Source organism: Urocitellus parryii, chromosome 11 (genome assembly GCF_045843805.1).
Source record: "Urocitellus parryii isolate mUroPar1 chromosome 11, mUroPar1.hap1, whole genome shotgun sequence".
Lineage (NCBI taxonomy): Eukaryota > Metazoa > Chordata > Mammalia > Rodentia > Sciuridae > Urocitellus > Urocitellus parryii.
In genome coordinates this window covers 10,103,811-10,375,019 of record NC_135541.1, presented here as the reverse complement: position 1 = coordinate 10,375,019, position 271,209 = coordinate 10,103,811, and the positions used below count along the sequence as shown (strand labels likewise).

Genomic DNA, 271,209 nt, shown 5'->3' with positions numbered 1-271,209 from the left:
ACAGCAAGTGAGGGGCAGAGGCCAGATGGCAAGCAGAGCTGGGAATCCCACTGAGAGGCTTTTCTCACAAAGGGGACCAAGGGATGCTGGCCGGGGCCTCGTCCCCTGCAGAAGACACAGCCAAGTCTTTGGACTTTCCAAACTGACCTCCCCCTTGCCTTCTCCCACCCACTAGAGCCACCTTGGGACTTGGGGGTCAGCCCTGGCCGTGTGAAGACGGCACCTCAATCCCATAATCCCAGTCCCAACCTCTCCCTGCTGCACCCGACTGCTGCCCTGCGGGTCAGAGGCTGTGGGAAGCAGAGCTCGGGAAGGTGTTGAACACAGGCCACCAGGGAAGGGCCCGGCGCACAGAGATGATCTGGAGGAAGGCTTCCTGGAGGAGGCAGCCCCCGGGCTGAGGCTGAGCGACTGGGAGGGATCGGCCAGTGAGGCCGTGGGAGGGGCGAGGCTGGCAGGGCAGGTGCGGGGCGTGCAGCCAGGGTTGTGCAAGGGACCCGCCAGCAGCCTGGCGTTCTGAAGTCGTGACACGGGTGCTGCCGAATTCGCCAAGGTCTTGCAGGGCAGGTCCAGGGTGGGATTTTGCTTGAGGGTAAGAGGGAGCCATTGCAGTCTTTAAGCAGCATGTGGCAGGATTCCCGTCCCTGGGAGAGGCAGCATCGACTCAGCCTGGAGTCGTGGGGGACAGGACAGTGCAGGCAGAGTCGGGAGTGATCTGCTTGCCCTGGGGTGGCAAGGCCTGCACTGCCCAGCTCCCTGCTGGGTGAGACTTTCCTGGGTCAGGTGTGGCTGGGGCTGGGCAGGGTAAGGGAGGTCAGGGCAGCTGGCCTTCCTCCCCTCTCACTAGTGCTGGGCCACCAGGTGGGCTGGCGTGGTGCTCAGCAGAACTTCCTGGGGCCTTACCCTTGCCTGGCCTGGTTCAGGTGGCCACTCTACCTCTGCTGGACAAGGGCCACAGAGCTGTTGGTCCAGCAGGGGGTCAGCCCGTTCCTGAAGCCACCAGGCCGCTGAGGAAGGGCTGGGCGTGGCAGAGGGGTCCCGTGCTCCCACTCCCTCAGCCCCGCTGGACCTGAGGCCCTCCGTGGGCCTGGGAGCCCGCACAAGCCTAGAGGCCACAGACCGACCCTGTGCTCAAAGGCCACGGGCAGCTCTCTCTAGTTCCCCAGAGACCCCACAACTGGCTAAAGGGGAAACTTTCAATATTTAAATCAAAGCAGACTAAGCTGTGTCCCCTAGAAGGCCGGAACGCAGTGACACCCCTCTAATAACACGCACACCCAGCCCCACACCTGGGCTCCTCCACACGCTTCTCCAACAGCCGGAACCAGGCCCCCTGGGAGAGATGGCCGAGCCCGGGGCGAAGCACGCCCAGGGACCTGGGAGGCTGAGGCTGGAGCAGTTCCAGAGCCTGCCTCCAAATAACAACAAGGGCGGGCTGAGGATGTAGCTCAGTGGTGGGGCGCCCGGGTTCCATGGCTCAATCCCCAGGACTGCAAAAAAGAAAGTCTAGAAAGGGTTAAAATTTAAAAAAAAAAAATGGAAAAAGTAACTTCACCGCAGCGAACCCCGGCCAGCAGCTCGTGACCAAGTGATCCAAGTTCCCATCACAAGTGAAAAAGCAAACAAGCCACCGAGGGCAGAAGGAGCCTGTGCCCCGGGGCAAGATCGGGCGTCAGCAAGCACCTGCCCGGGTCAGCTGGGCCTGCCACTGCGCCCAAGGGCTTGGCCTAGGTCCTTCCCTGACCCTCCAGGGCTGCAGCGGCTGGCCGAGCTTGCCAGGGCCACCGGCCCATGGGCAGCAGGAGGGAGCCCGAGTCAAGCCCCGGCGGTGCTCATCCAGCCCTTCGCCCCGTGCCACAGAGGCCTGGCTACACAGCTGGCCGCCGGCCTCCCTCGGCCGCCAGGACCGGACACTGTCCTCCCTCCTCTCAAGGGTGCCTCGCTAGCGGAGGTATGGGAGTCACTAGTTCTGGGGACACTGAGGCCACACTGCCACAGACCCCAGACACCCGGAGTGCCTGTCCCTCTGTTCCTTCCCTCTGGTCACCTCCGGCTCTGCGCCAGGCCAGGCAGTGGGCCACAGAGTCGCATGAAGCCCCTCTCTGTCCACATGAGTCTGGTGGGGGGCCACGGAGGCAGAAGAGGAGCCGGTGGAACAGAAACTGGGGGGTGCACCTGACCCAGTCTGGAGGGTCCAGGCAGCTTCTCCGAGGAAGTTCCTCCCCAGACCAGGTGGGAGCCCGTCAGGTGAGGGGACCGGGAAGTGTCAGGAGGAGGTTGGCCCTGCCTGATTCCAGGTCTGTTTCGGAGGCCCCAGCCTCCCCTTCACACCTGGGAGGTGACCAGGACAGCCCCCCTCTGCCTCCACGCTGGCTCTAGACCACCAGCCCTGCCACCAGCCGCCTCTGTCTTCCCGGCTGGGAGGTGGGCCTGCAGCCTGCTGCCCTCCTGGGCTCTGAGCTTCAGGGCCTTGGCAGTCAGGGCCCAGCAAAACCCTGACAGAGGCAAAGGCAGCAATTAGAGGGCTCTGGGAGGGGACTCGCCCCTCCCTCCAGCCTCCCAGTCTGGGTACAAGTCAAAACAGTTTCGCCAGGCACCGGCCTTCGACTACCCAATTAATTAGCAAATCCTAGAGGAACCGGCCGGCTCTCTGCCCTTCCTCCCCACTCACACCCCCCAGCCCTGGCTGTGGCCCAGGATCTAGGACGGCCCTGTGAGCCATAAACAGGAGCCCGAGGAGCACCTACTTGGAAAGCGCTTGGATCTGCAGCTGGGGCCTCTGGGCTGCACCCAGGCTGCGCATGACACTGATCACTCCCCGCTCCCCGATACAGTTGGCCCTGCAATAAATATTTGCTCAATAAACAGATAAATAAAAAGGGAGAAGGACTGGGCTTGACCTGGTGGTGCCCCAGGGAAGATTATTCCATGTCCGACCAGGTTTGGGGCGGGACTACCTGTGGGGCAGGTGGCTCAGCTCCTGCTGGCTGACTAGAACCACAGAAACAGAGAAGCCATCAAACATTTCTGAGACCTACTTTGTGCCAGTCACTGAGCCAGGCCTGAGACTCTTGTTTTTTTGGTACCAGGGTTTGAACCCAGGGGCACTTAAACCTGAGCCACATCCCCAGCCCTTTTTATATATTTTATTTAGAGTCAGGGTCTCACTGAGTTGCTGAGGCTGGCCTTAACCTTGCAGTCCTCCAGTCTCAGCCTCCCAAGGCTTATGGGTGTGCACCACGGTGCCTGGCTTCATGTTGTCTTATTGAAGGTTTGTAGCCCTGCAAGGCATGGATTTATTCCCATTATTAGATGGGAACACTGAGGCTCAGCAAAGTTACAGTCATCAGACAAGGACCAGCTCATCTCACCGCCTAACATGAAGGGGCAATTAGAAGCCTTGGGGGTTTAAGATCCAGTGGAAAGAGCCTGAGGCTGAAAAAGAAAGTTTTTTTTTTTGTGTGTGTGCGTGTGTGTGGTGGGGGCAGGTCCTGAGGTTTGAACCCAGGAGCACTGTCCTGCCAGAGGCTGGCTTCGAACCTGCCGTTCTCCTGCCTCGGCCTCCCCACAGCTGGGATTCCAGGGGTGCGCCACCACAACCTGGCTCCGGTTCTATGGGGCGTCCTCTGTCCCTGGCTCTGGGGCCCTGCATGTGCCCAGGCCTCTGTGGTCTCAGGGGGTCCGTCTGTAACATGGAGGCTTGGAGGAGGTCCCTTCTGGCTGGGATAACCACCCGCTGCCGGCTCCCACCCTGGCGCCCTCTCCGGGGCAGCGGGCCCACTCCCGCCATGTGGGTCTGGCTCTCCCCTCCACACCCCATGAGCCAGCCTCCGCGGCGGAGCTGGCCGGGCTGCTGGGAAGCGGCCGCCGCACCCCACCCGGCCCAGGACGGCCCCTGGCCCTGGCCGGGCCCATTCCAGCAGCCTCATCACATTCCCCAGCGGGAGCCGGGTGGACGGCGCAGTTTCCACACTGGTCTGGCAGCGCCAGGCAGCTTGGGGACCGCTGGGTGAGGGGCCTTCCCCCAGGGCTGGGGCCCAGGGGCATCTGAGCAACCCCAGCGTCTGGGCTCAGGTGGTGGCAGCCCTGGGACAGGCCTCCTCTGCATCCACAGAGGCTGTCCCCTGATTTTACCCTGATTCCCCGCCCCCCCACCCGTTCTCCATCCCGGCCTCCCAGCCCCCCTCTCCTGTTCCCGCCTGTGGAAACCACAGCCACCTGCAGAACCCCTCGGACCCCTTGTCCTCAGGCCTTTCCAGAAATCTCTGCTACCAGACCCCATACCCGAGCTGTCTGCCTGTCCCCACTGCCCTCTAAGTGAAAGTGGCTTTCTCTGTCCCCCTCTGTGGGGCTGCAGCCTCTGCCCAGCCTGTCCTTCAGGGCCACTCCCAGGCCTGAGCCACCAAGCATGCAGGTGTCCCGGCCCCGCCCCCACGACCCCATCCCAGCCCTCTGTCCCGCCCCCAGGCTGGGCGTCTGGGAAGGTCCATTGTGACAGCCCCTGACATCACAGTGGGGGGCAGCATGATGTCACAGGGCCCCATTGTGGCTGCGCAGGGAGGGCTCCCTACCAGAGGCCCGCTCTGCCCCCGCCCAATCCTATTAAGCCAGCCAGGCTGCGACAAAGGCCGGGGCTGGGGTCTTAACTGTGTCTGAGGGAGGGGATGGCAGAGGTTGTGCATTCCAGAGCTGGCAGGCCCCCCAGCGGGGCCTCCAGGTCAGAGTGGGGCCCTGCTGCCACCACCAGGGGCCATCTCCAGTCCCCAGCCCTCCTCCCACGGTGAGGGGACAACAGAGATAAAGAACTCCCGTCTGAGCTGCCTTCCATGCCAGTCACCCTAGGCCTGAGGAGGAGGCTCCTAGTCACCCTAGGCCTGGGGAGGAGGCTGCCAGCAGACCCTGCACTGGGTCCCCCACATCCCCTGTAGGATGAGGTGGCTACCCCAGGGGACTCCCAGGGTCATTCAGGAGGAGACAAAATGTCAGTGGAAGCCAGGCAGAGAAGGCAAAGGTGCCCAAAGGATGGCCTGGAGGGCCAGCTGAGGGCACATACAGGGGACAGGCACAGAGGGGCCTGCCTGGTCACCCAGGGTATCATTGAGCACTTACTAGACACCTACTGAGCGCTTCGCCCTTTGATCTTATAAGCCTGGAAGGTGGTGGGGGTACAGACCTGGTGGATGGGCACTCAGATTCCCAAGTTTGGGGACAGATGGGCAGCTGCTCTTCTCCCAGGTGACCCTGAGTCTCCCTGCAGCTGGGAGGAGGGGGCAGGACTTTCGGAAGCTGGAGCTTTGGGGTCAGGGCTGAGAAAGTCCCTTAGCTGAGCTTCCCTTTCTCAGTGGACCTCCCCCAGGGTTGTCACGAGGCTGACAGAGGCAGCGTGGAAGTGGGAGCCCCGGGCTGTCACCTGCCCTCCCTGCCTTGGCCCCCAGCTTGTCGGGGTATTTCCTCAGTCTGGGCACCGCCACCCCAACCTCCCGCTCTCCCTGGGCTCCAGACTGAGCCCCGCCCAGCTGCCATCTGTACCTTGGCTGCCCCTATCTAGGCCCTCAGCTGGGAGGGCAGCGTGGCCGGCAGGGGACACCCAGCTCGAGGCAGGCAGAGGCTTCGACAGAGGCCTGGTGCACCCTTCGCGGGTTTCTGCATCCCTGGCAGAGCGCCCAGGCATACAGGGAGGCCGGGGGTGGCTCAGCTCGGGGCAACAAAGTCCCCTTTCTCCCTGGTCAGAGGAATGCGGTGCACCCCTCCTGCCCCTGCCTCGATCGTGTCTGCTCCCCGGACCTGGACCCCAGGCTTTTCTCCGTGGAACTCAGGCTGTGGCCATGACGCAGCCTGGCTCTTCACTGGGTGGGGTGCCACCCTCACCCCTCACAGTGCCTCCCCCCCACTTGGATACCCACAAGCCCCCAGACTGACACAAGCTCAAGGTGGTAGCCCCAATCCATGCAGAATCCAAAGCTGTCTAGGAGGTGTCCCCAGCCAGCTGTGAAGGACAGGCCACTGAGCCCTAGGTGTGCGGCGACGTCTCACCTCTGCTTCTCCTGTGTCTTTGTGCTTGACATTTGGCTTTGCCCCAACTTGGCAAAGCAAAATGTCACGGCCCACTCAGGCCTGCCGCATAATTTGGATTGGTATCAGTTGTGAAATTCCAGAGTCCGAGACCCTCGCTCCACTGGGCCCTTCATCCTTACCAAGGAACGTGCAGAGGCCCAGAGGATGGGGTGCCCAAGGCCACAGAGCCTGGCTGGGCGGGACGAAATGTGGAGTGGGGCTGGTGACGTCACCCAGAGCTCTGGGGGGGGGGGCCCTCACCATCCCCTGAGCCCAGCCAGGGACTGGAGGAGACCCGGTCTCTGCACAGATGGTGCTCCCTTTGCACAGATGCTAACACTGAGGCCCAGGGGAGAGGCCCAGGGGACACAGCCAGGAGCACAACAGGAATTTAAGCTCCACCCCTGGGGCCCCATGGATGGGAGGGACAGTCAGAGAGGCCAAGCCGCAGGATCTCCTGGCCGCCATGCCCCCAGCGCATCCCCAGGCCTCCGCCGCAGGCGGGTGCTCATGCCCAGGCTGCTGCCCTGGTCTTGACCCCTGGGTGGGAGCTGCCCCTCCTGCCACATCCCTGGCCCGACTCTGCCCAGACACCTCAGGAATGCAGGGGGAGGGGGTACTCAGTGAAGATGGGGCCTGGGGTCCAGGGAGGAGAGAACAAAGGAGCCACAGGTGGGGCTCCCCCTGTCCCTGGGCTGGGCCACAGCTGGCAGAGGGAGGCCAAGAGGCAGCCCAGGCGGGTGCCCCCTCAGGGCTGTGTGACCCTGGGGATGCAGATGCCCATCTCTGAGTTCTTGGGATGCAAAATGGAGTTCCAGAGCTGGGAGCTGAGGCAGAGGAGCTGCTGGGGCTCTGAGGCTGGGGCTTCTGGCAGAGGTAGGGAGAGGCGGGGCGGCAGCGCTCTCCTCGCCTCCTCCGAAGCCTCAGGAATCGCCTTAATTACAGCGTCAGCCTCGCTGCGCTTCCTGCCATAAACCCAGGAATCTAAATTAGAAGGCAGAGGGCCGGCTCCCCGTCCTGCCGACCCCCCAAGTCTGCTGGGAAGCTCTCCTGGAGACAGGCCGCCAGTGGGGGGCTAACTGCAGGGGTCCCAGGCCCAGACTCAGGGGGCCCCAGGGGTCAGAGGAGGGCAGGGGGCTGTTTGCAGACTCCCTGTGGCTGTCCTGGGCCAGACTGAGGGCAAGACTCCTGTTCGCAGGGGAAACCGAGGCAGGCACCCACCAGGTCTCCCAGGGCGAGGGGTCTCCAGCTCCCAGCCGGGGTTGGCCGCCAGAGGAGGTGGCGGGCCCACCTGGAGAGAGGCCGCAGGGCTCCTGCCCAGGTCAGGGGGAGCCTCCCTGGGCGCAGGTCTGGTCCACGTGTGCGTGTGTCCCTGTGTTTGTGTGAGCTCACATACGCGGGCCGTGTGTGCAGGAGCGTGTGCAAGTGGGAAGTGAGGTCATGTGGGCAGGAGGCGCTGAGCACGTCCAAACCACTGGAGCCGCTGGGGAGAGACAGCCTGGCCCAGGGAGGGGGACCCGGGCAGAGAGGGGAGCCGGGGACAGGGCGGCCAGCCAGCCAGGGGGGTGGCGCATGCCTGGGTGGGCAGTGGGAAGACAGGAGGGACCCAGAGAACGGAGGTGGGCAGGATGGGGCCAGCGCTCTGAGGGGGAGGGGCTGTCCAGTCCCGGGCTCCCCTCCCCCTCCCCTGAGTGGGGGCCGGGGGCAGCTCTCCGAGGCTGGTTTTTCTGGTGGGTGGCTCTGTGACCACCCTCCCCTAAGGCAATTTTTGGAGGGCCTCTTGCACATGCCAGGGGGGCATCTAGGGAAGGCCCCGTGGGAGGCCAGATCATGGAGGGGGGGAGGCAGGGTCCTAGGGACCCCAAAGGGCCTGTGATGGCTGCGGGGAAGGCTGGGCCCACTGGGACCTCCCCCAACACCCAGCTCCTGACAGAGGCCTGAAGGGCCACTGGCCACATTCTCCTGCACCCGGTGATTTTCAGCCAGTAGCAATTTTGGCCTGCCCCCAGGGGACATTTGTCTCTGCCTGGAGACCTTCTTGTCATAATTGGGGGTGGGGATAGAGGCCAAGGTCCTTTGACAAACCTGTGAGCTTGCCTGTCTCCTGTCCCCACTGGGCGGCTTCATTCCTGCCTCAGGGCCTTTGCCCTCACTGTTCCCCTGCCTGGAGTACTCTGTTCACAGACTGTCACACAGCTACCTCCTCATGGGGGGGGGGGCAGGGGGGTGTCTCTCAACTGTCACCTGCTCAGAGCAGTTTTGACACCCCCACCCCTCCTGCACTCTGTCACCAACCTCAACTCTTTCCTTCCCAGCACTCACCAGGCCACTGAGAGGATCTTGTTTCTGTATTTGGATTCTTATTTGCAGTTTGGCTGTGGGAGCCCCAGGAGGGCTGGGGACTTGTCTGCCACTTGCTCAGAAGACAAGATCGAGAGGTCACTCAGAACAGCCAGAAAATGCTGCTGAGAACACTTTGCAATTAATACCTTCCTGTTATGCCCATCTCACCGGTAGAGAAACTGAGGTTCAGAGATGTCAAGTGACTTGCCCAAAGTGACACAGCTAGTGGATGCCTGAGTTAGAATTGAAACTCAGGCGGGTGGGCTCCCCGGCTCACTCTCCTGACACATGCTCCCCTCTTTATAAGTGTCAGCTGGACGTGTGCATGACCTGGTCACCAGGAAGCATGTCCCAGCAGCCCGGTCCCCGTTTGTCCCTCTCACTGAGAAAGCCTCCCCAACCCGGGTCTTGGATGCTGCTGCCAAAGCAGCCCCAGCTCCCAGAAAGGAGGAGGGCCCTTCCCCCGCAGGCCAGCAGACACACAGGCCCTTCTTGGCAGACTCGGGTGCAGGGTCCCTTACCAGGGGGAGCCCCAAGTCTTAGTCACCACGCTGGGGCTGCAGCTGCTGCCCTGAGTCACTGTTGACTGTCCCTGGATGTGCCAGCCCTGCGCCTCCTGCAAATCGGAGCTGAGCAGGAGGGAGACACACTTGGGGACAGGAGGAGGTGCCCTCTCCTCTTGCTGCTTGCAGGGCCACGTGGGCTGGGCCCTGGGCTGAGTCCCAGGGTTGTGCTGCACTGTGAGCCAGGGACCCAGAGCAGCTAAGGAGGGTCCCACCTGCCCCCCGCTGGCGGCCCTAGTGAAGAGCTGAAGGCAGGAGAGTGTCACGGCAGCAAGGGTGTCACAAGGAAGGGGGGGACTTGTCTATGGGGGTGACAGAGGAACTCGGAAGTCTGTCCAGGGCTCTTTGCTGCCCAGATTCCCAATCAGGAAGCCCCTGATGGCCCTGGGCCCACCGCCCACTCCTCCTCCTTACCCCACGCCCCTCCGCCAGGCCACTGTTCACCACTACACCCCCAGCCGCACAGCCCTGCCCCAGGCTCCCGGACTCCTTTCCCCTGCCTTCTCCTAACTTCTATGGGGCCAGTCAAGTAACAGCCAAGGCCTGGGGTCTGCCAAGGACAGGTCCTGGCTCATCCATTCAAGTGTGGTGGCTCAGTCTCAGATGCTAGGCCCATGTGGCTGAGCTAAGGGTCACTTCACCACTTACCAGCTGTGTGGCCTTGGGCAGGTTTCGTCACATCTCTGTTTTATCTTTTTTTTTTTTTCAGTGCTGGGAATTGAACCCACGGCCTCACACATGCTAGGCAAGCACTTTACCATTAAGCTACACCCCAAGACCTTTCATCAGGTCTCTGAACCCCTAAGTTTGCAACAGTTAAAAGAGCAAGATAAACAGGGGATACAGTAAGAAGGGGCTTTGGAAGGTTCACTAGGACCAGGCCCAGAGCGTGCGTGGCACTTTGCCCTGCTCGGGGTGCGCGGCAAGTGTTCTTATTCTCTGTGAAAACTTCCCTGAGGTCCCTCAACATCCAGAGGAAGGACAGACCTCTAAGGTCTAGGAAATCAAGTCCTGGCTCCTAATAGCAGCCCCAGCCCCCAAGCCCCCTGAAGCTGAGGGCCTCCTATGGGGGGTGGGGGGCACTTGGGAGGCCTCTCTCCTGGCTCCAAGCCTGGTGGGCGCTGGGTCACATGGGACCTGGGTACATCCTCCCCACCCTCAGGCTCCTCTCCAGACAATGACCCATGATCTCAGAGCAGCAGGACTCGGGGAGACAGCCTGGGTTTGAACCTCGACTTGGCCTCCTGACAGACCTCAGGTAAGCGGCCTCCCTCGGCTCAGTTTTCATCTGAGATTTGGAAAAGTAGCCGCCCCTGCCTGGAGGGATGTGGGGGGACAAGTGCCTCCCCACAAGAAGGTGCTTAGAAGACTCTAGCTGCATGGTTAGCGCTCAACACGCCTTAGCTGGCGTTTCTTAGCATTATTTCTGAGGGTCTTCACATACATAATCTTTAAATATTAATATTTAATTTTTAAATATAAGGCTGGGGATGTAACTCAGTGGCAGAGCGGAGCACTGCCTAGCATAGTCTAATTCTAGAATATTCCATCCTCCCAAACTGCATTGTCACCCCTCACCCCTAGCAATCGCTAAGCCACTCTCTGTTGTCCTTAACAACACCTGTCACTGAATTTCTTCTTGGTGTAGGTGCCTTAGCCATCTTTCTGTGGCTTTAATTTATATTTTCCGGATGACTAATGATGTTGGCTCATTTGGGGGTGCTATAACAAAAGTGCCGCAGACGTGCGGGCCTGGCACAGAAATCCAGAGAGCATTTCTCATACTTCTGGAGGCTGGAAGTCGGAGATGAGGGTGCCGGCAGGACTGGATTCTGATAAGAACTTCCCTCCTGACACAGATGGCTATCTCCTTGCTGCATTCTCAGTGGCAGAGAAAAAAGAGGGAGCTAGGAGTGGGGTAGGGAAAGAGGGAGAAAACTCTCTTGTATCTTATGACATGAGTCTCCTTCCTGAGGCCTCCACCCTCGTTTTGAGTTAATGGTGTACTGGGGTATGTGGTGTGAGGTAGAGGGACAATTTCATTATTTCACAAGGTAAAGGTCCAGCTGTCCCAGCGTAATGTGTTGAAAACTCTGCCCCCACACTGACTTCTCTTAGTACCCTTGTCAGAATTCAAATGAGCACAAACACGTGGGTTTATTCCTGAACTCTAAGTTACATTCTTTTGGTCCATTTGTCTGTCTAAAGGTTGGTCCCGCACAGTCTTGATTATTGTAGCTTTGCATTGAGTCTTGGAATCATGGGGCTGGGGCGGTAGCTCAGTGGCAGAGCACTTGCCTCTCATGTGTGAGTCACTGGGTTCCATCCTCAGCACCATAGAAAAACAAATAAATCAAATAAAGATAATCTATCCATCTGTCTATATATCTTGGAATCAGGAGCCATGAGCCTCCAAATTTGTTCTTTTCCTGATTCTTTTGGCTACTAGGGGTTCCTTCCATCTCCGTGTGAATTTTAGGATCAGCTGGACCACGAGGATCTGTAAGCCTGTGATTCTTATGTTTTTTTTAAACACCTTTCAAAGGCCATAACGTCTATAATTCCTGTATCAGAACTCATCATGGTCAATCTCTGTCGTCTTTTGTTTGTGCCGATTCTTGCTCATGGGGTCTTGTCTCCTTGTATGCCTGGTTATTTTTGTGCTCTGCTCACCACATCTGAAAATAATTTGTGAGAATCACATGAGGCCTCAGGTGCTATCACCTCCCCTTTAGACAAGTCTTTTGTTCATGTCTATCAGGCATCTGGGGTCATTACTAATCCAAGGCCCTTTAATTCATGTTCAGGGGCTGAGTTTCTTGAATCACCCATGTGACTGGGCTCAAGGTTTGGTTCACCTTTATTCAAGGACATTTTGATTTAAAGGTGACGTAGAGTACTGGATTCCTCATCTTTTCTTCCTTCTTTTTTCCTTTTTCTTTTCTTTTTTGTGGTGCTGGGGGTTGAACCTGGGCCTCATCCATGTTAACCAGGCACTCCACCACTGAGCACCTCCCCGGGTTGCTCCGGGGAAAATGTGGTCTTGCACACCGGACATTTGCCCTGGATTCTTGCCTTCTGAATTCTGGATAGAATATTCTCTGCTAGAAAATTGTTTGCTACCTTGTTTTTTTTTAATATTTATTTTTTAGTTATAGGTGGACACACATATCTGTATTTTATTTTTATGGGGTGCTGAGGATTGAACCCAGTGCCTCATGCATGCTAGGCAAGTGCTCTACCTCTGAGCCACAACCCCAGCCCCTCTTTGCTACCTTGTTAAGTTTTGTTTTTGTTTTGAGACATGATCTCACTGTGTTGCCCGGCTGGTCTTGAATTCCTGGACTCAAGTGATCCTCTTGCCTCAGCCTCTCAAGTAGCTGGGAACTACACGCAGGCACCACTGTGCCTGGTTTCTACCTACTGAACTGTTCAGTGGTCTTAAGAAGATGAATTTTTTTTTTTCAAAAAATTGATCTAGGGATTGGAGTTGTCCTTAGCAGGATCTAAGTCCCAGCCTTACCTGAAGTAGAAGTCTCTCAGAGCCATCATTTCGCACTGGTATCTCCTCATCTTTGCCAGGCTGTGCCTAGACCAGGGCAAGCCCCTCCCTACTTGACTCAGGCACCCCAATCTCCAAATCTTGCTCAGAGCGTTGCCACCAAAACCTTTCCAACTCAAGGTTCTTTGCTTTCAGCTCTGGCCTCTAAAGTTCTCATCTCCATCACTGTGATCACTCATCATCAAACATTTATGTGGCACCCACTGTATGCCAGGCTCATCCCAGGCAGTGGGGATTCAGGGGTGAACACAACAGGCTGCTGCTTACCCTGGAGGAAGGTCACAGACAGTGACTTACTACTCACTGTGTTCAAGTTTGAGAGGGAGGGGCAGAGAGAGCCATAGGTACATCCAAGATCCAACCAGGGGAGGCTTCTTGGAGGAAGTGACATTAAGATGAGGCTTGATGGATGGAATCTCCAAGCAAAGGGGATAAGGAGGGGAGGGACTTCCGGGCAGAGGGGAGAGGCATTTGGGAGGGGGATGTGGAAGGGCCTGGAAGGGTGAATCTGAATAGAGTGTGAGGAGAGGGCACTGAAGGACCCACAGGCTTTCTGGATCCTCTCTTCCCTCTTTTGAAAGGTCACCTGTTGGCTCACACCTCAGTCCCCAGCTCTGCTTCCTTCCTCTCCTCCTGCCTGGGGCAGAGAGGAGAATGCCACATCCCCGTCACCAGACAGCAGGATTTAGAGCTGAATGAAGCCACAGAGACCTTCTTCCTCAACTGCCACCGGCTCCTCCCTGGGAGCCCCGGGGCCCTGTGGGCCCTACCTGGGCCACCTCCGGCTCCATCCGGACCATCCTGTTTGGCTTGGATGTGGTCCCTGATCCGGGGAGCCAGGAGGAACAGGGCTGGAAGGACACAGAGCCTGAGCCCGAAGCTTTCCACTGGTCACGGCTCCCTACCCAGCCAGGGCTCTAGTGACCGGGGACATATGGAACCCCCTCCCCAGATGCTCACCTGCGCCTCAGGTCAGCCCTGTGTCTGTGCTAGAAGGTGAAGACTGGATTAACCCTCAGGGAACCAGGGTAGAGAGCGGGAGACCAGAAGGTTTCTGCCCTGCCTGAACCTGAAGGGTTTGTGGCAAGGGAGAGAGCGGGCCCAGGTGGGCAACCTTTCACCCACCTCGGCCTCACCCACCCATTGTCCAGATGGATAAACTGAGGAGCAGGCTACATGGCAAATGAGAGGCAGAGGCAAGCGTGGGGCCCAGGGCTGCTGGCCCAAGCACTCGTTCCCTTCCTCCGTCTCCTCCTGCAGGTGCCACGCCCTAGCACAGGGCTGGGGCGGAGGGGACAGCAGACGGGGCCAGCAGGTGCTGCGGGACCATCAAGCAGCAAACATTCTTTCTCCAGCCACGGGGCTGGAAATAGGCCTCCTGGGGACAGATGGAGTGAAGGCTCCTGGGGACAGATGGAGTGAAGGCTCCCCTCTGGCCCCGTCGTGCCTCCCGGGGGGCTGATACTCTGGGGCTGACTCACTGCTGTGGCTCCAGAGGCATCAATGAAATGGGCTGAACAAACCGAGTCTTGTTCAGTTGTGAGACTTCGTGCAGGGTCCCAGCCAAGGGCCACCAGAGTCACCTGCCTGAGCGCAGTGGGGGTCTATTGGCGGTTGGAACGGAGGAGCGTGCACACCTGGGAAGCCGTGGGCCATCTGCGCAAAGGGTCCTAGGAAGGACTGGAAAACAGGGGGCTTGTTCTGGGTGCTTCCGGGAGGATGCAAGGAGACGGAGCTTTTGTCTCAGGCGTGTGCTCACAAAGCGGAGGCGATTCTGTGATGGGGGATCTTAGTGGCTTTTATCTGGAAAGGAAGAGAAATGAATGGGTGCTGAAGCTGCTGTCACTCAGGCAACCAAGACAGAGGACACTGGGTCGTGTTTGTGGTTTGGAGCGTGATGATTTTGTTGTCTGTATTCAGACATGATGGCAGCGTGCTCTCGATGTTTTGTCTTCATCCATCCTGGTCACAGAGTGGTCCTGTCTGACATCAGGGACTGAAATCACTTCCGTGTGGCAGGATGACTCCCAGGCTGGGCTGGGAGGGCCAGGCTGGGTCCTGGCTGTCAGGGGCTGCTTCTTGCAGCCTCCATTGGAAAGGAAAGGTCGGGGAGCTCTGGGAAGCTGGCCACACGGTGCAGGGTGCCCTCGAGGGCAGACGCCAGCCGTGCCTCTTGGGTGGGTCCCAGGGCTGCAGAGGAGGCTCGGCCAAGGACCCAGAGCCCATGAACTTCTGACACCAGACCTGGGTTCCAATCCTGGGCTCCTGACCTTGTGCCGGTCACATCCTCCTTCAGCTTCATCCTCTCAGCAAATGCCAGGGTCGCCAGCTACATGCCTGGGTCAGGGACCTGGGGCCGGTGACTGAACTCTCAGTGGCTTAGTTTATCCCCCTGGAAAAAACGAATACTGTTGGTACCCAAGGGACATTAGTGTGCCTAGGATTGCTGTGAGATCAAATGAATAACCAGAGCTGGGCACCTGCCTTCTGCACCTCCCAGAAGCCTCTGAGCCGCCCCGACCACCTCTGCCTCATAGGTCCCTTGTTAGGAGAGAAGCAGCAGGTTCTCCTTCCAGGCAAGTTCCCTGCCCCACTGCCCAGGGACCTGAGCCCCCAGCTGGGTCCCACACAGGCCTGGGTTGCACGAAGCAGGCTCGGGGCTCCTGGTGTCCTGGCCCCCCGCCTACAGTTTAAGCCGATCCCTGAGACCGGACCACATGAAGTAGCCGGGAGAGGACCCCTAATTTTGGAATGGCCCTGCTGGCAGCCAAACCCCCAATGTCACCCAGGCACTAGCCCACCAGAGTGGGTGCATGCTGCCCACTCCTGGGGCTCCATCCACCCTGTGGGAACCAGGCTTGGGCCTCTGCCACTGATGCTCTGTGAGTCTCAAACCTTCTCCAGAGCGTCTCGTGTAGCCCTGTGCAGCCGCTGGGGCCCAGGGAGGCAGAAAGGGCAGCAGGGCTGCGGGGGTGGAAGCGGGCATGTGCCATCCTGCCTGCTGCAGGCGTGGAGGAGGGGGTGGTGACAGAGGAGGGTGTGAGACCAGCACAGAAGGAAGTCTGTCTGCTGGAGGTGCGGGGGGAGCCCCATGACATGGGCTTGAGCAGCGTGAGCGGCCAGGCGCTCCACGGGGGGTGTGCACCCACATGGGTGTGTATTTGTGTAGGCAGCACTTGGACAGAAGGGTGGGAGCACACTTGTGTGTGCGTGTGTGATGCCCCCACCTCAGTGGGTGGGTCTGAATTTAGGATTCACACTGGCCTGGGGTTGATTCCCAGTTGAGCTCTTTTCTCGCTGTGTGGACTCAACCAGTCGCTTGCCCTCTCTGGGCCTCATCTGTCCATTACACAAGTCCACCCTAAGGTATTGCTATGTGCTGGGGCACATAAGGCAGAAGAGGTCCAAGCCCTCCCAACACTGGAGGCCTAGCGTCGGTTTCCCTATCTTTAAGTGGAGGTGCCAGGGAACTGGGGCATGGGGTCAAGAGCTCGGTAGAGATCTGTGTTCTTTTTTTTTTTTTTTTTTTAAAGAGAGAGTGAGAGAAAGAATTTTAATATTTATTTTTTAGTTATCGGCGGACATAACACCATTGTTTGTATGTGGTGCTGAGGATCGAACCCGGGCCGCACGCATGCCAGGCAAGTGCACTACCACTTGAGCCACATCCCCAGCCCCATGTGTTCTTTTCCCTTCTGGAAACCTTGGGGCCGCAGACCTTCCTTCCCAGGGACACAGTTCTCAGCTGGTGGCAGCAGGGGGCAAAAGCAGGCTCAGGGCATGATCCAGCCCCACCTGCCCCTGCTCTGCTCGGCTCCGGGGTCCTGGAGGCCTCTGAGTGCGGAACTGAGATGGGGCTTGGGCTTTCCAAGAGCCTGGAGCTTCCCCAGCGCCGGCCAGGAAGAGAAGGGAAGGGCGGGGTCTGGAAGACAAAGATTCTCTGTGGCCCCATCGGTCACCCCCGCACACGCCCAGCGTGGGCTCAGGTGTGGGATGGCAACTCCTCCGACAAGTTGGGACACCCTCTTCCCGGGGGCAGGGCTCCCGGGGAGGGGGCTGGGGCCTGCCGCGGAGGCGCCTGCCAACTTCCCACTGGGCTGCTGTTTACACCCAAGCGGTGAGCTGGCTCTGGGCCTCGTGGCCCGCTCACCTGGCCAGGTGTGCTTGGACAGGCTGCCGGCTTCTGCCTGGCTCCAGCCAGCGTTCGAGGCCCTGGCCCTGCTGGGTTGGGCACCAGAAGTTGTGGCTGGAGGAGGACGACTCCGGTCCCTCTTGGGAGCCAGCTGACCAGGTCCCACCTGGGCCCCGGCAGCCCCTCTGCGTGGGAGGCCTCAGTTCCCCTCAGGGCGGGCTGGCAGAGTGCCAGGGCACCCGGGGCCAGAGAGGACCCTGCCCTGGAGAGAAGCAGTGTGAGCTCTCCTCCCACAGCCCTGGGCAGGATGGGGTACACGAGAGGGACTGCCCTCTGCTGTCCCCGAAGGCAGCTGGACAGGAAACGGGCTGTGGCTAAGGCAGAAGGGAGTGGGGTTCGACCATGGAGTCCCTGCAGCCCCAGCATGGGTGCTGGCCAGAAAGGGGTCTCCTGGGTACTGGCAGGATCCCTCTCAGTGTTGGGAGGGCTTGGTAAGGGGGGGGCAGGGGAGGCCAGGAGAGATGGGAGGAGGGATGGGTGTCCTCTCCCTCCAGCCAAGTGAGGGGCAGGTGGATTCTGCACCCACCACCCACCCCTTTCCTCCCCTACTGGAGAGAAAACAGCTTTGGGGGTTAGAACGGCAGGGTGATCACCTCCCCGGACCTCAGTCTCCCCCTTCTGCGTGATGGGTGGGTTGTATCTGCCTCCCAGGGCGGTGTCAGAGCAGAGCGTCCCCGGGCTGCCAGGCGTTCTAGATCTTATAGACCACTCACCCCACACAGGGTCTTCCTCTCTCTTTTCCCTGTGGCAATGGGGGATGAACCCGGGAGCAACCAACCACTGAGATACATCCACAGCTCTTTTTTTTATATTTATTTCTTAGTTATAAGTGGAACCAATATCTTTGTTTTATTTTCATATGGTGCTGCGTCTCGAACCCAGTGCCTCATGCATGCTAGGCAGCGCTCTACCACTGAGCCACAACCTCAGCCCCACAGTTTTTGGGGTTTTTAATTTTTATTTATTTATTTATTTATTTTTTGAGACAGAGTCTCACCAAGTTGCTGAGGCTGGCCTTGAACTTGAGATCCTCCTCCCTCAGCCTCCCGAGTGGCTGGGATTACAGGCGTGCGCCACCCCGCCTGCCTTAGCGTCTCTTATTCTTGCCACCAGTCCTCTGAGGCAGGACTTTAGAGCCCCCTGTTAGAGGGGACCTTGGAGAGTCCGGGACCCCTGGGTTGGCAGGAGCTCTCTGTGTCGTGGACCTTGTCTTTCTCAGAGAGCAGCCAGTTGAGGCAAAATCCCCGGCTGTGGCGGCAGGAGACGGCACAGCTGAGCTCCGGTTGCCGCTGCCGTCGGGGCAGGGTGTTCTCTTCTGGTCTTCTTCCCGAGTTTCATTTCCTTAAGCAATGGGTCACAGTGAGCCTCCACTGATAAGGCCGTGGGAACACAGGTGTCCGGGTCCCCAGCTGAGGCTCTGCCCGACACAGCCCGCCCTCCTGTTTCTTTTCCTCTTTCCCTCACCCTCTGGGCCTCCATCCCACCTTCTTCCCCCTCCCGCCTCCCAGACCCCCTGCAGATGTCTAAATGTGGCCTCCTCTCTGGCCTGGTCTTTACCCCCCCTAGCTTTGGCCTCCGAGCCTCCAGTCTGGCCCCTTCCGCGGCCTCATCCGACCCCCTTCTGCACTGTGCTGCCTCCTTCAAAGGCTCCCCTTTGGCTCCTGGCTGGTCTGACATTCAGCACCCTCCCTGGGGTCCCTGGCCTAACTGGGACCTGCAGGGCCTTGGCCTCACACCGGTTTCCTGGCCCCAAGTCAGCTCTGGATGCAGAGGGGAGGCGGCCATGGCTCCAGGAGGCCTGAGGGACTCACCTGGCTCCAGGAGGCAGGGCAGCTCCACAGGGGCTCAGCCTCTTGGCTCTGGGCTTTGGCCCTGCAGGTACCAGCTCCCTGGGAGCCAAGCAGCCCTTGGGCAGGGCTGAGCCTTCCTCCCACCTGGATGCCCGCTGAATCCCCATACGCCTGAGCCAATGAGTGGCAGGCGTCCCACCCGGATCACCCCAGAGGCCACGTGTGCCCACTGGCTTCGCTGCCCACCCACAAGCCCGCGGCTCCTCAGAGAGGCCACATGTCAGGGAAGCAGCCAGCCAGCCGCCCCCTCAGGCCGGTTTGGGGCACAGGGCCCCGAAGCCTCCTCCCAGCACCATCCGGGGGAAGGCCAGCCCTGGGCCACTTCCCCTTCTCCAGCAGGGCGGCCTCCACCCTCTGCCCACCCCAGCAGGTTGTTTTCCGGGCACTGATCCTGGCTCAGCCTCCAGGGAGGGCCAGTCACGTAGCCAAACTCGTTCCTCTTCTCCGCTGCCCAGGGTGCTGAGCGCAGCGGTTTCCTGCTGGGGAGAGTACAATGGAGCCTGCCCCAAGGGACCCGCCCTGGGGAGGCGCCAGCCCAGCCATCTCAGAGCGCTGTGTGACCCAGAACAGGGCCCACACCCTCTCTGAGCCTGCAGTTTCCCTCATGAGAAGTGAGAGGGAAGACAGGTCACGTGAGGCCACCTTCCAATAACAGTAACAGCAAATGTTCCCGAGCACTCGGTGTAGGCCGGGCCCAGCAAACCCACAGCCCCGGCCACCGGGAAGTGGAGACGGTGAGGTTAACTCACTTGGTCACAGCTGAATCTCCCTTTTTGGTCCCAAATCTCTGAGCTTCTTCACAGCCTCCCGCTCAGCCAGCTTCTCTCTCCCTGTCCCCCCCAGCAGCCCTGTCCCCCTCTGCAGGAAGTGTCCCCAGGCAGGTCTGCTGGTCCCAGTTGGTGAGGACAGGAAAGGTCAGGGAACTGCAGGGAGAGGGACGGGCTGTGAGGAGGGCCAAGGTCAAGGGAGAGGGTCCCATCCAGAGGGAGCCAGAGTGTGGACAAGCCCCTGCCAGGGAGCCTCTTCCCTGCCCGGCTCCTACCCCCCATTCCACCCCCTCAGCCTTGGAAGTCTGGCCCTTGTTTCCAAGTTGGAAGGGGCTCTCTGACCCAGAGCCGGGGAGCCAGGGGCTGACCCTGGTGGGAGCCTCACTGTGGGGACATTTCCCCAGACACCAGTGTGCCAGGGTCCCCAAAGGAAGGCCTTCTGGGGGCACTGAAGGGGTTTCCAGGTGAAAATTGGGGGGACAACAAGAAAACATCCTTCTTCTGACTCAGGGGGTCCCCTAGGGCTGGGGGAAGGGGAAGTGACCACTGTCCCCAGAGCCACACCTCCCTGCTCTTCATGCTCAGTGTTAACATGGCTCGTGCCCTCCACCCGCAGCCCTCCAAGATCAGAGGCTCACCTCTGCTCCTGCTCAGCCCTGGCCTCCATCCAGCCCCAGCCAGGCCCAAGAACGTCACCAAAGCTCAAGGTCCCCAGAGTCACCAGCCCCAGGTGAAACCCCCATCATCACCCATCCTGAGTGTCCTGAGCCGCAGTGGCGAGTTCCACTCTAACAGAACTTGGAATCCCAGCACTCGGCCCCCAGAGCCTCAGACTGCCCAGTGCATGGTGTCCCCAGCGGGTGGTGAGGATCAGAGGAGATGCAGGTGCAGGAACCAGGGGACTTTTAGTCTTAACTGAACCCCGTTCCCCGCCCCCATCCTGCTCCTGGGACACCCTGCTGCCCACCTGCAGAGGTCCTCCCCACCTCAGTCAGGACCTGGCTGGAACCCGCTTCCTCCTGCCTCCTTGGCTCCACCCCGTCGGCTTCTGTCCTTCCAGCAGTCCTCAAAGCCCCGCTGAGGGGGGTCCCCACCTGCCAGGGGTGTTCCGGCTTCTGACCAGACTTAGGGGTCAGGACCTGGGGAGGATTCTGATGTGCTCCCAGGGGCCCCAGTGCCCTCCAGAAAGGCGCACTCTCCCCTCAGGTGAGTCCTGGGGCCCCTCTGTCAGTGCCCCTGGCCCGCCTGGCTGCCCCTCCACACTCTGCTGACCCCTGGCCGTGCTATGCTCCCCTCCCACCTGCCTGCTCCGGGGCTGGGAGGTTGGCAGGGCAGGGCAGGGCAGGGCAGGGGAGGCCAGCCGGGCTGTTTGTTTTGGGGGTTTCCTCTTAGACTGGTTTCCTAAACAATGGGCCCGGTGGCGGCTGTGGGGACAGAGCCAGCTCCAGCCCCTTGTGGGCCAAGGAGATTTCAGCAGAAGATGGTGGCGGGTATCTAATTCCTTCCAGAACTGGGCTGTCTTAGGGCAGCTTTCACACCCTGTGACATAGGGGCTTCTCCCCCATTTTATAGAGGAGACTGAGGCTCAGAGAGGCCCCAGGGCACATGGCAGAGGAGGCTCCTGCCAGTGGAAGGTGACTCTGCAGAAGAGCCAGGTGGGGACAGCACCAGTGTGTGGCCACCCTCTCCTCCTTCCAACTCCCTTCCCCACTCCAGGACCACTCCTCCTGCCTCCAGCCTGTGCTCCCCTCCCCCAAACCTCTCAGCCTGTGCCCCTCTCTCATCTTTAGGTGGCCCCCTTCCCAGCCCTGTCCTCACCGTACTCCCCAAGTGGCACGCCCCTGGTGGCCTCCACTGCCAACATTTAGACCATTGACATAAGGAGCTTGCAGGGTCAGGCCCTGTTCTGAGGGGTTTTACCGGGATCAGCTCTGGAGTCCTCACGACAGTTCTGGGGTTTCTGGGGTGCAGACTGTTAGTATTATTCTCATTTTATAGGTGAGGAGAAGCCCAGAGAAGTGAAGTAACTTGCCCAAGGTGGCAGAGCCAGCATTCGAAGCCAGGCAGCGTGGCCCTGGAGCCCACCGCCCTGAGCGCCTGTGTTTCCCTCTGGATTCCCAGTCCAGCCCTCTGGCCTGAGCTTTAGGTGAGACATCTCTTCTCAATTTCCTGTGGGCTCCCAGGGCAAGGGGTCACTATGCCTGCCTAGCACCCACCCTGGTCCCCATCTCACTGAGTTAGGACCCCACCACCACCACCACTTGATAGGGGCACCTTGGCATCCCTGTCCTTCACAACTGTGTCCCCACAGCTTGTGCTGTAGGCTTGGTACCTCGCCCCAGGGCCTCCACAAGGTGTTCCTGGAGGAACCAAGGGGTTCCAGCTCAGGATCTGGCCCAGGCTCCCCCTCATAGTGCCCCCTGCTGGTCAGACAAAACACTGCCAGAGCTCGCCACAGCCCATGCCTGATGGGATCTCCAGGGTAATAACCCCCTGAGTTTATAGGGCTCCTTTTTTTCCACTGAGCTCAAAGCACTTTCCCATCTGTGATCTCCACGGCCTGGGACCAGCCCCAGGAGTGTGGGAGGACTCAGCATTCATCTCCCCATTTTACAGAGACAAACCAAGGCCTGGAGGGGGGCTGCGGCGAGCCCCAGCCTGCCACTGGCAAATCTCACAGATCTATTTATTCAACCCTCTCGGTTACAGATGGACACACCGAGGCCCAGTGGGCACAGGCTTGCCCACACGAGTCCTGGGCTAGAAACCTGGCGTCCTAAATACCATCGGGGGCTTTCCCATGACAGATCTACCTGCAGGGACATGGAAGAAGGTAGAGCCTGTTCATCAAACATGATGGGCTGTTGTCCTATTTATAAAAAGAAATGTACCTCCTGCTCCTGCCCACCTCCAGGAGGCGGCAGGCTGGGAAGCACTGGTGACCCCCGGGAGGCCAGGTGAAGTGTTGATAGGATGGAGCCTTGGCCCAAACTGCAGATTCCAGCAGAACCCTTGGCCCTGCCTGGCCCAAACACCACTTGGCCCCACTGGACCTTCAGAGGGGCCTGCTGTTGAGTGCTGCCCACACCCTGCCCTGGCTGGCCTGCCGAGGGTATTAAGGGTGGGAGGTGAGAAGAAACCAGTCTCACCCTAGGTCTCCTTCCTGCCCCCAGAGTCCCCCCCCGCCCCGCACTTCTCATGATTTGTTGGTTTATTTATTAATTTATTCCACCAGTTTGTTAATTCCTGACCCTCTGCCAGATTCCAAGCAAGCATTGGCAAACCTTTTCTGTAAAAGGGGAGAGAGTAGATATTTTCTGCTTTAATGGTCAGACCATCGCTGCCTCAACTCCTGTGTAAGGGGCAGAACAGCCATAACAATAGGCAAACAAATGAGCATGGGTGTGTTTAAATAAAACTTTATTTAAAAACCCGTCATTGGGTCATAGCTCACCAACACCAGCTTCAGTCTCCAGACAGTGGACCGTACCTGTTGGTCTCGGCTGTCTCCCATTGTTTGGACATGGGGCACCTTGCAGGTGTGGCTTCAGTCTGCCTTTAGAGTAGGAAGGCATGGATGAGGGGCAAGACACACAGACCTCTGTGGGTAGAGCTCACAGCACAGGTGTGTGTGGTGTGGCCTGATGGGGGGAGTGCACGGCTTGTGCAAACATTGAGGGACAGGAATAGGGAGCTGCCACCTGTCAGGCCCATGGTTATCAGGCTTGGACTCACCTGAGCATCCAAGATGGGAAGGACTCTGACCTGACATCTGACTCCAGCTAGAAGCCCCCAATCCCAAGCCCAAAGCCAAGTGTGGGCATGTTCCAAGGTCAGCCTGTGACTTTCTCAGCCCAGGGGCCCGAGCCCAGGCCTCTGGGAACCCCAGGAAGGGCCAGGTCTACAGAAGTAGCCCTTAGCACCTGAGCCTCCAGATTGGAGCAGGGATTCCCCTGGTTCTGGGGTTCCGGGCCCAGGTCCACTCCTAACATTTGCGCAGTGGGAGGCAGGACCAGGTGGTGTCTAGGTTTAAGGGTGCTGTTCACCTATGTGGAGGCTCCGGGCCATCAAGAAAGACCTCCCTCCGGGCGAATGCAGCCTTGAAGTGCCACCTTGCTGCTAAGGAAAAGGGGCTTCTTTCTGGGGTAGACACAGCCCTGGGGCAAGTTAGAACTCAGGGCTTGGTGACCAGGGCACTGGGAGGGTTTCAGTCCCCTGCCCTCGGCTGAGCACCTGAGCCCTGGCTGGATCCGAGTTGCCAGCGTGGTACTTTCTGGGTCTGTGGCCTAGGAAGGAAAGTTAAGACAGCTCAGAATGACACTGTCTCAGGCTGCCCCATGGTGGCCACTCTCTGCATGACACTCACAGCTCTGATGAGCTTGGCTGGGCCTCGGGACCTTGCCTCCTGCCTGCAGGGATCCTGAGGTCCTCTGAGTCCTGCCAGGAAGCAGCCGCTGTGAAGCATGGGTATTTCATTGTTTCGGAGCTGAGGATTGAACCCAGGGCCTAGGGCTTAGTAGCCTCGTGCTTTACCACTGAGCCTCATCTCCAGCTGTGGGCCAGGCTTTTTAGGGATGGGCTCAGTGGGTCTCTCTCCTTCAGAGGCTGGAGGCTTCCCCAGGGTGGGCACTGGTCTCCCCACTATCCCAGGACCCAGACCAATGATTGTGTCTTTTCCAGCAAACTTGGAGATCCCTGGGGGTGCTGTCTCCTGCATCACACTAACTTGACTTTCTCTCTGTCCTCCTAGGCCAGCGGGCTTCTGGGGGTGAAGGTGGAGACCATCTGACCTGCAAGTCTGGTTGGCAGGCCTCATGCCTGAGCTGGGAGCTGACAGTAGGCACATCCTGAGGCCAGCCTGGAGCCTCCTTTCTCAGGCCTCCTGGAGAGCAACTGAACTCTGGCCCCCAGGACCCCCAGGCAGGGCCAGGCCACCAGAAAAACAGAGAAGTCCACCGGGGAACCCCCACAGGCCCCGCCCCCAGAGACAGGGTCACATCATGGGGCTTCCTGGGGCTCTGTGACAGCCACAGCCCGTCCCCAGGTTCCTCCCTCCTCCCACCTCCAGCCACTGCCTGAGCTGGTCTCTGCCTGAGGTCCTGTCCCTGCTGGTCCAAGTCTCGCTCATCCTTCAGCTCTGTGCCACCACCCCGGATGCTCCCCACCTGTGCTCTCGGGGGCTCTTCCCGGGCACTTCCAGGGCCGTGGTCTCTGTGCATGCTGGTCATCACGGGACGGACGGCAGCCTCCTCCATCAGAACCTTAAACTCCAGGGAGCGGGGCCCTGCGTGCCGCACCCACACGGCTGCCTCGGCACCAGACAGGACTCTGCTCACGATGCTCAGGGAGCTTCTGCTTCTTGAATGAAAGGCTGAGTCAGTCTGGGCCGGAGCCACTGTCCAGATGGGGGCCTGGGCCAGTCTGTCAACACACACCTCCCGAGTAGCTGCTACGGACGGTCCAGCCTCAGGGTCCAAACCCAGGTCTGCCAGGAGCCCAGTCACTTTTCCTGCTGGCCAAGCTCTGTCTTTCCCAAGGGATGCCTGAGCCCCAGGAAGGCCAGCCCCTGTCCACCGCCTCAGCCTCTCCCGCTAGTCCCCCGTATATCACCTGTGCCAGTCCCCTGATGGTCCCCAAACCTCTCTGCCTCCAAACCTTGGTTTGGAGCTCTCCACCGTCTCTGCCTGGCATCATCCACCCCACCTTTAACATCCTGGTGCAGGGTCACAGTAGCCTTGAAACCGTCCGTCCTCAAGGCCTTGGAAGAAGCACACACGTGCTCAGAGGGAGGTAAACCCACACACACTGACCCCGAGTTATTTACATACATGGTCCCACGCCCCCAGGACTGCCCGGCAGCCGCTGGTCTGATCTGGTGCTGTGGGGCCCCCACTGGGGCATGTCCCTCTGGTCAAGGCTGCAGCACCTCCTCTTCACGCTCCAGCGCCCAAAGCAGCCGGGGACTCAGGGCTGATGAGCGTCCGCTGATGAACAGGAGCGAGTGGGACGCACGTGGGAGGGGGCCTCCCTGGGTCCCCAAAACCACGACAGGAGAGTGGGTTGAGGTGTGAAGGGCACGGCCTGGTGATCCCTCCCAGGAGTGAGTGTGGCAAGGAGGGGACTGGGTGAGCAGTAGACGGTCACAGGGCAGACGGGCCGTGGGCTGAGCTGGGAAGGACAGCCCGCCCCAGGGAGGACAGCACACATCTTGGAGCTGTCTGGACTTCGTCCGCTTCAGCAGAATTCCAAGGACTGGGAAGGTGAATGTGAATGCACAAGGAAGAGCTCCCCGCCCCCCCCACGTGGCCCAGTCTCAGGCTGGCACCTGTGGGGGAGGGGTGCTGACCGGCAGAGCCCTGGGTTCTAGTCCCCATTCTGCCATTGATTTGCTGTGTGACCTTGGGCAAACCCCCGCCCCTCTCTGACAGCCAGTCTGTACAATGAGAGGACTGAGTCAGCAGCGAACTGGCGGGCAGGAAGCTGGACGCTAGGGAGCCAGAGGATAACAGAAGCACCCATCCCACCCTGGCAGGGCCTGTGGTGAGCCAGGAACCCTGGGTAGGGTCTCTGCTCACCTTATCCTCCGGTCCCTGTCTCAGACTGAAGGGGGGGCACAACAGGGTCCCCAGGAAGCCCCTCCCCTGTGAGGTACTTGTCCTCTCTGCAGGGGTCCCGCCCTGTCCCCTCTCCCCGAGAACTGTCATACTGCCAGCTGGGAGCCTCGGCAGCTGGGTCCAGAGTCCTGCATCATGGTGACTCAGAGCCGTCCTCCACGCCAGATCCAGTCTCTCCGAGACAGGACTAAGAAGGACACTTCGGCGTCCTCAGTCCTGGGACCCAGAGCCTGGCCACAAGCAGAGCCATCTTCCCTCCTCCACACCAGGGCAGAAACACCCCTTGCATGTCACCTGGGCATCCAGATGTGACAATACTGTCCCTTCAGAGTTGCCTCAAGGAGGCCAGACCTGAAGGGCAGAGTGTGGGGGGCTCCTAGCACCTGTGCCTGAACAGAGCACCTGCCCGTGGAGAGTCTTGTCGTGCTCACCCTGGCACAGAGTAGGTGCTTTGCACATATCCCCTGAATGGAGGAATTCAGGCTGCCGAGGGGATGTGGGAAGGTGTGCGAGGTAATGAGGCTTGTGCTGCCCGCAGGACTACAGCCCTCCCCCGTCACCCGAGGATACGGGAACCCAAGGATGCTCCAGTACCTTACATAACGCACGGAGTATTTGCATGTGTGTGTCCTGCCGTACACCCTCCATCACATCATCTCCACATCACTGGCCATACCAGCCGGGGACAATACAAACGCTCTGGGAAGAGTTGTTAGACTGTATCTGTTACCGAATAACGACAAGGGAAAAATCTGTATATAGTACAGAGGAGATTTTTGGCTTTGGATATTTTTTTCAATTTGCTGTTGTTTGAGTCCACAAAGAAGCAGAACCCATGGATTCAAAGGGCTGACTGTATTTATTTTTAGCCTTAAGTACCTACTATATGTCAGTCATTTTGTGGGCATCATCTCACTAGCCCTTAAAGCTATCCTATGAGATGTGGGTTTTTTTTTTGTGTGTATATATATATATATATATATATATTTTTTTTTTTTTTACTTCTTTTTTAAGAAGAAATATTTTGGGCTGGGGATGTGGCTCAAGCGGTACCCCGCTCGCCTGGCATGAGCGGGGCACTGGATTCGATCCTCAGCACCACATAAAAATTAAATAAAGACGTGCCCACCAAAAACTAAAAAAATAAATAAAAATATTTTGTTTTACTTGTAGGTGGACACAATACCTTTGTTTTATTTTTAAATAAAACTGAGGATCAAACTTAGGGCTCGCTAGGTGAACGCTCTACCGCTGAGCCACAACTCCAGCCCCCCAGCCTTTTATATTTTTAAATTTTTTAATATTTATTTTTTAGGGGCTGGGGATGTGGCTCAAGCAGTAACGCGCTCGCCTGGCATGCGTGCGGCCCGGGTTCGATCCTCAGCACCACATACAAAGATGTTATGTGTGCTGAGAACCAAAAAATAAATATTAAAAAATTATTTTTTAGTTGTAGTTGGACATAATACCTTTATTTTATTTATTTTTACAGGGTGCTGAGAATCGAACCCAGGGCCTCACAAGTGCTAGGCAAGCGTTCTCCCACTGAGCCACAACCCCAGCCCAATACATTTTTTGATTTTGAGACAAGGTCTCACTAAGTTGCTGAATTTGGGATCCTCCTACCTCAGGCTCTCAGATTACAGGCATGTGCCACTGTGACCACCATGAAGTGAGATTTTTTGGGGACAGTTACCAGAGATCGAACTCAGGGACACTCAACCACTAAGCCACATGCCCAACCCTATTTTGTATTTCATTTGAAGACAAGGTCTCACTTTAGTTGTTTTTTTTTAATATTTACTTTTTAGTTGTAGTTGGACACAATACCTCTACTTTATTTACTTATTTTTATGTGGTGCTGAGGATCGAACCCAGAGCTTCATGCTAGCACTCTACCGCTGAGCCCCAGCCCCAGCCCCTCACTTTAGTTGTTTAGTGTCTCACTGCTACTGAGACTGGCTTTGGACTCACAATCCTTCTACCTCCACCTCCAGAGTCTCTGGGATCACAGGCGTGCACCACCACGCCACCGCATAAAGTGAGATTTTTAACCTCCAATTAACAGATGAAAAAAACTAAGGTTCTGGGAGATGGAGTGTCACACTCAGCTTGTGTGAGCTGAGCCCTGAATTCACAGCCAGGTCTGCTAACACCGGCGCCAGGCACAGAACCCAGACTTTACCTGGCAGAGGGAACCCAGCCTAGAGAAAGGGAGCAAGGCCAATGCCCACCCCAATCCCAGCTCCACTGACCACTACCATGGCAGCCCAGCTTCTGCTCTGCAAGAGACCCTAGTCCCACCCCAGGCCCCTGCCACCAACCTTATCCATCTTGCAGGTCTGTCTTTAGAGACCCCACTGCTTAGCCTGGAAAGCACACAAGGACAGCCCCCTGCCTGGTTTACAGGTCGGTACAGGAAGGAGCCAGATGAGTATATGAAGGTGGGTGTCTCAGTCACTGAGGCGCTGATTGCCCTTTGGCTAAGAGATCTCCAGTCACCCTCCCCAGGGGCCAGTGCATGTGTGTGTGTAAATGTGTGTGCAAGTGTGACAGTGCACAAGGACAAGGATGTGTGAGTGGCGGGGACGTACACGTGGAGCGCGTTCTTGCGTAGGGGAGTGTGAATGAAGGTGCGTGTGATCGGATCCTCCCGCCTCTGCTCCCACAGAGGCCACCCAGGGCGCAGACAGGGACCTGTGCCTCCGTGTACTCTGCCCTAGATAAGCCGGGAGAGGCGGCCCAGGCTTCTTCAGCCAGAGCCCTGGTCCAGCCACGAGGCCATCAGTGCCCTCTCCCTGCCCTCTGCACCCCCACCCCGGCCCCGCGACCCCCAGATGAGGAGTTGGGGTGAAGAGGCACAGGTCCTCGAAGCTAGGGGCTCGGGCGAGGCACGTGACTTCTGTGAGCCTCGGGTCTGACTCCGCGAGACGCCAGGAATGGAAAGGGTTCCTGGGCGCAGCTCCCGGAGCCTGGTCATTGTCGTTAAATGAGTGTTGTTGACTGGGAGCCCTCGCGCCAGAAGCCTCCCTGCCCCGCGCCCCCTCCCTGACCTTCAGCTGCGGACACCGGGCGGAGCGGCAGGCCGAGGGCCAGAGGTCCCGCTCGGCAGCCCGCGGACCCGGTCCCCCGCGCGGGCGGCAGCGGCTGCAGGTGCGCGGTGGGGGCGGGGCCCCCGCGCCGCCCCCGCCTCCCGCGCTCCGCGCTCGGGCCCCCGCCCCGCGCCCCACGGTGTCGCCGGGCCCTGGCGACAGCGGGCGCGGCGCGGGAGGCTGCGGCGCGAGGCGAGCGGGACGCAGCGGCGGCGGCAGCAGCGGGGACGACCCGGCGGGAGCGGAGGCCGAGCCGCGCGGAGCCCGCGCCCCTGTCACCCGCCCGCGGTGCCCTTGCCCCCGCCCCGCGCCAGCGCCGCGCACCCCCGGCCCCGGAGACATGAGCGCCCCGCGGCCCGACGCACCCGAGGCGCAGCGGCCCGGCCCCGAGGCCCCGTGATGGGCTCCTGCGTGTCGCGAGGTGAGGGGCGGCGGCCGGGGGTGGTGGGATTGGGGACCCGCGCGGAGCCTGGGCCACTCGGAAGAACCTGGGACGGGGCCCGCCCTTCACGACCGGCTGCACCCCCAGCGGACGCGGTGCCCGTAGGGGACAGGATTTGGGAGGGATGGGGACGGTGCGGAGAGAGCGCGAGGAGGTCACTGCAGGTGCGAAGCAGGGTCCCCTGCCACTCTTTCCTCCCAGCAGCCACACACCCCCAGCCGTTGCCTGGGAGGGGAGGGAGGCTTCCGACTCCTCTTTGGAGATTTCAGGGCACTAGGAGAACTAGTAGACCCCCCCCCTTGTCCCCAGACCCAGGCCTTCTTAGCCCACCCCACCCCAGCTCCTTCCTCCCCTCCTGGGTCCCCTGTCCCTGAACCCATTGGCAGGAAGGGTTAATGGTGAGGAACAGGTTATAAAGGAGGTCCCCTCCCCCACCCTGATCCCTAACTCCTGGTTCCTGTCCCCTTCCTTGGTCAGGGGACAGGAACAGAGGGCAATTGATTTTCCTAGTAACTGCTGGGCCTTTCTCTGGTCTCTGCGTGACACCCCAGCTCTCCCCAGAGTGGTGCCAGGGATCCACAGTGACCTGCCCTCATCTGGGGGCCGCCTGCCCTTGAGGGTTAGGGTCATGCACAGAGGCTAAGGGGGCAGGGTGGGCTTGGGAGCCCCCCTTCCCAACATGCTACTGAGCAAGGTTGCACGAAAAGGGACCAGGTGGAGCTCCCTGGCCCCCAGACCCTTCACCCCACAGTGGAACCCCGGGGCAGGGCTGGGAGTGGGGGTGTCTTTGGCCTTGTCTCAAGCTCTACAGGCTGAGGCCACTTTGTCTGACCCCAATCACAAGTTGTTCCGGGGCTACCACCCCACCTGTCACCCCAGTAGCTTCTTCAGGTGCTTGGGGAGGGGCTAAGCAGGTCCTGGAGGGGCCCTCGACATCTGGGGGAGGCTGAGGAAGAAGCACAGTATCCCTTCTCCACCCTCCCGACTCTGAGGGGCTCTGCTCACTAGTTCATGGGACATTCAGGAAAGTGACTCAGGACGTCTCTGGAAGGTGGGTTCACAAGTGCGGGAGAGGAAGGAGCAGCTGACTGTGTGGGGCTCGATCGCCCTTCACCAGGCTGATCCACCTCCACCGTGCCAGGCGTTGTAGGGAACCCCATCGAGGGACCCAGCACAGCACCTGTTCTGTGGGGCCAGCGGCCGGGAGGGAGGAAAAGCGACCATCAGAGCAGAGTTGAAGGTTCTCTAGGAGTCCCAGCTCTTAGCGTCCCAGACGTCCCCCCGGGACCTGACCATCTTTAGTGGGACCAGCTTGGGTGGTGGGGATCTGGGTATTCCCTTCAGCAACTGTGTTTGGTCTCCATGACTCGGCCATCTCGTGCCGGGTGCCATGGACACCCAGCCACAGATGAACTCAGCTGTGCGCCGAGGACCCACTGAGCAGAGGCCAGGGAGGAAGAGATGCCCGTCAAGGTCAGGGCATCTGAGGCTGAGGCCTGAGTCCCCTGACCCGCACCCAGTGCTCCCCCCACAGCACCCTCTGCCAGGTTTGTGTGAGGTCACACTGGCTGAAGGGACCTCCTGCACCCTCCCTTTTGCATCACGGATTTCCTGAGTGCCACCCCCCCATCTAGTTGTATATTCCAACCTTGTCCCTCTCCTGAGGGAACGAGCCACTTAAGAGTTTTGACACATACCCAGGCAAGTTGGATAGAGGAGGGGAACTAGAGAGACAGAGGGTGACCAGTGTTCCAAAGCCACTGCATGGAGGCCGCCCCCTCCAATTGTCACTAATTGGGTGCTTACAGCGAACCAGGTACTAGTCTGAAAATTTTAGGGACAAACAGCTAACCTAGGTTATATAGCACCATAGTCCCCATTTTATAAACAGGAAAACTGAGGCAGAAGGTGATTGAATGACTTGCCTAGGGCCAGGTAGCCAGGAAACAGCAAAGCCAGCTCCCTGGCACTCTGACTCCAGAGCCTCGGGGTCCTGAGTCTTGGCATTGCCCAGCTGTCCCTCGGCTCCTTGCTGGCACCTGTCCTATTCCCCTTGAGCTGCTGGCTGTGACCCCCTCAGCGGGTCTCCACACCTGCACCAGTTGCTAAGAACGTCTTCTAAGTACCAAGGTCAGAAGCGTAGCCTCAAGTGGAGGCCAGGGACCATGAACCTTGTACTCATGGCCACAGCGAGTCTGGCGTCCTCACACAATTGGCGCTGCTCAGGCCAGGCCCCACCTGAGAGAGCCATGCTGTGCAGCTGGTGGCTTCTGCCTCCCAACCTGCTAGGCTGGAGTCCCTGCCACTCCCTAGCTCTGTGATCCCAGCCAGTGTGTGTGCACCTCAGTGTTCTCATCTCTAAAATGGAGATGCAGCAGTGTTGTAGTTATGGATTGCTGGGGGCAGGGAGTGGCTTAATTCATGTAAAACACCGTTGCCAGGACCTGCCACGTGGTCGGCGCTCATGAGTATTAGCTATTACGCCCATTTTTAGTTTGTCTGAGCAGCTCTGTGCGCACAGCTAGCCCAGACCTTCCTGGCTGGACCGGGGAGCCGTAGAGGCAGAGCTCCGGCCTTCCTCTCTGGGAAGGAGCAGGGCTGGCCCTCGAGGTACTAAGGACAGGGCAGAAGTGATTGGGTCCAGTTTAAAGCAACAAATGCAGTTTCCAGGAGCTTCTTTGTGTTCGTTACCTATTTTTAAGCTATCGTTTGTTGGGAGTGTCTCCTGAGCCGCGCTGAGCCTTTGCTCTCCTGACCTAGTTAGTTCTCCTTCAACCCTGGGAGGGGGAAGTGGGGCTCAGAGACGTGCAGAGCCTTACCTGGGGTCACCCAGCCAAGGCATGGAGAGACCGATTGGAACCCAGGCTGGGAGGGGCTGGGAGCTGAGTGGGGAGCCCCTGCTTTTTGCTTTCTTGTGTCCCCCATAGACAGGTACTCGGTGCTTAAAACCAACCTTCTGGAATAACTCAAATGGCTCACATTTGGCTGGGGCTCTGCCACCACTGGCCATTATCAAACTGCCCATCCCATGCCCTTGGCCCAGTAACCTTCTCCCTCCTGTCCCTGTCCTCTCCCCCACACCAACTGCTCAGCCTCCTGGCCCCACCCTGGAGGTCACCAGTACACTGGGCACCAAGAGGCTGTAAGAGCAGAAATGGGAGAAGGAGGATTTTCTTCTGGAAGGTCAGACATCCATTCCGTCTAAACGGAAGCAGGGCTCTAAGGGGGCCAGGCAGAGCCACCCACAATACCCACCGTCCCCAATCCCTGTCTGGAAGGTCGTGGCATTGCTGGTGAGCAGCCTGGTACTGGGCACCGTGGGGAGAGTGAGGAGAGGGCAGAGGGGACCTTGCCCTTTAGGTGCTCAGAGTGAGGAGCAAGATAGAGCCTTGGCTTTGGAGTAGTGAAATGGGGGAGGCGGGACACACATACACTCACACTCACACTCTCACACACACACACTCACACACACTCACACTCACACACACACACACACACAGTGGCGTGAGGCCACTCCCTAGAGATCAGCCCTGCTTAGTGGCTGGAGAACGTGCTTTGGAGTTTCAGACTGGCCTAGGTTTGAGCCCAGCTCTGCCACTTGCCACCTGGTGAACTTGCATTAAGGCTTCTCCGAGCCTCAGTTTCCCCATCTGTGCAGTGGGCATGGTGGTGCCTGCTTTGTAGCATAGTTGTGAAGATTCAATGAGAGGGGACAGAGGAAGGCCTAGGACAGCACCTGGCGCAGTCGGCATGTGATCTACAGTGACCTGCTGCCAGACCTGGCCCTTTAGGGCTGCCGGTGAGGGAGGCACCTGATACAGGAGGCCCAGCTGCCCGGAGGAGGTGAGGCTGGAGCAGGGTGTCCCCGAGGCTGGTGCCAGCTGGCAGGGAAAGTGGGAAGGAGCGGGCGTGTGTGAGTCCTTGGTACGGGGTGGAAAGGGACCCCCCTGAGCCTCTCGGAGCTGTCGTCATGGCTCAGGTGACTTGTAAACAAATGTCCCAGGGAGCGGAGGACACTCAGTCGGCTTGAGACCCAGCATCCGCTAAGCTCCGTGACCTGCTCCCTGGGCAGGCGGTAACTCACCCACCAGGCAGAGGCCCGGGACCCCGGGGCAAGCTCCACCCGAGGGTAGGACTAGAAAGAGGCTTGTGGTCCAGGAGAAACTGAGGGACAGGGACGGGGCCGCTGCCAAGAGAGAGCGCTTGCCGAAGCAGGAGCTCGGCCGCAGCCCCTGGGCCCACGTCTCGACCCGCAGATGAGAAGCCCAGGTGCCTGGGGGCAGCACGTGCCCAGCCCAGGGGCTGGCAGGGAGAGCGGGCAGCCCCTGAGAGCCTTGCCTCTGCACCCCTTCTCCCAGAGCTGAGGACAGAGCTGCCCGTCACAGCTGGTGGCAGGCACCCGCAGTGGGGACTGGAGGCGTGGCCTAGTGCATTTGCCACAGGTGCCCTGAGGAGCCTGGAGGAGAGCTGGTGGCTGGCTGGGAGTGGCAGCATGGCTTTGGGCCCAGGTTGCTGTTTGTGCCCCCGCTGGGCTTCTGGGAAAGAGCAGGGCTGAGCATGGCACCCTGTGCCCTCCCCGAGTGCAGAGCCCTGGGAGACTCTGGGAGCAGATGGCAACCACGGCGACTAATAGGCTGGGACGCAGAGCCCCAGAGACCAGCTGCAGGCACTGGGTGACTCTGAGGAAGATGCCCGAGGGGTTGGGGCTATGCTGCAGACTCCCCCAGGGAACAAGCGGAGAAGGCCAGTACAGGAGCGTTGCAGCAAGAGGGGTTTAGGTTAAACATCAGGATGAACTGTCCAGGTGGTGAGACTGGAAACCTGATAGAGGACCTCAAGTAGGAAGGCCGGAAGCATCCTGGCTAAGTCGAGGGGAAGCTCTGGTTGAGGAGGCTCTCCTTGAAGGATCAAGATGGCCCTCCATGTTGCTGTGGCAACCAGAGGCCTCTCATTCCTGTGGTGGGGGGAGGTGTGGGAGGAAGCAGGTCCCAACGGGGCCTCAGACCTGGAGGTCAGGGAGGAAGAAAAGGATGACCCCCAGAGCTCCCTGGGGAAGGGAGGTAGTCACAAAAGCAGAGCCAGCGTCCCTCGGGCTGCCCCAGCCCCCACCCCACATGAAACTCTGTGTTTTTCCAGTTGCTAGTGGCGGTGACGTGGCCGGTCCCAGCTGGGCTAAGAGCAGCCTGTGATTTCACCCTAGGCTGGTTCATTACCTGACGTCTCCATGGCAACCAGCCGTGACATCACAGGCCAAAGTCCTCTGGGGGAGAAAGTGACTTTTGCAGAGGCACCTGCACCCCAACTGGGGTGGGAGCAGGCAGGCTGGGGGCTGGGAGCCGGAATCCCAAGGCCACCACCAACCATGGCACAGGCATGACCTTGTTCGAGTCATGTTTCTGCCAGGCCCAGCGTCACCCCCAACCTGCTCTGAGCTGGCTCCCCTCTCCGCCAGCTGCACCCCTGCTCCGCAGCTAGAGGACTTACGGACAGCTTCAGGGGACAGCCAGGGGCCCTAGACATATCCCAGCACTCTCGAAGTTCCCAGGGACAGCCCGTAGCTGGGGCCACCCTGTCCACAGCCTGGCAGAACCCCAACTTGCAATAACATGCAGCATCTCTGCACCTTACATGTGGCTGATTTCAGACTTGTGACTCGACTCATCAGAATAACTATTTTGCTTTTTTTTTTTTTTTTTTGGTACCAGCGATTGAACCCAGGGGGGCTTAGCCACTAAACCACATCCCCAGCCCTTTTTTGTATTTGATTTAGAGCCAGGGTCTCACTGAGTTGCTGAGTGCCTTGCTGATCTGCTGAGGCTGGCTTTGAACTCTCCATCCTCCTGCCTCAGCCTCCCAAGTTGCTGGGATTATAGGCGTGTGCCACCACACCCAGCTATATTTTGCATTTTGACCCAGGGTGCCCACCATGAAAATTCTCGCTCCATGAGTGTGCAGACACATACACGTATCCGTGTGATTCAAACAAAAACTTCAACAAAAAAGACTTCAGCCATCTCTGCCCTTGGCTCTGTTGGTCTCTGCTCTATTCAATTCTGCTGTGTTTGTTTTAAAAATAGACCAAGTTTGCTGGGCGCCGTGGCACACGCCTGTAATCCCCGCAGCTCGGGAGGCTGAGGCAGGAGGATCCAAGGGCAGCCTGGACCATTTAGCAACAATGTCTCAAAATAAAAATATTAAAAAAAAATTAAAAAGGGCTGGGGATGTTGCTCAGTGGCAGATCATCCCTGGGTCCAATCCCCAGGACTGGAAATATATATATATATATATATATATATAAAATCAGTGACGTGCAGGACCTACCTAAGGATGCCCCCGCCCTCCAGAACATTATCTTTGTAGAGATGGAGACTCTGAAGCCCATCTAGCTCAGTATCACACAGCCAGGACTGGGGACAAGAGCAAGCTGAGCTGGGTGCTGCGGTGTGCAGGCACATGGCTCAGCCCACAGGATCCCGTGTGTCCTCCCTGCCCTGCCCTCCTTATGCCTCAGTCATGGGAAGTGGGGGCAGTTAGCCATGACCCTGCCCTACCTTCCCTTTTCCCAGCCCCAGCCCCTGCCAGCCTCTCTCTGGCCTCTCCCCAGCCTCTCCCCAGCCTCTTGGTGGCCCTTTACAGCCCTAGGCTGGTCTCGGCACCCACTAGTCCCCTCTGCGTACTAAACCAGTGCAGCATGGGTGAAAGCAGGTGTCACTTCTGTGCTCCCCTCCCCCCCACCGCCGGGGCCGGCCACACTCTCTGCTCTGGGATGGCTTCCTCCACTAACACGCTGGGGTCTGGCCCGAGGGATTGGAGACCAGGACGTCTGGGTCGACCGGGGCTCTAGTGGTCTCTCTTGACAAACGCTGGCTGGCTGTCGAGGCCCTGCATGGCTGGCATCCAAATATTCCTGCCTTCCTCCTGGAAATAGATATTTATTGAGTACCTGTTGTATGCCGGGCCCTACGGCAGGTGCTGAGGTTGTCATGGTGAATGAGATGGACAGAGTCCAGAGGAGCAAGACAGGCTGAAGGGATGGAAGGGCAGGTGTCGTGTCCAATAAGATGGTTTGGGCGGGGGATATTACTGAGGTCACAGCTTTTGAGCAAAGACCCAGGTGGAACACGAGAGTGAACCTGCGATCATCTGGGAGGAGAGTTCCAGATGGAGGGAGGGAAGAGCCAGTGCAAAGGCCCTGAGGCAGCAGCATGCTGGGCCTGTCTCAGGAAAGTGCAGGATCCTCAGCAGAATGGTCCGAGTGGCCAGAGTGGAGAAGGGAGGGCAGTGGGAGACGAGGTGGGACAGGGTCCTCCAGGTTGCGTGGGTGATTTCTTCAGGAGACATTGGAAGCAGGGGCTTCCTCTCCACAGGGCCCTGTCGTGGCAGATCTGCTCTGGTTAGACCTCCTTCATTCCCACCAACTCCCCCATCCTCCTAAAGTCTCCAGCCTCTAGTCTCTTGGCCTGGGGTCCCCTGCACTGCAAGCAGCCCCCTTAGGGGAGTCCAGCGAGACCCAGACATGACATCTTCCTTGTTGTCTCCTGACCCTTGAAAAACTCCCAGTCCTGGCCATGCTGGGGAGGGGGGGGCGGCTGGCTGCTCCCCTGCCTGCCCTGCCCCAGTCTCTGGGGCTCAGACATCTAGTGGGGTGTCTCCTTTGCAGGCATCTCACATTTCTGAGTGATTCTCTGGGACCCCCTCTTCTAGTACGTGGGTGAAATGGGCAGTCAGGTTTGGAGGAGCGGTGAGTGGCTGGGGCAGCAGAGTCTGCTGGCCCCTCAGAGGGAGGCTGTCCTCAAAACACGGGGTCCCCAGGGCCTCTCTGTATCCAGTTTGGGATGCTAATAGACAATTCCTGAAGGACAAGAACAGGGTCCCTCGACTGCCCACTTTACAGATCAGGAAGCAGAGACCAGGGAGGTAAAGTCACGGGGTAGTCCCATCAGGAGCGAAAGGCAGGTTGGGTTGACAGATATTTGGGGCAATTCCTCAGAAGGCGACCCTGACATGAGAATTTGGGTGCAGCTGATGTATGAAGGGCCGGAGCAGGAGGGCGTGGTGTCAGGCCGTCCTGCAGGGGGCGCTGGAGAGTCAGTAAAGTGGAATTTCCCATCCCGGAGGAAGGAGCTGGGGTCCGGCCACTGATGGTCAATGGCTGAGGCCACACAGGAGTTGTCATGTGCTGCAGCAAGATCTTTGGATCAAAGACAGATGGCATATATATTGGTGGTCCCAGAAGATGATAACAAAGCTGAAAAATGCCTATCACCTTGTGATATCAGAACATCATCCATCTTGGCCCAACGCATTGTGGGGGGGGGGCGTGTGAGTGGGCGTGTGAACTAAGGGATACATAGTAGCAATACAATAACTATGTGTAGCACATAAGACTTCTTATTTTTTGAGTTATAGATGGACACAATATCTGTATTTTATTGATTTATTTTTATGTGGTGCCAAGGATCGAACCCAGTGCCTCAAGCATGTGAAGGGAGTGCTCTACCTCAGAGCTACAAACCCCAGCCCAGCACATAAGACTTGATAATGATAATAAATGATGCTGTCACTCTCTTACATATTTACTAGACTAACTTTTCATCTTTTGGGGGAGAATTGAGCCCAGGACTTGGCACTGTGCAGCTGAGCTCCACCCCCAGCCCATACCCGTGTTTCAGAGTGTACTCTACTTTTTCTTTTCTTCTTTTTTAAGTGGTGCTGGGGATGGAACCCAGGACTCTGCTCAGCTGGGCAGCCCTGTCTCCCTGCACATCCCAGCCCAGCAGACGCCTGCTTGTTAAAGGAGAGTCAACTGGTCCTTTGGTCCATCCAGAAGATGGCAACTCTTTGCATGTTAGTCCCTGAGGACCCCTTAATGGGATAAGATGATCCTGACCCTGGGCTCACGTGTATGTTTGTGTCTTAGGCTTGTTTTGTTCATGGTGCTGGGGACAAAACCCAGGACCTGAGCATGCTGAACACACAGTCTACCACTGAGTTGCTCCCCCAGCCCTGTGTTTAGTTTTTAAGTTTTTAAAACTACAATGATAAATTTTAAAATAGAAGAAAACTTATAGAATAAGAACATAAAAACCACACACACACACACACACACACACACACACACACACACATATTTTGCAGTGCTAGGGATTGAACCCAGGGTCGTGCACATGCTAGGCAAGAGTTCTACTACAGAGCTACATCCCAAGCCCTTTTTTATTGTTTTATTTTGAGTCTGGGTCTCACTAACTTGCTGAGGCTGGCCTGGAACTCGCCATCCTCCTTCCTCCTGAGTGGCAGGGATTACGTTGATGAGTGCAGCTAAGTGTTCTCCGGACATAAAGGCTACACAGTAGTGCACAGTAGCCTCCTTGACTTTCACCAGCACTTCCTGACACGAGGCAGCTGCCGGTCCTGCAAGCTCCACCCATGGCGGGTGGCAACGCAGGTGCACACTTTTTACCTTTTACCCTGTATTCTTGCCGCACCTTTTCTGTGCTTAGAGGACACTTGGCACTGTGTCACCGTTGCCTACAGCGTTAGGTACAGTAACACGCCGTGCAGGTGTGCACCTAGAGCATTGGCTACACCACCTATGGGGGTGTGTAGCTGCACCATTGAGGTTGGTGCAAGTACATTAATGTGTCCACAGGACGACAAAATCACTTAGCAACACTTTTCTCAGAACACCACTAGCCCAAGGGCAGCCTTCCCAGAGAGCCAGAGAAAGTGCCCACTGGAAGGGAAGTGTATGGGGGCAAGGGGGCACAGAGGAGGAAGGGACCCAGAGACACCGGGTGGGACATCCACATTGTCCCCAACTCCAGTGACCTGCCTGGCCTGGGCTGTAACTTTCCTGTGCCTCTGGGTGGAGGGAGGACTGTCATCCCGGAAGCCACAGTGAGGATGAGGATGGGTGAATCTGGAACACACTGGCCAGAGAACCCAGAGGACTTCACAATGACTGGGTGATGTGGAGGGAGACAGGACAGAAAATCCCTCAGAAGGTTGGAAATTCAGACCAGAGCCCAAAGGAGGAGTTGGAGCTGGGACATGAGTATAGGCGTCATTAGGAGTGGTTTTTCTACTTCTGTGAAGAATGTTATTGGTATTTTAATAGAATTGAATGTGTAGATTGCTTTGGGGAGTATGGACATTTTAACCATATTAATGCTTTCAATCCATGAACGTGGGATGTCCTTCCATTTGTTGTGTGTCCTCTTGATGTTTTTCCACCAGTTTCTTGTAATTTTCATTGCAGAGATCATTCACTTCTTGCTTAAATTTATTCTTAGGTATTTTATTTATTATTTTTGCAGCTGCTGTGAAGGAGATGATTTCTTTCTCAGCAATTCTGTTATTGGTGTATAAAAAAGCTACTAATTTTTATGTGTGGATTTTGCATCCTGCAGCCTTACTGAGTTTGTTTATCATTTCAATCAATTTTTTTCAATAGAGTTTTTAGATTTTTTTCTGTATGAAATCATGCCATCTGCGAGCAGAGATCATTTGACTTCCTCCTTTCCTACTGAGATGCCCTTTATTTCTTGCTTCTGCCTGATTCGTTGCTCTATGTAGGGCTGTGCTTTTCTAAGTGTCTCCTTCTTATTTCCAGATCTGTTCACAAGTGCCCACAAAGACTGCCCCATGCCCCAGGGCACGGAGCCCAGGAATCCAGACCTGCCCTCCAGCCACCCACCCACCATTGTTCCAGACCATGTCACTGGCAAGGTAACCGGTCACTCATCATCCCCCCCATCTGCCTGTTCCCTGGTTCCTAGACTGACCCCCTACAGATCCCCACAGAGAGCGAAAACCATTCCAAGCTCCTTCCTTCCCTGCCCAACTCAGCTTCTTCCTGTGGCATTGGGCCCCTGCCCTTGAGGTTTGTTGTTCAGCCCAGGGAGGGTCTGGATTGACCTGGGCATCCAGAGACCGGGCCAGCCCTCTTTAGAAAAGACAACCGAAGGTCCTCCCACCCAGATTAACTCAGCCTTGCAGACAGCAGGGCTGCTACCTGCCTGTGACCCCTTCACAACCTGTACCACCTCTCAAGAATACAAGAGTGGAATTCTCAGTGCAGGTAGATGAGGAAGATGTGGTTAGGGAACCCAGATCTGGTGCATAATTTCCACCCCGCCCCCCAGATTGTGACCTGAACTCCTAGTTGGACACAGTTGCTTTTTTTCTTGAGCACCTACTGCATGAAGAGCACAGTGCTGGGCACTTAGTGTCATGTCACTTCTGCTTCACCACAACCTTGGGGGTGGATTTAGACTGCCACCTTCCACAGAAGAACAGAGGTTCTGAAGGTCAGGTTCCTAGTCCCCACCCGGCTAGAAATGACAAAGTGGAGAGCCACACCTGGGTCTGATCTATGGCCTCTCCTCCTCTCTCTGCTGCCGGGTGACACCAGGGCATGACCCATGAGTGCAGACTCCACCTCCTGGAGCACCAGAGGCCGACCCACACCTGCCCTGGGGAGCCAGGGCTCGGCCATCTGCTGGCAGGGTGTGCCGGGCCCTGCCTGACCCTCTTTCTCCTCTTGCTGTAGGACAAACAGATGGATTTCTGTTGGGATCCTTGGCAGGTCAGTGCACTTGCTGTCCCCAGTTTAGCCAGCCGCAGCTGACACCATCTGCACCTGCTGTGCCCAGCCCAGGCCCACATCCTGCCAGCCCTGGGTGGGGGGATAGGCCCTCCCTGGCTGTACCTGCCCTCTGCCGGCCCACCACCCAAGGGCCTGGGGTGGGCTGCAGTGGTGTGGGGACACCCTCTGGCAGCCTGCCCTCCTGCTGACTCCTCCCTGCTTCCTCCAGAGGTGCTTCCAGACCACCAACGGCTACCTGTCCGACTCCAGGGCCTGCTCCGGCAACTACGGCGTGGCAGCCCTGGCCACCTCGTCCCTTGTGGGTAGGTTCCCGCCGCCCGCTCCTGCCCTTGGAGCTGGCATGCTCCACCTCGTAAGTGAACTTGGGAAGGCAAAGCTGAACTGCCGCTGGAGGACGGCGGCCCTTTGGATTCCTTGTTTTCCAAGCGCCGGGCTCCATGCTGGGCTCCGGGTGACCCAAGGGTTCCTGCTGCCAGGGGTTGAGTTGTTGGCTTCTGAAGATGCTCGAGGTTGGCCCAGATTTGGTGCTCAGCCTGGATCCGGTTCTGGGAGTCTCCTGCCAGCCCCCCGGGAGCTTGCAGCCCCAAGTGCCCCTCAGAATTGGCAGCATTTGAGGCAAGGGGGCTGGCTTTATGTCCCCCACTGGCCAGTCCTGCGTGGCCCTGGGAGGACTCTGCCACCTCGCGGCCTCTCAGGTGGGGCAGCCGCAAGCCTCGGCGGCTCTCCAGAGAGGGTGCGGGTGTGAACCAAGACAGTGCACCGGAGGCGCTGGGGTGGGCACGCAGCCTGGGGAGGGCGGGGGCTGCGCTGCTCCTGGGACGCTGCTCTGGTGGCACTGACCAGCCTTCGGGGCCAGCCCGCCTGTCAGCCAGCTTCGCCACCCCCCCACGCCTCAGGCCCCCCTTGCATGAGATCCCTCACGGCTCCCCGGAGCACCCTGCTGCCCACGCTCCCTGGAAACAGCTTCCCCTGGTACCTGTGAACCCCACTCCCCCAAACCCCCGACTGCCAGCACCCTGCCACCCGGGGACTCAGCTCTCCCGCTCTGCCTCCCCTGGGCCTGTCCTGCCGCCCCAGGTCCCCATTTGCTTTGTGGCCACCTCATCTGTCCTAAATGCCACCCTTTCTCGTGGCCTTGTGCCACTGTGGCTTCAGGAACACTGTGAACCCCAGGTCTGTGTTCTCGGCCGCGGGTCACGGAGACGCAGAGCCACCCTGCCAGCCCTGCCCCTCCGTCCAAGCCTGAGAACCCCCTCCTCCCACCATTCCAGTGGCCTTTACTTTTTCTGGGTCCCTGCAGTGACCCCCCGTGGTGCCCTTGCCTTCACCCTTGAACCCTGATCCTCCAATCAGGAAGCTGGGCCAATCTGTCCCTCTCCTGCTGCGGCCCCCGCTGCTGTGAGGACACCTGAGCCTCAGCCTGGCTCTCTAGGCCCAGCCTGGCCCCTGGGGGCTCCCATCTCCTGCTGTCCTAGTCCTGCGGTCATCCCCGTGTCTCCCCGTGGGGCTGGAATCACACCAGGTGCTTCCCGCCTCTCATCTCTGAAATAGCCCCAGCCTCGCCTCCACCTGCCCGGTCCCAACCTGCCTCCAAACTCGGGGCCATTCCTCCAGGAAGCCCTCCCTGCTCGACCACCCAGGCCTCGCTGCCAGCAGAGCTGAGAGCAGAGATGCTCCCAGGAACTGTCCCTGGGTGGGCGGGGCTGGGGGACCCTGGGTAAGAAAGGAAGTGGGGTGGTGGCCACCTAAGAAAGAAGCGCTCAGTGGCCCACGTGTCCACTGGGAGGAGGACACTGGAGGGGCAGGCATGTGAGTGGGTGGGGTCCTGGGAGGTGGGGTCCAGCTTGGGAGGGCACAGGGCAGGCCTGGGGCAGTGAGTGAGGCATGGGCTGGGCATGGGGAAGGCACAGGTGCAGCCACGGGGTTGTGTCTGGCATCGGGCTCGGGGATGCGTGGCTGTGGGGTCCAGACCCTGGGGTGGGCCAAGGGTATTGGGGGTCGGGAGCTGGGCCTTGTGGGACAGCCATCGATTGCCCTCAATGACCCAGGGGTGGTGCAGAGCATCAAGGACCACATCACCAAGCCCACGGCCATGGCACGGGGCCGGGTGGCCCACCTCATCGAGTGGAAGGGCTGGAGTGCCCAGCAGTCGGGCTGGGAGCTGTCCCCAGCTGAGGATGAGCATTACTGCTGCCTCCCGGATGAGCTGCGAGAGGCTCGATTTGCTGCAGGTCAGCAGGGGACAGGGAGGAGACAGAGGTCACCACAGGTGGCCACTGTCTGGGCAGGGAAAGTAGAGGCCTGGGGTGGGCAGGGCAGGGCGTCCTTGGTCCCCTGGGCACGGCTGGCCAGCTCACAGGCCTGCTCTGGCTGGGAGGCCCTGCCCACCCGCCTGTGTCCCCAGCGAGCTGGCCTCACTGTCCCCCAGGCGTTGCTGAGCAGTTTGCCATCACCGAGGCCACTCTGAGCGCCTGGTCTTCGCTGGACGATGAGGAGCTGCACCCCGACAGCAGCCCCCAGGACGCTGTCCAGCTCCAGGGTACAGCCCGCGGGGGCCGGGCGGGGCGGGAGGAGCAGAGCACAGGCCGTCCCCTGCCCTGGCACCAGCTGCAGCGTGCGTGGCCTCCCCTTCCTCCCCTCAGCCTCGGTTTGTGCTATAGAATGGGTCGGGGGTTGCTCGCTCTGCATTGGCCACGGCGTGCCCGGAGCAGAGGGACAGCCACTGCGATGTAAGAATCAGGCGTCTGCCACACCAGGCACTTCCTTAGTCTCCCCCGCAGCCCTGGGGAGCAAATCCCATTGTCCCCACCCCAGAATACGGAGGCGCTACGAGGTCCAGAGGCTCACAGGAGGGTCACAGCGGGGAGTGTCCGAGCCAGGATCTGGAGCCGACCCCCAGGCACCCCCAAACACCTTTCTAGAACTCCGAGAGACTAGGGAGGGGGTCAGCGAACCTGGGTCCTGCATTAAGTCACCTCATCTGATCCTTCCTCTGACCCGGGGGAGGGGAGCACTGCTTGTCCCAGTCCCCTGAGCCTGCTCTTGACTAGGCACTGGGCTCCGGGGTTCTGCGCTGGGAGCTCTCCAGCAGGAGAGGGACAGGTCTCGTGCCCTTGGGCTCCCTCACAGGCCCAGAGAGGGCGAGCAGGGGACGCAGGGTCAGCGCCCCACACCCTGTTTGCTTTTCCAGACCTGGAGAGCATCTACCTGCAGGACAGCCTTCTGAGCGTCCCCTCGCAGGACGACAGTCTTCCGGCCTTCTCTTCCCCTGGCCTCTCCACGGATGGCTGGCCCTCGCCCCAAGAGCCCCCCGTCACAGCTGCCAGCCCCCCGGCCCCCAGCTCTGAACAGCAGTGTCAACAGCAGCTCTTGGGGGGCCTGGGGCCCGAGGGCGGGGCCCACCTGCAGGGCTCCCTGCCCTCGGTGAACAGCGGCTCCCTCTCTGAGGACGAGGTGTTCTACAACTGAGGCTGCCCCCTCTGCTCCAGCGTCTGCTCAGACCTCCACCTTGCCTGGCGGGCAGCCCAGGATCGCCGGGACCGTGGGGTCCGAGCTGGGCATCTCCTGACCCTCAGGGCAGGCACGGGAGGTGCAGCAGGGATGAGGCCAGCACTCCTGTGGACCTCTGTGCCTCTGCGGACCTGCCCGGCCGGGGAAGCCATGGGCTCCCTCTGTCTTCTGAACTCGGTCAGGTGGGCACCTTCCCTGCAGGCCTTCTGCCCTCAGTGAGCTCCAGGACTCTCAGCAGATGCCAGGGCAGCTGGCCTCAGGGAGACCACCATCAGAGGAACTGCACGGCCATTGGGAGCCTGGGACCCCACCTGGAGCCTGGCTCCGCTCCTCCCCACTCCCTCTGTGCATCGGTCCCTGTCAAAGATGGGGTGGTCTCTACTGGTAGCTCAGCGCCCACTCCTCTGCGGTCTCCAGAGTGTCTGCTCCTTGCCCTCTGAGCCTGCTTCCTTGGTGTCCCACCCCCACCCCGCCCCGTCCCCCTCAATGTTCTCTGGTGACATTAAAGTGGTGGATTCACCCTGGATGAGCTTGGCCTGGTCTCTGCTCCTGACGGCATGTCCTTGGGCCCTGTCTAGAGGAAGTAGGGAAGGAAACGTACCGCTGGTTGACCACAGCCTTCCACATGGGAGAGGCCCCGTGCAGGATGCCCCAGGCTCATGGACTCCCCAAGGACAAACCTGGGGGACCCCACCTGATCAGCCATGACTCAGCCAAGGGAACTAGGGCTGGAGTGACAGTAATTGTGCAGAGTCCTGTTTATTCATGAGGACAAGCATCATAGGACCTGGGCGGGAGGGCTCTCCCCCCAGCATCTCCCTGCTGGGGAGTGGGGCACGAGGAGAAGACCAGGGATCCAGGCCTGCAAAACCCAGGTGGCCATCAGCAGCCTCAAGGGCTCACTCTGAGCTAGCACAGGGGAGCCAAGGGGCCAGCCCTGGGAGCAGGATGGATGGCCGCTCAGGAGCGCCTCTGTTTTTCTCAGGATCTTTTGGTTGGGAACAGACAACCCCCAGAAAGCACAGGTGCCATCTCTTCATTCCTGAGCTTCATGACCACTCTCTGGGCACCCTGTGCCCCTCACGCTCGCAGCCCCATCCAGGGTGGGGTTTATCCTTCAAGCAATAACTGCTGTTGGCCCCAGGATGGGACACAGCGGATGCAGGGCCTCTTCAGGGCTCTGTAGCGCTGCCTGCTCCACAAGGCACGGAGCTGGGCTGGAGGCGTGGGTGGGTTGTGGTGGGGAAGAGAGGAAGGTCTCTGCCCGGCCTGGCATGGGGTAGCTGGGTGGGCTCACTTCGGGGCAGGTGGATTTGTCAGGTTGGAAATCGCTTTCTTCAACTACAACAGAGGAAACGGGGTTTGGGGAGAAAGCACGTGGAGGAGGCTGAGAGTGGGGCCCTGGCGTGGTGACTGCCCTAGTGGTGGGTTCTTGGGCCAGCGTCTGAGCTGCAGCCTCGTGGTTGTGCAGAGGGGTCCCTGCTGCCCAGAGCGGCAGGCCGGCTGTTAGGGGTAGCCAAGGCCCAGTGGCCACACTGGTTCAGGTATGGGGCTTATCAAAGTCTTTCGAGGCCCCCAAACCTTGAATGGAAGGATGTTGGTGCCCCCCACTCCACATCGCCCTGCCCTTGAGACCCTGGTACCTCCACCCAGGACACGAAGCCCACAGCTCTGCCCCGTGACGTCACGAAGAGGGACTGAAGGTTCAACAGCTCAAAGAGGTTGTGCGTCTGTAGGGGAGGTTGGTAGGAAATGTAGGTGGGCAGGGGACCCTATGCCAGGACCTGAGATGGGGGGCCGGCAGGCTGGGTAGGAGGGACCTGGCCTGCAATATCTAATGTGACCACCAGGGGTCGCCAGAGTCCATGCAAGGAGCAGGGCAAGGCTCTGGTGGAAAGGTGGCCTTTACCAGCAAGGTCCCCCGGAGACCCCTGGTCTGCTGTGCTCTTCCCCTCCCCAGGCTCTGTCCTGAGTGGATACTACATAGGGAGCATGTGCTGGACCTAAAATTAAAAGCCACCAGGCCCCACGTAACACTTGACCCCTCTCTCTACCCAGAGGCCTCTGCCCTGGCAGTGAGGGGCAGGCGGGTGGCACCTACAGAGGAGGAACAGAGAGCAGCCCAGCACAAGGGAGGGGCTGCCAACTGCTCCCTGTGTGCCCACCCCGCAGCCCGAGTCTGCCCGCATTCTCTAATGCTCCCCGGTACCTGGTGCAGGGAGGTCTCTGGGGACAGCTGCAGGGTCACTGGTTCCATGGGGCAGCCCCCAGCCAAGATGTCCTGGAGACACCGCTGGAGATGGAAGACACACAGTGGGGCCCTGGGCCAGCCTCCCCCCCAGGCTGCCACTCTCAGGCCACCTCTCGGGCAGGTCAGCTGGCCCCTCCCGTCACTACCCTCTGACCTCATCCTTCAGAGGACCTACCTGTTGTCCTGGAGCCCAGGATGGGGGGTCGGTCTGGAGGGCCTGCACCAGCGGGGCCCTCGGCACGATGCCCACCAGGATCTGAGACTCTAGCAAAAGCGGAGAGAGAGCCGAGTCACAGAGAAGGAGTTCTCCTTTACCAAGAATCTACAAGGTCAAGGACAGTGCTGCGCCCCGTGTCTCTGAGGGCGTGGGGCAGCCTAGGTCTGCTATAACCCTGATTGCTCATTTTACAAAAGAGGAAACTGAGGCTTCGAGGCGCAGAGGACCTCTTGTCCTGCCCAAGGTCACCCAGCTTCTGGCGTGGGGGTGCGGAAGCTCAGGTGGTTGGGAAGGCCGCTGGGGGCCAGGAGGGTAGCAGGACTGGGCTTCCTCCTCTGTTTCCCACAGGAGGCTCCACAGCCAGCTCAGCCAGGGTAGGAGTGAACCCAGGGGGCCGCCATGTTCTGTGATTCTACTGTGTGCTGGGTGCTCGGCAAGCCTCTCTCTAGCCCTGGGTTATCAGGGGAGTTTGCAGGCTGGAGGAGCGAGCTTGGCATTTTAACCTTGCGTCCAGTAAAATACAAACTCCAGGCTGGGTGTGCCACTGAGGCCTAGAGCACCCACCTCGCGCGAGTGGGGCCTGGGTTCCTTCGACCCAGCACCACAAGGAAAGAACTGGAACTAGAATTATAAGCACTCTCCCCGCCTGCAATCAGCAGAGCTGTTTTCTGGGTGGGCGGTGATTGCACCGCCTGGTCCCCTCTGCCTGGGACCTCCTTGCTTCCCGTGACTCAGCAGAAGAGATCTTTCAGGTCAACTCTTCGTTGAGGAGGAAAGCCTCTTGGCAGGGTCAGCCACGTGCAGCATCTTGAAATGGGATTCAGGCCTGTTCTGGAAGGTAGTGCCGAGGGTTTCCTTAGGGTTCGGAGGAGTGCCTGATATTTGGGTGATGACCTCTAGCAACCTTCTACCATAGTGATCCCCGTTTTCCAGACAAGGGCACTGACTTATGCAGCCACAGTTCTTGAGCTCATCAGTGGCCTCTTGAGGCGGCACACGGGGGGACCCATAAGGTTGTACAGGTTGCTTACTGCTCCAGATGCCAGCCCAAAGGACAAGTAGGGACTAAATCCAGCTATGTCATGTGCACCTTGTCTCACTACACAGAGGGGACGTGTGGCTGGTAGTAGCCCTGATGGAGCAGGGCCACCCCTCCCCAACTTATCTTTACTTAGATACTGGACTTTCAAACAGGAAAGATGTCTGGTTCACTCCTTCCCTGAGATTCCATTTCTGTGGAAGAGCCACCATTCATTTGTCTTTACAAACATGCTTTGTCACTGGGAGAGGGCACTCAGGTAGGGAATTCTGCAGGGAAGCCCGGAGGGAAGCTTCTGGAAGACCCTAACAGTGGCCCATCAGCCTTCCCCAACCCACAGGCCACCAGGCCAGGCTCCTTCAATGAGCCCCAAAGCAGCTCATGGGGTACCTTACAACACCCCTCTTTTATCCCTTAAACACGTGGTTTTATGTCCATTTTATTGATGAAGAAACTGAAGCTCAGAGAGGTGAAGGGACTTGCCCAATGTCACACAGCTGCTAAGCTGCAGAGCCTGGATCCGGTTGGGATCTACACCCTGGTTGCCTTTTCTGGTCCTGATCCTTGGAGGCCCTATGGGAAGGCAGAGGGAAGCCCCCACCCCAGCCCTTCCCTGGGCACCTGTGCTCTCTACCAGGGGGTACTCGGCCACGTCTGTGGAGGTCACGACCTTGACCACCTCCTCGAGCGGCGTGTCCTTGGCCAGCGTGGTGAGAGAGCAGGTCATGAAGTGCTCCACGATCACGGGGTGGGAGCTGCGGGCAGGGGGATGCTCCCTTTAGGTCCTGGAGTGGGGACATCAGATCCCAGGATGGGGCAGGGGCCCCTAGGGGTTGGCTCTGCTGGGTCAGGACCACGATCCTCCAGTGCGGGAGGAGACTGAGGGGCTGCTGCAATGAGTGCCTCCCGGGCCCTCCGGTGGACAGGAACCTGGGGCCATGTCACTGAGGCCCTGCGTCCCCAACAGCTCTGCTGGGCTGTTCCATCCGGCAGCCTTCCCGGAGAATCTCATTGGAGGGGAAGTTAGATGGGAGGAAAAAAGACTTTAAAATGTGGAAGCCCCTGGAGTAGCCACCCGGGCCTTGCAGCGGGCAGCTGAGGCCTGGGGCAACCTGGCAGTTTGCATCCGTGGGCGCCGAACCTCAACCCAGGGGCCCTGAGCCTCAGAGTCCCGCTTCCCTGGGGACAGGAGCTTCGGGGTCCTCCCTGGGGGAGCGAGGGCCTCGAAGCCCACTCCGTGTCCACCTCCAACAACGAGCCAGGACCCCAGAGAAAGAGCCAGGAGGACAGAGAGGATCTCAGATCTGGTGCTGGCCCTCAGGACCTGGCGCAAGACAGCACTTGAGCCCCAGCTTCAGGCAGCCAGTGCGGCCCCGGGGAGGCTGAGGCCAGGGGCCCCGAGTGCCAGCCCCTCCCACCCCTGTCCCACATGGCTGCCCAGGGGCTTCTTTGGGCCCCCCCACGTGAGCCGCCTGCTCACCCGATTTTGCGGCCCCGAATCCACGGCAGGAAGGGCAGCTTCTTGACAATGATGGTGCCGTCGTAGAAGGACGGCTGGCAGCTCTGGGCGATGGCGTTGGCCGCCAGCACCGCCATCAGCACGGGCAGCGCGTGCACGATCTGACCCGTCAGCTCGAAGGCCAGCAGTGCCGTGGAGATGGTGTGAGTCACCGCCCCCGAGAAGGCCGCGGCCCCTGCGGGGCAGAGCCGAGGTGGGTGGCTCAGGCGGGGGGCCAGCTTCAAGGGGGGAGGTGGGGAGGGCCACGACGGTGGCCAGGGTGGGAGGTGGCCAGGGTGGGAGGTGTCTGGGAGGCCCCTGGCAGCCACCACTGGGTGCACCCCGGAGCCTGGGCATGGCCAGAGGAGAGGGATGGGGGGATTGACACCGGGACAGGACAAGAACCAAGAGGGAGTCAGGAAGTGACAGGCCTCCGTGGGGGCGGGGGTCAGATTGAGGGTCTCAGTAACCACTCATGGGCCCTGCAGTGCCACCAGCAGATCCAGGGCCCCCAGGAGGTTTGTGCCCAGGCCAGGCCCTGACCACTCACCTGCCAGAGCATAGCCCCCGGGCATGATGGGGTTGACCACTCCTCCAGACACGATGCCCTCGGGGAAGGCCACGGAGAGCGCCTCCCCCAAGAGGCGGCCGATGGCAGCTCCTGCACACAGGCAGGGTGAAGGGGACAGCCCTCTGTCCCTGGGACCATCCTCAGTACCACCCCGGGAGGGAGGAGGTGAACCAGGAGCCATGGCCCTGCCCCAATACCCCTGGACCTCCCAGACCCTCGGGACCCCAGACTCACCATAAACAAATATGGGCAAGAAGTAGCCAGCGGGGATGGGGATGGTGGTGGCCAGGATCAGCATCCAGAACTGGGGGTGGACCCAGAGCCCGGAATTAGAGGCCTCAGAGCCAAGTACAGGGCAAGGGAGGGACAGGACAGAGGGAGTTCCTAGGGAGGGGCTGCCATCAGGGATGCAGGGGACGGTGCCGACAAAGGGCCCACTGTGTGCCTGGCGCCTGCCAGGTACTTTCCTTTCCTCCCTCTCAGACTTCCTTGGAGGCAGAAGCAATAGCAATCCCACTTAGAGACAAGAGACCGAGGGTCAGAGGGCCGAAGCTACTTGCCCCAGGCACCCAGTGAGCAGGCATCAGGTGGGGGACCCTGGGTGGAAGGGCTCCATGCCGCCTGAGGCAGCCCCAGCCTGCCCAGAGCTGGCCTTGGCTCTGGGCACACCTGGGGGCCCACCTTCATGACGAGGAAGAAGGCGAGGGTCCCGAAGATGGTGAAGCGCGGGTGGTACCATTCGAACCACAGGTTCTGGGGGTCGAGCTCCGTGGGCCAGGGAGGGGACGAGTTCCGGCCCATCAGTGCCCAGGAGCTGTTGTCGAACAGGGAGTCCAATAGCTCGCTCATGGACAGCTGCAGCAGGGTGGGGGTGGCAGTTTCGCATGTCCCCAGCCCCCTCACTGCCTGGCCCTGCCCCCCAGATCCTACTCTGCCACTTCCCAGTGGGGACCCTGGGGACAGCCCTGACCTCCCGGAGCTAGCTTCCTCACCTATAAAATGTCACACAAGCATCTCCCTTGGAGGGTGTTCTGGGGACTAAGTGCTAATGCTCACAGAAGGGGCATGAATAGGGTCCCCCACTCCCGCGCCCCTGCCCGCCGCCCCTTACCCTGGAAGCCAGGAAGCGGCCCACGCCAGGCGGGTAGGTGGTGGAGGCCAGGACCAGGGCGGCCAGGGCCGAGTACAGAGGCTTGCTGGGTTGAGAGGGTCGGCTCCAGTGGGGGCCTCCTCTCCCCAAGAAGGGGAAAGGGGGCTCACCCAGGCAGGGGCTGCTCCCCCCACCCCGGGGCTGACCCCAAGGCAAAACTAGGGTGGAGGGAGGCCGAGCTGGGGTGTGGGTCAGACACCCCAGGGGAAGAAGCAGGTGGGCTCAGCCCTCAGGACCTGGGCTGACAGGACAGGGCCGGGCCAGGGCAGGGCAGGCCAGGTGTCCTGGCAGAGGGCAGGGAAGACAGGTCTGGGAGGGAGGTGGCTCGGGGAGGGAGTTGGGAGGCAGTGGTGTAAGGACTCAAGGAGGGGGCTGGGGTTAGTGCAGGGGCTGGCTGTGGGGACTTGCACAGGGGTCAGTAAGAGAGTGGGGTCTCCCTAAGTGGCGAGTGGGCTAGGGAGGGGGTTGTTTGATGGTAGGATCGGAGCTCAGTTAGGGGCACAAGGCTGAAGTTGGGGACCCTCTGAGTGGTCCCCAGTCTCAGCCAGCAGCCCACCTGGTGGCCAGCAGTTTGGAGGTGAACCGGTTGGTCTTGACGAAGCCTAGGAAAGTCCGCTGGCAGAAGAGGTAGGCGCAGCTCAGGATGCCGCAGATGGCCCTGCGGGGGACAGGAGGCGAGTCCAGGGAGCCTGTCCACTTGGGCTGGAGGAGGCCCCCAGCTGGCTCTCAGGGACCAAGCCCCGGCTCACCCCAGTGCCACAAAAAAGAAGATCTCTGGCAGGTCAAAGGGCACGTCCACGCGGAAGCTGGTCTTGTAGAGGGAGGTGATGGTCTCTGGGGCAGGAGGGCAGCGGGGGGTCTCAGATGGCACAACAGGTGGGGGAGGAGGTGGAAGCAAGATCGGCCCTCCCTCAAGGCCACCCCAGGGCCCACCCCAGGGCCTTCCCCCTCCTCCTGCACCCCAACACCCTCCCACCCTCCTGGAAGGAGGCACAAAGAGGACGCGAGGGGGAGAGGGAAGTGGGAGGGGCAGACCAAGGATGGATGGAGGGGGGAGGGAGGGAGGAGCGGGACAGGCGCGGGCGGGCACCGCAGCCCCGGGCTCACCCTGCTCGCTGTTGAAGACGGCCAGCAGCCGGAACATGAAGGCCCCGCAGGTGGCGGCGAAGAAGCCCCTCCAGTAATCCCAGACGGAGAAGTGGGAGGACATGACCTCGATGCTGAACAGGACGCCTGGGGCCACGCTGAGCTCAGGACAGCTGCCCGCCCCCATCCACCCTGCGGGAGCCCCTGCCACCCGGTCCCTGACCCTTTCTGATCTGCTCTGCAGCCTGGACAGCCAGGGCCACTCATCTGCCTGGAGTGGGGGAGGTCAGGGCTAGAGTCCCGGGTAGAGAGGACCTCGCTGACCCGGGAGCACCAGCCAGCTGTGGGATGTCTACCCGTGTCCTCCTTTCTCCTCACCTGTCTCGCAGGGACTGCTTTGATCCCCATTTTACTGCTAAGGAAACCCAGCTCAGAGAGGTGAACTCACTGGCAGGGGTCACACAGCGGGAGCTGGGCTTCAAACCCACGTCTGTCTAAGGTAACCCTGAAGCCACTGAACACCTGCCAACCTCCTGGGGAGGTCGTGCCCACAGCAGGACGGCAGTGAGAACTAGAATTCAGCCCAACCCCTCCTCCTGACCCGGGGCAGGAGCCGGCGGATCAGTGTGGAGGCGCAAGCGGACCACAGGGGCGCGTGGGAACCCGAGTGCAGGGGCAGGGGCGGGAGGGAGGGTCTCACCGCTGAAGGGGGCTGCGAAGACGGTGGCCACGCCCACTGCCGCTGCCGCCACCAGCATTTCGTTTTGCTTGCTCTTGTTCTGGAGGGTGGAGTCCTGGGCTCGAGGCAGCCTCCTCCACACCGGCCCTCCCATTCCTCCAAGGGGCCTCCCGGGCTCTCACCTGGGGCTCCCCGATGGTCCTGGTGCGCACGCGTCCCAGGTAGGCGGCAATCATCACACTCAGGTGCACGAAGGGACCCTGCCAAGGCGAGGCGTGGGTGCAGGGCCTGGGGAGCCGGGGCCCACCCTCGCTGCTGGTGGAGCCTCCCCAGGGACAACAGGTTCCCCTCTCACATCTTCCTCCAAACCCCAGGGCCGTCCTGACAGGACTCTGCCCCATCTGGGGACCTGGCTTGTCTGTCCCCCAGAACTGAGCTCAAAGGCAGGACTGGCTGTGGTGGGGGAAGGGCAGAGGGGCGGGAAGCCGGGTGGGTGCCCCACACTGCCCGTACCACTTTGCCCAGGAAGATGGTGCTGCCGGTGGCCAGGGTGCAGGAGAGGCCCACCACCTTGGCCCCGAAGTTCTTGATGTCCAGGTAGTCCTCCAGGACCACCCCCGACAAGATGGTCTTCAGCTCTGGGATTCCAGAACCTTGGCGGGGAGGGCGGGGTGAGGGTCAGTATCGGAACTCTTAACCCTCTGCCCTGGGCACAGGGTTTTCGTGTCACCCTCAGGTCCCAGCCTCATACACCCACGCGGTTCGGATTCAGAGCCTCACTTTGCAGAGGAGGAGACTGAGGGTCAGAGATGTGGGTTGTTTTCTGCTCAGGTCTGGCAGACCTCAGTGGCAGGGTAGGGGGTCCCCGGGTGGAATGTCAGGCCACACTGGAGACGCCTGAGAGCCCCCACTCTCTGGAGGCTGCACTAGAGGCCTGGGGAAGCTGGCTGCCTCCACCAGCTGCTCCTTGGTCTGGCCTTGGCCAGCCTGTCAGGGGAGCCTGTTTCCCCCGCCCCCCGGAGCCCCATGGGACTTCAAAAGGCTTGGGCAGGTGAGGGCTGCAGTGCAGGACCCCCGAGAGACTGGCATGGTGCCCACGAACTCACCGCCAGAGAAGGGCGTGATGCTCTGGGAGAAGCCGGAGGAGAAGGAGAGGAGGGCCACTGGGTACACGGTCCAGGAGAGGTACCGGAGCAGGTGGCTGTCCCCGATCTCCCGGTACAGCCACTTGTGCGCTGGGGATGGCCAGGTATCAGGGGGCCACCCACAGCCTCTTGTGGGGGACACTTGCTCACCAGGAAACGGAGACTCACAGCCACCCAGTGAGTGGCCGACCCCCAAGAAGTGGCAGGAGTAGGACCTGGGTCCCCACGTCCAGTTTTGCTACTTCCTAGCTGAGTGACCTTGGGCAAGTGACTCAACCTCTCTGGGCCTTTGTTTTCCCATCTGCCAAAAGGACCAATGTAGATGCCTCCCTCTCAGGGTCACCAAAGACTACAGGAGACCTGTAGAGGCCTGAATGAGACCCAGTGGGAGGCCCCTCGGGTGACAGGTCCTCATTAAGGCAGTGGATTCTCCAATGAAAGTTCTTAGACCTCTCCTGCCCCATGCCTCCTCCTCCAGGGAGGCCTCAGGGTGGAGGCCAGCTGAGGGACAGGGAGAGAAAGCCATATGCCTGGAGTCCAGGGTAACTGAGCTGAGAGCAGGGAGAGGCTGGAGGAGGAACAGGAGGCCCCAGCGCTCAGCTGGGAAGGGGTCTGGGAGCAGCTGTCTCCCTCACTGTCCAGATGAAGTGACTGCCCAGAGAGGGCCAGGAGCTTTCCCAGGGCCACACAGCAAGTCAGCAGCAAAGCCAGGGTCAGCCCCAGGCCTCGTCCCCAGGGCCCTGCCCACCCTGCTGCGCTTGGCAGCCCACGTGGCATCCCTGGCGTGTGCCTGGAAGCCCGAGGTCCAGAGCCGGCGTGCCGGGGAGGGGCTACCTCGGACCACTCGCGCGATGGCGAAGTTCATGGCGTAGCTGATCAGGGCCATGAGCACCCCGAGGGTCATCAGGAAGTACCAGTCCTCGCCCACGCGGAACAGCTTCTGCTTCAGCCACTCCAGGCCTCCTGGGCGGAGCACTGGGGTCACCTCCTGGGGGCCAGCAGGGACGGCCCTCCCTGGAGGACTGCTGGGCGGGGGAGGACCCAGAGGACTGGGGGCAGGTAGAGCCAGTCCTGTTGTCCCCCCAGAGAGCCTTTGACCTGCCCACCCTCCGCCCCGATCCTGGGAGTCCTGTGGAAAGCGGTCAGGGGGTGGCCCGGAGCGGGTGGTAGTGACAGCCCTCGCCAGCGTCTCGGCAGGGTCTGGGGTGCACGGAGCACGCGGTCAGCAAGACCTGCGTCGTCCCAGGGCCTGGGGCCATCGAGCCTTGGGCCCCAGACAGCGCCCCTCCATGGTGGCCAAAGGCAGAGGGCAGACCCCGGCACGGCTGGCCCACAGACAGAGGGGCAGGCAGGCCCCTGCGCTCCCTGCCACCCAAGAGAGCCCGGGCAGCGCGGCCAGGGCTGAGGGGGGCTGCAGGTGACGTCCCGAGGGGTCACTGGTGGGGAGTGGAAGGACCTCACCTCGGATGCCGCGGCGAATGCGGGGACACGGGCCCCACAGCTCCTGCAGAGTCACGGGGCTCCCCGAGGAGCCCTCACGCAGCCCTACCAGCTCCTCCATGGGGCCCTGAAGAGCAGACAGACAGACAGACCCTGGGTGAGCGGCCTCAGCCTCACCTGCCTCCAGCCTTGCCAGGTCTCAGTCTCCTGAGTGGAAAGGCAGGTCCTGGGTGCCTGTGTAGCTGGTGCATGTGAATGTGCACTCGGGCACTTCTCAGGAGGGGACGCAGGTCCTGGTCACAGAGGCTCTGTCCCCAAGGGGTGAGGGCGTGTCTGATGGGCAGGGTGGGGGTTCCTAGGCATCCCCATGTCCAGCCCAGACCCCTGGCCGCAGCCTCCTCTCTCCCTGGCCCTGCACTGCTCTCCTGGGACCGACCCTAGGCTGCTCCTACCACCCAGGGATGTCACTGTCTCACTGCAGGGTCCCCCTGGTGACTCTGATTCCCCACGCCCATCCCTGGGCAGCTGTGACCCTCCACTCAGGCCGCAGGAGGCGGGAAAATCCCAGGCCCAGAGGGAGACCCCTTGAGCATCCAAGTGAGGCGCTGGCTCCTGCCCCAACCTCTTCCTGCCTTGCCTGCCCCGGCCCCAGCAGGTCCCAACCATGTCCCTGCGCTGCTCCGGCAGCTCCTCACCCGTCAGTCCTTCCTGCCCTGCTGTCCTGCTGTGGCCCCGACCGGCCTCTTCTAACAGCCTCTCTGCGTCCAGGTCTAGTGCACCTGGACAGGTGTGCACTCCACCAACCAACACGCTCCCCGCCCCCGCCCGGCCCAGGTTCACTGTGGCATTGAGAACGTCCTTGACAAACCAACCAGAACTGCCTGAGTCCACCGAGCCCGCAGAGCAGGGCTGCCCACGGCGGGGAGGGAGCGGAGTGTCCCCTCCACACCAGAGCTGGCAGAGAGTGGCAGCTGACTTCACAGCAGCACCCGTGGGGCTCCTGGGGGCCGGGCCGGGAGGGGGACACCAGTGCAGGACAGGGAGAGGTCCCCTGCTGAGGCTGAGGTTTAGGCTTGGGGCTCTGGGTTCTCAGGGCCGACATGGGAGCGGGAGAGTGGGGTGTGGAGCAGGGGAACACACTGGCGGCCGGTGGGGAGCATGGCTGTGCCCTGCCGAGTGGTGGCAGGGCTCAGTCCTCCGAAGAATGTGCTCACGGAAACCCAGCGAGGTGGCCGTGTCAGCCTGTTTTTTTGGTTTTTTGTTTTGTTTTGGTACCAGGGATTGAACCCACTGAGCGACATCCCTAGCCCTTTTGATTTTTTATTTTGAGACAGGGTGTCACTAAGTTGCTTAGGGCCTCCCTAAATTGCTGAGGCTGACCTCCAACTTGATCCTCCTGCCTCAGCCTCCCGAGCTGCTGGGATTACCTGCGGGCATCACGGTGCCTGGCAGTGTCATCCTGTTTTAAAGAAATGGCAATCCAGAGAGGTACGCTTTCTTGCCAGAGATCAGAGAGGCAGGCCGGGTGTGTGGCACACCTACAATCCCAGCTACTTGGGAGGCTGAGGCAGGAGGACGGCGTGAGCCCAGGAGTTCAAGCCCAGCCTGGGCAACGTTGCAAGTCCCCAAGACCCCATCTCAAGACACCACCACCGTCACAACCAGATGTGGTTCTGCCTGGATGGCCCCGTCTTGTTCAGGGGCAGGAGGAGCCCAAGGACAGTGGCCTGGGGTGACCCTCAGAGCCTGCTGAGGAACTTGAACTTGATCTTTGTGTCTGGATCTTCAAGTCCTAGAAAGCTGCCTGTCGAACCCACAGCATCCCGGGGCACCGGCTCTGGCCTGGGGCCTCTAGGTAAGTGCCTCACCTCAGCAGAAGCTAGGAACACAGGCATCAGGGGGAGGGTAAGGGAGCAAGCAAGCTTTGTGTGCCAGCCACTGGCTCTACATCTGCAATTCAGCTCATCCTCCCCACACTCTTGGGAGTCAGGGGTATCATCACCACTTTGCGGATGATACATGGAGGACCAGAGAGGTGCAGTCACTCAGCCGAGATCACACAGCAGGGGCTGCACTCAGACCTAGACTGTGCAGCTCTTCCCCTACTGGGAGTTCCTCCAGCCATGATCTGGGCACAAAGCTGAGGGTTTCTATTGCCACTTTTAGAAGATTTGGGCAAGGGATATGGGACCATTGCTGACCACCCCAAAGCCAACACCTGAAAATCGCAACGGTCCTTCATTGATTTGCTCAGTTCTGGGACCCTGGGCTGCCTCTGCCCTGGACCCCAGGCCAAGTCCATTCCAGTAGGAGCTGGAGTGTTGCTGGTGACGTCAGGGGGTGAGGGCTTGTGCTCTGCGTGGACTGGGCATGCCCTCACCTCAGCCTCTCTGACTGTCCAGGATTGGATAGGGACTTCCCTGTTGACACCTCAAACCCCAGTCTCTGGTCTCGGACAGCTGCCACCACAGTCCCAAGGCCAAACCACGCCCACATCCTTGATCCCTGGTCCTTCGAGCACCAGGAAACTGGGAAGAGGGCAGCAAGAAGACACAGTCCCTGGGGCAAGTCCCTCCCAAAGCCACTGTCCCCAAGCCAGCCTCCAGTTTCTCCAAGTGCCTGGCAGACGTACAGATGGCTCAGTAGGTTCCCAGCAGGTTTGAAGCCAGTTCTGCCAGCCAACCCTTTCCCCACTTAGAGCCTCGTTTTCCTCTTCTGCCCAAGGAGGATGGCCTAGGACCGTGTGTGCCTGTGCCTGTGAGGGCCAGTGCCTCCCATGTCCAAGTGCCCCAGCCTAGAGCAGGGCCCCCTGGCACATGGGGGAGGTGTTCCGCCCCAGGTTCCAGAACCCTGGCCTCGGGGCTGGCTGAGAACAGGTCTGGGTTCCTCCCAAACCCCAAATCAGAATCTTGGGGAGTGACTTTCGCCCCAGGACCGAGGATTGGACCCAGGAGCACTTTACCACGGAGTCGCGTCCTCAGCCCTCCTACTTTCATTGGGACACAGGGAATGGGCTAAGTTGCCCAGTCTGGCCTTGAACTTGCGGCCCTCCTGCCTCGGCCTCCTGAGTGGCTGGAATCACAGGCCTGGGCCCAGCTGGCTTTGGGGAGCTGTGTTGGTGAGACGCCTCCAGGTGGGTGGGGCCACCTCTGGACTCGGGGGACTGGATCCTCCTGGAAGCTCCTCCCATCCCTGTGATCCCCAGGAAGAGCTCTAGAGTTAAGGAATGGCCTTGGTGACCTTTTGAGGTCCCTCCTGGCCACGGAACCATTCAGTATTTATGTGCATGACGCCTGGGCATGGGGGAAGGGAGGAGGGCCGGTGGGCGGGGTGGGTAAAGGGATCCGACATCCAGGGGCCATGACTCAGGCCCTGGGCACCATGACTGAGTATCTGCATTTAGCCCTGGCTCCTGTCACCCCGGCGGGTGGCGGGCCCCTGGGCCCCCCATCCTGCCCCCACCTCACTCAGTGCTGGTCACTTCCCTGGGCGCTGCCAGAACCCCCTCGGTCAGTTATGTGACCGGCCTACACAGGCAGGCATCTCCACGGGGACAACAAACTTCTCTAGCTGCAGCGCCACCCTGGCCCCTGTGCCCTGCCTGCCCCTGCGTCACACACCAGTAGCCCCAGTGATGGCAGGAGTTCCCGAAGGGGAAGCTCAGGGCTGGGCTTCATGGGAGCCGAGAGGAGAGGCCATCCCTCTGCAGGGACCCCCTGTCCACAGGGAGACCAGCGAACCCTGCCCGGGAGATGCCCTGGCAGATGGGGGGGGATGCTGCCCAGAAGTCTTAGATCAAGGAAGGCCATGGCACAGGGACAGGGACAGGTGTCATGGGCGCCTGGACGGGGCTCTGGGTGGACTGGAGAGCTCAGAGGCCTCCATGGGGGAGGGAGGGGTTAGAGAGGAGAGTGGAGGTCCCTGACCGCTCCTGGACAGCGCAGGCCACCCTGAAGGGCCTTCCCCTGGCTTCCACCTCCTGGCCCAGCCCCTCAGCGTCGCTCTCTGAGCAGGGGGTGGACAGACGGGCCTTCTCAGGGCTGCGGCTCCAGCCTGTTGCCATAAGCGCATGTTCAGGGTCTGGATCTGACACCTCCGGGTTCCCGACCCTTGCTCTGAGGTTCCATTTCTCAGTCTTTAAAAGGGGCACATTTCTCCTCCCACAGTGGGGCTCTGGGCCCAGAAGGCAGGGCTGGAACACTGTCCAGAATTCGACTCAGATCCTCCCACTGCAGCCCGGGGTCTCCTGAGCTGGAGGTCAGGCTCGCAGTTGCTGGGAACTTGACCTCCGGGATCTTTAGGGACAATTACCAAATTATCTGCCCCACCCCCCACCCCCTTGTGGGCCCAACCCCCAGCTCTGCCTGGGGCTGCCGGCTTTCTCCTCTCTGGGCCCCTAAACGTTCCAAGAAGGGGATGAGAGAAGGGGGTGAGGGACACGGAATCCAGGCCCCCTGGGAGTGGCAGGGTCACAGCCCACACTCTACCGGCCCCCAGGGCTGTCTCAGCCTGAGCCGGGCTGTAAACAGAGCCGTGTGCATCCGAGGACCTCAAGGGGTTTGATGGGGGAAGCACAGTCCCTAGAGAGTCCCCAAGCTGCTGGGGGAATCACCAAACCCACACGGTCCGGGGGCAGCACAGGACTCCGTGCCCGGGGCCCAGGGCCCACCCCTGCCCTGTGGGCGCGGAGGCCCTGGCTGGAGCCAGGCCTGGAATGCCAGGGTGAGCTCAGCCCTCGGCCCGCGTGCGGCCGGCTGTCAGCAGCGCCGATTCTCTGGAGAAGACTTCCAGCCCCCTCTGGGCCGTGGAGAGGCCTAAATTTAGCTGGTAGACAAGGGGGCTGGCCCCGCGCCCAGCGACCGTCGGGCCTTATAAAGCGCTGGCAGTCCGGGCCAGGCACGCTCCCCTGGAGGCCTGCGCCACATCCTTCTCCTGTCTTCCCCTGGCCGCCTGGACAGGGCCGGTGTCACCCGTGGATGAGCCACCGAACCTCCTCCTCCTTCAGAGCGGAGAGAAGCTTCCACTCCTCCTCCTCCTCCTCCTCCTCCTCCTCTTCCTCCTCCTCCTCCTCGGCCTCCCGGGCCCTCCCAGCCCAGGACCCCCCCATGGAGAAGGCCTTGAGCCTGTTTTCTGAGGATTTCGGCAGCTTCATGCGACCCCACTCGGAGCCCCTGGCTTTCCCAGGCAAGTGCTGGGGGCTCTGGGGGGGGAGGTGCTCAGGTTGGGGACTCCCACTGTGGCTGCCACCTGCCAGGACAGAGGTGGTCCTGAAAACAGGTGGGCCTCCAAGGAGCCGTGGTGGCCCTGGGGGAGATATGGCTTCGGTGACCATGCACCTGTGACCAGGCTCTGGCTGGGACCCTGGAGGGCTGGAGGGTGCAGAGATGTGGCAGGCAGCCCGAGCCTCCTGGACTGGGTGGGGCTGCCGCAGACTGTGTCACTCAAGTGCACACGCACACACTGTCTGGAGGGGGGCCCGCCCGCCACAGAAGCTGGGCTAGGACGTCGAGGAGGGGCCCCCAAGCACCATGGAGGGGGGGTCACCTGGGACAGCCACCTGCCTCCCAAGAGAAGGACAGAGAGCAGGTTCTGGACACGACCCCGGCCCATGCCCAGCTCACAGCTGCCCTCCCCACAGCCCGCCCCGGGGGGGCCGGCAACATCAAGACCCTGGGGGACGCCTATGAGTTTGCAGTGGATGTGAGGGACTTCTCCCCCGAAGACATCATCGTCACCACCTCCAACAACCACATCGAGGTGCGGGCTGAGAAGGTGAGCCTGGCCTCCCCCTGCACCTCCCCTCTGCACCCCCTGCCTAGTCCGGCCCTCCGTGTCCCCTACTCCCACCTCCCGTCCTCAGACCTCAGACCCTTGCCAGTGTCCCCTGCCCACCCAACTCGCCCAGGGCACTCTGGAGATCTTGTCCCTGCAGCTCCTGGGTCAGGGGTCCTCCCACCCTCGGAAAGCTGCCGGATTCCGCCTTCAGGAGCCGGGGCAGCTGAGTGGCCTAGGGGTGGGCGGGGGGGGGGATGTAGACTGAGGGGACGCCAGGGGGAGTCACAAGGATGTGACAGGAGATAGATGGAATGGTGGCATGAGGACTGCAGTTCTGGCAACAGAGGGCGGGGTGTCCCCACGGCCACACTCCATCCCTCCTCCACCCAGAGCCAGAGGCCCAGGCCTCACCTTGGGGCCACCAGCTGGGCCCGAGACCGGGCAGAGGCCACACACTCCAGACCACACATTCCTCCACCCACAGGCTCAGGGTCACTGGGTCACTAGGGTCCCTGAGTCTGAGCTCCCAGGAGACACTGGGGCCTTCACCCCAGAGAGGGGCGGGGCCGAGCCTGCAAGGAAGCAGCCCCAGGCCACGGGGGCCAGTTGCCTGTCAGGGATCTGCACAGGATTCACCGTCCCCAGCGGCCTCCTCCCTTGTACACAGGGAGCTGGTCCCGAGAACCCCGGCCACCGGAGCTGAGGACCAGGGCCAGGGGCAGCACGTGCCAGCCCTGTCATCCTGACGGTGACTCAGCCGGCCAGACTCCTCTGGACACTATGTGCTGGCTGAGCTGTGGGGGAGGGCGGTGGCCTGGTCCTGGTGGGCGGACCCAGGGTGTCTGGGTATCCAAGAGGGCACTGCTAAGGAGCCCCAGAATCCTAGTGTCTGTCACGGAGCCTCACCCTCGCTGCGGTCACCCAGGCACCAAGCCCCTCTTCCCGCGTTGGGACCACTGGAGTCCTCCCATGCACCCCTGCACCTGTCCCTGCAGACCCGTGGCCGTGGCCGCTCTGGCCGCCCTGGCTGCCCCGCCACACGTGATAGCAGACCCCTCAGCACTCGGAGCCCGGCTGGGATCCGAGTGGGGAGGAGGGCTTGTGGCTTGAGATGAAAGGACAGGGCTGAGGGGCAGCCTTCCCTGACCTGTCACCCTCCCCAGCTGGCAGCAGATGGCACGGTCATGAACACCTTTGCTCACAAGTGCCAGCTGCCGGAGGACGTGGACCCGACCTCGGTGACCTCAGCCCTGCGGGAGGATGGCAGCCTCACCATCCGGGCGCGGCGTCACCCGCACACAGAGCACGTCCAGCAGACCTTCCGGACGGAGATCAAAATCTGAAGGCCTCCCCCACCCGCCCTCCCAGCCCACCTCCCCTGGCCTGCCAGACAAGTCTCCCGGTCCCTCCACGATGGCCCGCAGGACATCACAGCCCCCCGAAGCCCCAGGCCCCAGGCGGGCCATCCCTTCCAACCAAGGCCCTCCCCTCTGCCCAGGCAGGCCAGGGACCTCCTTGGCCCACCCATGGACCCCAGATTAATTAATTAATTCAGAATACAGGGGTTGGGAGGGGCAGGGAGGTCCCAAAGAACCTATTTTGGGAAAACAGGATGGGGACAGGCAGGGCTTTTGGGCGAATCATCTGCAGGACACACAGGCAGACAAATCCTTTGATCTGTGGAGTCTCTGCAAGGCAGGGGCAGGGTCTAGGGATGGGAACTGCCCTGGCCAAGCGGGCAGAACAGGGAAGGCCAGACAGAGGTGGTCACCTGGATGGAACTGCAGGAGGGCCCACGGAGGCCAGGAGTCGGCCATCCTGGAAACCTCCCTCTGCCGCCCTCCAAGCCCCAAACCAGATGGCAGGCTGCCCGCTGCCCTGTGCCCCAGCCAGCCAGCTGTGCGAGGGCTGGGCACTGTGTGTCTGTGCACAGATGGGTTTTTCCAATACAGCTGGCTGGTGGTAAACAGTGTGAAACTCCTGCTGCCCCTACCTGCTGCTGCCTCCAGGTGAGGCTGGGCCCAAATGAGGCTGTTCCTACAGCAGACAGGACCCCAGGGTGGGAGTGAGAGCGGGGATGGCCAGTCGGACCCAGCCTCTTGCAGCCCTCCCTCTCCTTAATCTAGGAATCTAGAGGTTGGTGTGTATATAGCACACATGCACACACACACACACACACACACACACACACACACATCTCATCACTGTCCTTCAAATACTTGGTGGGGGCATTAACCTTGGTGGGGGCTGGATTCAGAGCGAATAAAATCAGCTGAAGCCTGGGAACTGCGGCAGAAACTGGTAATCCCAGCAACTCAGGAGACTGAGGCCGAAAAATTGAAAGTTCGAGGCCAGCCTGGGCAATTTAGCAAGACTCTGTCTCAGAATGAAAATAAAAAAGGGCCGGAATGTGGTTCAGTGGTGGAGCTCTCCTGGGATCAATCCCCAGTACCCACAAAAAAAGAAAAAAAAAAAAATCAGACTTAGTGTTTCCATTTTCATCAGTGGGAAAGCCCTGTCTCTGAGCTGTTGGATGTCGGGTTTTGTGGCTGAAGGTTGGATCTGAACCCAGGACATCTCAGCTGCTGGCTGCCCCCACCTCGGTCTCCTTCCATCCAGTTGGGGAAGGAATCACAGGAAGATCTTCGTTCCAGGTCCCTCCTGGTCCCTGAGCCAGGGTAGGGACCCCATCAACTTTGACCCTGGTGAACCTCAGCCACCCCCAAGACCCTGACTCAGTCTCCCACATACAGAAAGGTGAGGGGGGTGATGGCTCTGTCTTTGGGGGCCCCAGGACAGGTGGAGCCCCCCAGTCCCTCCCTACACTGTAGAGAGCCATTCTGGGATCCTGGGGGGAATCGGGGGTGGGGGCCACGGGAGGGTCCAGGCGCTGTAATCTGCACACACAATAAACACCGTGGCGCAGTCTGCTGCAGGGCCACAGCCTGAGATTCTCAAACCTGGGGTTGGGCAGGAAGCAGCCAGGCAAGGGAACCCAGGATAAACAGACAATTTAAAGTCTAAGCTCTCAGGGAAATGTGGGTGCCCCCAGCCTCCCTTGGCTCCCCAAACCCACCTGCAGAAACCCCAGGATTATTTCAATGAAAGTCCTGTATTCCCTATCCCCCAGCTGCCTGCGGCCCCCCCCTTTAGATTCATTCATTATTGCAAGAGACATTTATTGTTTGTGACTATGTTCCAAGAACTACGTCCCAAACTGTCACAGATGCAAGGGACACAAGACTGGGCAGGCTGCACAAGGTCGCCTGACTTTTGAAGCCCTCCTACCAGATGGAAGCTCTGAGGTCCAGAGTGACTGAGTGACTAGCCCAAGGTCACAGAGCTCAGCCGGCTGGAACCTGGGGACAGGGTGGGGTGCTGACTAGTTCAGGAAGCCTGGGGGGCAGGCTCTCTGGAGGAACCCCCACCCTGCACACCCCCAGGCACTACTGAAATCGGAGTACCAGGCTGCGGTCAGAGGACTGGAGGGGAGAAGGGGTGCGGTATTTCCAGCCTCCGTGACTCACTGATTCCACTGGGCTATTTGCAGACCCAACATTCATCCGCGCGGGGCTCGGGCATGGGGACAGACCCAACTGGCTTTGCGTCTTCGCCCCCCTCACCCAAGGTCAAGTTCGCCTGGTGGCTCTCTCGGGCTGGAAAAGGGGGCGACTTCCCGGTGGGATGCAGTGGCGATCGGCCGCTGGGGACAGGGCTGGTCCAGTCTCAGGGAGTCCTTGGCCGGCGCTCCAGCCAAGGTGACCCTGCGGCAGGCTAGGGCGGGGACGTGGGGGCGCCGCCCATCTGTCGTCGGCTCCTCCCCCTGGGCGCCCGCGGGGCCGCTTTGTCTGCGGCGCCCCCACCCTTCCCCGGCTAAACATAGGCCGGCTGCCCCCGCCCCAGGAGTAATTATAGCTGCCCATTCATTGAGTGCCTAGTGCGTGCCAGGCGCCCTGCTCACCCCCACAGCAGTCCTGCAAGGTGGGTACTAATTATAATCCTAGGTGAAGGGTAGGGAGGTTCAGAGAGGTCAAGCAACTGGCCCAAGGTCATCCAGCTGGGTCAGCCCAGCTCAATTCACCCACAGGGCTACTTCCACCCAAACAGGAAGCCGTGGTCGCCACCACCCACCCGCAGCTCCTTCAGGAAAAGGGGACTGGCTTGTCCTGGAAGTGGAAAAGATGTAACCCTCTGTCCTGTGGACCTGTGGGACAGTCTAGGCCAGGTGGTGTCACAGACTCTAAGAGTGATAGAGGACCATGAGTAGTAGGAACGTGAGGTTAGGGAATGATTCTATAAACTAGGGCCACTGTGCTGACCACCCCCACCCCACACACTTTCACTGTTAAAAAGCCATTTACCTGCCACCCTGTCTGGCTGAAGAGCACAGGTAGGTCGCATTCCTCAGCAAACTACCTGTTCTCTGAAGGCGACCTGCAGGCCCCAGAGACAAGAACAACAGGGTACCCTGGACCTCTGTGACCCTGACACAGACCAGATCCCAGAACTCAGGGAGAAAAAGGTAATTCCTCCTCATCATAGAATCCGCAAGAACAGATTCCAATTAGAACCCATCAGCGTGGGCCAAAGTGACCCAGAGTTGTCACGCACAGTGGGGACTTGAAAGTCTGATGTCATCCTGCTGTCAGTCCAGAGTCAAGAGCTGGACCTGGGGAGGATCCTCTGGAAACTTCCCTGGAGCCCAGGACAGTGAGCGCAGGGTCACCTTTCAACCATTCCCTCTGGCAAACATGCCAGGGTCATTCCCACTCAACTGTGGCTCCCAACCCTCTGTGCTGCCTCAGGTTCACAGAAGGTCCCCGCCCTGTGGCAAGAAGACAGAAGATGTTCCCCTTTTTAAGGTCAAAGGCCTAGAAGCCAGCCCAGACACCAAGCCCAAGGAGCCTCAGGCCTGACTGATTCCCATCTCCTTCCCAAACCTTGTCTTTAAAAGGAACCCACTGGTATGAAAGTCCTGCGTGCCCTCGGGGGCGGGCGGGCAGAGCCTCACCTCCCACTTTGGTTGGCCAGGGACACCTCTCGGGGAGCCAGCCCAAACTCCTGATATGATGGGGCGACCTAGGCTCAGAGAGGCTAGGCCTTTCCCAGGGTCACACAGCAAGGTAGGGTGGAGGTGAAATGAAGATCTCAGGCCCCCACCCTCCGTGGACGCCACCTCCCTCCGCCTGCTCCCAGTCAGTCAGTCCTGGATGCTGTTCCCCATGCGGGACAGGGCTTATTCTGCCCTCTGGCTCCAAAGTCTGGATGGAAAAGGAACAAAGTCAATGTTTATTGGACTAAAATATAAGCAAACAAGCCTCAGTCAAGAGGGGAGGAGCCCCTGCTCCTCTTAGGAGACCCAGTCTGGGCCCTGGGGACAGCGATGGAAGGGAAGCCCCGGGAGACCTGCTCCTCGGCATCTCCAAGGTGGGCACAGTGCCCTCCCAGGGTGGCTCTGAGGAGCCGTCCAGCTGGGGTTTAGTGTAAACTCAGGAAATGCCAAGCTCTTGTGAGACGGTGGCAGTGGCTTTCTGGGCAAGACAAAGTCTCACTGCTCCAGGCTCTGCCCCAAACAAGAGAGGGTCCTTGGGGGCAGGGGCTAGAACCTGCTGGCCTGTGGCCGAGCCAGGGGCTCTGGGGAGGGTACTGTTCACAGTCAGTACAGCCAGGCCAGCCCTCAGCCTGGACCCCAGGGGTCCTCTGTCCCCAGACATCAGGGACCAGTCCTAAGCCCTGGGGCTTCCTGTGGGAGTCTAGGGGCTACAGGAAGGGGTGGAGGGTCCTCTGGGTGCTCCCTGCAGGGCACAGAGCCAGGCTGCTGGCCCCAGGGAACTGAGAGGAGAGGGCAGGTCGCTTGACTACCTACATACCAGGGGCTGGGGACAGCGTCCTGAGAGGCATGGCAGCCAACCTCCAGCACCAAACTTGATCCCTCACCGGTTCAGTGAAGTCTTCCACTTACTGATTGATGGAGTCAATCCGTAAGCACCTGTAACTTTGGTTGGTAGGGAAAAAAAATCTAAGGTCAAGCCACCTCTGTTTCAATGCTGTATGGACACACTGTGGTTTGTCTGTCCATTGGTCAGTCGATGGTCACGTGGGTTGTTCTCACCTCTAGGCTTTTGTGACTCACACTGCTGACGTGCGGGTTTCGTGTGAGCGGGTTTCGTGTGAGCGTGTCCTCCTGTGCCCGTGGGCGTGTGCCCAGGAGTGGAGCTGCTGGGTTATGTGGTAGCTCTGTGCTTGTTTGAGGTAACCCCAGGCTGGTTTTCCACTTGACATTGTCACTGAAGATTTTACAGCCTTGGTCTGGGGTGGAGCTCAGGGGTAGAGCGCTTGCCTGGTGTGTGCAAGGCCCTGGGTTCCATGTTCCATCCCCAGCACACCTCTCTCTCTCTCTCTCTCTCACACACACACACACACACACACACACACAGAGGTTTTACTCACCTCTCAGTTAAGGAGGGAACCAGTAAGATGTAGTGACCAGTTCAGGGGGGAATCCGAGGACAGACAGAGCTGTAGATCGGGGAATACTGGAGTGAATGAGCTTCTTCTGTGGTGGGGGTGTGGATCCCAGGCCCCATCCACAGGGCAGGACGGAACCTGTTTACGGTAGACACACCTGTGCCGCATGCCTGTGTGTTGTTACAATACACAGAGTTGTGAAATGGCTCAAAGGCAAGTAAAGCAGTTCGGCCCCCAGAGAATCAGACAGCATTGGAGACACCCGGGATTTTTTTTTTTTTTTTTGCTTATTCCAAAATTAAAAATATTTATTCGTTTATTTAGGCAGTGCTTGGGGTGGATCCCAGGGCCTCTGCGTGCTAGGCAAGCACTTTGCCACGGAGTCATACACGTCCCTAGCCCAGCCAGAACTGTCTTACGCACCCTTAACCTTGGGCCTTTAGGCGGCCTCCTCCAAGCCTTCTCTGAGTGGCTGTAGTCACCCACCTCCATGCCGATGGCTCTCCTGTCACCAGCCTCGGCCCCTGACCAGAGCTGCAGTGGGGGAGGGAGCGGGACATGCCCCACCTCCCAACATGTCCCAGGGTCTCCATGCGGGTGCCCTCCTGAAGCCATCGTCTTCCCATGTTTTCCCGTGTTCCTGCTCGCTCCTCCACCATGTGGAAGGCCAGTCACCCACTCAGTCACCAAACGCTCCCGTGCACACCAGGCCCTGCCCTGGGTCCGTGGGAAGTGTTCACTGCTCCTCACTTACACATTCATCAAGGTGCACTGAGCGCTAAAGCACCCTCTGCTTCCACGCCAGGTCTGCACCTGGGCTCTGCCTCTTTCTGATGAGTGACCATGAGCAGAGTATTGAACTTCTGTGTGCCTCCATTTCCTCATCTGTAAATGGCAATGAAAATCATACCCACTCCCGAGACTGGAGCTGGTGAAGTCAACTGGTGTTGCATGTGGTACCTAAGAACTGTCTGGCCCGGAGGCACGCCTGTAATCCGAGAGAGACTCGGAAGGCTGGGGCAGGAGCATGGCAAGTTCAAGGTCAGCCTGGGCAGCGCAGGGAGGCTGGTATCAAAATAAAAAAAGAAATAGTAGGGGCTGGAAAGTAGCCCAGAGGTTGGCACTACTGAGTTCAATCCTCAGTACTATAAGGGGAAAAAATGAATTCAGCCGGGTGTGATGGCACACACCTGTCATCTCAGCAGCTCGGAGGCTGAGGCAGGAGGATCACAAATTCAAAGTCAGCTTCAGCAACTGAGTGAGGCCCTAAGCAACTTAGAAAGACCCTCAAAATAAAAGTAAAGAAAAGGGCTGGGGATGTGGCTCAGTGGTTAAAAGCCCCTGGGTTTAATCCCTGGTACCAAAATAAGTAAATAATAGAATAAAAATATCTGGACAATAGGAACAGTGACAGCCCCCTTTACTGAGCAAGTGATAAACGAATGGTCCCTCTGAATCTTCACCAGACCCCCACTACTAAATTCTGAAATGTCACTATGCCTGGCACAGCATGAACACTTATTATTCCGGATGAAAGGGGCTGTGGCTTCTGAAGACAGACCCACCCGTGCCTGGCAGGTGCTTCCAGAAGCTCAGTGCCCTCCTGTCTGAGGATAGGGCGACACCTGCTGGTGGGTTGTAGATGTGCAGCCACAGACCACCCTTTCCTCCAATGCCTTGACTTTGGCTGACCTCAAGATAGAAGGAGGGCAGGGAGCTTTATCAGCTTTCTTAATGGACATATGTCACCCAGGTTACTCTTAATACTTTTACACTTCTGGGATCGAACCCAAGGCCCCATGCATGCTAAGTAAGTGCTCTTCCACTGAGTTCCATTGCCAGCCCGTCATCCAGATTATAACTGTCACCTTCCCGCTAGTGGCTCCCCTTTGCTCAGCCTCCAGGGTTTCAGACATTCTGTCCACATTCTTTTCAAAGGTGAGGCTGGGCCTGAGACTGTCTGCTCCCAATTTCCTGTGTCCCATTCCAGAATAAGATCTGAAGGCTTCTGATCTCTTTGATCTCTGATTTGATCTCTGCTCTGTAGATGTGCATTGCTTATGTCCCCAACCCGAGGGCAAGCTCCTTCACGCTGGGCTTTGTCTGTCTTCTTCGTTGATCCATTCCAGGGTCTAGCCCAGATCCTGGCATACAGCGGTGACTAATAAATACTTGGTGAATGAATCAATGAATGGTCAGACCGAGTGGCCCTGATCCTCCTGCGTAAAGCCCGTGGGTCCCCTCCCACTGTGTACTCAATCTCTGGTCAGATCTGTTTAGCTGTCACTTCCTGCAGGATGCCCTCCCTGACCCCCTGTCCCCAGAGTGAACTGGTCACCTTCCTCTGTGTCCTTGCTGTTAAACTTAGGTTTCAAAATTTTATTTTATTCACTTTTATTGTTTGAGTCAGCTTTTTCACTGCTGTGACCAAAAGACCTAAAAAGAATCATTTTAGAGGAGGAAAAGTTTATTCCGGGCTCACAGTCTCAGAGGTCTCTGACTGTAGACAGCCAGTTTCATTGCTCTGGGCCCAAGGTGAGGAAGAACTTGGCAGAAGGGTGTGGTGGACGTGGCACCAGGACGTGGCACCTTGTTGAGCTCTACTCAACCAGGACAAAATATATACCCCAAAGGCGTGCCCCCAGGGACCCACCTCCTGCAGCCACACCTACCTGCCTACAGCCACCACCCAGTTAACCCCATCAGGGGATTAATGCACTGATTAGGTTAAAGCTCTCATAACCGGATTGTTTCCCCGCTAAGCTTTCTTGCGTTGTCTCACCCATGAGCTTTCGGGGGACACCTCATATCTAATCCATAATAGTTATTATTGTTATTGTTATGACTATGGTACTGGGGATCGAAAGAAGGGAGCTTTACCACAGAGCTTCATACTCTACTTGGGGCAGAGTCCTATTAAGTTTCCAAGGCTGGTCCTGAACTTGCAGTCCTCCTGCCTCAGCCTCCCAAGTGACTGGGATTACAGGCATGTGCCATGGTGCCCCACACATGCTATCATAGCTATTGGGAACTGGTAACTGCCTCCCTTCTTTTCTTGCCCACTAGGCTGTAGGCTGCTAGAGGAGAGTTACGTGTAGCCTCTCAGGGTCCCTCTGCCTAGAGGACAGGTCCTTCCCAAAGGAGGCCCACTGTTAGGAATGAGAACTTGGGCACCAGATGAAACTCAACTGTACCAGCCTGTGGGAGCTTGAATGCAGTTCTCAGCCTCTCTGGGCCTTGGTTCCTAACCAGTGAAATGGGCACAAAACTGTGCTCCCTTAGACCTGCATCATGAGGATGTCAGTTCCCAGGAACCAGGGAAACAGTCAATCCGTGGTAATTGTCAGGGTTTGTAAAGCCTAGTTCAATTGTCACTGAAGAAATGAATGAACGTTCAGCAGTTTTTACCCAGGTGCTTAACCATGAGCGGCCCCGCCTTGCTCTGGAACCTGACTGGCCTGTGAGGACCAGGCTCCCTGGCTCCCTTGTCTCCTGTGTCCCTAGAGGGCAGTATGAGCCTGGGGTGGGTGATGCTCAATAAGTCATCTCTCCACTTGTTCAAATGTGCTGCCCGTTTCATATCTGAGCACCTCCACCCCTTCTGGGAAGCCGGGTCCCCCTATTTTCCATGGTCACATCCCCCCCGACACCAGGCTGCCTTCTGGGTTAGTTTCCTGTGGCCACTTCCCTGAGCCTCCCAACCCCCTGACCCACCCTCAATGGCCCGTCCCAGCCACCTCCAGGCCTGCCTCTGAGCCAAGATGGCCGCAGCCACATGCGGACCCTGCCTGTCACGCAGGGGCACCGGCCTCTGCCGGGTCTAGATGCAGCAGGTGCCCTGGAGAGGGTGGATTCCCACCAGCTGGCTCCTTCCCATTTTTCCAATGGTCCTGTAAGTGTCACCTGCTTGACAAGGCCTCTCCCAAGCACCATATCAGGAAAGCTGTCCCCCAGCCATGCCTGGCCCAGCGGCTGCCTCCAGTTCCTGCCGAGCACTCGGGTCACAATCGCCTTCTTTATTTATTGGCTTACTTGTTGAACCCTTCTTCCCGCCCCCTGCCCCAAGAATAGAAGCTTTGTGAAAACCAGAACGAGGTCCCGGGCCTTGCCCAGGGCCAGCACATAGAAGATGCTCCTCTGGTATCTGCTGGGTGAACGGTGAATCTCTGTCCCCGCAGCGGGGTCCTGGTCCGCCTCTGTTGAAAGGTTGGCAGGGACGGGAAGGATGGAGGAGGCAGACGTGCACCTGTTGGCTGTTTCCTTTGTCCTTTAGTAGGCCCAGGGGACAGGAGGCTGGCCTGGGAGTCACAGCCCTTGAGCATTGGGACCTGGCATGCCAACCCCTCCTCCCACAGCCTGGCCCTTCCCGTTAATCCGTCTGCCCACAGACACAGGAAGAGAGGGCTTTGAGGGAGCCCTTGACTGTCCCCCAGGTTGAAGACCTCGCAGGCCCAGTCTTCAGGGGCCTCCCCTTGGCTTTAGGAGTCCCCTGGGGGCAGGGCGGGCTGTCTGGGAGGGAAGCAGGGTCCACAGCCCCTCTGCGGGGTGGGCGGGGTGGCAGGGCATCCTTGGCCTGGGCAAGGCACCCCCCACCCCGGGGGATGTCCAAAGCTGATCGGGGCTGGTTTTCCCCACAGAACACAATATAGGTCTTCATTGGCAGAGTAGCAGGTCCCCGGCTAGGGCTGGGGACTTGGGGCAGCACTCGGGGAGCTGCTAGGGAGAGCTGTTTCCCACGGACACAGTCAATAACGAAAGTCATGTGAGCCGTAGGGATGGCCTTGTGACAGCGGGCCCGCTTCCCACCTAGAAGGAAGGAAAAGACCAAGGTTGGTGTTGGCACAGCCAGGGACGAGGTCTCCCAGTGCATCCTTTCATCTGTTCCGTAGGGCTTAAGTGACCCACGTGACAGGACAGCTGGGGGTTCAGAATACGGGGTCAGCATGGATTCATTTTTACTCTATGTGTTTTTGGTGGTGCTGGGGGTGGAACCCGGGGCCTCGCACACACTGGGAAAGCACCCTACAGCTCTGTTGCACCCCCAGCCCGAGACCCTGTCTTCATCACCACCCTGGAGCCTCAAGTTCAGCACATCGGGGCTCCTCCACTTTCCTGGGCACCTGAACTGCCCAGGGACCTTGTTAGAGGGCAGCTCACTGGGGGTGGGGGCGCTGAGATTCTGCTCTTCTAGCAGGCTCCCAAGAGAGGCTGCGCCTGTGGGTCCATGGAGCACACTGGGAATAGCAGGGTCCTCCATCAAGAGGACGGCCGGGGCCACCTCCTAGAGGTGAGGAAACTGAAGCTTAATTCATGTGGGTGTTGGTGGTTCTTGGGGCGTACTGTGCTGCTCCACGTACTGTCCCCCTACATAGTCTTTTCTTATTTTAAACACATTTTTGTAATATTGGCAATTAAATCCAGGGGTTCATGCATGCTAGGCAAACATTCTTCCACTGAGCTATTATACCCTGGTCCTTTTAATGTTATTTTATTTGTGGTACTGGGGATTGAACTCAGGGACACTTGACCCCTGAGCCACATCCCCAGCCCTATTTTGTATTTTATTTAGAGACTGGGTCTCACTGAGTTGCTTAGTGCCTCCCTTTTGCTGAAGCTGGCTTTGAACTCTCTCCTGACTCAGCCTCCCTAGATGCTGGGATTACAGGCATTCGCCACTGTGCCTGGCTCCCCAGCCCTTTAAATTTAATTTTATTTGTGGAATTGGGGATTGAATCCAGAGGGTGCACTACCAATGAGCTACAGCCCTTTTTATTTTGAGACAGGGTTTTGCTAAGTTTCTGAGACAGGCTTTTAACTGGGGATCCTCTTGCCTCAGCCTCCCAAATCCCTGGGATTATAGGTATTCACCATCTCACCTGGCTTCTCCCCACATACTTTTGTCCATGGCCTCAGAGAGTCCTATCCACGCCCGGTGTCATCTACCTGGGGATCCCTACTCTAACTGTTGTACCCCACCTTCTCCCTAGCTCAGAGCCTATTAGGTGGTAGAAGAGTGAGCAAAAAAAATCAATTATCGATAAAGCAAGAGTCAGAGCTGGTCTATCTAAAACCACAGTCTGTTCTCTTAAAAAACTAACTTTTCAGGTGAACCAAACAACATGCCTGTTCTCTTAATTCTGCCCTCTTCACCACGCCATGGACTCAGAAGAAAGCTTATGTTCTGGTCAGCTGGTCAATTCAGGCACTACGTGAAGCCCCCCACTCCACTGTGGGGTGTCGTCAGACCCCCACCTGGCCTGCCCACCTCCCCTTTACCGAAGCTGATCTTTCTCCAGGGCTGGGGTGCCCTGTGCCACCCCTTACCAGAGCTGGTCTCTAGGCCGGTGTCTTTGAGGCTGGTTCTCCAGTCCCTGAAGTCCTCTGAGGGAGCCATGCCACTCACAGTGCCTGCCTGGGACTGGCAAAGTCCTCGCTACCTCTTGCAGGATGTAGCCACCCCACTCCAGGGACCAGATCTTTTATATTTACCAGATCCGGACCGGATCCGCTGAATGAGCTGCAGGAACTGGCCCAGGGCAGTTAGGGGCTTGCTTTGATCAGCAGGGCTATGTCAACACGATTGTTGCTAGGTCCAGGGGACAGGTTTCCTATGAAACGGACACTATGTTTTCCCAACCCTAGCTGCTTCCTGACTTGGGCTGGGTCTCTGGAACCTTCTCAGCAGGCCTCAGTTTCCCAAATCTGCCTTTAACTGCCCGTTTCACCACCTCGCTTTGTTGGTTTGTTTCCCATCTAAAACGGGGTGCTGCAGATACTCAGGCAAAACCACTGAGTTCACCGAAAAAGAGATGGACTTTAGAAGGAAAGTCGACCGAGCTGCATTAAATGGGAACGGCATCATTTCCATAAAAAAGAGGTAACCCGGCGTGGCCAGCAGGATCATGGTCCACTGGAGGTGTCCCCGTCCCAGGACCCCGGGATGGGTTACCTTCCAAGGCAGAAGGGACTCCGCAGATGTGATTAAGGCTGTGGACTTTTGACTTGAGGAGATGATCCTGAATTCCGCAGCTGAGCCCAGTCTAATCCCAGGAGTCCTGGGAACCTAACCTTTCCTGGCCAGAGTAGAAAGACGCACTGAGGAGGAGGAAGGCCAGGAGCAACTGAGGCCTCCAGGCACCATGGCTGGCTTTGGAGATTCTGTCACAGGGGAAGGAACCAGCTCAATTCAGTTTCTCAGACTACACTGTCTCCGGTGGCGGGTGCCAGCGGGGTGTCCTGTATTTCAACTGGGTTCTGACAGTGTCTACCTGGGGACGACATCGGATCCCAGAGGCTGAGGGCTGGGTCCCCAGGACTGCTCAGTTCAGACACTTGGAGAGCCCCATTCATATGCTTTACCTGGGCTTCGGACCCACCAGCTATAAATGGGGGTTCGATTGATCTGCAAGAGCAGCTCCCGGGACTCCAGGAAACACCCTCTTTAGTGGGTTTATTGCAGGGGATGTTACGAAGCGGACAGGTGAAGAGGTGAACGGGGCCAGGCATACGGGAACCCGGGAGGAGCTGCCATACCCTCCTGGTGTGCCACCCTCCAGGAACCTCTAGGTGTTCAGCTCCCGGGAAAGCTCTCTGTCATTTGGGGCTTCTATGGAGACTTCAAGGCATGAGCGTGACTAAAGCGTGGGTGACTGGGTAGAGGTGGTCTCCTCTAGTTCTGCTGGACTGAGGGCAGAGCCCAGTGGCACTGTCGGCCTGCACCCCTCCCTCTGGGGCACGGGCAGGACTGCTCCTGCCAGGAGAGGTTTGAGAGCTTCATGCGCTGGGGGCAGCTCAGGGGTGAGCGCTTGTCTAGCGTGCCCAAGGCCCTGGGGTCAATCCTCAGCAATACAGATTTTTTTTTAAAGAAAGAAATAAAAAAAAAGATCTACTCTCAGGCAATGTTTTCTCTGGCCATCTCCGAGGTGGGGGAAGGCTAGGGTAGGTTTTTCCTCTCTGTGGCCCATCTCAGGAAGCTCTAGTTTCTAAGACCTGCCTTGGGGAGAAAAAGGAGCAGGTGAAGGGGGGTGGTCAGGTAGGAGAGAGACCTTGCTTCTGAGGCTGAAAGTGCCCCACCTTCCTAACAGAGGGCTCCTGGCCTTTATGGCCTTGAAGCCTCTTTGGAAACCAAAGACAAGAAGCCAAATACTTCACCCTTATTGTCCTAATCCCTGGAGCTAGGGACCATGGACCAAAAAATAAATAGAGTATCATAGCAACAGAGGAAGAGACACTGAGCCAAAAAACCCAGGTGCCTCTGGAGGCTGGGAAAAGGCAGGAAAAGGATTCCTCCCTAGCAACTCCACGGAGGAGCCTTCCTGTGCTCCTTGATTTGGTGGGTGTTGATGATCCGCAGAGAATAAATTTGTGTTACCTTTAGTGATTGTATTGTGGTGACTTGGTACAGCATCAATAGAAAACGAACATGCTAGGCAAATAGCAAAGAAACTAAAACAAAACGAAATCCTCGCCAAATATTTTTTGCCTGCATTAAATGACTTAAAATGTCACTTTAGCAATATATATTTTACCACAAATTAAAAAAAATTTTTTTTCTTAACAGCCGTACCCATGTAGGCAACTCTGATACCATGTGATGAGAAGGGTGTTCACCTCTGCTAGGTCCTTCTCCCAAACCTGTGACCTTGGCTTAGACATGAGACTAATTGGGACTAATCCAGAGAAACTGGGGATTGAACTCAGGGGCACTCAATCACTGAGCCACATCCCCAGCCCTATTTTGTATTTTATTTAGAGACAGGGTCTCGCTGAGTCCCTTAGCCCCTTGCTTTTGCTGAGGCTGGCTTTGAACTTGAGATCCTCCTGCCTCAGCCTCCCGAAGTGCTGGAATGACAGGCATGTGCCACCGTGCCCAGCTAACGTTACTTTTTAGAAAGGAAAAAAACTTCTGTCTTCTTTCTCCTCATTGAACTACATTTCTGGGTAACCATACAGACCTGGTTGTTGGGAGGAATTCTTGTTTACAGAAAAATTCCAGCTGATCCAGGCGCAAGGCACTGATTTTTCCAATCACTAATGAAATCATTGCCTCAGATAAGGAAGGAAGATTCCACTACAAGTGGAAAGTTGTTGGGAATTTTCCGGAGGGGAAGGCTGGCTGTCCAGCTCCCCACCCAGAGGCCTCAGGGGACGCTTTCCGAAGGTCTCAGCTGTGTGCTCTCACCCACAGGCCGGTTTGAGTCTACTCAGGCCTGGGGTTAAGTAATGGGGAACAGGGGGACAAAGTACAGCTTATGGGACAGGATGAAAAGCAGGGAAGTCCAGAGTGTAGGAAGTTCTGAGAGACGGGTGACCCATTTCTGCCACGAGGCAACGGAATGGAGTGAACAGAAAACATCAGAACAAAAGTGACTCAAAAAGACGGTTTGGAACAACACCACCACCACCCAGTGTGGCCGTGACGGGAGGCCCTCTGTGAATCCTGACTTGAACAAAGCCATCACGAAAAGACAGTTGGAGAAAACTAGAAATGTTTGATTATGGTTGGATAGCCAATATGTTCTTTTTTTTTTTTTCCCTTTGTAATGTGGGGGCACTCTACTGTAGAAATTTACACCTAGCCCTTTTTATCATTTGTATTTTTAAATTTCAAGGCAGGGTTTTGCTAAATTGTCCAGGCTGGCCTCAAACTTGCAATCCTCCTGCCTCAGTCTCCCCAGCTGCTGGGATTATAGGCATGCACCAGAGCACTTGGCAGGATGATGATGATGATGATGATGATTATCATTATCATTATTTTATTTGCTCTTTTTAGTTATACATAATAGTAGAACGAATTTTGGCAGATTATATATACATAGGAGTCTAATTTATTCTCTCTGGGATCCCGCTCTTGTGGTTGTGATGTAGGGCAGAAGAGGCCAAACACCAAGGAATCAAGAAGCAGGTTTATTGGCTGCAGGGCCCAGAGAGGCTATCACTTAAAATTCTCTGGACCTTGAGTCTGGAAATGTTTGGAACTTTATACCCAAGGTCGGGGGAGGTGGGGGCCTCAGAGGTTACATTTTTTGGAATCTACATAAAAGTATTTTTTTTCCTTGAGTTCATATTTTTTTAGCCACAACCCCAGCCCCAGGATTATTTTTTAATGGCTGCTCGCTGAAATATATCAGAGTAGAATGTCATGATGCCTGGAATTTGCTTTAACACTTCTGCACTAAAAGAAACAAAGAATAAAAACTCCTGAGTCTATATGATGGCCATATAGAAAACGTTTTATTTTTTCTAATTTTGTGTATCTAACATATATTTCAAAACGGAAAGCTACTCAGGAGGCTGAGGTATGAGTTTGGGTCCAGCCTGGATAACATAGCGAGATCCTGTGTCCAAAAACCAAAACAATAGGAAAAAAAGGGGGCTGGGATTGTGGCTCAGAGGTAGAGCGCTCGCCTAGCACGGGTGGGACCCAGGTTCGATCCTCAGCACCACACGAAAATTGTGTTGTGTTGTGTCCATCTAAATAAATAAATAGGACAAAAGGGACTGGGGGTACAACTCAGTCCCCAGCTCTGCAAAAAGGAAACAGAAACCATTTCATGATGAGTGGGCAGAGGGCAAAAAGTATGCTTGATAAATTATGTGTAGCTGGGTGCGGTGGCACACTCCTGTAATCCCATCGGCTCGGGAGGCTAAGACAGGAGAATCATGAGTTCAAAGCCAGCCTCAGCAAAAGCGAGGCACTAAGCAACTTAGTGAGACCCTGTCTGTAAATGAAATACAAAATAGGCCTGGGGATGTGGCTCAGGGCTCGAGTGCCCCTGAGTTCAATCCCCAGTACCAAAAAAAAAAAGTTATGTGTAGCTCACTTAGAAGTTATGAGCTATATAACTCAGATTTTCAATATTTGTGTCATCAAATCCATAATCTAAATTGTATAAATAGATGTATGTTGGTTCATCTACAGCTTTTCAAGTTTATGCTATGAGGTGCCTAATCACCTGAAAAATTCCAGTTGCTGGGAAAACGTGGACAGAAACCTTCAGGTGGCAGGTGGGTGAGGGGTAGGCTGGAGACTCAGCATGTCACTCATGTCACTCTGGTGGTTGAGTGGAGGGATATTGGGTGGGACTTGGGGCACCTACTGGTAACATACTGAAGCAATGATCTCCGGCGAGAAACCAGGCAACTGGGAATCATCCCCTCTCGGGTTGGACGGAGGACGTGGTGCCTGCCCCGTCCAGCCATCGAGCCCAGGGTTGGGCTTCTTTCTTCCACACCATCCTAAGGAGTTTCTGGCATCCAGCTCCATTTGATAAAGGCCAATGGAGAGCCCAGATTTCAATCACTCAGATGAGCTCTTATAACTATTTCAATTTGAACCAGGTACGGTGGCACATGCCTGTAATCCCAGCAACTTGGGAGGCTGGGGCAGGAAGATCACAAGTTCAAGGCCAGCCTCAGCAATTTAGCAAAGCCCTAAGCAACTTAGTGAGACCCTGTCTCAAAATAAAAAAATAAAAAGGGCTGGGGATGTGGCTCAGTGGTAAAGCACCCCCTGGGTTTAATCCCTAGTACAAAACAACAACAGAAACACTATTTCCATTTGAAGAACAAAATCCCAAATCTCTGCCATGTGCCCTTATATCATATTCATAAATTTGTTGCCAAAATCTCAGTCCTGGTCTCTGATGCCAATCCAATAATGAGGACACGGTTTTGAGAAAAAGGAAAAAGAAGGTTTATTGCTTTGCTAGCAAAGGGGAGACACAGGAGACTCCTGTCCCAAAGGCTGTGATTCTGCCTATCTTCAGGAACAGGGGACTTTTACGGAGGTGATTCAGAGAAAATGAGATTAGGGAGGAGGGATCAGGAAGGAGATCAGGGAAAAGAAGATGGGGGAGAAGATTAGGAAAAAGAAGACCGGGGAGAAGTTTAGGGAAAAGAGGATTTGGGGGGGGGGGCATGTAACTTTCAAAGCCAGAAGGGATATAGTCAAAGCATCAAGTGAACCCCTGTCACAAATTCAGCGAAGTTGAACGTTGTTGTGTTCTTTCCTCCCTGACACAGCTCCTCTAGACTCCAGTCATGCCCCTGTTCCCCAGGTTTCTGTTCACTTAATTGCCCAAGGCTTGTTTTGTAAACTAGGGTCAGACTCGGGCTGGTCCTTGAGGTTTCTTGGAAGCTATTCTTACAAATCTGGAAGCCACAGAGGTGGGTGGAGCCTTCTCAAGCAATCAGCCTGCCCTGGAGCAATAACATCCTCAGGTGAGACCACTACAGCTCCCAGGGAAATGAGGATCAGCGGATGGGAAGAGGGGCTGCTTCCACCTGCAAGGAGTTCTCACTGGATTTTGGATTTGGGGAGTTGGGAAACTGCTGTCTACCCAAATATCCCCTTTCCAATTCTCTCTCTCTCTCTCTTTTTGGTACTTGAGATTGAACCTAGGAGCACTTTACATATATATGTAAAGTGTGTGTGTGTGTGTGTGTGTGTGTGTATGTGTGTATTCCCCCCCCCCCCCCAGTGGTCAAGAGCGGCCCTGGTCTCTGACCCTGTGTCATGCTGAGAATGTAAACCCTCAGTCTTTCATTTCTGGAGATTCCAGTGCAGTTGTAAGCAGCTCTTCCCATCTTTATTTCCACCAGAATGGTCAATTGCACTCTTGTCTTCATTAGACAATCTCCCCTCAGCAATGATATTTATCATCATAAGTGACAACTTATGTAATGATATTTTTCCTGCCTGAAATTGATTACATGGGGATCACCTTCCAATCCAGTCTCCTGATTTTCAGCCTTGAGGACCTACCACCTGCCAAAACAGAAAACTCACTGGACTCTTTCTCCTTCCTGATCATGTCCTTTCTCTTTCTCTCCCTCTTTCTTTCTTCAGCGCTAGGGACTGAAGCAAGGGCCTCAGGCATGCTAGGCCAGCACCCTACCACTGAGCTACACCTCTAGACCCCAGATTTTCTTTTTAATTAAAAATTTTTAATTTTGAAATAATTTTAGGTTTACATACAATTGTAAGAAATAATACAGAGAGACCAACCCTGCATCCTTTACCCAATCTCCACTGATTCTAATAACTTGTGAAACTAGTACGATATTACAACCAGGATACTGGTGGTGATATAGGCAAGGTGCAGAACATTTCCATGTTGTTTATAGGATTCTTTTAAACACAGAGGAATTTAATACAGAAAATTAGGTATTTATAAAATCATCTGAAGGGCTGAAAGAGTGGTCACTGTAGTGGACCTTCAATAGTGATTCCCAGAACACTTTAGAACTCACCAATCAAGAACTGTTGCTTCTGCTACAATCAAGAAAACGGGAAATCAGAGACCATTCCAGGAATTATTGCATTTTAGAACACATCATGGCCAGGTGAGGTGGCACATGCCTGTAATCCCAGCCACTCAGGAGGCTGAGGCAGGAGGATTGCAAGTTCAAAGCCAGCCTCAGCAAAAGTGAGGCACTAAGCAACTCAGTGAGACCCTGTCTCTAAATAAAATACAAAATAGGGCTGGGGATGTGGCTCGGTGGTTGAGTGCCCCTAAGCTCAGTCCCCAGTACCAAAAAACAAAACCAAAACACACATTACGGCCTGAGTTCGGTGGTATGCGCCAGTAATGCCAGTGACCCAGAAACTGAGGCAGAAGGATTGCATGTTCAAGGCTGGCCTGGGCAATTTAGCAAAACCTTATCTCAAAATTAAAAATAAACAAATAAAAAGGATCAGGGCTCAGTGATGGAGCACCCCTGGATTCAATCCCCAGCACCCCAAAAACATGCTAGGGGGTCACGAGAGGGAATCTTTCTCATTTGCAGGACTGTGATGACATTCACCTTCCAGTTCTCACTTACTGGAAGAATCCATCCATAGGTGAGATTCTAACTCCAATTAAGTCTGAGAAGTAAAAATTTAACCTCTTACATTCTGGAGAGAATGGATGCTGGGTCCTGATAAACCCCATCTAATGCAGATAGACACACATTTGTACACTCAGTATTGGGAAGATAAGAGGATTCTTACCAAATCTATTATTTCCCCCTAAACAAGATGTGAAAGTCCAGGGTGGAGGAGGATGCAAAGAAACCAGAACCACTGTGCACAGCTGTTGGGAGTGCAAAATGGTGTGTCCAACATGGAAATTCCTCATAAATTAAAAAATAGGGTGAGAAAGTAGTTCTGGGTAGAGTACTTGCTTAGCAGGTACAAGATTCTGGGCTTGATTCTGGCACTGAAAAAATAAATAGATAAGGAAGGGCATGGTAGTGCACACCTGAAATCTCAGAGGCTGAGGCAGGAGGATGACAAGTTCAAAGCCAGCCTCATCAACTTAGGGAGGCTTAGCAAGACCCTGTCCCTAAATAAAAAGGGCTGAGGGATGTGATTCAGTGGTTAAGCATCCTTGGGTTCAGTCCCTAGTATCAATAATAAATAAATAAAATTAGATTCAACAATCTTACTTGTAAGTATTTATCCTACAGAACTGAAATCAGGATCTCAAAGAAATAGTAGCACTCCAATGTTCATTGCAGCACTATTTGAAATGGCCAGGATGTGGAAACAACCTAAATGTCCATCAGTAGATTAGTAGATGAAGAAAATGTGGTATGTACATACAATGAAATATTATTTGGCCTTAAAAAAGGAACCCTGCAATGTTCAACAACAATGATAAAACTTGAGGGCATTATACTAAGTGAAAGAAAGCAGTCATTGAAGATGAATACTATATGATTCCACTTCCATGAAGTATCTAAAAATGGTCAAATTAATAAAATCAGAGGGTAGAATTGTGGTTGCCAGAGGTTGGAGAAAAGGGGAAATAGGGAATTGCTAACCAATGGTCATAAAGGCTCATTGTACAAGAGAAATGTTACCCTAAAGAGCTGTTGTACAACACTGTGCCTGTGCTGTATTGCACAATTAAACATTTGTTAATAAGACAGAGCTCATGTTAAATATTCTTACCACAGGTTAAAAAACAAACTTAAAAATCCAGGATGTTAACTGCTGAACTTTTTAGTTTCCATAGTCATTGTGAAGATAGTAGTGAGTTGGCCAAAGTGACATTTGCTGTCGTTCTACTTAAGGGCCAGGGACTGAAAATGTGTAGGAATAGCCTGTCCTGTTGAGTACTTTCTTCAGCTGTGATTGGCTGTTTGGGTGCAGGCAAAGAGAAAAGGTGACGATTGATTCACCATCGTTGGAATTCTTACCAATCCATGTGACAAAAAAATAAGGAAGTAGAAGAGTAGGTGGCGATGGTGGTGAGAGTGTAGTTAAAATTGTGGATCACAGGGCGGGTGTAGCTCAGTAGGAATGCACTTGCAAAGTCCGGGGTTCCATCCCAGCACCACAAATAGATAAATAAACAAATAAAATTACGGATCATGGAAAATAAACAGGGCCAGAAGATTAAAAGGAGAAAGCCCAAAAACTAAGGAAGAAGTCAGTGACTTTGAGAAACCAAAGAGATGGAATGAGGTGCCGGGCGGGGCAGCCTCACATGGACTCAGGCTAATCCTGGAGTCGAGTAAATATGGAGCGGGTGACGGTGGTTTAAAAAGTAGAAAAATATAATGGGATTTACAGCTTTGGAGTCACAACTAGGTTCATATCTCTGCTCTATCACTTAGAAGATGTGTGACTATGGACAATTTATTTATCCTTTGTGAGTCTCCCTTTTCTCTTCTTCAAAAGGGGGGGGGAATAAAACTATTTGAAAGTTGTTATAAGAATTTAATGAGAATGCACATAAAGAGCTCAACGCAGCGTCTGGCGCTCAACAGGCGCTGAACACATGGAAGTCGGTACTGTCACCGTGGTAAGGCAGGGTTATAATGAGGACAATTCTAAGCGCAGAAGTAACGTAGAACTTTTGGATAGCTAGGCGCATGCGTCGGTCCGCGGTCGCGCATCCAGCGCGAGCGTTGCGCATGCGCCGGAAGTTGCAGCCGGGAAGCCAGCGAGGTCGGTTCCGCCCGACTCTAACATGGCGGCGCCCTTTGTCTGCTCTGAAGTGCCGTCCCTGGCCTTCTCGCGGCCGTGATGCACCTCCTCCTGCGGTGGGGTCCGGGACATGGCAGGTGAGGGTCATCAAGCGCCGGGGGCCGGGGGAGTTCCCGGAGCCAGGGCGGAGGCGGCGGAGGATGGGGCGCGGCGGGACGCCATGGACGGTTGTGTGGGGGAGGGGAGGGAAGTGGAATGGGACGGGAACCCGGCTGAGGGGACACCGCGGGCAGCAGGTGCGGGGCCGCTGGGAGGGGGCGCCTCCCGGAGAGCGGGCGGGAAGTGGGCGGGCGGACCTGCTGCCCCGGCGAGGCGGCGAGAGTGCCCTCCGGGGCCGGGTGACACCCCAGCTGGTAGCATCTCCGCCCCCGCCTCCGGCTGTCACCGCCCCTTGACCCCGCGCGCCGCGGCGGGTGGGCGTTCTGCGGCCGCGAGGGGGCGAGGTGCTGGGCTGCGCTCGTCGCCGGCGGAGGCTGGAGGGCGCAGGTCCGCCGCGGCCGCCGCTGGCCCTGTCAGGAGGCGCCGTTCATTCATTCGTTCCGCGGACGCGGTTCAGCCCCCTCGGGTCCCGGGCAGAGCCCGCGATGCAGCCTGACGCCCGCCAGCGCGGGGCCCGCGGCCAGGAGAGGCCGGTTCCCTCTCCAGGCTGCGTCTCTGGGCTCTTTGGGCTCCCCTGCCTCGGTTTCCTCTTCCGTGAAGCAGAGAGGATAATAAAATCTGCCGCCCAAGATTGAGATAAAGGTTAAATGAGGTAGTAGGTGTAAAGTGCTTAAAATACCTGTGGTTACGAGTAAATGCCGTACAAGTGCGCGTTGCTGGTGTTTGTGTCATCATTTCCCGGAGTTCAGACTCGGGTGGGAGACCTTGAGATACTGCTGCGCGGGAAGAAGTGCCCCCCCTTGCTCAGGGAAGACGCAGTAGAGGCACTTCGCTGCTCCGGGAGTCTGGGTGAATCCAGGGAGGCTTCTGTCCCCCGAAGAAAACTGACACGTAAAGCTGGAGAAGGGGGCAGGGATCTGGGTGGAAGACAGGAGACAAGGCTAAAGGAAGCCGGCTCTGTCTCAGCCTTAGGGGACCTTGTAAACCCAGATAAGGACTTTAAATTGTAGGGTCTCGGGAGGTAGCTCAGTGTAAAGCGCCCCTGGGTTCAATCCCTACTACCAAAAATAATTAAATAAATAAATTTTAAGTTAAGGAGAAGGCATTTAAGAATCAATCTTGTGGCCAGGGTGGATAGTGCACACCTATAATCCTAGCCACTGAGAGACTGAGTCAGCCAAGTTCAAAGCCAGCCTCAGCAACTTCCTGAGGCCCCAAACAACTTAGAACCTGTCTCAAATTGAAAAATAGAAAGGGCCTGGGGATGTGGCTCAGTGGCTAAGCACCCCTGGGTTCACTCGCTGGTAATACTACTACTACTACTACCACCACCTAATAATAATCAGGCTTGTAGATTAGAAAGATCGCTGGCCATGCTGAAGAATGTGTCAGAGGAAATGGCCCTGGAAGCCCATTAAGAGGCTGCTAGACTAATCCAGTTGAGAAATGGGGGTGGACTTGAGTTAGGTTAGAGGCAGAGTTGGGGAGAGATGGTTTCCAAGGTAGAACTGGAAAACAGTGATTAGTTCAATGAGAGAGTAAGGGGCAGGGAGGGGTCAGGATTGTCTCCTAGTTCTTCACAGGTAGATGCCAATACCACTCAATGCTATAGGAAGAGCACAAGGAGAGAAGACTTTGGAGTCAGGTGCCTGTAAAACTTTCAAGTGAAACCATCTGGTGGTGATCCCTTTGGCTGTCATCTACCTAAGTCTCCTGGAGCCAGGAGAGGGGACATGCTCACCTAGGGGAGGGTGGGAAATGAGAAGAACAGTGTCCGGGTCAGCGCAGTGGAATGCCATGGTGGAGTAATACCCAGAGCAGCCTCGGGGTTTTTGCCTCTCAGTCTTCCATAAAGCAGGAGTTCCAGAGTGTGGGGACTGAGGCTGCGTTTATTCATCTTTGTGTCCAGCACATTTTCCGGTATGCAGCAAGCCAGCAGTAACCCCGTTTAACATTTATTGAGCACTTGCTCTGTGCCAAGCATTCTGCACTTGCCTGTTTGATGGGTGGGTGGAAGTCTTAGGGAGCAGGTGCTGCCACCCTTCATTTTCTCATCAGATTTTTTCACTGAGTGTCTTTGATTCAGATAGTGAGCTGGAGGAGGGAAGCCAAGCTGCAGTTTATGTAGACGGATTGTCAGAAAAGAGTAGACTGGGCTATTTGGAAATCTGCGATGCATCTGTAAACCTCAGTGGTGAAACCAACCTTGAAAGAGTTTGTCTTCTCTGAGGTCAACATTCAGCTTTTTCGCTGGGCATGGTGGTACACACCTGTAATCCCAGTGACTGGGGAGGCTGAGGCAGGAGGATGACAAGTTTAAAGCCATCCTCAGCAACTTAATGAGGCCCTAAGCAACTCAGTGAGACCCCATCTCTTTTAAATAAAATATAAAAAAGGGCTGGGGATGTATCTTAGTGGTTAAGCATCCTGGGTTCAATCCCCAGTACCAAAAAAAAAAAAAAAAAAAAAAAGAAAATAAAAAGAGAAAGCTTTTGCTTTAAAATTAGTAATGACAAAAGCCTTATTACAGTTTGGTTGGGAAATCTTTTTTTAATATTTTTTATTTCTAGATGGATGTAACATCTTTATTTTGTTGATTGATTTTTATGTGGTGCTGAGTATCAAGCCTAGTACCTAACATGTGCAAGGCAAGCACTCTGCCACTGAGCCACAACCCCAGTTCTTTTTTTTTAATTTTATTTTTTAAGATATTTTCTTTTTTAGTTGTAGTTGGACACAATACCTTTATTTTATTTTTATGTGGTGCTGAGGATCGAACCCAGTGCCCTGCATTTGCTAAGCAAGTGCTCTACCACTGAGCCCCAGCCCCAGAAAATTGTTGATATTCCTATTTTTTTAATCAGGAAAGATAAAAGTAGATTAATTAATTAGTGGGCAGTATTCACTCTTATTTTAATTAGGTGTTATCTAGAATGCTCCAGTAGGACTGGGGTGTGGCTCATTGGTATAGCGCTTGCCTAGCAATTTATTTAGTACTGGTTCAATCCCCAGCACTAGAAATAAATAAACTGCTCCAACAGAGCAAGCCCAAGTACAGAGACTGAAACAAAATAGAAATTTACTCCTCACCTTTTAACTGTCTGAAAATCTGTAGTTCAGAGCTGTAGAGTAAGTCTCACTGTTCTGTGAGGTCCATCTGGGAACAGGGATCCCTTGCTCATGTGGCTGTCCTTGCTCAAACCCAGGCATCCATATCATGGTCCAAACTGGCTGCTTCATCTCCTGCCATCATGTATGAACTTCATCTGACAAAAAGAGACAGAGCAGGGCTGGGGATGTGGCTCAAGCGGTAATGCGCTCGCCTGGCATGCACGGGGCCTGGGTTTGATCCTCAGCACCACATACAAATAAAGTAAGGATGTTGTGTCCACCGAAAACTGAAAAATAAATATTAAAAAAAATTCTCTCTCTCAAAAAAAAAAAAAAAGGGACAGAGCAAGAGTCATGCTCATTTTTTTTTTTTTTAAGGTTCTAAGGTTTGAAGAGACATTGTTATGTAATATGGTCCCCAGACGTAAACCAGTTTTGGTATCTGATATTCAACTAAAGAACCAATCATACCTGTTCTAGTGCTGGAGGGAAAACTGACTGTCAGAAGTCCAAGGAGGGTTGGGCTGGCTCCCCAGGCCTCTGTCTGCCTGGGCAGGCTGCTCTGGCTTGGGGTCGATATGTGGTGCTTGGGCCCAGAGAGCCCAGGCTTGCTTATGCATTCATTCGTTGTTTCCTGTGCCTGTTGTGCGCTGCACACTGTGCTCAGTGTTAGGAACATGGACATGCGTAACATTGGATCCCAGAAGCAAGACACTCCCAGCCACGTGGATAATCACAGTACAGTGCAAGAAATACCAGGGAGGCCTGGTCAGGAGTGTGAGGACGCACAGGAGGCCTGGCTGTCGGGGACATGGCTGACCTGGGTGGTGAAGATTTAGTGAAACACACATTTTTGAATTGATGACGATAAAGGTGTCTTCAGATAGATATGGGCACTGAGGACTCTGGACACTGGTGTGAATCCCTGCTGCCCTGTTTAGTGGCTCTCTGTCCACAGGGCCAGCTTCTGCACTGCTGAGCCTCAGTTTCCTCATCTGTAATGGGGATAACACTGTCTACCTCACAGAACATTTTGAGCGTTGTGTGGGATCAGGCAGGTAATTCACAGGGGCTGCTGTGCAGTGGGCACTTATGAAATGTTAGTTACCTCCCACTGCAAAGAGCAGGATGGTTCAGAGCCAGAAAAACCAGGTAGGGATGAACTGAGGAAGGAAAGCCAAGTGACTGTCCTTCCCTGAGGCATCAGTTATCCAGGTGGTACATGGAGAGTCCAGGACTGTTCTGTGGCCCTCTGTTCTCAGGATTCTCCAGGAGTTCTAATTAAAGTGATCGGTTTCTGGATCCTCAGAGATCATACCCTCAGAGTCTGGTGAGGGGTCTTTGAGAAGGGAAGATTTCTCTCTACCTAATTCCTTCTCAATCCTAGGCTTCTAGGAAGCATGTTCAGAGCATCCCCGCCCTCCCCCACCCCCAGCTTCCCAGCTGAGTGTGGCCCCTCAGTGGTCTCCTGGCATCCTGCACTGACCTCTCTTAGTGCATTCTTGCCTCAGTTATAGTTGTAGGTCTCCTTGTGTGTCTCCCCATCGGGCCACCAGCATCTTGGGTGCAGGGACAGGGTCCTATTTATCTTGGTATTCCCCAGATAGCATATCTCTGGGAATGTAGCTGGTGCTCAGGTAGTGTTGGCTGGTACATGGGCATCCTTGATTGGCAGAAGAGGAGTTGCAGATGGGGCTGGAAGAACTGCAGCTGAGGAAGGACTGGGCAGCTACTGGTTGAAGAGAGAGGAGAACCTTGTGGATTTTGGGTATTTGGCTGTGGTAGGAGGAGCAGACCTGGTGAACTGTGACCTAAACGAGAATTTCAGCCAGAAGATGGTTTCTCTGACTTTTTGTCTTTTTAAAGTACAGCAGTGTACCTCAGCTTTGGCTTATTGACATTTAGGGTCAGATGAGTCTCCCCCCCCCCTTTTTTTGGCACTAGAAGTCTAACCTAGGGCCTTATGCATACCAAGAGAGTGCTCTACTACTGGGTTATACCCCCCAGTCCTTTTATAATTTTGAGAAGGGCCTTGCTAAGTTGCTAAAGCTGTTCTGGAGATTTTGATCCTCCAGCCTCAGCCTCCTGAGCAGCTAGGATTACAGGCATGTGCCACTGTACCCAGCTAGATGAGTTTTTGTTGTTGGGTTATCCTGTATATCCCTAGCCTCTACCCATAGGTGTCATAGTAAGCCTCACTCCCAGTTGTGACAACCAAAAATGTCTCCAGACATTGCCAGATGTTTCCATCCCGAGTTAAGAACCCCTGCAGCATAAGTGGCGGTTGGAAGCATGAACTTCTAAGCCAGATGTATCTGACTCCTATACTTGCTATCTCTGCTTTAGGCCAAGTGCTTGACTTCTCTCAACCTCAGTTTCCTGGGTTAGCAGTGGGCACATAACTTTACTGGGTGGAATTGTTGATTAAGTCATGCAGTGAAGTGCTTGGTGGAGCCCCTGACCTCCTGACTGGCAGCTGGGCAACTGTGTTGACATGGGAGTCTGTAGAGGACCCTGACGGAGCAAGAAAGCGTTTGCAGAGCTGAGGGCGAAACAGTGTTTGATAGGAATACGCACACGAGGTGGAGAAGTCAGGGTGTTGAGAGGGTGGACTGTGGAAGCTCCATCATGCCCCGCTCCTTCTCTCCTGAGCCCTTTCAGTGTGTCCTGTCACACTGTGTCTGTGCGCCTGTGTAGGGAAGACTGTGTGAAGAGAGCTGGTGGCTTGGGCTTGGTGCCCGTGTACACACAGTTGCAGGCTTTTCTGGTGGGTGGCCTGGCATCCCATTGAGAAGTTGCTGAGGCTGGCCTTGCACTTTTGATCATAACCTTGAAAGGACAGCCTCCATGGGGGACCTTCCTAGGGCCGGCAGAGTGCCTGAGAGGACCGGGTGGCCCATTCTCCACAGTCAGGAATTCCCCAGAGGACGGTGCTGTGCGGGTAAGCTTGGCCTAAGGACATTGGGTATTTTGTACCACAAAGGGAGGGACACCAACCTTAGAGAAAACAGAAAGTGCCAAGTATGTAGTTCACATCTCCTGCTGCCGTGAGTGCATGTGGTTGGAGTCAGAGGCCAGGGAGTCGGCGTTTGGCACCAAATGATTTCAGCAGGTGCTACAGGTCTGTGAGCTGTGCATGGCCTGGCACTCTAGGAGCATCTTGGGCTGCCCATGGTGAGTTAAGGTTGACTCCAGTAGTATAGTCAGCGCAAGATACACCTGGAAAATCAGGGTTTGGGCTTGTGGATTAGGACACACTTGTTAGGCACTGGGATCACGTGGTTCTCAGAGCCTGAGCTTTCGAGGGAAGAAGGAAGAGAAGGCCTGGTTGGAATTGAGAGTCACTGGCTCCTGTCGTGGCCAGAGACTGAGTGGGATCCAGCCGAGATGGGGAATGGACCAGAAAGCAGGCCTGTGGGTTCACTGCAGATTCAAGATCATGCTTAGCTCCTGGCATCAAAGCTCTGGCCGCAGAAGTGCTTCTCCCCACCTCACCTGGACCACTTGCTGCACTGGAGTTGTCACTGAAGTTGCTGGGGGAGTCCCTTTCCTGTTCTGGAGGGAAGGAACTGCTCTAGTTTCACAGTTATGTCAGCTGGCTCCTAGTTCAGAGTCAGAGCTCAGAGAGTGAAGCCCTTCTCATTTCAGTGGTCCCCAACATTGGGGGGCCTCTGGCAGGGACTTCCTGGTTTACTGTGACAAGGTCATCTACCTTTCATGCATCAAAACATTATTTAGAATGTTGTTTAATTTTATAATTCGCGTTTGTTAAATGTTGGATAGGTAGAAAAGAATATGTTCTGTATAAAGAACAAGGATACAAGGAACCCCTTCTGTCCCCATCACCCAGCTTAAAAAAAAAAGTGTCACCAGGACCTTCTGAGTCTGTGTGCTCCCCAACCCAGGTCACCCTGAATTGTGCTTGTATCATTCTCTTGCTTATTTTTTGGTACTGGGACTGAACCCAGGGACATTCTACACTGAGCTATATCCCTAGTCCTTTTTATTTTTTATTTTGAGGAAGGGTCTCCCTAAGTTGCCAGACTGGTCTTGTGCTTGTGATCCTCTTGCCTCAGCCTCCTGAGTAGCTGGGATTAACAGGCCTGTGCTGCGACACCCAACTGAGCATCTTTTCTTATACTTGCTGATCATTCCCGCTTCACTTTTTCTGAAACGTCTGCTTAAATCTTTTGGCTATTTTTCTATTTGGTTATATTTTTTAATGTTTTTATTTATTTAGTTTTTGTCGGACACAACATCTTTGTTTGTATGTGGTGCTGAGGATCGAACCCGGGCCGCACGCATGCCAGGCGAGCGCGCTACCGCTTGAGCCACATCCCCAGTCCTGGTTATTTTTTAATTACATGTAAATTTTTCTGTTATTGTCTAAAAAATTTTAGATACTGATTCTTTGTAATCATACAGGGAAAGCTGAACTATCTGCTTCTAATTTATGGCTTGTCTTTGCACTCCAGTCCCCCCCCCTCCCGTTTTGGATGAGAAGAAATTCTTAACTTTATCATTTTTTTCTTTTATAGGTAGCACTTTTTGTTTCTTTTTAAGAACTTTTATTATTTTTCTGTATAGTGTGAGATGGAGGCAGACTTCATTTTCACTTTTTAAAAGAATGTACCAAATTGTCCCAGTTATTAAAAAACTGTATCCTTTTCCTCAAATTTTATCTGTACTGTCATCAGTACCCATTATTATATATTAAGTGTTCACAAATGTGTGGGTCTGTTCATGGACTTTTTTTTGGTTGTTGGTACCGGGGATTGAACTCGGGGACACTCGACCACTGAGCCACATCCCCAGCCCTATTTGTATTTTATTTAGAGACAGGGTCTCACTGAGTTGCTTAGTGCTTCTCTGTTGCTGAGGTTGGCTTGAACCCGAGATCCTCCTGCCTCAGCCTCCCGAGACCATCTGATTCTGTCCCAGCGTTCTCAGATCTGTTTGGCTTGTTTCACTGAGTTGCTTAGTGCCTCACTTTTGCTGAGGCTAACTTTGAATTTGCGATCCTCCTGCCTCAGCCTCCCAAGGTGCTGGGATTACAGGCATGTGTCACTGTGCCTGGCTTTTTTTTTTGGGGGGGGGTGGAGTACCTTGGAGCACTTAACCACTGAACCACATCCCCAGTCCTTTTTGTTTCTTTTTTAGAGACAGGGTCTTGCTAAGTTGCTTAGGGTCTTACTAAATTGTGGAGGCTGTTTTTTAATTCATGATCCTGAGCACTGGGATTACAGGTGTGCACCTAAGCTTCCTGAGCACTGGGATTACAGGTGTGCACCTAAGCTTCCTGAGCACTGGGATTACAGGTGTGCACCACTGGGTCCAGCTTCAGGGGCTTTTTACTATCTTTTATCTGTGTTCTTATACTAGATTGATTTAATCACTATAATTTTATAATGACTCTTGATATTAGGCAAAGTCCTGAGCCTTTGTTTTCCCATATTCATTTTAGATCATGCGTGTCAAATGCTGTAACATTTTTTGACAATATTTTATTAAAGTTTCTCTGAGGGGCTGGGGATGTGCTCAAGCGGTAGCGCGCTCGCCTGGCATGCGTGCGGCCCGGGTTCGATCCTCAGCACCACATACCAACAAAGATGTTGTGTCCGCCGAGAACTAAAAATAAATATTAAAATTCTCTCTCTCTCTCTTTTAAAAAAAAAGTTTCTCTGAATTTATTATGTATCAATTTGGATAACCACCTTAACATTTTTTAAAATAATTTTTTAGTTGTATTTGAACACAGTACCTTTATTTTTCATTTATTTATTTTTATGTGGTGCTGAGGATCAAACCCAGAGCCTTGCACGTGCTAGGCAAGCACTGTACCTCTGAGCCACTCTACCTATTTAGCCTTCCTGTCCATGAATGTAGTATGTCTTTGAATTTCATAACTTACAAAGTTTAATTTTAGTCACTGTCTTAACATCTTACACTCAAAACAGTTAAGGGCCTTAGAACACTTTAATTTCTATCACTTGCTCTTTTTTCTCTCCCCGATTCCCCTCTGCCCAGTATAGGGGATTGAATCTAGGGGTGCTTTACCACTGAGCTGCATTTCTAGTTTTTTTATTTTTTATTTTAAAACAGGGTCTTGGACTGGTTGCAATGCAATGTGCCTGTCATCCCAGTGACTGAGGAGGCTGAGGCAGAAGGATTGCAAGTTCAAAACCAGCCTCATCAACTTAGTGAGGCACTAAGCGACTCAGTGAGACCTGTCTCTCAATAAAATACAAAAAAGAGCTGGGGATGTGGCTCAGTGGTCATGTGCCTCTGAGTTCAATCTCCGGTTCAAAAACCAAAACAAAACGGAGTCTCGCTAAGTTACTGAGGCTGGCCTTGCACTTGTGACCCTCTCCCAGGTCGCTGGGATTGCAGGTGTGCCGCTGTGTCCAGGATCATCCTTCACTTTTATGTTGTAGGTGTATGTTTTAGTTCTGTTTAAAAATTTACAAGACATCATTAGTTCAGTATTTGTTTAGATTTATCCACTTATTATTTACGACTTTCATTATTTCTCCTTCCTTCTTGCATCATATACTTTCCTTCTGGGATCACTTTTCATCTGCCTGAGGAATATCTTTTATAATTTATAAATTTGGGCTGTTAAAAAAAATAGATTTTGAACTGTCGTCCACCTGGGGGCCGGCTAATGGTTACACATTGGTGGGGAAGCTTTTTCCCTCCTCCATTCAGTGCCAGGATAGGAGGCAGTTTTCTGTGCAGCCTTCTTCCCACCGAGGTCCTGTGAGACCTCCTTCCTGGTGGGGTGGGGCGTTCCGCTTGCTCAGTTCCGTGGATGCTTACCCAGCCTCCAGAGCGTCCCTTGCTCTCTAGATTCCAGCCTTGTAGTTCCATTTGACCTCTCTGTATTGCTTACTGATTTGGTATTTCTGTGATGCATTTACAAACGTACTTTATAATCGTTTCTTCAGCTTCTGTAGCTGTTTGCTGTGGGTAAGAGTTGGCCCTGGCATGCAGTGCTTCCAGAAATTCAGACGTTTTGTGGTTTTGATTTTGTATTTCATTTGGTAGCAGCAAACTTTAAATATCATGTTTTATATTTCATAACACTCATTAGTATACGGAAAGGGGTTAGCAGGTACCTGTTCATGGCAGAATTTGCCTTTTGGGGACTGATTAAGGATCTGTTGAGCCACGAAAGTTTTGTTCTTCAGTAGAAGGAGCACAGTTTTTAGAGTATGTCAGACTTGGCCATGAATCTGGGAATGGTGGCAGATCTAGGTCAGGTGACAGTCTCTGTAAGCCATTGTTTGCTCATCTGTACAGTGGGGTGACCATGCTAATGCCATCTTCTTAGGATCACTGTAAGCACTGTTGAGGTGGCATGTGCGTGGGAAGCGTTCTGCGGGTCGGTTCCCCAGCAGCTCTTGCAGTTGTTCTCTTTGTGGTCTCAGTTGGCAGTGACCTCTCCACTGCCCTTGGGAAACAGATTTCTCTTGCTAGTCACTTCCCTTGAGTGTTTAGTATGGGGAGCTTATTACTAGCAGAGCCGAGTTTTCTCAGGGCATGGTCACACTGTTCCACCAACATTCCTTTTTTTTTTTTTTAAGAAAGAGTGAGGGGGGGGAGGGAGAGAGAGGGGGGGGAGAGGGGGAGAGAGAGAGAGGGAGAATTTTTTTTTTTTTGAGAGAGAGAGAGAGAGAGAGAATTTTTTAATATTTATTTTTTAGTTTTCGGCAGACACAACATTTTGTTGGTATGTGGTGCTGAGGATTGAACCAGGGCCGCACGCATGCCAGGCGAGCATGCTACCGCTTGAGCCACATCCCCAGCCCAAAGAGGGAGAATTTTTAAATATTTATTTTTTAGTTCTCGGCGGACACAACATCTTTGTTTGTATATGGTGCTGAGGATCGAACCTGGGCCGCACGCATGCCAGGCGAGCGCGCTACCACTTGAGCCACATCCCCAGCCCCCCACCAACATTCTTTTACAGGACTCATGATGTCTTTTCTCTTTCTCTTTCCCATTTGCTGGGGATAGAACTCAGGGCCTTGCACATGCCAGACAAGCACACTACCACTGAGCTACATCCCCAGCCCTTTCTAGTTTATTTTGAGACAGGGTCTTGCTGAGTCACCCAGGTTGACTTCCAACTTGAGATCCTCCTGCCTCAGCCTCTTGAGTAGCCTGGTGTGAGTAGCTTTGTGTGGACACGGCCTTTCTGTGTTTCAAGGGCCTTTTGTATTTCAGGGCTATTGCCCTGTATTTACTGCATGGGCCAGAAACATTCTCTTCACATTGATATTTGTGTTCAGGAAGTTGAGAAGAGTGGAAATTGAATGAAACTGCACATTTAGGTTTCTGGTCTTTCACACCCTAAGCATAGTTTGTGGGTCTTGCTCACTGCAGCAGCCCCTAACTTGACCAGCCTGCCTGCCTCAGAGCAGGAGTCTCAACTCTCTCCTGCTCTCACTGTTCTAGGACCAGGAGCCAGGCAGCACATGGGTGGTTTCTGAGTTTCTCTCAGAAGCTTGCACTTCAAAGTGGCAGGCTGACAGAGTGCCAGGGTTGCAGGTCACCCACTGCAAGGCTTCCTGCAGCTTAGGGGTTCACAGGTGGTGGGGTTTAAAAGGCGGAGGTCAGTAGCACGGTTAGTTCCAGGGCAAATATGGAGGCCCAGCCTCAGCTTATCTGTAGGGTCACCATATTATATCATCTGCATCTGATGAGCCCTGTGCCTTTTAGAAATTATTGGAAATTGAGACATCAAGTTCTTGACCATTTTTTTTTATGTAGGTGTAACTTAAGGTTTTGAGATCCCCAGAATATTTAAGATATCTTTTTACTTGTTTAGATTTCCTAATCAGTTTTTTTTTTTTTTGTGTGTGTGTGTGTGTGTGTTAGTGGTGCCGGGAATTGACCCTTGGATCTCACACATGCTAGGCAAGTGTTCTACCATGAGCTACACCCCTAGTCTTTCTCAGTTAAGTTTTACAAAATCTTTACTTAGTTTAATCCTGTTTGGAATGATAAATGTAACATTCGATGTTGACATCCACCATATATTTCACAGTTGGTATTTATGTCCTGTGTAGTTCATGTTCACAGTTGGTAGTCTTTCATACTGTAGGAAAAGTTTTAAATGAAAAAAATCTGCTGGGTACTAGGTAAATAGCTAATTTTTTATTGTCATTCACATGATATCCACTATACTTAAAATTCATATCTTTGTAATCTGTAATCTCACTAAAGAAAGCATTCATTTGTTCAGCGTTTATTAAATCTTAACACTTGAAGGACCTTAGCAGTCACCTAATCCTAATGAGGATACAAACCAGGGAAAGTCAGTCGAGGGAAGAGCCTGTGTCATGTTGAAGTCCTCCTCCCTCCATTTCCAGTCTGTATTTAACCTCCTTTTTTCTTTGGCTTGGCTTCTCCATCCGCCACAGGATTTGTGCCTCCTTTGGAATTGCTGTGCTCTCTCTCTTTGGGATTGTCACGCTCTGCTCCTCAGTGAAGGCCTCATTACCTTGGAGCCAGGAGAGTGAGCATTCCTTGAGCTTTTTCCTGGTCTCAGTGCAGGTGGAAACTTCACCTGAGATGGGCACCTGGACACCGGATGAGATTTTTACATCCACATTTAGAAGAGAGGACAGGATCAGAGCAGCAGGTTCCCATGGGTAGTCATAATGACGATGGCCAGGAGCCACTCCACCACATAGGAACCTTCCCATCATCCCCATCTCATAGGTCACCAGTCGAGGTTCGAGGTGCATGTGCTCTTGCCTGAGGTGCTCACCCATCCTGGGATGGACAGGTGGGGGCTTTGGCTGGTGCTGGGGCTTGTGAGCCTGGGGTGAACATGGCTCCCGGCTCCCAGCGTCACAGGGCTTCATGTGGGCCTGAAAACGAGGGTGCCACCTGTTCTCTTGGGGAGTCCCCTGAAGGCATTTCTACTCAGAATTTCCTAAGTGACACATTCTCTGCAAATGGCACTTTTCTATTTCCTCTATGAGAAATTTTTTCCTATTGATAAATTTTTAGTCACCAGGTCTTGTAGAAAATGTCTTAAAGGATTTATGATGGCTAGAAATGAAGGACTTAGATCCCTGACTCAGGGTATTCTCTCTGTATCTCCTTTCTTCCTTCTTAACATCCTCAGTTTTAAATTTTTATTAGTATGTACAAGTGGTAAAACAAAAAAGTGCATTACCGTTGGCTCCTGCGCCCTCTGGAGATGTGGGTGTGGGTATCTTCTCTCAAGTGAAAGTCAGAGCTGTGACTCTTGGCCTGGTTGTGGCCTGGACAGCAGCGTGGCCAGCTTCTGTGAGGAGGGAGCTGACTATCACTGAGGGTGTTAGCACCCCGCCGGAAGAGGCACTTGGCCTTTGCGGGTCATGTGGTCCTCTGTGGGAGGCGCCCCTTATAGGCTGCTCAGAGACCCATGGAAGAGTGTGTTGAGTTCTTCTAGGTCCTGGCTGGCCCCTCCCAGTGCTAGTGGGGCAGGAGTGGGACACTGTTGTTTTTCCGTCCCGAGGGTCCAGTGCTGTGGGCATCCCAGCCTGCTTGTGTGCTTCTGATCTCCACTGTGCTTTCTGCTCGCCAACTGCAGAGGACGAGCTAGCTCTGATGTGGAAGTCACACCTGCACCTGGTCCCCCCATGTGCCCACCATTCTTTGTCATGCTCCTGCTCTGTGGCTCATGCCTCCCCTGCCTGCACAGCCTTGGTGCCTTTGCTCACACGTCTCTTTAGATGCAGCCAGGTCCATGTCACCCGCTCATCAGATTGTCTTTCTCCTGGGTGGATGGTCCCAAGGGTGAGGCTCAGCCCTGGCCACCTTCTCCTGCCGGGCTGCCTTTGCAAGGCTTGATGGGGTGTTGTGGGAGGTGAGCCCTGGCTTCACTGGCTGAGCACTCCCTCGAGTGCCTGGTTCGTTCTTTTTATGGGCTCACCTTCCCTTCACTGCAGGCCTGTGTGAGGGCGCAGTATCTGGCTCCACTCTTGCCAGGCCTGGGCAGACTTCCTGTTTGCCTTTCGTCTTGGCGAGTGCTCGGTCATCATCTTTTTGTGGTTTTCCTGTTTTATGGGTGAGCAATCTAAAGCTCTTGCCTGAAGTCACTCGGTCAGGTACTAGATAGAGCAGGACTCAGGCGCTTGCCCTTGGATCCCGAATCTGTTGGTCTTTTCCCTTCTTCATCCAGTGTCTGCGCCCTTCACTGTCTGCACGGGCTGGCCTCAGCAGAGCTCGACTCTTCCATGGAAGACTCCCCCAGTCTTCCTCAGCTCGGCCAGCTGCTCAGGCCCGATCCTCCAGGTCCCCAGGACTCCTTCCCTTTTCTCCTAGTCAGTGTCGATTAGGTCAGCTAATGATGTTGGTTCAGCCAAACACAACCCTGGTCCAAGCACTTCGGTTGCCACCTGGGTGCGGGTGCCACCATCCACCATCTCTTGCACCCACTGCTGTGGTCTGTGTAGCCTTCCTGTCTCCACCCTGGCCCCCTTGTAGTCTCTCTCCTGCTGCAGTCAAAGGGGCCGTTTGAAAACGCCACCATTGTGATCTCAGCTCTCCCAGGGCCTCCCAGTGCACTGAGGGGAAAGTCCAGTCCAGAGTGCCCCTCGGAGCTGGGAGCCCTCAGCCCTGTGTTGCCAGTGCTGACTCCCTCCCCACCTGCCCGCCCTCCCACAGGCCTTGGTGCCATGGTCATGCTGCCTCGAGGCCTTTGCTTCTGTTCTTCCTGTATCTCTTTATAGTGTCACAGCTCACTCTGGCACTTCATTTAAATGCCACTTCCTCAGAGAGGGATGTTTGGTTCCCCCGCTTCCCTTTTCTTCTTTCCTATAGCAGGGATTGAACTCACGGGTGCTCTGCCAGTGATTACATCCCAAGCTCTTTTTTTTTTTTTTTTTAATTTTTTTTTTAGTTGTAGATGGACACAATATCTTTATTTTTTTATGTGGTGCTGAGGATCGAACCCAGTGCCTCAAGCATGCCAGGCAAGCGCTCAACCTCTGAGTCACAGCCTCAGTCCCACCAAGCTCTTTTTACTTTACTCTGAAACAGGGTCTCTCAAAGTTGTTCAGGCTGGACTCAAACTTGACATCCTCCTGCCTTGGCCTCCTGAATATCTGGGATTACAGGTGTGCATCACTGTGCCCAGCACACCTTCTTCTTCTTCTTCTTTTTTTTTTTGAGAGAGAGAGAATTTCATTATTTATTTCTTAGTTTTCAGTGGACACAACATCTTTGTTGGTATGTGGTGCTGAGGATCGAACCCGGGCCGCACGCATGCCAGGCGAGCGCGCTACCGCTTGAGCCACATCCCCAGCCCTGTGCCCAGCTTCTTGGTCCCTTTCTTAAATGTTAAATTGAAGAATGTCCCTCTAGGTGTGGTGTCACACACCTGTAATCCCAGCCGCTGAGGAGGCCAAAATAGAAGGGTCACAAGTTCAAGGCCGGTCCTAGCAACTTAAGGGAGACCCTCTCACAAAATAGAAACTAAAAAGGGCTGGGATGTGGCTTAGTGGTAAAGCACTTCTGGGTTCAATCCCCAGTATCGTGGGTGGGGCAAAAAAAAGAATGCCCCCTCCCCTCTCAGCTTGCTCTAGCTTTCTCCACAGCTGGGAGATCGAACATACTGCTTTACATACTGCATGGACTTCTTACTGTCTTCCCGGTGAGGCTCACAGTCCTCACTCGGCACCTCAGACGAGCTGAAGAGGCTCTCCCAGTGCTTGTGCAGCTTGGTAGTCTTTGTTCTGCTCTTATGTGGCTGCAGAGCCCCAGGGGCAGTGCAGCAGATGGGAGTAAGGATGTCACCCTCTGGCCCTCTGTGTGCTGGGAACATCTCCCACCTACCATGTAGGTTTCTCAGGTGGCCATCGTCTTAGTCTGTCTTGTGTTGCTGTATAATATACCTCAGTCTGGGTGATTTATTATTATTTTTTTTTTAAAAGAGAGAGAGAGAGAGAGAGAGAATTTTTAAATATTTATTTTTTAGTTCTCGGCGGACACAACATCTTTGTTGGTATGTGGTGCTGAGGATCGAACCCGGGCCGCACACATGCCAGGCGAGCGCGCTACCGCTTGAGCCACATCCCCAGCCCCATTCTGGGTGATTTAAAAACAAAACCCTCACAGTTCTGGAGGCTGGTAAATCCAGTATCAAGGTGCCAGCATCTGGTGAGGGCCTCCGAGTTGCAGTTTCCTGTGCAGAAGTGGGAAGGAAATGGGGGTGCAAGACTGAGGAGGGGTGCCGGGCCTCCTCCTTTCTGCCAGGAGCCCACTCCTGCTGTAACAGCATTGATCCAGCAGGAAAGCAGAGCACCCTCATGGCCTGATGGCCTCTTAAAGACCCTTCCTCTTTATACTTTGACCTTGGCAGTTAAATTTCAGTGTGGGTTTTGGAGGGGGCAGACATCCAAACCACAGTGTACATGGATGTGCTTGTGATTGATAGCTCAGAAGTTCATTGTTAGAGTGGATTTTGTCAGTTCACTTGATTAACAAGTACAAAAGCACAACTGTCATTTCTTTTTTTTTTTTTAAACACTTGTTTATTTTTTTATGTGGTGCTGAGGATTGAACCCAGGGTCTCGCACGTGCGAGGCGAGCGCTCTACCTGAGCCACAACCCCAGCCCCCACAATTGTCATTTCATAAGGGTCTAGGGAATGTTGACATTGAGTTACACAACTCAAAAAGGCCCGCTCTCTGCTCTCTTCCAGGTCTGTTTGTCACCTCCATCTGTAACTTCTTTAGAGCAGGGTCCTGGATTAGTGCTGTGAGCAGCTGTGAGGGAGAAATAAGCACCCACACCTGACAGTGGGCTTTCTGTGCTGGCAGGAAGATGAGGTGGCACAGTGTCATTTCAGGCTATCAGTACTTGTGGTTGGGAGTGAGGGGAGAAAAGCTCAGATGTGCCCACGTCCTACATGATCTTAATATAAGAAGAGTGTTTGCTGGGCAACCCACTAGGCTGGGTTGGCTGCTATTTGCTTCCCTGCCAGGTCACACCTAAAGGGAGAGATTGTCACCTGGGTGGGTGGTGGATTGGGTGGGTAGCTTTCAAGGTCACAAGGCTGGCTTGGAACTTCCATTTCCTTGGCTTGAGTTTGTTGACCCACCTGTATTTCTAGAAGATCAGGAATGCCAAGTCACTGGCAGCCCAAAGGTGACTTCTCCCACCTGCTCTCAGGTTCCTCAGGGCACTTGGACAGGCTTGGCTGTGTTCCTGTGGAGGCTGGAGCTGGGCGTGACCTGTTGTGGGAACCAGAGGCTATGGATGTGAAGCTCAGCATCTTCTTGTGGTAGGCCAGTTGTTTCCTGGCCTAATGGTGCCCCTTTGTGTGGCAGTTTGGCTGAGTGCTTGCTAATAAACTGGGTAATGTTTCGTGTTTGAAAGGTGTCCACTCGACCCCAGATGGAGCTGCGCTCTGTGGGGTCTCTGCGCACTCTGGGGAGGTCGTTGCTGCAGAGCGCTTAGCAGAACAGCTGCTTGATGTAAAGTGCCTCCCAGCAGAGAAAGTGGCTCTGAGTGGCTCTTTGCTCAGCGCCTCCTCCCTGGACTCCCTCCCTCCCTCTTTTCTTGCTAATGGTGTTCTGGGATTTTCCCAGATTGCATTTAGAAGGAATAATGGGTTATGATTATGCCTTTCTAACAGGGTGGAGTCACCAAACAGTTATTGACTACCCCTAAGGCATTCGGTATAAAAGGGACATAGAAATCATCTGATAAAGTCTTTGGCCTTAAAAAAGAAAATTGCACTCTTCATCTCTGCCTCCTGGTGACAATAGTTGGCTGAGTGCTGACAACACACCAGGCCCTGGGTCCTGTACCTGACTTTTTACCTATGTTGTTCTTTTGTTTTTTTGGCACTGGGGATTGAGCCCACAGGTGCTGTACCACTGAGGTATGTCCCCATCCCTTTTTGTTTTGAGATAGGGTCTTGCTAAGTTGCCTAGGCTAGCCTCAAACTTGTGGTCCTCCTGCCCAGTTTCCCAGGTAGCTGGAATTACAGCCATGCACCACTGTCAAGTGTTGGTATATACAAATTCTTATAAGCTACCTCAAGCCGCTGTTAGAGTGAGGAGGAAGGGAGAGTAAGGGGCCTCCTCATTGACATGTAATCTCTTCCGTTCCTGGCTGTGCTTTTTTTTTTTTTTAAGTGACTGGGGATTGAACCCAGGGATACTCTACCACTGAGCCACATCCCTAGCCCTTTTTATTTTTATTATGAATCAGGGTTTCGCTGAGTTGTGTGGGGTCTCGCTAGATGCCAAGGCTGACTTTGATCCTGCCATCCACATTTCTGAGCCCCCCGAGTTGCTGGGATTGCAGGCATGTTCCACAGTGACCAGCTACCTCCATTCTTTGTCCCTGTAACAAATGTGTTAAATCTTCCCATAGGCCACTTGTTATTGGAGACACTGCCAGGGCCTGCCTATGGTAGGCTGCAGGCAGAGCTCCAGGCCTGCTGCTTCCCAGAGGCAGCAGCGTGGAACTTGACAGCTGGCCGTGGCTGCATTCTTAGTTTTCTGGTGCCCAGAGTGTGCCCTGCCTGGCCTTGTTCTTTTGGACATGTTGAGGACACTCTAAATGCCATTTTGTTACTGGAGGGACCTATTGAACTGCGTGGAGTGGGTTTCATGATCCAAGTGGAACCTTCCTCACAGATAGTCTGCGTGGTTTGGGCCTGAAGGCAAATGAGGTGGTTCAGCAGCACCGTGCCCAGGCCCCACCCAGGCACACCTTCTCTGCTGTTGTAGCTCTGCTGAACTTCACCATCCTGCAGCTGCAGGGCCCTGACCGGAGCAGCTGGTCTTTGCATGTGGCCCCATGCCGTGGCTGGAGCAAGTCTGCAACTGAACTGTTTTTTCATTGAATTTTGAAAGGTCTGCATATGAAGGTGCACGGAACGTACAGGTTGAGTTTAAATTATGCATCTAGATATCCAGGCAAAGTAATAGAATGTGCCCAGTGCCTCAAAAGAGCCCCACTGCCCTTCTCCAGCAGACGGGCCCTCCTATGGATTGTGGTTGATTGGTCCACTGTTTTGACTGCTTTACCACCTGTTTCAGTTGTCCCTTGCTGCACAGACCTCCCAAACTTAGTGGCTTAAGCCATCAGTGATTATATTTCTCACAGTTTGTGGGTTTCCTGGGCAGTTGTTTAACATCTTGGGATGATGGTTGAGGTCATTCATGCGACAACATTTGGTGGGCATCTGGGCTGGGAGGTCCAGGAAAGCATCTCTCTCATTCCAGAGCCCTGGTGTGTCGAATGGCCTCTCCGGGTCAGGGTCTTCTTCAGAGCTACTGCTCATGATTTCCAACAGGAGAGCTTGGGCTCCCCAGCAACATGGCAGCCAGGTCCTCAGGCACCTTAAGGTCCAGATCTGGTTGTACCCTATTTACTAGAGTCCTTGCTGGACCCATCCCAATTCCATAGGAGGTGAGGGGGCCCTGGCAGGGATGGAGGAACAGAGTCAGGGCCCATTTGTCCGTGTCTGAATTCTCTGATCAACAGAACGTCCATTGTGCCTGCCTGGAGACACCCTGAGGTGTCCTTCAAATGCGTCCCAGAGAATTCTTCATGAGGTCCCCATGGCTGGGTCCAGTCACGCTGTTTGTCATCAGGAGAGCACCCAGCTCTGAACCCTGCCATCTGGCCCATTAGTTGGGGATAAAAACTGAGCCAGTGGAGGTGGCACTGGGGAATGGTACCTGATTGCAGTCAGGACTTAGCATCGAAAAGTCACGTCAGTCTGAGTGGCTGAGGTTCCTGGGAAGCCAGGTGTCATTGGGGGCTCTAAAGTTTTTTTTCTAATTGGTCATGTATGCCAGCAGACTGCATTTTTGACATTGTACACAATAGGGCCACAACTTCTCATTCCTCTGGCTGTATGGGGACGCATTTTCTGCATCTAAAAGGAAGACATGGGGCGTGAAAGGCTCTAGAGTCTTTTTTTTTTTTTAACTTCCAGTGCATTTATTGTAAATCTGCTTTTTAAAAATTCAGTAGTATTTCATATAAATGAAAGAATCACAATTTTCAAGAATCCTGAGGCAAATTGTTTTAAAATGATTTTTTTTTTTATACCAGGGATTGAACTCAGAGGCACTCAACCACTGAGCCACATCCCCAGTCTTATTTTGTATTCTGTTTAGAGACAGTGCCTCACTGAGTTGCTGAGGCTGGTTTTTTTTTTTTTTTTTAAGAGAGAGAGGTTTTTTTTTTTTTTTTTAAAGAGAGAGTGAGAGAGGAGAGAGAGAATTTTTAATATTTATTTTTTAGTTCTCGGCGGACACAACATCTTTGTTGGTATGTGGTGCTGAGGATCGAACCCGGGCCGCACACATGCCAGGTGAGCGTGCTACCACTTGAGCCACATCCCCAGCCCTGAGGCTGGTTTTGAACTTGAGATTCTCCTGTCTCAGCTTCCTGAGCCTCTGGGATTAAAGGTGTGTGCCACCGCGCCCGGCAAAAAAGAAAATATTCTCGGGACTGGGGTGTAGCTCAGTGGCAGATCACTTGCCTAGCATGTGTAAGACACTGGGTTCGATCCTTAGTACCACATAAAAACAAATAAAATAAAGACATTTTTTAAAAAGAAAATCTTTCAACAAATGAGCCACGATTTGAGTTTAATTTTTTAAAATAGTTCCTCCATTTTTTAAAATTTGGTCTTTTTAGAGCTACATGACAATAGAGTGTATTTTGACACATTATGCATACATGGAGTATAACTTTAGAAGTACTTTTGACTAGCACCCACATTTATCACCAGTCAAGCAGGAGAGGAATGTGGGGGTCCCTGCACCTGTCCTTGAGTGAAAGACCTGCATTCCAGGGTGGCTGGTGGGTGCAGCCTTCTGATGGAGCAGTCTCGTCACTGTCACTTAGAAGGGCAGCAGGCCTGGTAGTGTGGGGAGTGACTGGCTGTTGATCTTATTCCTGTGGCTTTGGTTTGAGGTGACCCTTCATGCATGCACCCAGGACAGGGCTACAGATGCTCTTGGTCCTGTGCGTGACCCATCATCTTTGCCGCTCTGCCCTTTCCCCTGCCTCTCTAAGCTTGGCCGTCCTGGTGTCCTCCTGTGAATGCCCTGTGGATCCGGAGGTGGGTTGCTGCCTAGTCCGTCAGCCCTTCTGGGAGAAGGACTAGGTCAGCAGCATCTCGCCTTCCCTGGTGTGGCCTGGGGGAGGGAGCTGTTCAGTTGTAGAGATCACAGGGCTGCTTCTGCAGGTGACATCATTTGGATATGCCTGCTGTCACACCATGGGCTCCTCACAGATGTGCTGGGCATCTATTTGAGCTGCTACTCACATGAGCCTGGGAATGGGCTGCTGTGTCTTCTCTCCCTGTTTGACTTCTCTCCTCTCCTGCACGCCCTTCCCTCCTCTTGCTTCTTTCTCCTTCCCTTTTATCCATTCCTCTTTCTCTTCTCTGTCTTTGACTCCTTGTAGGTGACTCTGTTGGAACAGCCTTAGAAGAATCAGAGGCCTTGCTTTTCTCCTCCTGACACCTGCATTTGGGGAGAATCCCACCTCTGGTGGGCGTGCTGCTGTGAAGGGTGGGCTGGCGTCAGTGCGCAATGGTGTGTGGGTCACACAGTTGCTTTAGTGTATGTGCACCAGGAGGGAGGGAGTTAGAGGGACAGGCCACCAGCCACCCTATCCTGGGAGCCTCTACTGGTCTTCTAAAAACAAGGGCACACACCTAGCTCCCCGGCTGGTGTTTCAAGCCCAGGAAGGCAGTTTGGCTGGGCTTTGACACCTCCCCAGGAGCTCCATGGTGAGACCACAAAAGCTCATTGCCGCATTGGGTCCCAGACAAGCCAGCAGGCCTTTGCTCCTGTGGCCAGCAGTCTCTCTGTATATCTTCCTGGCGAGGCAGGCCAGTTTCCTGCTGGAGGGTCCTTCTTTCCTCAGGCCCCAGCCAGTGGGACTTCGGAACCCCTCTGTCCTATAGGGGTTTTGCTGCTGCTCTACAGGAGTGTTTTTTTTTTTTTTTTTAAATCACATCTTTTATTTATTTATTTATTTTAAGAGAGTGAGAGAGAGAGAGGGAGAGAGAGAATTTTTAATATTTATTTTTTAGTTCTCGGCGGACACAACATCTTTGTTGGTATGTGGTGCTGAGGATCGAACCCGGGCCGCACACATGCCAGGCCAGCGCGCTACTGCTAGAGCCACATCCCCAGCCCTCTACAGGAGTTTTTAGCCCGGGAGACACCGCCTCCCAGCCCAGTTTTCAGGTCAACTCCTAAAGCCAGGCCTCCTGCACGGAAGGCTGGGTGTGGGCCTCATGTGCAAGTTGTGAAGCTGATTGAGGATTCTGCCCTATGTGGACCCTCGTTTCCCTCTTTCTGCACTTGACAGGTGGTTTACTTGGGGCTCCTGGAGGAGGGAGAGGGTGACTGGGATCTGAGACCAGGACTTGCTCACACACCTGCACATTCCTGTCTGTTAACATGCCTGTTCCACTCTCAGGTCAGCATGGCCCAGGCCTGTCCTTGCCTCTTGCCTTTGGTTCCATGTGCCTCTTGCCTGTTGTGTACCCACTCTGGGTCCTGGCCTCGGAACTCCAGCAAGAGCACTTAGCCTAGAAACTGGATGTCGTTTCTTTACCGTGTCTGAAGCTCGGGGCCAGTGCAGCTGTGGTTCTCCCCTGCATTCCTTCAGGTCACCAGCGGGAGCTGGCTCTTCCCAGGGATTGAGGACCTTAGGAAAAGGTGCCTTTACGAGGTGTCCTATGCCTGCAGAATGTTTGCCCTCACTGGCCTGTGCAGCCATGGCTAGTTTGCTCTGGAGAGGTCTCAGCAAGCATGGAGGCTGACTGCCACCTCTTGCCTTCAGGCAGCCTCTGACTCTCCCTAGAGATGCTTCAGCTCCAGCCCAGGCGTTGGTGGGAGAACTGGTAGGGTCAGAGCAGGGTCCCTGTCTGTGTGAGGGGACAGAGTGGGTTGTCCAGGTCTTTGCAGTCCAGGTCTTTGGAACTCACCACTCAGGCTGTGATGCTGTGCTGTGGGCCCCTCCCAACTGCCATGTTTTTGCTTCATTTGTTGGGTGACGCCCTGAGCTCAGGAGACACATATTCTTCTGTTTGGTTCTTTTGCAGAGCTGGGAGTCGAACCCAGGGCCTCACACATGCTCGGCAAATGCTCTACCATTGAGCTGCTGCATTGCAGCCCTTGTGTTTGTTTTTTTGACTGGAAATTGAACCTGGGGTACTTTAGCACTGAGCCCCCTCCCCAGCCCTTTCTGGTTTTTGAGACAGGGTCTCATTAAGTTGTTGAGGCTGGCTTCAAACTTGTGATTCTCCTGCCTCAGTCTCCCGAGTCACTGGGATTACAGGTGTGCACTGCCACAGCTGGCACATACCCCTACTTTTGAGGTTTCCAGACACCATGGAGTGAGTGGCCTCGGCCTCTTGCAGCACTGACTTGTGGCTTTCGGAGCAGCTCATCCCAGCAGCCAGCCACACATGGTCCCCGCAGCTCCAGGCTGCAGCACAGTGACTCTCCCATGAGGCTGGTGTAATGGGAACAGCCAGAGCTGCCGCACCCCTGCAGAGAGCCCCGAGGTTCCTCACCTGCCCAGGAGCAGCTCTGACAGATGTGTCCTCTGCTGGGTTTCAGACCCGGTTTTGGAGCAGCTGGTAAAGAACCATCACCACTGTTGAGATCCTGGGCTGGCACAACAGCCTCCCTGCTCATCCATACAGTGTGGGCGCAGTGGGTGCTGGTTTTTATTTTGAAACTTTCCAAAATTGGGCCTTTCTAGAAAGGAAGCCCTGCTTGTTTTTCCTAGTAAATTGCCGATCTTGAGGTGGACCCTGCAGCAGTGCTGGGTGGCAGGCGAGCTGGTTTAGATACTTATTTAGTCATGGTTTGTGCAGCTCATGATAATTGGGCTCCCGGCCAGGGAATTTTTCTGAGCACATTTCTTGAGATGGTTGTGAGATTTCTAGGCATTAAGTGAGGCCCTTGACAGAGGAACTAGCCAGGCCAGCAGCTCTTAGGATCACGATTGGAGTTCCTGTTTCTCCTGGGAAAGTCAGCAGGACAGAGGTTTCTGGTGGCAGGTGACTCCTCAACCTTACGTAGTTCCCAGAGTCTGTGAATCAGAAAGGTTGAGCAAGCCCAGCTCTGCAGGGCAAGGGAGCTTGCCCCGAGCCCGTGGGTGCGGTGGGAGAGGGACTGAGCTCTGTACCTAGTCAGTGCAGAACTAAAAGGATAAGTGATACAAGGGCCACCTTGTTGTTTTCCCAAACATTTCACTTGTCTGTGACAAAACACAAAGTAGAAGGGTCTTAAAGCTAAATGGGCCCCGTTGAACATCCATCTTTTTCTGAGATTATGTGGTAATATTCTTTTCGTAGAAAATGTTAACCTGACCAATGTCCTTTCTTCATTAAAATCACAACAGCAGGGTTTTGTTGTTTGCTTTTGTGACTCTTTAACATCATCATCTGGTAAGACACAAGGGTAGTGTTTGGTGTTGGACCCTGGGTGCTTTCTGGTTTGGAACATCCCTGTTTGGTGGACCTGGAGTAGGGAGCCTCTGCCCATCTTGACTCACAGCAGAGAGCCAGCCCCATCTCGGGAGAAGCGCCTCTCCCTGGTTTCATTCTCTATCTCCTCCCCGAGTCTCATCGGGCAGCTTGGTGGGGTGAGGGTGCTGGCGCCTCTCTCGGTGCTAACAGAGGCCCTTGGCATCCTGCAGCCATGGACTTCCCCCAGCACAGCCAGCATGTCCTGGAGCAGCTGAACCAGCAGCGGCAGCTGGGGCTTCTGTGTGACTGCACCTTTGTAGTGGACGGTGTTGACTTCAAGGCCCACAAGGCGGTGCTGGCAGCCTGCAGCGAGTACTTCAAGATGCTCTTTGTGGACCAGAAGGACGTGGTGCACCTGGACATCAGTAACGCGGCAGGTACCCCACAGGGTCAGGGCGACTTGTCGAGGACTCCTTTTGTGCTAGGAGCGGGGTGATAGTGGAGCCAGGGAGGCCAGGACGCAGGCTGGAAGTAGGCCTTGGGATTGAGGAGGGAACGGGTCCTGGTCTGGGCTCCCAGCCTGGCATAACAGAGTGAGGGGTATGGGGCGAGGTGTCACCCTCCCTTTTTATGGATGTGGCAGCTGAGACCTGCAGAGATCAGGAGCCTGGCCTGGAGGTCAGGTGGCGGTGGTGGCAGAGCCCCAAGGAAGCTGATGCTGACACAGGTGGACCGGAGAGTCCTCTAGCGGTGAAGTGCAGGGCCTGGGCCTAGAGCGTGCAGGGTGGCCTTCCCACCCTTTGTCCCCTCTGGGAGGCTGTCTGCTGGGCTGACCCCAGCTGCCCACCCTCCAGCTCAGGAGAAGGCGATGGCCTGCCACTCAGCTTTTCAGAACTCCTTGGCCTTGCCATACTGAGTGGAGGGCTGGACGGGCTGCTGGTGTCCGCCTTGAGGTGGGTCTGTGACAGTGGCTTTCCTGTCTTTGGCAGGCTTGGGGCAGGTGCTGGAATTCATGTACACAGCCAAGCTGAGCCTGAGCCCCGAGAACGTGGACGATGTGTTGGCCGTGGCCAACTTCCTCCAGATGCAGGATGTCATCACAGCATGCCATGCCCTCAAGTCACTCGCTGAGCCGGCCACCAGCGCTGGGGAACACACAGAGGCCTTGACCGCGGAAGGTCAGAGTACAGGCAGCTTGTTATGAACAGGCAGCCAGAGACTCTTGGGGGCCTGCCTCCGACTCAGGGTCACCTCCCTGAGTCTCAGTTTCCTCATCTGCCCTTCCTCCATTGTGGGGAGCTGGTGAGCATTGGCTGCAGTTTTGTCTGAGAAGGGCCCTCTGCTGCCCTGTCCAGTTTGTTGCCAGCAGGGGACAGGGAGCCACCTAGGTGGCTGCCCGTGCACGTGGGTGGGGCTTGCTCCCACGCCTCCTCCCACGCCTCCTGCAGCCACCTCCTCCCACTTTATACTCTCCCCTGACATCCTCAGAAGCCCTTGGCTGTCTGCTGTGGGCCAAATGCTCTACACTTTCAGGGGACCTTATTCCTCTCCCGTGGTCAGCATCCTACTTACACATGGGGCTGTCAGTCGGTGCACCCCCAGAGGCAGAAACTGCTGCTGCTGCTTTCCCAGTGCCCGCTGGCGGCCAGGCACAGCACTGGCGCCTGGGGAACGATGTGTCCAGTGACCACACTGACTGAACAAACCACTGTTTAGATGTGTCCCCAGGGAGGACCCAGAAGAGCTTGGCAAGTTCTGGGATACCTGACCACGCCCCCCAGGTGGGCACTCTGTGGGAAATGGCAGATCTGTCCTGTTCTATCTCCAGGAGGGGACAAGAGAGCCAGAGAGGAGAAGGCTGCTGCCGCCACACTGACCAGGCTGGACCAAGCAGGGAGCAGCCCACCTGCAGGCCCAGGGCGAGAGCTCAAAGAGGAGCGGGGCGGCCAGGCTGGGAGTGCCACCAGCGGTGAGTTGTGATCTGGGGACCAGCTGGCTGCCTGATGGGAGATGGTGGGCAGCAGGAAGTCAGAAGGCTATCCCATCCCCTGCCAGCAGCCTGGACAGGGACAGGCTTCCGCACTTCTAGAGTCCACCTCCGCGACAGACCTACGGCTTGTTGTGCAGTCTGTCCAGCCAGGCAGAGTCACGAGCTGCTTGGGGCCTCTCCTGGGCCACAGCCACCCCCAGGGGCCTGGACAGGGGAGGCTTCAAGCCCTTAGATGGATTGTCCTAATCCAGCCTCTGGTGCTGTCCCCTCCCCTCAGGTGCAGAGCAGACGGAGCGGGCTGACGCGCCTCGGGAGCCCCTGCCCGTGGAGCTCAAGCCAGACCCCACGAGCGGCATGGCTGCTGCAGAGGCTGAGGCCGCCTTGTCAGAGAGCTCAGAGCAAGGTACCCTCCCCACTGCCTCCGCCCCGCCCGGGCAGCGCTGCCTCCAGCCTCACTCTCCTTGAGTCTTGACTTGTCATGGTCCATGTCCTGGCAGCTCCCATCAGCACAGAAGTGTTGGGGTGCAGCCTTGGAGCTCTGCTCCCACAGTTCTGGGCCCCACACAGTGTGCTGCTGTCCCCCCACCTGTGCTGTGGGCTAACTGGGGCCCACATCTGCATCCCCCAAGTAGCAGATGGCAGGTCACGGACCCTAGGTGCTGAAGACGTTTCCTTGCCACTCCCAGATGCTCCCAGGGCCCCCGCTAGGTTCCTAGGCGGGACTTCGAGGCCGACCCGGGGGCTCTTCTCCGTCTGCTTCAGCGCTGCCCTTCTCTGCAGAAATGGAGGTGGAGCCGGCCAGCAAAGGAGAAGAGGAGCGGGAAGAGGAGGGCACGGGGCCAGCGGTGGTGAAGGAGGAGGGGCCTCAGCTGGAGAATGGAGACGCCCCCGAGGAGAACGAGGAATCAGCAGGCACAGACTCGGGGCAAGAGCTCAGCTCAGAGGCCCGGAGCCTGCGCTCGGGCACCTACGGGGACCGCACCGAGTCCAAGGCCTACGGCTCCGTCATCCACAAGTGCGAGGTGCGGGCCGCGGGTGGTGCCAGCCCTCCGTCGCGCTCCCGCTGCAGCCCCTCACCACGCCTTCCCGCTGCGCCCGCAGGACTGTGGCAAGGAGTTCACGCACACGGGGAACTTCAAGCGGCACATCCGCATCCACACGGGGGAGAAGCCATTCTCGTGCCGGGAGTGCAGCAAGGCCTTCTCGGACCCTGCTGCGTGCAAGGCGCACGAGAAGACGCACAGGTACCTGCGCCGCCTCCCCACTGTCCAGGCTGCGCTCTGGGCCCCGTGGGCTCGCCCCTCCCTGACTGCGCCTCCCACCACCCAGCCCCCTGAAGCCCTACGGCTGTGAGGAGTGTGGCAAGAGCTACCGGCTCATCAGCCTGCTGAACCTGCACAAGAAGCGGCACTCCGGCGAGGCGCGCTACCGCTGCGAGGACTGCGGCAAGCTCTTCACCACTTCCGGCAACCTCAAGCGACACCAGCTGGTGCACAGCGGGGAGAAGCCCTACCAGTGCGATTATTGTGGCCGCTCCTTCTCCGACCCCACGTCCAAGATGCGCCACCTGGAGACCCACGACACTGACAAGGAGCACAAGTGCCCTCACTGTGACAAGAAGTTCAACCAGGTGGGCTGCTGGAGCACCCTGCTGATGGCGCAGAGCAGACAGGGCCAGAGGGAAGCTGCCAGGGTCTGCAGAGTGGCTGTCCCAGGAGGGTGCGCCCGCTGCTCTGTCCAGGCAGCCCCAGGCCGGTGGAGTCTGGCGGGGTTTAAATCAGAGAGAGCCGGCGGCGGGCGTGTCCTTTCACTGCTGGGACTTGGAACATGCCATCTGGCTTGAGAAGACGGGGAGCCACTCCAGCCCTCTGAGAGACCTGAGTTTTAGTGGTTCCCTAAGGGAGGGGGAGGGGAGGGGATCAGAGGCCAAGTGCGTGGGGTGGCCCTTCTGACCCCCTCCCTGGGCACAGGTGGGGAACCTGAAGGCCCACCTGAAGATCCATATCGCGGACGGGCCTCTCAAGTGTCGGGAGTGTGGGAAGCAGTTCACCACCTCAGGTAGGCCCAGGGCTGCCCTGGCTGCCCTCACAGCCCTGCTCCTTGGCCCCCGGGCCCCATGCCAGGCCTGCCATGGGTCTCACCACAGGGAACCTCAAGCGGCACCTTCGGATCCACAGCGGGGAGAAGCCCTATGTGTGCGTCCACTGCCAGCGACAGTTCGCTGACCCCGGTGCTCTGCAACGGCATGTCCGCATCCACACCGGTGGGTGAGCAGCCCCTGTGCCGTGGGGGCCCGGGTGGGGCGCACAGGGAGAGGTGGGTGCTGATGCCTTCCCCTGCCTCTGTCCTCAGGCGAGAAGCCTTGTCAGTGCGTGATGTGCGGCAAGGCCTTCACCCAGGCCAGCTCCCTCATCGCCCATGTGCGCCAGCACACTGGGGAGAAGCCCTACGTCTGTGAGCGCTGCGGCAAGAGGTGCCCCTCTCCCCCATGCCAGCGCCCTGCCCACAGTGAGGGGGTTCTGTTGGGAACTGCGCAGAGTGCCACCCCAGCCCCAGGCTTTGCTCCCAGGGTCCTGTCTGATCCATATGTGGCCAGAGGCCTCTCAGTCTGGCTGGGGATGGCTTGAGCAGATCAATCTAAGCCCCTCCCCTTGGCCCTACAGATTTGTCCAGTCCAGCCAGTTGGCCAATCACATCCGGCACCATGACAATATCCGCCCACACAAGTGCAGTGTGTGCAGCAAGGCTTTTGTCAACGTGGGGGACCTGTCCAAGCACATCATCATCCACACTGGTGAGCATGTGCCCACCCACTTGCACATCTCCCTGCTCAGCCCCGACTTGCAGGTGGGATGGGTGAGAAGGGGGAACCCCCAGATCCCAGCCTTGGCTGCCGGTGGCCCTGGAGGCAGTTCAGTTGAAGTGTGGACTCCTTAGAGCTTCCAGTGGGCCAGTTGCTACTGGAGGAGGCTGTCAGCTCGGTGGCCACCCCAGAGCTTCCTGCTGGACAAGACAGGGCTGCAGGGGAAGCCGAAGCCTGGATCCCCCCCTCCCCCCCCGCCCTCCACCATGGCAGGAGCGAACCTTGCCTCCCCCCAGGAGAGAAACCTTACCTGTGTGACAAGTGTGGCCGAGGCTTCAACCGGGTGGACAACCTGCGGTCCCACGTCAAGACTGTGCACCAGGGCAAGGCTGGCATCAAAATCCTGGAGCCAGAGGAGGGTGGCGAGGTCAGCGTAGTCACTGTGGATGACATGGTCACGCTGGCCACTGAGGCACTGGCAGCAACGGCCGTCACTCAGCTCACAGGTGATGGCCGTGGGCAGCCGAGGGTAGTCACCTGTAGCTTGCCTCGAGTGGCAGCAGCGGGCACATGTCTCTGGCCTTTGCCTCAGGGCCTGCCCATTCTGTCCACAGTGGTACCAGTGGGGGCTGCGGTGACAGCTGATGAGACGGAGGTACTCAAAGCCGAGATCAGCAAGGCCGTGAAGCAAGTGCAGGAGGAAGGTGAGGGGGCCGCCCAGGGTGTGAGCCCTGGGGAACGAAGGGCCCTGCCCACCCTGACTGCCGCCCCCACCTCCACAGACCCCAACACCCACATCCTCTACGCCTGTGACTCCTGCGGGGACAAGTTCTTGGATGCCAATAGCCTGGCTCAGCATGTTCGGATCCACACCGCCCAGGCACTGGTCATGTTCCAGACTGACGCGGACTTCTACCAGCAGTACGGGCCGGGCAGCACGTGGCCAGCCGGGCAGGTGCTGCAGGCCGGGGAGCTGGTCTTCCGCCCTCGGGACGGGGCTGAAGGCCAGCCTGCAATGGCAGAGACCCCACCCACAGCTTCTGAATGCCCACCGCCTGCTCAGTGAGCAGGCAGCCCCTCTCTTGACTGTTTATTTAAGGATGGATGGCACCCTGGAACTGAAAAGGGTGGCCCATTCCCTAGAGAGAATAAATTTGATTATTTTCTAATGCTGCCTGTAGGTCCCTGTGGGGGTGGGCCGGTGCTGGCAGCTGTGGCTGATGCCACAAGAAGGCTGTGCCACAAGAAGGCTGCACGATCCAGGGACCAGCTCTCTTCAAAGAGCCCTGCTGCTCCTCCTGTGGAGCATAGCCAGGATCCGTCCATGCCCAAGCCAACTGCCTTGTCCACAGTGGGTGGAGCAGCACACAGGGCCGTGACCCCAGCAAGCACCACTATGGCCTTGCTCCCCTCGCCCGGGGGCGGGGGGGGGGGGTTCAGCCGGGGAAGGGACCAGTGGGAAGGACCACAACTGCTCATGGAGACCTAGGCGACCAAGAGCCCAGTCTATGGTCTCAATGGCTTTGCCTCCTGTGACCACGTCTGTTGGGCCTGCCCTTGGGTTCTCTCAGCCAGGCAGACGGAAGAGCCCTTCCTCCCAGGACCACGGCCCCTGCCTCCAGACCCCAATACCCACATCCTCCGCGCCTGGTTTTCCCCTGTGTCAAAGTCTGAAGTGCCTTCCGCATGACCTGGGAACCATTTGGTGCCTTGACATTTCAGTGGTGTCTGCACCACAACCTTGGAAAATTTGTTCAAGTTCACCGTCCATGTCAGGCAGCAAGGGGCAGAAGAACATGCTGGGCTCTGTGCTTGCTTCACAGTAGTCATGCCAGTGCTGGGAGGCCAGTGTCATCCTGTGGGAACAGTTTACCTGCCTGAATCAGTGAAGCCTCCACCTGGAGGGACAAAGGACCAGTGGGAGCAATGCTAGCAGGGCTGCCCATCCTTCTTCCTGGTGACAGGGAGGCCCCTCTCCTGGGGTCACCCACAGCCACAACCAACCCTCCTGTCTTGCACAAGCCCACAGGCCTGTTTGTAGTCCTGTTGTGACAGTGAGAAGACACCCAAGACTGTAGTCCCCATATCCCTGTTCCTACCTTCTGATCCAACCCCACGGTGGTAGGGGGGCAAGGGCCAAGTAGCCCACCACTCCTCCCGCCCCAAGCAGGCACAAGGTTAAAGGAGTCCCAGAGAGCAGCACTAGGTCAGCTGGGGCCCCATCCCACCAAACAGAAGGGACAAGGCGAGGCGGATGGAGTTAGTCTGTAGGGGTTCGTTTCACTCATGTCAGCGGCTGAAGCGCCTCCGGCACTGCCCAGGAGTGACTCGGAACCAACCCTGGAGCTTCACAAATTTCTTAAGCCACAGCACTGGAAAATGTTGACAGCCCAGCACTGGTGACAAAAATCACTCTTGTACCAGATAAAATGCTCGCTGGGGAGCATTAAGTGGCAGAAGAAAGGAAAGAGGCCCTGCAGACTTGGGGGTGGGCAAAAGCAAAGCCAGGGCAAGGGCGAGCTGTTCCCATAGCCAAGGACCCTTGGTTCTCCCACCCCAGTGACAATCACATCCACACTTGAGGTGTTTTGTATTTTTTAATAAAGTTTGTAATCCAATGGACACACAAAACAAAACTGCGCTGAGAAAAACAGTTTCATAAATTAATAAGTGTTAGGAAGTTGGGGAGAGGCCCGGGTCACAGGAGGAGGGGACTGGCTAGTCTTTGTACAGGTGCTGTGTGACACTTCCACGTCGCGGGAGCGGGGCCCGTGCTGTACTGAAGCGCACTTATACAAATGAGTGACGATACAAAGTCTGAGTATGAAAATAAGATTTTCTCTGAAAACACATTTTTGGCACAGATTAAAAAAAATGTATGTCGGGGAATTTTGATTTTTTAAAGTCAGTATTATATATATTTATATATATTATATATTTATATATACACACATCCGAGTTCTGCATATCCCACCAAGGAAGAAAATCCTTCTGTTTGCTCTTGTTCGACTGTGAACCGTGCACCCCGGTGAGTCAAAGGTGGTGGCAGCAGGAGAATTAAGAAAGGCGACACGTCCGATGAGCTGGGGAAGGGAGGTGTGGTGGGGCAAAAAAACCCAGTGAAATGTTCCTTGACCCCAAGGTTTCAGCAGAAGTCTGAGTCCTGCAGGAGAGTCCGCGATGTGTGTTCACACACCACATGTCCAGAGCGTCACAGCCTGTCTCACTGTGCAGAAGTCCAAGTCACTAATTTAGTGCAAAGGCAGTTCTGTTTTCTTGTTTCTTAAAAACAAAACAACAAAAAAAGGAATTCTACTGCCCTGTTCCTTTTCTCTAAAAAAAAAAAAAAAAAAAGGAGAGAAACAGCCCCAAGGTGTCTGCAAGTCTGTCGGTCGGTGGTCTGTCCTGGACAAAAGCGTCCTGTAAACATACAAGGTAGCAGCACCACCGCCCAGAGGTCTGTCCCACGGAGCTGGGCAGGCGCCCGGGCACGGGAGGATGGCGTCTGTCCCTCTGCAGCTTCTCCTCCGCCTGGCTGAGTTGTCTGGTGTTCATTTTTTGCAGCAGAGCCTTGGGAAAATGCCCTGAGGTGATGACCATTCCGAGGCTCACACAGAGGCAATGACAATCATGAGGTGGGGAGAGATGTTGGAGATGCTGGCAAGGAGGTCAGGGGCCAGGCGGGACAGGTGGCTCTCGGAGAACTCACAGGGTGGGAAGATCTGTAGCACATAGGCGGGCTGGAGAAGGGGCGAGAGAGAAAGTGGGACCTTCTGCCTTCATGTCACCCTCCCCACTACACTCCCAGCAGGCCCTGGAGAGGCCGGATGCAGAGGCAGCCTAGGTCAGCTTCCCGGCCACGGCCACGGCCACGGCCGTCAGATGAAAGCAGCGCCAGGAAGCTCTTGCTGCCGGCCTCTCTGCCCAGCGCGAGGAAATCCTCTCATCTGCTCCCCTGGCTCTTCTCTTGAGGACAGCAACACACTGCTTGTTGCCTCTACCCCAAAATGCCTTACTGCCCAGCAGCGCCCTCTAGCTGGCACTGGTGATCCACGCCAGCACGCTGGCCAGCCCCCCTGTTCTAGACTGGCCCCACTGGCACACACTCGTGGGGCGGGCAAGAGCACAGACTGACCTGATTGGAGCCAGGATTGGGGACGTTGATGATCCCAGCTGCCTGCTTGGCCTGTAGGTAAGTGATGAAAGCAGCCTTAAGGGACTCGGTCTGGCTCACCACATCCTCTTGGTCACGACCACAGGGCAGAGCCAGCAGCAGACAGTAATCAGTCTCCACCTGGGGCAGAGAGGCCAGTGGTCAGGGGCCTTAGTCAAGTGTAGCCTTGTCCAACCCACGGTGTTAAGCCCACGGGAACCCCCGCCTTCGAGATGGCCTGAAGTTCACCCTGGTATTTGTTCAAAGAAAGAAAGCCCTGCTGCTCTGTTCTGGGTCGAGGTGTTTTACTCCAGGGCCATCAGTGCCTTCCTGCCTGGGGTAGGGTCAGGGGCTCTCCAGGACCTCTCGAATCTTACCGTCATTCTTCGGGCAACCCCCTCCAGCTGTGAGGCTTCTAGCCGCATTCTCTGGGCGATCCTCAGAGGGGGGCCTCCTTCAGAGAGGGGGAGGCTCCGGTGGGCCAGGACGTTGTTGCCAGAGACGAAGTGGAGCTGCACGGCAGCTGTGTCGTTCTTGAGGGCCAGCAGGCCTTGCCACACGATGGGATACTTCTGCTCACAGGGGACAGAGCAGAAGCGCACTCAGGGCCAAAGGCCAGCCATGCCGGCCACAGCCCTAGCGGATCTGTCATGGGGAACCTCAGGACATTAGCACAGCACAGAGTCTGGGAAAGAGAGGGCAGGGCCCCGTGCTTACCTTCAGAAGCTGGACCATATCCACAGGCCTCTGGGAAGTCAAGTGTGAAGAGGAATCTTGCTTGGATGCTGGCTGGGCTTCAGTGTGCGGCAGAGGAAGCCCTGGTGGGGTGCTGGGGCCCGAGGTTGTAGGAACAAACAATGGCTGCTTTGGGGCAGCCTGAGAGGGAAGAGGGGCTGGGAGATCAGGCTTCATGGAGACAGACACAGGGGACGGGTAGGACGTCTGGCTGGCTTCCACCTGTGCCCTCTGAACCTGGGCATGGGGCTCAGGTGGCCTGCTGGCAGGGACAGTTTGGAGGCGAGGCTGCTCAAGTCCTCCTGTCTGGGTCCCCTTTGCCTCTTGGGAGACCTGAGGCATCTTGCTAGTTGGTGGCTGGCCAGGCTGGCTGAGCGGGGAGGGCTGGCATGGTGGCACAGGAGGGGCAGGCTGCGAGGGCTGCACTGGCTGGGCAGGCTGCGTAGACTGTGCAGGCTGCGTGGACTGCAAGGCCTCACCTTCAGGAGGGCCCTAGAGTTGGAAGGAAGGCAGGGGACACAATCAGAGTCTGCTACACACATGTCACTGAACCCAACAAAAGATCCAAGGGACAACAGGAAAAAGTCCAGTTGTGGGGCAACTCCATCCAGTTCAGGGCACACAGCAGCGTTAACCAGCCACGGCTCTTGGGGACCCTGGTAAGGTGAAGTCACCGTGACCTCCCTCCCCACCAACCATTCCCACAGAACTCTTTCCCCACATCTAGAGTTTTCCAATGTGATCTGATTTTGTCACCCCCAGGCTTAGGAAGTCCCCTTTCAGCCCAAGCTTGCCTGTGCCTTGACAGTGGCTTTGCCCAAAGGCTGACTTCCTAACCCACCCGCACTTCAAAGCCACAGAGTTCCCCAAGCACATGGCCAAAAGATGGAGGAGGCACCCAGCACCCTCACCTGGGCAGGAGTCTTGGTCCGAGTTGGGAGCCCAATTGAGGAAGCAGCAGGAAACTGAGTGTGTGTGAGCTGGGCCGGAGCGTGGTAGGTCCGGATGTCCCCGTATCTGTACTCCTGGAACAACTCTCCACTGGAGTGCACTATCTGCACCCCATGGGTCACCACCACAGGTGGGGTCAGAGGCAGCCCTTGGAGTTGGTTGCTGGGGGTGACCGTGAGGATGCGGGCTTCGCTGTGAGGGGCAGGGGCGGGGGCAGGTGTGGTCTTGGTATCTGGGGTCTTGGCAGTCTCTTTCCCCATTTGCTGAGGGGCCTTGCTGGCTGGTGGCACCTTCACGACCCCCTCTGCAGGTCTGGGTTGCTCGCTGACGGCCGTCACGTGTGGGTGCACCATGATCCTCACGTCACGGGGCACTGTGTACGGGTGCAGCCGGTACTCGGACTGCATGACCAGCACCTCTGACTGCACAGGGGCCGCAGCTCGAGCCACAGGGAGGTGGTAGTGCACCTCCTCCTCAGGAGGGTGCTGGGGGGCCAGGGCAGGCACCCCGGCCGTGGCTGGCTGCGGAGTGCCGGCACGCTGCGGGGCCCTGACTTCTATCTGTTGGGGCTGCAGGGGGGCCCGAGGAGAGTGCAGCGTCTCCGGCCGGATGCTATAGGTGATGCTGGGCAGCGTGGGTGTGTTCATCCTCACCTCCCCCTGGGACAAGTGTCCCAGGGACACAGTCTGGGTGATGCTGTGTGGTGGCATGATGACAGACTGCTCCGGGTGTATGCTGGAGATGAACTGCGGCACTGGGATGCCTGCGGCCAGCATGACCGTGGCATTGGTTGAGAGCGCTGTGGAGGTGGTGCTGTTGGGGTGGCACGCCCTTGGGAACGGGGACGGCGTGGGCCCGCTGGGTCGAGGAGAATGTGCGTCTGGCTTTGTGGCTGCCAAGTGGGAGACAGTTCGATCTGTCGGGGTGCTGGGCCCTGAGGTGATGTGGTTCACTTCTGCAGGCAGTTTGCTAGGCAAAGCAGGAGGATGGTGGGGCGTCAGAGTGGACCCCAGATTGGCTGGCTGAAGGACCTTGGTCTCTATTTTGAGGGTGACGGGGTCGGCAAGTTTTTTATTAGTGGTGACTATGCTCGGGGTGAGGACCAGCTGGTTGTGAACCAGCACTGGGGGGGTGTTTATGCCCTGGGTGAGAACCTTCACTGTGCCACCCTGAGTGACAGGTGTGGACACAGAGAGGTGAATGGGCTCTGGCTTCTCCAGTGATGGACGGTCAGCCTTAACAGATGAAATCACAGGGGAGGCATTGTATGTCTGGGCCGTCAGGACCAGGGTGGAGTGGGTGGCCACGTTGGCAAAGCCTGAGGGAGCCTGAGGGCCTTTGGGTGCAGATTGTGATGGTGTAACAGAATCGGGTTTGACCTGGGACTTTGACACCGACTGCTGAAATTCAATGTCCATTGCACTGGCCGGGGGTATCTGACTAATCTTGGCGCTGATGCGCTGTGGGCCTTCAGTCTTCTGCCCTGAATAGCTCAGGAGCACAACGCCTTCCGAAGTGTTCACACGCAGCCCGGCGCCGGAGCCCGTGTCTGCCGGGCGGTCGTCAATCACAGACATGGACCCAGGGTGGAACCGACTGTTTTCATTACTGCTTGATCTCTGTTTGCACTTTGCTGATGGCGCAATCACCGCACCAGTCACGGTCGCTGCGCCTGTTGTAGCAGTTGCACCACCAGATGCAGCAGTCACCGTCCCCGCTGTGACAGTCACTGCCCCTGCAGTGGCATTCACAGCGCCTGTGGCTGCATTCACTGCACCTGGGGCAGTGTTCACGGTGCCCACGGTGGCGTTCACTGGAGTGGTGAGGACGTTCACTGGCGCCGTGAGGACGTTCACAGGCCCCTTCAGGACGTTCACAGGCCCCGCAGGGGTGCTCACCAGACCTTTGAGCGTGGCCACCGAGCCCTTCACAGGGCCTTTCAGGGCATTCACCGGGACCAGAGAGACATTCACCAGGCCGGTCAGAGCGCTCACCAGGCCGGTCAGTGTCTGAGGAGCGGGCTTGGCCAGCGTTATCTTTTGTGAATTCTCCAAATCAATGCTGACGGGCATCCGGCTAATGACCGACGTGATTTTAGGAGCAATGACTGGGGCCACCTTTTCCTTGTCGGTGGCTACGGGAGCCTCCAAGGCTTGTGTGTCAGAGGTGTTTGTTACAGGGGCCGCTGGTTTCTCTTCTAAAGGAGGCTTTTTAGATTCAGCTGGAGGGGGTGGTGCCTCGTGAAGGCAGGGGGCAGCACTCACAGGCTCTGCAATGGCCGTGGTGACACTTGTGGAAGTGACGCCTGTGGCGGACACGTATTTGGGGTCCATGAGGATCTTCCTCAGCGTGCTAGAACTGGTGTCCACGTCAGAGGCCTTTGTGTCTGGGGGAAGAGCTGGAGACGGCGTGGATTGAGTCCGCGGCTCCTCCTGCCTTGTGATCCATTCTGTCACCTTAGCAGGGGGACTCTGGTTTGGAACGGCCCCAGAGGTGATAAGAGGTGGTGGAAGCTTTGCAACAGTCACAGAGGGAATTGTGGGCGGGGGTATGCTCGAGTCGCTGGGCGGGGTCACTGGGTCACTTTCAATGATTGAATGTACCTTGAACCTGGCTTGCGCCTCCTCATCCACGGGTGCTGGCTGGGCAGGGGTCGGGAGGTCTGGGGGCGCGGGCGCTTTGGTTGGAGTCTTCTCCTCAATGCTGCTTTCCTGGGCCGGACTCTCGGGAGGTGGAGTCTTGCTTGGGTCGGAAGCACATGCCTGAGGAGGGGGGGACTGAGGCTTTTCACTCTGCTTTTCCTCCAGTGGGGGTTCTGGGGGGCGTTCGGGGGTCCCCTCATCCGCTGCAGGGCTCTTGCTTGGAGCGGGGGCCGGCTCGGGGGCAGGGGTTTCCGCAGCAGCACCTGCCTTCTTGTTTGCATTGCGCTTGCGGCGAGATCGAGTTGTCTTCTGGCGCCCTTTGTCCTTACGAGTGGGAGCAACTTCTGCTTCCTTTGACCCTTTGGCTTCCTGCTCCGGTTGGGAGGGCTCACTGCTGTTCCCTCTGGCTTCCTTTGCATCTGCTGGGTTTGCCGAGGGGTCAGGGGCACTGGCTGGTGGCCCTGAAGACTCTGTAGCAGCCTCTGTCTCCAGGATGCCAGACACGGCCTCATGGGTCTCGGGCTCCATGCTCTGCTCTGGGGGCTGCAGGTCTGCCTGAGATTCTGCAGGGTAAGGGGGAGGTGCAGGGAAGTTTTCTGGCTCCCCAGGAATGTCATTGATGATGGAGCCAATGGCTGCAGCCAGTTCGGTTTCGCTCGCCTGGTGTGCAGGTTTGTCCCTGTCCTCTGTGGCAGGGCCCTGGGATGCACCTGCAGCTGCCGCCTTGAAAGCACTGGCAGAGGTCTCGGTGAGCTTTGCGATATTCTCCACGGCCTGCTCGAGCTCCGTCTGCTTGGCTAGCTGCGTGGCTTCTGGGGCAGACACGTCTTCCTTCTCCGGTTCCTTGCTGGGTTCAACTGGATCATTTTTCAGCTGGGATGAGGAGCTACTATCCTTTTGGAGATTCTCACTTTTCTGGGGGGAGGCTGCCGCGATTCCGGCTTCCCTGTCCACGGCCTGCACTGTAGCCCCCTCGGCCACAGCAGGACTGACGGCCGTGTCCATGGTTTTCAAATGTGCAGATCTGTCCACTGCTGACCTAGAGTTCCGAGATCTTCCTCTCTTTGATTTGGAATTTTTCTCAGGGGCTGGTTTTTTCTCCACCACTTCAACTGGGGGAGTCTCGGGTACATTTCTGTCCGTGTTGCTTTCTTTTCGATCCCGTTTCTGTTCACTTCCTGCTTCTTCTTTATCAGCCTTGGCCTTGGTGTTATTTTCTTTCGAGTTCACCTGGGGACTCGCCTCAGTGGCAGCCTCGGCATCGGCTTTTGGCTCGCTCTTCCCCCTTTTCCCCTGGGGGCCGGCCGCTGCTGCTGACTTTTGTGACCTCGGGGACCTCCACCCCTCAGCGGGCCTGGGAGTCTCCGCGGGTTCCTTGGCCTCGTGCTCCTCGTCCTCCTCGGCTCGGCGGCGTGTCTTCGGAGGCCTTCCCCTGCGGGGCGTGGTGGGGACCACTGCAGCGTCCTGAAGCTCTCGCTCCAGGCGCTTCCTGGTCACTCGCGGTTGTTCAACAGGCTCTTTGGCTGGAGAGCGGCTGTCGTGGTCACCCATGGTGGCATAGACACTCCTGACGTTCCGACGCCTTGTGCGGCTCAGGGGCAAACTTGGCTCAGGGTGCTCGGGATCTGCTGCAGAGTTTTTAGAAGCAGTCCTCGTGATCTTCTCCGCCTCCATCTTCAGTTCTAACAGCTTCTGTGCCTCACCCCGAGGGGAGCCGGCCCGCTTGAGCTTCTCCCGGTCTATCCTCTCGCTCTTCCTCGTGACAGGCTTCTCCACCACACTGGCTGCCGCTGCCTGAGCAGGGGCCTTGGAGCGCTTGCTTTTGTTTGGCTTTTTATCTTTTGCAGCAACTGGAGGATCAACCACTACGCCTTCAGAAGCTTGAGGCTGCACCTCAGGAACAACTTCAGCATTTTGGTTCGTATTAGCCTCAACATTTGCTGCTGCGTCCGGCTTTTCTGCTTTTGGCTCGTGGGTGTCCTCAGGCTTCTGAGTCAGTTTGGACAGTGGCTGGGTACTGTCTGGTTCCGGATCCACATTATTCTCTACTTGGGAAAATGAGGCGCCAGGAGTCGGCGGCTTGGTATCCAGGTAAGGCAGCGGGGCTGCGGGTGGACCATCTTCGGCTGTGAGGGGCGCCACGGCGGCATCTTTACTGGTGTCAGCTCCAGGAGACGAGTCTGCCTGCTCTGGTTGCTCCACAGGGACAGGAGCCACTTCAGCTACGGGCTTTGCTTCTTCTGAGGGGGTGGCTGGCTCCACACTCTTCTCTTCTGTCACTGAAGGCACCTCCACTGTTCTCTCACTGGTCGTCCTCTCTGGGGCTGATGGTGCCGATTCTGGAGCTGCAGGCGTGACACCAGGGAGCCCTGCTGCACACGGAGTCCTCAGTTCTGGCTCTTTACTCTCAGAAGCAGATTCTGGGGTCTTGGGTTGATTCTCTGTGTCTTCCTGTTTCTCCATCTCTTTGGGTTTTTGGTCTTTTTCTTTTTCTTTCTGTTGCATTCGTGTAAGCTCCACGAATTTGCTGTGGAACAGAACCACAGGCTCCTGCACCGAGTCACTGGTGCTGTTCGTGCCGTCAGATGCCTGCCTCCCGTATAACCTGCCAGAGATGAAGTCAGACTCTTCATCTTTCCTCTCTAGATGCTGCAGTCGCTTGGAATCTTGTTCAAAGATTGAGCTGTGTAAAAAACGAGAGGCAAATAATTCTTGCCTCTCCTGCTCCTCTTCTTTATGATCATCTTTTTTATCATCCATTTTCCCTTCTGAATCAGTCCTGATCTTCTTCTTTTTCATGTACCAGGACGGAATAGGCCTTGGAGCAGAGTCAACCTTTTCTTTATCTTTGTTGTTTCGAAAGTTAGCAAATCGGGAGTCCCAATCCAGAAAGGACCAATTTTCTTCTCGGGATGAAGAGAGGGATTTAGCTCTTTCAAGCAAAGCTTTAGTATCTGGTGTGATTGTCTTATCCAACGCAAAAGAATAGAATTTGTTCCTTTCTAAAGAACTAGAGAGTCTTTCATCCCGCTCACGTAGTTTCTCTTCTCTGTCCCTCAATAAAAAAGACAATCGGGAACCTTCATAGAGTGCTGAGGCTCTAGGGGAGTGGGATTTGTGTTCACCATCTTCATCAGAATCAGAAGGCACCTCGCCAGGTTCCAAATCTCGTACAGACCTCTTTCGCAGGCTGTCTCTCTTAATTATGCTATTTGGGAAGCTCACATCAAATCTGCTGGCATCTTGTTTCATTTGAGAGTCCCAACGGTTCAGTTCATCTTCAGAATTCAAGACAGATAGTTTTAGTTTGGCCATATCTGCCATCTGTTCTCTCCTGCTAGAATCATAAGGATTAAATTTTAAGGACTCCTCTCTCACTGTTATATTAGAATAAGGGAGGCTTTTTTCATCTACTTTAGGAGACCCTTTTCCTGACATTAGCCTAGGAGAGCCTAGGGGATCATCATCCTCATGGAAGGAACCATGGCGGACACTGGGAGAACAGCCTGTTCTTTCGGAATCCTCACTGATTTGGCGTGAACTCCTGTAATTCCGCTCTCTCTTGGTACAAATATCAAAATCAACATGATCCATCCTTTTCTTTTTGCTGGGAGGAGAATCATCAGTGACATCCTGAGGAGGTTTGCCTACCTCATGAACAAGGCTGCGTCTTTCATATTCATCTACATCTTTCTTTGGACTGCCAAATTTCTCAGACTTGGCTATTTCCATTTCCATCTGCTGTTTTCTACGACTCTGCTCCATTTGTTTTCGGTAGCTCTGTGTGTGATCAATGTCAATGCCAATTTTTTCTTCAGGATTAACTGGATGTGGCTTCTCCTGGCCTGATCTCCGCTCAGGTGTTTCATCACGAAGACTGCAGTAGTTTTTCCTGACATCCTCTCGCTCTGGTCCTTGATCATCCAAGAGCTGCAGCTGTTTGAGCTGTGGTTTTGACGGGGTGGGCTTCTTTGACTGGATTTCTTGATTTTCCACAGATTCACCTACTGGTTCTCCCAGTCTTGTTTGTAGGTCTGAGCTGGGCCTTGAGCCAGACCCCACAGAAATACTGGCAAGCTCTTGACAGTCTTTGGGGCTGGGAACAGTATTAAGTCTGTCCAGCTTGATTTTTTTAGATTCTCTTTTAAGAATCTCTTTTCTCACAGGCTTTCTTTCAGTCTCTCCCTCCCTCATCAGAAGGACGTCTCTAGATGATACGTCAGACTGCTTTTTTAAAAGCACCCGAGCATCTTCCATCTCAGGACTGCTTTTCTTGACTTCTGGTTTTTGCCTTTCTGCTTTCAAACTGGAATCTGCAAAGCGCCTTTTCCTGGCTTCCAGCTTCTCCAGCTCCGCAGCACTCACACCATCAGCAGTCTGCTCGGACTTGAGGTGCTTCCGAGGTCTAGGCCTGCCTTCCTTATCTACCACCTCGGTGTGACTCAAAAGCACCTTTTCCTTTGGCACTTTCACTCTGGCAGGTTCCAGTTTAGACAGGTCGGATTTTGCAGGCTCCGTCTGAGAGGCCTGAAGTTTCTGGTCTAAAGCAGAAGACTTGCCAGCTTCGTTATCCAGCCTGGACTTGGGCTTCTCCAGGGGAGTGTGGTCGATGACCTTGCCCTCCTTCTCTTTCACTCGAGTCAGGACCACGCAGGGCATGAGATCCAGGCGGTTCTTTGCTATCCCATCTTTGTCGGCCTTTTCTCTGCTCAGTTTATTGGAACTCCTTGGTTTTTCGGGGCTCTGTTCTCGCTCATTTTCTTGGTCTGTTTCTGAAGACTGAGAACTAGGGGAATGGACTTTTCCTTTACGTTTCTGCTTGTCGGTTTTGTCCTTTTCCACTTTTTCCTTCCGTATTAAGCGCCTCTCTCTGTCCACTCTCTCAGGGTCAAAAGTCCGCTCTTTATCTGTCTTTTCATTTTTGGCATAGCGCTCCAGACGACACTTGTCCACTTTATCGTACCGTGGTGGGGAGAGGGAGCTGCAGCTGCCACTCCGGTCTGAGGACCGGCTGTAGAGTCTCCTCTCAGAATCACTGGGCAGCCTCTCTGCCTGTGAGGGAGACGCACCAGGGCTCTGAGGCCGTCGCAAGTGCACTGGACTCTGGCTCCGCTCTATGGGCCTCCTCTCATGGTCTCTGTCCCGCTCAGACTCAAATCTTTCGCGTTCTCTCTCCCGTTCCCTTTGCCTGTAACTGTATTCCCGAATATCCTGGTCATAAGGATCATTCCTGTAATCCCTGTATTCCCGAGGATCGTCATAATAGCGTGACTCATAGTAGTCCCCCTGGTATGTCTCCCATTCTGAGTAGAATTCTCTTCCTCGAGCTGGGTAGTCCCGCCTGGAGTCCTCGGGATATGTGCCTGGAGTGCGAACACTCTCGTAGTATGTCCGATCTTGGTTATAGTCATAGGATCCCCTTCGTTCTTCTCTGCCGAAACACACAAAAAAGATGACATTAGTTCTTTTGTTCTACTTTTGCATTATACCACAGACATGAGATCAGGAAGTCCCGGTGCTAAACATCTCTGACATTATCTAATCACGTGTTGAATTGTAGTTGCTCTCCAACACAGCAGCCACTAGACACAAGTACCTCTGAGCACTTAAAATTTTACTAAATTGAGAAGTGAATGTAAAATATACACCAGATTTTGCACTTTAAAAATACACCGCAACGAGATGATAAATGTTTAAGGAAACTGAAACATTAATTACCCTGATTTCACCATGACATTGTTTACATATGCCAAATTATCACAACATACAACAAATATGTTCAATTGTGTCAACTTCTAAAAAACAATTTAAAAAAAATAAGCTTCAAGAATTTATTTAAATTGATTTTAAAACTATATATTAAATAAATTTAATTCCATCTTTCTTTTTCTTTTTTTTGATACTAGGGATTGAACCCAGTAAGATCACATTCCTAACTTGAACTCACATCAAAACTTTCATCCTCTCAGGTAGAAAGGGCTTGCTCATCCTAAGCAGAAGCCATTAGCAGGAGTGTACTCAGCACATACACTCTACTGCAATAACAATAGAGAATTTAAGTCCCCTAAAAGCACAGACTTTGTCTTCTTAGCCACAATTCCCTAGCTCTCATAGTAGTGCTTGGCACATTGAGGCACTAACATATTTGCTGAAAGAATGAACAAGAGAAAAATATGTCAAAACTGCTACTAATGTTCTAACCCCTTTGAATAGCAAATAAAAGATCCAACACTGAACAGGCACTGGAAACATCACCAACATGTCATTATATACATTCATACTGAATTTTATTGGTTCACAGAAACTACTTTTTGATATCTTGTTGACATTTGATTTCACTAGATTCAAAATGACTACCCCACAGCAATCAGATTCTTTGCCTAAACACTGACTAGCCATCTTATAAATAAATGTTACCAGGCACTCACTGCCATCATAAATACATATCCCAAGAAAGTATTGCTTTTCTATATGAAGGTGAAGACACTATGTGCTTTCTAATATTGTAAAGAGAATAAGACATCCACCTAGAACGGACACTAGATGACTATCTGATCCTCAGCACCCTCCAAAAATGGGACAACAGAGATGGCCCTCCCTTCCCCCCGACAGAACACTTGAAGGATCAAATGAAATACTGTTTTGTAAATGGCAAAGCCCTATAAAAATAAAGTTATATTTTATTTATATTCCTGAGCTGAATCACGAGAGTAAAGCATCTTTTCCTTTCAGGCATCAACTAGTCACTGGGGTGACTCCCTCACTCTAAGGGAAAACAAGAATCCTTGAGCTACCCTGCAGGAATCATTCCACAGGCACTGCCACCTGAAGCCACCCAGGTCAAACTCAAGTCACAGTCAAGTCCTAGGCCCTCCTACTTCCTCTATTAGGAGATAACAGCCATTGGTCAGGGATAAATAACCATGAGAAAGCACCAAAAAAACAAAGACACGGGTCAGAACACCCACACTACATTACCCAACCCTCTTAAGACACGGCTCTTTTTAAAATGTATTTCATGTTACACACACAGGATTTCAGTGGATTTTCAGTATCTTAGGTACAATTAGACCACCAAGACACCTTCTGGTCATGGGGAGAATTCCTGTAAAAATTCCTTTAGGCAGTTAAGTATTAACAATGCCTTTAAACTGCTATTAGGGAGCTGGAATGGAGAACTTTTTTCTCTCTCTCAACTGACACACACATTCTCTTTCATGTGTATGTACAATCTATTGCATGCACACACGCACGTGTACCCACACACGACTGTGACAGAACAGCTTATCATTACTGGTCGTCCTGCTAGAGGACTTTTCTGGGTGGGGAAAAGGGGTACTAGAGATTGAACCCAGGGAAGCTCTACCACTGAGATACATTCCTAGCCCTTCTTATTTTTTATTTTGAGACAGGATCTCCCAGGCTGGCCTGGAACTTGTGGCTCTCCAGTAACAGTCTCCCAAGTAACTGGGCTTACTGTGTGTGCTGCCACGCCCAACAAAAACTGTTGATTTTTAATATTTTTTGAGTTAGTTTCTGGTTTATTTAGAGGTTGATCTACTAGGGAGAAATTTTAGAAAACTGGTGGTGAGGGACATTTTCAAAACTAAGTACTCAAAGACAACATTCCATGAGGAACTGACTCAAGAGACATATACTTTTTCTGTGATTTCAACAAAAATGAACTGGCAAGAGGCAGCAGAAGGAAGGGTGATGCATCAACAAGTTTCTGGCAACATGATCAGGATTTGGCTGATCTTTGTCACAGAGCTCCCTTCTTTATCTCAGGTGTCTCACAGCGTTTTCCACAGAGTCTTTTGTCTAGCATATGTAACAGGGGTGGAAACCTACTGTGACATTCCAGGAGAATTAATCACAGAGGCACGTCTGGACAAAAGGCTTTAACATATGCACAAGAGCTTCCAATTTCAAATGTAATCGGCTATTAAAGAATATGGTGGCATTAGGATGTTTTAATATGCTGTCTAACCAGCAAAATAAATATCAAACATTACATTACCATGACTGAAAAAGTTTACCTTTCACATTGTCAATGTCACCAATTTTCATGTGCTTTGGCTTACATTTTGTTTTGTGAAGCTTGCTATCCTCCTGCCTTAGCCCCCACAAGGAGCCAAGTAGCTGGAATGATGGGTGTGCACCACCATATCTGACTTATGCCTTGGCTCCCTGATTCACATTCATAAAGTATTTAAGAAGTGGGAAGGAATACCTGCTCAGTGGTAGTGTTTGTCTAGCATGCCAAATTCCCCGAGTTCCATCCCCAGTAAAACAACAACAACCAAAAAAAAAAAAAAATGTAATTTAAGAGATTGAACAAAAACAAAGCTCTTGATATTCTTCTTTGAGAAGCATGTATGTTTTTATTTACAAATTTTTATGGTGAAAAACCTGGATGATGTTGTTACTAAATCTGTAAAGCATTTAACAGTTTATAATGCACCCTAATATATGTTATTACATGTAATTAAAAACTACTGGGCAGGATGATTTGTATTTATAATTCATGGTACATAGTTATAATCAAGCAGAACAGTAAATCTTTCAAATTACAGGAGCATTCAGTGAGAAATTTAGATAAGGTACTCCAAACCCATAAGCCATGTGAAAACTGGATTCATTTAAAAATATAAAAACTTTTTCAAGGCCAGCCTGGGCAAGTTAGTGAGACCCTAACTGGAAAATATATATATATATATATATTTTTTTTTTTTTTTTTTAAGGGCCAGGGAAGTAGCTTAGTGGTAGAACACTTGCCTAACATATGCAAGGCTGTAGGTTCAAATCACCGATCAGTACACATACACAAAACGAAACCATGTTTCCATATTACAAAAAGAAATTTGGGGAAGATGGAAATTATGAAAATAAAATTTAATCCCAATGTTCATTTGTATTAAGATTCAAGTTATGCTAATATGTTTAAAATACATACCTCCTTTCTGTTAACATCTCATAGAAGTCTCTGATATCCTGACCAGATTTTTCCATGCAGTGATAAAATGCCAACTGACTTTCTCGATTTGCAAAATCCACCTTTTTAAAAAAAAAAAAGAAAAGAAAAGAAATCTGATACTAGTTTCAGATTTTAATTATAGAAAATATTATTGAATGTGAAAATTTGTCACAACATATCCCTTCTGGACAAATTTCAGGAAACATCAATCTTTAACAAGAGAAATGATGCTCTTAATTAAAATAATATATTTTGGTAACATGATCTCTCTCAAATTCTAAACAAATCTTGATAAATGTAATTTAAAGTTCCAGAACCCAATAATAGAAGAAATGGAAAACGTAAAACAAAACTGAATCAAAACCCTACCAGGGTTGTAGGCTGGCAATAATCAGATCAATCATATTCCAGCAATCTTGGTTTTACATAAATTTGCTGAAACAATAGTTGCAACATAAAACAATGGAAAAGAACATTTAAATTTTATTCACAGGTGAGCTCAAAGTCACTAAAGCATATGAAGACTATTGGCTAATATTGTTACTATTTTATTCCAATGTAGTCATCAGATATTAAATACACAATTAATCCAAACAACCAAGAACATCAAGGTTTTAAACAAATAATACCAGATAAAAATATCATGCTTATAGTGGCTACCTGCTCTTTAGGAAAAGAAGATGGGATCCTTCAGGAAGCCGACTGACACTCTGTACCCCTGGGTGAGCACAGTGTACATGTGCAACTATGGATGGGCCTCTACTGAGAGTGCACACAGGAGCATCACCCACCCACAGCAATAAGAAGCATTCTTTGAATCAGATGGGTTTTAGGGAAGGATCTGTGACTAATGGTTTAAGAGAGCTGTGCCCACAAGTAGCTGAGCACACAAATCCTAATATTCCCCCTAAAAAGTGAGGACATACACATAAACCATGTCCTGTAAACCACCCCCTTGCTGACAACCTACAGGTGCCAGTTACTAACACGGGAAGATTTGAATACAATTTTGTTTTGCTTTTGCTATCATCATTCTGCACACCTTAATTTTATTCCCACCGAGTTTCCTCCCCTTGGTCTCTTTTACAGCTGCTTGTGCATATTCAATCTCGTTGTAAAGAACTAGGGCCATGCCTTTCAAACGGTCAAACACCACCTGCGAAAAACAAAACAAAATCCAAATAAGAGCCTCATCCACTGGACTTCATGTCAGTCCCAACAAGATCCTAAGTCACAAGGCTTAGGATCTTTTTTTTTTTTTTTTAATATTTATTTTTTTGGCAGACACAACTTCTTTGTATGTGGTGCTGAGGATCGAACCCAGGCCGCATGCATGCCAGGCGAGCGCGCTACAGCTTGAGCCACATCCCCAGCCCTAGGATCTTATATTATATGTATTTTATTGTAGACCAAAAAAATTTAGGCTTCTCCTGATGCGGCACATTGTAGTGAAGACACAATAAACTGTAAAGGGACTTTGTAAATACTGGGGCTTGAGGTATTTATTTTGTTTTTCTGTATTTTATTTTGCTTTCTATGTTGACTACTATGCTATATTTTAGTAAAGCATTCTTCTATTCATGTCTCAAAACAAAACAAGCCCCAATATCCTTTTTTTTTTTTTTTCGGTACCTGGGATTGAACCCAGAGGCACTCAACTACTGAGCCACATCCGCAGCTCTTTTTATCTTTTATTTAGAGACAGGGTCTTGCTAGGTTGCTCAGAGCCTCACTAAGTCGCTGGGGCTGGCTTAAAACCTGTGATCCCTGGCCTCACTGGGACTACAGGAATGTGCCACTGTACCCAACCAAAAGCTACCATTTAGAATAAATAAATTTTTTTTAAAGGGTGATGAAAGAAAGAAAGAAAAAGAGAGAGAGAGAGAGAGAGAGAGAGAGAGAGAGAGAGAGAGAGAGAGAAGGAAGGAAGGAAGGAAGGAAGGAAGGAAGGAAGGAAGGAAGGAAGGAAGGAAGGAAGGAAGGAAGGAAGGAAGGAAGTCAGGCAACAAACCCACCACAGTGCAAGGAGTTAAAGCTCTACCTTCACACTAAGGAACTGAGTACAGTTCAGAAGGCACCACCTTCTCCTGCTGTCATAGGCATGTCACCTAATAAACATTGGCTAGATAAATATTATGTTTTGGGGACTTTTCTTTAAAGTTACCATCATTAAAAAAAGAAAATCAAGTCTAATCACATTTTTAATGTAATGTGAACAATTATATAATTAGATTATCTAGTTTTAATCTGGGATAAATTTTTATAAAACTCTTAAGAAATATTTTATTTAGCTGTATAATAGTTTCAAATTTTTCAAAAGTCTCAGCTGGTTCAAAATTGTATTTTTTCTAAATATTCATATGATGAGTTAATAGATAAAAATGCCCTTATAAGCCACATTTTAGCACAGAAGGTTATTAAAGAAATGCACACGTTATTAAAGAAATGGAAAAAGCAGCACCAGAAATTGGGAATGGAAGGAGAGAATGCTAAGAAAAAGGAAATCAGATATGATTCTGAGCCACACTCAAATAACCCTCACCTACCTTCACTACAGGCCCATATCGGCAGAAATGTCTTGTTAAATATTGATCCGACACATTTGAAGAAAGCCCATCCAACCACACGCAGTTTGTAGGCATGCTCTTTCCAAAACCCAGCTGAGTATAAAAGGTTAAATTTTTATTAGTAAAGTTTACAATAACTATTCTATAAAATTTTCAGAAAACTGGTCCCAGAACACAAAGCATAATAAGCTCCACCACTGAGCTACTCTTCCAACCCCTCAAAACCATCCAGTTAAACGAAAATAGAAATTTACCAAAAAAGGAATTCTGCCTGGCTAACCACGTATTAGTTCAGAAGGCACCACCTTTACATTTACCTAACTGTCTTCCTGCAATCTTCAATAATCAGAAATATGGAGAAAACTCCTAATCCAAAAAACAAAGCAAATCATAACTGCACAATACATCATGCAAATTCATTTACCTTGAGGCGATTATTTCCAAGGTACTCTCCATCCATCTTCTTAATAGCTTTACAAACACTGGCAATGTCACAGTATTGCAAGAAGGCATATTGAGGAACTCCATTTACTTTCTTGATATCAATATCCTGAAAAAGTCAATATCACTCAGAAAATAAATCAGAATAAGCCAAGTCTAAGACCCTGTCTCAGAATAAATAAAAAGGGCTGATCATGTGGTCAATGGTAGAATGCTTATCTAGCATGTGTGAGTTCCCAAATTCAATCCTCATAACATGCAGTCCTGAATCAGAACACTCATATATACCAACATAACCAATTGAATCAAGGATGGAGATTGATAAATATGGTAAAATCTACATATTCAGAATGAAAGGATACATAACTACGTGAACTACTTTGTGAAGAAATACCTCTATTATTTTGTGAAGATGTACCAGAACACTGTCCCTGGGTTAAAGACACTCTACAAAGGAATACCCTTTTCTCCTTGGAATTTGCAAAAACCTGTAGTGATCTCTGACACTCCCAACTTGCCTCAGAGGAGGTGGTGAATAAAACAGGCTTAGACTGAAAATGGTCCAGAGAGACCAGTTGGATGGCAAAACTTGTACTTTAACAATAATGATCTGCACATGAACTGCAGAATAAGCACCCTTATTACAAAGCCTCCTTAAAGGAGGCTTAATCAAATCTGAAGAACAGCAATAACCAAAAAGCCAACATTCCAAACTTAAAACAGCAAAACAAGTAGTACATTTGAAAAGTTACCAAATGGATCTTAAAGAAAGCAGTACATCTATACTCAAAATTCTTTGAAGTAATGATAAACAGGAATTAATTTCCACCATATGTAGAATATAAAAACTGAGAGCTGGACACGGTGTCACAGCCTATAATCCCCATGATGGGAGGCTGAGGTAGAAACATAGTGAGTTCAAGACCCGGCAATTCAGGAAGACCCTATGTTAAAATTAAAAATTAAAAAGATATATGTATGATTGCACAAATAATGAGATTCCACATCATGTACACCAGAGAAATGAAAAGTTGTGCTCCATTTGTGTACAATGAAATGAAATGCATTTTGTTATCATGCAAAACTAGAGCACCCTTGGGTTCAATCCCCAGTACTGAAGAAAGGAGAAAAAAAAAAAAAAAACAGAAACAAACAAACAACAAAAACACCACAGGATTATTCCACTAAAGAGAAATGATCTCCAAAAACCAGTAGGTTGACTCAGTAAACAGGTTATTCTGTTATAAATAACCAGCAGTCATTTTCCCAAAAGTTTGTGTCATTTTAAATATTAATACTAGCCAGGCCAGGGATGGTGTTGCATGCCTGTAATCCCAGTGGCTTGGGAGGCAGGAGGGTTACGAATTCAAGGTCAGCTTCAACAACTTAGCAAGGCCCTAGGCAACTCAGCAAGACACTATCTCAAAATAAAAATATAAAAATGCTGAGGATGTAGCTCAGAGGTCAAGTGCCCGAGTTTATATTCCTAGTTTAAAAAAAAAAGCAAACAAAAAAACACTAGCCAGACATTGTGTAATCTCAGCTACACAGGAGGCTGAGGCAGAAGAGTCAAAAATTCAAGGCCAGCCTGAGCCACTTAGCAAGACCCTGGCTTTAAAAAAAAAAAAAAAAAAAATGCTGGGGCTGTAACTTTGAGGGATAGGAAAGATGGTAACAGGCTATCAAGTCAAGCCTGCAGTCCCAGCACTTGGGAAGCTGAGGCAGGAGGATCCCTTGAGTCCGGGAGTTTGAGACCAGCCTGGATAACATATAAGACCTTGCCTCATTCATTAGTAAATAAATAGTGACACTCATCAGCATTTGCTTCATCATGACATCATGGTTTTCAAAGAGAATACTGATATATCTACCTTACTGAGAACCACAGATATTACAACACACAGTAATTCTTCCATTTTTGGCAATTTTAATGATAAGTGTATCCATGTGCTCAACGACACCTTTTTACACTGTTCCAAACTTTTAAGTAGCAGCTACATTCAAATAAAACATATCTGAACATTTTATCAATTCACAGGTTTATAAATGTCAAACAAGAAATTATATATTTCTCTAATAAAACAAAACAAAACTTGAAAAAAATAAAAATAATCGGGACAAGAAAGAATGAATGTTTTGCTGGTGTAGATGCTTTTTTGTTTTCTCCTTTTCCACAAACCACTTCTACCTTTTGTCACCAATTACTGTAAGATGAGACTTAGATCAACCACAAACATTTTATTCACAAGACTAGATTGTGGCATAAAAAACAAGCAAACAACAACAACACACCCCCGCCCAAAAAAAAACAAGGATCATTTGCTTGAGCAACAGTGTATAACTAAGACTAGACTGATGAAGACACATGCATGGGCAGGTGGACAGATGGACACACACCCTCAAAGATTAACAACTGTTGCTACAAAAAACAATTTTACTCTCCCAAGTCCAACAGAGCAATTTTTTCACTATGAATAATAATGAGGGTTTTTTTTTTTAAAAAAGACAGAAATAACTTCTCTATTTTTTTAAACACAAAATAAAACTGTAATATCAGCCTATAATCTCTGTGATTTGGGAAGCTGAGACAGAAGGATTTCAAATTCAAAGCCGTCTCAGCAACTTAGGGAGACCCGTCTCAAAACAAAAACTAAAAAGGGGGGCTGGGATTGTGCCGCAATCTAGCTGGACACAAATCACTCAAGCAGGAACAAACTTTATTTTCCGAATTCCCGCGAACAAACGCCACCCAAGCGGCCCTCCTAGGCACCACACACCAACCGGAACTCCCTCTACAGGAACTTCACCAACCAACTCCCCAGGAAATCCCCACAAGAACTCCAAAGTAGGGAGTCCGAGGCAGACAGCAGGGGGTCTATATACAATTGAATCAATCCAGCATCATCTTAATGGCTCGCCTCTCAACCATTACTTCTGGCAAAATGCCAGGAGCCATTCCATCTCAGCTGTGGCTCTAAATAGGATTGTAGTTCAGAGGAAAAGTGCTTGCCTCACATGCATGAGGCACTGGGTTCGATCCTTAGCACTGCATATAAATAAAATAAAGGTATTGTGGGCCAGGGTTGTCAGGGGTAGAGCACTTGCCTAGCATGTGTGAGGCACTGGGTTTGATCCCTGGCACCACATTAAAAAAAAAAAAAAAAAAAAAGATATTGTGTCCATCTACAATTAAAAAATCATTAAGAAATAAAAAAATCCAAGAGTATAAAGCTGTGACTAAACTATATTCACTAGAAGTAATTCAAGTTTTCATCCAAGGAAAAAGAAAGATTCTTCTATCCCTAAATCTAAAATGACTTTAGTAATATAAAAAGTAAGTCTAATTAAAACTTCAAAATAGAATTGAGGGCCAAGGTTGTGGCTTAGTGGTAGAGCACGCTTGCCTAGCATGTGCAATCCTCAGCATGATGTAAAAAAATAAACAAAATAAAAGGTATTTGTCCATCTACAACTAAAAAAAGGAAAAGAAAGAAAGAACTGAACTTTCAGCAGTGACATCCATTACCCCAGATATGCCCTGTCATCACACAATAACCAAAGAGTAATCTGTTGTTCATTTTATAAATGTTTTCTCTTCCAGAGGGGTGCTGGGGTTATGGCTCAGCAGCAGAGCTCTTGCCTAGCAGAGGTGAGGCCCTGGGTTTGATCCTCAGCACCATATAAAAGTAAGTAAATAATTAAAGATATTGTGTCAAACTACAACTAAAAAAATATTTAGGAAAAAACAGACAAATACTCATTATAGGCTTTTACATACACATATAGAACAATACACAATGGGCTTTTCTGGACCATTGTTTTTATTGTTTGCTTTTGAGACCATCTCACCATGCTGCTTGCCCAAGCTGGTGTCGAATTCTTAGATTCAAGTGATCTTATCTCATCCTCCCAAGTAGGTGGGACTGCAGGCATATGCCACCAAGCCCAATTACTTTCTATGTTTTGTGATGAAGATCTGAAGTTGTTTTATTATCAAAGCAACATACCACAATTTCTCCAAAGCGCTGGAAAATATTTCGAAGGTCATGATATGTAGTGGTTTTTTCAAGGTTGCCAATAAAGAGAGTTCTTGTTGCTTTGGGGTGAAATTCATCTATCCTTTCATCCAAGGGGCGAAATTCATTTTCACTTTCTGTTTCTGTAAATGGGATGGGGCAGAGTAAAACAGAAAAGGAAATTCTAATGTACATTTATGCATCATGAAAAAAATCTACATTTTAAAACAATCTCTAAAATAATGGGCTTGGATAGTCACACAAACTGAAAGTGTTTAACTTTCAGAATAGCTACCACTTATTCACTGTGGAGCATAACACAAATACAAAGGTTAAACAAACTTGCTCCAAAACGTTCAGAACAAAGTTAACACTTTAACATAGCAAATGAACTTGAAATTGAATAAAATTTCAATCTGCTAAATGGACTTATAATAAAAGTAATCACTAACAGACTTAAAACTCCAAAAAAATTTTTAATTATTTGAGCATTATGTAGCAGGCTCTCAATGTGGAGTATGAATCTACAGTCTGAAATACATATTAAAAATTCAGTTTAAAATAGCCCATTATTTCATTTACTCTTTAATATTTTAAGGATATGTGACATTTAATATTTGTCATACTAATTAGGACAATAACCTGCCTAAATGTAGAACTTTTAGATATAAGAATAACTATATGAAAACTAAGCTCCCCAATGACAAAGAAGCTAATGTTCCTTAAGGTTTCTATTTTTTATGATCAAAAGCCCTGGCTTAGTTTCTAATTCAATCATAGCCTTTCTCTGAAGCTCCACTTATTAACTTGGTCTAGGACAGTGACATTTAAGGTTTTGTTGATAATTATAGCACAGTACTACATGTTCTCTATTTTTTTTTTAATGTAAAACAAAGCCACACGCACCCCCCCCCAAAAAAAAACCCCAATATTTAATCAACTTTTTATTGAAACAGAGTACTTAGTGCCAGACACCAAATATTATTGATGATGTCAACAATAACATCAATATTAAAAACAAACAAAACCTTTGGGGGGTGGTGCTTCAGAACTGTCAGGTGAATTCAGTCAGAACACATCTAACTCAGGTTGGATGGCCCTAATGATAGCTTAATCTTATCAGTTTCATCAAATAATATGTAATTTAACAGAGTCAGGGGGACCCAAACTGCCTGGGACTCATAATAACTGTCTCCGTATTTCCAGTATATCCCACAGGGGTCTAGCTATATCTCATTTTCAGCTCAATTCAGTCTCTTCAAACTATCTGATGGAGGGCAGACATTTGAAATGAATTAAGAGAAGAAAACTGAATTGAAGTCAGCTATATCTTGAGATTTATATTCCAAAAGGCAGAATAAGAAAGGCAAAGCATGATTTGCATCCATTAAATTCATTACAGACTCTATTTTCACCAAACAGCTTGGTAATTTGTTAAGACTGAAACTTCAGCAAAGAAAGCTTTTTCTAAATAATCTACTTAACCTTCAGAACCAGTCGAAGTCTTAAGCTCTATACATTTTCAGGAAAAAAACGATTTTATCTTGCAATTTCATGGTTAGGAGACGCTAAGGCTATGTGTAGGACTAACAAAGTATGACATCAGAAGCCACTAAGAATCTAACTGCAAAGCTAGGTTTCCTGGATTTGGCTCTTTACAAAAGTCCTTGTCCCAAATAATCAATTCAATATATTTGAATACAATACATTTATGACTCACATTATAAAAGCATAATTCCAACCAGTTCTCCAATCTCAGATTCAACTGCTTTCAAATATTAAATATTGTATATATTTAGTAAATATATTTATTTAAATACGTAAACATTTATATGTTTGATTTTAAATATTATGTTATTACACCAGTATTTAATGTGCCATCTGGTAAAAGTTCCTCTGACTTTTCTATGCTTGATCCAACCAAAATTCTTAAATTTTTTACTGGCAGCTAGTTAAACCAAACTATTTCCTGGGTACCAATAATTAGGTTAAAAAAAAAAAAAAAAAAGCCCCTTTTTTAAAGTAAAAAAAATTTAAGCTAGCTCCAATGCTCTGAAGATCTCCTAAATGCCCCTGGATTAGATCCTCATTACTTAGAATTATGATTGATCCTAGAAACTTATAAATATAATATGGCAGACTAAATATTCTTCCTCAAGCATTTTAATCTTCTCCAAATGTGTTCAACGAGAACTTCTGAGTTACCCTTAGCTCAGTATTATTTTGGGCAGTACTTCTCAAAATTGGTAGAGATAAATATAAAAGCACTCTTTAAAAAGAAATACTCCTCTAAATTCCTGCATTCCATCATAAAACTATGTATATTCATTCTAACAGTTCTGTGTGTTTTAATATGCAAATAGCATTTAATATTCATAGCAGGAAATTATATTTTTTCCTCTTAATTGTCAAATAAAATGAACATTCCAGAGATATTTCATGTTTACCCTTCAAGTAGGCTATGAATTCCACTTAAAGTCTTTTTACTTTTCAATTGTCTCAGATTCACAAGATGACTACAGAATTTTAATATTTCTATTAATTATTTTATAAATTTGCCCACAAGTTGCTTTAAATAAGGTGTTCCCACCAATTGTGGTGGTAAGGGCCTAATAATCCCACCAACTTGGGAGGCCAAGGCAGGAGGATCAAAGGTTTGAAGTTAGCCTCAGCAAGACCGTCTCAAAAAAAAAAAAAAACAAAACAAATGGGTGTGTGTGTGTGTGTGTGTGTATGGCAGTTTAGGTGTTCAGGAGCAGTTAGCTAGGGCGGCGGATAGGTAGAATGTATTCAGGAGCAGTTAGCTAGGGTGAGGTTGAAAACTCCAGTTTGAAACAAATACTGCAAGTTTTTCTGAAACATGAGAAACACTGACCCAAGCCATGTCAGAGACCTCCTGCCTTACAATAGCTCTTACAGGAAGGTTCAACCTAATAAAACATTCCCTTGAAATTCTTAATGAAACCAACTCATAAGTCCAGTTTCTCTGTCACTGTCTTTCCAAGTCAAGTAACCTACAATAACAGATCCAATTTGTGCTAGGCATAATGGAACTTATGTCAAACCAGTCGCTCAAATGATACAAGCCCGTAGTTTAGTTTCTAATTCAAGATAATTCTGTTTTCATTCTTACAGAAATAAAAATCTCCGACTCAATTCATTCTTTTGGGAAGGCTGACACAACAAGCGTATAAAACACTACCTTTTGGATTTTGAAAAGCCAGCATTTCTCATTACGGCAACAAAAAAAAACCAATTGTCTTCCCTAATACATTGTTTTTAATTAAGGTAAACAGCAAATACCACCATCCTTCAAAAGAGAAGACACTGGAAGCATGTCAATGAATAAAACCAGAATAGTGTCTACATTCAGGATACTATGATGACTTCTCATAAACTTGAATACAAACAGTATATGTAATTTACAACTGAAATTCTGCTGACTTGTCTCTTACCTGGCCCTATCCACGCTGTCACTTCAATCTGCATGCCAAAGAACAGTTTCCCTTTAGATGCAGTCAATGCTTTTTCTTGGTCCTCTTGCTGCCGAAAGAATACCAGACCATACCTCTCTTCAGAAGCTCCATGTATCTGCACTGAGGTCACCTTGCCAAATTTCTTAAATTCATGGAAAAGGCCATCTTTAAGGCTTGTATCTAAATCCCCAAAGAAAAACAAGTTAACTTTTCTAATTACAACTCAATAAGTAAGCTACTACATTTTGGCCAGATTTTTGGTCTAAACTTTTCTAGCATTAAAATATTACTTTATTAGGGGTGGGGGTTGTGGCTCAGCGGTAGAGAGCTCACCTCGCAGGTTCGAGACCCTGGGTTTGATCCTCAGCATCATATAAAAACAAATAAGTGAAATAAGGGTACTGTGTCCAGCTACAACTAAAAAATAAATATGTTTAAAATATATTACACTTTATTAAAAAAGTAACTCTAAGTTGGTATTTAAGAGATTACAAGTCTGAAAATAAACTTAATGTTAGATAATATTATTGAATATTTGTTAGGTAAAATGGTATTTGTTTTCTGGGGAAATGTCAAAAATATCTATCTGTAAATTAATGTGAAATGGCACAATGTTGGGAACTTGTCTTTCAAACAATAATAACTCAACTGTAGTGCACATATCGAGCAGGCTCAAGGTTTGCCATAGATAGATAGATGATACATAGATAAAAGCTAGATCAGGAAAAGAGGAAGATAAAAGACTTATGAAGCAAATAGGATAAAATGTTGAGCTGATGTTTCGGAACCTGTAGTAAGGTAGAAAAGGATCTCATTTTGCTATTCATTCTACTTTTAGATATGTTCAATATTTTTATAATAAAAAATTTATACCTATATATTAATAAATTAAAGTTTAAAGACTTAAGAAGAAATGCTATACTTTCAGCTTTCCTGGTATCATCTCAATGACAAAATTATGTGGGAAGCATCAAATAACATGTCAAACAACTTTAACACTGATAGAACACTGTGTGGCTGGAGGTACAGCACATTTAGTAGGCGCCCTGGATTCAATCTCCAGCACAAAACAAAACCCAAAAGAATACTTTGAATGCCTTTTAGAGATGAATCATACTCCATCGGGAGATCTTGTGTTAATTTGCTTCATTATAAAAATAAAAGGCAAGACAATTTTACTCCCTCCTCCATTTCTAAATTACCAAGAAATCTAAATTAAAACTCAACAACTTTTATCTAAAAGGAGAAATAAAAAATAAATTAAAGGGACTGGGGTTGTGTTTCAGTGGTACAGCACTGGCTGAGCATGTGTGAGGCACTGGGTTGGATCCTCAGCATCACATAAAAAAAAATAAACAAAATAAAATAAAATAAACTGTATCCATCTACAACTAAAGAATAAATTCTTTTAAATAAATAAAATTTAAAAAAATTTAATACCACATCAACTTTGCATCTAAGTATCTTTATTCACAAACCTAGTAAGTTCTAGAGATTGCTTTAAACAATAACTTAAGCAATCGTTGAAATGTACTTAACTAAGAAATACATAATTTGATCTTTGTTGGTTTTCCTGTGTACTAACAGTTTAACTTAAAATTTACATACTCAATATGCCTAAAGTAGAAATAACAGTATATTAAGGTACACGGTAAAATAAAAACAATCAGGAGCAAGAGAGATTATAAAACAGCCTGTAGGCTTTCCCATTATTCACCACTTTCCTCATTCAAAATTTAATATTTTGATACACACTTCTTATCCTAATGTTATGCCCAAAGTTATTTCACATAACACAGGACTTCAGGCCAACATAACAAATAGTATTTCTACAATTTCTTTATACCAAATCTCCCTCAATACCAAAATATTTAATCCAGAAACATTTATTTTAAAAAATGCTTTCTTATACACCATCTGCCATAAAATGTACATATACATGCATATAATAAGCAAGTAATGAGCCAGGCATGGTGAAGTACACCTGTAATCCCAGCTACTCAGGAGGCTAAGGCAAGAGAATCACAAGTTCAAGTCCATCATGGGCAACTTAGTGAGACCCTGTCTCAAAAAATAAAAAGGGCTGGGGGTGTGACTCAGAGGTAGAGTGAGCATGGGTTCAATCCACCCAAAAAGGCCACCAAGTAATGTATACATAAATTTATGTACACACATGATGTATATAAATACCATCACCATACAATATATGTACATATACGTACAAGGATATATATATATATTATATATATGTATGTATATACAAGGATAACAAATTAGGACTTAAACTATATAGTTACAATAATCACTTAATTTTTCCAGGAGAGGTGGCGCATGCCTGTAATCCCAGCGCCGTCTTGGAGGCTGAGGAAGGAGGATCTCGAGTTCCAAACCAGCCTCAGCAAAAGGGAGGTGCTAAGCAACTCAGTGAGACCCTATCTCTAAATAAAATACAAAATAGGGCTGGATATGTGGCTCAGTGGTCAAGTGCCCCTGAGTTCAATCCCTGGTACCTCAGAGGAATGTATAATCATTTAAATTTTTACCTGTAGAGCGTACTGGAAGATTCTGAACCTTGATCCCAAAACTTTTACGGGGTTCATCTTTTTCCAGAGATGAAAGCAACTGGGAAGTGGGTGCTGGGACAGCTGCAGATTGAACTGATCGGGCTGGAGAGTCATCACTTGAACTGCTGCTGGAATCACTGCTGCATGAGGACCAAAAACAATACAATCCCACAAATTTTAGCGGAAAGACGAACAGAAAATGAGTAGCGTATAAAACTTCTTGAGGTTAACAACAAGTGGCAGTGATTATAAGGTCTAAAATTTAAGATTGGGATTTCTAAAGGCTCTACATTTTTCTTATTTGTCATAATCTTCAGAGATCGTAAAGACAGTAAACACTGGGGTGAGAATGTGGAAGCAAAAATGATATTCTTTCATTAATATGCCCCCAAACAGCACCTGCTGCATTCTATGAAAAATCTAAACAATTTTTCCCAAATGAAGTAAGACTGGTAAATCCAATTCACTTAGAATAATAAGAGGAAGAGCAACAATAATAAAACAAAAAACATATGGGTTTGGGACTCAGAGATCTAGATTCAAATCTTGGCTCAGAAAGACAGCAGGTATCCTTGACTAAATCACTTAACCTATTGCTGAGCTTCATTTTTCACATCTGTGAAATGGAAACAATGAGAACACTGCTAATCTCACAGGGTTAGGAATTCAATAAAATCAAGAGGATGGTAAGTGAAGGGTATTAGGAAGGACAAATACCAATGAAGTATGTAATATCCATGTATGAAAATTGTCAAAATGAAACCATACTTTTGTACAATTAGTACATACAAAATGTACACATAGTAATTATACAAAATAATGGGCAATTATACTTTTTTTAAAAAGAATTAAATAACCCATCAACATGGGGTTTGGAATAGGTCAGGTATTCAATACATTATGAGCACTGCTCTATTTCTACAGGCTGAGTATCCTTATCTGAATTGCTTGGGACCAGAAGAGCTTTGGATTTCAGATTTCAGAATATTGCATAGATATGAGACACCCTGGGACTAGGACTCAAATCTAAACATGAAATTGTTTATGTCTCCTAAATACCCTATATACACAGCCTGAAGGTAACTTTATATAATATTTTAAATAATTTTGTGCATGAAACAAAGTTTCATGGCATGGAATGTTGTACTTGTAGTGTCATGTCAACACTGAAAAGTTTCAGATTTTGGAACACTTCCAATTTTGGCTTTCAAATTAGGAATGCTCAGCCTATGTGCTACCCCAGTGATAAATTAATTTAATATCCAAAATAATTTTCCAGGTAGTTTGAAACTTTAAAATTTCTGAAGGACTAATAAAGAAATATAATTTAAGTGGATCTGTTAGTTTAGGCTTTGTTCCCTGTGGGTAAAGTGTTTCATAATGAAACCAAATTTATTACTCTCCTCAGTTTAATAAAATCCTCAAAAGGGGAAATAGTCAATTGAAAATGAAGATATATATATGTATATCTTCACAGAATAAAAGTTAATTTTAAGTTTATTATACCTAAGAAGTATGAGACACAAAATTCTCTTTCTAGTACTGTATGTACAAGACTGCTGCAGTTTTAAGCTCTTTTATGGCATTCTCAAACATACTACTCAAAAGCTATCTGCAGATACTGTCTTCGTGAAATTTTGCTTCATACTTTCCTCAAGCACAATAGCTACAGGAAATGACCCATAGTAGTTTCTATCATTTGCACTAAGACTACAAATCTCATAGCCAGGACAATGACTCATCCATCTACCCAAATGAGTCCAAGCCTAGCTTGAGGGGGAAAAAATTATTTTCCAAAAATAATGAAATATACTGTGTTTTCTTATAGAAAACCAAATATATTTCTTGAAAACTAAGAATTTACACAGCAGTTTTATTTAGTTCTCACATGCTAAGGCAGAAGATGAAAACATCATAAGGTTATTATCAGAACTTTTACTTATTGCAATTCAAAACGTAGGAAAATAAAGTAATGTCAGTAAGAGCCAAATGGAGGGAGCTAGGCTACAAAGAGAACAAAGCAGAAGAGACCAAGCCTCAAGATCCTGGCTAGGGGTGTAGCTCAGTTACAAAGTGCATGTTTTGAATGCACCAGGACTTGGTTTCAATTCCAAGCAACCCCACCCACAAAAAAGCACTTCAAAATAGAACCATGTCACTGACAGGCCTCCTATAAATGTCTTGGCTTTAGTTATAAAAATAAAAATAAACAACACAACAACAACAATAATAATAATTATTATTATTATTGGTCATGAAGCAAAAGCTGTGTTACTAGTTCTAAGTAAACAGTATCCTAAATAGGATACCATATTATCATTGAAATTCAAGTTAACAAAATAATCTTATTTTCAGCACAGAAGGAAAAAAATGTTTGTTGTTACCAAATACAAATACTCAAACCAATACATTCACAAGGCCATCAGATGACTAAGTATAAAATGTTATATGATTTATCAACTTAATAAATTACAATGAATCAAAGTATCCATTAAGGGAAAGATTTTAATTATAATACCACCAATGTTATATATGCCTAAATTTCTTACAACAATGGGTAAAGAGGTAAATAAATATAGCTGAGAAGAAATTCAGTCCACTGAAATAATTAATGAGGCAACAAGAACATTCTAAGTCTGTATTATAAAAATGAAAAGAAAGATGACTGAAGAATGGTAATTATAGTCTAAAATAAAATAACCCTGACAGGTGCAGTGGCACACACCTATAACCCCAGTAACTCAAGAGACTGAGACAGGAGAATCACAAGTTTGAGGCCAAACTCACAGCAACTTCACAAGACCTTCAGTAACTTAAAAGAAATGGGGATGTAGCTCACTGACATAGGGCTCCTTGGTTCAACCCCCAGTACCAAAAAATAAAGTAACAATAAGTACAAAAAATAGTGACAGAAATTAGATTTGTTATAAATGTCACCACATTCTTTTCTGGTAATCCCCTGTTACTATACCAATTCTGAAACCAGATGTAAAATTTAACTGTCTGAATCATCTATATTCAAAGTAATAACTAGAAAAGGGAACAGGTTTTAAAATAATATGATATTATTTTCAAAGTAATAACTAGAAAATGGAACAGGTTTTAAAATAAATTATGAAATTATAAAATGCAAGTTCACATTTTGAAAAGTCAACCTAAACTGCAATGTATATATTTCCAGTACAGTGTATTAAATATACTAAGGACTTAAAGATCCTGAGTAAAAGTGAGCTCACAAATTTAGATACACAAATGCTTTTCAGTCCTACTAAGCTGACAACCCAGAGAACATCAATTTTAATTTAAAAGTTTCACAATTTGGGGGCTAGGGATATAGCTCAGCTGGTAGATGCTGGCTTCCCATGCATAAGGCCATGCACAAGGCCCTGGGTTCAATCCCCAGCACCACCAAAAAGAAAAAATGTTTCACAATTTTGTTAAAAGTAAAATCACAACCATTCATCAAAACACAGGATACATAGTACTTAATTGCCAAAAATAGTCCAAATTAAAGAAGTAGTATTAACAGTGTTTTCACCAATAATTTTAGGAAAGTAGACTTTAAATTTACCTGGCACATTGATTATTGTATTTTCAACATCAATTAAATTATTTATTTAATTTAATTACTATTCCTTGCTATTTCTAAATAGTAAGGAATTTAAAAGAGACACAATTTAAAAGAAATCTACATCCGGAGTGATGGCAAATGCCTATGGTCTAGGCTGAGGCAGGAAGATAACATTTGCAACCAACTTGAGCAACAGAACAAGATGTGGTGTTTAAAAAAAGACAAGGGGAGCAAAGGCAGTAATCTATTTTTCCTAAGGACAATTTTTAAAGAACAATGAAGGCTCAGTTATTTCTCGTGTTTTTTTTTTTCTTCTTTTAGTTGTAGATGGACACCTTTACTTACTTACATACTTACTGTATATATGTATGCATGTATTTAATTTCAGGGGGGGTGCAGCAGATTGAACTCAGGGCACTCTACCACTGAGCCACATCCCCAGCCCTATTGTACATTTTACTTAAAGACAGGGTCTCACTGAGTTGCTTAGAGTCTCACTTTTGCTGAGGCTGGCTTTGAACTCACGATCCCTTTGCTTCAGTCACCAGGCCTGGCTATTTATTTTCATGTGGTACTGAGAACTAAACTCAGTACCTCACACATGCTAGGCAAGCACTCTAAGCTACAACCGCAGCCCCTATTTCTCATATAATTTATATGTAAGATTATTATTAAGACAACTGAAAAGCAGGTATGGTCAAAATTTCCATAATGAAGAAACATAAGAAAAACAAACTGGATACATAATAATCCTTGATAAGTCAATTCAATATAGGAGTCTCGTAAACCAAATCAGGACGTCAACTATTCCTTTTCCTACAGGCATTTTATTCAAGAACTACATGAGCATCTGACTCTTCCCACTGAAAATGTCAATACACTGGCTATAGCATTTGTAAGATGATTCAGGACTATAAATGTTCATACAGAAGTGACGTCCAATAACTGACTTCTATATACCGTGTCCTTATATTATGTGTAAACATTTGATTGAGGTAAATAATGAATCTATGTCTTTAAAAAAAAAAAGTTGGAAGATTAAAGGGCATTTAACCAAATAGAGAAATAAAAATTTAAAATAAAGACTTTTCAAAAAGGAACAGTTAATTTAAAACTTTACAAATTAAAACAGAAAGATCATTTGTTAAATGCAGATATGATCCTAAGCGACAATTTACCAATTAGACAATGATTTTTCTCTCCAAAGTCAATACATAAACTTATGTTAAAAGGAAAAATATGCAAAATATGGATTTTCCATTAGGCCTGGGTAATACAAAATGTACCCTCTGGTCCTTGGTGTTTTCCTCAGATGTGGGAGTGAGAGGGGGTGTCATTTAATTTGCTGATTGGAAAGCATCACTACACAGGTTATATATCCCTCTATACACCCTCCTTTAAAAACAATCCAAACTGTATCTTTCTACTGCAATTTTCTTTCTTTTTTTTGGGGGGGGGGTGGTACTGGGGATTGAACTCAGGGGCAATCAACCACTGAGCCAAATCCCCAGCCATTTTTGTATTTTATTTAGAGACAGGGTCTCACTGAGCTGCTTAGTGCCTCACAGTTGCTGAGGCTGACTTTGAACTATCAATTCTCCTGTCTCAGCCTCCCAAGCTGCTGGGATTACAGGTGTGCACCACTACACCAGGGACTACTGCAGCAATTCTTTAAATGTAGTAGTCTGGGGACTCCTGTGGACCCTAAAGATCCTTCAGAGGGTCTATGAGTTCTTTCCAATTTTAACTACACATTTGTGTAAGGCCAGATTATTCTCATATACTCCACCCCCCCCAAAAAAAAAATCACAGTATGAATCAAATTACATATGAGAATCTTATTAAATCAGACATAAAGAGCTATTTGCAAGAAGATAAAAAACAATGACACTCTTCTCAGTGTTTTTGATTCATAAAATATTTGGGGCTGTGGGCTGGGGATATAGCTCAGTTGGTAGAGTGTTTGCCTTGCATGCACAAGGCCTTGGTTCAATCCACAGCACCACAAAAAAAAAAAAAAAAATTGAGGCTGGAAGTGTAGATCAGGGTAGAGCACTTGTGTAACTGTACAGCCCAGGATCTGATCCCCAACACTCAAAAAAAAACCAAAAAAACAAAAAAAACAACCCACCTCAGTTGGGATTGCGATAGCTCAGTGCTTAGTATGCTTTATAAAGCCCTGGGGGTTCAATAACAGAACCCCTTGCCAAAAGGTTAAAGGAATTAATACAGAAAACTTTTAAAATTTAGTTTTAATTTCAATGATAAATGTCAACCAATACTACCCACAATAAATAAAAGCTCAACAATTCAAGGATGCAAAAAGGTTCTGAGCCTAGAAAGTTTAAAAAAAAAAAAAGTATTAGTTTAGTAGTTAGTTTGTTATGATCCCACTACTACTTCTAAAATGTAATATGAATGAAGCTTCTACATTGTTAAGTCAGAAAAACAGGAAGGAGGGGCTGGGGATGTGGCTCAAGCATTAGCACGCTCGTCTGGCATGCGTGCGGCCCAGGTTCGATCCTCAGCACCACATACAAACAAAGATGTTGTGCCCGCCAAGAACTAAAAAATAAATATTAAAATTCATTCATTCATATTCTCTCTCTCTCTCTCTCTCTCTCTCTCTCTCTCTCTCTGAAAAAAAAAAGAAAAACAGGAAGGAAATATTGAACTGGGTGTACTAGAAAAGTTCCTCATTTTACCTCTTTAAATTTCAATTTTTCTAGTGGGATGTCATAACTTAAGATCTTTAAAGTCCCCCACTTAGTTCTAGGGTCCTATTTCTCTCTTTTCCTCACTTCAGAGCTGAAGATCAAACCCAGAGTCCCTGCACAGGCTAGGCAAGCACCCCACCAACTGAGCCACACCCCCAAGTGCTAGGTTCATTTTACTGTCCTTTCTACCCTCGATTTTCCATCTCTGATAACTCTCAGATACGTGTAGGGTAAAGTCCACATTCCTCAACAAGGTAGAGAGGACCCATTATAGCGTGACACCCAAATATTTTCTAGTCACTCCCTCTCAAGCATATCAACTCCACCTCACTAATGATCAGTCCACACCAAGTATTATACCAGTTTCTAGTAAAGGACACTTTCTTATTAGATTTGAGTACTTGGTTAAATTATTCTGTCTCTAATCCTTTATATCTTTATGTGTGAATGGTGACAATTCCTACTACTTTTGGGAGTTGCTGTGAGGCTATAATCAGCTAATGATTATAAACTGTTCAGCACTTGACAAAGTATATAGCAAAGCATAGAAGTGTCCTTGTTATACCCACTCCTGAAGACACCTTCCTTTCCCTTCTTGCCTGCCTTTGAGAATTGGCTCAAATCTCCTGTTCTACATACAGCTGCTCCTGGCACCCCAATCCCATCCCCAGCCCATCAAATTTAACAGTTTTTTAGTTTTGTATTCCTAAAATGCTTTAACTGCAACATCTGTACATCTATCTTAAATCCCTGCACTCTGAATTGTAACGACCCATTTCCCAGCCTTCTTCAAAGTCCAATACTAGATTGATCTTTGTAAATGCAGAGCCCAATAAAGTGCTAGATATGAAACAGCTAGTCCCCGAAGAAATAATATGAATTGTGCAAATGATTGAGATTAGTGCCTGGCAAGTACACTAAATTCAATAAAAAGGTGTTAATATCTAAGAGTGAAATACAAGTTTCTGATAAAATACTGTGCTTGGTTTGCAAACTGTGAAGTTTTTCTTTTTTAAAACTTTTTTTTAGTTATGGATGAACACAATACCTTTATTTATTTATTTACATTTTTTTAATGTGCTGAGAATCAAAGCCAGTGCCTTACACATGCTAGGCAAGTGCTCTACCACTGAGCCACAACGCCAGTCCCAGTTTTTCTTTCTTGATTTTTTCACTAATTAGTCAAGAAAAATAATAGCTGTTGTAACTAAGATCCCAGGACTTTTACTTTTATTTTATTTACTTATTTATTTTTGGCAGTGCAGAGGATTGAACCCAGGGCCTCACAAATATTGGGTAAGTGCTCTACAACTGAGCTATATACCCCAGTTCAGTCCTAGGACTTTAAGTGGCACATATTCATAACCTGATTGAAAAAAAATCACTGATATTTATAAAACCAAATTCAAGCTAGGCCAGAAGCAGTGGCACACACCTGTAATTTCAGTAGGTGGGAAGAATGAGATAGGAGGATCGCAAGTTCAAAGCCAGCCTGAGCAAAAAGTGAGGTGCTAAGCAACTCAGTGAGAACCTGTCTCTAAATAAAATATAAAACAGAGCTGGGGATGTGGCTCAGTGGTTGAGTGCCCTGAGATAAGCATCCCCCGCCACCCTTCCCCAAGTTTGAGATCAGTCAGGGCAACTCTGTGAAATCTGTCTTGAAATACTATTTAAGCCAGGCATGGTAGTGCATGCCTGTAATCCCAGCAGTTTAGGAGGCTGAGGCCCTAAGCAACTCAGTGAGACCCTGTCTCTAAATAAAATATGAAAAAGAGATGGGGAGGGCTGGGGTTGTGGCTCAGTGGCAGAGCACCTGCCTCGCAGGTGTGAGGTGATGGGTTCGATCCTCAGCACCACATAAAAACAAATAAACAAAATAACGGTATTGTGTCCGTCTACAACTAAAAAAGGAGGAGGGGGGATATGGTTTAGTGGTTAAGTGCCTGGGTTCAACCCCTGGTTTAAGAAAGAAAAGAAAGAGAAGAAAAGGAAAGGAAAGAAAAAAATACAAGTAGAACAGCATATGCAAAAGGTCCTGGATTTGATCCCCTACACACACACCCCAAAATTAATTAATTTAAAAAATATATATGGGCTATGAACATCTAACAAAGACCAGAGTTCTTGGATAGCTAATCTACCTCATTCACAAAACCCACAGAGGACATCCTATGACATTTACAGCCATCTAATAGGTAGAGCTCAGGGATAGTGCTAACTATCCTGCAGCACACAGGATAGTCCCCAGAAGAATTCTCTAGTCTCAAATTTAAACAGCGCCATGGTTGAGAAACAATGGCCAACATTATTTGTTAGACTGCTTTCTCTTCTGAAAAATCTAACCATCTAATTTCATACAGCAATCCAAACTAAGGCTCCTTAAAGTGACTATTTTTCCTTAGTGTGTATAATTTCATAAAAATCTTTGAATAACTCACAAAGGAAGAGGAAAAAGATTTCAACTTCTGAAATTTGGCTACTCAAAGAGAATCTACGACCCAACACTCTGGCATCTCTTGATTTTAAAAGACAATGGAAATATCTTTTTACAATGTGTGCTTTCCCATATCAATACCAAGGTCAAAGAACTTTGCAGACAAACTATTCTATAATTTTTAAACAGATAATGAGTGAAATATACAGTATGGCTACCCATACTCACAGTAAAGTTTATACCAATGCAAACTATCCTGTATTAAAATGGTTCCTTTCTTTACTTAAGGATTTAAGGTTGAAGTAATTAAATTTAGGTAAATGATTTAAGGTAAGCATCACAATTGGATTTTTTTCCTTGCAAAAGTACATTGTTCAGAACAAGTTAGTACATTTTCTGTTCTACCTAAGTTACTGGAGCAAATTGCTTTTAATTTTGAAACATTTTTATTTGCCTTTTACAATAATGGTACAAGCCAAGGAAGAGTGGCACACACCTGTCATCCCAGATACTAGAGAGGCTGAAGCAGAATGATCACAAGTTCAAGGCCACCCAGAGCAAATTGGCGAAACCTTGACTCAAAGTTTAAAAAAATTAAATGTAGTTCAGTGGTAAATCACCCTGGTGTGGTTGAATCCCCAGCACTACAAGGAAAAAAAGAGATAAAATACAACTCAGCAATACAAAAACTATCTTGATTCAAAAATTGGCAAAGGAGGCCAGGCGCAGTGGCGCCTATAATCCCAGCAACTCTAGAGGCGGAGGCAAGAGGATCATGAGTTCAAAGCCAACCACAGCATTTATCAAGGCACTGAACAACTCAGTGAGACCCTGTTTCTGATAAAATACAAAATAGGGCTAGGTATGTGGCTCAGTGGTTGAGTGCCCCTGAGTTCAATCCCTGGTCCCCTCCCACTAAAATGGCAAAGGACTCAGACATTTCTCTGAAGATATAAATATAACACTAATAATCCCATGAAAACATGATTAATTAACGTCACTAATCATTACAAAGATGCAAATAAGATATCACCTTGAATACATTAGATGGCTATTATTAAAATCAAATAAGCAAAGAGAAAATAACAAGTGTTGGCAAGAATATTTAAGAACAAGAACCCTTTTGTATCACTGATGGACAGGAAAAATGGTGCAGCCACTATATAAAACAGTATTGTAGTCCCTGCCCCCGTACCCGCAAAATTGAAGCACAGAATTTATATATAACCCAGCAACTTCACTTGATTATATACCCAAAAGAGCTAAAAACAGCGACTTAAATAGATACACGTATACCAACATTCATAGCATGTTCTTTAATTAAAAGGTAGAAGCAACTCAGGTGTCTATCAACAAAGTAACAAAACACAGTAGATATTTAAAATGGGATATAATAAATATACCCTTAAGAGGAAAGAAAATTCTGCCACATGCTGTGTTTGAATTTCAGATATTATGTTAAATGAAATAAACCTGACACAAAAAGGCAAATACAGGGGCTACGATTGTGGCTCAATGGTAGAGTGCTCCCCTAGCATGCACGAGGCACTGGGTTCAATTCTCAGCATCACATAAATGTAAAATAAAGATATTGTGTCCACCTAAAACTTAAAAAAAAAAAAATATTTAAAAAAAAAGGCAAATACATAATTCTCTATGAGGTACAAAAAAGTATTAAATTCATAGAGATGAGACAGAAAGCACAATGGTGGTCACCAGGGGCTGGGAAAGTGTAAATTATTATTTAATGGCTATAGAATTTCAATTTGGGAAGGAAGGGGTCTACCGTTTAAAAAAAAAAAAAAAGGTAAAGAAAAAGAGTTCAGGAGATGAAAAAGTTCTGAAGACAATGGTGTTGATGGCTGCACATAATGCGAATGTATTAATTGCCAGAGAACTGGTTACTTTAAAATGGTTAAAATGAGCCAGACATGGAGGTAAATGCCTATAATCCCAGTGACTTGGGAGGCTGAGGCAAGAAGACCACAAATTTGAGGCCAGATTCTTCATTTTAGAGAAACCCTGTCTTAAAATGAAAAATAAAGAGGGCTGGGGAGCCAGTTGTGATGGAGCACACCTGTAATCCCAGCAGCTTGGGAGGCCAAAGCAAGATGATGGCAAGTTCAAAGCCAGCCTCAGCAAAATTGAGGCACTAAGCAATTCAGTGGGACCATGTCTCTAAATAAAATACACACACAAAAAAGGGCTGGGGATGTGGTTCAGTGGTTAAGTGCCCTTGAGTTCAATTCATTTCCCACAAAAAAACCACTAAAGTTGAAATGATAAATTTTATGTTATTTTGCCACCCTACAAATGCCTCCATGCACACAGACAACTTAAAAAACAAAATGGGGATGGTTCTGTTTTTAGAAAAAGATGAGAGGCCAATCCAGTATTTATAACAGTGTACTTGCTGCTTTTTGTCCACTGAGTTTCTGCTGAATCAAGGGATCTCACAACCATTATTCTCAGGTAAATTTCCTCAGAAATGTCACAGATACAAGTCAGTTCTAACTGGTGATTGTGCAACTGATTACAAAGGAATTTGAAAGCACACTAGGACTCTAGCGTATAAAAGATCAAAAAATTAATGAAGTGTTTTTTCTACACTCTTTAAAAAAATAAACATTTTTTAAAGTACAAAATGAATTATAATGGAATCAATATTTCAATTTCAACTCTGCTTAGTCTACTAGATTTTTTTCTGTAATCAGAAACTACAACTATTTCTAAGGAAAAAAAAATCTGATAAAACAAATAGCAGACGGAAAACTGACAAAAGGGCAAACACTGTCTTTTATTAAGACAAAGCCACGGGCAGAAAGAACACCATAATCCACAGCAACTCTCACTGCAATCAGCTTCTACTGCTGATATAACACATAGTAGCAATTTATTTCCCAAGGATTTTTAGTAGAAAATCTAGACCTAAAAAAACAGCTTTTCTGGGCTGCAGCTATGACTCAGTGGTAGAAAAATTAGCATGTGTGAGAAAAGATCACTTTTCTTGAATTCTCCTAGTTTCTATGTAGACTTCGCCTCCGAGCACTGGTGTTTATCAAACACATCTAAACCTTAGACAGGTACTGGCTCCATTTTCTAAGTAGGCAAGATTGAGACTTAAAAAGACAAAGTGGGAGGACTGGGGATATAGCTTGGTACCAGTGCTTGCCTTGCATGAACAAAGCCCTGGGTTCCCCAGCACCACGAGGGGTGGGGATAGTTAACAATCAAACACAATAATTAAAATAACTGATTTTATTTCCCTTCCAATTACCAATAATTTACATACATGAGGAAAAAAAGAAAATCACTAAAGACTTTTTTTAAAGCGTGCCTTGTTTTCAGCAGAAAATGTTGTTTAAAACTGAGCTTGCTAAAAAATGTCTAAGTACAAGTCATTCTTCAAAATGCAATTACAGACTGGGCCCCATGGCGCACGCCTGTAATCCCCTGTAATCCCAGTGGCTCAGGAGGCTAAAGTAGGAGGATTGAGAATTCAAAGTCAGCCTCAGCTAAAGTGAGGTGCTAAGCAACTCAGTGAGACCTTGTCTCTAAATAACATACAAAATAGGGCTGGGGTGTGACTCAGTGGTCGAGTGCCTCTAAGTTCAATCCCCAGTACCCCCATGCAAAAAAAAAAATGCAATTATAGTTGTACTTAATATTTTTTAAACTCATGACTATCTTTGAGTAGAGTCAAATAAAAGAAATATGGGTAGTTTATAAGATAATTGCTGGATAATGAAAGCTCATCCCAAATAAATGAAGGATATTACTCAGTTTTATAAAGGAACGGAAAAAAATATTTTTTGAATTAGGGACTGAAACCAGAAGTCCTCTACCACTGAGCTACATCCCTAGCCCTTTTTATGTTATTCTGAGACAGGTTCTTGGTACATTGCTCAGACCGGCCTCAAACTTGCAATCCTCCTGCCTGTGTCTCCTGAGTTACTTGGATTATGGGTGGTAACCACACATGGATACAAATGAATGAAATTCTGATATACTTGACAAGACAGACTTAGCTTTAAAACATGTTAAGTGAAATAAGCCAGACACGAAAAGACAAACGTCCCACATATATGGGTGCCTAGGGTAGTTAAAAATTAGGAGACAGAAAGTAAACTAGTGGTTCCTATAGGCTAAAGAAGGAAGCGAGGAGTTATTGTTTAATAATGCAACAGTTCTGAGGCCTGGGGCTGTAGGTCAGTGGCAGAGCACTTGCCTAGCACCTTTGAGGCACTGGGTTTGATCCTTAAACCACAAAGAAATAAACAAATAAAGGCATTCTGTCCATCTACAACTTTTTAAAAAAAGTTCTGAAGATGTGTTGACACATCCCAGAGATGCAGGAGACTGAGGCAGGGGAATCACAAGTTGGAGGCCAGCCTGAGCAATTTAGCAAGACCCTGTCTCAAAATTTTAAAGTCTGGGAACGTAGCTCGGTGGCAGAGCACTTTTGGGTTTGATCCCCAGTACTACACGCTACCACCACCAAAAAAAAAAAAAAAAGTTCTGGAGATGGATAGTGGTGGCTACACGATATGAACACAATTGCACAGATTTATACACTTTAAAATGGTTTAAATGGTAAACTTAATGCTTTGTCTACTTTGTCAGTTTTAAGAAAACTTTCTTTTTGAAGTCTTACTGGCTTTGGTATTTACTCTTCTGATAACAGTAACAAACATGGATAAGATTATATATTTTAGTTGTAGACACAATACCTTTATTTTTAAAATTTATTTATTTTTATGTCGTGCTGAGGATCAAACCCAGTGCTTCACATGTCCCAGGCAAGTGCTCTACCACTCAGCCACAACCTGAGCCCAAGGCTATACTTTTTTGATGAACCACTAAGAATTGTTTGACATTTTCTGGTGGGCTTTACAGGATGCTAAAATCTCCTAGACAACTTTAACAACTATCAATGATCAACTTCCAAAGATTCCATCTCCAAGGGCTTCTTATCTCTTGTCCAGTTTTGTTTGGGGGAAGAAGGTCAGACATGTGATCAGATTCTGCTATGATGTTGAGGGTATGCGTGTGTGTTACTGAGGATCAAAACCAGGGCCTTCTGCATACTAGAGAAGTGCTGTACCACTGAGATACATCCCTAGCCCCAATATTTTTTTTTAGTTGCCAATGGACATTATACCTTTATTTTTTATTTATTTATTTTTATGTGGTGCCAAGATTGAACCCAGTGCCTCACACATGCGAGGCAAGCACTCTGCCACTGAGTCACAATCACAGCTCCCCTAGCCCCAATATTTTGATAAGTACAAAACTCTTAATGAAGAAAGTGGAAAAGCTGCTTCTCCACATATTCTCACTACCAAAAACAATTTTGCCCTAGAGTAGTTCCAGTTTAAATTCCAAAAAAGCTAGCCCATAAAACCAATACATGGTTGACAATCCCTTAGGATTCAGCAAAATTGCCACTCAGGTAAACCAAAGCAAAAAGCATCAAACACAAAATACTTTCTATACAGACTAGACAAGTCTGCCTAAAGAACAAGAAACCCTTCTTGGGGCTGATGTTGTGGCTAAGCAGTAGAGTGCTCACCTAGCATGTGCGGAGCATTGGGTTCAAGGAAGGAAGGAAGGAAGGAAGGAAGGAAGGAAGGAAGGAAGGAAGGAAGGAAGGAAGGAAGGAAGGAGGGAGGGAGGGAGGGAGGGAGGGAGGGAGGCAGGGAGGGAGGGAGGGAGGGAGGCAGGGAGGGAGGGAGGGAGGGAGGGAGGCAGGGAGGGAGGGAGGGAGGGAGGGAGGGAGGGAGGGAGGGAGGGAAGGAAGGAAGGAAGGGAAGGAAGGGAAGGGAGGAAGGAAGGAAGGAAGGGAGGGAGGAAGGGAGGAAGGAAGGAAGGGAGGGAGGGAAGGAGGGAGGGAGGGAGGGAGGGAGGAAGGAAGGGAGGGAGGGAGGAAGGAAGGAAGGAAGGAAGCCTTCTTCATGGAAGCCAAATCTTTAGAACATCCAGTAGATGGCTCACTAAAGAGACAAAATCCAAACTATCAACTGTAACACGGAACTGGATCATTCCCTTAACTACACTGTATATAAAATCACTTATATTTCTTATAAGAGCAACTGTAAAGTGTTTCAAAACACAGGAACCAAGAAAGCATAAATGTAAGTGAAAAAAAAATTAATCTCAAAAGCTTCCTGATGAAGCTTTCACCAGGACCACGTCTGAAGTCTTACCTTTTTCCTATTTAACTGTGGTGCTAATTACATATCCTTCCTATCCAGAATGAAAAAAAAAAAAAAAAAAGGTTTGCTATTTCCCACTTCTATTAGAGTGGTTTAGGCCCATAAGAAGGGAACCTAACTCCTCACAAGAAGCCTCAGCCATTTACTATTTGGAGCATTTGTTTATTTTTAAATGACTAGAAATTACGCAGTAAAAAACCCCCATCCTGAAATTGTTCCGCTTAAATAAAACAACTTCTTTGTAATTTCTTCCAGTGACAGACACAAATGGGCTCCAAGGACTATGACACAGCACATTCAGAAGGCGTCAACCCCTCCTCCCATGTTTGAAAATAACAAAGAATCACAGAATTCCCCTCAGTTTTGGGTATATAAATCATGTCTAGAAGCAACAAGGATGTCTGTTAAGTGTGTGTCTCTTACTCCCAACAACTCCACTGCATGTTAACAGACACATTTTAAATCTTTACCTAAAGTATTAGCCATTAGTTTATTTTATTTTTTTAAAGAGAGAGAGAGGAGGAGAGAGATGGGGAGAGGGGGAGAGAGAGAGAGAGAGAATTTTTTTAATATTTATTTTTCAGTTTTCTTTATTTTATTTTATGTGGTGCTGAGGATCGAACCCAGGGCCCCGCGCATGCCAGGCAAGCGCGTTACCACTTGAGCCACATCTCCAGCCCGCCATTAGTTTAAAATGTCCTAAAGATTAAAATTCTTCAAATAAGAAAAAAAAAATACCTGTATTGAGAAGATTTCATTTTCTTTCTGACTAAACTAATATATTTGGGGGCTTAGCTATTAAAGTTTTTTCAAGAGTGGAGACACTCCCTTGTCACCTTAGAAACTAACACACATTTTAACTTAATCAATACTGAAATCGTTGAAGATGGACTCTGGAAGTGGTTCAGTTAATATTTTAGGCATAAGGGCTAGGGCTGTAGCTCAGCATTAGAGCACTCACCTAGCACGTGCAAGGCCCTGGGTTTGACCCTCAGCACCACATAAAAATAAATAAAATAAAGGTGTTGTGTCCAACTACAACTACAACTAAAAAATAAACATTAAAAAAATATATTTTAGGCATAAGAGAGCTAGGGCTGGGATTCAGTGGGTAGAGTGCTCACCTAGCAAGTATGAGGCACTGGGTTTGATCCACATAAAAATAAAGGCATTCTCTTCATCTACAACTATAAAAACAATATTTAAATATATTTTAGGCAGAAGAGTCCATGAAACATTTCATTAATCTAAAATTTCCAAGAGAATAGAAGGCTTTCAGGAATTTAAAAGAGGAAAGAATGGACATTAAAGACAAATAATAGGCCCTATTTGTCTTTAAGCAAAATGAAAAGCACTGATAGATAACTTTGTGACATTATAACTTGGCTGAGTGTGCTTCTAAAGCAATGTTACTCAACAGAAAATATAATCCACAAGTTATAATATTATAAATAACAATTTTTTAAAAAGTAAAAAACAGATAAAATTAATTTCAATATATTTTAATAATATATTCAAAGTATTACTTGAACTTGTAGTTAACATAAAAATTAATAAACTCTCTTTAACCAGGTTTTCAAAATTATATGCAGTTCTACTGAAATAAAATTTCATAGCAGACAATCACCCATTTAAAAGTAGACAATTAGGGGCTGGGGTTATAGCTCAGCGGTACAATTCTTGCCTTGCACATATGAGACACTAGGTTCGATCCTCAGCACCACATAAAAATAAATAAAATAAAGATGTAGCACAGTGGTAGAGCACCTGCCCAGCATATTTTAAGTCCTAGGTTTAATCCCCAGTATCATCACCCCCCTCAAAAAAAAAAAAAAAAAGACAATTAGGATGGCATATGCCTATTATCCTAGCTACTCAGGAAGCTCAGATGGGAAGATGGCAAGTTCAAGGACAATTTAGCAAGACCCTAAGCAACTTAGTGAGACGCTAACTAAAAATAAAACCAGGGGCTGGGGATGTGGCTCAAGCGGTAGCGGGCTGGCCTGGCATGCGTGTGGCCCGGGTTCGATCCTCAGCACCACATACCAACAAAGATGTTGTGTCCGCCGAGAACTAAAAAATAAATATTAAAAATTCTCTCTCTCTCTCCTCTCTCCTCTCTCACTCTCTCTTTAAAAAAAAATTTTTTTAAAAATAAATAAAAATAAAAAAAAATAAAACCAGCTAGGGTACATGTAGCTCAGGGGTAAAGCATCCTTGGGTTCAATTCCCAGAACCACAAAAATAATAACTGCTATACCATAAACACTATTAAGAAAAACTGACTTCACAGTATCATCTTGATTAACTTGCATGTTTCTCATTATAATTCCAGAAAACTCCAGGGGCCAGGGGTGTGGCTTAGTGGTAAAGCACTTTCGTAGCACGAGTGAGGCACTGGGTTCGATCCCCCGCACCATATAAAAATAAAATCAAATACAATTAATAATAGTAATAATGAATTCCAGACAACCTCAACAAGTAAGCAAAATTATTTTTAAAAGTATCAATTTCTATTTTAAAAATGTATAGGAGGGGGTTGGGATTATGACTCAGTGGTAGAATGCTCCCCTAGCATGTGTGAGGTCCTAGATTCGATCCTCAGCACCACATAAAAATAAATAAGTGAAATAAAGGTATTGTGCTCAACTACAACTACATAAATAAATATTTTTTAAAAAGCAGGCAAGTAAAATAAAAGCATTCTGTCCACCTACAAATACAAAATAAATAAATAAATAAATAAAAATGGATGGTGGGCTGGGGGTGATTGAGGCCCTAGCCATGAGACAACACCACACAGAAAAGTAGAGAGTAAAATTATTAGAGTAAAAAAGCAGATCTTAGTTATAGGATATTTACATTCCAAACTTTTAAAAACTATCTTTTGATGACTAAAAATAAAAATTACCCCTTATTTGGTACAAGATGAATTAATAATAACAACTGACACACAGAAATATTTTTTGATTTTACAGCATTAAGAGAAAGTCAAATGATTATTAATGAAGCCAAATTCTAATAATGTCCATACTGACCCTGTTTTACCATTTATTTGTAAGAAACCGTTTTACCAGCCTCCTTTTGCATATATTTCTAGTCTTTGCTTTTCCACATTAAAGAAAAGTTTTTACAGTGAGTATGAGATTCTTAGGAAAAAAACTTACTCTACTTTGCACAGACATTTTAAAAGATACTTCAAGGGCTGGGGTGTAGCCCAATGGCAGAGGGCTTACCTAGCATGTGTGAGGCTCTGAGTTGAATCCCCAGCACTGCAAAATAAAATAATAAAATACATTTCACATACATTTTGTCTACTTGGAAAGAGGAAGTTTATTTACTGTACCAAAAGCAGATTTAAGAAAAACTTCTATAGAAATGACTTTATATAATTTCTAGCAGCAGTATACAAGTAGCATGTCATTTATGAATAATAAATAAATTACCAAAGGTTGCTCTTCCCATTTTCTCACAAGAAAAAAATTTTACTTACACACACACACACACACACATACACACACACACACACACACACACACACACACACGAGTATTCTCTGTAGATTGCCTTTAAGACACAGATCAGGCTGAACATAGGATCTGTCTGCAGCTGAGTGAAATAGATGCCTTTGAGTTTGAATTTTTGTCACATACTAAAATGTAAGTCAGCCCTAAATAATCAAAACACTTTATTTTCTTTTTTAATAGGAACTTTCTGAAGAAAAAAGTGGTGTGTAAAAACATTTGATATTTAAGACAATAAAGTTCTTAATCATAAGAAAAAAAAAGACACAGATCATCAAAGGGGGAGGTAATTCTTAACTTTAGGAAATATTGATATTTATTTTTGAAATGATAATGCCCATTTTCCCTTTATTTAATGCCTGACTGGGGCAAGGTGAAATTGTACCATGGATTCTGAAAATACCAAAGAGCCTCCAAGTGAACACAACCCAAGAAGGGTAAAGGATTATAAGGCCATATCTGCACTGAGTAAAATAACAGTTTCAATCTTGTTCCTAAAGGCTAAAACAAACCAAAGATATAGACATGTATACTTTCTGTACATCAGACCCTGGCATTCAGTAGGACCAAAATAAATACACACCTTTACTTAGGATTTTATATCTGTAATAGATCAGTAACTTCATGGTGTGCTCTGATCAGAAATTAGGCCATGCTTCATCACTTTGGGCCATTATTCCTCAAAAAGGCAACAAAGTAGTCACGTTATTAAATACTGGCAACTCGGGCAGGCATGCTCTCACACGCCTAATCATCCCAGAAACTCAATTCAGGAGACTGAGACAAGAGGATCACAAGTTTGAGGCCAACATCAGTAATTTGGTGAGACCCCAACTCAATGAGACCCTATTCCAAAATAAAAAATAAAAAGAGCTGGGAATGTAGCTCAGTGGTCAAGTGTCCCTATGTTTAATCCCCAGTGGTGGAGGGGGTGGTGGTGATACTTGAGCTCACCTTCCTCACCCCACCCCACCGCTGCCCACCCCCACAGCACTGGAGATTGAACCCAGGAACATTCCACCACTGAGCAACATCTCCAGCCCTTTTATATTAGCACATATTGCAGCCCAGGCTGGCCTCGAACTTGGGATCCTCACGTGTCACTCAGCCTGGAGTTGCTGGGTTAACAGGCATGTGCCAGGACCCGACTGGCTCAGCGATTTCCATTTTAAAATTGTTTAGAAGTTAAATCTGCTTAACTACTTTAAGTTCATTTTGAAGCAATGGCAGAAAATTTCACATCAAAATTAAATTAAAATCCACAGGATACAAATTCACAGCTCTATACCAAAACCTATTTTAATTTTTTCCACCTAACAAAGCAAAATAAAACACAACACAACCCCCAAGTGAAAGAACGAAAAGGGAGAGACTAACCTCACTAAAAACAAAGTTCTAAAAGCAAAAATCACGGTAATTAATTCTTTGGTAATTAGCGCCTAGCCGGCGTTGTGATGTAGCTAACAGTGGCGGGGCAGAAGCAGAAGCTCAAGCTTAGCTTCCTAGACGCGGAAGAGAAAGGGTTACGACTGAAGCTAAGGGTTAACAAGGGCAGGTCTTGAAACCCGGCTTCTATTCTTGGAGTTCACCCCTGCTGCTCAGCTCTCTGAAGCTGCCTCCCTCGGCCTGCGCCTGCCCAGTAGTGCTGCCCAAGCGTGCCCCGCCCTGGGCTCAGGGCTGGGCAGAAAGGCTGGCAGCGAGGAGCCTCAGAGGTGGCAAGCAGCCAACTCAAACTGGATGATTCCAGTTTAGGCTGGTTCGAGTAACAAATAAACAGTTCCTAGCTTTCCCTGGGATATTCTGACAAGGACTGTTGCAGAGATCATACTACACTACCCGGAGCGCTCTCCTCCTCGCGCACACACAGGCATGAGGCTGGCTTAATGGGACCCCCAAGACAGAAGGTAGTGGGTAGTTCGCTGTGCAACAACAGAGCAAACTACACAACAGCCAAAAAAGGAATGTTTCAAAAACGCGGATTGTTCAGTGACCTCTACAGTTTGTCTGCAACTAAAGCGGGCTGAGGGGTGTTAGTGTACTTGTCTCCAAACATTTACTGTACTTTTCTGCTAACATTTCTATCATGCTGCATAACAGTCCTAAAACTGCATTAAACAGGGAATGAGCAAATGCTTTTACTTTTCAAAATAATAGGAATCAAGAAAGAGGCAAGAACTATTGTTTTCGGAGGAATACAGAGATGCTAACACATCCGTTGTTCTTTTTCAAGCAACTACTCTTCTAAGTGGGGAAACAATTTAGATACTACTATTTCAAAGAAAATATTTTAATCAGTAAAACCATTAATTGGCTCTTACTGAGTTCCATCACAAGTAACAAATGCGAATTTCAAGTCAGAAACTTTGTTTAAGAGCTGGAAGGATCCTGAGCAATAAATTCATTTTATTTATAACACTGATTTTCTTTTCTTCTTTTTTCTGGGGATTGCATCCCCAGTCTTTTTTATTTTTACTTCTAGCCAATTCTCACAAAGTGGCTGAGGGTTTCATTAAATTGATGAGGCTATCCTCAAATTTGTGATCCTCGTGCCTCAGCCACTCAAGTTGGCTGGGATTTACATGTGTGCTAAGATGCCAGGCTATAACACTAATTTTCATCAAAACATTCTCCCTTTTGAATCCTTCCATAATTGCAATAATGTTTTTTTAAAATGTTACAATTAATGTAAAAAAGAACAAGAGCCATAAACAAATCGGCTATATGAAATGCAATATATAATAATTCACTCAGGCTTAAATAAGAGTGCAAATATTTACATTTATTTAGGTGCTGGGAATTGAATCTTTGAGACAGAGCCTCCCTAAGTTGCTAAAGGTGGCTTTGAACTTGCAATCCTCCTGCCTCAGCCTCCCAAGCCACTGGGATTGTAGGTGTACACCACCATGCTGGGCCTCTACATTTCAAATTAAAATAGAGTCACAAAACAAATTAGGAAAGATTCAGTCTGGCCTGGAGATGTGGCTCAGTGGTAGAGCACTTAGCCTAACTTGCACAAGGCCCTCAGTTCAAGCCCCAGTACCATGGGGAAAGGAAAAAATAAAAATATACCTACACACATACATACACACACACACACACACACATAAACATGTTCTACAAATAATACCACCAACAATAAAAAAGTATTTTCATTTAAATTTCAATAAAAAGTAGTTTATTTTAAGAGGGGCACGTTCCTGTAATCTCAGTGACTTTGGAGACTGAGGTAAAAAGATGGCAAGTTTGAGGACAGCTGGGCAACTTAGCAAGGCCCTGACTCAAAAAATAAAATGGGCTGGGTAGTTCAGTGGTAGAGCACCCCTGAGTTTGATTCCCAGTGGGGGGGTAGGGGAAGTTCTAGCAAAAAGCTAACAGAAGAGAGAGGCATAAAACATGCCACCATAATATAGCATAGGAACTAATAAGTCTGACTGTAATAAACTGTGCCTATCCATCTCCCCCCCATACCCCACCACAGCCCCCCCCACCGGGCTTGCTTTATTTATTTGTTTGTTTGTTTGTACTGGGGGACTGAACTCACTTAACCATTAGGGTCTTGCTAAATTGCTAAGGCTGGCTTTGAACTCGTGATCTTCCTGTCTCAGCCTCCCAAGCTGCTGGGATTACAGGTGTGACCACAGTGCCCAGCTTCTCTCCCCTTTTCTGTACCTAAGCTTCTTTTCCAGTTTGTGAATGTTCCAGTTTGTGACATTCAAAAGATAGGGACTAGAAGGGTAGAGTATTTGCCTAGCATATGTGAGGCCCTGTAGGTTCAATCCCCAGCACCATCAAAAAAAACAAAAGAAAAAAAGACCATTCTAATGATATAACAATAATAAAATAAAAATTTAGGAAAGTTGATCAACACTTTTTCTTGGAGATGGGGTGTTGCTATGTTGCCCAGGCTACTCTAGAACTCCTGGACTCAAGTAATCCTCCCACCTTTGCCTCTAGAATAGCTGGGACTATAGGTGCACAACCACTGTGCTCACTTTGAATACATTTTTAAACATTTCATTGTAATTTTTAAAAACTATTTAAGACAGCTTGCTCTAAAACTCTAATTTCTTCAAAGAGGTATCTGTGCATGATTAAAGCCAAATGGTTTAATGAAAACCAAAACCAGACAATGTCACCCATTACAGTTACTTGTATGCAGTTCTCTTTGCTTACTACTGTATTTAAGAATTCCCATCTTAATGTTTATTTTGATTAGAACAAAGTCTAAATAAGAGTTGCCCAGCTGTCCTCAAACTTGCCATCTTTTTACCTCAGTCTCCAAAGTCACTTTGCTTTTTAAAAATATTTTTGTTGGACACAATACCTTTATTTTATTTATTTATATGTGGTGCTGAGGATTGAACCCAGTACCTCACCCGTTCTAGGAATGCACTCTACTGCTAAGCCACAACCCCAGCCACAGAACAAAATCTGAAGTTGTTTGACATAGCTTCCCATCAGATGTTAACTCTTAATTACGCATGTTAAATTTCTGCTGTGGATTAGTCAAACTGGCTCTATTTTGGGGTTCCATACAACCTGCCACTGAGCAATCTTAAATCCATATACTTAATGCACAGAGCATAATTTATTAAAAGGAAGAGTATTAAAGGTAAACTCAAGTTAACTTTAGCCAACAAAGAGATTTAGGGAAGTAACCTGTTGAGGGGAGGACAAGAAATGGGGGTAAATTATCCAATCTCAACTTTCTATTATCTTTGCATCCATTTCAACCATTCATGCAAGAAACCTTTATAAGATATAGAATCAAAAACTAACTGCAGCTCAGTGGTAGAGTGCTTGCCTGGCATGTGAGAGGTCTTAAGTTCAATCCTCAGCACCGCATATATATAAATAAAAGATCCATTAACAACAAAAATAAAATAAAATTTATAAAAAGAACTAACTGCAGCTACAAATGACCCTTTTCGGCAATCTGCTGAAAATGTGGCAACATGGGCCATGTTTTAGAATAATGTTTTAAAATGCATAGTGAGCAGGGGATGTAGATCATTAGTAGTAGAGTGACTGCCTAGCATTCATGATCCCTGGATTACTGAATCCTCAGCACCACAAATAAATGAGTGAGTGAATACTAAATACAGAAATAAACAGGAATTAAAAGGAAGAGTACTGAAAATGACATATATCTTTAACATTAAGTAACAAGGGCTGGGGCTGTAGCTCAGTGGAAGAGCGCTTGCCTTGCTGGGTTCAATCCTCAGCTCCACATAAAAATAAATAAAGATATTGTGTTCATCTACAACTTTAAAAAAAAAATTAAGTAACAAGACCTAACATTGGATTTAGTAAATTTTAATTTCAAAGTAACAGTGAATATAAGCCCAAATTTAAAATATCAAATGTTTATATTGGTAACAACGTAGCTCATATGGTGACACTACTGTAGTTTGTTAATATCACAGTATTTTGGTTGCCTAGTTTCAAATGGAAGGCAATGCTTAATTCCAGCTATAGGTTAAAGAAAAGATGTAATATTTTCCCTATACAAATTCAGAAACCACACCCTGCCCCAACCCCAGCCAACTAATCATCTTTGATTATAGTCAGAACAAACAACTGGAAAACAAACCTCAGTAAAAATTACTTTAAGATATTAAGAAAGTTATGAGCCTGGCTTGGTGGCACATGCCTGTAGTTCTAGTGACTCTGGAGGCTGAGACAGGTGGATCACAAGTTTGAAGCCAGCCTCTGCCACTTAGAAGATACTCAGTAACTTAGTGAGAACCTGTCTCAAAATTTTTTTTTGTTTTAAGTGGTGGGGGTGGAGGGGTGGGGGTGTATCTCACTGGTAAAGTGTCCCTGGGTTAGATCCCCAGTACAAAAACAAACCAACAATAACAAAAGAGTTTATGAAGTGATTCAACCTCAACAAATATTTCAATTCCTTTAGGCTATATTAAAGAAAACTCTTACAACCTGTAAAGTACACTCAACTCCAATCAAGAAAATTTAAGGGGCTGGGATTGTGGCTCAACAGTAGAGTGCTCACTTAGCATGCACAAGGCGCTGGGTTTGATCCTCAGCACCACATAAATGTAAAATAAAGATACTGTGTCCACCTAAAACTCAAAAAGAAATATTTTTAAAAAAGAAAGAAAATTTAAAATAAGTATTGTGTTGAAAGGAAAAGTGACTCATTAAATGTCCATAACAAAGAAAGGGACCTACAGCAGCACAGGGAAAGTTTACACCGTGAGGCCCCAATTCTCACCAGTTAAATGCTATTAATAGCTGTGTAGAAACAGTAGGTGTGTCATTTATAGGACTTCACAACTAGACTGCCACTAATCCCATGTTTACTCATTTAAAATGCACTGTTAGCAATCTGTTCACCAAAGCTGTAACAATTAAGAATGGAGGATGGTTAATTTCCCAGTCAGTTATGGAGACAGAAAACTAATAAACTAAGCTATATTTTGTCCACTATGCAAATGATATTTTTAAACATCTTCAAAGAACTTTTAGGGATGTCATTTCCACAAATGTAAAGATTACAAAAAAGAGTTTGTTTTTCCCAAGAGGAAATTAAACATTTTGAATTTACGTAACATTTCAAAATATTACACTTTGTACTCAGTATAATTAGAGAGAAAGAGGGCATCTGATGAAAGGGAGGCTGAACCCAGGGATAATGGATATGCTCTGAACAGCAGAGGACTTTTTCTGTGTGCTTGCTTCAATCACAACTTAGTGACTAAATTTTTCATCTATCTACATCAATACTGCTGTGTCCTTCATGATAACTATGAATTGTATTTCAATTTTTGGCTGTTTTTGAACAAGTGCTCTAAAAAAGGCAATATGCTGTGTTCTATGATGTGTACAAGGGCCACTTGATCCTATTCCTACAAGACAGCACTGAAAGCCCATCATTCGGTCAACCACCAAAAAGTTTATTCTGTTTTTTTCAAATGAGCATAATCTGACTCTTCCTACAAAGTTTCTTCCACCTCTCCCAAATTAGGCACTCTCACAATCCAAGCTATTCTTCACTGAAGTACTAAAATAGAACAGAAAGATTATGGCGAGGATGCTAAGTCACCATTTGCGCAAACCTCAACAAGCTATCTCCCTTCTAAAATCCTTCAAGAGCTCATCTCTGCACACAGAATAAGAACCCGAAATATTACCATGGTTACACCACCCTAAATTATCTGGTCTCAAAAAAACATTCTTCTACCTACTTTGTTGTTCCTTCTGCCTACAACAGTCCTTGTCTAGCCTAGGCTTCTCTTCTTGTTTAAGTACTAGGTATTTCATATTCCAACCAAACACTATCTCTCAGATGTCCCCAGTAGTCCAAATAACTCTTTTTTGTTCTCTTGCTGTTCTGTATATAGGTACAAATCATTAAACTCGTAAGTGAGGTTCAGGTACTAAAAACTCTTCATATTGTAACATTGTGTGCTTACATACAGAACAAGAAATCCCACTATTATATATAATAGTGCTCCAATAAAAAGGAAGGGGGAGAAAAGAAAATGTAGTTCTAGAAAATGGCTACATGTAAAAAGGAAACCAATAACCATAACTTTTCCAAACAGGGAAAAATAACATTTTACCAGAAGGAAAAATTTACACAGACTCAGGAAAAGGGGAACAAAGCAAGAATCTGCTAGTGGTTCTTCCCCAAGCCCACAGGAAAAGGCTGTTCTCAACTAGCAGATTTCAGTTTCTTCACCTCCTTGTCTGATACGGTCCAGCATGCCAATCAGAAGGAAAACACAATCAAAATTTGGACTTTTAGGTAAAATTCCTAGTTTTTAACTGGCAATAACTTCAATTTAAAACACTATACAAGGCAAATTAAACTTGCCAGCTAGTCAGGTGTGACCTTCTAAACATCCAAGGGTATTGCATCCTTTGGTGTAAGTAGAAGATGTAGCTACCAAAACTTGATATATAAATTTTAAAAATTCCTTTGCTAACCAACTTTCTTACTGTAATTTAGTCCCCATGTACATTTTCTAAGTGTACCATGCTCTTTGGGCAATTAACTGTAAATATTCAGAAGTAAAGACCAGTTTTTCTTTCAGAACACAAGCAAGGACTAGCTCCATCAAATCCATCAGTCCACACTGAGGGCCAGATCCTAAATCAACTAATTCCCACCAAAGTATAGTGCCACCCTGAAGGCCTTGTGCCACTGATGGCCCTCTGACTTTAACACTGAAGCCAGAATTTGACAGGCAGTCAGTATAGATAGGTAAATCAAGTCAGGTAGATCAAGGAGGCCAATTTGAGCGGTCCCAGAAGTTGGAAACTGTCCCCAGAAGGACTGAAATGTCAATTCCTTCAGAGCCCTTCCTCCACCCTCATCTAGAACCTGCCATGGAGCTCCACCCTGTTGCTAAGGTGGTAACCTGTCCCAGGAATTGCTCCTCCCTATAGGGAGTTATAAAGTTGTTAATGAATGTGTCCAGGGCTGCTCCATCCTGCACTTCTCTGTTCAGCCCACCTGTTGGTCATGCCACCAAGCATTTCCTGGGCCTAGTCACTTACTCAGGAGGGAGAAAGATAAGGGGAAGAGAGCAGGAGAACAAAGGAAGCCTAAAATATGAAAAAAGCAAAACACCCTTATTTCTGGGGATACCAGAATACCAGCCATGGCCCCCTTCTCCCTCCTGGGAGGAATCTATGTTATCCCCTTTTTAAATAAACCCTGCTTTATATGCTTGTCTTGGTGTGCTTCTCTAAAGTTAGACTTCAACATGTGAGGGAGCAGGCCTCGTCACCGATAACTGGCGGTATCAACACCACCAACACAGCTCTTCCTTTCAGTGAGCTGTGATTCTGACGTTCTTTTAATGAAAAAAGATTGGAAAATGACTAAAACTTGAATATTTTAGACAATTATATGCAAAAGAAAAGTGAAACACAATGAAGTTTTACAATCAGTTTATAGGACAGAAATGAATTTCATCACTCATTTATCTAGAAAATATACCAAATAAAATGCAAGGTAAGGGTTTTCACCCATGTCATAAAGTTGCAAGCTGGGGCCAGAAGCTGGTTTGCCTGACTTCCTGAACTAAGTGCCTATTTAATTTTAACATGCAACACTTTCCCTGGAAGTCTGAATTACATCCATCTAGCAGGAGAGATTTAAAAATTATTTCCACTTATTATTTTGAATTAGAAAATTTATGAAGCCTAAAAAGAGCCATTCAATTACATGATCATTTCCTTTTTCTTTAATCAAATCTAAACAGGCAATACTAAAAGAAAAATAATCTGGGCTTTTAATCAGGTCAAAGAAGTTGTACCCTGTTAAATTTAAAATGTATACCACCTAAAGTTAAAACTAGGACATCTGTGATTAACAGAATAAATAACATTAAAGGAAAACAAGGTAATGCCCAAAGACTGGCAGCATATGCAGTAGTAAGAATAACCAGCAATTCATTAAGGGTGGTATTTACTTAACATATTCTAGGTGCCAAGGTAAGCACTTTAGAAGCAGTTTCCATTTTAATCTTTGCAATAACTCTATAAAGTTAGGTTCTCATAAAAGATGAGGGGAAAAACGCCCAGAGAACATAAATTGTCCAACAGTGTTACAAGTAATCTATATCATCTACCTAGATCTGATTTCAAAACCCATTAAGTTAGATAACTTCTAAGCTAAGACTCCTTGTTTATTTTACATCTTTAGAATAAAACATCTTTGTTTTTGTTTTTGTTTTTGAGAGAGAGAGAGAGAGAGAATTTTAATATTTATTTTTTTAGTTCTCGGTGGACACACCATCTTTGTTTGTATGTGGTGCTGAGGATTGAACCCGGGCCACACGCATGCCAGGCAAGTGCGCTACCGCTTGAGCCACATCCCCAGCCCAATAAAACATCTTTGTAAAAAAAAATTCCCAACTAATGAAATGAATTAACTCAGCTTTAGAGACCAATAAAGTGATAGTATTCATTTAAAAAGGCTTCTTTATGAGTTTATAAATTAGACTACCAGCTTGATGTCAAAATTAGTTAAAATGTTTTCAAAAATTTAGTCATAGATAATGTGTCGACAATATTATTTCATATTAACACATATTTAACCAACACATTTTACAAATCTTCAACCAAAACAACAAATAAATTGATGCTACACACCTAAGTGAATTAAAAAGTTTAAAGAGATACCACATTTTCAGTGTCAAAGATTTGCCTCACACAGCTTAAGTCACATTTCTCTTCCTTTTTTTGAAATTTAAAATTAATACTGAGCATGTAGAAAATGAAAGAGCATTTGGTAATCATATTCTAGCTACTGGTTAACTCGATAGCCCATGTTAATCAAAGTTTCTTTATTCATTACATATATAATCCAAGATTACTTTTTTAGAAAAAAATTACTATGCTAAAAACCATCACCATTGATCATTGAGAATTTATTTAACGGCTCGTCTGTTATAATAAAAGGCTTGTTAACCTACCTGTCACTGCTGGTACTACTGCTGCTGCTGATTGAATCACTACTGGAGGATCTGCTCCTAGAGCCGCTGCCGCTAGGGGACCTGGTGGGTCTAGACGCTTGGCTAGCCAGTCTCTGAGGAGACTGATTCCTAGACTGGGACGAATGTGGAGAGCGACTCCTGCTGTGCTGGTAATTCCGCTCTGGCCTTCTGCCTCGTACCTCCCGGGTAATATCATCCCTGTAGATATCCCTGTGTACCACACTGGGCAGTGTAAACTGCTCCCGAGCCCTAGGTTCGTATCGGGGGTCATGAGCATCAAAGCGGTTTGGACTTCGACTCCGAGAAGTATAATAGAGCCCATGTTGTAAAGTCCGCTCTCGAGGATCTCTATAGTAATCCTGATCATAATGTCTTGTCCGATCAAATGCTCCTGTCCCCCGTTCATGGTGTCCATAGGCACTATGTTCATAAGCACGCTCCCTGTTATCTGAAGCCCTGCATTTAGGAGGGGGGAAAAATATTTAATCAGAAAGGAGCAAACAAAACTAAATGCAAATCATGCAAACATTCATTTCAGAATTGTCTTTGTCTTTGCAACTGATCATTTTCTACACAGCATTAACCTACTTAAGTAAGCAAACACTAACAAGCTTAACATTTTACTTGACCCCAAAACTTATTGTCACAGCTCAGCAATCCATTGTTTTAACTGTATATTGGGTTTTTCGTGACTGGTGTTCTACAGGTGAGTTGCTCGTTTTATAAAGAATTTTCTGACTTTTATACTGAAATATTCATATATCATCTTCCTTTACAATTTTAAGTTTACTAGAACAAAGAAGAGACTGTCATTTCAATATGAAAGATTTTCACATTTCCATCTGATTAAAATATATTTTTCATTACTTGCAAATTTATTTTAGGTCATATTTCTACACTAAACAGATATGAAAGCCTTGCTGCAGTGTGTATTCTGCAGTAGGAAGGACTTTCAAACAAGTCCAGGAAAAAAAATTTTAAGAGCAACTCCTCATTAACTTTTTTTTTCTTTTTTGCAATGCTGGGGATCAAATGAAGGGCCTCACATGTGCTATGCAAGGGCTCTAACACTGAACTACATCCTCAGAGCTTCATTAACTTTTTTTTTTTTTTTTTTTTTTTTGGTGGTACTTGGGATTTGAACCCAGGAATGCTTTACCACCAACCTACATCCCCAGTCCATTTTATTTTTTTATTTTGAGACAGGGTCTCGGTAAGTTGCTCAGACTGTCCTTGAACTTGTGATCCTCCTGTCTCAGCCTCCAAATGGCTGATATTATAGACATGCACCATCACACCTGGCTTCTCAATAATTTTTGACTGGGTGATTATAAAAAAAAAATCACTATATAAATTGCCCAATCACATTTAATAATAAAAATGGAATCTTAAAAACAATTAAGATATCAAAATACTAAATCACCACATGCTATTCTATGTAAATTTAACAAATAAATTATTTTATCTCTTGGTGCTATCAAATTTCACATAATTTTTTAAATAATCATTTCATGATTTCATTTGTTAATACATGTACCTGAACATTGGAGGAAATGCATTCTCTTAGCTTTGACAATATTCAAGTTGCCGCTGATAAAATTAGGCAATGCTGAGAACTATAAGAATACTCTAAGGTTGCTATGAACAACAGTTCAAGTATGTTTTGTTGTTCTGGTGCTGGGGATTAAAGCCAGGGCCTTGCACGTGCTAGGCAAGTGCTCTGCTATTGAGCCACATCCCCAGGTCCTTCAACAATTATTTTGGTATAACATGAATATTCATCAACCTAAGAATACAAAAATTGTTGCATGTACATGTACATTTATACACATGCAATTATGTGACAGTATTAAAAACTAATTCTACTCCCACTAGAAATCATAAATTCTCTACTTTTGTCGGGAAATAGAACTCTTAAGAATTCAAAGACCAATTCACTTGAATTTCTCTTCAATTTCATATCTTTAGATCCATCCTCTATCAAAGGAGATTAAAGAATCGTGAAAGAAAGATTTAAAATCTCTCAAACAAAAGTTTACTGCAAAATTTGGTAGCAACTAATACTATTTTCCCAACACATTCCTAGATTTCAAAACCTCTCCAATGATATTCATTTTCACTCACTATTTCAGTTAGTAGCAACCCCATTTTCCTAGGCTTTTTTTTTTTTTTTAAACTAGGGATTGAACCAAGGGGTGCTTTACCACCGAGGTACATCCCCAACCTTTTTTACATTTCCTATTGAGACAGGGTCTCACACTTGTGATCCTCCTGCCTTAGCCTCCCAAGTTGCTGGGATTACAGGTGTGCACCACCACACCAAGCTCCTAAGTAATTTTCGCAGCTATTATGAAAAACAATTGGTATGGCAAAAAAAATAATAATATTTTTCCTTCTCATATGTACTAAGTAATTGTCTTCTTTTTTTATTTGCTACAATTCTGAATTTAAATATTTCAGTGTCTAACACTGGTTCCTGTGAGACTTAAGAGAAAATTTCATAAATAGTTCATTTAGCACCCTATCAAATGTTAATCAGTGAAAGCTATTATTAATGATATAACAAGCAATAGGCAAAAGTTCTAGAAGAATTACTGCTACAGCTGACATTTTATAAATATAAAAAGTTCTTATCCATTAGGAAGATACAGAAGGCAGGCACAAGAGCTAGCAGAGCTGAAATCTAATGGCTATTTTTTGATTCATCTATTAGTACTAAATACTTCTAGAGTTAGTGGGGGGAAAAGAGAGAGTTGGACTTGGGTTAGGAGAGGGGCTAATATACACAGGTCAGGACATACCAACCTTTTCCAACTGTGGAAACACGACCTATAATCCCAATTAAATCTAGGGAGAGAATTGTGAATATAACTTCCCCAATTTTGGCCCCTCTTATGGGGGTAATCCACCTTCTTAATGGGCAAGGGTGTCAAATGATATTTAGATGAACCACAAGAAAAAAAAATCTTAGTGACCAGACAAAATAATTCCACAGGAAGCCAAGAAGTCCCAGATAAACTGTAACTCTCAAACCCCCAGACTTCTTTCTTGAGATAGTAGACAATTATAAATTGATCCACATTCATAAAAATCTCCAGCCCTAAGTATGAATCAGGAAGCTGGCAGAAGGGAAAGATCCTCTACAATTCCAACGAATAAAGAAGACACAGTTGCTCGCCAATTGTTCCCTTTTGTAGTCATCCAGCCCAGTCAATTTTGATTGCTGTATCCACAACTGATCGCCACCATGTGTTCAAAGCTAAAGTATCTTTAACTGGACAGCAACTTGCTTAAGAAATGAGTGTAATCCTCTTCCCCTGGGCTAACAGATCTTGAGAACATGACATCCCATACATTCCAGTAATTAGAAAAGAATGGCTATATTCCAGGACTTATGAATGTCCTCAATTTTCCCCCATTCCATCAAGGAGTATAATTCCAAAACAGAAATTGTGTAGATCCAAAATGGAAAACTCAAGCTTTGCTTGCCTTCACTCTTCCTCATCCAAGTACACATTTCCATGTCAAAGTATTGTTGTAGCATCCAAATGGTTGAATCATTATGGTCTGCTAGATCTTTTGTGACAATCCAATTTGTTTGTACACTTTATGTAGTGAAAACCAAGAAGCAGATATCAACTTCTAAAAGAATCTGTAGGCTTTAATATTCCAGAAATATTCCAAATAGCATGACCATAAAACCAAATAGCTCCATCAGGTGGAAAGATATATCCAAGGAAGGCCTTCATATTATCCAGAAGAAGAAATAATTGATTCTAGAAGACAGGTAACTCCAAAAATGATGCTGCCACAGGAAATCTTCCACCACTTTATATCTCAGGAAGTAGGTATCCAATCCACTGCAGGAAATATCCTCTATGATTCCATAAGAAACCAGCCACTGGGATAGAAATCACTTCCGTTTCCAACCCAAAATAGGAAACATTGAGAATGCCCAAAACTTTAAATCCATCTGGGGCCCCTAAATATGAGTTTCTGTTTCTCACCACATCAAATACAAAATACCTGCCTACAGAAACCTTGGAACTTACCCATCAAGTCTCCGCTCATAACGTCCTTCTCGTGCATGAAGTGATGGTGGAGGGCCATAAGCAGGCCCTCCACCACCTCCTCTGAACCCAGAAACCTCTCTACTACGAGATGCTATGGAAACTGTATCATCCAAACCCCGAGCAGCACTCGGAATGGTGCCTGGTTCATTATAATCCGTGCGTAGGTCTCTATCTCCCATTTTGTTGACAGAGTTGTGAGCTTTCTGTGCACTTTTGATGTCCACAAAATCCACAAAGGCAGCCACTCCTCCTTCAGATCCCCTCTTAGGGAGAATTTTGACACTTTCCACGCGGCCATATCTGGGGGGGGAAAAAAAGTTAATGTTATTGTTGTGTATCAGTAATTTTCCAAGATCAGTTTTTAAAATGTTGTTTTTTATTCATAGACAATTTATTAAGTATGAATGAGGGTGGGACTTTTAAAATAGCTTCATTTACACTTATACTTCTCTCACTGGAATAGATATTTGCACCCCATTATTACTCTTACTTCTTAAATATTCTCTAAACTAACTCAATCTTTCTAGTACACTTAGCAAAACTGAATATCTCAGAAGTTTTTTGATACTTTTACACTCTGAAAAATTAGAATCAGCTTGGCACAGAGGTGCACACCTATAATCCAAGAGACTCAGGAGGCTGAGGCAGGAGGATGGCAAGTTCAGAGTCAGACTTAGCAAAAAGAGAGAGCTAAGCGACTCAGTGAGACCTTGTCTCTAAATAAAAAATACAAAATAGGGCTGGGGATGTGGCTAAGTAATTAAGAGCCCCTGGGTTTAAGCGCTGATACAAAAAAAAAAAAAAATCCCCCCCTCCCGATATCAATCCACCAATGTTCACTGCAGCCACTATTCTTAAGAATGTGAAAACCCGGGCTGGGGATGTGGCTCAAGCGGTAGCGCGCTCGCCTGGCATGCGTGCGGCCCGGGTTCGATCCTCAGCACCACATACAAACAAAGATGTTGTGTCTGCCAAATACTAAAAAACAAATATTAAAAAAAAATTAAAAAAAAAAAAAGAATGTGAAAACCCAATAACCATCAATGGATGAATGGAGAAACAAAATCTGGTATATACCTCTAACGGAACATTACATTAAGTCATAAAAAGGAAAGTAGTTCTACACATGCTACAACATGTATAAGCTTGAAAGCATTGATGCTAAGTGAAAAAGGCTAAACACAGAGTATGATTCCACTTATGTAAGATTATCTTCAACAGTCAACTTCAGAGAGTCAGAAAATAGAAGAAAGGTTACCAGGAGATGGAAGACAAGAATGGGGAGTTACTACTCAAGGAGTACAGTTTCTATATGGCTTGTTGAAAAAGTTCTGGAAATATGGGCTGGGGCTGTAGCTCAGTGGCAGAGCACTTGCCTAGCATGCATGAAGCTCTAGGTTCAATCCTCAATGCCACATTACAAAAAGAAAAACAAAGGCATCTGTCCATCTACAGCAAAAAAAAAAAAAAAAAAATTAACAAGAAAAAGTTCTGGAAACAGCGATGATAATTATACAACATTGTGGTGGTATTTAATGCCACTGAAATATACACTTAAAATGGTTTAAAAGGTAGGAAATGAGACTTATCAAATTATATTATGCACATATACAAATCACAATAAATTCCACCATTATGTATAATTATGTATAATTGCACCAAAAAACATTTAAAAATTAAATGTAGGGGGCTGGGGATATAGCTCAGTTGACAGAGTACTTGCCTAGCATGCACAAGGCCTTGGGTTCAATCCCCAGTACTATCAAAAAAAATAAATAAATATTAAAAATAAAAGTAGTTAAAATGATAATATTATATACCCCTTAACCCCCCCCCAATAGCAACCTTATGGCCAAACCCAAATTCACATAGACTTTTTTCCTATCTTAAAAAAAAAAAAAAAAAAAAAGAAGCAATCAATCTCCCATCAAAATAAGTCAGCACAGACAAGGAAACAAACAATCATGCTTAAATTCTAAATAAAAGCGCTAAATGCAATGGTAAGAAAGACTAGGTATTCATGCAGATTTATGAATACAAAACAAAACCAAAGCACATCTACTTCACAATGGTGGGCTCGACTGTTGTTTTTTTGTGGGGATGGGAGTTATCATGGATCGAACTCAGGGACACTCAACCACTGAGCCACATCCCCAGCCCTATTTTGTATTCATTTTTAGAGACAGGGTCTCACTGAGTTGCTTAGGGCCTCACTAAATTGCTGGTGCTGGCTTTGAACTCGGAATCCTCCTGTCTCAGCCTCCCAAGCTGCTAGGATTATAGGTGTACACCACAGTGCCCAGCAATTTTTATCATTTTTACATAAGAGAACACATTTTGGAAACAAAATACCAAACTTAACAAAAGAGAACTTAATTGGATATTGCAAATCTATGTCTATACTAAAAAAATTGGAGACTCTCAGTTTTTAATTAAACAAATAAAAAGTCTGCTTAAATCTTTATATCCAAGAAAACACAGCCAGTAAATGTGATGTCCAATTTTGACTACTCCTTCCAAACAATAGTTTCTTTTAGTATTCAAATATTTCTCAGCTATTCAAGATGAAACATTTACCTTTTGTGTAGTGTGTGTGGTACTGGTATAGAACCCAGGGTTTCAGGAATGCTGGGCAAGTGCTCTACCACTGAACTATACCTCCAGCCCCTACTGACATTTGTTAACTAAAAATGAGCAAGAACCAGAAGGCAGTGGTGCACATCTGTAATTCCAGTGACTCAAAAGACTAAGGCATGAGGATCAAACTTTTGAGGCAGCCTGGGCAACTTAGCAAAATGCTGTCTTAAAATAAAAAACTCAAGGGATATAGCTTGTACTCCTAGTTTTTCTTTTTTTTTTTTTTCAATTTTTTTTTAAGTATTTATTTTTTAGTTATCGGCAGACACAACATCTTTGATTGTATGTGGTGCTGAGGATCGAACCCCGGCCACACGCATACCAGGCGAGCGCGCTACCGCTTGAGCCACATCCCCAGCCCTGTACTCCTAGTTTTTCAAGCCCTAGGCAGAAGAGAGGAAGGGAGGGGGCGGTGAAGAAAACCTAAACTAAGGAGCTATGAGTATGTAGCTCAGTGGTAGAGTGCTTGCCTAGCATGTACAATGCTCTGGGTTCAATCCCCAGCATGGTGGGAGAAACAAATAAATTTAGACTAAAATTAGTTTGTATTTGCTCAAAAATATTCACCATCAATATATTAAACTGATCAAAACACTATATCATGGCTGGGGTTGAGGGGAGTCAGTGACAGATGTTTGCTTAGCATTCGTTAGTCCCTAGCATTACCATCCACATCCTTCAACTTATTCTGTACAGATATACCTTGGTATCCACAGGGGATTGGTTCTAGAACCAAAACATCTCCCTACTCACCCCAAAGGCAGATACCAAATAGCAGCTCAAGTCTTTTACATAAAATGGTAATGTATATGCATATTGATATACATATATCTTCCCATATACCTGGAGGTTTTTGTTTGTTTTTTGAGATAAAGTCTCCCTATGTTGCTCAAACTGTCCCATAATTCCTGGGCACAAACAATCCTCCTATCTCACTTCCTGAAAAGATAGATATTCCCATATACTTTAAACCATCTCTCAAAATTACTTTTAAATGCCTAATTCAATGCTGCTGCTTTGTAAATATGTGTTATACTGGGAGATGGGGCTGTAGCTCTGTGGTAGAGAATATGCTTACCACAAGTGAGGCCCTGGGTTGGAACCCCAGCACCACCACACCCCGAAACCCTTTCTCCCTCAAAAAAGTGGTTATATTGTTTAGGGAATAATGACAATGCATAAGGCATTCACAACAGAATCAATTTTTTTCCAAATATTTTCAATGTGTACATGATTGGCTAAGGAGGACCAACTGTATTCTTATATTCTTTCATTCCTGTAATACCAGTGACTTGAAAGGATGAGGTAGGATGGCCAGATTCAAGGTCAGCCTCAGCAACTTAGCAAGACCCTGTTTCAAAATAATAAAGTTTTAAAAGAACTAGAAACAGCTCAGTAGGGCTGGAGTTGTGTCTCAATGGTAGAGCATTTGTCCAGTAAATGTCAGGCACTGGGTTTGATGGCCAGCACATTTAAAAAAGAAAAGAAACATATATCACTGGGTTCAATCCCTATTACTACCCAATCCCCACCACCCCCCCCCCAAAAAAAAAAAACAGATGCTCTTGGCATTTGACATGTATTAGGAGCAAAACAAAGATCACTTAGCCTCACAGAATTTACTTACAATTTTCAATTTTCTGACAGTGAAAAAAAAGACCCCTTCCTAGTCCAAAACTGTTTCCAAAAACTCCACAAGAAACTTACTCCAGGGGCTGGGGATGTGGCTCACATGGTAGTGTGCTCGCCTAGCATGTGTGAGGCACTGGGTTCGATTCTCAGCATCACATAAAAATAAAATAAAGATATTGTGTCCACTTAAAACTAAAAAATAAATATTAAAAAAAAAGAAAAAGAAACTTACTCCATTAATTCCAAAGTGTGATCCATTACACATCAATCATTAGCATACTAAAACCCAATAAATTTTCTTAATACCCCTTCTTTCCAGAAGAAACTGCATTCAACTTTGTCAGAGTTATCAACAAGAATACAAAGAGTAATTTTAATTCCAGCTTTTGCATCTGACCTACTAAAAAGCAATAGCAATGAACTGCCACATACTTCATTTGCACACAACTCCTCCTACTAAAGAGATCAATCCTCCCTGAGTCATTCTTGAAACAACACAACAAAACTACACCCCACTGAGAAAACAACACATTCCAAGTTTGGTACTAAACTCCTCTATTTCCCAGTTAATTTCTAGAGTTCACATCTCAGGGGTTGGGGGATAAGCTCAATGGGAGAGCCCTTGCCTAGGAAGCACAAGATGCTAGGTTCAGTTCCAGCATGGGTGTGGGGATGTGGGATCAGACCTCAGCCTTTCATCATCGCCTACATTACTACTCTATTTCCAGGTAAGAAGATTCTGTCTTCCAAGGCTATCCAGGTTTCAAAATCCTACTACGAGTTATAGAATTGTGATGAGCAGAGTATAAGTCTCTTTGAAGATGCATGCAATTAACCTAGCCAACCACACACCTAAATCCAATTCAAGTTGAATATCACCTCAGCACTCAAAAAGTTTTAGATTTCTGACCATTTTGGATTTTTGGATTAGGACTGCTTAAGAGGTAAAGTCTATGCAAATATTATAAACTATGAAAAACTATAAAATCTTGAACACTTCTCATTTCAAGCCTTTCAGATAAAGGATACTCAACTTGTAAATCATTTTCCAGAGATTACATACTTTATCATGGGCTGGGGATATAGCTCAGTAATAGAGCACCCTGGGTTTAATCCTTGGTACTGGGGGAAAAAAAAAGAAGAAAGTTATCAAAATACCAATTTCTGGGCTGAAGCTGTGGCTCAATGATAGAGCACTAGCCTGGCATGTGTGATGCCCTGGGTTCGATCCTCAGCACTGCATATAAGTAAATAAACTCCACTGACAACTAAAAATATTTTTTTTAAATGCCAATTTCCTACCATTTTATCCCATGATTATCAAATTGTTCATTATTAGAAAGCAAATAAGGGCTGGGGATGTGGCTAAGCTGTAACACGCTCGCCTGGCATGCACAGGGCATTTCGATCCTCAGCACCACATAAAATAAAGATGTTGTGTTCACTGAAAATTGAAAAATAAATATTTTAAAAAATTCTCTTTCTCTTTCTCTTAAAAAAATATTTTAAAAAAAAGAAAAGAAAGCAAATTATAGGGTCTGGAGGTGTAGTTCAGTGGTAGGTGCTTACCTGGTATATGCAAGGCCCTGGGTTCCATTCCCAGCAACACCAAAAAAAAAAAAAAAAAAAAAAAAAGATAAAGGATCCAAGGGAGAAATGATGCATACCTGCAATCCCAATTACTATAATATAGGCTACACTGAAAGCTGAGGCAGGACAACTGCCAACCTGGGCAGTTTAGCAAGACCCTGGTCTCAAAAAAAAAAAAAAAAAAAAACGTTTAAAAGGGCTGGGCAGGTAACTCAGTGAGGACATGTCTCTAAATCAACTTGAATTTTTAAAAGGGTGGGGATATGGTTCAGTGGTTAAGTGCCTCTGGGTTCATAGCTAGTACAAACAAACACTGCCCAACCTGGCCTGAAATTTACCAGCTTTCTACCTCAGCCTCCCCCAGTAGCTGGGATTATAAGTATGGGCCACCAGAAAGTATTGTTTCTCTTTTGAACTCAGGTCATAAATGTATCCATTTTAACCAATCTATCTGGAATACTGCAGGAACATCAACACATGTATTACTTTTTTATAGCAAAAAATATTTATGAAGGAGTTACTAATATATAAATCAACCACTTGGTTTTATACTTAGACCAAAAGACTGGTTTCCCCTCTGTGTAAGACATTTATTTATTTATTTATGCATTGCTGGAGACCAGGGCCTTTCTCATGCTAGACAAGCACTGAACCACTGAGCAACACCACCAACCCCACACCTTTACTTTCTACTTCACAGACTGGGATTGCTTCAGGTATGCAAAAAGACAGACTTTCAAGAAATTTTTAACAGGGCCTCCCTACGCTGCCCAGGCTGCCCCTAGCTTCGTAGGTAGCGGGACTATAGGCAATTGCCACCATACAACCAGCTTGAATAATGTAGCTTAGCCCCTGTTAATCCCAGGGGCTCAGGAGACTGAGGCAGGAGGATGACAAATTCAAAGCCAGCATTAGCAACTTAGTGAGAACCTGTCTCTGAATAAAATACAAAAAAAGGGCTGTGGATGTGGCTCAGTACATAAGCCCCTCTGGGTTCAATCCCAGGTACCAAAATTAATAATAATAATGTATTTTGGGCTCAAGAGGTAGCGCACTCGCCTGGCATACATGGGGCACTGGGTTTGATCCTCAGCACACATAAAAATAAAGATGTTGTGTCCACCAAAAACTAAAAAAAAAAAATATTAAAATAATAATAATAATAATGTATTTTAACATTAAATTAGAGCTGGGCACATTGTTTTTACACCATCACAGCTCAATTTTTAAGTAAAAAAATTATTATGATAAAATAAAGTTAGTTATTTTAACCATTTACATGTACAAGTCTCAATCTTTTAAAGCTAACCAAAGCTATTATTTGTCATCAACATAATAGCTTTAGATATTAAAGCTACTTTATTAAAACTACTGATACACACTTCAAAATACTAAATGTAGGTCTAACTCAGAATTATATACTTAGATCACAAGACTCCCATTATTGGACATAATCAAATAAAGATAATGATATTTATAATGTCATGTCTCTTATCAATCAAAACAAATCAAAGTCAAAAGTAAAACTTGAAAGTTTTAACAATCATCTAGCAAGTCAAAGATTTCTTTTTCTGGGGCTGTGGTTCAGCAATAGAGAGCTTGCAAGTGGGAGGCACTAGGTTCAACCCTCAGCACACCATAAAAAAAAAAAAAAAGTTACTGTGTTCATCTACGACTAAAACTACAAGACTAAAAATTTTTTTCTTTTTTCTTTCTGGTATGTGCTCTATCACTGAACTGTTTACCCCCAGCCCTCTTAAATAAATTCAAATAGTCTGCATAACTGTAACAAATTAGTTAATGACTTTATGCTATCCAAAGACATGTACTGTACATAAACAGAAACCCACCGAATGGAAGAAAATATTTGCAAGTTATTTATCTAATTAGAAACTCTTACAACTCAATGATGAAAACAATCCAATTTCTTAAATGGGAAACAAATATAAACAGACATTTTCCCAAAGATATACAAATGAACAATAAACACATTAAAGATGATCCATACCGTCAACTCATAGGGAAAATAAAAATCAAAACCACAATGAATCAGGCGAGATGGCACATGCCTGTGATCCCAGTAACTTGGGAGGCAGAGACAGGAGGACTGCAACAGATCAGGCTTGGCAACTCAGTGAGACCCTGTCTCAAAATCGAAAGTCAAAAATAAAAAGGGTTAGGGATACAGCTCAGTGGTAGAGCACCTCTAGGTTCAATTCCCAGTATAGTAAGTGTACACACACACACACACACACACACACACACACACACACATCACTTCGTATCTACTAGGATGACTTTTAAAAAAAAAAAGACAATATCAAGTAGAGACATCTAAACCATCATACAAGGAAGCCACTTTGGAAAAAACATGTCAGTTCCTCAAAATGTTAGACAAAGAGGCTGAAGATAAGTTCCATAATAGAGCTCTTTAAGTGCTAGGATCTAAATTCATCCCCAGCACACCAAAAAATAAAGAAAGAATTAATGCATAAAACCAGCAATTCCACTCCTAGGTATATACTCAAAAGAACTTAAAACCTGATCACATTAAAATTACATACAGAAATGCTTGGGCTGGGGATGTGGCTCAAGTGGTAGCGCACTCGCCTGGCATACGTGTGGCCCGGGTTCGATCCTCAGCACCACATACAAACATGGATGTTGTGTCCACCAAAAACTAAAAAAAATAAAATATTAAAAAAATTCTCTCTCTCGCACTCTCTCACTCTCTTTCAAAAATAAAATAAAATAAAATAAAAAATAAATATTAAAAATTCTCTCTTTAAAAAAAAAAAAAAGAAATGCTCACAGCAACTTCCTTAAAAGCCTTTTCCCCACTTCCAAAAAAGGGAAACAATTCGAATGCCCATCAAGGTCCATCCATGTTTGTAGCGTGTATCAGAACTTCATTTCTAAAAGTGAATAATACTCATTTTACATGTTTCTCATCACATATCTGATAAATATTCTATTTATCCGTGTTGGTCTCGGACTAGCAGGTCACTGAGATCCTCCCACCTTCAGGAACTCTGGATCTTTAGCATAGGATACATGGTATTGCTCTACCACTGAGTTAGCCCCATATTACTTTATAGTATGAGAAACTACTGGTTTTAATTAGAAAGGGTTAAAAAAACTTAAAAACCGAAGATAAGCTTAATTCAACTAATAAAACTATATCCCATGTTTCTCTGAATTCAGAGTGAATGCCTAGATTCCTGTACATGAAAATCTGATATCTAGAACTCTTGGCAAAGGACACCTTTTTTCAGTAAAGCCCTAAATGATAAAATTCTTTGGAATTATTACTTCAGTGGGGGGGGGCATATTATTTATACACACATATACACTATTCTACAGCAATCTAATAAAAAGCCATTTACTAAGTAAAATTAACTTTTTTAATATTTATTTTTTAGGTGTAATGGACACAACACAAAACCCTTATTTTTATGTGATGTTGAGGATCGAACCCGGGTCCTGCCCATGCTAGGCGAGTACTCTATCGCTGAGCCACAATCCCAGCCCAGTAAAATTAACTTTTAACAAAAGGATAGTCTCAACTAATCTTTGAAAAGATCACTAAATTTTGTGTTTTGTATGACTGAATTCAGGGACACTCTACTACTGAACTACATCCCCAGGCCTTTTTATTTTTAGACAGGATCTTATTAAGTTACCCAGATTGGCCTAGAACTTGCCATCCTCCTACCTCAGCCACCCAACTGCTGGGATTACAGGTGTGTACTACTGCAAACACTACCCAATTTTGAAGAGAAAAACTCCAAATGTTCTGTGATCATATAAAATGCTCATGATCAACATTAACCACTTTTTAAATTAACAGTAAACAAAAAAATTAATCAAGACAAAACAACAACATGCAAGGCAAGTTGATCAAAAAGGGGAAGGTTGGGAAAAAAAAAAAAGTTCAAGTAGCAAAAGTCAAGACACTAAACAATAAATTAGCATAACTCTGCAGCAAGAGTCCCTAGTACAACTGCAAAGGACTCTTGGAAAGGGGCTTCCTACTTGCCTTGCCAGGACAATACTGACACTACAACTGATGAAAAAAATTAATCTCTATCCTTATTATTTATGTCAAATATTAATTTTTGAAATTAAAAATTTAGGAATATGTCTAGTTTTCACTGAAAAAACTAATGATTTATCCATATTTCATAACATATTGCTTGGATAGAAGACAAATATGTGATCACACCTTTTTAAAATATATATAAATTCCATATTCTTTTCATATATCTATCTCTTACACACACACACACACACACACACACACACACACACACACTTGGAGGGAGAATACTGAGGTTTTACCACTGAGCTATATCCCCAATCCTTTTTATTTTTTTGGACATGGGGGCCTCACTAAATTGCTGAGGCTGCCCTTGAATTTATGCTTCTCCTTCCTTTAGCCTCCCCAGTCCCTGGGATTATAGGCATGCACCTCCACTTGTGGTTCACTAGAAATATTTTTCTAAAATTTTGAGCGACTACCTCTACTTCCAGTTAAGAAAATAAGGTTCTTCCTCATCACTCTTCAATCTCTAAATATTTGGCTTTTTTCTACTCAACTCCAACATTTTTTATAAAACTAATAAATAAACTTGGACTAAATTAACTTCATCAAATTAAAACTAAGTTACTAGATTCTATGCCTGAAGATATTAATTATCCTTCCCTAAATTTATTAAATATTAACCTCTCCAGTCTACTTTTTTAATATTTATTTTTCAGTTTTAGGTGAACACAATATCTCCATTTTATTTTTATGTGGTGCTGAGAATCAAACCCAGTGCCTCACACATGCTAGGTGAGCACGCTACCACTTGAGCCGCATCCCCAGCCCTCCACTCAACATCTTAACCTGCCTAGTTATAGCTCTCAAACAAAAAGCTTTCTCTAAAAACGATACTTTTTTTGAGGAATTTTTCTCATAAAATTATTTTTTAAACAAATTTCAAATAAATTCAACATAAAAGCAATCAAAGGTCACAACCCTGAGACTCAAAGCTGTAATCAAAGTTCCTTTTTTGTACCTTCTTTTTTAGAAAGATGAAACAAAGTTATGCTGAAAAGGATTCATCTGTGTCCAAAAAAACAATTAAAAAACAACTCTGTTATTTCATAATAAGGTAGAAGAGATAAAAAGAGGTCTATAAGAACAAGTCTTTAGGGGCTGGGGATGTGGCTCAAGCCGTAGGGCGCTCGCCTGGTGTGCATGCAGCCCAGGTTCGATCCTCAGCACCACATACAAACAAAGATGTTGTGTCCCCAGATAACTGAAAAATAAATATTGAAATTCTCTCTCTCTCCTCTCTCTCTCTCCCTCTCTCCCTCTCTCACTCTCTTTAAAAAAAAAAAAAAAACAAGTCTTTATATGCCTTTGATTAGTGTAACAGAGCACATTTATCATTTTTTAAAATTAAGGGAAACCCAGGCAAGGTGGCACACACCTGTAATCCCAAGAGATTCAGGCGGCCAAGACTGGAAGATGCCAAGTTCAAGGGCACATTGGGCAATTTAGCAAAAACCTGTCTCAAAATCAGTGGTACAGCAGTTGCGCAGCATGTGTGAAGCCCCAGGGTCAATTCCCAGTACTGGAAAAAAAAAAAAAGTAATAAAATAAATGTTATGCAACATCTGGCTTGTTTGTATCAATGAACATGTGTGTTCATTTTAGAATACTAAGGATTGAACCTGGGCCCTCCTGCACTGTCCAGCATTTTATTTTTCTTTTTTTTTTTTTTTTTTTGGTACTGGGGATTGAACTCGGGGCCCTAGGTTACTAAGCCACATCCCCAGCACTATTTTGTATCTTATTTAGAGAGAGGGTCTCACTGAGTTGCTTAGCACCTCCCTTTTGCAGAGTCTGGCTTTGAGGTGTTGGGATTGCAGGCCTGCACTTCTGCACCTGGCTCCTCAGCTCCTTCTTAAATTTTATTTTTAGCCAGGGTCTTTTGAAATTGCTCAGTCAGGCCTGCAATTTGAGATCCTCCTGCCTCAGCCTCTTGAGTAGCTAAGATTGCAAGTGAGCTCCACCATGCACAGCTGGAACAGGTATCTTAATTACTTAAGGAAGCCACAACAGTGAAGGTGGGAAAGGGGAAAAAAAAAAAAAAAAAAGATTCAGGTCAATAAAGTTTGGAAGAGGTAAAGTCAGGGCAAAATTATAGTGAAATACCACACCAAAGTGAGGGTTGACACCCAAATAAAGGGAAAAAGGACTTCTAATATTATTACTAAGAAATGAACTCTCTCTGAGCCTGGTGGCACAGCTGTAATCCTGGCAGCTGTAGAGTCTGAGACAGAAGACAGCAAATTCAAAGCCAGCCTCAGCAATTTAGCAAGGCCCTAAGCAACTTAATGAGGCCCTGTTTCAAAATAAAAAATAAGAAAGGGCTGGGGATGTGGATCAGTTGTTAAGCACCCCTGGGTTCAGTCCTCAGGACCAAAAAGGAAAAAAAAGAAACTGTCTTTATCATTATCACCTCTCCCATGACTCACATATGATAGAGCTCAGACTGATCCAGTGGTTGAGCTCAGTTTCCGCAGAAAGTCAGTGATCCAAGTAAAATCAAACCTAAAATTTTAAGAATGAGGTGGTCCCAAATCTGCTTTAAAATGGCATCAGAAGCAAGTGCCATTTTGGCACTTTTGAATCCCTTAAGTAGTCTCCTACAGAAAAAATAAGGGCAAAAACAGGCAAATCACTTTCAGTCCCACCTTCCTTTCCCTGCCTTGCCCAGCTGGTTTCCAAGAAAGAGAACAGTTATGTACAGGAGGCCCCACAGAGGCGACAGAGGCAATGTCACCAGAGGTGAAGAAGAAAGGGAAACAGATTAAGTTGGGATATACTTACATAGAACATATAACTGAGCAAATAAGTATATCATGAATAATGGAAATCAGGTTTCTTGTCTGAGAAGGAATTTACAAATATGAAATGGGAGGTTAGAAAAATATTCACATATTGTAACATCTGTGAGCCCACAGTTTTAAAGTATGACATAGAGGCATGTTCATGTGTATATATACATGTACACCCAAAAAACACACCTCAGCTCTGCAGTAATGGCCAAACCAAAGCACCTAGATCTTGGTTTCTAAATAATTAAACTAAAAGGGGCCAGGGCTCCTTGAAGAAATAAATGTCTGTTTCAGTGACAGAGAAAGTACAAAATAAGCCTTTGTTGTGCCAGAAATGAGTATCTGAAGAATGATGGATGTGGCTCAAGGGGTAGGTAGCGCGCTCGCCTAGCGTGCGTGAGGCCCGGGTTCGATCCTCAGCACCACATACAAACAAAGATGTTGTGTCCGCCGAGAACTAAGAAAAAATAAATAAATATTTTAAAAATTCTCTCTCTCTCTGTCCCCCTTTCTCTCTCACTCTTTCTAAAAAAAAAAAAAAAATTAAAAAAAAAAAAAAAGAATGATGGAAACACAGTAGCTAGCTAACTTTTTATTTTTCTGGAAGGAATGGGGGCTATGACAGGGTCTCACTATGTTGCCCTGGCTGACCTGAAACTGAAACTCCTGGGTTCAAGAGATCATCCTGCTTCAGCCTTGCAAGAACCTGGGACTACAGGTGCATGCTCAACTACATTAGTAGCTAGTTTAAAGGCTCCCCTGCTGACTCAAAATTAGGATGTTATGGGCATCAAAACAAATAAGCAGGGCTGGGGACATAGCTCAGTTGGTAGAGTTCTTAGTTGGAGGATGGGGCAGGAGGACTGAAAGCTAGAGGCCAGCCTCAGCAACTAAGTAAGACCCTATCTCAAAATAAAATAAAAAGGGCTAGAGGTATGGCTCAGTGGTAGAGAGCCTCTAGGTTCAATCACCAGTACCACCAAAAAAGGGAAAGAAAAAAAAAAGGAAAGAGTAACAAAGCAAATGTGACAAAATGTTAATAACTAGGGAATTTCAGAGAAGGAGATCTGGGAATTTTTTGTTCTGTTCCTAAGCTATCTTTTTTAATTCTTTTTTCTTTTGAAATAATACAGGAAGAAGAAAAGTAAATGAAGTCCTCATTCTGGTATATCAAATGTCCATCTTCTCACATCTAAGATTATCTTCTCATCCCAAGCCTCAGGGTGCTCTACTCCCCTCCTTTGCTTTGTTTTTCCTCATACGTCATATACTGATGGTTGTGAGGCTGATTGATAGGTTCTTGGGATTCATGTACTATTTTGGTTCTCCCATTCCAGGTACTGTGGATTGAACCCAGGGGTACTTTACCCCTGAGCTACACCCCCAACCCTTTTTATTTTGAGAGTCTTGCTAAGTTGTTTTACTGTTTGGTCTACTTCTCTATATGTTCAAAATTCTCCAAGTCAGAATTTTTTTTAATATATCTGAAATAAAAACTGGTGATACCATAATCTACATACACACTTTTTATTCCTGCATCAAATAAAAGCATATAGCAGCATATCTCATGTTATTATAATTTTTCCAAGTCATGATGAGGATGAATAATGATGCATGGGGTGTAGTGGTGCATGCCTATAATCAACTACCATGTTGGTTGCCTGAGAAGGGATTTACAAACATGAAAATGGAGAGGTTAGAAAAATTCTCATGAAGTTGGAATAATGTCTAGTATTAGCTACACAGGTGAAGAAATAGTGTTTTCCGTTTGAATTTTCCTACACATATTCCAAAACTATAAAGATTTGAGTAGTTTCTTATATAATAAAAATCCTTAAACATACTAGAGATATGTGAACCCACAGTTTTAAAATATATGACATCTAGGGCTGGGGATGTGGCTCAAGCGGTAGCGCACTTGCCTGGCATGTGTGCGGCCTGGGTTCGATCCTCAGCACCACATACAAAGATGTTGTGTCCGCTGAGAACTAAAAAATAAATATTAAAAATTCTCTCTCCCTCCCTCCCTCCCTCCCCCTCTCTCTCTCTCTCTCTAATATATATATATATATATACACACACACACTTGAGATTTAAAAATGGGATGTGGCTCAAGAGGTAGCGCGCTCGCCTAGCGTGCGTGAGGCCCGGGTTCGATCCTCAGCACCACATACAAACGAAGATGTTGTGTCCGCCAAGAACTAAGAAAAATAAATAAATATTAAAATTCTCTCTCTCTCTCTCTCTCTGTCCCCCTCTCTCTCACTCTCTGTTTAAAAAAAAAAAAGAGAGAGATTTAAAAATAATAATAATAAAATAAATAAATGAAATATATGACATCTATAAACCAACACCATGTTGTTCCCCCGCCATACCACATATGAAAGAAATACTAAATGTCAATAAGACATAAATATGTATTTTCCCATTCAAGTTTAGTGCTTCCTCCTGAATTCTTACCTAAGCAGTAACAGTCTTCACTAAAGATTCTAACATCCTTCTGATATAATAAAGTAATAATGTGTTCTTTTATCATCATTCTTTCAACCCAAAGTAACTTTTAAATAACCCTGAATGCAAAGGAGCATAATTTTAAAAAATGAATGGGTGAATCAAAAAATGCTTGCTACCTAACAATTTATTGATTTATAAATTACATAAATCAGTCTGGCACGATAACACACACCTGTAATCCTAGCTACTTGGGAGCCTGAGGCTGGAGGATCAAGGCCTGCCTGGGCAAGTGAGTAAGACCCTGATTCAAAACAGAAAATAAGGGCTGGGTTTGTGGCTCGGTGGTAGAGTGCTTGCCTAGCACATGTGAGGCCCTGGGTTCCATCCTCAGCACCACGTAAAGATATAGCCTACAACTAAAAACTAAATAAATATTTTTATAAAATGGTAAGAACTTAAAGGTCAATACAAGGTATAATTGGAGAAATTTCAGTTTGTCAATATTCTCAGCAACTAATATAAAGAAACAAAGACAGAGGCTGGGGATATAGTTCAGTTGGTAGAGTGCTTGCCTTGCATGCACAAGGCCCTGGATTCAATCCCCAGCAACACACACACACACAAACTTGAAGATGGAGTAGTATCTAGTATTAGCTACACAGGTGAAGAAACAGTGTTTTCCGTTTGAATTTTCCTACACATATTCCAAAACTATAAAGATTTGAGCAGTTTCTTATATAATAAAAATCCTTAAACATACTACAGTTCTATTCGTTTCTATACTCAAAATTAAATCTTAAGCAATTAAATCCAAAGAGTCGCTAAATTTAAGTTAGGATTTTATACAGTTATTCCACTGTAGTTTTTTTTCAGATGCGTTATTTTCAACTTGGCAGACAAGGACCCATGCATGGGGACAATCTGAATATTGGAATGTTTTATACCAAGAACATCTCTTCACTGCAAAGCATATTTCCACACATTAAAAACCAGCTAGATATCACTCATAAATTACATGGCTTCTAATAAAATAATTAACATTTGGTTTCCACATTTTTAAAATGTAAGCAACAATGCTGGGGATACAGTTTAGGAACAGAGCACTTGCTTAGTATATTCATAGTCCCAGGTTCCATACCTATCACTGCCAAAAAAGAAAGTTAAAAAACAACCCTTCTAACTAAGGGGAAAATGACTTAAAAGAACATTTAGAAAAGCCTTCACTCACATCACTACTATGTTTATACTTCTGTGTAAATTTTCCCAAAACATTAGTGTTCATGGAATTTAAAATGTTTCATAAATCAAGTCTGAAATATTTCATAAACACACCAAACAACACAATCCCAAGTAATCAAGAATTTACAACAAAGGTGTCTGGAAATGTTACCCGCTATACAAATTGAATGCCATCACTCTTCCTTGCAATGAAGCCTAAACTGTCTTCCAATGTCACTTTTTTTTTTCCTTCTTTATACTGGGAATTGAATCCAGAGGTGCTTTATCACTGAGCTACATGCCCATCCATGTTTATTTATTTATTTTTTTTAATTTTGAGACAGTGTTTGCTAAGTTGCTTGGGACCTTGCTGAACTGCTGAGATTGGCCTTGAAATTGGGATACTCCTGCCTCAGCCTCCTGAGTGGTGATTAACTCCCAGCATAACTGATTTTTTTGTGTGTTATTTTAAAATATGCAAAAGTCTATCATGAAAATAGATATTCAAAATCATAATATTCAAAATCAGAGGTCATCTCATAGAAACCATCTGGTCTTGAATGCAGCAATGATGTAGGCTATGATAAGTAAAATTTGTTTACCCTAAAAATATCTCTTGCTATAAAGGACAAGGAAACTCTTCCTTATTATTTTATATGTGTCCAAGAAATAAGATATTTGAACATACGTAACATTTATTCAAACTATTTAAACTCGGGGAAAAAGCATTGTGATAAAATTCCTTTTTTCCCCTCTTAGAAGTACTGGGGATTGATTCCAGGGATGCTCTACTACTGAGCTAAGTCCCTACTCGCCCCACCCTGCAATTTTTTGAGTCAGGATCTGGCTAAATTGTCCAGCCTCAGACTTCTGATCCTCCTGCCTCAACCTCTGGAGTTGCTGGGATTACAGGCATATACTACAGTACCCAACCTAATAAAACATTTAAATTGCCAAAAATAAAGCATATTTAAATGGGTCTAATTCTTGACAAATTTTCAAGAATGAAGATTTACCACACCCAATCTTAGAGTAACATTTAACTTATGACTAAAACAAGCCGGTGGGAGGTGAATGGAAAGAACCTAATCTGAAAATAAGGCATAATTTTTAACAAAATCTTTCAAGGGTTCTATTCATTCCTTCTTTCTAATTCAAGGCTGGCCTTTGCACACACCTCTCTCTTACAACTAAAAGACAGCAACCAATTGTTGTGTAATTCCTCCCTTCCCCCTTCAACCCAGCCAACATACAAAGGAAAGGACTTTCTCCATTGTGCCCCTGTAATGAATCTTTGTTAACTAAAACCTGATTCAAAAAATAGTCCTTGCTTAATTTTTTTTAAATTCAGCATATGGAAAGCTATAAAGAGAATGAACACAATAGATTTATTATTATGCACGAAGGTAAAGACAAATTTTGAAAATTGCTCTTATGTTCTAAGGGTTTGGTCTTTCTTTGGCACAGAGGGAAAAAAGCCAAATCGGCATCCTTCCCTCAATCTATTGTCCACCAAAAACACTGATCAAAATATAAATTGGAAAAAGAAAATATGACTCGATACCCCCCCATCCCACCCCCAAACGTGTCTAAACTGTCCTGCCTCCAGAACTGTCTGGTTTAGTTCTTTTTTTAATCCAAATACTTTTTAATCCAGATACAAAAGCCTAGTCACTGTTAAGAGAACATTCATCTTGAAAACGTTTTATATAATGTATTCCCAGTGTACACCTCTTAATCCTGTAAAACAGTTATTAGTTAATGTTGCAATCAGCTAGGGAAAAGGGCAGAAGCAGGCACTTAGGCATCAGGTTTGTGTTTTTTTTTTTTCTTTCTTTCTTTTTTTTTTCCTTCCATGGGGGGCGTTGTTTTGTTTTTGCGGTACTGGGAACTGAACCCAGAACCTCACACGCTAGGCAAGTGCTTTACTACTGAGCTATTACCCCAAGCTTTAGTTTTGACATAGGTATTGCATGGTTTTTCTCATTCTGATGTCTACTGGACTCCAGAGGAGAATATCATTAAATTTTCTTGTAGAGCCATCACTCTGGTATAACTACCTTTCATCCCTTTTATTTAAAATTTTTCAGATTCGTTTTCCCTCCCGTAGCAGTCACACATTTTACAAAACATATTCTACAAAAGGAATAAAAGGCTGGTTGGTCCGTTTAGCTCCACAGCAGGATCATGGAGAACACTTCTTGTAGGCGCAGAAAGATAAACAAGAAACCAGAAATAGAGATTACCTGTTTTGGGGGCGGGAGGTATGAGAACCGGGAATTCCGGGGTCAAGGGTGAAGGGGAGATTTGTCTCCTATGTACCTTTTTATACTCGCTGAAACCATTAAAAAGTACTGCCTATTCAAATGAGATAAATTCATTTAAAATTTCTAAAAATCGCCTTTAAAATAAAGCTTTGAGTTTCAGAGACACAGTCTGCTTAATTTTAAAATAAAACCTGCTTCTGTCAGTAGCATCTGTTTTGGTGCACAATAGGCAGACCTTCCTCTCCAACGCAGCCGTGAGCACTGAACACCGCCAAGCTCTCCGAGGCAGCCCCGCCGCCTCCCTCTGTGCATTCTGCGCTCTGCTCTGCCGATTCCCACATAAAGTGGGTCCTGGCCGCCATTTTAGAAAGTCATTCACACGAGCCGGACCGCAGCGCCATCCGCTTAAAGCCCTTCCAGAAGCGCCTGGGACCACTTCCTCAGTCCTCTCCCTACCCCCTCTCATCTTGCAGAGGGGTCAAACTCCCCGCCAGAGGCATGCAATGTCTCTGAACTCTGCCTAATACGGAATGACACGTCGGGCTCTTAACAGGAGCAGAGCGAATGCTGCAATGCACGTGTCTGCACGTCGGTGCCCACGAATCTCCCGTGCAGAGACCCACAGGGAAAGTCCACCCGGAGATTAAAGGGAGCCCTTCTCAGCGGTTTTCCACTCCCATAATCTGCACCTAAATGATTTTTCCACCAAAACACTGACGATAACGGAGGCGGGGGCGGGAAAGGGGTGGAGCAGCACCAGGAAAGTTCCCATCTGCTACCCGCCTCAGCCCGCAGCCTCCGCTCATCCCAGGGCACGGAGGCGAGTTTCTCCTCCGACCTCCCCCTCGCCGGTCTCTCAGGCACCACGTAGTAAACACCGGGAGTCCCGGGGAGCGCGCACCTCCCCCAGGCCTGCCGGGACGGCTCAGCAGGTTATGAATGGCCTCTGCGCGCCCGGTCCTTTTCACACGCGGACACGCGCACACGCGCGCCCCAGCGGCGATTTAATACCCCGGTAACAGTAACCGCCAACACAATCAATGATCCTCCATCTGAAAGAGGAGCTCCGCCGCCGCTGCTTCCATTTCCTTATCCAAGCGGCTCCGGAACGAGCGACGCAACCTATTTTTCCCATGGTGACTCACTAATAAGGACGCCCCATAATTTCCCTCTCTCGCTAGATAGTAAGAGGAATTGAATTAGGAGCGAACCAGACTCGGAGCCCCTCAGGGTCCTGAAGACCGGCAGAAACAGCAACCTCCCAGGACGGCCGCAGCTCTGCGGCGGTCCTCCTCAGAGTGCGCCCAGTCCCAGCACCTCGTCATTTTAAGTAGTAGTCCCCACCGCGGCCTCCCCCCAGTGACAGCCCACATGCACTCCACAAAGAAAACAAGCGCCAAGCGCTACTGAAAAGTAAGGTGCACCAAGAGCAGCACCCAGTCCTACATGTCCAGACAAAACGTTCGGGAAGGTGGAAACCATTACATCTAACCCTGAAAGGCCGGCGCCTTTGAATCACTAGATTGACGAATTCGGGGGTGGGGACAGGACTACTGGGAAGGCCGCTGGGTCACAGGGCCGTGGCGGCGCGGGAGGTGCCCGCCTTGCCTTCCCGGCCGGAGCTCGGACGCTGGGTCCGCCACCCAAGCCCCGGAGGGAGGCCGGGCGCGGGGCGAAGGCGTCCAGAGGCGCCGCAGCCCAACTTCGGGCAGCCTCCTGCGCCGAGCCCGCAAAACGCGAAACCACTTGCCCGCTCCGCTGGTTTCCAGGCGCAACCCTCCGCGAAGTCCCCGGGACCTCTCCCACCTCCAGGGCGCCCCGCGGTACCCACCGGGGCTTGGGTTTCCGCGCAGCCCTCCCTCTCCAAGCCAGACATCTCGAGCGCGAGGAGCGGGAGTTGCTGCGGGACACGGGGCGCCGCGGCGGTCGGGCGGCCCCGGGTTCCCGCCCGGCCGCGGCCACTAGCAGCCCCGGAGCCGGGCGCAAGGACGCGACCCCGCGGGCGAGCTCGGCGACAGCGCCGCTCCTCCGCGGACGCGAGGGCACCCGGCCTGCTCCCCTCGGCGGGGAGGCGGCGGCCCCGCTCCGCCGAGGCCCGAGGCCCAACGCCGCGAAGGGGCCGAGCGGCCGGGGACAGCGCGCGCTGCCCGCACCCGCCGCGGGTCTGGCCGGGGTCCTGCTCACCAGTTCCGCGCACGGGGAGGGGCCGGCAACGGGCCGGTCGGACAGCGGCGCCCGAGGAGCGAGCGCGGCCCGGGGCCTCGTGTCACTCACCGTTTGAAATGCTCGATGATCTTCTCCTCCCGCACGTTCTCCGGTAAGTTGCCCACCCAGAGGTGCCTGGTTTCCCGGACCATGCTGGGCGGCGTGCCGGCGACCGCGGTGGCTGGCTCCCCCTCGCCGGCTTCGTACGAGGCCGTCAGCGCCGGGAGGCGGGCGCCGGGGCGGCGGCGGCGGCGGCTGCGGCGGTGGCGTCGGCAGCGGCGGCGGCTCCTCCGGCTCCCCCGGGTGCAGAGACCATCCCTCTCCCCCAGGTTCTGACTCTCGGGCCTCGCAGCTCCGCTCTGCCGCCACCACACACCCGAAGCCGACCCTCGCGCTCCGGCGGCGCATGCGCGCGGGCGGCGGCGGGCGGGGGGAGCGAGAGGAGGGGCAAGCGGGACCCGGGCGGCAGCGACTACGACGGAGCTGGCGCTGTGGCTGCCGGACGCTTCCCACCGGCGCGCGCGGCCCGCCTCCCGCCGCCTGGCCGCCGCCCCCTCGCCGCGGGTGCGCGCGCGTCCGCCCGCTCGCGGAGGCCGAGACGCCGAGTTCCTCACAGCCTGCGCGCAGGCGCGCGGCGCCCGGCGGGGAAGGGAGGGACGGCGCCGGGAGTCCTGCTCGCGCGCCGGGCCCTGGGACGCGGCGGGCTCAGTGCGGCCCCGGAGCCTTCCAGCACCGCGAGCAGACGGCCCCGGCGCCGGCCTGGGGAAGGAAAGGAGAGGACTCCGAACAGAAGCGGCTGCGGGAAGCGGCCGCCAGCCCCTGCCTCTTCCGGGCGCTTGGTCCCCGCCTGCTTGGGAAAGTGGCTGGAATTAGGCCGCCCTTCCCACCGCTGGCTGCGCAGTGACGGCCGCGGAAACCCGGCCCTCGCGGAACCGGGCTGTAACCTAAGCCGCTGCGTAGACAGCACCTTGCGAAACCTTTGCAAGGCAGGCTTGCTGCCACTGGGCGCGCAGGCAGTGGAGCCGAAAGAGGCGGCGGAGTCTGAGCCTCCCCTCCGGAGGGTTTGCGGTCCTTTAACACCATAGAGGAGAGGATTGGACCTCCGGCCTCGTTCGGGCTAGGGACTTTTGAAACCTGCAGTTGGACTTTTATTTTAAAAAGACCGGGTTACAGAAACCTGCGGAACACCCACCAAGTTAAGGCAACTGTACAGCATACCGAAAAACCGAGTTCATTAGAACAGCAACAGAAGGATGGTGCTTCAGATAAAAGCCAAATTTTATTTACTTTTTATTGGTTATTCAAAACAAAGCCAAATTTTAGATATTTGGTCTCATTCATTGTCTCAAGTACTAGGTCACAGTGGCGCATGCCTGTAATACCAGTGAGTCAGGAGGCTGAGGCAGGAGGATGGCGAGTTTGAGGCCAGCCTCAGCAATTTAGCGAGACCCTGTCTCAAAAAAAAAAGAAAGAAAGAAAAAGAAGGGCTGGGGATATAGCTCAGTTGGTAGAGTGCTTTCCTTACATGCACAAGACCCTGGGTTCAATCCCCAGCACCACAAAAACAAGAAAGAAAGAAAAAAAGAGTTGGGGTGTGGCTCAGTTGTAGAGACCCCGGGTTCAATCCCCAGCAACAAAAAAATAAATAAAAGTTTGAAAAATGCAAGCCGACTTATTTTCAAGCTCTGTAGTATTTTGAATTAGAAAATAGTCACTAAAACCAACTGCACCAGTGTCTGGAATCACTTGTGCATAATATTTTCTTTTGTTCCACAGAGGATAAAGCTCCAAATTCGTTTCGTTTTTATTTGCTTGTCTGTTATATAGCATAAATATTGTAATGAGTAACTCATAGTATAAAATTACTTGGGTCACCTTAAAATTTTTTCAGTTTTTTTAGGTGGAGATGGACTCAATACCTTTGTTTTTATGTGGTGCTAGTATGGAGCCCCAAGTGCCTCACACTTGTGAGACACTTGCTCTACCACTAAGCTACAACTCCAGCCTACATTAAACTTTCTTGTATTGAGCTTGTCTATACTGAATTGAATAAACTTGATCTCAGCAGGTCCTATCAACTGAAATTCTCTCTCTTTCCTCTTTCAGGGCGTTCAGGCTAAGCAAGTCCTATATCACACAGTTGCAACAATCATAGTATATGTGATTTCAGAATTTTAAAATGTTTTTGCCATACTGAGAATTCAACTTAGGGCCTCAAATATTCTAGGCTGTGCCATGAGTACATCTTTAGCCCTTTCTGGGTTTAATTTTGAGAAAGGGCCTTTCTAAACTGTGGAGGCTTGACCCCACACTTTCGATACTCCTCCTTCAGCTTCCTGACTAGCTAGAATTATAGACATTAGCCGCTAAGTCTGGCTGATTTTTGAAATTTTGACTGTTAAGATTTTCAGATTCTTGGGGCTAGGGATGTGGCTCAAGCGGTAGCGCGCTCACCTGGCATGCGTTTGGCCAGGGTTCGATCCTCAGCACCACATACAAACAAAGATGTTGTGTTCGCCAAAAACTAAAAAATAAATATTAAAAAAATTCTCTCTCTCTTTAAAAAAAAAAAAAGAAAAAAAAGATTTTCGGATTCTAAGCTACTGATTAATTTACTGGTTTATTTTTCTATGCCACTTTCCAGTTAGTTTAATTTTACATTTTCTATTTCAACATTCTTTTCTTTCTTTTTTTTCCTGGTCATTTTTATTTTTTATTTTGAGACAGAATCTCCCTAAATTGCCAACACTGTCCTTCAACTTGGATCCTTCTGCCTCAGCTTTCCAGTTGCTGGAATTACAAGTATGCACCACTGTGACTATTTCCTGCCCTTGTAATTTTTTTTCTTTGACTGTTTTGGAAACTTAAGTAAAAGGAATAAGCAAACAAAGAAGTTAGAAAAGTTGGGGGGGGAGCTTAGTAACTGTAAACAAAATGTGACACATTCATAAATTAAAGTATCTATTGCCACCATGGAAGTCTTTGTTGTCTTCATTGCAAACCAAAGTCATTAAACGAAATGGCTACTAGGGAAGCTGAAGCAGGAGCATCCCAAATTCAAGGCCAGTCTGGACAACTTAGAGAAACTGTCTCAATTTTTTAGAAAAGGGGAGGGGGCTGGGAATGTAGAGTACTTGCCTAGCTTCCAAAGCCCTGAGTTCAGTCCCCAGTACTACACATGGGCACAACAGTAAAAACATATCAACCTACATTAAGATGTAGGGTTGGCCATTTACATTTGGTCGTTTCTGTTATAACTGTCTCAAAAGGAAATTCAAACCAGCACACTAAATGGCTGTATTTAGTAATCTGCACTGAAATTCATAATTTTCACAATGCCTGAATTTCAAGCACTCAGAGGTTGAGGCACATTTTATTTATTTGTAAATACTTAAGTACTAGAAATTAAATCCAGGGGTGCTCAACCACTAAGTCTCATAGCCAGCACCCCCCCCCCTTTTGTTTTTCTTTTTCTTTTTTTTTTTTTTTTTTTTTTTTTTTTGAGACAGCATCTTGCTAAGTTACTTAGAGCCTTGCTAAATTGCTGAGGCTGGCTTTGCACTCATGCTCATCCTGCCTCAGCCTCTGAGCCACTGGGATTACACGCTTGCACCACTATGCAATAGGAGGCACATTTTAAAATACATTGCAAATTACTCATTTAAAACCTGATGGACTCTGAATTTGTTGAAACCACTTGGGAAAGACCAAAGTGTTGCCATGAAGAGCAAAAGAGGCATTAGAAGGGGCAACTGGCAAGAGGATCCGAAAAACAATATAAAAAAATGTAAAGTTCTTTTGAAAGCAAAATCATTAGGAGAAAGAATAGAAAAATAAATAACAGATAAATGTAATATTTTGTAACTATGCAGCAATAAAAGAATAAGTAAGGGCTGGGGTTGTGGCTCAGAGGTAGAATAATTACCTACCATGCATAAGGCACTGAGTTCAATCCTCAGCACCACATAAACATAAAATAAAGATATTGTATCCACCTATAACTAAAAAATATTTTGTTTAAAAAAGAATAGGTAAGACAAAAATAAAAAGCAATTAAGGTGTATTTATACTACTTTATCCATAGCACAAGAATAAGGACACATTACCTGAAAATAAAAAGCAACATGAACTGAGGGATGTGGCCTACCTGGGGAGTCCCAGCTACTTTCGAAGCTGAGACAGGAAGATCACTAGGATTACTTGAGCTTAGGTGTTTAAAACCAGCCTGAGCAAATAGTGGAAAGTCATTTAAAAAAAAAAGTGGCCAGGCAAAGTGAGGCTTGGGAGGCTGAGGCAGGAGGATCTCAAGGTCAAGACCGGTTTCAGCAATTTAGCAAGGTCCTAAGCAACTTAGCTGTCAAAATATTAAAAAAAAAAAAGGGGGCTGGGTATATGGCCCAGTAGTTAAGTACCCCAGGGTTTAATCCCCAGTACCCCGTCAAAAAGTGTCATATATTATACACACACACACATATACATACACACACATATATATATATATATATATATAAACCAACATGCTTATCAACATTTTAAAGGGGCTGGGGTGGTGGCTCAGAGGCAGAGTGCTTGCCTGGCACGTGTGAGGCCCTGGGTTCAATTCTCAGCACCACATACAAATAAATAAATTAAATAAAGGTCCATCAATGACTAAAAAATATTAAAATTTTTTTAAATGTTATCTTGATTATACCAAGCAGTGTTATTTCCCCATGTAAAAAGCAGAGTACTTCAATAGTTCCTTGCTTTTTTTTTTTTTTGCTGACCTTTCTATTGCAAAAATTCCCAATAATAACAAACTACCCTTGCATAGCCACAAATCAAGTATTTGATTTTCTCAGTGCTTTTCTTTTTTGCTGGCAATGCATCAAGAAAACACCAGGAAACCTTTTCTTCATTTCTATCCTTGTTACAAATATTTACAGGGGCATGTTAATATTTCTTCAAAAGCATGTAACTTTGTGTTTTCAATAGAAAGGAAAAAAGGGGGGAGACAAATAGAAAAGCAACTCACTCTATTATTCTCTGATGACTTTTTATCTTAATTAATAATTAATGCTCATTGAAAAAGATCAAAAAGTAGACTAATTTATCTATGATAATGATCAGAAAGTGAATTTCCTCATTTGAATATTAAGGAGAATTCAGAAAGGTAACATTAAAACAGAACCATTTGCAAAGGGGAATTAAAATAGATTTGTTTTTAATCAAGTCTTATTTTCACACTGAGAAGCTGCTGTATTTAGCATGCTAGACATGCTCAAAGAGTTCAGTCATGCGTATTGGAAGCTCAGATGGGGAAAGCATCTGAGCCTCAAACTCCAGCTCTGAATGCTAACCCAGCCACTGGAGCAAATGAATTAATATGAACATTTAAGTGGAAGGACAGAATAGCTACCGGATATTTAGAAATTATTTGGTTACATATTAGGTCCCAATCTATTAAAATGAAGCTGTCTCATAAGAAAACATGCACTTAAAATATAACCATTTTTCTAAAAAGCATTGTTTAAAAATGTATTCACTAGCTCTGAAATGACTAAAGTCCCAACCACAGGAGAGCCTGACAATACTAACAAATCCCCATTGTTAGAATCAGCACATTTCCCCCCAAAATAATAGAAAAATAAAAAGATAAGACCATTATTTTATTATCAAAGAGTATTAGACATCTTGATATTTTATTTTATTAGACATCTTGGTATTTCTGAAGGTCAAATAGTGAAAGAAACCAGCCTATTACCAGACTTGCCATATAAAAGTACATTGTGGGAAGATTATCTATACAAAAGTTACAAGAACAACAAAAATTTGAACAATTTTAGCCCTCTAGATCACTCTACAAGCTAACACTTCATAATTTACTCTTTAGACTTTAAGAAAACTAAATAATTTATTCCACATTGATTTTAGTTTTCCAGAAATTAATAGAATACCTGATTTTTCAAAAATCAGTTCTTACAGTTTCTACCATTCTTTATGCCAGGAAGGTGGTTGAAAGTAACCTTACCCACTGAGGAAACACTGTTAATGTATCTACATTCAGAATTACTAATTTACTAATATTTATGGAATAGAAAATAGCCAGGAAGGCTATTTACTAATGTTAATCATGGTTAATTAATATCCTATGTGGTAGAATTTGAATATAAAAATTTTATTCCTCTATATTTTCTAATATTTTTTGGGTGCCTTATTGGAAAAAGTTATAATAAAATAGTTTTTGGAAGTCAGCATCTGGGTCAATTTACTTAAGGGTTCCTCTGAAATGTTGATAACTTTACTACATTAAATTAACACATACAGGCAGGCTCATTGATAGATGTTATCCTAGTGACTCTGGAAGCTGAAGCAGAAATTCTAGCACAGCCTTGGTAACTTAGTGAGGCTCTGTCTCAAAATAAAAAACAAAAAGGGATGGGGATGGGGATATAGCTCAGTTGGTAGAGTGTTTGCCTCTCATGCACAAAGCCCTAAGATCTATAAAGATCTATCAACAACTAAGGAAAAAAATTAAAAGAAAAAAAAGAAAGGAATTCTGATTTCTGAAGACCCAGCACCACAGGGGGGAAAAAAAAGGGATGAGGATGTGACTTAGTGGTAAAGTGCCCCTGTGTATCAAAGAACTTTAAAATGAAAAGGTCTGGAGATAAAGCTCAGTGGTAATGTGTCCCTAGGTTCAATTCCAAACATCACTCACACTCACACACACACACACACACACACACACACACACACACAAAGAAAATATTTACATATTAACAGATCCCATATAAATAAAAATGTTATTATTCCCTATGTTAATTCAGATATTTCATAAAAACTTTTTTTTTCTTTTTTAAAGAGAGAGTGAGAGAGGAGAGAGAGAGAGAGAGAGAGAGAGAGAGAGAGAGAGAGAGAATTTTTAATATTTATTTTTTAGTTCTCGGTGGACACAACATCTTTGTTGGTATGTGGTGCTGAGGATCGAACCCGGGCCGCACGCATACCAGGCAAGCACTCTACCGCTTGAGCCACATCCCCAGCCCCTCATAAAAACTTTTAAAACCCTACTGCTAATCTCTGAGAAAAAAAAAAAAACTTAAAAACCTTCCCTATACTGATAGACATTAGCTAAAACACCTCTGGTCTAAGGAGATTGTTATTTTTATTTATTTAATTTGGTACTGGGGATTGAACCTGGGGATATTTTACCATTGAGCAACATCATTTTTTATTTTGAGACAGGGTCTCACTAAATTGCTCAGGGTCTCACCAAATTGCTGAGGTTGGCCTCAAATTTGGGATCCTCCGGCCTCAACCTCCAGAGTTGCTGGGATTACAAATTTGTGCCACCACATCCAGCTTAATGGACTCCCAAAAGCAATACCAAATAAAATGTGTTTAGGCTGGGCACAACTGTCCACATTTATAAATCTCAACTACACCAAGGAAGGTTGGGGCAGGAGGAGCCCCAGTTCAAGGCCAGCCTGAGCAATTTATCAAGACTCCATCTCAAAATTAAAAAAAAAAAAAAAAAAAAAAAAAAAACAGCTGGGGATGTACCTCAGTAGAGGAGCACCCCTGAGTTCAACCCCCAGTGCCAAAAAACAAAGAGGTGATTTATTAAGCTCCCTTACTGCTCCTCTCAGAGGTCTGGCAGAGTAGCTTGAAATAAAGAATTCAAACAAAAAAAAATTATTTATGTACTTATTCAAAACATCTTTTAAAACTGTTTCTATTTTAATTCAGTTAGTGGCCATTTAATTGTATGCTTCTTTAGATCACAGAACTTAAATTTTGCATTAATTTGCAGGATAGCCAATGATTGCTAATTTTATATAATAGTCCATAGTTATGTGAAATCTCTTGGTTTAAAATAAAATCCCACATATTAAAGGCTAGGTAGGCCATGATGTATTTTTTACTTAAATGCCAAAATTACTTTACTTATAAGGTTTTAAGAAGTTAAATTTTAGTATTTTGAATAGAGAAGATATACACAAAACTTTTTCAGGCCTTACAAAAATTCTAAGAGTCATCTAATTTTTTTTTTCTATTTGCTGATGGACCACATGCCTTTGTTTTTGTGTGGTGCTAAGTATCAACCCAGTACCTCACACATGCTAGGCTCAACCACTGACCACAACCCCAGCCCTAATAGATCCCTATTTAAAACTATTATTTAAAAATAACTATTTTTCTCTAAGAAAGATAACAGAATCAGTAGAAGCCATAACTAAAGATTATACTGTATGTTATCTGGTGAGAGGACTATGGAATGAACTGAAGAAGGGACTTCATCTTTTCCTACTCCCACAAAAATAATTTACACATACACCCAAGCAGAAGCCCTACACTTAACAAAAAAAATTCATCCGAAATAAGTGGGTTTTTTTTTTTTTTAAAGAGAGAGTGAGAGAGGAGAGAGAGAGAGAGATAGAGAGAATTTTTAATATTTATTTTTTAGTTCTCGGCAGACACAACATCCCTGTTGGCATGTGGTGCTGAGGATCGAACCCGGGCCGCACGCATGCCAGGCGAGCGCGCTACCGCTGAGCCACATCTCCAGCCCCATAAGTGGGGTTTTTAAAAATATTTTTAGTTGTAGATGGACACAATATCCTCATTTATTTTTATGGGGTGCTGAGGATTGAACCCAGTGCCTCATAAGAGTGAGGCGGGCGCTCTACCACTGAGCTACAGCCCCAGCCCCAAAATAAGTGTTTTAAACCAGAGTATTTTGTCCTTTATAGTTCTCAATTTAATCATACTGTTCCCCTTAAAATAAGTTGCCAAAGTTCCTAAATATTAGCATTTAAGAACTGTAATCCTGTAATCCTGGCTACTTGGGAAGCTGAGGGGGGAGGATAATGAGTTTGAAGACCAGCCTGGGGAATTTAGGGAGACCCTGTCTCAAAAAATAAAAGGATTGCAGTTGGTTAAGTGCCCTTGGTTTCAAACCCAATGCCAAAAAAAAAAAAAAAAAGTATTTTATTTTATTTTTAACAGAAAGAGAGAGAGAGAGAGAGAGAGAGAGAGAATTTTAACATTTATTTTTTAGTTTTCGGCGGACACAACATCCCTGTTGGTATGTGGTGCTGAGGATCGAACCCAGGCCGCATGCATGCCAGGCGAGCGTGCTACCGCCTGAGCTACATTCCCAGCCCAAAAGTATTTTAAATATAAAACTCACACACTAAAAACTCTCTTCTTGGTGTCATCCTTACTGTAGAAATTCTGGTTTCTTGGGCTGGGACTGTGCCTCAGTGGTAGCCCACTTGCCTGGCATGTGTGAGGCACTGGGTTCGATTCTCAGCACCAGGTATAAATAAATAAATAATAAAGATCTATCAACAACTAAGGAAAAAAAATTAAAAGAAAGAAAGAGATTTTGATTTCTGAAGACCCGGAGTCTAAAACAGAAATTCTGCGAGTTCAAGCACATTTGACCTGGTGTTTCCAAGGCTCAAATGACAGGCGCAGGCAGGGAAGAGTTCTGTGGCTTGCAGCTCAGCACCACGAGTTCCGGTAGGAACCGGGCACCACCTCGCAGTTCCCACCAGAAAGACACGTCTCCCTTGGCGGGGCTCCGCCCAGCGCTGCCCGGAGCTGACCTCGGGCGCACCGCGGTCAAGGGCGCACAGCACCTGCGGGCCGGTTGCCGCCTGCCCGCCTACCAGCCGCAGACCCGCGACTCTCGGTCGCCAGCTGGCCACTGCCCGCGGGCCTCCTCCCGAGCACGCTCCCCTCTTCACCACCGCATCCGGAGGACTGAGGGTGCGTCACCAGCCCGGAGTCCAGGGCGGCAGCCCTCCGCAGGGGAAGCCAAGGCGTGCAGGTGGCGAGGTGGCCGCCTCGACCCCCGCCGGGGGACGCTAGCATTGCAAACTCGGGGCTGACGGAAGGGGACTGCGTGACGGGAAGGCTGCGGTTCCTTTTTGGCTTGTCTTTTTACAACTCTGATAGCAATCCCCACCACCCTCCTAAAGGAAACGCGGGTCACTCCAGTGACCACTGCCCAAGGCCGATCTTCAGAGGGAGCAGGAGCTGCACGCCCAGGCCCTCGCTCAGCGCCCGCAGGCCACCGACCCAGCGGCCAGCCCGCTGCCCAACAGCCCGGCCGCGCCCCGACCCGAGGACACCTTTGGGAGCAAGCGCTCCGGGCACCAGCCCGCCCCTCAGCCGGGGACTAGAGGCCCCACCACACTCCGTACACTGCATCCAGCCCGCTGCCTTTCCAAACACGGCGTGGGCAGGAGTGGGAGGCCAGCCCGAGACCCCGGGCAGAGGCGGGGCCGATCTCCAGAACACCGTAGTACAAAACCAGCACCCTTCAACCAGTATCCCCTCGAGGGGTACAGATTCCGCGAATCCGGGCTGAGGAAACAAAGAGCAAGGAACAAGAGAACTGCTCCCACACACTTCACGTCAAACACGCCACCACAGGTAGCGCGGAAAACAGCGCGAGCCGGAGGGCTTCGTGCGCATGCGCGCGGGGCCACGGCCGGAGCCTTCGGGAGAACTATCTGCCCCCAGTCTCCCGTCAGAGGCCCAAAAGTCGTCCCAACACGCATGCGCAAGGACGGAATGTTGGGGGAGGGGAGACCTGTTCCCTTCATTGTGAGATCGGCTCCCGCAAGCGAGCGCGCGCGCACGTCCCACTCTCACACTTGGGCGTGCTCCGCGCTTTCCTCCAGGCCTGTCGCGCATGCGCAGGGACGGAGGCAGAGGCTGCAGCGCCTGCGGCTTTTTGTTGCGTTTCCCAGAGAAGTTTCTGGAAAGACGGAACCTCGGGGAAAGCGGAGGGATGGGAAACAAGCGTTTTCTGGAAAAAAGCGAAAAAGCACACCGCCACCGCCCTTCTTCCACCGGTCCAGCCACGGCCAAAGCAGAACCCAAGCCTACCGAGACACCACAGCAGGGGAAAAAGCGCGGGGACGGCGGCTGCGCGCTTCTCCCCCTGCCCGCGCGGACAGCTAGCGCGCTAGGGACGCTTGCGAGGCGGAAGGAGGTCGGGCCTGCGGGGCTGCCTTGGAGCGGCCCTTGCGTTAAGGCTCAGCGGGCCGTGGAGTCCTGACTTTGGAGCTGAGCCCCGCTGTCCTTAACTGCCCCGCTTCCGCGGCTCTGATGGCCCCTTGCCCCTGATTCACTTGGGGGAGCTGCGGGTGTGCACACGCTGGGAGAGGGGCCCGGGCGATGCCGCTCTCCAGAACGCAGGCCAGGCCTGCGGACCGGCGTGGGGAGGGCGGGCGTGCCAGTGGCCAGGGCTCCCATGGCAGCGTGGGCGCGGGGAGGGGTCGGCACAGCCGCCTTCGGCCGGCCGGCTGCCATTTTGTGGTGCGGCCGCCATTTCGCGCGGGCAGGGGCGGGGCCGGGCGGCCCTTTTGTTCTTCCCGCCCGGTCGCGACGCCTAGGAGGCGGGCTGCGTGTGCGCGCCCCGAGCGCCTGGAACGTGGGATGTGCGCCCCACCCGTGCAGGCTGGAAGGGACACGTTCTGCGCGGGGAGGCTTAGCACGCAACCGTGGGAAGGCTCGCTGGAGCTCGCGCCAGTGGCGCGCTGCGCCTAGCCGACCGCAGCGCGCGGCCGCCGCGACACCTGACGGAGGGGCTCACCCCGTGTAACCGGGAGGTTGCCCTCTGGGAAGAAAGAGCAGGCGCGGGGCGGTGTCCGGGGGGCGCGGCGGGCGGGGCGCCGCGCTGGCCTCTGATTGGCCGGCCGGGCTCGCGCTGTCCCCGCTGCGGGAGGGGGCGCTCGGCGGGCAGCGCGTGTCGGGGCCGCGGCGGGACAGTCCTGAGCCCGGCGATTGTGTGGACGCGGGCGGGCCTGGTACGCTCCGTGCTGCGCCAGCACCCTTTAAAATCCTGAAAGAGCTATTGTCTCTCGTTTCAGGGGAAATATTTAAGTGTGGGTCCTGGTGCTTTTAGTGTTAACGTGTGGCTCCAATCAACAAAGCCAGGAAATTCTAGAGCAGGCTGCTAAATTTGTCTTCCAGCCTTGCTTTTGTGCGAGGGTTTTTGTTGTTGAATGACAGTTTTGTTTTTCTTCACAAGAGGCTGAGTTCATGAAGGAGCCAGTCCTTCCTGTCTCAAAGCTATGGGTGTCTCAGCTACAGGAGGCTTTGGGTTTTTTTTTTTTTTTTTCTTCTCCTCCTTACTCTGTATAATTAAGGGATTGGTTATCTGTTTCAGTAATAGGAGGGCAAAGCTCATAATGACAGGATGAAAAGGTCAAAAACGTGGTTGCTGAGGGAACCGGTCAGGATTTGATGGCTTCCAGATGGAAGAAATATCTCAGGGCTTTTAGATTCCAGATTCTGTTCCATTGTGAGTGGGAGCATTTGCATAGAGCTTTAAATTTTGTGCCATATCTTAAGAGTCTAAATATTTTTATTTTTTGAATTTTTAATATTTACTTATTTATTTTAGTTCTCGGCGGACACAACATCTTTGTTGGTATGTGGTGCTGAGGATCGAACCGGGCCGCACGCATGCCAGGCGAGCGCGCTACCGCTTGAGCCACATCCCCAGCCCCATAGAGTCTAAATATTTTGAAATGCTTGCTTTTTGCATTGATTTCTAAAAAACATGTTAGGTGTTTAGTGCTATTTTGTTTTTTCTGTACATCCAAAGTGAAAGTGCATTAAAATATTAGTTTTAACGGGAAATAATATAGGCAGAATAATAAGCTGGAAGTAGAAGTTCAAAAAACAATTGCCCAGTACTTCATATAGACCCAAAAGTTCTGTTTAAGCAATTCTAATTCCTACAATTTGTTTTTATTTATGAAACATGTATTTGCCATATCTTTGACCATTATTCAACACAGCCAGGTATGATGACATAGCTAGGGAGGCTGAGGCAGGAGGATGGAGTTCAAGACCAGCTTGGGCATCTTATGGAGACCCTGTTTCAAAATAAATAAAGGGCTGGGGATGTAGCTCAGTGATAAAGTGTCCCTGGGTTCAATCTCCCAGCACCCCCCCCCAGATTTTTTTTTAACACAAAGTGCTGATTTGTATTTTCTTAGAGTAGTTGGTATTTTCATTGTTGACGGTTTCCTATGACCTATGGCAAATGTTTGCACAACAAATAGTTGAACAAAAGTCCAGGGATAACCTTCTCTCCTATCATAGTATTGGCCTTAAAACATTTTTCAGCTTTTAAGCCAGAAAGCCTGAACATTGCTGAACAATGATTTTGTATCACCACAATCTCATGATCTGCCCCAGGGGTGAAAAGGCCTTTGTATATGTAGTCCTAGATCTCATTTGAGTTTAATCCAGCCAGACAGAACTAGTGAATTCCAGAGTAGCCAATTCAATTCGTTGTCCCTTTAATATTTGTTTTTTGTTCTAAACTGAGGTGTCTGAATTAATTTGTACCCCATTTTGTGAGTAGGTAATCTTTGGTTCTACCAAGTTCCCTGAGATGACCAGTGAAAAATAGAAATGGTATTAGCTAGGGCCCCTTTGGCTCATATCTTTGGATTTGTTTATTTTTTTTGCATTTGGTGAAATTTGTGTGCTTTTCTTCTGAACAATAGAAACACTAAGCTTCTCTGTCCATTGTTCCAGGAAAGTACAGCCTTTCATGCCAAATTTTGACGTAAGTTAAAACAATAACAATAATAATAACCTTTTCCTGGTAAAGATAAATGAGCTCTTTTAGAGACTTTAGTAATTTGGGAAGTCCTTCAAAATATTTTTGGCAGCACTTAGCACTCCCACATACTGTAATAGGTTTTTTCCCCTTTGAGGCAAAAATGTTTGGATAATTGGTTGTAAAATGCTTCCCTACGCTTCAGAAGTATTGAATCTGAAGGAACAAAATCTTGCTGCCAACAGTTTGCTTCTTAGAAAAAAAAAGAAACTTCTATAAAAGTAAAAAAAAAAAAAACCTCCTAAAACATCCAACATTTGTTTGTCCTGTTGAACTGGAAAAGGTCATTCCTAAAATAAAATTCTGTTCTGACAACTCTGCAGATTATATGGAATCTATAGATTGATCATTCTGGTATCATGATTTAATGGCCTACTTAACTACTATGAAGTCAGGATTTTAATTCAGTTATCCTTATAGTAAGCATCAATTAAGTACTAGATGCAACTCCTGATGCTTAGAATATATCACTGACTAATAACAAGACAAAAATCTTTGTTCTTATGGAGCTTGTTTTGGTGGAGGGTGGAAGGAGGCAGTGGCAGAAAAATATAATAAGAAAATTTAAAAATAGGACTGGTAAATGCTAGAAAAATACAGAGGGGAAAACATAGGCTGAGGATGGAGCTCACTGGGAGAGTGCTTGCCTAGCAAGACCCTGGGATTTTTTTCTGCAATCCCTCCACCCCTTGTAGTATTGGGGATTGAACCTGGGACAGTCTACCACTGAGCTACATCCCCAGCCTTCTTTATTTTTTATTTTGAGATAGGGTCTTGGTAAATTGTCCAAGCTGACCTCAACTAGAGATTTGCAATTCAGGAAGTCTGGATAAAGAAATTTTGCAAACTATAGGAGTAAATTTCAGTATTTTCAATATGGGATGTTTATTAGATGTTCAAGTGGAGGTCTCAGGGACTGGGGATATAGCTCAGTTAGTAGAGTGCTTGCCTTGCATGCACAAGGCCCTGGGTTAGATCCCCAGCACAAAAAACAAAACAATCAACTGGAAGTCTTATATGGGTATATGGGTCTTGATTTCTGAAGTAAGTTTTGGATCTATGTGTTTTCATATACGTTACGTATGAAATACATTACATGTGCACCTATGCCATAAATATACACACAAGTCACACTTCTCTTAACAATAGGGATGTGTTGCTAGATAATTTCTTCCTTACAAGAATATCATAGAGTGTACTTACACAAACTAAGATAGCTTCAGGCAGTATAACCCTATGGGACCACTGTCATAATGCTGTCACTGACCCTCCCATCATGGTGCAGTACATGACTGTAAATATTTGTAAAAGTGTGTTAGAGACTTGCCAATTTTTTTTTTTTTTTTTTTTTTTTTTTGGTTGTAGATGGACACAGTACCCTTATTTTATTCATGTATTTTTATGTGGTTCTGAGGATTGAATGTGCAAGGCAAGGGCTCCACCACTGGGCTACAACCCCAGCCAAGTTGCCAACTTTTAAGCAAGCTTGAAACCTGGAAACTGATGAGATCACTGATCTAGGCAAAGAAGGAAAGAATATCAAGGAAGCCCTGGCACACTTCACACTAAGAAGTTTGGAGAAGACAGGTATTTTCAAAGCCTACTGAGGAGAAACCAGTTAGGAGGAGAACCCGTGGTATCCACAGATTCAATTGAAGAATACAAGGAGGAACAAATGTCCAGCTATGGAGTGCTGCAGACATTAAGGTGCCTGAGAATAGAGAGTTGTATTTAGCAATGAGGAGGTCATTGCTGATCTTGACAACAGCTTTCGGTGGGGCAAAAAGTTAATTGGAATGAATTGAAGAAAGACTGTCAGTGAATCTGACCTCTGGAAAAGTCTAGCAGTAAGGCCTGGAAAGGAAGATGCCACAGCTATCATACTGGGAAGTCTCTTCAGTTTCAGAATGTTCCTGCAATAAGCCAAGCATCATGGTGCACACCTGTAGTACCAGCTACTCTTGAGACTGAGGCAGGAGGGCCAGGTAAACCCAGGAGTTCAGAGGCTGCCTGGACAACATAATAAGACAGTGTCTCAAAAAAAAGGAGTGTTGCCTCAGTACAAGAGCTAGGCTGGAAGGCTGGAGGAGTTGTTGCTCTCAGGATATGGACTCATAGCTCCACAATGACATGAATAATACACGTTTTCTTTGGAAAACAATAGTACTTCCTATAAAACCTGCAAATTCTGAACTTAGAATTTGGTCAAAGATTTTTCTGGAATTTTGTAACAGTCAGCACTCACCAGCAGTCTGAGATGATTTAGCCAGCCAGGGCTATGCTTAGAGATGCCACAGAGCCAGCTTTGCCCTGCCTTCTGATGTGTACACCCTCATGGTCACCAATGGCTTCCTTTGAACGTAATGGAACAATCGGGTGCACTAACTCCTTCTGGAGAATAATAATCCCTAAAGGCCTCTCAGGTGAGCAGTGAGCAGCCTGTCACCAAGCTGCACCCCAGCCTGTTTATTTATTTATTGGGCAGTGAGGATTGAACCCAAGGATACTCAACCACTGGGCCACATCCCAGCCCTTTTATTTTTTTATTTTGAGACAGAGTCTCGCTAAATTTCTGAGACCAGCCTCAGATTTGCCAGAAGCCTGCAGTCCTCTGCCTCTGACGCCACCTGGACTATAGGAGTGCACCCCCACATCTCGCTTCAGATAGGAAGCTTTGAACTTCAGTACAGAGTTGCAGAAAGTCCTTCCAGAGAGCGTTCCGTCTGTGTGAGTGGCATTGGGAATACATTTCCAGGTTTTCTGTGGTTTCACACTGGAATTCACTAGCAGTTTAACGTGGAGAGCTCAGGTTGCCCCACCCTGAGACCTGGGTCCTCATGACTGTTGGCTGAGCCTACACATTTTCACCCCTGGCACCCATGGTCCATGGGAAAGCTTGTTTGCTTTTTGCTTTTTTTTTAAAAAAGTACCAGGGGTTGAACTCATGGGTACTTAACCACTGAATAACCACTGAACCACGTCCCCAGACCTTTTTATTATTTATTTTTAGAGGGGGTCTGGTCTCGCTAAGTTGCTAAGTGTCTTGCTGAATTGCTGAGGCTGACCTTGAATTTGTGATCCACCTTAGCCTCCTTAGATGTTTGCTTTTTTTTTTTTTTTTTTTTTTTTTGGTACCTAGGATTGAACTCAGGGGCTCCTGACCACTGAGTTACATCCCCAGCCCTATTTTGTATTTTATTAAGAGACAGGGTGTCACTGAGTTGCCAAGCACCTTGCCATTGCTGAGGCTGGCTTTGAACTCATGATCCTCCTGCCTTAGTCTCCTAAGCCACTGGCATTACAGATGTGCGCCACCATGCCTGGCTCATTGTTTGCTTTTGATGTAGAAAATATTACAATACTTTTGCACAACATGACTGATAGAGTAGGAAATCAGTGTGAGTGGGAAAGAATGGATAGAATTGGCTAGAAGACCTGTTATCCTAAGAAGAAAGGGGCTTGGATGTGAAGGCATCGGCTTTAGATAAGAGTATACACAGCTGCCTTTGGGAAAGGCCTGGAAGACTGTGTGAAGACAGTGGCTGAGCCAGTCCATGCAAGAGTGCCAGTTATTCACCAGGAGAGAGAGTTGAGATAATTATCTGTGCTTAATTTTTCCAACTTCAGCTAGGCATAATACACCAGTAAAAATGATTTGGATTCTCAGTCTGTTTTCCTGGGTAAGTTACATAAATGTTTTTGGCAGAGCCTCGCTTAGTGTATTTTATTTTCCACTGAGTGCTCATCATATAGACCAGTGCCTGGCAAACACTTGCTTAATAAATATTCTATGGATTAATTTTAGAAGTGAGTCAACTATACTGTATATGCCAAATTACCCTACAAGTTTTTTTTGTTTTGGTACACTGGGTTGAACTCAGGGGTGCTTAACTTCTTAAGCCCTTTTTATATTTTACTTAGAGACAGGATATGGCTATATTGCTGAGACTGGCTTTTTTTTTTTTTCAGTTGTACATGGATGCAGTATCTTATATTTTGTTTATTTACTTTTTAAAATTTTTTTTAAAGAATTTTTTTTTAAAGAGAGAAAGAGAGAGAGAATTCTTTTTTTTAATATTTATTTTTTACTTCTCGGTGGACACAACATCTTTGTTGATATGTGGTGCTGAGGATCGAACCTTGGCCGCATGCATACCAGGTGAGCGCGCTACTGCTTGAGCCACATCCCCAGCCCCCCCAGGACATTTCTGAGAAACACTCACCATTCCCTGGCTCTGATTCCTGAGCCTCCCCCATAAAAGTCCCAGAACCCCAGCCTGTGTTGCCTCTCTCTCCTATACAGAGATGGCCTTTATTTGTCAGATCTGACAAATACACTCTCGTGTGGATCTCTGCTTCTCTGTCATTCATTTCTTGCTTACCCCTCTCTCATTCCTTGCTTTCCCTGCACCTATAAGCCACATAAACTTACAAAATTGACAAAAGTATACAAAGGCCAGAAAACCATCTAAGTCTGTCTTATGTGAATGTCATAAATTAAGTTCTAAATGACATTTATAATGCTGGGCACTTGGGGGTTATGTTACTTCTTTCTTTTTCATTTTCCCTTTTTTTTCCCCCATTTTTTTTGGAATCAAATCCAGGGCCTTATGGTGCTAGGCAAATATTCTGCCCTTGAGCTTCATCACTAGCACTTTTTATTTTTCTTTTTTCATATTTTTTCAAGTTGTAGATGGACACAATACGTTTATTTATTTATTTGTTTATTTTTAGGTGGTGCTGAGGATCGAACCCGGTGCTTCCTATGTGCTAGGTGAGCGCTCTACCACTGAGCCACAACCTCAGCCCTTTATTTTTATTTTGAAACAAGGTTTCACTAAAGTGCCCAGACTGGCCTGGAACTTGAAATCCTCCTGAGTTGGTGGGATTAGAGGCATGTGCCACCATACCCAGCTCTTTTTAATTTTTTAAAAATAGATTATAGTTCAATCCCTAGTACTAATAAATAAATAAAATAGATTATAATTTCCAAAGCAAATGTAGTATTGGGGCTATGCATTTACTCTTTTAGGTAACAGAATGATGTTTTAAATGTATGGATGTTTCTGCTGAGAGAATACCTAATTCCTTCCCAATTGGTCATACCCAACATCTGTTGCACTGTTTATTTTCATGATGTATCCATATGATCTTCTCAAATATTTGTAGGATTTGTTTGGACCAAAATTTTTTGGGGGGGTTGTATGTTTTTGTGGTGCTAGGGATTGAACCCAGGGCCTTGTGCATGTGAGGCCAGTGCTCTACCAGCTGAGCTCTATCCCCAGCCCTGGACCAAAGTTCTGACTGATAAAAATAACTAGGAGGGGCCGGGGTTGTGGCTCAGTGGTAGAGCGCTTGCCTAGCATGTGTGAGGCACCGGGTTTAATTCTCAGCATGACATATAAGTAAATAAATTAAGGAGCTGGGGTTGTGGCTCAGTGGTAAAATTCTTACCTAGACGTGTGGGGCACTGGGTTCGATCCTCAGCACCACATAAAAATAAATTAATAAAGGCATTGGGCCTATCTCCAACTAAAAGATGTATTTAAAAATGAAAAAAATAAGACTTAAAAAATAACTGGGAAATTCAGTACATTTCCATTTCCTTCTGTATTCCAGGAGCTAAAGCAATGTCTTTGCTTGGTGAAGCTTGAAGGCAGTTTCCCATCAGCTGAGGTTTTCTTCCTTCGAGAAGCCCTTCCTTATCTTTCTTCTTGAAGGAGTATCTACAAGGAGAAGTCACATTTTTCATCATAATTGCTGGAGATTAAGATATCACATAATTAGCCAAAGTCAGAAGAGGATTCAGTGGAATGATGTAGGATTAAATGTAGGATTAGACCTTAGGAGCTCCGTGGGATTCCTGTGTGCTTTAGTGTTGCAGTGTGGCGATGCTCAGGGAGGCCTCCGCCTCATCCTGCTGTCACCCAGCACCAGGGCTTTGGGGATTAATTAGAAAAAGCACTCTGTTCTCAGAAAACCTCTGAAGCTGACTTGAGGACGAGGAAAGATTTTGCTGAGTAATGTGACTCAGTCCCCTTCCTTGTAAAGCCAGAAGTCCTGTGTGTTTTCCTAATTAGCCCCACCAGATTTTTGTAGGCATGACTGACTGTGGTTCATGAAGCCAACCATTTCGTCACAGGGGACTTGTTCTTGGTGAGATTTCTCTGCGTCATCTGATATGGAAATCAGCCTGTGCAAGTTTCCTGTAGCCAGTTCTGGGTCACATTGTGCCACATGATCATGACCTACTTTCCCCTTTCCCCTTTACTGCCTCAGTAAACAACAGGAGTGACACCCACAAAATGTGACCACCCTCAAAAGTAACACCAGTCTGTCTTGCATGTTGCATGGGTACTGCTTAATCTCAAGGATGGCAAATCCCTTTGCAAACATTAATTATACTTTATAAATGTCTCACTGATACTAGGCTACAAGCCCTATTATCCCCATTTTATGACTGAACATCCCAAAACTTAAGAAATTGAAACTCTTCAGTTTGCTCAGAACAAGGACGAAGGTGAGTCATAGCCCAGTTCTACTCACCTACTTAAGGGTGTCCCCTGGGCTCTGTAAGAACTGACTTCCCTCCATTTCCCCTGTCACTCAGAAAACACTGACGTGTCTGTGTGGCTGCCCTGAAGAGCCTGCTTTGCTCTCCCCACTGACTGGCCTCTGTGCTCCAGTCTAAGTGCCTGCATTTTTTTGTACTTAAATTTACCTTTGGGGGCTGGGGATGTGGCTCAAGCGTAGCGCGCTCGCCTGGCATGCGTGCGGCCCGGGTTGGCTCCTCAGCACCACATACAAACAAAGATGTGTGTCCACTGAGAACTAAAAAAATATATATATATTTAAAAAATTCTCAGGGCTGGGGATGTGGCTCAAGCAGTAGCGCGCTCACCTGGTATGCATGTGGCCCAGGTTCGATCCTCAGCACCACATACCAACAAAGATGTTGTGTCCGCCGAGAACTAAAAAATAAATATTAAAAATTCTCTCTCTCTCCTCTCCACTCTCTCTTAAAAAAAAAAAAAAAATTACCTTTGGCAGTTGTTCCAAAAGAAATGAGGGGAAGTGGCTGGCTGTAGTAGCTCTGCGGCTTAGTGGCAGAGTGTCTGCCTGGCATGTGCACAGCCCTAGGTTCAGTCCCCAGCACTGGGGGGAGGATTCACCCTATCATGAAAATGCTTATGGCATCACCAAAAGCAGTTCAGGCTTTTTTGACCACATCATTTCTGTTTTTCCTTTAGGGCAGGACAGTACATTGATTGTAGTTTGGATTGTCTATTTTTACATTTCTTATTTATTTTGCAGTACTAGGGATCAAACCCAAGGCCTCTCACGCTCCCACTGAGCTACACCCCTGCTATGCTATTTTGGGTGTGGATGAAGAGGTTGTACTTCTAGATTAGACTGGTATGAAACAGAGCAGAGATAATACATAGATAAGGGTCAAAAGTAGTCATTGTCAGGAGAAAACAAGAAACCTGTGCTTATCTGCCTTTATATGGTAAAGGGAAAAGAGCTTTATCAGGGAACCTGAGTTCTCTTTTCTGCTATTGGTTCATTGTGATCTCAGCCAGTTGTTTTCTCTATCTCTGCATTAAGTTCTCCATCAATACAATGGGAGCTTCTGCTGTAGCCTCCGATTCAGCAGAGTTTCTGTAAAGGGCCTTGTGGGCTGTATTATGTCCATGGTAATGACTCAGCTTTGCCAGTTTAGCTCAAAACAGCTAGACGTTATGTAAGCAGATGAGTATGGAAGTGTTCCAATAAAGCTTTATTTTTATGAACACTTAATTTTGAATTTTCTACAATTTTCACATGTCATGAAATATTACTCTTTGATTTTTCTTTTTTTCTGGTACTGGGGATTAAATCCAGGGGTACTTTACCACTGAATCACATCTATAGCCCTTTTTTTGTATTTTATTTAGAGACAGGGTCTCACTGAGTTGCTTAGTGCCTCACTGTTGTTGAGGCTGGCTTTGAACTTTACATCCTTCTGCCTCAGCCTCCTGAGCTGCTGGGATTACAGGTGTGAGCCACCATGCCTGGCTCCAGCCCTTTTAATTTTGAGACAGGGTCTTGCTAAATTGGTGAGGCTCTCACTAATATATTAAGGATGGCCTTGAAATTGTGATCCTCCTGCCTCAGCTTCCCAAGAGTTGCTGAAAAACCAGCCTCTACCTCAGAGCAAAGCCTGTCCAAGGAAGGGGGCATGACCCTTGTCCTTGGAAAGAACCACAGAGCACTCCTAGGCACATACCCACCCTGCTGAGTTGTTTTATCTGCAAATAACAGGAGAGATCTGCTACACCTCAGTCAGGCTAGGTGAGGACCCATAGCAACCCCCTAGCAACCACCAATCAGCATGAGACAGGGAAAATATCTGGGTTGCCAGATGACCCCCCAGTAGTTTATGGTGGTTGATAACATGTTGGGAAACCATGTAGTTCAGCATCCCCTCGTGGCCTAAACCAATCAGTTCAAACCCCCTCTTGTACTCACCAATCACCCCACTTGTGACCTTTCTAGAGGTCTATCCCTAATGTGTCTGGGTTCACTTGAAGGTCTTTTTTAGGGAGAGAGCACTTGATGGGGAATCAGGAAAAACTGGGTCTTTACTCAGTCAAGGACTTACCATGTAACATAAGTAAGTCATTTTGTTCCAGTTTCCTTATTTGCAATACGGGGATAAAAACTCCTGCAAGCCAGGCTAAGGCAGGAGGATCAAAATTTGGAAGTCAGTTGTCTCCGGGTACAATGGCACACACATGTGATCCCCGCAACTTGGAAGGCTGAGGCAGGAATCTTTTAAATTTTAAAGACAGCCTCAGCAACGTAGTGAGGTCCTAAGCAACTCAGGGAGTCCCTGCCTCAAAAATAAAAAGGGCTGGGAAGGTGGCTCAGTGGTAGAGACCCCTGGGTTCAATCCCCAGGACTGAAAAAACAAAAACAAAGGCCCCTGCACACTCTAGAGAATGAGAACTTAATGAGACCACCATGAAGCTGGCCTTTGCCTTGGACCAGCTGTCTCTGGGCTCCCGCTGACAAGCAAGGTATCCTTGGTCCTTTCTGCTGCAATGCTGCTGTCACTACTGCCCTAAAATATCTTTGATTGGCAGTTCCAGGCCAAGGACCCGCCCTGCCTTTAGTAACAGCTGGTCCAAGCCTTCCAACTTTAGTCATCCCAGGTCACGCAGGCTGGCTTACTAAGTCCTACCTTTCCTATGGTCAGTTCGGAGGCAGCGCCTAGTTGGGTCAGCCCTACACAGCTCATGGGGAAATGCCACACTAGCTGGCAGGAGCTGTTCAGATGGGCAGTGCTAAAGCCCTCCTCAGGACACTGTGGCCGTTTCCTCTGTGCCTTTGATGGCTAGTCTTGCTCAAGGTCCAGCTGGGGAAGGCTCTGTGACACCAGCTCTCACTTCCAACACGCTTCATCCCCTGGCCTTCTCTGACCACCGCGTATCCTCCCTCCCAAACCTCCCTGTATCTTTCCCTTGCTTTATTTTCCCTCCTTGTACCTATTTCTACCTGAAATGTCTTGTTATCTGACCAATCCCAGCACACATCTCTATGTGGGTTTGGTTGTTTTGTTTGTTTGTGGGGAGGGGGTCCTGCGGATTGAACCCAGAGTTGCTGAGCCACATCCCCAGCCCTTCTTTTTTTCTTTTTTTGAGACAACTTGCTAAGTTGCTTAGGGCCCCATTAGATTGCTAAGGCTGGCATTACTCTTTCTGCCTCCACCTCCCAAATCCCTGGGATTACCGGCCTGCACCACTGCACCTGGACCTATGTGGTTTTGGGTTTTGTTTTTTAATTTTTTTTTAATTTTATTTTTTTGGTACCAGGGATTGAACTCAGGATACTTGACCAAGCCACATCCCTAGCCCTATTTTATTTAGAGACAGGGTCTCACTGACTTACTTAGTACCTTGCTGTTGCTGAGGCTGGCTTTGAACTCGAGATCCTCCTGCCTCAGCATGCGCCATTGTGCGCAGCTGTTTTTGTCTTTTTTTTTTTTTTTAACTATAGTCAGACACAATACCTTTATTTATTTTTATGTGATGTTGAGGATTGAACCCAGGGCCTTATGCCTGCTAGAAGAGCGCTCTACTGGGGCTGGGGATGTGGCTCAAGTGGTAGCGCGCTCGCCTGGCATGCGTGCGGCCCGGGTTCAATCCTCAGCACCACATACCAACAAAGATGTTGTGTCCACCGAGAACTAAAAAACAAAAATTAAAAAAAAATTAAATAAGTAAAATAAAAAAATTTTAAAAAGGGGGGGGTAACAGACTTCTCCCAGGAGGGAGAAGGGGGCCATGGCTGGTATCCCAGGAAGCCAAGTGTTCTGCCCTTTTTATGCTTCCTTTATTCTCCTGCTCTCTTCCCCTAATCTTTTTTTTTTTTTTTTTGGTTTGTTTTCTTTTCCTTCCTGAGTAAGTGGCTAGGCCCAGGAAATGCTTGGTGGCATGGCCAACAGGTGGGAAATAGGTGTGCTGAAGGGGGAAAGGCAGGATGGAGCCACCTAGGACACATTAACAACCTTATAGCTCCCCTTAGGGAGGGACAATTCCTGCCACAGGTTTCCTTAGCTACAGGTTGGAGCGGAGGCAGGTCTTGATAAGGGTGGAGGAAGGGCTCTGAAGGAATCAACATTTCAATCCTTCAGGGGACAGTCTCCAACTTCTGGGACTCTCTCAAAATTAGCCTCCTTGATCTGAACTGACTCGATTTACCTATCTACACTGCCTGCCTGTCTAATTCTGGCTTCAGCTGCCCTGAAACCAAGAACAGTCTAGGCCCATTAAAGAAGTTACTTGACTTACACGTCCAAGATGTGTCGGAACTATTATTACTACTAGTAGTGGTCCTCCTTTACTTCCTCCTCCTCTTCCCCCTGGAGATTGAGCCCAGGGTGCTCTACCACTGAACTACATCCCAGCCCTCTTTTTTTTTTTTTTTTTTTTAACTTTGAGACAGGGTCTCACCATATTGCCCAGGCTATATGCCCTCAGGCTCACAGTCCTCCCACCTCAGCCTCCTGAGTAGCTGGGAGTATAGGCCCTGACAACTTCTGATTTGGTCTCTTGGAAACCTCTCCAGTTCAGGGCTCTCCTTACCTCAAGAAGTCTGGCTCACAGACAGCCTGCTCTGCAGCTGGTACCTGGGTGCTCCAGCCTGCCACCAACTACCAACCCGCAGACATGCAGGGAGCCCGGGTGCTGCTGCTGCTGCTGAGCCTGAGGCTATAGCTGGCCCATGGTATCATCCCAGTGGAGGAGGAGAATCCAGCCTTCTGGAACCAGAAAGCCACTGAGGCCCTGGACGCCGCCAAGAAGCTGAAGCCCATTCAGACCTCAGCCAAGAACCTCATTATCTTCCTGGGGGACAGGATGGGTGTGCCCACGGTGACAGCCACCGGGATCCTAAAGGGATAGATGCAAGGCAAGCTGGGGCCCGAGACACCCCTGGCCATGGACCACTTCCCATATATGTCTTGGCTCTGTCCAAGACACAACGTGGACAGACAGGTGCCAGACAGCGCTGGCACAGCCACAGCCTTCCTGTGTGGGGTCAAGGGCAACTTCTTGATCATTGGCTTGAGTGCAGCCGGCCACTTTGACCAGTGCACAACAACACAAGGCAACGAGGTCATGTCTGTGATGTACCGGACCAAGCAAGCAGGGAAATCCGTAGCAGTGGTGACCACCACCACAGTGCAGCATCCCTGCCAGCTGGCACAAATGCACACTCGGTGAACCGCGACTGGAACTCAGATGCTGACATGCCAGCCTCGGCGTTGCTGGAGGGCTGCCAGGACATCTCCACGCAGCTCCAATATGGACATTGACGTGATCCTCCGCGGGGGCAGAAAGTTCATGTTTCCCAAGGGCACCCCAGACCCTGAGTACCCAGGTGACACCACCCAGAATGGAATCAGGCTGGATGGACGAGACCTGGTGCAGGAATGGCTGGCAAAGCACCAGGGGGCTCGGTATGTGTGGAACCCCGAGCAGCTCATTCAGGCGTCCCAGCACCCAGCAGTGACCCACCTCATGGGCCTCTTCGAACCTGAACACTTAAAATATGAAATCAACCGGGAGCAAGCGCAAGAGCCTTCCCTGATGGAGATGACAGAGGTGGCCCTGGGTCTGCTGAACAGGAACCCCCGCGGCTTCTACCTCTTCGTGGAAGGGGGCTGCATCGACCCCGGGCACCATGAGGGAACCGCTCACCTGGCTCTGACCGAGGCGATCATGTTCGACTCTGCCATCGACAAGGCCGGCCAGCTCACCAGCGACCAGGACACGCTGACCCTTGTCGCCGCCGACCACTCCCACGTCTTCTCCTTTGGCGGCTACACGCTGCGGGGCAGCTCCATCTTCGGGCTGGCCCCGCACAAGGCCCAGGACGGCAAGTCTTACACGTCCATCCTGTATGCCATGGGCCCCGGCTACGTGCTGAACTTTGGCTACCGACCCGACGTCCCGGAGGTCGAGAGCGGCGCCCCCACCTACACGCAGCAGGCTGCTGTGCCCGGGTCAGGGGAGACGCACGCAGGCGAGGACGTGGCGGTGTTCGCGCGCGGCCCGCAGGCGCACCTGGTGCACGGGGTGCAGGAGCAGAACTACATCGCGCACGTCATGGCCTTCGCCGCCTGCCTGGAGCCCTATGAGGCCTGCGGCCTGGCGCCCCCAGCAGGCCAGAGCAGTGAGGCGGGTCCCCGCCCTGCTGCCACCATAGTGTTCTGCCCTTTTGGTTGCTGCTGTTGCTGAGGACGGTTGTTGCGCCCTGACACCCAGGCCCGCTGAGACCCAACCAGGAACCCTGCAGCTGGCATCTCCCACCAACCGCACCCCCACTACCAGTCCAAAACTGGGCTGCCTATCCTGATGCCCCCACCTTTGACTCTTACCAAGAGATAGAGGGATAGGGCAGACTCAGACCAGGCAGCACTGCCCATCCCAGCCCCAGACCCTCCATGGTCAGGACACTATGGTACCCCCAAGGCTGAGACAACGACATCCATTGCCGTCCCTGGGTTGCTCTTGGACTCCAACCTCAAATCCTAGGAAAGGGCTGGAGATGTGGCTCAAGCGGTAGCACGCTCGCCTGGCATGCATGCAGCCCGGGTTCGGTCCTCAGCACCACATACAAACAAAGATGTTGTGTCCACCGAAAACTAAAAAAATAAATAAATATTTTAAAAAATTCTCTTTCATCTGTCTCTCTCTCTCTCTCTCTTAAAAAAAAAAAAAAAAATCCTAGGAAAACAGCAAGCTCAGCCACCCAGTCCCTCCTGTGCCTATACTTTGAGAAGGACCAAGTTAGGCACCAGGCACCCTCCACCGGATCAGGACTCCACCAGACCCATGGGTGCCTTTGTTGGCCTCAGATGCCAGCACTGGGGTGCCAAACACTCAGGCATGTCCTGGAACCCCTGCATCTCGCTGAGCCTCCTGCACACCCAAGCAAACTGCAGATGAGGCCTGCCCTGTCACTGCATACAGGGGCAGTCCTCTGTAACCAGCAGCTACATGCTCACCCCTCCCCAGAGCCAACTCTGGGCTTGGAGGGGTGGGACAGGCCATCAGAGTGGCCCTTGGACCCTTTGCCTGGACATCTGGAAGCCGAGTATAGACCTCTGAACTAAGATTTTTCTGTCCTCCTGGGGCCTCCATTCCCCTGGGAGGGACAAAGCAATAAACGGTTATACAACACACACACAAAAAAGTCTGGCTCACTCAGGCACGGTGGCACACACCTGTAATCCCAGTGGCTCAGGAGGCTGAAGCAGGAGGTCACCCTCAGCAACTTAGTGAGACCCTGTCTCAAAATAAAAAAATAAAAAAAGCTGGGATGTGGCTCAGTAGTTAAGCATGCCTGGGTTCAATCTCTGGGTCCCCCCCCCCAAAAAAAAAAAAGGAACTCTGGCTCAGTGTAGGAATCTAAGAAAATGCTCAATAGCTTTGCTGTGGAATTCAAGCTATTTCCCCTTAACTCTGAGTCAGTCCTTGGCTTCAGGGTGGAAAGCAGAAGAGGGAGGGCCCTGAGAAGGGAACAAAGCTTTGGCTAAAAATGTGGGGAATGTGTCCCAGGAGCTCTGGTCCAGGCTGTGATTCACACCATGATTCAGCTCTTACCCATTGTTATTTAAAGTAAGCAAACTACAAAACTTAAACATGCCTTTCTTCTTCTTCTTTTCTTCTTCTTCTTCTTCCTTCTTCTCCTTCCTTCTTCTTCCTTCTTCTTTTCTTTTCTGTTAGGAAAGGCTATAGAGAATGATCATTTGGGATAAAGTGCACCCAGGGCTGGACAGACTTCCATGGAACTCACATTTGGTGGGAGCTTTACAGTTTACAAGTCATTTACTTCAGCTCATTAGGGCTTTTTGGTTTGTGCTGGGGATGGAACCAGGGACTCCTGTACACTTGGCCAGCACTCTGCCAGTGAGCTACATTCCCAGCTGAAAGAGAGCTTTTTGATGTAGGCAGCATTATGACAACTTTTTTTTTTTTTTTTTTTTTGTACTAGGGATTGAATCCACAGGTGCTTAACCACTGAGCAACATCCATAGCCCTTTTGTTACCGCTGTTGACAGGTACTTCCCCAATGTTGAAGAATAACACCAGAGAAGAGTCCTTGCTCTCCCAATGTTGAAGACTTTTAACACCAGAGAAGCCCGCCAAGACAAGGTCAGAGTGGAAAATTAGAAGTTTATTAAAGGACAGCAGAAAAGACTTCTCCCAGAGGAAGAAGGGGACCCAAGAGATGGAATCCGTGGAAGTGCGGTTGTTCCCCCTTTTTATAGTTCTTTCAGTGATGGAATGTAGGTGGGAAGGCCCAAGGGGTGGGACACAGGTGGGCCAAAGAAGTAATCTGGGTAGAAAGGACTTCTGAGTCAGCATCTTCAAGTTTGCTGCGGGCTGTTCATTAACACTTCTTTGGGATGGGCTCTGGGCCTTGGGCTTTTCCCAGATTTCATTAACATTCCATGAATTGTCCTGCGTTTTCCCGAATTCATTCTCAAGTTGGCCTCCATTTTAGATCTTACTCGATATTAGACCCGATTTACCTAACTACACTGACTACCTAACTTTAAATCTGGCTTCACTTTTTTATTTTTTTTTATTTTGAGATAAGTTCTTGCTAAATTGCTTAGGGCCTCCCTAAGTTGCTGAAGCTGGCTTTGAACTTGGTATCCTCCTGCCTCAGCCTCCTGAGCTACTGGGTTATCCCAACTGCATTAAAGAGAAAACTGAGGGCTGGGGATGTGGCTCTAGCGGTAGCGCGCTGGCCTGGCATGCGTGCGGCCCGGGTTCGATCCTCAGCACCACATACCAACAAAGATGTTGTGTCTGCCGAGAACTAAAAAAAAAAAATTAAATAAATAAATATTAAAAAAAAAAAAAAAAGAGAAAACTGAATCAAGTGTGGTGGCAGACGCCTGTAATCCCAGCACTTTGGGAGACTGAATTCATAAGATCATGAGTTCGAGCCCAGCCTGGGAAACTTCATGAAACCCTATCACACACACACAAAAGAGGAAATTGAAGCTTAAATAAAGTCCTCAGGGTGGCAAAGCAAGGCTCACACTTGGACCTTCTCGGCTTTAAAAAGTTTAGTATGGGGCTGGTGTGTTAGTCACGTTTTTGTCACTGTGATCAAAATACCTGACAAGAACAACTTAGAGGAAAAAAAGTTTTATTTGGGGGTCATGGTTTTATAGGTTTGAAAAACCAGCCTCTACCTCAGAGCAAAGCCTGTCCAAGGAAGGGACATGACCTTTGTCCTTGGAAAGACCCACAGAGCACTCCTAGGCACATTCCCACCCTGCTAAGTTGTTTATCTACAAATAAGAGGAGAGATCTGCTGCGCCAGGTGTCCCTGACTCAGTCAGGCTAGGTGGGGATCCATAGCAACCCCCTAGCAGTCACCAATCAGTATGAGACAGGGAAATACCTGGGATGCCAGATGACCCTCCCAGTAGTTTATGGTGGTTGATAAGTTGGGAAACCATGTAGTTCAGCACAAACACCCCTCTTGGCTTAAACCAATCAGTTCAAACGAAACCCCCTCTTGTACTAACCAATCACCCCTACCCAACTTGTTCCCGCCAGTGAATGTGCTAATCTGTTTTTTAGAGTTGTTATTTGATTTTCCCGTGGTGTGTGATGATTTGCTAAGAGATGCTATGATGTGTGTGGGGTTCCCTGCCTTCTTCAAAGAATGTATAAAACTGCTGCAAACCCTGGGCTGGGGCCTCTCAGCATCACCAGTTGCGGTGTGTGTGCGCGGAGGACCCAGCTAGCTCGCAATACACACCTCTTTGCTGTTTACATTGATCTTGGTCTCTGGTGGTCTTTTGGGGGTCCTGAATTCGAGCATAACAGGTTCAGTCCATGTTTGGCCAACTCCATGCTCCAGGCCTAGTGCAAGGGTGTGATGGAGAAAAGCTGTTCAGCTCACGGCAGCCAGAAAGCAGAGAGAAAGTGCCAGAAATCAGGGGCAAGATATTGTATAAGGGCATATCCCACCTGCCTAGAGTTTCCACCCAGTAGTGCATTCAAATTATTAGTCCACCAAATGGATTAATCCACTGAAGAGGTTACAGCTCTCATAATCATCTCACCTCTGAACATTCCTGGATTGCCTAACATTAAAGATCCAAACCATAACATTCCACCTGGTCTCACAATGCAAAATGCATTTGGTCCATCTCCAAGAATCTCCATAGCCTTAACAGTTCCAGCATTGCCCAAAAGTTCAAGTCCAAATTTGAAGCCAGATTTAAAGAAAGGTAGTTAGTGTAGTTAGGTAAATCCGGTCTAATATGGAGTCTAATAAAGAAAATGGACACCATAAAGAAAATGGAGTCTGGTCTGAGCCCAGGAAACCAGAACAACACCTGGGAGATTGAAATGCTAATGTCCCCAAGGCCCAGCCCATCCAAAAGAACTGTTAATGAAGCAGCTCCCAGCAAAACAGGGAGATGCTAATCAAATCACCCTAGGCCCTTCCTGCCCCATCACTCTTCCCCAGCCCAGAGGCCCACCTGTCTCCCACCTGTGGCCTTCCCACTTTCATATGCATCCCCTTTCATATGCAGGATAAAGGAAAATAAAGGACAAGAATGTGGGAGGGAAAAAAGAAGACCTTAGATATGAAAGGGAGAAGACCTCCGCTTCCTTCTTCCTGTGAGGGAGGGGAGTCTTTTGTGCTATCCAGTAATAAAGCCTCCTCTTTCCCCTCTACACTTGCCTCCATGAGCTTCTCTGGTGTTATACTTCAGTATTCAGGGAAGCAAGGACCGTCATGGTGGTCGGCGGTATCAAAGTCTCCTCCAAAACTCGAGGCAAACTCTTTGACTGTAAGTCCCTGTAAAACTTGAAAGCAGGTTACCTTCGTCCAATACACAATGACACAGACTAAACATTACCTCTCCAAGAGGGAGGAATAGGGTCATAGAAAGAAGACATGGGACCAAAACCCAACCAGGTAGGCATTAGGTCCTGTAGCTCCATGTCCAGCATCCAGGACACAGGGTGGCAAGACATGAGCTCCAAAGGGCTCTGGCAGCTCTGCCCCGTGGCCTTACCAGTTGCAGCCTGCATGGCCTCTCTTTTAGGTTGGCTCTTCTCACTTCCTGTAGCTTTCCTTGGCAATGTTCCATATTCCTGGCATCTATTAGTTCCTGGGGTCTCCCTTCTTTTTTTTTTTTTTTAAGAGAGAGTGAGAGAGGAGAGAGAGAGAGAGAGAATTTTTAATATTTATTTTTTGGTTCTCGGCAGACAACATCTTTGTTGGTATGTGGTGCTGAGGATCGAACCCAGGTCGCACGCATGCCAGGCGAGCGTGCTACCGCTTGAGCCACATCCCCAGCCCTGGGGTCTCCCTTCTAGCTTTGGCTTCATTTTATAGTTTCACACATCACCCTCTCAGGAGCTTCCTACAGGGATTCTGACTCTGCTAAACTTGGCCTAGTCTCTCAGGTCTTCCTTTGAAATCTCAGTGGAAGCTTCCATGACCCCTAACTCCAGCATCCTGAATTCCTGCAGAACCAGCACCATATGGGGACCTTGAACCTGGGATGGGTGGGTCTTGCTGATTTCTGAGATGCTTGAAGGCTTCTGCCTCTGAAAATGTACTTAGCTTATCTTTAGTGACAGTAATTTCTTTTCTTTTTTTTTTTAAGGAGAGAGAGAATTTTTAATATTTTTATTTATTTTTTTTTTAGTTTTTGGCAGACACAACATCTTTGTTTGTATGTGGTGCTGAGAATCCAACCGCAAGCGTGCTACCGCTTGAGCCATATCCCCAGCCCGACAGTAATGTCTTCAATGGTCACACTTCATTGGTCCCAATATTATGTGTGCTGCTTGTCTGGTCAAACTGAAAATGTTTCAAATCTTTCCTCTCTGCTTTTTGCTCCCAATTTTCACAGTAAAGCTGGCCAAAAGTTGCCGTCAATATCCATGTTATTGTCTGAATGCTATGCTGCCTTGAAATTTCCTCCATCAGATTAATTACTTCATCTATCTCCTTCCTTGCTTCATTCTTTTTGCATTGAACCTAGAGCTTCTTTACCACTGAGCTATATATCCCCAGTCCTTTTTATTTTTTTATTTTGAGACAGGGGATCACTAAGTTGCTCAGGACTCTTAAGTTGCTGAAGCTGGCTTTGAATTTGCAATCTTCCTGTCTCAGCTTCCAAAGTCTATGGAATTGCAGGTGTGTGCTGTTAGGTTGAAAGGGTAAAGTTTCTAAGCTGCAAAGCCTGAATTAAAAAGTGAAAGACCAGGTATTGTTAAATTCCTCTGCTACACCCAGAACCTGAAATTCCTGAGGCAGTTAAGACAACGCCCTACTGCCCATTTAGCCTAGGGCCCTATACAGCTTGTCACATAGGCATATAAGGCCCAAACCAATCAGTTTGAATGTATACCCCGCTTAGGAGTGACCAATCACCCCCACCCAACCTGTTCCTGCCAATGAATGTGCTAATCATGTATGAGAGTTGTTGTTCAATTTTCCCGCGCCTCATGCTGATTTGTTCTGATGTATGCAAAGCCCCTGCCCTCCCCAAAAAGTGTACTTAAGCACTGCTTAGCCTCTGCTCTGGGCTCTGGGCTGCTCTCTCTTCTTGAGTGAGCCTAGAGCCTCAGCACGCTGAATTGGATCCTCAATAAATCCCTTTCTGCAATTGCATTGAAAAACACCCCGTTTATGAAAGACCCCCGTTTCCCTGTCCAAGGAGAATCACACGAAACACTGGCTGCAAAAGCACGAGGGGGTTTATTGGGACACAGGCGCCTGCGGGTGCCCAGTAGAACCTCAGCCGGAGCTTTGGTGAACTGGCACACCGGGCTTGGGGATACAGAGATTTTTATAGGGTTTGGGACAGGTTTCGCGCGCGCGGGAAGCAACAGGTTTCTTATTGGTTTGTTTAAATCTAGCATATAGGCCACCTAGGGGGTACAGGTCTGCATTCCAAAAACCACAGGTCTGCATTCTATTCTTTCTGTTCCTGCTTATCTGTTCCGGTTTATTCATTCATGCCTCAGGATGCGGGTGCTCTGTTCTTCAACCGGTTGTCCGGAAAACATGCCTGGCGCCTGAACCTGTTTATGGCCTGCCTGATATCTTGGTTTCATATCTTGGCCTTAGGTAACTGGGCTAACTGGGCTAGGGTCTTTCAGCATGAGTCAGTCTCTTGGTGGTCTCTTCCTCCGACTTTTCGCGGACCCTTACAAGGTCAGTGGCAGAGACTCAGAACAAAGCAGCCCACTCAGGAAAGAAACATCAATCAGGCGCCGACAGAAACGGCTGTCAATCAGTGAGACCCCCTGGCCAATCCTGGAGTTCAGCCAGCTCCCCTGACCAACTCCAGTGGGACAAGGGACCCTAAAAACGCCTTTTCCTGTCTCCAGTCCTTCCCTTCCTGCCATGAGCCCCATAAAATCCCAGTCCGGTCAAGGTCCCACGCTGTGGTTTCTCCTCAAACCCTTCTCCCGTCCACTCTGTCAGTCTGATTGAGTTCTACCCAGGAGTGAGTCTTAAATAAAGCCTCGTTTGGTGGCCTTTTTAAACCTGCCACCTTTGTTTGCTGCCCGCCTCACCTGATCTTACATGTGCCACCATGCCTGGCTTATTATCACTTGTAAATTTGTCTTCACATAAAATCTCAGGACATGGATAAAATGTTAACAAGCTCTTTTCCAAAAATGTAACCTGAATGGCTTCTAGTCCAATTCTCAGTGGAGTCCTCATTCCTATCTGAAGCTGCATGAGCACAGTCTTTACTGTCCACATTCCTCCTGTCATTCTGATCTTCTGAGCTCCTGTCCGAATTGCCCTTTAAGCTCTGCTTACAACATTCTGAGGTATCCACAGCCTGTATCCCCAAACCATTAAAAAGTCTTCTGAACCATATGGTCAGGTTAGTCACAGCCATTACCTCACCCTGGTACCAATGTCTATATTAGCTTTTCTTTGCTATGACCAAAATACCCCACCAAGAACAACTTAGAGGAGGAAAAGCTTATTTGGAGCTCAAGGTTGCAGAGGTCTCAGTCCATGGAAGGCTGATTTCTTTGCTTTGGGCCTGGGGTGAGGCAAAACATCTTGGTGGTGAGACAAAACATCTTGGTAGAAAAAAAAAAAACTGCTCTGCTCATGGTAGGCAGGAAACAGAGAGAGCACAAGGAGTCAGGAACAAGATATAGTTCAAGGGCATGTCCCCAGTGACCTACTTCATTCATCCATGTCTCACCTGCCTACAGTTACCACCCAGTAGTTTTTCTTAATTATTAATCCATCACATGAATTAATGGGGTTATGGCTGTTATACTCTCATCACATCATTTCTAAACCCCCCTGGATTGCCTAACACTGGAGCTTTTCAGGGGATATTAAAGATCCAAACCATAACAGCCTGAGGTGTAGCTTAGTGGTAGGGTGCTTGCCTAGCTTGCATAGGCACTGGGCTCTACCTTCACACACAGTGGAATATTATCCAGTCATAAAGAGAATGTAATTCTGTCATGTACAGCAACATGAATGAAACTGTAGGACATTAAGTGAAATAAAAAGTGGACAAATAGTACACGTTCTTTCTCCTACGTGGAAGTTAAAAAAAGTTGATGTCAAAGTAGAAGAGATTAGAACAGTGATTAGAAGAGCTTAGGAAGATAGGGGAGGGGTAGGTTGGGTAATGATAACAAAATAGTCAGGAGGATTGAGTTCTAGAGCCTCACAGCACAGCAGGGCAACCATAGTTCACAGCAACGTATTGTCTAGTTTATGAACTGGATGAGAGACCCTCAAGGGTCCCAACCATGAGAGCTGATTAGGATGTTTAAATGTTCATTACCCTGATCATTCCACGCAGTGTACATGTACTGAACTACCATATATAAGTATGTATGATTATTACCTGTTAATCAAAATGAAAAAATTCTAAAAGTCAGTCCAGGGACCCAGAGCCTTAGCTTAGCAGTTGAGTGCTCGCCTAGCACGCGTGAGGCCCTAAGTTCATTCCCCCAGCATTGCAAAAATAAATATAAAATAAAATCAGGCCAGGTTCAGCGGTGCATGCCTGTAATCCCAGCAGCTCAGGAGGCTGAGACAGGAGGATCTCTGGTTCAAAGCTAGCCTCAGCAACTTAGCAAGACCCTAAGCAACTCAGTGAGACTTTGTCTCTAAATAAACCCTGTCTCTAAATAAAATGCAAAATAGGGCTGGGGATGTGGCTCAGTGGTTGAGTGCCCTTGAATTCAATCCCCAGTCCTTCCCAAATAAATTTAAAAAATAAAATAAAATCAGTCCAAATTTCCCCATGAAATCAAAAGATGCTAGGGAGAGGGGGACCCTGGAGATCTGCTAGTCCAGCCCCCATCCATGTTACTCATGGGGAAATGAATAAGAAGAGAAGCAGTTGGCCCACATTTACCTGACAGAGAAAGGATGGTGATTTGGGCTGGAGGCCTGCTGCAGGATTCTTCTTTTCTGTCATTCATTCTCCTCCCTGGGAGCCACCATACCCTTGGGAATTTAGTGTATCACATCACTAATTCCCATTGCTTCTGCCTGTTTGACACTTGATCTCATATAAATGAGGATATTACATAGACATTCTCTCAACCAAAGCTCATAGAGTGCCTACCACGTGCCAGACTGTGGTGAAGAAAGAGAAGAGTCCTGCTCTTGCAGAGCTTATATTTTAGAGGGGGCATTTGGCAAATAAAGAAATATATGAGACAATTTTTTTATTACTTAAAAAAAATTTTTTTAGCTGTAGTTGGACATAATACCTTTATTTCACTTATTAATTTTTATGTGATGCTGAGGATCGAACCCAGGGTCTTGAGCATTTGAGGTGAGCACTGTACCGCTGAGCCACAACCCCAGCCTGAGATGATTTTATTTTTTCAGTACAGGAGATCAAACCTGGGACCCTGTGCATGTGCAGCAAACACTATGCTTAGCTACACGTGTACTTCAGCCCTAAATAAGATGATTTCTTTTTTTTTTTTTAAAGAATTTTAATATTTATTTTTTATTTCTAGGCGGACACAACATCTTTGTATGTGGTGCTGAGGATCAAACCCGGGCCGCACGCATGCCAGGCAAGCATGCTACCGCTTGAGCCACATCCCCAGCCCCAATAAGATGATTTCTAACAGAGATAACAGCATGTGCTTAGCATGCACAGGGCCCTGGGTTCAATCCCGTTCATAAAAACTAAAAAGTAAAATTACATGTATGCTGAACCTATGCAGATTCTTTTTTTTTTTTTTTTAAAGAGAGAGTGAGAGAGGAGAGAGAGAGAGAGAATTTTTAATATTTATTTTTTAGTTCTCGGTGGACACAACATCTTTGTTGGTATGTGGTGCTGAGGATCGAACCCGGGCCGCACGCATGCCAGGCAAGCACGCTACCACCTGAGCCACATCCCCAGCCCCCAGATTCTTTCTTTTTTATTTCCTAACTAGTTTATCCACTACTTATGTAGCTTTACATTGTGGTAGGTGTTGCAAGTGATCTGGAGATGAATTACAGGGCACAAGATGATGTGCCTAGGCTACATGCAAACACTATGGCATTTGATATAAGAGACTAGAGCCCCTTGGCATCTGCAGGGTCCAATCCCCCATTGAATGTACATATTTTCTTCATAAGTAAAGAACTGTCAAGGACCCTTTCACTCCTTTGGATGAGAAAGGAAAAACCTTGCTGTTTGAATTGTGGCCAGGAGCGGTGGCACACACCTGCAGTCCCAGTGGCTTGGGAGGCTGAGGCAGGAGGATCACAAGTTGAAAGCCAGCCTCAGCAATTCAGTGAGACCCTGTCTCTAGATATAAATAAATAAATAAATAAAATGGGCTTGGGATATGGCTCAGTGGTTGAGAGCCCTGAGTTCAATCCCTGATCAAAATAAAAAAAAGAAAAGAAAAGAAAGAAAAGATTGTTTTTAATTAAAAAAAAAAAAAAAAAAACGGTGGCATGGGGACCAGTGCCACTGACATCTCCTGGGAGCTTGTTAGAATAAGTTCAGGTTCCCCCTCAGACCTGGTGACTCAGCATTTGTACGTTAACAAGATCCCAGGTGATCTGTGTGTGCATTTTAGTTTGAGCCCACGGTTTAGAATGGAAGATAAAAATACAGCTGTGTGCGGTAGCACAGGCCTATAACCCCAGCAGCTCAGGAGGCTGAGGCAGGAGGATCATGAGTTCAAGCCAGCCTCAGCAATTTAGCAAGGCCCTAAGCAACTCAGGGAGACCCTGTCTCTAAATAAAATATGAAAAAGGGCTGGGGATGTGGCTTACCAGCCCTGGGTTCAATCCCTGGTACAAAAAAAAAAAGGGGGGGGGGGAATATATATGTATTTATTTATTATAAAAGGTTTATGTGCTTATTGTAAATAATTTAGGCAATACAAAAATGGTGGGAGTTATCATATTGAAAGGGTAAAGTTTCTAAGCTGGAAAGCTTGAATGTAAAAGATTAGGTATTATTAAGTTCCTCTGATACACCCAGATTCCTGAGATAGTTAAGACAACACCCTACTGGCCATTTAGCCTAGGGCCCTGTGCAGTTCGTCACAGGGCCTGGACCAATCAGTTTGAATGTGTAACCCGCTTACGAATGACCAATCAACCCCCGCCCAATCTGTTCCCACCAATGATTGTGCCAATCACGTTTCAGAGTTGTTGTTCAATTTCCCCGCGCCTCATGATGATTTGTTCTGATGTATGCAAAGCCTCCCGCCCTCCCCAAAAAGTGTACTTAAGCTCTGTTTGAACCTCTGCTCGGGGCTCTAAGCTGCGCTCCCTTCTTGAGTGGGCACAGAGTCCCAGCGCGCTGGAATGGATCTCCAATAAATCCCCTTTTGCCAACTGCATGGAGTAAGTCTCTTGTGTGGTCTCTCCCTCCGACGTTCCGCCGGACCCCCCCCCTTACAATATGACCTTGTGATTCCACTTTCTTTTTTTTTTCTGGTACTGTGGATTGAACCCAGTGGCACTCTACCCAAGCTACATCCTGAGCCCTTTTTACTTTTTGAGACAGGGTCTCCCTAAATTGCTGAGGATGGCCTCTAATTTATGATCCTCCTGCCTCAGCCTTCCAAGTAGCTGGGATTACACACTGGGCCATGGCACTCCACTCCACATTTTTTTTTTTCCATACTGGGAATTGAACCCCGGGCCTTGAGCATACTAGGCAAGTTCTGTATCCCCAGTCATTCCACTTTGAGCTGTGTACTCAAGAGAAATGAAAATGTATGTGCACAGAAAAACTTGGACTTCAGTGTGTATAGCAACATTATTTATAGTAACTAAAATATGGAAACAACCTGGGCTGGGGATATAGCTCCGTTGGTATAGAGTGCTTGCGTCCCATGCACAAGGCCCTGGGTTCAATCCCCAGCACCTCCCGCCAAAAAAAAAAAAAAAGGAAACAACAACCTGTGGCCATCATAGGATATATAATGGAGTGTTATTTCATATTACAAGAAATGAAGTTCTAATGTGTGGTGCAACGCAGAGGAAGCTTGCAAATATCATGCTCACTGAAAGAAGCTAGTCACAAAAGACCATGTATTGCAAAAGTCCATGTGTATGAAATATTAAGAAAAAGCAAATCCAGAGAAACAAAGTAGACTAGTGGTGGCTGGGGACTTGGAGAGGGATGAGGAGTGGGGCGTGAGTGCTGTCAGTGTGGGACTTCTTTTTGGAGTGAATAAAATGTTCTGAAATTATATGTAGAGAGTGATGGTTGCCCAAATTTGTGCATATACTGAAAACTACTGGTAAAAAAAATCCTTCTAGGCTGGGGTGGTGGTGCAGTGGTGAGCCCTTGCCTAGCATACGAGAAGCACTGGGTTTGATTCTCAGCACTGCACACAAATAAATAAAATAAAGGTCCATCAAAAAAAAAATCCTTCTAAAGGATTTTATGGTATGTGAATTATATCTCAATAGAGCTACTGTTGGGATAAAAAATAAGGGGGTGGGGGTAGAAAGAAAAAAGTAAAAATACCTTTACAACTTTTTTTTCTCCAGGCCGTTTTACTTTTTACAGCAGAATGCCCAGCACTAAGCCCCTGCCAATCTTAGACTGTGCAAAAGAGAAGCTGCCTGGTAAATGCAAACAGGAGACAGGCTGTGTGTGTGTGTGTGTGTTGCTGGGGATTGAGCCCAGGGCTGCGCATGCAAGGCAAGCAGTCTACCAACTGGGCTACATTCCCAGCCCGGAGACATGATTCTTTAAAAAAAAAAAAAAGTTTTTAGTTGTAGATGAACACAATACCTTTATTTTATTTATTATGATGATTATTTTTTATTGTGGTGCCGAGGATGGAACCCAGTGCCCCTCATGTGCTAGGGGAGCGCTCTATCACTGAGCCACAATCCCACCCTCCCCCCTTTAATTTTTTTTTTGTAGTGGTAGATGGACAGAACGCATTTATTTTATTTATTTTTATGTGGTGCTAAGCGTGGAACCCAGTGCCTCCCACAGGCTAGGCAGGGGATCGCCCACGGAGCGACACCCCAGCCCCCAGCCTCTCTCCTGGAGCTGTCCGCAGTCCTCGGCAGAGATGACCTGGCCAGGAAAAGGACGACTGCAATTTCTTTCTTTCTTTCTTTCTTTTTTTTTTAAGTTGTTAATAGACCTTTATTTATTTATTCCTGGTGCTGAGAATCGAACCCAGCGTCACGCAAGCGCGCTACCGCTGACCACAGCCCCAGCCCCAGGACTGGAATGTCTTAAAGGTCAACCAGTGGTCCTTGGTAGTTAAGTATTCTACTTTGGTCTCTTGGCTAAAATACTTCTTAAGTCACCCCATTCCAAACTGCCCCCAGGAAGCCACTCATTCATTCTGTAAACATCTACTGGCCCCGTGCGGGCTGCGGTGGCACGACGTGGTGGCCAGGGGACCTCTCACCCCGGGAGCTGAACCAGCTCAGCACTCACGCCCACTCCTCCCGGCTCCCGGCAGGTTTCACCCGCTCACCCCCGGCCCCTCCTCCCTCCTCTCCCTCTGACACCCACGGACTGTGCCCGTTCCCCCCAGCTGTGGTGCGCTCTCCCCACGGTCCTCCTGGCCCGGCCCACGTCCCACGTCGGTCCCACCTCCACTCCCTTCCGCATTCCTCGCACGGCCGGACCCGAACTAGCCCAGCTCTCCACCTGCTCTGCGCCTGCGCCTGCGCCGGGCAGCTGGAGGCAGCTGGAGAGCAGCCTGCCTTGGTCCAGCCAGCCACCCCTCCCTGCTGCAGGCCCTTCATGGGGGTCAGTGGTCATCCACCATGAAGGCTGCCCTCGCGTCTGCTCCTCCCTAACAGAAGAATTCCTTCTCCGGGGCGTTAGTACCTGGTGAGGTTAGAACAAAGGACAGGCAGTTAGGGTGGACAGACCATTGTGTGGTCCGGAAGGTGGAAGCCAATTCAAAGGACCTGGAGGACCCTTCCCCCTCCTCCTCACCGGCGGGGAGCACCTGCCTCCAGGGAATTGTTCCTCCCAGCAAGGAGTTGTTAATGAGCACCCCAGGGTGGCTCCCCAGGGCCTTCCTGGGCAGATATGGAAAACAGGGAGAGGCACCCCCTGCAAGGCTCCTTTCCCGCCTTTTGGCCACAAGGGTGGGATGAGAGGAGGGGACAGGAGAAGAAAGAAACCTGGAAACTAAAAGAGGAGGAGACACACCCCCCTTCCACGGATACCGGCTCTGGATCCCCTTCCAAAGCCACCCCCACCCTGCCCAGGAGTCCTCCCACCCGCCCAGCAGTCTGTCTCTTCTATCCTTTACATAAAACTTCTTTTCGGCACCTGCCTCAGCATTTCTCAGGTGTTCTACCATCCACACAGGGGTAGATGGTAGAGGGCAAACGGGACCCACCCTGATCTTCAAGACCCGCGTCACTGGCACGTAGTAATGTAATGCCAGACTCGTGGGACCCCCGATAGCCCTCCAGGAGCCAGATCGGATGCAAGCGCACAAGAGTCTTGATTGCAAGCTGGGGCCTGGACTCAGCTGGTTTCCCCAAAATGGAGTCACGTCAGTTTCTCATTAGGTGCTCCACTGGTGGGTTGTTTTCTCTGGGCCTCTCCAGGAGTTCCCGGGTGACTTGGTCTCTGTGGAGCCCCACCCTCCAGCCACTTGTTTTGTCCCAGTGGTTGGGCAGCCTTGGGCTCCCTGGCATGTCTGATCATCCCCCAGACAGAAGGAGTGGAATGTGCCAGAGGCCAGGGAATGGCATGGCTGAGCTCAGCCCTGGGAGAGGGCAGCTCAGCACTTCCTGCAGCCAGTGTCCTGGGAGAGGGGTCAAGCCTGACTCAGACAGTGAGGTCAGAAAGGAAAGTTACCAGGGGCTCAGAAAGGGTACCATGGGGGAGATCAGAGAGCCTGCAGATGGCGGCCACCCCCTCTGGGACTAAGAGCAGGGAGAGAACAGCTGCTGCCCTCAGGAATCCAGGTTCACCTCCCTCCAGGGAGCTGGGATCAAAGCCCAAAGGAGACGGAAGTGAGCCCAGCGACACTTGGCATCCACCCAGGGCAAGTCACCCTCGGGGCCCACTACCGCCCATCCCCCCCATCCCCCCCCCCCCCCCCCCCCCCCCCGTCAGCCAATGCACCTGCGCAGTCTGTCTCTCCACTCCTGCCCTCCTCCACAGCTGAGGTGTCTGCTGTGTCCACCAGGGGAGGGGTGTTAAAAGTCAGGACACCTGGGACTTGGCCACTAGCCAGTGTGAGGCTCCCACGCCCTCTCTGGGTTCCACATTCCACACCTCTGCAATCCCAGCAGCCAGACTCCTCGGAGAATTCTTTGGGGCTCCCCCCCCCCCGCCCCTGCCCTCTGGGAAAAAAAATCCCAACCAGCCTAGGGGGCCTTGCTGATTTGGCTCCTGCCCCAGGCTGGATCTCATCCCTGGCCATGTTAAGCTGTGTCCTGGAACGCCCTCCAGATGCCACCTCACCAGCCGACCCCAGGACCATCACTTTCTCCATGGCCTCCTTCTTCTGGCCCACCAGTGGGACATGTGCCCAAGAAACTGTTCCCTTTCCACTCTGCCCCATTAGACTGTGCTCTGTCCTCCAGGGCAGTGACAGGCATATAGAAAAGGTCAGTGAGCCAGGCAGAGCGGCACACTTCTATACCCCCAGCTACTGGGGAGGCTGAATCAGGAGGGTTGCTAGTTGGAGGCCAGCCTCAACAACTTAGTGAGACAGACCCTGTCTCAAAATAAAAGCTAAAAAGAGCTGAGGATGTGGCTTAGTGGTAAAGCACCCCTGGGCTCAGTCCCTGGTACCTCAAAAAGGGGGGGGGGGCTGTCAATGAATGAATGAAAGAATGAACAAAATGGAAACTCCAAGCACAATGGCCTGGAACCATTGTTTGTCTCCTGCTCAAGGGATTTGAAGCCATCAGGAAAGGGGAACAGGGAGCTCTGCCCGGGCTAGGAACAGGTGCAAGAGGGAGGGTATCTGGCAAGGGAGGGGGGTCTGCTGGGCTCTCTGCAGTGCCACAGTCTGACTCACTGTCCCGACCCCTCCTCTCTCTTCCTAGGCCCTCAGGGTAGCCCCTTAGGTTTCTCTCCCGGTGGAGCCTGTCCCTCCTACAGGCTCCAAGTTTCAAGGTCACAGGGGCTTTAAAAAGACCAGGTCAAGGGATGGGGATGTGGCTCAAGCAGTAGCGCGCTCGCCTGGCATGCGTTTGGCCGGGGTTCGATCCTCAGCACCACATACCAACAAAGATGTTGTGTCCGCCGAGAACTAAAAAAAAAATAAATATTAAATTTCTCTCTCTCTCTCTCTCTCTCTCTCTCTCTCTCTCTCTCTCTTAAAAAAAAAAAAAAAAAAAAAAAAAAGACCAGGTCAAGATTCCTCGGCTGTGTTGCATATTTCAGAGGAATCCTCGCTCTGTTTATGGAGGGAAAAAAAAAAAATCATCTCCCAGGCTAGAGAAAGGGCCTCCTCCTCATCCCTCCGCTCATCTGGTTCTACCTCCCAGAACCCCAAGGCATTTCGGGCGGGCGGAGGGAAGCCACAGCAGACGAGGCTCCCAGAGGCCTCCCGGTTAGAGAAGGGCAGCCCCAGATCCCTTGTCTCCTGGGATTGCCTGGTCTCCACTCCTTGGTCAGGGGCCAGGCTCCTTCCCAGACATCAGGTCTGATGGCCCCTTCTTGTCCTCACATCTGGCCGTGCATCCCAGAGCTCGGGAACTGGGGTTCTTGGCTTTGGCCCGGATCCTGTGGCTTTGTTAAACAGTGAACTTTTCTTGTGGACTTTGTATTCATAGAGACCTGGCAAAGGTCATTCAGAGTTCCTTAGGGTTTCCTTTTCTTCCTTTGTTTGGACCCTGGACATCAGCACAGCACGGCTGGGACATCGCACATACCAGGCGCCAACCCCGGGCTCTATGGGACTTCCACAGCTTTTCCTGTCCAGGATCCATCAAGGAAGCCACCCGGCGCAGGCCTCATCTGCCGTGTCCCTCGAAGTGCAATGAGGACTGTCATGACTCTTTCCTCTCAGGGAGGAAGAAGGCATTTGGAGGGAAGGGGACAGGGGCCACCCGGTCACATCCAGAGGCAATGGGTATGGGCTTAGTACTTGACCAGATTTGGAGCCAGTGTCCACTAGTTCTGTCCCCTTGGGCCTTTGCCTGTGTGCGTGAGGGGATCCTAGGACTAAAGGACACAAGGTGCGGGCACATGTAGCCCCTGAAACGGTAGCTGCCGCCTTTGGGACTGTGGGTGTCATCTACTAAGGGTTCCGGGCAGGCTGCCATCCCACCAGAACCCAGCTTCCTGCCAGGCACAGCCGTCACCTCAGTCACCTCAGTCACCTCACTTTTGCAGCCGCGCCCAAACAAGAATGCAAGAAATGTCCTTCCTCCCCTCAAAGAGGTTGTCTTTTTTTTTTTACAATTATTTTTTTTTAAAGAGAGAGAGAGAGAGAGAGAGAGAGAGAATTTTATTTATTTTTTAGTTTTTTTTCGGTGGACACTGAAAGGGTAAAGTTTCTAAGCTGCAAAGCCTGAATTAAAAAGTGAAAGACCAGGTATTGTTAAGTTCCTCTGCTACACCCAGAACCTGAAATTCCTGAGGCAGTTAAGACAACGCCCTACTGCCCATTTAGCCTAGGGCCCTGTGCAGTTTGTCACATAGGCATACAGGGCCCAAACCAATCAGTTTGAATGTGTACCCCGCTTAGGAGTGACCAATCACCCCCGCCCAACCTGTTCCCGCCAATGAATGTGCTAATCATGTATGAGAGTTGTTGTTCAATTTCCCCCCGCGCCTCATGCTGATTTGTTCTGATGTATGCAAAGCCCCCGCCCTCCCCAAAAAGTGTACTTAAGCACTGCTTAGCCTCTGCTCTGGGCTCTGGGCTGCTCTCTCTTCTTGAGTGAGCCTGGAGCCTCAGTGCGCTGAATTGGATCCTCAATAAATCCCCTTTTGCATTTGCATAAGTCAGTCTCTGGGTGGTCTCTTTCTCCAACTTTTTGCATTTGCATAAGTCAGTCTCTGGGTGGTCTCTTTCTCCAACTTTCGCCAGATCCTTACAGACACAACATCTTTGTTTGTATGTGGTGCTGAGGATCGAACCTGGGCCACACGCATGCCAGGCGAGCGTGCTACCACTTGAGCCACATCCCCAGCCCAAGAGGTTGTCTTAAGGTCAAGTGGCCACTTAGGAGCTGAACTAGGGGAAGAACCTATCTCTTTTTTTTTTTTTTTTTTTAAGAGAGAGAGAGAATTTTTTAATATTTATTTTTTAGTCTTTGGCAGACACAACATCTTTGTTTGTATGTGGTGCTAAGGATCGAACCTGGGCTGCACGCATGCCAGGCGAGCGCACTACCGCTTGAGCCACATCCCCAGCCCAAGAACCTAGCTCTTGACCTTGTTCTGGCCACCTGAGCAGGCCCTCCCACTTTCCTTTCTCAGAGGCCCTGGGAGGCCACTGCCTCCTGCCAGATGCCCTCAACTCTTCTGAGCAGAGATGCTCTGGTGCACCTCAGCGGTAGAATGCTTGTCAGCATGTTCAAGGCCCTGGTTCCAGGCCTAGCTCTGCAAAAGCAAAACAAAAGATTTTTGTTGTTGTTTAATGAAAACCACTGGACATGGTGGTGCAGGCCTGTAATCCCAGCAGCTCAGGAGGCTGAGGCAGGAGGATGGCAAGTTCAAAGCTAGCCTCAGCAGTTTAGCAAGGCCCTAAGCAAGAGATCCTATCTAAAAGGGCTGGGGATGTGGCTCAGTGGTAGAATGTCCCTAGGTTCACTCCCTGGTAAAAAAGAAAATAACAGAAAAGAAAAAAGAAAGAAAGAAAAGAAAAGAAACCCATGACTCCTACACACCCATAAAAAGAATAAGTAAAGTATTAAGAATTTTCCTAGCCAGCCTCAGTAATGGCAAGGAGCTAAGTAACGCAGTGAGACCCTGTCTCTAAATAAAATACAAAATAGGTAGGGCTGAGGATGTTGCTCAGTGGCCAAGTGCCCCTGAGCTCAATTCCTGTTACCAAAAAAAAAAAAAAAAGAAAGAAAGAAAGAAAAGAAAAGAATTTTCCTAGTTGGGCGCACACCTGTAATCCCAGCAGCTGGGAAGGCTGAGAAAGGAGGATCATGATTTCCAAGCCAGCTTCAGCACTTAGTGAGGCCCTAAGCAATTTAGCGAGACCCTGTCTCTAAAGAAAGAATAAAAAGGGCTGGGATGTGGCTCAGTGGTTAAATGCCTCTGAGATCAATTCCTGGTGCCAAAAAAAAAAAAAAAAAAAAAAAAAAAAAAGGATTTTCCTTAACTGAACTCATAACTCATAAGGGAGTCAGTGGATGTTATTACCAGCTCCATAGGGTAGCCCAGAAAACCCACGTTTATAGGTCAGGAATACTGAAATCAAAGTGCAAATGGAGGCGAAACAGGTCTGCAAGTGGGGGATAAATGGGACAGAGTTTTCATCCACACGCAAGTGACAGAGCTGAGAAAGAGAAGGAAGGTCGGAATCCATGGTCCATGGCCTGGGCAGCTGTGGTGTCAGCAGCGCAGAGCTGCCCGCAGAGGCCCAGCAGCGTTTTCTGCAGAAGCGTCACCTGACCCTGGTCCTCTGAGAATTGGCGTGATTCACGCACAGGATGCCAGGCTCTTTCTGGGTAAACTGGGAAAATTACAACTCTCTTGCAAGCAAGAGGCCCAAGGTCTAAACTCGGTGTTTTTAACAGGAAGGGTTCAACACATCAAAGATTTTTTTTTTTTCTTCAGTCAGATTTGGGCCTCTGTTACAAGATGGGCTTCTGGAACATTCTAGAACATGAATGTTTCTGAAGTGAGTCTGTAAAAGAGAGCCAGTTTCACTGGACAGCCTTGGGCAGTTATACCATCTCTCTGGTGTGCAACTTTCTTGTCCTGAATTGGGGATGCAGGGTGTGGGGGGGTCACATATCTAAGCATCTGGGTGGGGCTCTGTTAAGAGGAGCCCTGGGACACAGTGACCAATGGGAAGGCTCAGGGCTCCCCAGCCACCCCAGGCTGTCCTTTGATCCTCAGCTTTGCCCTTGCTGAGCCAGGTCCCCAGGTGTCAGCACGGGGACTTTCTGGCCAGCCCCTCCTAGCAGGTGGCCGTCTGGGCCAGTGAGGAATCCAGTCTCCTGACGTGTGTGTGTGTGTGTGTGTGTGTGTGTGTGTGTGTGTGTGTGTCTCCTTAGAGGGCATTCCCAGGACAGTGGCAGCAATTCCGTGGCCACCTCACTCGCTCTCTGGTTTTGCAATTTGCTTTCTTCTCTCAGCCGCACTGCAACCAGGTGCGGGGGCAACCAGGGGCGGGGGCGGGGGCCAGCCGCAACACCGTGCCCCTCCTGCGTTTGGAGAAGCCAGTGACAGGCGTGAGAACCGTGGCGCAGGGGCCACCCCAGTTCTCTAGCCCATGCTGCCCTCTAGTGGCTGTGCCCCACTCCTGCCTGCGGCAGTCCAGGGCCAGATCCTCGCAGTTGGGTTTGCAGAGAAGCCTCAGGACCCCACATAGCGGGTCATGACCCCTTGTCAGGACTCCTACAGCGAATTGGTGCTTTATCAGCTCCTCTCCCTGTCTCTGAGTATCCATTTTTAGGTACACATATGCACATATGGGTATTTTTGTTGTTGTTTTGTTGCTAATGGTGGAATGATGGAATCCAGGGTCTGGCCCATGCTAAATTTGGCTCTACAATTGAGCGGCACTCTCAGGGGCAGCGTGTGCGCACGCATACATGTATTTTATTTATTATCATCACATATTAATTATCATCACATTTTAATTTACAAATGAACAGGATTCGCTGTGTTGTTTCCACACATGCACACATCACGCGATCCTGCATTGATCACATCTACTCACCTTCTCCGCCCTCTCTCCACTCCCCCAGACCCCTTCCCAGTCCCTTATGATCCTCTTCTACTTTCCATCTTTTTTTTAAAGAGAGAGAGGAGAGAGAGAGAGAGAGAGAGAGAGAGAGAGAGAGAGAGAGAGGAGAGAGAGAGAGAGAGAGAGAGAGAGAGAATTTTTAAAAATATTTATTTTTCAGTTTTTGGTGGACACAACATCTTTATTTTATGTGGTGCTGAGGATCCAACCCAGCGCCATGCGCATGCCAGGTGAGCGGGTTACCTCTTGAGCCACATCCCCAGCCCCTTTCCATCTTTTTTTTTTTTTTTTACCTGACATGACATCCTCTAATTCCATACATTTTCCTGCAAATGACAAGATTTTGTTCTTTTTCATGGCTGAGTAATACTCTGTTGTGTCTAGATACTGTATTTTCTTTATCTATTCATCTGTGGATGGGCATCTAGGCTGAAGCCATATCTTGGCTATTGTGAATAGCACCACAATAAACATTGGGATGGTAACATTGCCTACTTCATGGATTGTTATTTTGCTGGAACTCTTGCCTGCCAGCACAGCCTCTCCCCTCCCCCATAACAAAATTTGCTATCACTTTTTTTTTCTGGGGTACTAGGAATTGAACCCAGGTCACTTTACCACTTTGCCCCCTCCCCATTCCTTTTCATTTTGAGAAAGGGTCTCACTAGTTTGCTGAGGCTGGCCTTGAACTTGCGATCTTCCTCTCCCTCAGCCTCCTAAGTAGCTGGGATTACAGGCATGCTCCACTGAGCTAGCTGGCTTGTTCACACAAACATGGGTATAGAAATGTCCCCTTGACTCTAACGATATTTTATCATTTTATTTTTGCAGTGGGAATTGAACCCAGGGGCATTTTACCACTGAGCTTTGTTCCTAGCCCTGTTATTATTTATTTTGAGTCAGGGCTTGGCTAAGTTGCTGAGGCTGGCCTCCAACTTGTGATCCTTGTCACACTCAGAAATGCAGTGGATTTCCTCTGTGCCCATGAACTGCATTCAAAGGGAAGGGAAATTATTTTTGCCCAAGTGCTCTGTCTGTGCTTGGGACATGGCACAAGCCCTCCTAGGGACAACAGAAGGAGGGAGAAAAGAGGACTGGGGGGACAGGAGGGATGCAGATAAACACACAGCAGAACTCTCCCTAGCAAGGTCCCCTGATGAAGTCATTTACAAATGTGTAGCCTGGAAGCCAAGGCACCACCCCCAGGGTTTCAAGAGGAATCCCGCTGGGCTACATTTCACTAGGAAAACCCCAAGCAAACTTGGCTACTAAGACAGCGCCGCTGAGGGCAGGCCACTGGCCCTGTCCTCTCAGCTGAGCAGCTCAGACAAGGCTCCTCTGACCTCAGGACGTGTGTCCAAGTCAACAGCAGCAGCACTCAGCAGACATATCCAGGGCCCTGTGCCTCTGGGCCCACCCCCGACAGGGACATGACCAATACCTACACCCACCCCCAGGGCAGCCTCCGCCCTTCCCTCCCAGCCACAGCTGTGGTGCCCCACAAGGAATCCACCCACCCAAGGGGGATCCCCAACTCCTGACAGCACACACCAGGCGCAGACCCCACTTCTGAAGTCCCCCCAGTCTCTTCAAGCTCTGGAGTCCCTTCTCACACCTGCTGACCAGGACACCTGAAGTCCCCCATGTTGTGTGGCCTAATAAACCCAGCTTGGTTGATGAAGAAGGTGTGCTCCCGGTGTTCCCAATGACAGGCACCAGCAGGACCCAAGGGGCTGTTGACAAAGGAGTGTGGGCTGCATGACCCTGACTCGGGGCCAGGCGCAAACCCCACCAGCCTGACGCTGCTTTCCTGCTCAGCAACCCGTGCCCCCAGCTGACAGAGGGGTGTCGAGGCCCACACCCTGGAGCAGCAGAGGGAGGTGGAGGGCACCAGCCCCTTGATCTGGTGCTCTTTCCCACCATGCACTCTGCTCTCTGGAGCCGGGCTCACCAGGCCACCCAGTGGTCACTGAGCTCGCAGGAAGGTGGGCCTGGGCACGTGCAGTCCTGAGAATGCAAACTGCTCCTCCTACAGGGTTGGTGGCTCTGAAGGGCTCCCTACAGCAAAGGCTCCCCCCCCCCCGGGGCCCCCTGTAACCTGTCCACGACGGCACTGAGGTGCCAGGCACGGGGAGGGATGGGGCTTCCTGGTCTACCCAGCTGAGCCCAGTTCTGGGGGAGGAGGTGCGGGCACTTCCTGGGCACTCATGCCACACACATTTTTCCAGGGCCACTACCAAACCCAGCACCCACCCCCCGGGTCGTGAACGGATCACAGGCGAGCTTCTGACAGCTGCACATTTATTTGCAAGGTGTAGGAGGGGAAGACACACTGGCGCTGTGTGGACGTCAGTGCAAGGACTCACTGCTTAGCACCAGGCCCGACTGGAAGTGAAAGAAAGAAAACAGGACATGGAGCTGGCGGAGGTAACAGGACACGAGGTCCTCGGTTACCGTGAAAATTGAGGTGACTGTGAAGGCTGAGGCTGGGTCTCGCTGCTCTAAGCTTAATGCAGGAGACTGAAAGCCGGTCACAGGTGAGCGTGCGGTGGGTCGAGGACCCCAAGGAGAAAAGCTGGTGTTAATCATCTGTTCTATGGGAGCCTGGTGATGTTAGGAAGCAACAAGTGATTTTCCTTAATAGGGAAGAACCTTCTAGATGTGGCCTTGTGGAGGCGGTGGTTACAGGGCAGCCTGGGCTGCAGGGCTGGAGTGACAACCGGGGGTTGGAGGGACACCTGCCCCGAAACCACCCTGAGGGGTATTTGTGTGTGTGTGATGTGCACAGCCCCAGTTAAGGCTGCAGGAAGGACGCTCAGCCCGGTCCCTGTCCCCCAGCACACAAAAGGCACTTAAACCACGTCCTGATGACTGGCGGCAGCACAGGAGGAGGCAGAAGGCAGGTGAGGGAGGGGCTGCTGACCTCTCCCCTCTTGCCCCGACCCAGCCTCATTCTGGGGTGGGAAGTCCAAGGCTGTGTCACCAGCAGGTGACATTCTTGTACATTTATGGACCAAGGGGGGATTTGTCCTAAGACTTCGTCCCACCCCAAAGCAAGTTATTCAAAGAAAAAAAAAAAAGATTTATCTCCTCAAATCTGAAGAATATCGTTTCCTATCACCTGAACCTTGAAATTCTTAAAAAGCACTTTTAAGTGACATTGGAGTTGTTCTTCACCCCGCCTGGCCCCGTGCTCCAGGCTGGCCTCAGCACCCTCTGCTGCATAGTGAAGTGTCGGTGACACAGGTGCCAGCTGGGTCAGCACTCAACAGGGGCCAGAGGGGACTCTGGGTGTAAGGAGCCTTCGGGGGGTAGGAGGAGGAGTTGAGAGCCTGGGGGACACTGTGCACCCGCACCCAGGTGGCTCAGCTCCCGGCATCCCCCACAGGCTGGGCTGAGCTGCCTGTGGGTCCCAGCGAGGCTCGGAAGGGAGGTTGGGAGAGGAGGCCAGGAAGGGCCCCTCAGCAGCAGCTCGCGGCACTGCGCTTCACGTGGCACGGCTTGCAGAAGAGGTGGTCATTCAGCGGGTAGCAGCCTTGGTCCGTGGGCTCCACAGACAGGAGGATGCTGCAGTCCTGGGGAGACAAAGGCAGACGTGGGTGTCCCTGGGGCTGGGAGCTGGCCGCGTGGAGCCTGTCCAGGGGAGGGACTTGCTTGGGATGTGAAGAATAAACCCACTGGGGGTGGGCTTCCCCCAGGCTCCCCATATGCCCAGGCCCGGTGCCTAGCAAAGACCAGACACCACATGCGGGGGCTTCGAGCCACAGGGGCTGTGAGTGACAACAGCAGAGTCACTGCAGGGAGAGCCAAGGACACTCAGAGAGGGACAACCTGGTGACCCCTTTGGAATTTGAGTAGTGCCAGGCAGGAACCCTGCTGGTGGCCAGATCGCAGCATAGGCCTGTGTGATGTCTGCTGAACGAGCCCCTGAGTCTAGTCCAGCTCCTCGTTTTGCAGGTTGGGAAACTGAGGTTGAGGGGTGGGGTCCGCCCCAGGTCGCATTAGCTGGTTCTAGAGCTGGGACCACACTGGGAATTGAGCTCAGGGTCTCACACAGGCTAGGCAAAGACTGGACCTCTGAGCTAGAACCCCAGCCCAAACATTACTATCCCCAATTTCTCAAATCACAGAAGAATTTCAGAATGAAAAGGAGAGGAGGAATTCGGGGCCCAGACTTGACCAAGTCCGCCCTTTGGCCCCCAGTCCACACCTTTGGTGGGCCTCACCTGGGCACCTGCCAGAGTAACCCCAGGAACCATCCCCGTCCAGAGGCCTGGTCTAGGGCACAGCCAACTCCCTTTGGAAGCTGCGCGGATCCAGTCAAGGGGACTGGTCCCCAGATAGACAACTCTGGGCTGGCAGGTGGCCACCCTGACCCAGCTGGAACCAGATGCACACCTGCCTCGCTCTGTGGCCAGCTGGGCAGGGGATCCACCCGGAGGCTCTAGTGGAAACCGGCTGCTAAACCCCAGAATCTGTGTCATTCACAAAGGCGGCTGTTGGGTGTTGTGAGAGCATCAAGTGACAAACCTAAATGGGGACAATGAATATCATCTCCCCAGAGTGTCCTGAGGGTTAAATAAGACGGTGTGTACGAAGGCATTTAATTATAAAACCCTACCCATGTGTGACAGTACTGTCACCCTTCCAACAACCATCATAAATACAGAGCCCAAGGCCAGCAGGGCTGTGGACAGTCCCGGAAACCCAGGTCCCTTCCTAGAGAAATGACACCTCACTCCATTCCCGGCTGCTTGGGTCTGGAGCTTCACCTTCTGAAACGTAACTGCTACAGTCCAAACGCTGACTTACTTCAGTAGCCACGGTCAAGGTCTCCAAGGACAAGCAGGGGGTTACTGCTAATCTAAATCACACAGGAACCAATAAGGGCTGTGGTGGCGATAACCGCACCTGCTTTTCCTCATTGGCCCTCACAGGTTCGCTATCAGTTGGACCTTGAACTACAACCAACAAAGGCAACCTCAGTACAAGGCAGTTTTTCTCCAGGTCCTCGGATGCCCTCAGTGAAAACAGGCTCTTGGGTCCATGTATCTTTTCTGTTTTTCTCCTGGGCTGGGAATGGACCCCAGGACTCACCCGTGCTAGCTGGGCAGGTTTCCTACCGCTGATTGAGCTGCATCCCCAGCTGTTTTTTTTTTTTTTTTTTTTTTTGAGACAGGGTCTTGCTAAAAGTTTCTGAGACCAGCCTCAAACTTGCAATCCTCCTGCCTCAGCCTCCTGAGTTGCTGGGGTTACAGGTGTGCATCACTGCCCCCAGCCCCCATGTACCTGTTTAAATAAATGAGCAAATAAATGCTAAGGATTACTCATTGACTGACTGAGGGATTTGCCCTGGGACTCTCCACTGAGGTGACACCCATAAAAATCGCTCCCTTTGTCACCAGTGGTGGAGAAGACAGAAACTTCAATGACATGGGGCTGGCAGCAGGAGGTGTGGGAAGGGATTCTGGGTGCTTCTCCAGCCAGACCAGTGAGAGGGTCTAGGCTCCTTGAAACAAAACAAAAAAACAAGGAATGATAACAGGATGGTGACACAGGACTTTGTAGCCTCCGCGGGGCCCTGACTCCGTGGGCATTTCTTTTTGATCTCTTGTGGCACTGGGGATTGAACTCAGAGCCCCACAAGGTAGGCAAGCTCTGGATTGAGGAGCTGCACCCCGGGACCACACTCACCACTCCCTCTCCGCTCCAGACCCACCTGGGGACCTCCATGGCCGATTCCTCGGGCTTTCTGCTGCTGCGGGTTCCACAGGCCCTTCCCTCTTGCTGTTTCCTGACTCCATCTCTCAATACCTGGCAGCTCCGCTCAGCCTCCGTTTAGGCACCACCGCTCTGTGAGGCTGCCTCTCCTCCCACCACCCTGCTCAGCCTCCATCACTGCCTTCTCCCCAAACCCACCGATAAGTGCTCTCTCCAGCAACCACACAGGACCCGGGTGGCCTTACTCTGCCCAGCACCTGCTCTCCCTGCCTAGGGTGGTAGCAAGCCATCGGCTTCATAGGATTCTGCCTTCCAGTGCCAGGGGCTGTCAATGCTGCTGTCAATCCTGGCACCCAGGCACAGTGATTGGCTCCGAGGGGCATGCCTCCCAGGCTGGGCCAATCAGGGGCCTTCTTGGGACTGTGTGGATGCCCTGTGTGGGGTTCGTTCTCGGCAAACATAGAAAAGGCAGAACTGAGAGACAGAGAGACAGCCCCGATGCTAATCATCAAAGAGGTCACCACCGTGAGCTGACAGGTTTGTTTTCTTGCGGGAAGCAGTGTGACTTTGTGTCTGTCCTGGACACCAGGAATGCTGATGGACGGCTGTCTTTCTAATTCTTGCCATTCTCCTTTGTCTCTGCCACTGCCCAACAGAGAGCTCCGCCCCCAGCCTGACCTGCCCCCGGCGTCCAGCCAGGGCAGGTGGGCGTGGGCCTCCGAGGGTCCAGGCAGAGAGCGCGCGGTCAGGTCACCGCTGCACCACTCACCTCGCACCGGTAGCAGTTTTCGTGGAAGTTTCTTCCCATGCACTCGATTTTGAAGGCATCCTTCCCATCCTGGGGGATGATGGGGTTCTCACAGATGCTGCACACGGGGGCAAATTTCCTAGAGGGGAGGGAACCCACACTCAGGAGGCGTTCGTGCGGACAGCCACCAACATTTGCTGGCAGAACCGTGGCTGGCTCAAGTTCACCTCCCAGAGCTGTTCCACACCTTGGGTGTTGATGGCACCTAAAGCCCCAACCACAGCGACCCCCGCTTCCCAGGGGGTAATTAGCTTGGAAGGTCCCTCTTGCATTATAGGTCACTAATTTTTTTTCTTTCCTTCCTTTTCAGACAAGCACATCTGCCTCTCCCCTCGGACAGGAAGCAGCTCCAGGCAGGGAACGAGTCTCACGGATATCCACCTTCCCATGGCTTGGTCCGGCTCCCAGGGACAGCGCTGGGGACTAGGGCCCCGGAGCAGGGCTCTGAATTGAAGCTTCGGTGCTTACCAGCAGGAGCCTGGGTACCCAGTGGCTGCGTGCCTCAGTTTCTGCATTTGATAAAAAGGACCCCTCGATTATACCCACCTGGGAGAACTACTTTGAGGATTAACTGGGCACGGCCAGGTGTGTGGCCCATGGAAGCACTAGGCTCCTCTGGCCTAGAGACTGAAGGGAGCTCTGCCTGGTCCCAGCGCTCAGCAGGCTCCTCTGCTCTGCCAAGTCCCGCCCTGCCCCCCCCACAGCACCCAATGTCCGGTCCCCTCCCGTACCTGTAGAAGTCATCGAGGCAGTACACCTGGTTCTGGTTGTCCAGAGCAAAGCTCTCGTCCCCGATGCACCGGGCGCAGCTCACACAGGTGAAGCAGGTGGGGTGGAAGGCCTGGCCCAGGGCCCTGATGATGTGGTCCCGGACCACCTCTCCACACTGGCCACACTTCTCCAGGGTGTCCTGGGACAGAGGGCCCCTGCCTCAGAGCCGTCCATGGGTCCACCCATCCATGGACCTCAGAGTCTTCTGACCAGCCACCCACAGGGGACCAAAAGGCCAGCAGTGCAGGAGCGGCCCGTGATCAGCCCCGAAGCTACAACCCAGACTCCTCCACGATGCCCTGACATGGCTCCTCGGCTTACAGCCGGGCACACTGCTGCGGAGCTAGGACTGAAGTCTTGTTACGGCGCCATGTTCAAGGCCAGGGACTGCCAGAGCTCGGGGGAGATGCTTCTCCTGAACCTCAGAACCAGGCAGAGGAATCCCCAGGGAGTTAGCATGCTTTATCCTACACATGATGGATCTGGAAATTCTTTCCCTTTTCTACTTAACTACCTTTTAGCATTATAGGCATTCCTTTTTAAAAACTCTGTGTTAAGAATACTTAACTTGAGATCTGTCCTCTTAAATTGTTAAGTGCACAATATCACTGTGACTGGAGATATTTATAAATAATAATAATAATAACAATTATTACTATTATTATTATTATTATTATTTTGAACTCAGGGGCACTCAACCACTGAGCCACATCCCCAGCCCTATTTTGTATTTTATTTAGAGACAGAGTCTCACCGAGTGGCTGAGGCTGGCTTTGAACTTGCAATCCTCCTGCCTCAGCATCCTGAGCTGCTGGGATTACAGGTGTGTGCCCCCATGATCAGCATGAATTATTTATGTTGCAAGATGGAATACTGGCTCCTTCATATATATATATATATATATATATATATATATATATATTTAAATGTTGTGTTAGGCCTTTTATAATTATTATTATTTATTTATACCTGGTGCTGAGAATCGAACCCAGTGCCTCACACATGCCAGGCAAGTGGGCTACCGCTGAGCCCCAGCCCCAGCCCCCTTTCCTCTTCTTTTAGTTCCTGGCTATGAGGTGAGTGGTCTAGTCCACCACATGCTCCCAGCATGATGTGCTGTCTCACCACATACCCAAAATAGCAGGGGCAACTGATCATGAGCTGGAAAACTGTGAGCTAAAATAAACCTTTTCAGGGCTGGGGATGTGGCTCCAGCGGTAGCGCGCTCGCCTGGCATGCGTGCGGCCCGGGTTCGATCCTCAGCACCACATACCAACAAAGATGTTGTGTCCGCCGAGAACTAAAAAAAAATAAATATTAAAAATTCTCTCTCTCTCTCTAAAAAAAAAAAAAAAAGAAAAGAAAAAGAAAAAAAAAATAAAATAAACCTTTTCTCTTTATAAGTTGATCATCTCAGGTGCTTTGTTATAGTGATGGAAAGCTGACCATCACATTATAGCAGCTCCAGGAAACTAATTCATCATGGCTGAGCTCCATCTTTTTGAATCTCAGCTTCCTCATCCGTGAAATGGGCCTACCCAGGAGTATTGTAGGGAATGAATATAACATCTCCCAAGCACCCAGCTTGGTGCCTGACAGCTGGAGGCTTGCCTCGGGGCTTACCTGGTAGCAGGATTCACAGAGGGGCCGCCCATCCTTCTGGTAGAAGCTCTGCCCGGCCAGCTGGCGGCGGCAGGTGCGGCAGGTGAAGCACTGTGCGTGGTACTGTTTCTTCATGGCCTCCACGGCCAGCTCTCGGGGGGACACAGTCTTGTGGCAGAAGGCACAGATGTCTGGGATAGAGGAGACACAGGCTATCACAAGGAATGTGGGTGGCCTTTGCAAAGCTAAGATCAAGAACAATAGGGCTGTGGGGTGGCTCAGCAGCAGAGTGCTTGCCTAGCCTGTGGGAGGCCCTGGGTTCCATGCCCAGCACTGCAAAAAAACCTAAAAGACAAATGATGAACCGAGAAAAACAGGTGCATCTCCTGCCTCAGACAGGACCCATCTCCCCGCGGGCCCAGGAGCACCAGCTCTGCACCCAGCACTCCCATCCCCAGTGCCCGGGGCAGGGGTCTGGGTGTCAGGCACTTCTTGCGGTGCTCAAGGAGTAAGAGGCAGCCACCATGGGGGGAGGGCAGGTCAGGATGACTAAGTGGGCAATTCAGCAAAAATACCCCAATTACCATCCTACCTACCCTTGGCCACAGCACTTCCTCGTCTAGGAATGTAGCTCAGAAACACGTGTGCATGGGCAAGTGACCTATCTGTGTGCCAGGTGACTCATCTCAGCAAGAAACCACCTAAGAATCCAGCAACAGGGGTGGTGGCACAGAGCTGCGACCCCAGGCACTCAGGAGGCTGAGGCAGGAGGATGACAAGTTTAAGGCCAGCCTCAACAACTTAGGGAGACCCTGTCTCAAAATTCAAAAAAGAAAAAAAAAATTAAAAGGGCTGGGGAGGTAGCTCAGTGGTAAAGCACCCCTGGGTTCAATCCCTAGAACCAAAAAGAAAAGAAAAGAAAGAGTAAGAAAAAAAAAAAAATCAGCACTTTTGCTGTCATAGCAAAAGGCGTGGATGAATAGTTGGAAGAATTTTAATTATGAAGAAAACAGAAACTAGATGGATGCTCAACTCTGAAGGTGAGCCCGGGCAGGCAGGTGGCTGCTGTTCCCCTGGCTCTTGCCTGCAGCCCATCTGGCCCCAGGGCCTGGGGAGCAGCCTGTGAGCCTGTGGCCATACCTGTGGAGGTCTCTCTCTCCGGGAAGCTGACAGGCTCTTCTGGGGGAGGTGGCAGCTCCTCATCTGGGGGCCTGAGGTGACCAGGCCGAGGCTGGGCTGAAGGGCCCTCTGCCAGAGCCTGTGGGGACACAGATGGGAGGAGATGGTCCCTCAGGGACTCCCTGGGCCCGCCCAGCTCTGCTCCTACCTGGGTGGTCCCAGCCACCCTTGACCCCACTGTTCAAAGGAGGAAACTGAGGGCCTGGGAGGAACCAGCAGGGAGCCGGCCACTGGAGCCGGGTCTCCCCACTCCTTGCCCTGGGCCCCCTCCACCAGGCAAAGCTACTTCCATTTCTATGGAATCTCCCAGAAACAGGTTCCCCCAGGACGCTGGGCTGAAGTGGCCTCAGCCCTGGCCCTGGGGCACCTCCCATGTCTCATGGTCCCTTCCAAGGGCAGAGGATTAAAGCAGTTTTCTATGCTACAAGGGATTTAGGTCACCAATCCTGACCACTCTCTTGGGGACTTCAAAGAGTCTTGAAGAGGCACTGGCCTCAATCAGAAGGGGCCACACCACCTCCGGTCTCATAATTCTGGAAAGGCCTGCAAGACCCAGGCACCCCCACCCCCCACCCAGGGGACCCCAGCTTCAGTACCTGGGGTGGGGGTGGGGGTGGGGGCAGGTGCAGCTGCTCCAAGTCTGAAATGAGGGGTGTCCCCATAGGGGGCGCCTCATCAGGAGGCGGCAGGCACGCAGGAGGGGGTGGCGGAGGCGGCGGGAGGAGGTCCAGGTCACCAAGTGCGTCCTCACCATCTGGGGCGGGAGGAGGGGGAGAGCATCCTGAAACAGCAAGGGGACAGGGGGTTGGCCAGAGTGCCACAGGGGGACAGAGGAGGCGTCTGCTGATCCAGAAGGCAGAAGAGCAGGTGGCCAAAGGCTCAGGTCCAGGGGCACCCGGACCTGGGTTCCATGTGGCTTGGCCCCTGACCTGCTGTGGGTCCTTAGGCAAATGACATGATCTCTCTGAGTCTTAAATTGCTCAGTTGGAGCATTTTAAGGGGCTGGTGTTGAGGACATGACAGTGGCAGTGAGGGGTACACGCCAGGACCAGCAGACAGGGGCTGGGAGAGCCTCTGGAGACCTCTGGGGGACACAAGCCGCTCCGGCTGCAGATCTCAAAGCGCTCTGTGCAAACTGGCATCACCGTCCCCTGGGAGCTGGTCAGAGGTGCAACTCCGCCTTCTGCGTCAGTCCTGCAGAGTCAGACACTCTGAGGGTGGGGCCACCACAAGGCGCTAAAGAAACCCTCCAGGTGTCTCAGATGTGGCTCAAGAGGGAACCCCACCCTGACTACAGAAGATTCCAGTAACAACTGTAGGGTGTTGAAAGCATCCAGGTGGAGAGTTGATGGGGAAATTTTTGTTGTTGTTTTCATACTGGGGACTGAACCCAGTGGTGCTTACCACTGAACTTCATCCCCAGCCCTTTTTGTTAATTTTTTATTTTGAGACAGGTTCTTGCTAAATTGCTGAGTCTGGCCTCAAAATGGCGATCCTCCTGCCTCAGCCTCCTGAGTCACTTGAGATTGCAGGTGTGCACATGGACCCAGCTGATGGGGAGCTTTCTGAGGAACCCCGCGGTCATCATCTGAACCCAGCGGCTACCTTGGCAGACACAGGGGTCTCGAGACTCCTGTGACACTATAGGAAGCTGTGGGGTACCTCCATGAAATGTCCCCACCCAAAATCACCCCCCAAAACAACCCCTGAGCTGTTACTATAAAATAGAAGCTGACTTCCACTTTATAATAAATTTGGGACACAGAGAAGGAAGCTGAATGAGACCACAAGGCACAAGGGGACAAACTCAGCAGGTGGGTTGGGACACTGTACAGATCCAGTTCCTATTTCTGCAACAAGTCAACAGCCTGAGGAGGAAGGGGGACTTCAGAGAAAACCGGCCACACATGAGAAATCTGTCCCATTGTCCAACGGAGCAGCTTACGTGTGGCTAAGGAGCTCTTGACCTCAGGGAGCGGTGCTCCAGGCCTCAGTATCAACAAAAGAATGTGAAACACAGAAACAAAGAAAGAAAGAAGAATGCGACCTGGTGGTGCAGGCCTGTGATCCCAGAGGCTCCGGAAGCTGAGGCAGGAGGATGGCAAGTTGGAGACCAGCCTCAGCAACTCAGTGACACTCTGTCTCAAACTTTTAACAACAACAACAAAAAGAACATGAAATATCTCATCAATGATTTATTTTATTATTATTTTTTTTATATTTATTTTTTAGTTCTCGGCGGACACAACATCTTTGTTGGTATGTGGTGCTGAGGTTTAACCCGGGCCGCACGCATGTCAGGCGAGCGCGCTACCGCTTGAGCCACATCCCCAGCCCCATGATTTTTTTTTTATAATGATTTCATGCTGAAATAATATTTTAATGTTGGATTCCATAACCCATGATTAAAACTAACACTGCTTATTTCTTGTAGCTTTTTTTCAATGTGGACATATTAGAACATTTCAAATTACATACATGGGGCTGGCTGGCAATTGGGACTTGACTTCTGTTTTTTTTTTAAAAATATTTATTTGGGCTGGGGCTGTAGCTCAGTGGTAGAGCACTTGCCTTCCACATGTGAGGCTCTGGGTCCGATCCTCTGCACCACATAAAAATGAATAAAGATATTGTGTCTATCTACAACTAAAACATTTTTAAAAAATATTTATTTATTTTAGATACTAAGTTTTTTAAAATACACTTTTAGTTGTTGGTAGGCCTTTATTCATTTATTTACTTTTGTGCGGTGCTGGGAATCGAATCCAGGGCCTGACACTGATTCTAGGCAAGTGCTTTACTGCTGAGCCACAACATACCAGCCCAATTTTTTTTTTTTTTTTTTTTAGTTGTAGATGGACACAATACCTTTATTTTATTCATTTTCACGTGGTGCTGAGGATCGAACCCAGGGCCTCGAACGTGCTAGGTGAGCGCTCTACGGCTGAGCCCCAGCCCCAGTCCCTGACCTGTTTTAGTTGGACAGCACTGGCACAGACCTTATATGGATCCTGAATGAAAGAATTAGTCACCTCATTTAATTCTCATTTTCTAGACAAGCAGAAGCTACATAGTCCACTGAATTATACAGCTCCAAAGAGAGATGAGAGTCGGGCGTGTGGTTTATGCCTGTAATCGCAGCGGCTCAGGAGGCTGAGGCAGGAGGATCATGAGTTCAAAGCCAGCCTCTGTAATTTAGTGAGGCCCTAAGCAATTTAGGGAGACCCTGTCTCTAAATAAAAATAAAAAGGGCTGGGGATGTGGTTCAGTGGTTAAGCACCCCTGAGTTCAATCCCTGATAACCCCCCCTCAAAAAAAAAAAAAAAAAGAATACACATTGCATAATCCATCTGTCCTGCTACAGCAAAAAAGGCATTTTCATGACAATCAGAGGAATTTAGTTATAAACAGAGTATTAGACCATCCTGAGGCATTCCCTTAAATTGATTAGGTGGTGTCTGCACGGTGGCCATGTAGGAACACGGCTACATTTAGAGACGCACTCTGCCAAATGCATGAGATGCCACAATTATGGGGGTGTCTTTTAAAATATTCTGCAGGGGCGTGCTCAGCAGGCGAGAGGCCCTGGGTTTGATCCCCAGAGGAAGGTAAACCAAGAAAATAAAATACTCCACAAAAAGGAAAAAGAAGAAGAGAACAGGAATAAACAAGTGTGGCCAGATCTTGGTGACCACTGAACTGATGTGGGGACTCGGGCTGCAGGTGCTGTTGGCCCCACTATCATGAACGTCTGAACACACACACACACACACACACACACACACACACACACACACACACGCCGCGCGCACACACACGCGGGCACAAAGTCATTTCTGTTATTAGCATAGCTGCTCCTGAGACCCAGGCTGACGAAGGCAGGAGACAGAGTGGGCCCCGGGGAGTGGACTCGATCCTGAGTCTGGTCAGTGGACACAGACCTCCGTGTGCTCCCGAGGTGGGGTATGAGGGGCTCCCCAGCCCCTCCTTTCTCCTGTAGTGACGATCATGCTCACTACCATGTAATGCCACCAACAGAGGCCAGAAGGCGGCTGGGGGTCGCACAAGTTAGACCAGGGTCTTGTGAGCTCAGCCTACTCGAGATGCCCATGGAAAGCCAATGGAAAATTCCAGAAGCCCAGGAGCCTGAAGACCCAGGCCTCGCTCCGTTCCTAGCCAATTCCCTGGACACCCCGGTCTTTGGATAAAGAGATTAACACGGCTTCCCGGGGCTGAAGGCACTGTGCGGAGGGGAAGGGCGTGCTGCACACCTGGGCGTGCACTGGGAGCACCTGGGGGCTTGTCCAAACACAGACGGCTTCCCCACCCTGTTCCTGACTCAGCAGGGTTGGGGCAGGCTGCAGGAATTTGCATTTCTGGTAAGTTCCCTGGTGAAGACAGGGCTGGTGCCAGGGCCACACGTGGAGAACCACTGTTCTAGCCCAGAGGTCACACCTCCTTGACCTCCTGGGACCGGAACAACAGTCCCACATCCATTCATCCAAACGCGGGACACCCAGGGTCAAGGAGTTCCCGGGGGTGGGACGGGAGAAACACTTCTAATACTCTAAGGCACAGGGGACTACGGTTGACAAGGATCCTACATCCCCAAATAGCTAGCAGAGAGGGTTCTGAATATTTCCAGCACAAAGAGACGGTACATGAGTGAGGGTATGGACATGTCATTGTCCTGACCACACTGTAGGTTTGTTCACGTGTGACACCGAATCCCATGAATATGTACAATTATTGTTCCAATTTTTTTTAAATGTTGTGCCGGGCCTTGCAGTGCACACCTATAATCCCGGAGACTCTGGAGGCTGAGGAAGGAGGATTGCGAGTTCAAAGCCAGCCTCGGTAACTTAGCAAGGCCCTGAACAACTCAGGAAGACCCTGTCTCAAAATAAAACATAAAAAGGGCTGGGGATGTGGCTCAGGTACTGGGTTGAGCTCAGAGGTTTGAGACCAACCTGGGCAACACAATAAGACCCCCGTGTCAAATTCACCAAGTGTGGTCCCCAGACCAGAGCATCAGCTTGACCCAGGAAGGTACAAGAAATGCAAATCCGTCCCCAGGCAGCCCAGCTGGGTCAGAAGCACCCTGGGCGGGCCCAGCTGTGTTGGAACAAGCCCCGGGTGACAGGGATGATGGAGTGTGGGAATCGGCTCCGGATGAGCTCATGAGTCAGGACTCAGAGCTCCGAGGCAGCAAAGAGCGGCGGTGGCCTCTCCCAGGCCCTGCCTCGGGTTTCCAGGACACCAGCTGAGGAGGGGGGGCAGGAACTTGGGGCCCCAGGTGGCTAGGAAGGTGAGCCTGTCCAGGGGCCCAGGGCAGGAGGAGGGAGAGCAGGTTTTAAGAGAAGCCAAGAGGGGAAAAGCACCTCAGGTGTGAGAACCAGGCAGTGCGTCTGGGGAACGTGCACCTAGTAGATGGTGGGCGTGCGGGTGAGAGGGCAGCAGGAAGCAGCAGATGGCAGGCGGCTGCAGAGATGGCCTTGTCCCCAGCACCCTGAGGTGTGGGCACCCCAGACTCAGGACTGAGCTGCTCATCTGGAATTTTCCTTCAAGATTCCCCATGCTCTGCTTGAGGGTCCCAAGTTGGCAAATGGCCACCAGCCACACTGACCGGTGACCATCAGGCCACCCCCTCCCAACAGTCTGCTGTTGGGGTCTCCTGCCTGTAACTCCAACAACCCCCCGACTGTGGCCAGGGCCATCGGGCACCTCAACTGTATTTCCCGAGCGCCTCACCCACTCAGAGGGGCTGCGGGATTTTGCCCCATTGGATCGCGTGTCCTGACGGTGAAGTGGGGTCAGTGTGGTCCTGGTCTCTAGAGGGAGCAGGCTGTGCCCGTGGGATGTGTGGTCAAGAGGCACACAGGGAGCGTGTCACAAGAACATCCCTGCACACTGTCCCTGAGCCCGTGTGTGGCACTTGTGACCACTGTAACTGGAACTTGCTATCGGTCTTGCCCCCTGGTTTCCATGGTGATGGGTGAAGGGCTGTCCCAGTGTTGCTCTCGGGCAGCAGGACACCTGACCAGGCACCTGGGGGCTCCAGGGACTGGGCTGCCATCTTTGGCTGGCCTCCTCTGCAGTGCCCTGTAGGACAGCGAGCAATGCCCTGCCCGAGGCCCTGGAATCACCCTCCTCACTTCTATCAACCCAACAGCTGACAATCTCCGTGACAGCGACAGGGACAGAGGACTACAGCCTCCTGTCACCTTTTTCTCCTTTTCTTTTGGTACCAGGCATTGAACCCAGGGGTGCTTAACCATTCAGCCCCATCCCCAGCCCTATTTTGTATCTTATTTAGAGACAGGGCCTCACTGAGTGGCTTAGTGCCTTGCTGTGGCTGAGGCTGGCTTTGGACTCCCGATCCTCCTGCCTCGGCCTCCTGAGCTGCTGGGATGACAGGCGTGCGCCAATGTGGCCTTTTTTACAGACTAGAACCCGAGGCACAGAGAGGGTGAAGCAGCTTGTCAACATCACACAGTTGAGAAATGGCGCCAGGATTCACCCCAGGTTCCAGACTCTGCCTGGTGGTCACTCAGTGAGTGACTCGGAGCCTCTCCTTCCTCCCCACCTGGTGCTGCCTCTGCCCTGGTCCCCCTGAAGTCACCCTCTTACCTCCGTTGGAGAGCTGAGGTGGTACAGTTGGCACAGGGGCTGCAGCCCTGCCGGAGGGCACCCAGGGGCTGGGCTTCCCCATGGAGCCAGCCCCCGCGGGCTTCGCGGAGGTGGGGGACTCCCAGGGGCGGCCACGCCTGGCCTCACAGGCCGCCTGCCTCACTCCCTCAGTCACAGCCACGTCGCGGCGCGGGGGCGCCAGGGTGATGAACACGGACGAGGCCACCCTCTTCTCGGGCTGGGAGGCCATTGCTTCAGCTCCTGCTGGCGCTGGGGACAGAGGGCGGCTCAGGCTGTGGCCGGACACACACACACACACACACACACACACACACACACACACGTCAAAGAGAAGTCAGGGGCACGGAGTCTCCCTCCTCCCAACACAAGGGGACATCGCCCGCCATGCTGGTGACCCACCCAGTCCAGTCACAGAGGGGGCAGGGCGGGAGTCCACCAGGTGACTTGGCCACAGGGTGGGACCCAAAGCCTGGACTGCCCCTCCCCCAAAGCCTGCACACCTGGGGAGCAAAGGGCAGCCCTGGGCGCTCCACAGTGGCTACGGCACCTGCCCACAGGGCCGCATCCCAAGTCACCTCCCTCACCTACCTGGACCCCAGTTCTCCTGGGAGAGCCTAATTCCTCAGAGGCTGTCAGGCCAGCTGCCCTGTGGGGACAGAGAACAGGAACAGAAGTTCAGACAGCAGCGCAGGGATCCCAGAGACAGAGGGGGCAGAAGGACAAATCAAAGACACCTTTTACCAAGACCTGCTCTGTGCTCACGTTGCCCTGAGCACTTGATGCTTATGAATTCAGAAATCCTCAGAGAGGCAGGCACCATTATTACCCCATCTCCACAAGTGAAGAAATTCAGAGAAGTCAAGTCACTCATCCAGGGTCACACAGCAGTAGGGACAGCATTTGAACCTCAAGCCCATCACTTGGCCACTCTGTTCTGCTCCACCCACAAGCCAGAGTCCTTTCCTCCCTGCCTTCTATCACCCAAATCTCTTCCTGCCCCATCTCCAAAACCATGGCCTCTGTACAGGCCCCAGCAGTGTGGGGCGAAAGAGCTGGGTGGCCTCCAGTCCCACCTCCTCACCTGATCCTTCGTCTGATTTGAACCCACCTCTCTAGGTCTTTCTCTCCCACCCGCCTTGGAGGGCTCACCATTGGCTTTTCCTCTCCGGCACCGCCCCCATCCCGGGGTGAATTTCCGCTTTCCCTTAGAGGCCAGCTCCGGCCACGTGTCCTCCAGGAGCCTCCCTAGAGTCCAGCCTCAGCGGGGGCAGCTGTCTGCTTTCTCAGGACCGTGATGGCTCCCCACAGGACACACTGCCAGCTCCCCATCAATGTGTCTGACCCCCCCATGCGGCGCCACCTGCCTTCTGCTGCCTGCACGGTGCCCGAGCACAGCTGGTCTACAGCACAGACCTGGGAGGGGACAGCACCCGGCCTCAGGGGAAGGCGGGTCGCCCAGGCGGGTCCTGCGGACAGCAGCCTCTGGTGCCCAGGCTGAGGTGGGGCCACGGCGGGGACAGTTGATGGCCCTCACCCAGCAGTGCTGCCAGGGCTAAAAATGTCCCCTTTATCTCTCTAGTTCTGTCTGGGCCACCTTGGATGACCCTGAAGTCCAGCCTTGGTACACGGGGGGAGAGAAAACAGAACGGGAGCCCTGAGAAGTGGGCTGGGCAGGCAGGGGGGCAGAGCCTGAGGGACACTGACGGTGGACGGGAGGCTGAGCGGCCCCTCACAGCCCTCCTCTGTGTCAAGCGCACCACGGGCTCTCTCTGTGGCCGACGGAGAATAACAAGGGCAGCATCTGCCCCCAGGTTCCTGGTTTATGTTTGGCTAAAAATAAAGATGCTTCGTCTGATAAGGAAATATCTGTCTGCAGTCAGGTGTGGTGGTGCGCGCCTGTAATCCCAGCAACTCGGGAGGCTGAGGCAGGAGGACCACAAGTTCAAAGCCAGTTGCTGAGGCTCTAAGCAACTTAGCAAGACCCTGTCTCAAAATAAAAAAAAAAATAAAAAGGGCTGGGGATGTGGCTCAGTGGTTAAGCGCCCCTGGGTTCAATGCTGGTTACCAAAATAAATACATAAAATAATAATCTGCCCTGAATAAGCAATCCATATAATAGGAAAGAACTTTGAAAGTTATTTAAAAGTGCCTCCCTTTTGTTTCTTGTTTTGGAGGTGATTTAGGAAGTATGTATGCTTATAGAGGCTGCCTTAGTCTTTGGTTTTATGCTTTGTTATGAATTTAAGAATCTCTTTTTACCCAGGACTACAGCACATGCCTGCAATCCCAGTGACTCAGGAGGCTGAAGCAGGAGGATCATAAGTTGGAGGTCAGTCTCAGCAACATAGTGAGACCCAGTTTGAAAATAAAAGTAGGGGGCTGGGGATGTGGCTCAAGTGGTAGCGCGCTCGCCTGGCATGCGTGCGGCCCGGGTTCGATCCTCAGCACCACATACCAACAAAGATGTTGTGCCTGCCGAAAACTAAAAAATAAAGATTAAAAAATTCTCTCTCTCTCTTTCTCTCTCTCTCACTCTCTCTTAAAAAAAAAAAAAAAGTAAATTGTTCGTTATCCTGGTGGAGTGACTCTGAACCATGTACAGCCAGAGGAATGAGAAGTTGTGCTCCATTTGTGTACTATATGTCAAAAGGCATTCTACTATAAAATTAATTAATTAAAAAATAAAATAAAAATGGGATTGGGGTTGTAGCTCAGTAGAGATCGCTTGCTGAGCATGTGTGAGGCACTTGGTTCGATTCTCAGCACCACATATAAACACATAAATTAAAAAGGTCCATTAACAACTAAAAATAAATAAATAAAAACTTCTAGGGGTGTAGCTCAGTGGTAGAATGTCCCTAGATTCAATCTGCAGTACTGAAAAAAAAAAATCTAGTTTTCTACTTGGTTTTCAGAGTGCATCTGAAATTTAAAGAATAAACACGGCACCTACTGAGTGCCAACCACTGTGCTAAGCGTGCTGCGTGACTCAAACTCACCTGGTTCTCTAGGCAGTTGGAAGAAAGGTCCATTATGCCCCCAATTCTCAGATGGGCCCCATGAAGCCCCAGTAGTTCAAGTGAATGTCACAGGGGGGCCAGAGCAGGCAGGAATTCTAACACAGCAGGGTCCAGCCTGGAAGTCCAGGGGTGTCCTAGGACCTGAGGTGGCCGCCGGCCCAAATTCACAGGCCTGTTCTCAACCCAGATGGCCCTATCCAGACTGGGTAGCTTGTGGTCAGCACACTCTAGACTGGTCCCCAGAGACTGCTTGGGACCTTCAGGACACAGCCTCCACCCCCCTCCACAGCTCTGACCCCTCCTCCATTCCTCCGGGAAATGAGATCTCCTGGCTTTCTGGGAAAACGTCCAGGGCTGAGGCCAGATGTTCACAGCTGTGCACCCCCCAACCCTCCCAAAGGTCCCCTGCAGGGACATCAGGTCCCATGGGAAGGAGCTGAGCTGAGGACTTTAAAAGAGCTGTCAAGTCCCATCCGAGAAAGGGGGCCTGGGCCTGCCCCTGGTGTCCTGCACCCAGGTCACCCGGGAAGGGCTCAGGGAACCCTCGCCCCACCCTGCTTCCCCGCAAAGGGCGAATCAGAGCGTCAGCTGGGAACGCAGAGAAAGTGGGAACAAAGGGAAGGAAAGCCATTTCCTGTCAAGAGGAAGGAAGGAGGCTGAGACCAGCCAGCCCCCGGGCGGCTGCAGGCTTGGGCCCGGGGGCGGGCAAGAGCTGACTGATGGGGGCCGCCCCGCCCCCGCCGGCCCCCTTCCTACCCCTAATTCCCCTCCAAACCACCTCTGAGCTTTGTTCTTTAATACCTTGATAAAGCAGGCCATGTCGGATCCAGAGGGAACTTTGCTGAAGTGGGGAGATGCTCCCCACCCCGCTCCACGGCCCTGCAGCTGGCGAAGGATTCCCTCCTCCTCCTCCTCCTCCTCCTCCGCCTCCGCCTCCCCCACCCCCGGGAAGAGCACCGAGCTGCGTTGGCTGCGCCCCACCTCTTTCCCGACGGGGGACCCTGAGCCGTCACCCCACCTCTTTGGGCCTGGTTTTATTTAAAAAGTGAGAATCTGAGCCTGTCCTGAAGGGTGGCTGAGAGGACACGAGGAGAGTGAGCGCAGGGATCTGGGCACTTGAGAGGTGCCCCGAGAAAGACCGCGGGTCACCCGCCCGGGAGGAGGGAGGAGGCGCCCGAGGACAGCTTTCCCATTATTAGGAGCAGGAATCCGGGAGCTGCCCAGCCTCTTCCGGGGATTCTCAGATCTGGGCTGGAGGGGCCCCACGCCAAGATCGCCCCAGGCACACACCTTGGGGACCGTCCCAGCCTTCCCAGCCGGACGGGCATCTGAGGCCTCGAGAGGGGCAGCCCTGGGCCGCTCCCTCCGCAGGGACCCCGTCTGGGAAAGGCACCGGGAGCTCCAGAAACCTGGCCCCCTCCCTCGGGCGGGGAGCAGGGCGGCTGGCCGGGTCACCCTGGGGCGCCGCCGGGGACTTTAATTCGATCCATGTGCGGGACGCTGCCCTCTTTGTGCGGGAGCTTCCGCCCTGCGCGCCCGGTCCCTGGCGCCGCGCTCCGGGGCAGGGACCCGACCCCCGCCGTCCCTCCCCCCCCTCGGAGGACACAGACGGAGACGGAAGGACAGAAGGACAGGACAGCACCTCCCCGTCCCTCCTCTCGGAGCGCCCCGCCCGGGGTCCGGGGCGCGGGGTGGGCTCCGGCCCGGCTGCCCGCGCTGTCACCCGAGTGCAGCCGGGACGCGACACGGGGACGGGACCCCCCGCCCTGCCCAGCCGCTTACCTGCGCCCGCGCCGGCGGCTCCAGCCCGACGCCCAGCGCCCGGCGCCTCCCGCCGCGCTCCCGCCCTCGCTCCCTCCGCCCCGCTGCCCCGCGCCGCTACCATAAAAGGTGACGCTCGGGGGAGGGGGCCGGTCCCCGCCCCGCGGAAGCGGCCCCTACCTGCCCCCCCACCTGCTCGGCCGCGCCCCGGCCGCCCCCTCCCCCTCCCTTTGTTCCCGCGACCACTCCTCCCCGTCCCCTGCGCCCAGGCCCGGGGGTGGCGTCCTCCCCTGTCCCCCTCCTTTGTGCACCCTGAGTGGTCCTTATTCTCCCCCTCCCCAGGGTCACCCTGGTTGACCACCCCACCTGCCCGGTCTGCTGGGGGATGGTGCTCAGCCAGGGACTTAAGAGTCAGACTTAAGTTACTGACCCATTCCCTAAACATCCCTGGGCGGCAGGCCATCTCGCTGAGCCTCAGTGTCTTCACGGGAATGTCCCTCTGCCTATCCCTGCGGCAAGGCCTAGGGATAAAAGGCTCAAAGCCAGTGAGGAGCACACATTCAGTGCTCAATATATGCTGGGTTTGGGACTTTTTTCAGGAAATGCCTTGGGGAGGAGGGGGCTCTGAGTCTCCAGTGAAGCTGTCTGGTTTGCTGTCTCCAGCTGTCACTGCTGGTCTGGATCCCTTAATCCCCCTGCGGGTGGGTCCCAGGGTCCTGGAGGGGTGGGGTGGATAGGTGGGAGAGGCAGGGCCCAGCTGGCAATCAGCTTACCTGGTTTGCTAGCCTGCACCAGGCCACTGACCCCTCCCTGCACCTTCCAGGTCCCACCCGCCGGGCAGAGCAGATAGAATGAGGTGGGGGGGGGGAGCAGCCTAGGCTCTGGGGCCCCCGTGGGGCGGGGATGGGCCTCTGGTCCCTGGAGGCCAGAGAACATTGCTGGGAAAAGGAATCCGAGTCTGATTCAGAGACAAACAGATTGTTCTCTTGATTAAAACCCACAGTGGTGGAGGCCAGGGGAGGGCTGGACCCAGTGCCATCTGGGGTGTCCAGGCAGGTTCTGGCTCTCTTCTGCGCCCCACAGCTGGGGCTACCACTGAGGGGCTCACATGATGGAATTCAGGAGGGGTTTGCCTGGGTACCAGTTTCCTTCCTCCCCGAGCCCTCACCCCCGGGAGCCGCCCCTGTCACCCTTTCCCATTCGATCCTCACAGCCTCTGCAACAACAAAGGCCGCAACCAACAGTAGCTGCCGTTTACAGAGGTCCCGTGTGCCCAGGGACAGGGCTCTCATTTCAACCCCCCCAGCCCTGGTTGCTGAGGATTCCTGCAGGACTGACGCCCCAGAGGCTCAAGGCCAAGCAGAGCTGGATTCAAACAGAGCCGTGGGTGCCCCTAGGCACGCTGCTCTGCGGGTTCTGGGGTGCGCGAGACAGGCCCCGCAAGGTGATGAGAGCTACCCACTGCAGGTGAGGCCACCTGTGGCCTGTGGCTCCTTCCGGCCTGGCAAGGCGGCCACTCTGTAGCACTGTTAGGAGACCCGGCCTCCTCGGCTGAAGGAAGGAGGAGCCGCTGCAGGCAGGGCTGGGAGGCAGCACCCAGGGCTTCAGACACTTCTGTGCAGAACCCCTTCCTCAAGCGCTGGGTGACCGGAGGCCGGTTTCAGTCAGGTCACAGGGGAGGTGGCATTCCCTAAAGCTACGTCACCGGCACTACCAATTGGGACAATGAGGCCCTGAAGGATTGACTCGGGGGCTTGCGTAAGGCCACAGTGACTCAGTCTAGGGTGTCCCCCGTGTCCCCTCTAGACCACTGAGGGGAGTGTGGGACGCAGCTGCACTGCTCACCAGCTGCCCAGCACCCCTGGCCACCTCCCTCAGCTGCTGCTCCAGATACGGGGGACCGCCCAACTGAGGCTCCCACACCAGCCCCAGGATCAGTGTCCCCGATAGGCAGGTGCCAGACTTCCTGCAATGGAAACCCAGGAAGTGGCTGGGCAGAAAACACGCCCTTTGTCTGCCAGCTCCGAGAACCCTCTCCCTCCTCCCTCCCAGCCGGGATCTGACCAGCCTTCTGCCAACCCAGATGCCCCAGCAGGCCAGGGCCTCGGTCTTCCACTAGTGTTGAGACCCTGGGTGGCAGGAAGCGGGTGGGAGGGAGGCTGAGGGACAAGGTCCAGGGCAGCATTGAGGTTTGCTACCATCCGGGCTGCGGGGCATTGGGCCCCACAGTGGAGGGCTTGACCATGGACACTGGCTAGGCACTCCCTGCATGGGGGAGATGAGTCAGGAGCCAGCGGAACCAATCCAGATGCCATCAGTCCTGTCACCACAGAACTTAGAGGGAGCGGGGGAGATGGCAGCTATAAAGGGAATTAATATCACAATTGCCGATTAATCTGTGCCATGAAGGAAGGGACTGAGACAGAAAAATGGGCGGCGTGGGGCGAGGGTCTCTCTGAGGAGGTGGCACTTAACCTGAGATGGGTGGGAGCCAGGGAGGGGGGGAGGACAAGAGCTTTGAGGTCCGACCTGGCTGAACAGCTCTGGTGCTGACTGTGACCTTGGACGTTCTGTCCCTCCCTGGAGAGGCGTTTCCTACCTGTGACCTGGGCAGCGGGCGGTGGGTGCAGGCTTCCCTTTACAGAAAGGTGGGGACAGGGAGGAAAGGGCACACCCGGGTCTGGCCCACAGCGTTGAGGATTCCCGAGTCGCTCTAGCCTGTGTCTGGAGCTTCAGTTCACCACCCCCACACCCAGGGCAGGAGACCCCGGGAAGCCTCCACTCTGCCTTGGGCAGGCTTCTCTGCCATCAGAGGGAGCCGCCAGCCCAGGCTGTTGCGGGAAGTGCAGGGGGTGGAGAGTGTGGCAGGGTGGGCTCCAGCACCCCTGTGGCCTCAGGCCTGCAGCCTGCCTGCTAGGCCTCAGGGCAGTCCTGAGCACCCCTGTGGGCAGGGCCCTGTGCTGGGCAGGGCTGCGGCAGGACAGGACAGCGGGAGTTCCCACAGGGTGGCCCCGAGCACCAGAGCACCCGTCAGGATCTGAGGGATTCCACTCCTACCTTTTCTCTGAGCTCCCTTTCCCCCACAGCTCAGGGCCAGCAGCGCCTTGTGGCCTCCTTGTGAGGATTCTTTTTTTCCAGGCCTGGAGACGGAACCAGGGTGCTGGACCACTGAGCTCCATCCTTAGGCCTTTTTGTTTTTTTATTTTGAGACAGGGCCTCACTCAGCTGTTGAGGGTGGCCTCGAACTTGCAATCCTCCTGCCTCAGCCTCCCAAGTCGCAGGGACTCTGTGTGTGTGCCACTGCGCCAGGCTCAAACTCTGCACTATCATCGCTTTTGGGGGGGAGGTGGGGTGGGTACCAGGGATTGAATTCAGGGGCGCTCAACCTCTGAGCCCCATCCCCAGCCCTATTTTGTATTTTATTTAGAGATAGGGTCTCACTGAGTTGCTTAGTTCCCCCACCGTTGTTGAGGCTGGTTTTGAACTCAGGATCCTCCTGCCTCGGCCTCCCTGCATGCTGAGATTACAGGTGTGTGCCATCGTGCCCACCACTTTTAAGACTCTACTGAAGGTTCTAGAGGGCTTGGGGATTCTGTACCTCCCACGGCTGCATCCCAAGGCCGCTGCCTCGCGATTTGCCTTTAGTGAACCCCAGAGTCCTGACCCTGAGAACAAACAGGTGGAAACAAAGGGAGAAAGACAAAGAAAGGGCCATGGGTCAGCCCTGGCAGGGTCCCCTGAGGTCGTCCCACGGCCAGGATCGAGGGTGGTGGGCTCCTCAGTGTATTTCGGGAGAGACCGTCCTGCCGCAGCCCAGGCTGGCGTGGGACTGACTTGTGGAGGGAGCCCCCACCCCACGGGATGGTCACCTTGATGGTGGTGACGAGGACCAGCTCGGGTCAAAGCCCCCTGCCCGACTTGAAGGAGGGGATAAACTAGTGACTCAGGAGGCTGGCAGAGGGCGCCCGGCTCTCCTGGCCAGGTCACCAGCAGCAAACGGGGACGCAGCGCTGTTTCCCGCTCGTCTCTGCTTGGAGGTGACCTGCTCAGTCCCTCTCTCAAGCTCTTGGCTTGCGGCCTCCTTCACCTTTCACTCAGAATAAATTCTCTCTCTTGGCTTTTTGCGTCTGACTCTGAGGGTTTTTTTCATCGGGACACAGGAGGGTTGGAGCTGCAGTCCCCCATCTCCTGTGACCCACGACCTTGAGGAAGTCACTTGCTCCTGCTCCGCCTCAACCTCGGCTTTGTCCTGGGGAGGCAGACCAGCATCCCGCTCCCTGGGAGGCCGTGGAGAAGGCCAGGTCCTCCCGCCAGGAGAACGCTCCTCCAGGGTGGC

The 271,209-nt window shown here is 49.7% G+C and overlaps 7 protein-coding genes and 1 pseudogene across 11 annotated transcripts; 4 read left to right on the top strand and 4 right to left on the bottom strand.

Moving 5' to 3' along the window:
* The first annotated feature begins 29,393 nt into the window (after window positions 1-29,393).
* Window positions 29,394-45,067, top strand: Fam131c (family with sequence similarity 131 member C). The gene is made up of 7 exons (XM_026400844.2): window positions 29,394-29,458; window positions 40,092-40,207; window positions 41,031-41,066; window positions 41,296-41,389; window positions 43,136-43,318; window positions 43,516-43,626; window positions 44,278-45,067. The coding sequence occupies exons 1-7, from the start codon at window positions 29,437-29,439 to the stop codon at window positions 44,553-44,555; spliced, it is 840 nt and encodes a 279-aa protein (XP_026256629.1). The 5' UTR covers window positions 29,394-29,436; the 3' UTR covers window positions 44,556-45,067.
* Window positions 45,068-45,890: 823 nt separating this feature from the next.
* Window positions 45,891-62,604, bottom strand: LOC113191147 (chloride channel protein ClC-Ka). Its single transcript, XM_026400794.1, has 20 exons — window positions 61,860-62,604; window positions 55,695-55,800; window positions 55,068-55,196; window positions 54,195-54,323; window positions 53,602-53,741; window positions 53,271-53,348; window positions 53,110-53,188; window positions 52,431-52,556; window positions 52,073-52,157; window positions 51,880-51,981; window positions 51,285-51,369; window positions 50,855-51,028; window positions 50,408-50,477; window positions 50,153-50,263; window positions 49,585-49,798; window positions 48,726-48,859; window positions 47,024-47,112; window positions 46,807-46,890; window positions 46,241-46,327; window positions 45,891-45,938 (listed from the first exon to the last, which is right to left on the bottom strand). Exons 2-20 carry the CDS (start codon window positions 55,792-55,794, stop codon window positions 45,891-45,893), a joined length of 2,064 nt encoding a protein of 687 aa, XP_026256579.1. The 5' UTR covers window positions 55,795-55,800; window positions 61,860-62,604.
* On the top strand, window positions 60,561-63,861 carry Hspb7 (heat shock protein family B (small) member 7). Its single transcript, XM_026400795.2, has 3 exons — window positions 60,561-60,857; window positions 61,312-61,445; window positions 62,612-63,861. The coding sequence occupies exons 1-3, from the start codon at window positions 60,650-60,652 to the stop codon at window positions 62,789-62,791; spliced, it is 522 nt and encodes a 173-aa protein (XP_026256580.1). The 5' UTR covers window positions 60,561-60,649; the 3' UTR covers window positions 62,792-63,861.
* Window positions 63,862-72,164: 8,303 nt separating this feature from the next.
* On the bottom strand, window positions 72,165-74,343 carry Srarp (steroid receptor associated and regulated protein). The gene is made up of 2 exons (XM_026400862.2): window positions 74,241-74,343; window positions 72,165-72,722 (listed from the first exon to the last, which is right to left on the bottom strand). The coding sequence occupies exons 1-2, from the start codon at window positions 74,308-74,310 to the stop codon at window positions 72,286-72,288; spliced, it is 507 nt and encodes a 168-aa protein (XP_026256647.2). The 5' UTR covers window positions 74,311-74,343; the 3' UTR covers window positions 72,165-72,285.
* A 9,515-nt stretch (window positions 74,344-83,858) lies between these two features.
* Zbtb17 (zinc finger and BTB domain containing 17) lies at window positions 83,859-114,510 on the top strand. 2 transcript variants are annotated; one of them, XM_026400787.2, is made up of 15 exons: window positions 83,859-83,975; window positions 108,817-109,023; window positions 109,576-109,764; window positions 110,415-110,555; window positions 110,854-110,979; window positions 111,357-111,598; window positions 111,678-111,820; window positions 111,906-112,206; window positions 112,547-112,634; window positions 112,723-112,839; window positions 112,929-113,049; window positions 113,240-113,370; window positions 113,676-113,885; window positions 113,994-114,083; window positions 114,162-114,510. In XM_026400787.2, exons 1-15 carry the CDS (start codon window positions 83,969-83,971, stop codon window positions 114,443-114,445), a joined length of 2,397 nt encoding a protein of 798 aa, XP_026256572.1. In that variant the 5' UTR covers window positions 83,859-83,968; the 3' UTR covers window positions 114,446-114,510. The 2 variants fall into 2 exon arrangements, with proteins under 2 accessions (XP_026256572.1, XP_077647232.1); XM_077791106.1 differs by lacking the exon at window positions 110,854-110,979.
* A 2,438-nt stretch (window positions 114,511-116,948) lies between these two features.
* On the bottom strand, window positions 116,949-198,025 carry Spen (spen family transcriptional repressor). 3 transcript variants are annotated; one of them, XM_026400863.2, is made up of 16 exons: window positions 197,874-198,025; window positions 176,887-177,207; window positions 172,814-173,290; window positions 162,075-162,110; window positions 143,881-144,041; window positions 141,317-141,517; window positions 137,853-138,004; window positions 133,829-133,954; window positions 133,384-133,497; window positions 131,880-131,993; window positions 130,817-130,917; window positions 119,179-127,291; window positions 118,250-118,759; window positions 117,910-118,104; window positions 117,515-117,673; window positions 116,949-117,119 (listed from the first exon to the last, which is right to left on the bottom strand). In XM_026400863.2, exons 1-16 carry the CDS (start codon window positions 197,954-197,956, stop codon window positions 116,988-116,990), a joined length of 10,995 nt encoding a protein of 3,664 aa, XP_026256648.1. In that variant the 5' UTR covers window positions 197,957-198,025; the 3' UTR covers window positions 116,949-116,987. The 3 variants fall into 3 exon arrangements, with proteins under 3 accessions (XP_026256648.1, XP_026256649.1, XP_026256650.1); XM_026400864.2 differs by lacking the exon at window positions 162,075-162,110; XM_026400865.2 differs by lacking the exon at window positions 197,874-198,025 and having other exon boundaries at window positions 175,640-176,977.
* An 18,174-nt stretch (window positions 198,026-216,199) lies between these two features.
* LOC113191138 (intestinal-type alkaline phosphatase 1 pseudogene) lies at window positions 216,200-224,522 on the top strand (annotated as a pseudogene). Its single transcript, XR_013342131.1, has 2 exons — window positions 216,200-216,220; window positions 222,559-224,522. The product of XR_013342131.1 is annotated as an intestinal-type alkaline phosphatase 1 pseudogene (transcript).
* A 23,151-nt stretch (window positions 224,523-247,673) lies between these two features.
* On the bottom strand, window positions 247,674-265,982 carry Fblim1 (filamin binding LIM protein 1). The gene is made up of 9 exons (XM_077790977.1): window positions 265,914-265,982; window positions 262,681-262,738; window positions 262,072-262,341; window positions 256,038-256,222; window positions 255,403-255,520; window positions 254,284-254,453; window positions 252,621-252,799; window positions 251,851-251,968; window positions 247,674-248,935 (listed from the first exon to the last, which is right to left on the bottom strand). The coding sequence occupies exons 3-9, from the start codon at window positions 262,319-262,321 to the stop codon at window positions 248,822-248,824; spliced, it is 1,134 nt and encodes a 377-aa protein (XP_077647103.1). The 5' UTR covers window positions 262,322-262,341; window positions 262,681-262,738; window positions 265,914-265,982; the 3' UTR covers window positions 247,674-248,821.
* Window positions 265,983-271,209: the final 5,227 nt, after the last annotated feature.

What these genes read in the sequence shown, in the direction of transcription:
- Zbtb17 (XM_026400787.2), top strand. An exon ending in GTGACAAGAAGTTCAACCAG is followed by an intron (nt 112,207 to 112,546) that starts GTGGGCTGCTGG and finishes CCCTGGGCACAG; the next exon opens with GTGGGGAACCTGAAGGCCCA. An exon ending in GAAGCAAGTGCAGGAGGAAG is followed by an intron (nt 114,084 to 114,161) that starts GTGAGGGGGCCG and finishes CCACCTCCACAG; the next exon opens with ACCCCAACACCCACATCCTC.
- LOC113191147 (XM_026400794.1), bottom strand. Translation starts at nt 55,794, where the DNA reads ATGGAGGAGCTGGTAGGGCTGCGTGAGGGCTCCTCGGGGAGCCCCGTG. An exon ending in GCCGCTTCCTGGCTTCCAGG is followed by an intron (nt 51,029 to 51,284) that starts GTAAGGGGCGGC and finishes ACCCTGCTGCAG; the next exon opens with CTGTCCATGAGCGAGCTATT. An exon ending in GCTTCGTGTCCTGGGTGGAG is followed by an intron (nt 45,939 to 46,240) that starts GTACCAGGGTCT and finishes CCTCTGTTGTAG; the next exon opens with TTGAAGAAAGCGATTTCCAA.
- Fam131c (XM_026400844.2), top strand. Translation starts at nt 29,437, where the DNA reads ATGGGCTCCTGCGTGTCGCGAG. An exon ending in GGCCACCTCGTCCCTTGTGG is followed by an intron (nt 41,390 to 43,135) that starts GTAGGTTCCCGC and finishes TCAATGACCCAG; the next exon opens with GGGTGGTGCAGAGCATCAAG. An exon ending in GGACGCTGTCCAGCTCCAGG is followed by an intron (nt 43,627 to 44,277) that starts GTACAGCCCGCG and finishes TTGCTTTTCCAG; the next exon opens with ACCTGGAGAGCATCTACCTG.
- Srarp (XM_026400862.2), bottom strand. Translation starts at nt 74,310, where the DNA reads ATGGCTCCCTCAGAGGACTTCAGGGACTGGAGAACCAGCCTCAAAGAC. An exon ending in CGGCCTAGAGACCAGCTCTG is followed by an intron (nt 72,723 to 74,240) that starts GTAAGGGGTGGC and finishes CCTTCCTTCTAG; the next exon opens with GTGGGAAGCGGGCCCGCTGT.
- Spen (XM_026400863.2), bottom strand. Translation starts at nt 197,956, where the DNA reads ATGGTCCGGGAAACCAGGCACCTCTGGGTGGGCAACTTACCGGAGAAC. An exon ending in GACAGCGTGGATAGGGCCAG is followed by an intron (nt 138,005 to 141,316) that starts GTAAGAGACAAG and finishes TCCCATTTACAG; the next exon opens with AAACAGAAAGTGAAAATGAA. An exon ending in GATATGGGCCTGTAGTGAAG is followed by an intron (nt 131,994 to 133,383) that starts GTAGGTGAGGGT and finishes TGTTTTTCGCAG; the next exon opens with GTGGTGTTTGACCGTTTGAA.
- Fblim1 (XM_077790977.1), bottom strand. Translation starts at nt 262,321, where the DNA reads ATGGCCTCCCAGCCCGAGAAGAGGGTGGCCTCGTCCGTGTTCATCACC. An exon ending in CACCCCCACCCCCACCCCAG is followed by an intron (nt 255,521 to 256,037) that starts GTACTGAAGCTG and finishes GTGTCCCCACAG; the next exon opens with GCTCTGGCAGAGGGCCCTTC. An exon ending in GGAGAGAGAGACCTCCACAG is followed by an intron (nt 254,454 to 255,402) that starts GTATGGCCACAG and finishes CCTCTATCCCAG; the next exon opens with ACATCTGTGCCTTCTGCCAC.
- Hspb7 (XM_026400795.2), top strand. Translation starts at nt 60,650, where the DNA reads ATGAGCCACCGAACCTCCTCCTCCTTCAGAGCGGAGAGAAGCTTCCAC. An exon ending in GGAGCCCCTGGCTTTCCCAG is followed by an intron (nt 60,858 to 61,311) that starts GCAAGTGCTGGG and finishes CCCTCCCCACAG; the next exon opens with CCCGCCCCGGGGGGGCCGGC. An exon ending in TCGAGGTGCGGGCTGAGAAG is followed by an intron (nt 61,446 to 62,611) that starts GTGAGCCTGGCC and finishes CACCCTCCCCAG; the next exon opens with CTGGCAGCAGATGGCACGGT.